At 45.2% G+C, this 288,358-nt stretch overlaps 5 protein-coding genes across 5 annotated transcripts; 3 read left to right on the forward strand and 2 right to left on the reverse strand.

The window, feature by feature from the left end:
* Positions 1-12,744: 12,744 nt before the first annotated feature.
* LOC142257655 (olfactory receptor 11H4-like) lies at positions 12,745-13,674 on the forward strand. Its single transcript, XM_075329792.1, has one exon. The coding sequence runs from the start codon at positions 12,745-12,747 to the stop codon at positions 13,672-13,674; it is 930 nt and encodes a 309-aa protein (XP_075185907.1).
* A 29,758-nt stretch (positions 13,675-43,432) lies between these two features.
* On the forward strand, positions 43,433-94,066 carry LOC142257656 (extracellular calcium-sensing receptor-like). The gene is made up of 6 exons (XM_075329793.1): positions 43,433-43,566; positions 60,973-61,264; positions 75,299-76,144; positions 80,287-80,499; positions 80,593-80,716; positions 93,153-94,066. The coding sequence occupies exons 2-6, from the start codon at positions 61,007-61,009 to the stop codon at positions 94,064-94,066; spliced, it is 2,355 nt and encodes a 784-aa protein (XP_075185908.1). The 5' UTR covers positions 43,433-43,566; positions 60,973-61,006.
* Positions 94,067-114,288: 20,222 nt separating this feature from the next.
* Positions 114,289-133,469, forward strand: LOC142257759 (extracellular calcium-sensing receptor-like). Its single transcript, XM_075329935.1, has 5 exons — positions 114,289-114,561; positions 123,912-124,757; positions 128,376-128,600; positions 131,204-131,327; positions 132,556-133,469. Exons 1-5 carry the CDS (start codon positions 114,304-114,306, stop codon positions 133,467-133,469), a joined length of 2,367 nt encoding a protein of 788 aa, XP_075186050.1. The 5' UTR covers positions 114,289-114,303.
* Positions 133,470-135,344: 1,875 nt separating this feature from the next.
* On the reverse strand, positions 135,345-164,588 carry LOC142257657 (vomeronasal type-2 receptor 26-like). The gene is made up of 6 exons (XM_075329794.1): positions 164,323-164,588; positions 157,792-158,083; positions 153,119-153,910; positions 150,434-150,655; positions 145,706-145,829; positions 135,345-136,252 (listed from the first exon to the last, which is right to left on the reverse strand). Exons 1-6 carry the CDS (start codon positions 164,586-164,588, stop codon positions 135,345-135,347), a joined length of 2,604 nt encoding a protein of 867 aa, XP_075185909.1.
* Positions 164,589-185,463: 20,875 nt separating this feature from the next.
* LOC142257658 (vomeronasal type-2 receptor 26-like) lies at positions 185,464-234,821 on the reverse strand. Its single transcript, XM_075329795.1, has 6 exons — positions 234,814-234,821; positions 234,375-234,666; positions 211,695-212,477; positions 206,030-206,254; positions 197,170-197,293; positions 185,464-186,401 (listed from the first exon to the last, which is right to left on the reverse strand). The coding sequence occupies exons 1-6, from the start codon at positions 234,819-234,821 to the stop codon at positions 185,464-185,466; spliced, it is 2,370 nt and encodes a 789-aa protein (XP_075185910.1).
* Between the last annotated feature and the right edge of the window lie 53,537 nt (positions 234,822-288,358).

The following is a 288,358-nucleotide window of genomic DNA, read 5'->3' on the forward strand; positions in this document are numbered from 1 at the left end:
ACGCAAGGTACACCACCTCTGCATTCTACACACCTGCCCATTTTTGCTATGCAATTTTTATAGCAAACAGTGCTGACACTTAGTGGCATACTAAAAGTGTCTGGGATGCTACTTAGTGTTCCTCTGGTGCCACGCAAGGTACACCACCTCTGAATTCTACACACCTGCCCATTTTTGCTACACAATTTTTTTTAGCAAACAGTGCTGACACTTAGTGGCATACTAAAACTGTCTGGGATACTAAGTTAGTGTTCCTCTGGTGCAACACAAGATACACAACCTCTGCATTCTACACACCTGCCCATTTTTGCTACGCAATTTTTATAGCAAACAGTGCTGACACTTAGTGGCATACTAAAAGTGTCTGGGATACTAAGTTAGTGTTCCTCTGGTGCCACGCAAGGTACACCACCTCTGCATTCTACACACCTGCCCATTTTTGCTACGCAATTTTTATAGCAAACAGTGCTGACACTTGGTGGCATACTAAAAGTGTCTGGGATACTAAGTTAGTGTTCCGCTGGTGCCACACAAGGTACACCACCTCTGCATTCTACACACCTGCCCATTTTTGCTACGCAATTTTTATATCAAACAGTGCTGCCAGTCTTAGGGCCATAGTTGCATTGTCAGGGATAGTCAGTGTTGGTTCTTCAGCTGTCAATAAAGCTAGACCACCTCTGCATTGTACACCACCTCTCCATTTTTGCTACGACATTTAAGTGTCCAATCTGGTCACAAATAAAATGAGTGGCAAAAAGACAGATGCTGGTGGAAAGGATAACAGGCGTGTTGGAAAGGGGAAAAAAAGTTTGTGTCCGTGGGGGAGGGGGTACAGTAACATCTGCTGAAGAAAGGCCATCTTCCAGCATAAGTAAGATGTCTACTACTTTCCGTGGACAATCTGATGTGCTCTCTTTTTTACGGAACCGAACAACTGTAACAATGGTAGATGATGCACAAAAAAAGAACATGCTTGAATGGATCTCAAGTGCTCCAACGAGTGTCCTCTCCTCCACCTCAGCTTCAACATCCAAAAAACACCAGTCTTCTGAGTTGTCACCCCAATCGCACTTGCTTTCTACCAGCTCTCAAGTCTCCATCGCTTTCTGAGTCTGATTCAGGCCCTGATGGCCAAGTTTCTGAGCATAATGTAGACCGTCATTCCCAAACTGTAACACCTCTTGGTGGAGACAATGAGGAACATACTGATGACGATGAGACTCAGATACCAGATTGGAATGACAACTTAACTATTCAGTCAGGGCAGGAAGAGGTTAGGTCTGAGGGCGAGGGGAGTGCAAACACAACGGCTTATGATGAAGTTCTAGATCCCACTTACTGTCAACCAACACTCAGGCACTCGAGGAGGTCAGCAGAGGCAGTGGAGGAGGATGAGACTAACGACGAGGTTAGCTTGCACCTTCCTGGACAAAGACGGACTACTGGAAGCACATCAACAACTGCATCCTCAGCCACAACTCTGCCTCTGAGCACAAGTCGGGGTGGCTCTGCAAGTCACATGGGCTCTAATAGTTGCATTGCCTGGTCCTTTTTTGACATCGCAAAGGATCACCCAACTCATGTGATCTGTAGGCTTTGTCGGCAATCAGTAAGTAGAGGCCAAAAACTCACAAGTTTGACCACTTTGTCCATGAACCGTCACATGAATAACAAGCATAAGTCCCAGTGGGAAGCTCACTGTGCTACAATGCGGCCTAGTGGAGTGGGCCAACCACCGTTTGCCCCTTCAACTGCATCCGGGCGCTCTTCATCCTCTATGACTGTGGGGACAGCTGTCACACATGTTTTTCTATGCAGACCTTCCACCTCTTTAACTGCAACAGGCAGTTTGCTTGGCAGGTCATCATCAGTTGTTTTGGGAGGGAAAACAGGTGCTGTTGTAGAGCTCTCTCAGACATCGAGAGCATCAACTTTGGATGAAGGCCATATCATGTCTCTGCCTGAACTTTCCTCACAGACCAGCATTTTTCCAGTGACACCCTACTCCATACCATCTCCGCACAGCAGCCAGATCTCGGTTCCTCAGATGTGGACAATTAAAAGGCCATTTCCTCCAAGCCATGACAAAGCTAAGAGGTTGAGTTTCACCCTCTGCAAGTTGTTGGCTACAGAAATGCTGCTTTTCTGCCTGGTGGACACAGAGGATTTTCAGGACCTTTTGTCCGTCACAGTGCTCTAGTACCAGATGCCCAGTCACCACTATGTCTCCAAGAAAGGTGTGCCTGCGCTACACCAGCATGTTGCACACAACATCACCGCTTCCTTGAGAAACTCTGTGTGTGACAGGCTACATTTCAACATCGATACTTGGACCAGTAAGCATGGACAGGGGCGTTACATGTCGCTGACTGGGCACTGGGTAACTATGGTGCGAGATGAAGAAGGGTCTGCTGTACAAGTCTTGCTGTCCCCACGACTTGTGCGTCAATCCTCTGTATGTGGAATTTCCTCCACTGCTTCTACCTCCTCAACTTGGTCTGGGTCCTCCACCTCCACCCCAAGCCTGCCTGGTCAGGCCACAAGCGTTTTAACTGCACACAAGGAATCCCGCACACCTCCTTATTATGCTGGCAGCAGAGCTCAACGGCATCAGGCAGTCTTTACGTTAAAATGTCTGGGAAATAAGAGTCACACAGCTGACCAGTTGTGGTCAGCTCTTGCGAGCGAGTTTAGTAAATGGTTGTATCCACTCAACCTGCAGCCAGGGAAGGCCATGTGCAACAATGCTGCAAACCTGGGTGCGGCCCTATACCGGGGCAGGGTGACACACATGCCTTGTATGGCTCACGTGTTGAACCTTGTTGTCCAGCAAATTTTAACCCACTATCCCGGCCTAGATTGTCCTCTGCAAAGGGAACGATCACTCTCTGCTCCCTTCCGCCGTTCAACCGCCTCAGCTGACTGACTTGCATCGCTCCAGAAGTCTTTCGGCCTGCCGGTTCATCGTCTGAGTTCGATGTGGCGACACGCTGGAATTCGACTCTTCACATGTTGCAGAAACTGTGGCAGCTGCCGCCGAGCCCTGGTGCAATACGTCATGACGTATAGCCTGGGCCAACGAGATGCAGAGGTAGGGCAGATCACGCTGCTGGAGTGGTCTCAGATCAAGGACCTATGCACCCTTCTGCACAGTTTCGACATGGCGACGAATATGTTTAGCGCTAACAATGCCATTATCAGCATGACAATTCCAGTCATTTACATGCTGGAGCACATGCTAAACACTATTCAGAGCCAGGGGGTGGGACAAGAGGAAGGGAAGGAAGTACAGGAGGATTCATACATGGAGGGGATACCAACATCTACAAGGTCCAGACGTTCAGCATCACCAAGGCGGCAGGCATGGGACGGTGGGGGAGAGGGATTAACAAGGGTGCATGGAAGCAGCCAAACTGTTGAGGAAGGTGCAGGAGCCCAGGAAGAAATGGAGGACGAACTGTCGATGTGCATGGAAGACTCAGCAGATGAGGGAGACCTTGGTCAAATTTTGGTTGAATGAGGTTGGGGGAGAGGTTAGAGGAAGGAAGCACGGTTATCACCTTGCCGCCACAAACACAGCGAGGACTTGATACGCATGGATGCGCAAGACACATGAGCGCCTTATTGCTGCACTACCTAAATCATGACCCTCGGATTGTCCAAATTAGAAGTAATGATGACTACTGGGTTGCCACACTATTAGATTCCCGGTACAAGTCCAAATTTGGCGAAATAATTCCAGCTATCAAAGGGACGCAAGTATGCAGGAGTATCAGCAGAAGCTGTTACTCAATCTTAGCTCGGCTTTTCCACCAAACACCAGTGGTGCACGGAGTGAATCTACCGGTTGTAACTTGCCAAGCATGGGACTGTCTCGTCATCATCAGTCAAACCGTACCAGCAACATCGTATCTGGTGCTGGCATCAGCAATTTTATGGAATCGTTTCATAATTTTTTTAGACCATCCAATGCAAGGCCACAAGAGACAAGAAGTCTGACACATAGTCAACGGCTGGAGAAGATGATACAGGAGTATCTCCAAATGAACATCGATGCCATGACTTTGCAAAAGGAGCCTTGCTCATTTTGGGCTTCAAATCTTGAAAAATGGCCAGAGCTCTCCACTTACGCCTTGGAGATTTTGTCGTGTCCTGCAGCCAGCGTTGTGTTGGAACATGTCTTCAGTGCTGCTGGGTGTGTGCTGACAGATAAGCGCACGCGTCTGTCCAGTGACAATGTGGACAGACTAACGTTCATCAAGATGAACAAGTCATGGATCCGCAAGGACTTTACTACCCCTGTGTCATCCTGGGGAGAGAAAAGGTTGGCGTATTTTGGAATGTGCTTGATGCAAATCAACCTGTCAAGTTTGCAACTGGGAGACAACTGATGCCACTGAAGTGGTGTGTGTGGCCCGATTTTTAGAAAAAAGGGAGACTCTGCTTGGAGTCCCCTTGCTGTGTTTTTAACAATGATCCAAGATGAACAAGTCATGGTTCAGCAAGGACTTTGCTACCTACTCCGGTGTCATCTTGGGTACAGTTTAAGGCTGGCGTGTTTTTAAATGTGCTTGATGCAAATCAACCTTTCCAGTTTGCAACTGGGGCACAAGTGATGCCACTGAAGTGGTGTGTGTGGCCCAATTTTTGGAAAAAAGGGAGACTCTGCTTGGAGTCCCCTTGATGTGTTTTACATGATTTTAGAAGGGCATGACATGCCTATATCTTTGTCTCCTCCTCTTTTTCCTCGTCCAACTGTTTTTTTTTCGCATGAGTATATGTCCTTGTCACTTTTCCATGTGTTTGTGGTGTCTTGGGAGTTGTTTGTCACCTTTTCAACACCTTTGAAGGTGTTTTCTATGTGTTTTTATGTGTTTGTGTTTGCTTCCCATTGTTTTCAATGGGGTTCGAGTGGTTCGTCAAACGGGGCCTACGTTCGACGAATCGAAACGAACTCGAACGCCAGGGGGGGTGGCTCATTCTACTCATCACTATTTGTTACTCATCCCTCTTAGTTTTGTCCAGCCTAAAGGCTTCCATACACAATTTATTTTTTTGGTATATGGACCAGATTGTGATCATTTGTGGTTAATGCAGGCACGAGCATGAGTGGCCACCTTGTCACCTCTCTGGAGTGGAAAATAGGAGGAAAAGGACATAACGTGATCTACAGTAAATATCTAAGATTGGAATGCCTTGAAAGTGTGACAATGTTATCCTCATGGACAGGTCTAGAGACAAGAAAGTAGAGAGATAGAAATTAAGTCTCAGGCAGCTGCTTCTTCTCTGTTGTCTGCTAGCACTAGAAGTCCCAGGAATTTCGAGCTCCCCCTGAAGTCCCGAAAGAGGGTCAAATTACCCTTAGTCCAAACTGAATAGAACTGACTAGAAACTAAATGGCTAAACTCAATGGAAAACAACAACCTCCTGTGGTGCGACAGTAATGGCCTTAATTACAGAACAAAAGACGGTGATTATAGGATGTTAGCTAAAATCCTTCAGGTCATTCGACCCGTCTCTGGGTTCCAAAGGTAGAAATGTTAAATGACCCCTCTCTGGGACTTCTAGTGTTAGACCCCACACAATTTAATGTTCTCCCTGTATAATAATAATCGATAAGAGCTGGTGCGAGTCGTTCCAGTATATTATCTTCTCTTTTGTGCTCTTACTAACAAGCTTGTGTCCAATATCTCATTAGTGTAATAAGTCCCATATGACAAGTAAAACATTAAATTGACTAAGGAGACCATTTCCCCTGTGCAGTGGAATTTCTTTCACTTTATTATAAAAGGCGACACAACAAATACATTGTTTTATCCAGCCAGCGATCCAATGAATTTTGTGTACAAATTACAATTTTTTACAATATTTAATCATTTTTCATTTTTTTATTGCCTGTTTTACTGGAATACAAAATTTTGTAAGCTAATGTCATTATTTGCATGTGCTGATAACTGTTAATATTTAAATCTATTAAATTAAATGTTCTTTAAAATTTGAATTTGAATATTTTAGGAGTTTATCAAGATGTGGTTCAAAATATTCCATATATTAAATATTTGCAATGAATGAATATAAGTTGTATATTGGTATACTATTGTTTTTGCATTATACTTTTGGATTTACTAGGCAATGAATCAAAAAGGATAGTATGCAATAGTGTGCAGAGGAGAAGGTGCCTAAAGCCTCAGTTCCACTTGTGATTTGCATGGATGAGTGCAATACATTAAAACATCGGATTGCACTTGCACCAGTGCAAACCTATGGGGCATTGTCCATCTGCGATTGATTTCTCATGCCATAGCAGCATGCAGAATGAATAGCAGCGAGTCTCGGCTCACGCACCCCCATACAAGTCTATGGGAGCGTGTGAAACATCGCACTGTACTCGCATGTAATCCAAGTGCAGTGTGATGCATGCAGAGACTGGCCGCGGAGGAGATGGGGAAAAAGTGCTCCCTCCCTCTTCTCCGCAGCTGTGATATGATTATAAGATCACATCACAGTCGCTTGACCCTCTGCTGACACTCGTAACAGAGGGTCATTAGCATATCACTTCCGATGCTCTTGCGTCACAAGCTATACACTACTGGAACCGAACCCTAACATCAAATATCAAAATGGAAATATATAGTGGTCTCACCACCCCATTGTTTGTATTTGCCAGGTATTGCAATTTCCATGACATAATATTCAAAGTAGAAAAGAGGAAACAGGGCACTACTCAGCAACAACCATAAATATTTAGTACAGTCCAAGCATGTAGGCTGAATCAAAGCTGATCCGGGGTGCACGTGTGCATGAAGACCAGGTTTTATCCAATATAGGAAGGAAAAAAACGGCACTCACCAAATCGTTGCTGTGTAGGTTGCAGCTTTATTTCAAGCGCAGAGGTAACATGTGCGGTGGGGGCTGGTGGGGAGGGAGAGCACGCCGGACACGTCAGACGACGGCCGTTTCGCACTTACACAGTGCTTCAGCTGGTCTGAGTAGGTATGACATCAGATCCGTTTTATCCACATACCACATGTGGCTGATGTCAAGACAATTAAAAATGTTAAAAACAATAAATGTATACCCAAATCTTACTGGAGATACTCTGCATACTCAAACACTAGATCTCAGGCAACGTTTTCTAGAAAGAGGTTACCCCCTTGATTTGATTAATTCAATGCAGAAACAGGCTGAAGAGAAAATCTCCTTTGAAAAAGATCCACGCAATAAAAATCTTATGAAAAGGGGTGAAAAAAAGCAATTAAATCGCTTTGTATTCAACTTTAAATATGGCCCTATGGACCAAGAAATAAAATCGGTCATAAATAAAAATTGGCATATAATCGAGGGGGTAACTGAACTCAGAGAAATGGCCTTGAACAAACCACTAGTGACACATAGGCGATGCAAGAATATCGGGGACATCATAGTCAAAAAGCGGTACATACCTCCTAGAACCTGGTTGCAGTATAATGGCCCTGTTGGCAACTACCGATGTGGTAACTGCTCTTTTTGCAGATTCCACATAATTGGTAGGACACTGGAAATTGGTGGCCATTTACATGTGGTTAAGCATCTGATGACTTGCAAGACCAAAATGGTCGTTTACATAGTTTTTTGTCCGTGTAAATATTTTTACATAGGTAAAACTATACGGCAGCTTTTTGTAAGGTTCAAAGAGCATAGGAACTCTATTGAGAGCGGATTAGGGGCCACGAGGTTGATTAACCATATAAATGAATGTCACAACTCCGATCAGAATGTATTGTCTTTTGCAGGGATCGATTTGATAGAACCCCCACCCAGAGGAGGCGACTCCCATAAATTATTACTTAGGAGAGAATCTGAATATATTATGAAGTTCAATGCCACAGGCCCATTAGGGTTAAATGAAAGAAATGACTTTAGTGTATTTTTAGGATGATTCAGTTTACATTTTATTGCATTATATATATGTAAGTCTTTGCTACTTTGTTGCATGTCCAGTAAGATTTGGGTATACATTTATTGTTTTTAACATTTTTAATTGTCTTGACATCAGCCACATGTGGTATCTGGATAAAACGGATCTGATGTCATACCTACTCAGACCAGCTGAAGCACTGTGTAAGTGCGAAACGGCCGTCGTCTGACGTGTCCGGCGTGCTCTCCCTCCCCACCAGCCCCCACCGCACATGTTACCTCTGCGCTTGAAATAAAGCTGCAACCTACACAGCAACGATTTGGTGAGTGCCGTTTTTTTCCTTCCTATATTGGATAAATCCATGACATAATATCTCACTTCCTTATTTTCTAACATTGCAGTTATTTTATAAACGGTTCCACACAAGTTTTCACCAATCAGAAGCAAACATGGTGGGATCCCTTTGTGAAAATCTGGATCTATGGTATAGTATGTCAGGATGTTTTTTCCCAGTTGGAGCAGAGTTATTAGACATTATTCATCTGGTGACAGATCATGTCCAATACTGGATCATAAGCCCCATATAAATTTACAAATTCCATATATCACAAAAGTGACTAAACCTCTCACTTTTTTATAAAATGTTATTATATGTTTTCATGGAACAACACTGAAGATATGACAATTTGATAGAGTGTAAAGTATAACAGTGTAAATTTAGTGTCCTCTAAACTCAACACACAGCCATTAATCTCTAAACCCCTGGCAACAAAAATGAGTACAGCTCTAAGTAAAACTGGTTAAATCGTGCCCAAAGTGTTAACATTTTGTGTGGCCTCCATTATTTTCAAGCACTGCCATAACTCTTTTGGACATGGAGGTCACTAGAGCTTCACAGGAGCCACTGGATCCTCCTCCATCGTCCATGATGATGGAGCTGGTGGATGTCAGAGACCTTGTGCTCTTCCACCTTCCCTTTGAGGAGACCCCACAGATGCTCAATAGGGTTTAGGTCTGGAGATTTCTAGCCCCTCCATCTCCTTTACCTTCAGTTTCTTTAGCAAGGCAGTGGTGGTCATGGAGGTGTATTTTGGGCCGTTATGTTACAATGGGAAGGGATTGTGTTCAGCCTAAGAATGTCACAGTACATGTGGCATTCAATGGTTCAATGAGCACAACCACAGCCAGAAGCACCCATGCAGCCCCAAACCATGACACTCTCATCACCATGCCTGACTGTAGGCAGGACACATTTGTCTTTGTGCTCCTCATCTTGTTGCCACAACAGACGCTTTTCATCATCTGAACCAATAAGTTTATCTTGTTCTCATGTGACCACAGGATATGATTCCAGTTTTTCATGTCTTAGTCTGCTTGTAGTTAGCAAACTGCTTATGGGCTTTGTTGTGCATCATCATCAGAAGAGGTTTACTTCTGGGATGATAGTCATGCAGAGCACTTAAGAGTGTGTGGCATATGGTCTGAGAACTGAAAGGCAGACCGCCACTCCTATAACTTTTGCAGTAATACTGGCAGCACTCATACGTCTGTTTTGAAAAGACAACCTCTGGATATGACGCTAAGCAAGTGCACTCAACTGCTATGATTGACCATGGTCAGGCCTGTTCTCAGTGGATCCTGTCTTGTTAAAATGCTATATGGTCTTGGCCATCGTGCTGTTGTAGCATCCCTGAACCACTCAGGGCACTACAGGGAACTGCATCCTCATGGGGATGCAGGACCTACCCCCAGGGACCTGGAACACCAGTGCCAGCAACACCCACACACATACCAAAATCCTAGTTACCACTCCCCACCAGGGGGCACTGCCTAGTCAGATAGAGGGAAGGGCCATCTAGAGGGCGGAGCCTGACCAGGGAACTAGACAGCCTTGTGGAAGGGGACTGCAAGCAGAATACGGGGGCACAGTGAAGTGCACCAACGTGCCTCGAGCTGGGTCATGTAACGGTGACCCGGAGGCACAGGAGAGTGGTCGTCAGGGCGGGTACACCCGAGTACCACTGGGGCCAGAGCACACACGGGGCAAAGGGCCCTAGGTCAGGCGACAGTTTCAGATGGCCTGGCAAATACCTGCACAGTGAGGGGACCTGCATGGACCTCACTGACCCACAAATCAGGAGAAATCAGCAGTAAAGCAAAGATCAGGGCTCGGACACATACCTCCCTACAGGGTCCACACTGCCCGCCGTACGGAGAAGGAGACTGCCACCACAAAAGGGACAATCGGGCCCCAAATGCTCCATGCTATGGGGACCCAACCACACTGAGAGTGTTGGGGACAGAGCAATCGAGTCATCAACTGGCACTGGAAGTACAGGGACCTGAACCAGCCGTCCAAGGGTCCAGAGTGAGTAGAAACGGCTAACTACAACCCACAGTGTGGCCTCCCTTATTATTCCATCATACATCTCCCAGGCTCAGCCCTACCTGTGGAGGGCCTACCACCACAGCTGCCATTACCACCAGCCCTGGGGGATAATAAACTCAGCAGCGGCGGTTCTACAATCTTAACCACAACTCGCAGTTGGCGTCACACAAATTACTTTATTCTCCCCTGTAAATACTCCCCATTAAAAAGCATGTAGGTCACGGGAGCGGGCAACGGCCACCACCAAAGTGACATTCCCCAGTGATACACTGCCCGGGACCGTGTACCCCATAACCCTGAGCGAGACACTGCAGCTTACTTTCAGGATGTTGGCAATCTTATAGCCTTGGCCATCTTCATCTAGAGCATTAATTATTTTTTTCAGATCCTCAGAGAATTTTTTGACACGAGGAGCCATGTTGAACTTCCCGTGACCAGTATGAGAGAGTGTGTGAGCGATAACATCAAATGTTAAATGCGATAACACTAATGAGTCACATAACATCAGGACGATAAAATGGCTAAATGGGCATATTTGGGTATTTTCCCTTAGGGTGTACTCAATTTTCTCGCCTGTGGTTTAGAGATTAATGGCTGTGTGCTGAGTTATTTGGAGGGTACACCTAATTTACATGGTTATGCAAGCGGTACATTGAATTGTATGAAATTGTCATATCTTCAGTGTTGTCCCATGGAAAGATAAAATTAAAAATGTTAAAAAATTCGAGGGGTGTACTCACAAATTTAAAAGTTCATAAGACTTGAAAAGTCACTGCAAAAAGACATAAACCCTAATTTAAAAGCAGTGGTGTTTTTTAATGAAGCCTTAAAAAGGTTATCAGGGATTTTTTTTTTCACTTTTTCACTATGTGCCTAAAAACTAACAGGCAGACAATTCCAAACCAAGAAATTTCAGAGCTCCTGTCGGCATTTCAGCTGCTCCATGTCAACAGATTAAAACATAACACATTCTAGGACATGAAAACAGTCCACACAGAGTATTTTAAGCTCACAGTTTATTCACATACTAATTAAAAATATTTTCATAATAAAAATAGCAATAAACAAGTGCTCCAAGTCTGTGCAGGGGCTTGCACTCAATAAACAGGGCTGCTCAATGTATAAACACAGGTCAGGCTCTCATAGTATAATCACAGATGTTTCAATAAAGGAATTCAATAATAGTAATACCCATAAATAGTCCTATTATGTTCCCCTAGTCAAGGGAGATTCCCTATATAAGACCTGCAAAAGACAAGACATCAATTTAAAACTTATATCTGACCCACTGTGCGGTGTTCTCCCTGCTACCCCAACGCGTGTTTCGTCCTTTCTTCTTCCTGTATCCTGGGGCGTGTCTTTAGGCTGCTTTTAATTATTACCATGTGAACCGCATTCCTTTAGTAAACACCATAAAAGTTAGCACTAACTTAAAAGGTCCATGTCTTTTTAACCATATGAGAAACTTAAGGAAAAAAAACCTCTCAGAAGTCTTACTAAGATAAAAGAAAATAAAAAATATATGTTTTGACCTAGTGACAGGGTCTATTTAGTGTCTATTGGTGCCTTTACTTGATATTGGCTAAAAGCAGGCCAAATTTGTCAACGTAGTTCATGCTGTAGCAGTCTTTGTAGTTTAAAGAAGTCTTCTTGTCATGTGTCACTCTCCAACAGCAGCATTTAAGTGGTTAACAGCAGGAGACAGTGAATGTTAGAGGCAGCTGATAGCTGTATACCAAATGCTATCACCTGCAGAGAAAGATGCAAGGTTAAAGAGAATCTATAAGTAGGATTATTTCTCCAAAGCCATCTAAAGGAAGTTGGAAAGAACGTTAACATGAGATTTGAGATTGCCCTACTCAAATGCATCTGTTTGTGACATGCCTAGGCAGCTAGGGTCCACAATCTGGTTTTAAACCATAATTTTTGCTCTAGAAAAACAATTGTTACAAGGGTAGTATGGTCACAACAAACTGATGATGACAGGGGGGAGAATCGACTTGAAAGATTCCAGTAAATTGGCCAGGTAAGTAATCTATCACCTCGGAAATGGAGGCCTAAGAATCTCCTTACCAACAAGCATTCCCAGCTCTTCTTTTGATTAGATAGGCAACGTCATCATTGAGGCATGACACATACATGTCATGTCATCAGCAAAGCTAATCATTAGAATAACTAGGAGGTAATGAATTTACATGCCTCCCATCCAGTGGTTACACATCATTGACCTGGGCGATGGGCTGGAGTCCTTAAAATCGATTCTCCTGTCCCTATTGATGACTTCTCCACAGGATATACCTTTAATATGAGATCTGTGGGGATCTGATGAAAAGCATTCTCCATCTGATTTGTTATTTTCTCCTAATGGATCGGTAATCCACACATTATCACTGCACAAAACCCTTTTAGTATACCAAAATCTGAATATACTTTCTTTCAATCGTAGGAATTAAAAATGGAGGAATTCAATTCTACAACAGTAAATCGATTTACATTGTTGTCCTTCACCAACCTTCACCAATTCCAGATTTTGATGTTTATCTTGGTTCTCTTCACCTATATTATATGTATCGTTGGAAATTCTGCAATCATAGCTATTATTCAGGCAGAACCATGTCTTCAAACGCCAATGTACTTATATATTTCTACATTTTCAGCCTTAGAGATCATGTTTGTGTCTTCTACCATTCCGAATCTCCTCATTAATCTAGTATCAAAAGGAAGTAAGATTTCATTTATCGGCTGTTTTACGCAGTTGTATTTCTTCAACTCTCTAGGGGTTACAGAGTGCCATCTTCTAGCTCTGATGGTCTTTGATCGCCACTATGCTATTAATAATCCTTTGCATTATTCAGCTATTATGAACAGTCAATTTTGTAGTAGGTTAGTAGTTCTACCTTGGGTGATAGGATTTTTTATTGTTTTGGCACCAACCATCATGACTGCTCGCTTACCATTCTGTGGTCCTCATGAAATCAATCACTTTTTCTGTGATTTTGCTCCTCTGCAGAGCATTGCGTGCTCCATCCCTTTCTTCGTCATTGTCATAACCAGTTCTGCTGCTTTTGTTGATGTGGTTGTCCCGTTCATTGTTATTTTAGGCTTTTACATCCATATTATTATAACAATTTCGAAGATTAGAAGTGAAGAGGGTAAAAAGAAAGCCTTCTCCACCTGCTCTTCTCATCTCATCGTGGCTAGTCTTTTCTATGGCACCGCCACTATCGTTTATGTAAAACCAAAGGGAAGTCAATATGATAAATTTCTTGCGCTTATGTACATAGCTGTCACTCCGTTCATAAATCCATTTATATATACATTTCGAAACAGAGATGTGGAAACAGTTTTTAGACGATACATGGAAAGCCTTCTAAAGAAGCAATAGAGTTTATAATGTAAACTAATGATGATCTACAAACAGCTAAATCTAATGGTCACTATTCCGTGCTGATTCTCCCAGATTTCTCTGCTACATTTCACAGTGTGGATCATCATCTCCTCCTAACTATGCTCCAATCTATTGGGTTCAAGGACACCATTCTTTCTTGGTTCTCCTCTTATCTCTATGACCGCTCATTCACTGTATTTTTTTGCTGGCTCCTCTTCCTCTCCTTTTCCCTTTATGGTCGGGGGTTCAGTCCTAGGCCCCCTTTTCTTCTCTCTATACACTGACCACATTGGACAAATCAACAGTAGATTTGTTTTCCAGTACCATCTATATGCTGATGTCTCCGAATTATATACCTCCTCCTGACATCACCCCTGCATTACTACAAAATACGAGAAATTGTATGACTGCTGTCTCCAACATCATGTACTCCCGCTATCTAAAACTGAATCTGTCAAAAACTGAACTTCTCATGTCTCCTCCCTCAAATAACCTTCCTAAACCCAATATTACCATTTTTGTGTGTAGTTCTACCATTACGCCCCAGCAGGACACCTGCTGTCTTGGGTTATATTTGAGTTAGATCTCTCCTTCACTTCCCACATTCGATCACTCGCTCGCTCATGTCACCTCCACCTCAAAAACATCTCTAAGAGTCAACCTTTTCTGCAAAAACTCTTACTGATGCTCTCATTCATTCTCGCCAGGATTACTGCAATTCTCTATGAATCTGTCATCCCATTACTACATTCTCCCCTCTCCAATCCATCCTGAATGCATCAGCCAGGATCATTTTCCTCTCCAACTGCTTCACTGAAGCCTCCACCCTCGGCCAGTCATTGCACTGGTTGCCTATCCGCTAGAGAGTCCAACATAAACTTATCACTCTCACCCCCAAAGCACTCCACAGATCTGCACCACCCTTCATCTTCTCCCTCATCTCTGTCTATCACCCTACCGATGCCCTTCATTCCACTAATGGCCTAAGACTGACATCCTCAATAATTGGAACCTTCTACTTCTGTCTCCAACTGCTTCACTGATGCCTCCACCCTCTGCCAGTCATTGCACTGGTTGCCTATCCGCTAGAGAGTCCAACATAAACTTATAACTCTCACCCCCAAAGCACTCCACAGATCTGCACCACCCTTCATCTCTTCCCTCATCTCTGTCTATCACCCTACCGTTGCCCTTCATTCCACTAATGGCCTAAGACTGACATCCTCAATAATCAGAACCTCCTACTTCTGTCTCCAAGATTTCTCACGAGCTATGCCAATTCTCTGGAACGTACCATCAAGAACAATTTGATTAATTCCCAATATACACATTTAAGCGGGCCCTAAATCACATTCTTTAGACTAGCCTACCACCTCAACTCACTCATTAGCTATTCTAGTTCTGCTCTTTACAAATTTTTCTTCCAATTCTGGTCCCCTGTATCATCTGGTTGTATAGCCTCTATGTACTTTTTTATACTCTGTATATGTACTGTACTTAAATCTGTATAAATTCTGGCTGGTTGACTGGTCCATGCAGCTGTATTTGAATCCCCTATTATAAAATTGATGGCTGGGCCATATATGACAAGCATTTTCTTTTTATACGATTTACTTTTTTTGTGCCTCCCCTATTTTCCTCATAGATTGTAAGCTTACGAGCAGGGCCTTCTCTCCTCTTGGTGTCTGTTGATTTTGTTATTCTATAATGTCTCATACTGTCTGTTCCTGTCCCCTCTGAATTGTAAGGTGCTGTGAAATATGTTTGTCATTATATAAAAAAAATGTTTATTATTATTATTATTATTATTATTATTATTAATATTAATAGAGGGGACCCCACACCATTTTTTTTTATAATTTATTTAATTAGGTTAAAGAAAGCTACAAACATCTTTTAGTGACGCATGATAGGCAATAAGGACATTTTTAGCCTTGTTTAACCTAATAAATAAATAATCTTAAAAAATGACGTTGGGGTCCCCTTATTTTTGACAACTAGCTAAGGTAAGCAGATAGCTGCTGGCTGGTATTATCAGGCTGGAAAGGTCCATGGTTATTTGGACCTTGTCAGACTAATAATATCAGCCTGCAACTGCCCCAGAATTGCCACATCACATTAAATGCACTAATTCTGTCACATTGCAACAGCTCTTCCCAATTGCCCTGTGCAGAGGCAATTGAGTATATACCATAAACAAATAAATACCCATAAAATAGCAATTTTATTAATAATCGATTAAAAAATTCTCAATTCGAACAAACAAACATACGGAGTGCATGTAGTGTGTAGGTGCACACTAGGTGAAAAGGTATAGTAAGTATTGTAGAGGGGTCTGAGGTAGGTATATATGATAGATAAATGTAATTTGGACCAAAGGGGATATAACTATCCCTAGTCTGTGTCCTACCTAACAATGGGGCTTTAAGCACCCTAGGTTAGTGGTGTCCCCATTCCACGGTGGCTCGCCCTCATTTCACAATAAGCGCGGGTGGCATCAGCAATAGGAAGGAGGTATCTACCGCCTGAATCCATATCAGTGGGCCCCACAGGACATTGTGACCGGGCTGTGTAATGTCAGCTGGTATCAAGCCCAGAGGTTAGTAATGGAGAGGTGTCTTTCAGAAACCCCTATTACTAACCCAATAATTGTGAAGTGAAAAAACATACACAAACAGAAAAAAAAGTTATTTGAATAAAGACTCCCCACACTATCCCCGATCACCAATTTATTATAAAAAAAAAACAAGAAACTCTGACATAATCCATGGTGCACTGGTCCCATGATGTCCCCCAAATCTATACTCCAACCTATGGAGCCTCATTCAGAGAACGAGGCTTCATTGGTCCCTCCCAATAAGCGCCAGATATCAGTAACTCAGTGATGTCACCACAACTGAGAAATTGTTTTAAAATATTTAGCAAACATATAATTTTCCTTTATTCACAAATACTTTCTACTTATTGTTAGTATATCACATAAAATCCCAATAAAATACATTTAAGTTTGGGAGCGTTATATGAAAAATGTGGAAACGTTCACAGGGTGTCAATATTTTTTCAAGGCACTGTACATGCAATATTTTTTTTTTTTTTACAGAAATGAAGAGGAATCTTTTAGTAAACAGATTTGAAAAGTTTCATTACTTTCTATGCAGGACCAAATAAATTAAAACAAAAGTTTAATTACTAGGGATGATCGAATACCAAAATATTCACCTTCGCGAATATCCGACAAATAGGTCGCCACTAAGCGAATATTCGATGCGCAATGGAAGTCTATGGAAAGCCCGAATAGTTGTTATTCGGATTTCCCATAGACTTACATTGCGCATCGAATATTCGCGAATAGCCGAATAGTGGTGACCTATTCGGCGAATATTCGTAAAGGCGAATATTTGTGGTATTCGATCATCTCTATTAATTACTATTTAATCTTTTTCATTTAACCCTATGTAGATTGGTACAACTAGTGATTTTTTTTTGTATGGTACCAGACAAGAGTTAAGTGGTTAAATAAAGAAAAGTAAAATTCTCCAATTGTAATAACAATTCTAGTCCAAAAACTTTGGGAATAAGCGCTAAGCACCAAACACTAACAAAAAATATGATATTCAAACAGGAGAAGAGAAGGGGTTAACGCCGCGCATCAGCCAAATGAAGACGTAGAATTGTTGATGATATTCTCTTATTTCATAGGTCTACGCGTTTCGAGGTAGAAACCTCTTCCTCAGGACCAGAATATCAACAAAGCAGTTGCTTTGTTGATATTCTAGTCCTGAGGAAGAGGTTTCTACCTCGAAACACGTAGACCTATAAAATAAAAAGGATATCATCAACAACTCTACATCTTCATTTGGATGATGGGCGGCGTTAACCCATTCTCTTCTCCTGTTTGAATGCTCATCCACGTGGGGCTGCAGCAGACGCCATTATCTCATGCTGAAACAGTGGTTAGGACATTCACAACCACAGTAGGTGAGTGTATATATTTTATATATTACTCATGTCCTCTGGTAATACCCTATCAGCGCTTCTTTTTTCTAGTTTTAACACTGCACAAAATAAGATAGTGAAATTAAGAGTTTTTTTGTAGCTTGATGAGTGCAATGATTTTTTTCTCCTTTACTATAGTACAAATGCAAGTAATTCTTATGCGCATAATAAAAGAAGCATGAAAACATTGTGTAATGTAAAAAACTATTACACCACTGTATACTGTGTATTCAAAACTATTTTAACCACCAAAACGTGTTGGCAAATGTTATCACTAGATTTCGCCTAGAGATTTCATTATTTCTTCCTTGTGGATTTGATATCTTAGACCTGTAATTACAAGAACATGAACTTTAATTACTATAATTATTCTGTCAATGTAAAATGTCATGGGCCAAGAGATCCCTTACACTTACTTGCTCGAGCGATAAAAAAGAAACAATTTTTAGCATACATGTAATTAAAACCTAAAGCCAATCAATATATAAAAATGTTGTTATGAAGACATTTAGGAAAGCAAACAGATGAATTATAAGGCATTGTTTGGCAAAATCATCATATTTACTAAGTAAAGGTTAAACGAATTGTCCAAGATTTACGAGGAGGAGCTGGTGGAGCTATGATAATAATTAGGGATGATCAAATACCAGAATATTCGCCTAAGCGAATATCCGACGAATAGGTCGCCACTATGCGAATATTCGATGCGCAATGTAAGTCTATGGGAAGCCCGAATAGTTTTGAATAGTTGTTATTCGGGTTTCCCATAGACTTACATTGCACATCGAATATTCGCGAATAGTCGAATAGCGGCGACCGATTCGGCGAATATTCGCAAAGCCGACTATTTGTGGTATTCGATCATCCCTAATAATAATGCATATTGTGACTGAACGTTACTAAGTAGTGATGGCCAAAGCCAAACTATAAAGTTCGGGGTCTGTACCAGATACCTAGTGTCCGTGAATGAACCACCGAACAAGAACTTCTCAGGGAAATCAATGTAATCTTTCAAGTCCAGCCACGTAGATAATGATAGAAATTAAAAAAAAAAGGAAAACTAAAAAAATATGGAATAAAGCAGGAGAATTATACTTAACGACCTTCCCTGCAGCTGTCACACTGTTTCTTGCTCATTATCCCTCATACATATTCACTGCTTTCCCCACCCACCAGCAATCCTGGCATCTCTGATTGGTTGCATTTAGATATCAACCCCTTCCTGTGTGACAGCATCTGATATTGGTTGGAATCAACCACACAGTCTGCATCCATACAGTGGTGTAAAACAAAGCCTAAATTGGCCTAACCCCCCCCCCCCCCTTTATTGTGATACCCAGTCCAGATAATGTATATGGCTACAGGCTGCATCCCCCAGCCGTGGGCTTATCTTGGCTGTGTATAAAAGTAAGACGGACCTCATGTGACTTTAATTATTATTTAAATAAATAACTTTAACCCCTTTAGCGTTTTTGCGCATTTCCTTTTTTTTTTTGCTCTCTTTCTTCTGAGAGTCGTAACTTTTTAAATTTTTCTGTCAATCTTCCAATATGTGGGCTTGTTTTTTGTGGGACAAGATGTACTTTTAAATGAAACCATAAGTTTTACCATATAGTGTACTGGAAAACAGCAAAAAAATTTCAAGTGTGGAAAAACTGCAAAAAAAGTGCACTCTCACAATAGTTTTTGGTGATATTTTATTCACCATGTTCACTATATGGTAAAAGTGATGTGCCACTGTGATGCCTGAGGTCGGTGCAAGTCTGTGGACACCAAAAAAGTATAGGTTTACTTGTATCTAAGGGATTAAAAAATTCACAAATGTGTCCAAAAAAAGTGGCGCACGTTTTGCGCCAATTTCCAAAACCCTTAACGTTCTCATTTTTTGGATCTATGGCTCAGTGATGGCTTACTTTTTGTGTCTTGAGCTGACATTGTTAACAATACTATTTTTGTGCAGATGCTACATTTTGAACGCCTGTTATTGCATTTTGCGCAAAATTTGCAGCAACCAAAAAATGTAATTTTGGCGTTTCAAATTTTTTTTACGCTACGCCGTTTACCGATCAGATTAATTGATTTCATATTTTGATAGATCGGGTATTTCTGATCGCGGCGATACCAAATATGTGTATATTTTTTATTTTTTTAACCCTTTAATTTTCAATGGGGCGAATGGGGGTGATTTGAACTTTTAGGTTTTGTTTTTTTTTTTTATTTTTTAAAGCTTTTTTAACTTTTTTTTTTATTTTACTAGGTCCCTTAGGGGACTACATCGATCAGCAATCTGATCGCTCTTCCATTTCTGCAGATCACAGCTACACAGCTGAGATCTGCAGATATCGTGCTTAAACGCCCTGTTAAACACACAGATAAATCTTTGGCAGATCTGTGGTTGCAGTGAAATCATGGACATATTGTTCCATTTGTACACAGCTACAAACCTGGAACTGATTATCCACAATTTCACTGCAACCACAGATCTGCCACAGATCTGACACATCTGATCTGTGTGTATTACAGGGCCTTTACTCTCACTGCCGGTGCTCTGCCGGCATTGAGAGACAGTGACTCATGATAGCTACAGGAGTCATCACATGACCCTGTGTTACCATGGCAACTACCGGAAGTCACGTAATTATGTCACATGACTTCCGATGAAGGCAGGTAAGTTATTATGACTGCGCGCATATACAAAATCTGGCAGCGAGATGTAAGGGGTTAATAGTCACGGGTGGAACACGATTCCACTTGCGACTAGCAGGCACACATGTTAGCTGTTGAAATCAGCTATGTGTGCGAATCACAGTGGACTGCCCATGGCAGCCTATGGGGATTAACTTCACACGATCCATGAACTATCCAGTGCATCATGAGTTTTGAAGGGATTTAAAAATGCTATGCGGTCTCCAACAATTTTGATACCCAGCCATGATAAAGCTGACAGCTTGTTTACTGATATTCTCAGGCTGGAGAAACCCATGGTTATCGGCCTTCCCCCAGCCTAAAAATAACAGCCTGCAGCTGCCCAGAATTGGCATGTTTATTGGGTGCCACAATCCAGGCACTTTATACCCAGCATTGTGATGCATTTTCCCCCCCAGAATATAAAAATTTGGTGCAGAAATATGGTATATAAATGTCATCACCAAATCTGCCAGGAGATGCAGGTCTGTTGAACTCAGTTCACCTGAGGTGAGATCACTGAGTTTAATGAGATCACCGGAGGTGAGTTCACCTGTGATCACAGGTGGGGCACCGTGGGAACCTTCAGCTGTGACAGCACATAAACTCAGTGACTTCACAACTCACAGCCTTGGCTAGGTCAGTCTCTTTTTGCAGCGGTCATGTTTAGTGATGAGCGAGCATGCTTGTTACTACTCGGTACTCGCACGAGTATCACTGTACTCGGTCTACTCGGCGGGGACCGAGTAATCTCGCGATACTCGTGCTGTACTCGTGGTCTTCATTTCTGCATGTTGGCGCTCTTTTGAGAGCCAGCCCTCATGCAGGGATTGGCTGGCAGACCACTGCAATGCCACAGCCCTGTTAGTTGTGGAATTGCAGTGATTGGCCGGCCTGGACAGCGTGACCGAGCCTTTATACCGGGGGGCGCGCTGTGCTCTGCTCACAGCTATCCAGACAGTCAGTGCAGGGAGAGTGTCGCTACTTCAGGGAAAGGTTTGCGGCCCTTTATAGCTATTTCCGTAGCAGGGCTGCAAACAGTGTGACCAAAAGTCCTTCTCAGGACTATTCTAGTTGTATACAGGCAGGCAGGGTATAGCCAGGTCGGAGTACAGTAGCAGAGTCCTTCTCAGGACTATTGTTGCTGTATACAGGCAGGGTAAAGCCAGGTCGGAATACAGGCTAGTGACCAAAAGAGTCCTTGTCAGGACTATTGTAGCAGTATACAGGCAGGCAGGCAGGCAGGCAGAGTATATAGCCATTCCTAGTGGTGACCGTATACCAGCCTTCATCATATCTGGGGCTGGTGTACACAGTCTAAAACAGTCCACATAGTGTCAGAGTTCTCATAAATTTTTGCTCCTAAAACCTGTTAGGTTCTTAGTGCGTCCGTGCTTGCATTTAAAAACCGCACATGTGTGCCTGTCGGTGGCAGCGTACAGGTGCACTTGTGTGCGTTTTTACCAAACTATTATATAACGCACAAGTGTAGTGTATAATACACGTCAGTCAGCAGTGGCTGATAGTGTCAGAGTTCTCGTCATTAATTTTTGCTCCTAAAACCTGTTAGGTTCTTAGTGCGTCCGTGCTTGCATTTAAAAACCGCACGTGTGTGCCTGTCGGTGGCAGCGTACAGGTGCACGATTTGCACAAACTTGGATATAACGCCCAAGTCTAGTGAATACACGTCAGCACAGCATTGCAAAATGCGCAAGGGCGTTGGCAAGGAACAAGGAAGTGGACGTGATGGTGGTGCAGGCAGAGGCCGAGGTCATGGGCAAGCTCTAATTTTGCCACAACAAAGGGCCACATCTAGTCGCTCGCACGTCCTGTCCCAAATTCTTGGGGACCGCAGCAGTACACCGCTCTTGAACCAAGACCAGTGTCAACAGGTTGTTAGTTGGATAGCGGATAATGCTTCCAGTCAGATTGGCACCACCACAAACACTCTGTCTTCCACACGGTCAAGTGTCAGTAGCCGTGATACTGCACCGCACATTTCAGAACCTGATCCTCCTTCCTACCACAAGGCTGAGTACACGTCTTCGGACATTAATGATCCCACACTTGGACACTCGGAAGAGCTGTTCACGTTTCCATTCGCACATTCTGGCCTCTCGCCAGCTCATGTTGAAGTGGGTCATGAGGAGATCGTATGTACAGATGGCCAAATATTTGAGCAGCCACATTCTCACGAAGTTGGCAACGTGTCTCAACAAGGGGTGGACGATGATGAGACACAATTGTCAGGAAGTCAGGAGGAGGAGCAGGGTGCTGAAGAGGAAGACGACGTGGTGGATGATCCAGTAACTGACCCAACCTGGCAGGAGGATATGCAGAGCGAGGACAGCAGTGCACAGGGGGAGGGAGGCGTAGCATCCCAACAGGCAGTAAGAAGCAGGGTGGTGGCTCCAGGCAGAAGTCAGGCAACCGTTCCCCGGAACAACAACACGACACAAGGTGCCTGTACAAATGTTAGGTCTTCCCGAGTCTGGCAGTTTTTTAAGTTGGCTCCAGATGATTCTAAAAAGGCCATTTGCAACACCTGCCGTGCCAGCATCAGCAGGGGTACCAAAACTAGCAGCCTGACCACCACCAGCATGATCAGGCACATGTCAGCCAAGCACCCGACTTTGTGGGAAGTACAACAGAGTCGAGGAGCAGTGCTTGCTAATGTCACTGCTACGTCTTCGCTGGTTGTGCATGCGAGCCAATCCCCTGTCCATGCTGCCTGCGAACAAGCCTCCTCCGGTCCTGCACCTGCAGTTGCCTACGCAGAAATAACACCATCATCAAGCACGTCCTTGTCCCAGCGCAGCGTTCAGTTATCCATTCAGCAAACCTTTGAACGCAGGCGCAAATACACTGCCAACACCCCACATGCCACAGTTCTAAATGCTAACATTTCGCGACTGCTTGCGCTGGAAATGTTGCCTTTTAGGCTGGTGGAGACAGAAGCATTCCGCGACCTGATGGCGGCAGCTGTCCCACGTTACTCGGTCCCCAGCCGCCACTATTTCTCCCGGTGTGCCGTCCCCGCGTTGCATAACCACGTGTCACAAAACATCACACGTGCCCTGAACAACGCTGTTTCACCCAAAGTCCACCTAACCACAGACACGTGGACAAGTGCTTGTGGGCAAGGCCGCTACATCTCGTTGACGGCACACTGGGTTAATATTGTGGAAGCTGGGACCCAGTCTGAGCGAGGGACGGAACACGTCCTTCCCACACCAAGGTTTGCAGGCCCTACCTCAGTCAGTGTTTCACCCACACTCTACAGCTCCGGAATGTCATGCTCTTCAGCCTCCTCCTCCTCCTGCGCATCCTCATCCACTGTACCCTCCACACCAGTCCCAAGCTGGAAGCACTGCAGCACTGCCTCGGCGAAGCGGCAACAGGCTGTGCTGAAGCTAATCTGCATAGGTGACAAACCCCACAATGCAGAAGAGCCGTGGACAGCTCTGAAACAGCAGGCAGATCACTGGCTCACACCTCTGAACCTAAAGCCAGGAAAGGTCGTGTGTGACAATGGCCGGAACCTGGTGGCGGCTTTGAGGCGAGGCCAGCTGACACATGTTCCATGCGTGGCCCATGTGCTCAACCTCGTGGTTTAGCGGTTTCTAAAGTCATACCCAGAGCTGTCTGATCTGCTGGTAAAAGTTCGCCGCCTGTCTGCACATTTTCGAAAGTCACCTACTGCTTCAGCCGGCCTTGCCGGCTTTCAGCGCAGTTTGCATCTTCCGGCTCACAGACTGGTCAGTGATGTCCCCACGCGTTGGAATTCAACTCTGCACATGTTGGTCAGGATATGTGAGCAGAAGAGGGCAGTTGTTGAGTACCTGCATCACCTAAGCCGTCGGGAAATGGGTCAAACTCCACACATAACACCTGAGGAGTGGAGATGGAAGTCCGACCTATGTACCATCCTCCAAAACTTTGAGGACTACACCAAGATGGTGAGTGGTGATGACGCCATTATTAGCGTCACCATACCACTACTCTGCCTTCTAAAACGGTCTCTGCTCAAAACCAAACATGATGCATTGCAGGCGGAGCGCGATGAGTTGCAGCAAGAAACAGTAGTGGGTGTGGGTGATAACACACAGCCCAGCCTCGTCTCATCACAACGTGCAGTGGAGGACTATGACGAGGAGGAGGATGAAGACATGGAGCAAATCTCCGGCCAAATTGAGGATATGACATGCACACCAGTCATATCCTCGGTTCAGCGTGGCTGGCCAGAGGACAGGGTAGATGAGGAGGAGGAGGAGGAGGAGGAGGAGGAGGACAGCATGTTCAGTCAACGTGTTGGTCAGGCTACTGAAGTCCTGGCTGTTAAGAGTCTGGCGCACATGGCTGACTTTATGGTAAGCTGCCTGTCTCGTGACCCTCGCGTTAAGAACATCTTGGCCGACAATCATTACTGGTTGGTAACACTGTTAGACCTACGCTACAAGGAGAACTTTATGTCTCTTATTCCCGAGGCGGAGAGGTCAACCAAAATGCAGCAGTTCCGGAAGGCCATAGTCACGGAAGTAGGCAAAGCATTCCCCTCACAAAACGCTAGCGGCATAGGTCAGGAATCAGTGGACAACCAAGGCGTACAGCCGAGAGAGGCACAAGTCCAATCCGCCAGAGGTAGGGGAACAGTCTTTAAGATGTGGGACAGTTTTCTCAGCCCCTCACGTACCACAGCCCCTGAGGTGCGGGGTAGTGCCACAAGAAATCCTAAGTTTGCCCAGATGCTCAAGGAGTACCTTGCAGATCGAACAACTGTACTCCGACATTCCTCTGTGCCTTACAATTATTGGGTATCCAAGGTGGACACGTGGCATGAATTGGCTCTCTACGCCTTGGAAGTCCTGGCCTGCCCTGCCGCTAGCGTTTTGTCAGAGCGTGTTTTTAGTGCCGCAGGTGGAATCATTACAGATAAACGCACCCGCCTGTCAACTGAAAATGCTGATAGGCTGACTCTGATCAAGATGAACAAGGGTTGGATTGGGCCAGACTTCACCACACCACCAGCAAATGAGAGCGGAATTTAAAGTTTGTAACGGGAATTTGCCATGTACCTCCAGTCACCCATGGGTACACACTTCTGGACTTTGGATAATCGCTGGACTGCTCCTTCTTCTCCTCATGCGCCACCATGATGACCGTTACAAGAGTTAGGCCTTTGTTTCAGGTATACCCCCAGTGGTAAATTTTTTCGCCCATTCTTTGCAGAATGGACATTACAACGACAGGAGACCCGCTCCTTTGCAATGGGAACAATGTTTTGAGGCCCTCATGCACGTCTCTATGCAGGGACAACGTGGAGCCTCCCAATTTTTGGCTGCCCTGCCAAAGGGCTATACTATAATACACCCACTTCCTGACAATGGACACTTAATGTTTTGAGGCCCTCATGCACGTCTCTATCCAGGGACAACGTGGAGCCTCCCAATTTTTGGCTGCCCTGCCAAAGGGCTATATTATAATACACCCACTTCCTGACAATGGACACTTAATGTTTTGAGGCCCTCATGCACGTCTCTATGCAGGGACAACGTGGAGCCTCCCAATTTTTGGCTGCCCTGCCAAAGGGCTATACTATAATACACCCACTTCCTGACAATGGACACTTAATGTTTTGAGGCCCTCATGCACGTCTCTATCCAGTGACAACGTGGAGCCTCCCAATTTTTGGCTGCCCTGCCAAAGGGCTATACTACAATAGACCCACTTCCTTCCAATGGGCACTTCAGGTTTACAGGCCCTCATGCACGTCTCTATCCAGGGACAACGTGGAGCCTCCCAATTTTTGGCTGCCCTGTCAAAGGGCTATACTACAATAGACCCACTTCCTTCCAATGGGCACTTCAGGTTTACAGGCCCTCATGCACGTCTCTATCCAGGGACAACGTGGAGCCTCCCAATTTTTGGCTGCCCTGCCAAAGGGCTATACTACAATAGACCCACTTCCTTACAATGGGCACTTCAGGTTTACAGGCCCTCATGCACGTCTCTATCCAGGGACAACGTGGAGCCTCCCAATTTTTGGCTGCCCTGCCAAAGGGCTATACTACAATAGACCCACTTCCTTCCAATGGGCACTTCAGGTTTACAGGCCCTCATGCACGTCTCTATCCAGGGACAACGTGGAGCCTCCCAATTTTTGGCTGCCCTGCCAAAGGGCTATACTACAATAGACCCACTTCCTTACAATGGGCACTTCAGGTTTACAGGCCCTCATGCACGTCTCTATCCAGGGACAACGTGGAGCCTCCCAATTTTTGGCTGCCCTGCCAAAGGGCTATACTACAATAGACTCACTTCCTTACAATGGGCACTTCAGGTTTACAGGCCCTCATGCACGTCTCTATCCAGGGACAACGTGGAGCCTCCCAATTTTTGGCTGCCCTGCCAAAGGGCTATACTACAATAGACCCACTTCCTTCCAATGGGCACTTCAGGTTTACAGGCCCTCATGCACGTCTCTATCCAGGGACAACGTGGAGCCTCCCAATTTTTGGCTGCCCTGCCAAAGGGCTATACTACAATAGACCCACTTCCTTACAATGGGCACTTCAGGTTTACAGGCCATCATGCACATCTGTATGCAGGGGCATTGGTGAACCTCACAATTTTGGACTGCCCTGGCAAAGGAAAATACTACACAGACTCAGTTCCTCAAAATGGGCACATTAGACTCAGAGGCCTTTATGTACGTCTCTTCTCAGGGACATCGGAGTGCCACACAATGTTTTACGTAAAATCTTTCATGTATTGATCTCAAAAAGTAACATACATTAGCTCTATCTCACTTTTGGTATGTGCCCTTAACATTTCCGCCATGAAAATTCATTTTGGTGTCATTTTGGAAGGTTTTCTGGTGAGTCCGTAAAAATGGCGTAAAACGCGGACAAAATTGTTCACAGCTGTGACTTTTGAGTGATAAATGCTTCAAGGGGTCTTCCCCATGCTGTTGCCATGTCATTTGAGCACTTTTCTGAGACTTTTGTGCCATTTTTAGGGTTTCTACATGCTGCCGGTGGTCATTTCACAAAAATACTCGGGTCTCCCATAGGATAACATTGGGCTCGTTGCTCGGGCCGAGTACACGAGTATCTTGGGAGGCTCGGCCCGAGCTTCGAGCACCCGAGCTTTTTAGTACTCGCTCATCACTAGTCATGTTCTGTGCCCACACTGTAAAACAGCAGGATGTAGCAGAGCCTGGTTCGTTGTGGTACCTCATGTGGATTATGTCGGGCCTGTGTGCTTAGGGGTTAATAGAAAGGTTAAAGAGGGTGTTTTTTTTATTTTATTTTAAATATGCTTGTGTTTATTTCTTTTCCCTTACAGATTAGTAATATGGTGTCTCATAGACACTTTCCAATACTAATCAAGGGCTTAGAGGCAGCTGTTGCCTGTCATTAACCTTTTATATTACCCTGATTGCCACCGCACCAGGGCAATCAGGATGAGACAGGTAAAGTTCCAGGATTAAAATAGAAGTCACGGGGCATTCAGTCTTCAGTCCAAAAATTTATTTTCACATCAGAATACAAAAATGAATGAATCAATGTTATAGCGAGGGAGGGGGAGTGGTGAGGGATTGTTGCATCCAATGGATAAACAATTCTTGGTGGCTGCAGGCTGATATTTCTTGGCTAGGGATTCCCAGTAAGCATGGGTCTCTTCAGCCTGAGAATACCAGCCCTATGCTTTCTGTCTTCATCATGGCTGGGTTTCAAAATAAGGGGGAACTGCATGCTTTTTTTAATTATTAATTTATTTAAATATTTAATTTAAAAAAACAAAAACAAACTTGTTTTGATACCCATCCAAGATAAGTGCAGGGGGCTGCAGCCTGCTTGGAACCATAGCCATATGCTTTATCTGGGGGACCCTGTGCCAATTGTTTTATATATTTCTTTATCACCAGTATAAAGACACAAATATTAAAAAAAAACCTGACCTACACATCCAATAAAAGTGAACGGATGCTAGCTGAAAAAAACATCATGATTCGTGACTACAAAATGCATACAGCTGCACATTAAAAAGCCAACAATGTATAAGGGAACTCTGGTATTGCATTACTGCTATAGGATTATATGAAAAAAAGAGATATTTAGCTTATGTATTTGTACCGCCCCGCGCTCGGCTGCAGCCGAGCCTCTCGGATCCGGGCTCGTGTGTCGGTGGCTCGAGCGCCTCCGGACTGGGGGTCAGGTCGCTCTGCAAGGGGGCTGGTGTTTTGAAGGGGGTTTTAGATTTAAAGTTCGTGACGCCACCCACGGGTTGTGGTGAATGTAGGCACCACCACTACTGTTTACTAGGCACCCCGGGGGAGATGTTGGTGCAGCTTTTTGGTCTTAACCCCTCCGTGGGCAGGAGTGGTGGCCCCGGGACCCGTTTGATGTGGTGCGGTTTCGGTGCTCGGCGGGGCAGGGCGGTGCATAGCCCGAAGGCACAGTGGTACTCACTCTGACAGATACACAAGAGTCTCTGGTAAACCAAAGGGGTGGTGATCAGTGCCCGCAGCCGGCCGCTTCTGGTCCCCCAAATGGGTTGATGGTGTCCGCCTTTCTCTTGCACCTTTTTGTAGCTTTTGGACAGCCGCGCTTCAGCGATGGGAGTCCTGCTCCCTGGCGTGTGTGTCGGGAGAGCCCGTTTGCCCACAGGCGCCGGCCCATTGGATCTCTTGGCCCTTGGCGGTGGCCGTTATCCGGAATCGGTGGGCTGTTGCCTTCTTTCGGGACTTTGGGTGGGAAAGGACCTAGAGTCCAGACCTCAATCAGTTAATTAACGGGGTCCGGTAGATTCGGGACCGCATTTCAGTCGGTTCCCCGGTTTGGTACCGGCAGGCCCTTACCCTGTCCTGGCTACCTACGGTTCCACCAGGCTGTCTTCCCGACTCCTGCAGATGGCCACCACCTAGCCAAAGTGCCCAGGCGCCTACCCAGAACACTGACAGGTTTTCTCCTCCACTCCACTTCACTGTCAAAACTCATCTGCCTTTTATTGCACTGTTTTTCCTGCCTCTGGGCATGTGAACTCCTCAGAGGGCGTGGCCAACCGCCTGGCTCTGCTCCCCTGGTGTGGACATCAAACCCAGAGGGAGGTGACTACGGTTTAGTAGGTTGGCTGGTGTCACCTTATTTGGGGATGGGTGTTGTGCAAGGGCCTAACTGTGACTACCTTGGCCAATGCATGTAAGCCCAGTAACCACGACAAGGTATATCTCTATTAAAATGGGAACCTAACTTAAATGCCACTATCTAGGTTAAAAACATCCATGTCTGGGCAGCTAGACTAAAAATCTAACTTGAAAGGCTTTTATTTGGACTACAAACCTCCATGTCTGGGCAGCTAGTCAGTTTTTTTTAAATATTTGTAGTGGGTCTCTTTCAAACTGAGCACTCCACTATAACCAGGCTGTGTTCATAACCTTTATAGCAGGAGTCTAGCTGCCAAGACATGGAGATATGTAGCCCAAATAGTGGACCCATAGTAGCGCTACTCTAAGCGCGAAGCGGCAGCCGTCGTCCTTGCCCTCCGCATCCTCTCCCTACCTATTCTCGATTTTATGAAATAAAGGACCTTGTATTTCATTTTGGTGAGTGCCTTTTCTAATCCTTCTTATTTGTGATTTTACCTTTATGGTTCCTATGATTGGCACCTTCTATTTTTGTCCTAGCTCTCCTCTTTGGCTAGTGATTTTTCTGCTGCTAATTTAACTCTCCTTGGAGTCAGTGGTGCTGGACTGTCTGCTTGCTGTGCTACCCTTGTGTTTGTTTATTGCAGGGGTGAGACTATTGCTCATGCAGGCCTTCTCAATAGCCAGAGTAGGTTAAGGGCAAGTGAGGGCCTAGACACATGATCGGCGACGTGGTGAAAGAACCCATATAGAGTTGTTAGACAGTGCAGGGAACAGTCTCAGATGAATGCAGGAGGGTATCCCACTCACCAGTGTCTAGCGCTACGGCCCGCTATTGTATTGTGTTACCTGTGCACTAGTGATGGAAAGTCCGCCTCTTTTTGGTGATCCGGTTCCCATGGGTCCGCTCACCAAAAAGAGCTGGCTCATTCGGATCGTTCTCGGCTCCTTATTAAATATGTCTTCACCCGAAGATGAACACATATTTAAGATTATAGTGACGCCGCTGAAACCACGCCCACCCATGGCTAAACCCCGCCCACATACAAGGGACCAATTAGATTGTGGAGTGGGCGGGGTTTAGACACAGGTGAGCGGGGTTTCAGCGGCTAAAAGAGCCGTTTAGAGATTTTAGTGCTCACTTTGGTGATCCAGCTCTTGTGAGTCACAGCAGGGAGCCGGATCTTTGTGTCAGATCGTTCGCAACCGACACATCACTACTGTGCACCCTGTTTGTTGCGGAGCTTGTTGGGTTTCCTTTATTCCTGGTGAAACCCCGATAGCCACTACATGACAAATGCCTTCTTAAGGGGTCAAAATGAATTATCATTAATGTAGCAAAGATATCAAATAATTTTCACTTATTCATCATAAAACATATATGATTACTAAGGCATTTTCTCTGGAATCTGTGCAGTCCTTTAGGAATGCAGAATGACAGCTTTACCGCCTCTCTGGATAGTTCAGTTACATGGGACTGCTTTGCCTTGGAGACATTTTCATAGTCGGCACATTCACAATTACCAGACTGAACCCTGTCATTATATGTTACTTCCCCTTCGGGTCTGCCATGGATGCATGTAATTATAATGACTAAATATAGTCATCATTTTTCTGGGGTATAATCATAAATCATATCATATCTTCCCATCGCTAATATACAGGTGGTATTATATAAGGGCCTCCACCCTGCTGTTCAGAAACTACAGTGTTTAACATTATATCACAAAGAAACAGAATCAAGGTGAATTTATAATTACTTAGATTATTTTATTCATAAATATACAAAATCCAAATTAACTCTGAATTCCTTCATTGTTAAAGATCATACAAAGCCAGACGGATCATAAACTCGGGATTAAAATTAAGTGCTTAGATTATGGAGGTATCTTCTTGAAATATAGAATTCTCTGTTGAGAGGTAAGCATGAGTCTATATCTATTTAATATTTATATTTATCTTTTTATTACCTGTTTTCAGCATCTGCTTTACATTTCTATCATGTGCGTAATAGCAAACAATATGATGAATATAACCACTGACCAACAATATATTATTGCTTGAGATGGCATAGACGTGCAGAAAAATAGAAAGAAGTCTTTGAGTTAGGATAATGAATTAATATATATACTCTTAGAACACACAAACATAATTTTTTTTCTCTGTATATACAACTCCTGGCAAAAATTATGGACTCTCCTGGCTTCTGAGGATGCTCATTCACTTGTTTACTTTTGTATAAGAAGCAGATCACAGATGGCACCAAACTAAAGTCATTTCAAATGGCAACTTTCTGGCTTTAAGTAACACTAAAAAAATCATAAAAACATAATGTACAGCCAGTAACGGTTACTTTCAAAGACCAAACAGGGGAAAAAATTTATGGAATCACTTAATTATGAGGAAAAAACTATGGAATCATGAAAAACAAACAAAAGAACACTCCAATACATCACTAGTATTCTGTTGCACCACCACTGGCTTTTATAACAGCTTGTAGTCTCCAAGGCATGGACCCAATGAGTGACAAACAGTACTCAGCAATCTGGCTCCAACTTTCTCTGATTGCTGTTGCCAGATCAGCTTTGCAGGTTGGAGCCTTGTCATGGACCATTTTCTTCAACTTCCACCAAAGATTTTCAATTGGATTGAGATCTGCACTATTTGCAGGCCATGACATTGACCTTATGTGTCTTCTTTCAAGGAATGTTTTCACAGTTTTTGCTCTATGGCAGGATGCATTATCATCTTGATAAATGATTTCATCATCCCCAAATATCCTTTCAATTGATGAAATAAGAAAAGTGTCCAAAATGTCAATGTAAACTTGGGCATTTATTAAAGATGTAATGAAAGCCATCTCCCCAGTGCCTTTACCTGACATGCAGCCCCATATCATCAATGACTGTGGAAATTTACATTATCTCCTCAGACAGTCCTCTTTTTATTGTTTAGCTTTTCTGTATGTAAATCCCATCTCCTTTAGGCGGTTTCTTCAGTTCGGTCACAGTCATTGACTCCTTTTTCCTCCCATTCATTCCTCATTTCTTTTGTTGTGCATTTCCTGTTTTGGAGACATATCGCTTTAAGTTTCCTGTCTTGATGCTTTGATGTCTTCCTTGGTCTACCAGTATGTTTGCCTTCAGCAACCTTCCCATGTTTGTATTTGGTCCAGATTTTAGACACAGATGACTGTGAACAACCAACATCTTTTGCAACACTGCTTGATGATTTACCCTTAAGAGTTTGATAATCCTCTACTTTGTTTCAATTGACATCTCTCGTGTTGGAGCCATGATTCATGTCAGTCCACTTGGTGCAACAGCTCTCCAAGATATGATCACTCCTTTTTAGATGCAGACTAACGAGCAGATCTTATTTGATGCAGATGTTAGTTTTGGGAATGAAAATTTACAGGGTGATTCAATAATTCTTTCCTCATAATTGAGTGATTTCATAATTTTTTTCCCCGCTTGGTCTTGAAAAGTAACCGTTACTGGCTAGTACATTATGATTTCATTGTTTCATTTCATTCATGATTTTTTTAGTGTTTCTTAAAGCCAGAAGTTGCCATTTGAAATGACTTTAGTTTGGTGCCAACTGTGATCTGTTTTTTTTAACCCGTTATCGACCGCGGGCAGTAATATTATGTCCCAGCGTTCATAATGTAACTGCTCGCGGTCTGCTGCCGGCAGCATGCCACGATCGGCGCACATCTCAGCTGATTTTCACAGCTGAGATGTGTGCCTGCTAGGCACGAGCAGAATCGTTATCTGCCCATGCAGTTTAACCCCTTAAATGGCGCTGTCAATATGTGACAGCGCCATTTTAATCGCGATCACGGTAAACATTTACTTACCGCCCAATACCGGAAGTCATGTGACATGATCACATGACTTCCGGTCGTTGTCATGGTAGCAGAGGGTCATGTGATGACTCCTGTATCTGCCATGAATTACTTTCAGTTTCACTCGGCCCGGAGCCAAGTGAAGTAGAAAGTGAGCGTATCTGCTGTTTACAGCTGTGAAGCTGTGATCAGCAGATAGGGCAGAGTGATGGGATTGTTGATCCGTATAGCACCCTAGGGGACTAGTAAAATAAAAAAAAAGTAAAAAAAGTTTTAAAAAATTAAAAAAAATACCTAAAAGTTCAAATCACCCCCCTTTCGCCTTACTGAAAATTAAAGGGTTAAAAAAATAAAAAATATACACACATTTGGTATTGCCACGCTCAGAAATGCCCGATCTATCAAAATATAAAATGAATTAATCTGATCAGTAAATGGCGTAGCGGCAAAAAAATTCCAAACACCAAAATTATGTCGCCATAACTTTTGCATAAAATATAATAACAGGCGATCAAAACATAGCATCTGTGCAAATATGCTACAGTTAAAAATGTCAGCTTGAGACGCAAAATATAAGCCATCATTGAGCCAAAAATCTCGAAAAATGAGAATGCTACAGGTCACAGAATATGGCGTAAAATGTGCGCCACCTTTTTCAGACAAACTTCCGATTTTAACCTCATATATAAAAGTAAACCTATACATGTTTGGTGTCTATGAACTTGCACTGACCTGAGGCATCATACCCACACATCAGTTTTACCATATAGTAAACACAGTGAATAAAATATCTCAAAAACTATAGTGCTATTGCACTTTTTTTTGCAATTTGTCTGCATTTTGAATTTATTTGCCATTTTCCAGTACACTATATGGTAAAACTTAGGGTTTCTTTTAAAGTACAGCTCGTTCTAAAAAAAATGAGCCCTCACATGACCATATTGACTGAAAAATAAAAAAGTTACGTCTCTCAGAAGAAGAATGGCAAAAAAAAAACTGAAAGCAAAAAATCGGCCAGTCGTGAAGGGGTTAAGCAAAAGTAAAAAACTGAATGAACATCCTCAGAGCCAGGTGAGTCCATAATTTTTGCCAGAGGTTGTATATCAACATTATGTACATCCACACCTCATTATATATATATATATATCTATATATATAATTGCCTTATTCTGTCTGTCTGTCTGTCTGTCTGTCTATCTGTCTGTCTGTCTGTCTGTCATGCTCCAAAATTGTGTCCTTACGGTGACACAAAGCTGATTGGCCGCTGGGCTCGCCATGGCCCCGCCCCCCCACACGGATTGGCCTCTCGCCCCGGCTCTCTGCAGGCCCCGCCCCCCTCACGTAATGCACGCTCGCTCTTGCCCAACTGACACGTAGCTCCGACTCCCAGGTAAGTACACACACACATCAGATCACACTCACTCTCACACACACACCTCACACATCACATCTACACACTCACAACATCCTGGGATATCGCTTGCTTCTACACCGGCTCCGTCACGATCCCAGCAGCGCAAGACATAACCTTGCGATGCTGGGATCTTCACGGAGCCCGTGAACACTGTTAACCATTATACACATCGGGTAACTAAGGTCCCTTGGTTACCCGATGTGTATCATAGTTAACAGTGTACACCGGCTCACACTCACTCTCACACACACCTCACACATACATCACATCGCATCCACACTCACAGCATCCGGCGATATCGCTTGCTTCTCGGCCTCGATACTGTGCTGTTGTGACCTTCCAGGACCTGTCGGAGGATCACATGGCCAGAAGCATGTGGTATCTCCGGATGTTGTGAGTATGAGCGCGTATGTGCAATATCGTCAATGTGTGTGTGCTTGAGTGTATGCGATCGGGTGTGTGAGTGTCGGCAGAGGAGCATGGCGTGCTGGAGGAGGCTGGGAGGAGAGAGGCTGATCCTGGGAAAGGCTGGGATGGAGAGGCTGATGCTGGGGACAGAGAGGCTGATGCTGGGATGAGAGAGGCTGATGCTGGGGACAGAGAGGCTGATGCTGGGGACAGAGAGGCTGATGCTGGGGACAGAGAGGCTGATGCTGGGGACAGAGAGGCTGATGCTGGGATGAGAGAGGCTGATGCTGGGGCCAGAGAGGCTGATGCTGGGGACAGAGAGGCTGATGCTGGGAAGAGAGAGGCTGATGCTGGGAACAGAGAGGCTGATGCTGGGGACAGAGAGGCTGATGCTGGGAGGAGAGAGGCTGATGCTGGGGACAGAGAGGCTAATGCTGGGATGAGAGAGGCTGATGCTGGGGACAGAGAGGCTGATGCTGGGGACAGAGAGGCTGATGCTGCGGGGAGAGAGGCTGATGCTGGGAGGAGAGAGGCTGATGCTGCGGGCAGAGAGGCTGATGCTGCGGGTAGAGAGGCTGATGCTGGCGCAGCATGGCGGATGGAGCATGTTTGGGAGTGCGCAGCATGGCGGATGGAGCACGTTTGGAAGTGCGCAGCATGGCGGATGGAGCACGTTTGGGAGTGCGCAGCATGGCGGATGGAGCACGTTTGGATGGAGCACGTTTGGGAGTGCACAGCATGGCGGATGGAGCACGTTTGGGAGTGCGCAGCATGGCGGATGGAGCACGTTTGGGAGTGCGCAGCATGGGGGATGCAGCACGATGGGGAGTGCGGAGTATGGCGGATGGAGCATGTTTGGGAGTGCGCAGCATGGCGGATGGACCACGTTTGGGAGTGCGCAGCATGGCGGATGGAGCACGTTTGGGAGTGCGCAGCATGGGAGATGGAGCACGATGGGGGGTGCGCAGCATAGGGGATGGAGCACGATGGGGAGTGCGCTGCATGGGGGATGGAGCACGATGGGGAGTGCGGAGTATGGCGGATGGAGCACGTTTGGGAGTGCGCAGCATGGCGCATGGAGCACGTTTGGGAGTGCGCAGCATGGCGGATGGAGCACGTTTGGGAGTGCGCAGCATGGCGGATGGAGCACGTTTGGGAGTGCGCAGCATGGGAGATGGAGCACGATGGGGGGTGCGCAGCATAGGGGATGGAGCACGATGGGGAGTGCGCTGCATGGGGGATGGAGCACGATAATGAGTGCAGAGTATGGCGGATGGAGCACGTTTGGGAGTGCGCAGCATGGCGGATGGAGCACGTTTGGGAGTGCGCAGCATGGCGGATGGAGCACCTTTGGGAGTGCGCAGCATGGGAGATGGAGCACGATGGGGAGTGCGCAGCATGGCGGATGGAGCACGTTTGGGAGTGCGCAGCATAGGGGATAGAGCACGATGGGAGTGCGCTGCATGGGGGATGGAGCACGATGGGGAGTGCGGAGTATGGCGGATGGAGCACGTTTGGGAGTGCGCAGCATGGGAGATGGAGCACGATGGGGAGTGCGCAGCATGGCGGATGGAGCACGTTTGGGAGTGCGCAGCATAGGGGATAGAGCACGATGGGAGTGCGCTGCACGGGGGATGGAGCACGATGGGGAGTATGGCGGATGGAGCACGTTTGGGAGTGCGCAGCATGGCGGATGGAGCATGTTTGGGAGTGCGCAGCATGGGAGATGGAGCACGATGGGGAGTGCGCAGCGTGGCGGATGGAGCACGTTTGGGAGTGCGCAGCATGGCGGATGGAGCACGTTTGGGAGTGCGCAGGATGGGAGATGTAGCACGATGGGGGGTGCGCAGCATAGGGGATGGAGCACGATGGGAAGTGCACACCTCCCCCCAACACACACACACACGCGCGCGCGCACTGCACAACACACCACACACACACACACACTGGGAACCACAAACAACTGCCCTACACAGACACCCACACACAGACAACGCTGCACACACAAATATACGCACATACCGCACAACACACACATTGCACAAAACATACCTCCCCCCAAAACACACCACACACACACAAACCGCGCAACACACACACACAACGCTACAGACACACAGCGCTCCACAAACAACGCAACACACAAACAACACCGCTCTCACCCCCCGCCACACCCAGACAACACCCAGAACATGTACAACCCCTACACAAACACTTGGTAACTACACACAACAACATCTATATATATATATATATATATATATATATATAACAAAAATCATACATGAACTACACAATACGTAAATTCTAGAATACCCGATGCGTAGAATCGGGCCACCTTCTAGTATATATATAATTGCCTGATTCTGTCTGTCTGTCTGTCTATCTTGTTTCAAAATTGTGTCGTTACAGTGACAACCGTCGGATTGGCCGCAGGGCTCGGCCTGGCCCTGCCCCCCACATGGATTGGCCGCTTAGCCTGGACCCGCCCCCGAAGGATTTGGCCACTCGCCCAGGCCCTGTTTCCCTCACACATTGGACGCTCATCCTGGCCCCGCCCCCCCACGCATTCCTAGAACCCACACAGAGCCCCGACTCCCAGGTGACTGCTGCAGCCCCGGAAGCCCACACTGGCAGGACAAAGTGGAAAAAAGGCCGAATGTGTTAAACCACTAGCTTACCCCGGCTCCCGGAACACGTGTGCCAGAGCCAGCGTAGGCCGGTAACTATAGTACACATCGGGTAACTATGGAAACCGCTTTCCTTAGTTACCTGATGTAACTAGCTTACCCCGGCACACGTCAGGTTTTAATATTTACCTTTTCTCCACTTTGTCAGATCCGGTACGATCCCGTGCACTGTGTACACTACAGTGGCCGCGCAACAACCTCTGATCACGTGTTGTCATGTGACCAGGAAGTTGCGGCGCTGCCAGTGTACTGTACACAGTGTACGGGAGCACGCCGGATGTGTTAAACCACTAGCTTACCCCGGCTCCCAGCACACGTGTGCTAGAGCCGGCAACTATAGTACACATCGGGTAACTATAGAAACCGCTTTCCTTAGTTACCCGATGTAACTATCTTACCCCGGCTCCCAGCACACGTGTGCCAGAGCTGGCGTAGACTGGTAACCATAGTATACATCGGGTAACTATAGAAACCACTTTCCTTAGTTTCCTGATGTAACTAGCTTACCCCGGCTCCCAGCACACGTGTGCCAGAGCTGGCGTAGGCTGGTAACCAAAGTACACATCGGGTAACTATAGAAACCACTTTCCTTAGTTACTCGATGTAACTAGCTTAACCCCGGCTCCCAGCACACGTGTGCCAGAGCCGGCGTAGGCTGGTAACCATAGTACACATCGGGTAACTATAGAAACCACTTTCCTTAGTTACCCAATGTAACTAGCTTACCCCAGCTCCCAGTACACGTGTGCCAGAGCTGGCATAGGCTGGTAACTATAGTACACATCGGGTAACTATAGAAACCGCTTTCCTTAGTTACCTGATGTAACTAGCTTACCCCGGCTCCCAGCACACGTGTGCCAGAGCCGGCATAGGCTGGTAACCATGCTACACATCGGGTAACTATAGAAACCGCTTTCCTTACCTACCCGATGTGTTACATGGTTACTAGCTTACCCCGGCTCCCAGCACACGTGTGCCGGAGCCGGCGTATGCTGGTAACCATGGTACACATCGGGTAACTATGGAAACCACTTTCCTTAGTTTCCCGATGTAACTAGCTTATCCCGGCTTCCAGCACACGTGTGCCAGAGCTGGCGTAGGCTGGTAACCAAAGTACACATCGGGTAACTATAGAAACCCCTTTCCTTAGTTACTCGATGTAACTAGCTTACCCCGGCTCCCACCACACGTGTGCCAGAGCCGGCGTAGGCTGGTAACCATAGTACACATCGGGTAACTATAGAAACCACTTTCCTTAGTTACCCGATGTAACTAGCTTACCCCGGGCTCCCAGCACACGTGTGCCAGAGCCGGCATAGGCTGGTAACCATGCTACACATCGGGTAACTATAGAAACCGCTTTCCTTACCTACCCGATGTGTTACATGGTTACTAGCTTACCCCGGCTCCCAGCACACGTGTGCCGGAGCCAGCGTATGCTGGTAACCATGGTACACATCGGGTAACTATGGAAACCACTTTGCATAGTTACCCGAGCCACGTCCCCGCACGGAATAGCCGCTCGGCCAGGACCCTCCCCCTGCACGCATTGGCCGTTCAGCCAGACCCCGGCCTCTGCATGAATTAAACGTTCGGCCTGGCACCGCCCCCCTCACGCATTGGATGCTTGACCTGGCCCCGCCCCCCACACGCATTCCCCGAAGACTCCCAGGTGACTGCTGCACCCCCGGAAGCCCACACCGGCAAGCCAGCTGAGACATACCGTTGCATTGCTGGGATCATGTCAGAGCCAGCGTACGCTGGTAAACATGGTACACATCGGGTAACCATGGAAACGACTTTGCTTACTTACCCGATTGTGTACCATGGTTACTAGCGCATGCCGGCTCCCTGCCCATTAAGATCGTTGCTCTCCCACAGTTAAACACGCCGATGCGTGCTGCACAGCAGGAGACCAACAAACAAAAAATGAACCAGCACTGTCACTTTGAATAGTTACCCAATGTGTACCATGGTTACTAGCTTACCCCGACTCCCGGCACACGTGTGCCAGAGCCGGCATACACTGTTAACCAGTGTACACATTAGGTAACCCATCCAATCCATTTATTACATTATTATTCAATCTGCTAACCTACATACACATTCTAGACTACCCGATACATTAGAATCGGGCCACCTTCTAGTATATATATATATATATACACAGTATATAATGTGTATATATATATATATATATATATATATATATTAGTACCTTAAAAGTATTTACTCCCTTAACTTTTTACTCATTTTGTTACATGTCAGCTTATGTTAAAATATTTGTAATGCATCAGCACTAAACACTCTAAGTTGGGGACGTGAAGTGAGAAAAATATAGGCAAAAATTAGATTAGATTAGATCCCGTGATCCCAACGTATTGTTACCCCTCTATAAATCACTTGTAAGGCCACATCTGGAATACGGGATCCAGTTTTGGGCTCCACATTTTAAAAAGGACATTCAGAAGTTAGAGTCAGTTCAAAGGCGGGCAACTAGACTATTACAAGGAATGGAAGGCCTCCCATATGATGACAGGTTGAAAAAGTTAGATATGTTTAGCTTAGAAAAAAGACGTCTCAGAGGAGATCTCATTTATATGTATAAATACATGTGTGGTCAATATAAAGGACTGGCACATGACTTATTCCTTCCAAAGACAGTACTAAGGACCAGGGGGCACTCACTACGAGTGGAAGAAAAGCGATTCCGAAACCTAAATAGGAAAGGGTTCTTTACAGTTAGAGCGGTCAGACTGTGGAATGCCCTACCACAAGAGGTAGTAATGGCAGATACTATAACAGCTTTTAAAAAAGGGCTGGATGATTTCCTCAGTACACAACATTGTTGGTTATAAATGACTTAGTGACTAAATGTAGAACTGGTGGAGGAAGGTTGAACTAGATGGATCTAGGTCTTTTTTCAACCTAAGTAACTATGTAACTATGTAAATAATGGGCCAAAAAAATAAATAAAAATTGCCATGTGCAAATGTATTCACCACTTTTGCTGTGAAGCCCATAAAAATTTCTGGTAAAAATTGCGTTGCTACGTCTAATGCTTAGTGAAAGGAAATCCACCTGTGTGCAACCTAAGTTTTCCGGGATCTGTCAGTATATACACATTTCCTGAAAGACCACAAAGGCTGCAACACCATTAAGCAAGTGGCACCACTAACCAAACATCATCATTAAGACCAAGAAGATCTCCAAAAAACACCATGAAAGCCAAGGAGATCTCCAAACAACTCCATGAAGACCAAGTAGATCTCCAAACAACACCATGGAAACCAAGGAGATCTCCAAACAACTCCATGAAGCCCAAGGAGATCTACAAACACCACTATAAAGACCAAGGAGATCTCCAAAACACTCCATGAAGACCAAGGAGATCACCAAACAAGTTAGAGACAGTGGTGAAAAGTACAAATCAGGGTTAGTGTCTTAAATAATATCCAAATCAATGATGATCCCCCTTAGCTCCATCAAATTCATTATCATCAAAGGGAAAGAACATGGTACTACAACAAAGCTGCCGAGAGAGTACCACCTACCAAAACTCTCAGCCTTGGTAAGGAGGGCATTAATCAGAGAGGCAGCACACAGACCAAAAGTAACCCTGAAGGAGCTGCATAGTTCTTAAGCAGAGACTGGAGTATCTGTCTATATGTCCACAGTAAGTCATACACTCCATAGAGCTGGCCTTTATGGAAGAGTGGCCAGAAAAAAAAATCCTTTATTTACAGCCAAAAATTGGAAGGCTCATTTTGATTTTGCCAAAAGACATATGATAAACTCCCCAAATGTGTGGAGGAAGGTGATATGGCAAGATAATTAAAAAATAAAAATTTTCGGGCCACCAAGGTAAATGCTGTGTCTAGTGTCAAACCAACACAGCTCATCACTAGTGATGAGCGAGTACTAAAATGCTCGGGTGCTCGAGGCTCGGGCCGAGCATCTCAAAATACTCGTGTACTCGGCCCGAGCACCGAGCCCAATGTTATCCTATGGGAGACCCGAGTATTATTCTGAAATGATCCCCGGCAGCATGTAGAAACCATAAAACTTTAAATTAAAAAAAAAAACGTGCGTGTGTGTGTAAGCATGCATATATATATACACGCGGAGTGGAGTGCGGGAGGGGCCGTAGCCGAGCGGGGATGTGTCGGGCTAAAGGCACGGTCATGCTGTGAGGGCCGGCCAATCACTGCAATTCCACAAGTAACAGGGCTGTGGCATTGCAGTGGTCTGCCAGCCAATCCCTGCATGAGGGCTGGCTGTAAAAAGAGCGCCAACATGAAGACCACGAGTACAGCACGAGTATCGCGAGATTACTCGGTCCCCGCCGAGTAGCCCGAGTACAGTGATACTCGTGCGAGTACCGAGTAGTAACAAGCATGCTCGCTCATCACTACTCATCACTCAAAGAACACCATCTCCACAGTGAAACATGGTGGTAGTATTATGCTGTAGGGATGTTTTTTGGCTGCAGTGGCAATGGTCTGAGTGTAGGGGAAGATGGATGGTGTGAAATACAAGGCATATTCTTGAGCAAAACCTGTTTCAGGCTATGTGCGCATGCTGTGGATTTACGGCCGATTTTAACGCGGATTTGCCATGGATTTGCTGCAGAAAATGTTTCTAACATTTCTGCAGTCATTCCCCAGCAAAACCTAAGGGTATAAGAAAATGCTGTGCGCACACTGCGTTTTTTTATACCTGCGGATTTACCCGCGGAATTTCCGTTGCGGAATTAATGTGCATGTCACTTTTTTCTGCAGGTACCTTTGGTTTTTGCCATAGATAATGGTAAACATAAGCAGTGACAAACTTGTGGAAAAACCAAGGCAAATCTGCACCAAACCGTGGCAAAACTAGATGCAGACTTCGTTGAGGTTTTGGTGCGAATCTTTACCGCAGGTGTGGGATTTTTTCGGAGAGTCCGGTTTTTCCTTAAGAAAAAGTTAATTTCTAGTGCGCACATGGCCTCAGTCTCAGTGATTTGAGACTGGGCGGAGGTTCACCTTATAACGATATAATGACCCAAAGCATACTGCTAAAGCAACACTTGAGTGGGTTCAGATGAAATGTGTAGTAAATGTATTGGAGTGGCCTAGTAAAAGCCCAAACCTTAATCCAGTTGGGAATCTGTAGTCAGACTTGAAGATTGACAATGAGATTTATCTGATTATCAGCTATGGGTGGGTCTCCGATCCTGCCATGGCTGTTAGCGGCACATGTCAGCTGATCAGATGGGCCGACATGTGAAAGGAGAGATGTGTGCTTGCCATGCAAAGGCAGGGACAAGACCTTGAAGGTATCAGTATGTCCAAAGTTGTGAAGGGGTTAAAAAAAACCCTCTTTAAATTCTACTGTATATATAATTGCTAAGTGAGCATTTCCTGAAACAAAAGGTCATAGAATTATATTTCTAACATTGGAACTTTTTATATTTAAACAGAATGAAGTTGAGTCTGCAGATTTTGCACTTTTACTGTTCTTGTATCTGTTTCTTGCTAATAAAAAACCTCCAAAATATACTTGGAACAGCATTGGGCGCATGCAGACTTCCTAATGAGGACATCACCGGGTACTCGCAGGAAGGTGACATCACTCTTGGAGGACTCTTTGCTGTCCACTTGGATGTAGAATATCCAAAAGTCGAATTCCAAGAACAACCACCATCTCTCATATGCACCACGTAGGTATTTCATAGATTTGTAAGACCATAAAAATAAGAATACTGCTTTATAAAATTAATAGTAACCTAAGTGACGAACATTCAAGCCTAGACAAGTTATCACCTATATAGAAAGTACATGATAGAATGGTTTGGGTTTAAGGGTTAAAAATCCCATCAATATTTATCTGCATCCAAAATAATATAACCAGGAGACATTTAATGGTGAAATAGGTGGCTGATGTGCCCTGCTGCTCCCTCCAAAACTTTAATACTGTCAGGTTTTTTCAATGTTATAGCCTTGATTGGAGAAGTGGTGCTTATGAGCCGGTCAGAAAATTAAAGTACTCCTCTTTGTAATCTTGCAGTCTACGGAAAATGGGGAAAAAATGACCCCAATCTTTTGCACAGTGGAGTGTCATTTGTATATACAGTGGGTAAAATAAACATTTGATACACTGCCAATGTTGCAAGTTTTCCCACCTACAAAAGATGGCAAGGTCTGTAATATATTTCATAGGTATACTTCAACTGTGACAGACACAAGCCAAAGAAATTCCAAAAAATCACATTGTATGATTTTGAAATAATTAATTTGCATTTTATTGCATGAAATAAGTATTTGATACAATAAAAAAAGAACTTAACCTTTGCAATTACAGAGGTCAGATGTTTCTGGAAGCTCTTGACCAAGTTTGCATACACTGCAACATGGATTTTGGCGACTCCTCCTTACAGATCTTCTCCAGATCTTTTGGGCTTCAGGGTTGCTGCTCAGCAATGTTGAGTTTCAGCTCCGACAAAGGTTTTCTATTGAGTTCCTGTCTGGAGACTGGCTATACCACTCCAAAACCCTGAAATAGTTTTTACGAAGCCGCTCCCTAATTGACCTGGGTGTGTGTTTTGGGTCATTATCATGCTGGAAGATCCAGCCATGACCCATTTTCAATGCTCTTACTGAGAGAAGAAGGTGGTTGGCCAAAATCTTGAAATACATGACCCCATTTATCCTCTCTTCAATGGGGCGCAGTTGTAGCACCCCACGGGGCAGGCGGTTAACCTACTCGTCGCTGGACCGTCAACTATCGCTTGTCATGGGTGGCCTTGCCCGGCTCCATTGCCCCGAGGCATACAGGAGATGGCTGGGGGATAGGATGATGGGGGGTATTGGTGAGGTGTTTGTGATGACGCCACCTGTGGTATGCGGCCAGGGAATGGGCCACCGCTTAGGGTGGGTGGTATTGCTCCCCACAAGTGAAGCGGGCCCCAGGGAGGATCATGAGGGGAGTCGTAATGGCGGCTCAGAGCGACAGTACCGGTAATAAAGAGTCAGAGTCTATAGCTGCGGTTTCAGGTTGTTTACTCTCTTTTGTACGATGCCGCTCACCCAGGTTATACCAGTCAATTGCTATGATAGGCTCCATCGAACCCAAACCTATTAGAGATCAATCCAGTTTGGTGTTCTGTGGGTCTCCTCATTGTAACGCCTGTCTGTGGATCCCAAGGCTTGAAGCTACGAGGGGACCCTGTGTTTCACAAAATGTATTCTTGTCCCTATATGCAGGTGCCGCGGTTCTGATGTGGGGTCCGGCTTGATGCGAGACCCCGGATCCTATATGGCACTGTGCTGTCGGTGCTGTGTGGTCAGGGAAGCTTGAAACTTTCCCCGCCCAGGCAGATTCTGGAAAACCAACGTGAAGTATGATCTTCCCTAGAGTCCTGCCACCCTATATGGCGTCGGGTCCAAGGGGAGCAGAGATCACTCTCCCCATGGCAACTGTGTGAACTTTCTCCTCCTTCCCACCGGAGCACCCCTGAGATGCGACTGCTCCCTTCCTCTCCTGCTGGAGAACTCTCCAACTGTTGTGTTGGCTCCTGACTCCCCGTGCTGGCTGCTCATCCTCCCTCACAGGTCCTAAGCTAGTGGGACTTGGGCCCCTGTTGAGGGCATCCTGTAAATGCCTCTCTGTTGGCGACCCCTTTAATACCCTACCCTAGCCCAAATTCCAGTAGGGCAATCTGGTGTGTATTTGAGTGTGTAATGTGGTGAAACCAGGACTGATCTCTTCAGGATCCGGGTTTAGCCTTACACACAAATTTGTGTGCAATACTCTGTGGCAACTGAAGCCTCAGGGGCGTCACACAGTTATTATCTATACTTTGCAGAAAAGCACCCCAAAGTATGATGTTTACACCCCCATACTTCACGGTTGGGATAGTAATCTTGGGGTTGTACGCAACCTTCTTTTTCCTCCAAACACGCAGAGAGGAGTTGATACCAAAAGGTTCCATTTTAGTCTCATCTGACCATTTGACTTTCTCCCATGCATCCTCTGGGCCATCCAAGATCTTTGTTGGTGAACTTAAATTGGGCATGGATTTGTGCCGGCATGAGCATTGAGGCCTTTCATGCTGTGCAGGAATTTAGTCCATGATGGTGTAGTGTGTGACAACATAGGTAAAGATGGTTGACCTCTGGGAGATCAACATCCAACACCGCAGAGATACTATCACGTGTTTCTCAACGCAGTGAAACTAGAACAAGGCCCCCTAGGAAAATATGCAAAACAAGAATGCCGCGGAGACACCATCACATGTTGCTCAGCGCTGGCAGGAAACTAGCCAGGTCTTTCACCGGGAAGGAAAAACTACGGGAAGGGCAGTCTCCAGTCAAGGAAATCGCGTATACCAAAACATGGTATCCATCCACAGACAGCTGTTTCAGGGTATTTGCCCCTCATCAGTGTGGAGTAAGAAACTGGCTAGTGGGAGCAATGCCTAGTAGAGGACTACATAGGTAAGAATGGTTAACCTCGGGGAGATCAACATCCAACACCTCGGAGATACCATCACGTGTTTCTCAACGCAGTGACACTAGAATAAGGCCCCCTGGAAAAATATGCAAAACAAGAATGCCGTGGAGACACCATCACATGTTTCTGGGGATGGATACCATGTTTTGGTATAGGCGGTTTCCTTGACTGGAGACTGCCCTTTTCATAGTTTAATCCATGACGGTGTAGTGTGTGACTAACCATAATTTTTGAAACTGTGATCCCAGCTCTTTAAAGGTCATTGACAAGGCCCTCCTGTGCAGTTATGGGGTGATTCCTGTCCTTTCTCAGAATTATCCTTACCCCACAAGGCGAGAACTTGAATGGGGCCTCAGACCAAGTAAGATTGACATACAACTTGATTTTCTTCCATTTTCTAATAATTGCACCAACAGTTGTCGCCTTCTCACTAAGCTGCTTGCCTATTGTCCTGTAGCCCATCCAAGGTTTGTGAAGGCCTACAATTTTGTCCCTGGTGTCCTTAGACAGCTCTTTGATCTTGGCCATAAAGGAGAGGTTGGAGTGTGATTGATTGAGTTTGTGGACAGGTGTTTTTTATACAGGTAACGAGTTCAATAAGATGCAATTAATACAGGTGATGAGTGCAGAGTAGGAGGGCTTTTTAAAGAAAAAAAAAACGGCCTATGAGACAGAATTCTTGCTGGTTGGTAGGTAATCAAATACATATTTCATGCATCTTAACTATTTAAAAATCATACAATGTAATTTCCTTGATTTTTGGGGGGATTTTTGTCTACCACAGTTGAAGTTACCTACAATAACAATGGCAGACCTCTCCATTCTTTATAGGTGGGAAAACTTGCAAAATTGGCAGAGTATCAATTACTTATTTTCTCCACTGTAGGTGATAATTTTTCTTATCTTGGAATACCTCATCTAAAATCCAAAACTAAGAGATCACATCTTATATTACATTTCCTCTAGAGAGAAAATAAATAGACAATAGTAATCTCCAAGGGCAAAAAAAACTTAAAGGCTAACTGTATTTTAAGTAACTTTTTAGAATAAGGTGTCATATGTGTATGTGTTAGGGCCAGGTGGACGGGCAGACCCAGGAGGTGGATCCACTGGGCCGAACTCCTTGATGAAGGCAAGGGGTCCGGTAGCCGGAGCACTACGGGTAGCAGAACAGTCCGTGCACAAGAGTGGAATGGAGAAGTCCCTGGGACCACGGAGTCACTGATGGTAGTCCGGGTGACGGAGCTCAGGTTCGGAGGCCGAGATGTCGTCAGGCAGAGTCCGGAACCGATGGAGCGAGAGGACGGGTCACCACAGGGATCAGAGATGGTACGGACTGACGGGATGGCAGATAGTCAGCGTTCGGGAATCGGCAGGACCGGATGGCGAGGCAGGAGCGGCTCTAGACGAGAGATAGGTAAGTATGGCACAGAGACATAAGGAGACCTGACTCCTAGCTTGGGAAACACGAAGAACAGGCCCCGCTCACTTGGACACTAAACCCCTTTATACCCTGTACCTGTGTGTTCAATTTCCTGTCAGTGGACGCTGGCCCTTTAAGAAAGGGTCAATGACCGCGCGCGCGCCCTAATGCGCATGTGCGAGGCCCGGGTGCCAGAAGCCAGGGCAGGGAGTGGTGAGAAGGACGCAGGAGAGCCGGGCTGGGGCTGAGTAGCCGACGGGCGCCGGGAGCGGGGACCGGGCCGCCTGGAGACCGCAGGCAATGGAGGCTGGAGACCGGGGAGAGAAGCAGGGAAGCCGGGGAGCGTGGCAGGTGAGCCGGGGAGCAGAGCAGGGGACCCGGAGAGCGTGACAGTACCCCCCCCACCCCCCCTCCCCGCAACCGGGACAGGAAGGCACGGATCAGAGGAGTACCCACATTCTCCCGGGGCTCCCAGGACCTATCCTCAGGACCATACCCTGCCCAGTCTACCAGGAAGAACTGTCGGCCCCGTACGGTTTTCATGGCCACGATATCCCTTACCGCATAGATGTCATCATCGGCAATAGGAGGAGGAGCCGAACTGGCAGCAGCGGAGAAGGGACCAAGGACAACCGGCTTGAGCAGGGAGACGTGGAAGGAGTTGGGTATCCTCATCGTGGCCGGGAGCTGCAGTTTGTAGGAGACCTCATTGATCTTGCTGAGGACTTTAAACGGCCCGATGTAGCGAGGACCCAGCTTGTAGGATGGTAGCTTCAATCGGACGTACTTGGAAGCAAGCCAGACGAGATCTCCTGGAGAGAAACACGGAGGGTCCAGACGCCTCTTGTCTGCGTGTCTCTTCATCCGCAGGGAAGCACGTCCAAGGGACGCCTTGACAGAGTCCCAAATTGTTGAAAAGTCACGGGCTACGGCATCAGCAGCAGGGACATCCGAGAAAGAGGATACAGGTAATGGGACGGAGGGCTGAAGTCCGTAAACGACATGGAAGGGAGAGCTGGAGGAGGACTCACTGACATGGTGGTTATGGGAGAATTCAGCCCAAGGAAGAAGCGTGGACCAGTCGTCATGATGGGCGTTGACGTAGTGACGTAAGAAGGAGGTCAAGATCTGATTGACTCGTTCCACTTGGCCATTCGACTGAGGATGGTAGGCTGAAGAAAAGTCCAGAGTCACTCCCAGATGTTTGCAGAGGGCCCTCCAGAAGCGGGAGGTGAACTGATTTCCTCTGTCGGACACAATGTGTGATGGAAAGCCATACAAGCGGAAGATGTGTTGTATATAGGCGTCAGCGAGTTCCTGGGCAGAGGGCAGTCCAGCCCTAGGGACGAAATGAGCCATTTTGGAGAACCGATCCACCACGACCCATATGACTGTGTGTCCGGAGGACAGTGGCAAGTCCGTAATAAAGTCCATCGCAATGTGTTGCCACGGAACTGAGGGTATAGGCAGAGGCAGAAGACGGCCATATGGCAGATGTTTGGGCGTCTTATTCCTGGAACAAGAGGAGCAGGCTGAGACAAAAGAAGCGACGTCCGTGCGAAGGGATGGCCACCAGTAATGACGTACGATCGTACTCCATGTTCTCTTCTGACCAGCATGGCCGGCTGTTTTCGAGGCATGGCCCCAGTGCAACACTTTTTGCCTGTCAGTCTCAGAGACATAGGTCTTCCCAGGCGGTATCTGGGCCAGGGTGACAGGGGCCACCGGAATGATCTTACTAGGACAGATGATGGGCTGGGATGTCTCCTCCTGTTCCATGGGCAGGAATGACCTGGACAAAGCATCTGCGCGTACATTCTTGTCCGCAGGTCGGAAATGGAGCTGGAAATCGAACCTGGCAAAGAATAAGGACCACCTGGCTTGCCGTGGGTTCAGTCGCTGAGCGGACCGCAGGTATTCCAGGTTCTTGTGGTCCGTGTAAATGATCACGGGGTACACTGCTCCCTCTAGAAGATAGCGCCATTCCTCCAGAGCCAGTTTGACTGCCAATAGCTCTCGGTCACCGATGGTGTAGTTGCGTTCAGGCGCTGAGAAGCTCTTTGAGAAGAAACCGCAAGTCACCATCTTCCCGGAGGAGGACTTCTGCATGAGCACTGCTCCGGCTCCCGAGGAGGAGGCATCCACCTCCAAGGTGAATTGTCGGTTTAACTCCGGACGGTGTAGCACAGGGGAGGAGGCAAATGCCCGCTTCAGAGAGCCAAACGCGGCGTCGGCCGCAGGTGACCAGTCCTTTGGATTAGCCCACTTCTTGGTCAAGGCGGAGAGAGGAGCAGTCAGAGCCGAGAAGTGAGGAATGAACTGGCGGTAATAGTTTGCGAATCCCAGAAAGCATTGGATTGCCTTCAGTCCAGATGGAGGGGGCCAGTTGAGAATGGAAGAGACCTTCTGCGGATCCATCTGCAGTCCGGTATCGGAGATTACGTAACCCAGGAAGGGCAGAGAAGACTGCTCGAAGACACACTTCTCGTACTTGGCGTACAGACGATTTTCCCTCAGTCGTTGTAGTACCAGCTGCACGTTCTCTCTGTGGGTTTGGAGGTCCAGAGAAAAGACCAGGATGTCATCAAGATACACCACCACACAGACGTAGAGAAGGTCCCGGAACACGTCGTTCACCAATTCTTGAAAGACTGCTGGTGCGTTACACAGGCCGAAGGGCATCACACAGTATTCATAGTGCCCATCACGGGTATTGAACGCGGTCTTCCATTCGTCCCCAGAGCGGATGCGGACCAAGTTGTAGGCACCCCGAAGATCCAACTTGGTAAACACACGAGCTCCTCTAAGCCGATCAAACAATTCGGGGATGAGCGGCAGGGGGTATTTATTTTTCACGGTGATTTGGTTCAATCCCCGGTAGTCAATACATGGGCGTAGGTCGCCCTCTTTCTTCTTAACGAAGAAGAAGCCTGCTCCAGCAGGAGAGGAGGATCTCCGAATGAATCCCCTTGCCAGGTTCTCTGTGATGTAGGTAGACATGGCCCTTGTTTCGGCAGGAGACAGCGGATATATCCGTCCTCGAGGTGGTGTAGTTCCCGGGAGCAGGTCGATGGCACAATCGTAAGGACGATGTGGCGGCAGTACCTCTGACTCCTTTTTATCAAAGACGTCCGCGAAGGACCAATAGTCCGAGGGCAGTCCCGGTAGGGACTCTGGAACTGGAGGTCGTCGGATGGGTTGTATAGTCGTCAGACAGTTCTCGTGGCAAGAGGAGCCCCATCGGGTGATTTCACCAGTACCCCAGCTGACTGAGGGTTCGTGTGTCCGTAACCAGGGGAGTCCCAGCAGGATTTGATGGGACATGTGTGGGAGGACATAGAGAGCGATGTTCTCGGTGTGCAGGGCACCGATACGCAGTTCCACCGGCTTGGTGATCCACGAGATGGTGTCAGAGAGGGGTCTCCCATCCACAGAGGCAATCACTAGGGGTTTGTCGAGTGGAGTAACAGGCACCTGGTACTTGTCCACCGTGGCCTGCTGGATGAAATTGCCTGCTGCCCCGGAATCGAGGTACGCCTCGGCCGTGAACCGCGTCTCTCCCGTTGTCACTTGAACTGTCCACGTAACCGGGTCTGAGAGAGTCCCAGCACCTAGGGTGGCCTCTCCTACCAACCCTAGGCTTTGGAGTTTCCCGGCCTCTCTGGACAGGAGCGTAGAAGGTGTGTGCCCTCTCCGCAGTAGAAGCAGAGACCCTTGGCGAGCCGTTCTGCTCGGCGTTGTTCAGACTGCCGCAAACGGTCGATCTGCATGGGCTCGTGGACGGAGACACCAGATGACGTTGACTGAAGTACGGCGGGCTTCTGCGGAGGAGAGGAATGTCGTATCGGACGTCTCTCACGGGACACCTCTTTGGATCGTTCCTGAAAACGAAGATCCACTCGAGTTGCTAGCGTAATCAGGGCATCCAGGGTAGACGGCACGTCACGACCAGCCAGCTCATCTTTAATTCGACCCGAGAGACCTTCCCAGAAGGCGGCGGTTAGAGCCTCATTGTTCCACCCGAGTTCCGAAGCCAAGGTGCGAAAACGGATGGCATATTGACCCACCGTCAGAGTCCCCTGACGTAACCGGAGGAGAGATGAGGCAGACGCGGAGGCGCGTCCGGGCTCGTCAAAGGTGCCACGAAATGCCTGCAGGAACTCCTGGATGTTAGTGGTCACAGGGTCCTCCTTCTCCCACAAGGGGTTCATCCACGCCAGTGCCTCACCCTCTAGATGGGACATCATGAACGCGACCTTGGCTTGGTCGGAGGCAAACAAATGCGGCAGTTGCGTGAAATGGAGGGAGCATTGGTTTATGAATCCCCTGCAGGTCTTGGGATCTCCGGCGTACCGGGGCGGTGAGGCCAGACGAAGCCTGGAAGCATCCGAGGAGGCTGCCACGGGAGCTGGGGCCGTGGATCGTCCAGTGGAAGCTCGAGATGCTGAAGATGTAACCGACGCTTGTAGCGTGTTCAGGTGGGCGTCCACGGAAGACATAAAGTTCAGCATACGGGTCTGGATCTCACGCTGGCGTGTGAGTTCCTCTTGCAAGGCCGCTAGTGCTTCGGCAGGATCCATGGCCTGTTCTTACTGTTAGGGCCAGGTGGACGGGCAGACCCAGGAGGTGGATCCACTGGGCCGAACTCCTTGATGAAGGCAAGGGGTCCGGTAGCCGGAGCACTACGGGTAGCAGGACAGTCCGTGCACAAGAGTGGAATGGAGAAGTCCCTGGGACCACGGAGTCACTGATGGTAGTCCGGGTGACGGAGCTCAGGTTCGGAGGCCGAGATGTCGTCAGGCAGAGTCCGGAACCGATGGAGCGAGAGGACGGGTCACCACAGGGATCAGAGATGGTACGGACTGACGGGATGGCAGATAGTCAGCGTTTGGGAATCGGCAGGACCGGATGGCGAGGCAGGAGCGGCTCTAGACGAGAGATAGGTAAGTATGGCACAGAGACATAAGGAGACCTGACTCCTAGCTTGGGAAACACGAAGAACAGGCCCCGCCCACTTGGACACTAAACCCCTTTATACCCTGTACCTGTGTGTTCAATTTCCTGTCAGTGGACGCTGGCCCTTTAAGAAAGGGTCAATGACCGCGCGCGCGCCCTAATGCGCATGCGCGAGGCCCGGGTGCCAGAAGCCAGGGCAAGGAGCGGTGAGAAGGACGCAGGAGAGCCGGGCTGGGGCTGAGTAGCCGATGGGCGCCGGGAGCGGGGACCGGGCCGCCTGGAGACCGCAGGCAATGGAGGCTGGAGACCGGGGAGAGAAGCAGGGAAGCCGGGGAGCGTGGCAGGTGAGCCGGGGAGCAGAGCAGGGGACCCGGAGAGCGTGACAGTATGTGAGGAATAACACTACTTCTTCTATTATAGGATTTATTTTTTGCATTTTGGACTAGCTTTTTTTTAATTTTCAATTAAAGGGTGCTTTACACGCTACAATAAATCCTACGATGTGTCGGTGGGGTCACGTCGTAAGTGATGCACATCTGGCATCGTAAGTATGATTGTAGCGTGTAAAACCTCTGTGCAACTGCGATTGAACGAAAATCCGTTCATCGCATGCACGTCGTTCATTTCTCAAAGATTGAATGTGCGGTTGTGCAATGTTCCCGAGGCAGCACACATTGCAGTGTGTGACACCCCGGGAACATTGAACGACAGCTTACCTCCATCCGCGGCTCCCGCCAACAATGCGGAAGGAAGGAGGTGGGCGGGATGTTTACATCCCGCTCATCTCAGCCCCTCCGCTTCTATTGGCCGGCTGTCGCGTGACGTCGACGTCCCTCCCACTCCAGGAAGTGGATGTTCGCCGCCCACAGCGAGGTCGTATGGACGGGTAAGTACGTGTGACAGCTTTTAATCGATTGTGCGGCACGGTCAACAAATTGAACGTGCCGCACATCCGATGGGGGCGGGTCACATCGCATACAATATCATATGCAAAATTGAAAGGTGTAAAGCAGGCTTAACTCTGAGCTAGAGAAATGAGACAAGCTGTGTTTTTGCCGCCCATACACTGCACACGAGGGATTCATACTCTTTGTTTCTTACTTAGCACTCTAACATATGCAACAGAAGCATGGACGACATTTTTCAGCAGTACTGAGCAGTACAGATGTGTGTATATCTCTGGAGTTAGGTAAAAGACTTGTTGGAAAGCTCAGCATGGTCTCTATGTGACTATATGTAATTGTTTCATTCCTTCTACACTTTACCTTTCCAGAAAGCTTTATACAAGGTGTAACAGGACACCTCATTGTGCAGTGTGTCTTGTCTTGAGGAAGAAGCTGCTTTTTCAGAGTGAGTGATAATGTTCATGAGGCAGAGGGAGAAAATGTGACGGCTCTTAAGTGGGGAAGGAATGACTTTTCTATGATAAGATAGATTACAAACCTTCTTATATTCATTCGTACTAATTAGTGATGAGCGAGCATGCTTGTAACTACTCGGTACTCGCACGAGTATCGCTGTACTCGGGCTGCTCGGCGGGGACCGAGTAATCTCGCGATACTCGTGCTGTACTCGTGGTCTTCATCCCTGCATGTTGGCGCTCTTTTGAGAGCCAGCCCTCATGCAGGGATTGGCTGGCAGACCACTGCAATGCCACAGCCCTGTTAGTTGTGGAATTGCAGTGATTGGCCGGCCTGCACAGCGTGACCGAGCCTTTATACCGGCCGGCGCGCTGTGCTCTGCTCACAGCTATCCAGACAGTGAGTGCAGGGAGAGTGTCGCTGATTCAGGGAAAGCTTTGCGGCCCTTTATAGCTTTTTCAGTTGCAGGGCTGCAAACAGTGTGACCAAAAGTCCTTCTCAGGACTATTCTAGTTGTATACAGGCAGGCAGGGTATAGCCAGGTCGGAGTACAGTAGCAGAGTCCTTCTCAGGACTATTGTTGCTATATACAGGCAGGGTATAGCCAGGTCTGAATACAGGCTAGTGACCAGAAGAGTCCTTGTCAGGACTATTGTACCAGTATACAGGCAGGCAGGCAGGCAGGGTATATATAGCCATTCCTAGTGGTGACCGTATACCAGCCTTCATCATATCTGGGGCTGGTGTACACAGTGTAAAACAGTCCAGATAGTGTCTGACTTGTCTGTAATTGTCGCTCCCCAAAAAAACCTGTTAGGTTCTTATTGCGTCCGTGCTTGGTTTTTAAAACCGCACGTGTGTGCCTGTCGGTGGCAGCGTACAGGTGCACTTGTGTGCAATTTCCACAAACTTTGATATAACGCACAAGTAGTGAATATACACGTCAGCAGTGCACAGCATTGCAAAATGCGCAAGGGCATTGGCAAGGAACATGGAAGTGGACGTGATGGTGGTGCAGGCAGAGGCCGAGGTCGTGGGCAAGCTCTAATTTCGCCACAACAAAGGGCCACATCTACTCGCTCGCACGTCCTGTCCCAAATTCTTGGGGACCGCAGCAGTACACCGCTCTTGAACCAAGACCAGTGTCAACAGGTTGTTAGTTGGATAGCAGATAATGCTTCCAGTCAGATTGGCACCACCACAAACACTCTGTCTTCCACACGGTCAAGTGTCAGTAGCCGTGATACTGCACCGCACATTTCTGAACCTGATCCTCCTTCCTACCACCAGGCTGAGTACACGTCCTCCTCGGGCATTAATGATCCCACACTTGGACACTCGGAAGAGCTGTTCACGTTTCCATTCACACATTCTGGCCTCTCGCCAGCTCATATTGAAGTGGGTCATGAGGAGATCGTCTGTACAGATGGCCAAACATTTGAGCAGCCACGTTCTCACGAAGTTGGCAACGTGTCTCAACAAGTGGTGGACGATGATGAGACACAATTGTCAGGAAGTCAGGAGGAGGAGCAGGGTGCGGAAGAGGAAGACGACGTGGTGGATGATCCAGTAACTGCCCCAACCTGGCAGGAGGATATGCAGAGCGAGGACAGCAGTGCACAGGGGGGGGGAGGCGTAGCATCACAACAGGCAGTAAGAAGCAGGGTGGTGGCCCCAGGCAGAAGTCAGGCAACCGTTCCCCGGAACAACACGACGACACAAGGTGCCTGTACAAATGTTAGGTCTTCCCGAGTCTGGCAGTTTTTTAAGTTGGATCCAGATGATTCAAAAAAGGCCATTTGCAACACCTGCCGTGCCAGCATCAGCAGGGGTACCAAAACTAGCAGCCTGACCACCACCAGCATGATCAGGCACATGTCAGCCAAGCACCCGACTTTGTGGGAAGTACAACAGAGTCGAGGAGCAGTGCTTGCTGATGTCACTGCTACGTCTTCGCTGGTTGTGCATGCGAGCCAATCCCCTGTCCATGCTGCCTGCGAACAAGCCTCCTCCACTCCTGCACCTGCAGTTGCCTACGCAGAAAGAACACCATCATCAAGCACGTCCTTGTCCCAGCGCAGCGTTCAGTTATCCATTCAGCAAACCTTTGAACGCAGGCGCAAATACACTGCCAACACCCCACATGCCACAGTTCTAAATGCTAACATTTCGCGACTGCTTGCGCTGGAAATGTTGCCTTTTAGGCTGGTGGAGACAGAAGCATTCCGTGACCTGATGGCGGCAGCTGTCCCACGTTACTCGGCCCCCAGCCGCCACTATTTCTCCCGGTGTGCCGTCCCCGCGTTGCATAACCACGTGTCACAAAACATCACACGTGCCCTGAACAACGCTGTTTCACCCAAGGTCCACCTAACCACAGACACGTGGACAAGTGCTTGTGGGCAAGGCCGCTACATCTCGTTGACGGCACACTGGGTTAATATTGTGGAAGCTGGGACCCAGTCTGAGCGAGGGACGGAACACGTCCTTCCCAAACCAAGGTTTGCAGGCCCTACCTCAGTCAGTGTTTCACCCACACTCTACAGCTCCGGAATGTCATGCTCTTCAGCCTCCTCCTCCTCCTGCGCATCCTCATCCACTGTACCCTCCACACCAGTCACAAGCTGGAAGCACTGCAGCACTGCCTCGGCGAAGCGGCAACAGGCCGTGCTGAAGCTAATCTGCATAGGTGACAAACCCCACAATGCAGAAGAGCTGTGGACAGCTCTGAAACAGCAGGCAGATCACTGGCTCACACCTCTGAACCTAAAGCCAGGAAAGGTCGTGTGTGACAATGGCCGGAACCTGGTGGCGGCTTTGAGGCGAGGCCAGCTGACACATGTTCCATGCGTGGCCCATGTGCTCAACCTCGTGGTTCAGCGGTTTCTAAAGTCATACCCAGAGCTGTCTGATCTGCTGGTAAAAGTTCGCCGCCTGTCTGCACATTTTCGAAAGTCACCTACTGCTTCAGCCGGCCTTGCCGGCTTTCAGCGCAGTTTGCATCTTCCGGCTCACAGACTGGTGTGTGATGTCCCCACGCGTTGGAATTCAACTCTGCACATGTTGGTCAGGATATGTGAGCAGAAGAGGGCAGTTGTTGAGTACCTGCATCACCTAAGCCGTCGGGAAATGGTTCAAATTCCACACATAACACCTGAGGAGTGGAGATGGATGTCAGACCTATGTACCATCCTCCAAAACTTTGAGGACTCCACCAAGATGGTGAGTGGTGATGACGCCATTATTAGCGTCACCATACCGCTACTCTGCCTTCTAAAACGGTCTCTGCTGAAAAACAAACATGATGCATTGCAGGCGGAGCGCGATGAGTTGCAGCAAGAAACAGTAGTGGGTGTGGGTGATGATAACACACAGCCCAGCCTCGTCTCATCACAACGTGCAGTGGAGGACTATGACGAGGAGGAGGATGAAGACATGGAGCAACTCTCCGGCCAAATTGAGGATATGACATGCACACCAGTCATATCCTCGGTTCAGCGTGGCTGGCCAGAGGACAGGGTAGATGAGGAGGAGGAGGAGGAGGAGGAGGAGGACAGCATGTTCAGTCATCTTGTTGGTCAGGCTACTGAAGTCCTGGCTGTTAAGAGTCTGGCGCACATGGCTGACTTTATGGTAAGCTGCCTGTCTCGTGACCCTCGCGTTAAGAACATCTTGGCCGACAATCATTACTGGTTGGTAACACTGTTAGACCCACGCTACAAGGAGAACTTTTTGTCTCTTATTCCCGTGGAGGAGAGGTCAACCAAAATGCAGCAGTTCCGGAAGGCCATAGTCACGGAAGTAGGCAAAGCATTCCCCTCACAAAACGCTAGCGGCATAGGTCAGGAATCAGTGGACAACCGAGGCGTACAGCCGAGAGAGGCACAAGTCCAATCCGCCAGAGGTAGGGGAACAGTCTTTAAGATGTGGGACAGTTTTCTCAGCCCCTCACGTACCACAGCCCCTGAGGTGCGGGGTAGTGCCACAAGAAATCCTAAGTTTGCCCAGATGCTGAAGGAGTACCTTGCAGATCGAACAACTGTACTCCGACATTCCTCTGTGCCTTACAATTATTGGGTATCCAAGCTGGACACGTGGCATGAATTGGCTCTCTACGCCTTGGAAGTCCTGGCCTGCCCTGCTGCTAGCGTTTTGTCAGAGCGTGTTTTTAGTGCCGCAGGTGGAATCATTACAGATAAACGCACCCGCCTGTCAACTGAAAATGCTGACAGGCTGACTCTGATCAAGATGAACAAGGGTTGGATTGGGCCAGACTTCACCACACCACCAGCAAATGAGAGCGGAATTTAAAGTTTGCCATGTACCTCCACTCACCCATGGGTACACACTTCTGGACTTTGGATAATCGCTGGACTGCTCCTCCTTCTCCTCATGCGCCACCATGATGATGACCGTTACAAATTGCAATACTTAGGCCTTTGTTTCAGGTATACCCCCAGTGGTAAATTTTTTTGCCCATTCTTTGCAGAATGGACATTACAACGACAGGAGACCCGCTCCTTTGCAATGGGAACAATGTTTTGAGGCCCTCATGCACGTCTCTATCCAGGGACAACGTGGAGCCTCCCAATTTTTGGCTGCCCTGCCTAAGGGCTATACTATAATACACCCACTTCCTGACAATGGACACTTAATGTTTTGAGGCCCTCATGCACGTCTCTACCCAGGGACAACGTGGAGCCTCCCAATTTTTGGCTGCCCTGCCTAAGGGCTATACTATAATACACCCACTTCCTGACAATGGACACTTAATGTTTTGAGGCCCTCATGCACGTCTCTACCCAGGGACAACGTGGAGCCTCCCAATTTTTGGCTGCCCTGCCTAAGGGCTATACTACAATAGACCCACTTCCTTCCAATGGGCACTTCAGGTTTACAGGCCCTCATGCACGTCTCTACCCAGGGACAACGTGGAGCCTCCCAATTTTTGGCTGCCCTGCCTAAGGGCTATACTATAATACACCCACTTCCTGACAATGGACACTTCAGGTTTACAGGCCCTCATGCACGTCTCTACCCAGGGACAACGTGGAGCCTCCCAATTTTTGGCTGCCCTGCCTAAGGGCTATACTATAATACACCCACTTCCTGACAATGGACACTTAATGTTTTGAGGCCCTCATGCACGTCTCTACCCAGGGACAACGTGGAGCCTCCCAATTTTTGGCTGCCCTGCCTAAGGGCTATACTATAATACACCCACTTCCTGACAATGGACACTTAATGTTTTGAGGCCCTCATGCACGTCTCTACCCAGGGACAACGTGGAGCCTCCCAATTTTTGGCTGCCCTGCCTAAGGGCTATACTACAATAGACCCACTTCCTTCCAATGGGCACTTCAGGTTTACAGGCCCTCATGCACGTCTCTATCCAGGGACAACGTGGAGCCTCCCAATTTTTGGCTGCCCTGCCTAAGGGCTATACTATAATACACCCACTTCCTGACAATGGACACTTCAGGTTTACAGGCCCTCATGCACGTCTCTACCCAGGGACAACGTGGAGCCTCCCAATTTTTGGCTGCCCTGCCTAAGGGCTATACTATAATACACCCACTTCCTGACAATGGACACTTAATGTTTTGAGGCCCTCATGCACGTCTCTACCCAGGGACAACGTGGAGCCTCCCAATTTTTGGCTGCCCTGCCTAAGGGCTATACTATAATACACCCACTTCCTGACAATGGACACTTAATGTTTTGAGGCCCTCATGCACGTCTCTACCCAGGGACAACGTGGAGCCTCCCAATTTTTGGCTGCCCTGCCTAAGGGCTATACTACAATAGACCCACTTCCTTCCAATGGGCACTTCAGGTTTACAGGCCCTCATGCACGTCTCTACCCAGGGACAACGTGGAGCCTCCCAATTTTTGGCTGCCCTGCCAAAGGGCTATACTATAATACACCCACTTCCTTCCAATGGGCACTTCAGGTTTACAGGCCCTCATGCACGTCTCTATGCAGGGGCATTGGTGAACCTCACAATTTTGGACTGCCCTGGCAAAGGAAAATACTACAAAGACTCACTTCCTCAAAATGGGCACATTAGACTCAAGAGGCCTTCATGTACGTCTCTTCTCAGGGACATCGGAGTGCCACACAATGTTTTCACGTAAAATCTTTCATGTATTAATCTCAAAAAGTAACATACATTAGCTCTATCTCACTATTGGGTATGTGCCCTTAACATTTCTGCCATGAAAAATCATTTTGGGGTCATTTTGGAAGGTTTTCTGGTGAGTCTGTAAAAATGGCGTGAAACGCGGACAAAATTGTTCACAGCTGTGACTTTTGAGTGATAAATGCTTCAAGGGGTCTTCCCCATGCTGATGCCATGTCATTTGAGCACTCTTCTGAGACTTTTGTGACATTTTTAGGGTTTCTACATGCTGCCGGGGGGTCATTTCACAAAAATACTCGGGTCTCCCATAGGATAACATTGGGCTCGTTGCTCGGGCCGAGTACACGAGTATCTTGGGAGGCTCGGCCCGAGCTTCGAGCACCCGAGCTTTTTAGTACTCGCTCATCACTAGTACTAATGATTTATGAACATGACTTTTTTGAAAGTTCAGTACCCATTTATGTAATCTATTTGTTAGTAATTATTGGGATTGTTAGCCAACATCGAATATGGCAACCATTGTAAATTCCAGTGTTGGTAAATAATTAATAGTGAACATATAGATTAAACAGACCAATATACATATTATGGTTGTGGGCGTTATATTACAGTAGTAGTGCAGTGCTGTACATTGACACCATGTTTTGCCATAATTATATGCAGATTATATTAATTTATTATGTTCCGTCCTGCATAATTCCTAACAAATTGCTGCATACTGTTTTTTGCAGATTTCACATAAGGTATTACCGATACCTCCTGGCTATGATTTTCACAATACAAGAAATCAACCAGTCACCTGATATTCTTCCCAATATCACATTGGGTTTCAAATTATATGACTCCTGCTATAATCATGTTAGGTCTTTGATTGAGACAACATTGATCTTATCAGGAAAGCAGCAAACGGTGCCAAACTTCAACTGCCACAAGGAAAGAATTCCCTCTGCAATAATTGGGGACATGACATCAAAGGCCTCTATACCAATGGCTAGGATTCTTGGACTCTACAGATATCCTCAGGTAAGTTCATTACTTCCCTGCTATGCATCGCCCCGGTCATGGTGGTGGAAGAGAATGCTGTTTGCCGAGGGTAAAAAGACAAGTGAGAAGAAAATATTTTTATGTGTATATAAAGAATGGCAGAATGCGGGACAATATTATAAGATGGGGACATTACTACAGAGAAGGGGAACATCACAACAAGAATTAGACCAATATGGGGACATTACTACAAGAAGGGTAATAGGTAAGGACATTGCTCAAGATGGGACCAGGATTGGTGGTCATTAGTACAAGAAGGTACCAGAATGGGGACATTACTTTCAGATGGGAAAAAATGACGTGTGCTCTCGCCCTATTTTGATAGGTAGTGTGGGTAAAACAAAAACTACAGGCTGAAGCCCCCCACCTGTGAGTTAACCATAGTCAGATATCAAAATAGGGGGGATCCTACAGCGTTGTTTTAAATAAAATTATTTAAATTTAAAAAAAGGGGTAGGGTCTCCCCTATTTTTGATAACCAGCCACAGTAAAGCAGATAGGTAGAGGCTGGTATTATCAGGATGGGAGGAGCCATAGATATTGGCCCTCCTAGCCTAAAAATACCAACCCACAGCTGCCCAGAATTGGCACATTACATTAAATGTAATAATACTGGAGTTTTACCCCGCTCTTCTAATTGCCCTGGTATTGTGGCAATCGGGGTAATATAAGAGGTTAATTACAGCTGTGATTTGTCAAAAAAAATACAGCTGCCATCAAGCCATAGATTAGTAATGGCAGGTGTCTATGAAACCCCCCTATAATTAATCCTGCAAGAAAAATAAAATAAAATACAAAACGCAAAAAATCCTTTATTTGAAATAAAATACACACACCCTCTTTCATCCCTTAATTAACCCCGAAAACACCTTTGCAGATCTGATGTAATCCATACGAAGTCTCACAACCATCCTCAGCTTTGCTATATACAGTGGCTGCAGAGAGGAAAAACATGTCTGCTCTCTGCTAGTTCTGGGAATCACTAACAGCTGATGAGGACCTGGCTGTGAGCAGGTGATGTCACTCAGTTCACCTGTTACGGGGGGCTGTCTGATAATAACCGAAAGGAGTATCAGACAGTCAGGGTCCACCGTGCAAAGACTTTGCTGCAGACTATGGCAGAGTGCAATACCTCTGTTAACTCACAGAAGGATATAATAAGTAAGTAAAGCAATTCCTCCCTTACTTGGAGGGTGTGTGGAATGATCTCTGTTAATAATCACAGAGACAAAGGCAATGTGTGCGAAATGGCACCTACCTAGGTCCGCTCTTCTAGTGGTGCAAAAGAGACGAACAGCAGCTTAAGCCGCACAAAGCTCCTACCTGCGTTCGCTCCACTAGTGTGCGAGGACACGAACCACTAGATATGGCACCTGCCTAGGTCCGCTCTTCTAGTGGTGCAAAAGAGACGAACAGCAGCATAAGCCGCACAAAGCTCCTACCTGCGTTCGCTCCACTAGTGTGTGAGGACACGAACCACTAGATATGGCACCTGCCTAGGTCCGCTCTTCTAGTGGTGCAAAAGAGACGAACAGCAGCGTAAGCCGCACAAAGCTCCTACCTCTGTTCGCTCCCCTAGTGTGCGAGGATACGAACAACTGCCAGACGCAGTATAAGGAACGTTACCCTAGCGGCAACGTCCACCTACGAGTAGAATCACAAGGCCCAGCCAGACCATGTGCCTCAGGCACCTGCCTATGTCCGCTCCCCTAAGAGGTAAGGATACGGACAGCAGCCGAAGCTGTAAGGTATAAGAACGCTACCCTGCCGGTAGCGCTCACCTAGCATAGACAGAGGAATGCCTAGAGGAACGCGCACAGAGCGTCTACTCATATGCATGAACCAAGAGGACTGAGCACCATGCGGCATGTGTCAGGGTCTTATATAGACTCTGTGCCTCATCCAAGATGGAGGACACCAGAGCCAATCCGCTGCCAGAACGACAGGAGTGACGTCATGCTGGCCTATCACCGAGCAAGACGTCACAAGCACATGACCAGCGACCAATCGGCATAGAAGGTGTCAGAGACATGTGACCTCGTGTCAGCGATGATGTCACCCGCACATGTGCAATGGCTCCAAGATTGGACTTAGTCTCCGGCGCTCGCACATGTGCAGTAGCAAGAAATCTGGACTTAGTCTCCAGCGCTCGCACATGTGCAGTAGCAAGAAATCTGGACTTAGTCTCCAGCGCTCGCACATGTGCAGTAGCAAGAAATCTGGACTTAGTCTCCAGCGCTCGCACATGTGCAGTAGCAAGAAATCTGGACATAGTCTCCAGTGCTCGCAGCAACCGTAACAGTACCTCCCCCTCAAAGGCCCCCCTCCCGGCGACGCAGGTAATCGGCAACTAAGTCGGGAGCATGGACAGCCTCCTCAGGCTCCCAAGAGCGATGTTCCGGGCCATAGCCCTCCCAATCTATCAAGAAGAACCTGCGCCCTCTAACCATCTTAGAACCAACTATGGCTCGGACCTCATAGCTAGAGCGAGAGGAATCAGAGGCAGGAGAGTGCACTTCACGAGCGTGAGGTAAAATAGCCGGCTTTAGCAGTGAGACATGGAATTTGTCATGAATCCTAAGATGGAAAGGTAACTTCAATTGATAGACTACAGGATTTACCTGTCGAAGAACCTCATAAGGACCCAGGAAGCGAGGAGCAAATTTGACAGAGCTCACTCTAAGTCTCACGTGTTTTGCAGAGAGCCACACAAAGTCCCCTGGAGAAAAGACAGGAGCCGGGCGACGAAACCGATCGGACACCGTCTTCATACGGTCCTTAGCTGCTTGGATCGACTCTTGAGTCCGATCCCAAACCTCTCTGGCATTAGTTGCCCAGTCGGCCACAAGAGGAGGAGGTGCAGCAGCGGGAAACGGTACCGGTACCCTAGGGTGTTGCCCATTATTGAGTACGAACGGTGTCTGCCCAGTGGCCTCAGCCAGCGAATTGTTAAGGGCAAATTCTGCCCAGGGTAGGAGGGAGGACCAGTTATCGTGGTTCTCAGCAACAAAGTGTCGAAGGTATATAATCATAGATTGATTGGTACGTTCAACCAAACCATTAGTCTCCGGATGGTATGCCGAAGAGAGATTCAACTCAATTTGCAGAAGGCTACAAAGATCTCGCCAGAAACGGGAAGTAAATTGCGGGCCTCTATCACAAATGATACGATCTGGCATCCCGTGAAGCCTAAAGACATGCTTGAGGAATAGTTTGGCTAGTACCCTGGAAGATGGGATTCTCGATAACGGTACGAGATGAACCATCCGGGAGAAATGGTCCGTAATGACCCACACAAATCTATGTCCCTGTGAACATGGAAGATCACCCACAAAGTCCATGCCTACCACCTCCCATGGTCTATCTGGCACTGGTAAAGGATGCAAGAGCCCAGCTGGTCTCTGCCGTAATGGACGGTTGCGAGCACACGAGTAGCAGGAACCGACATATCTCTTGACGTGGCTGGCTAAGTGTGGCCACCAATACCACCTCTCCAGTAACTCTCGTGTCCGCCTAATACCAAAATGCCCACCCACCTTTGAGGTGTGGGCCCATGACAGTATATCATTCTGTCGATCAGGCGGAACAAAGGTCTTGCCCGGTGGGATTTGGTCTAACGTCACAGGGGAGAGCGTATGAAAAACCCTGGAGGGAAGGATAAGACGAGGTTCGTCAATCTCTTCCTGGGTAGAAAGCATAGAGCGAGACAGGGCGTCTGCCTTGTTATTCTTACTCCCAGACAGATAGTTGATGGAGAAGTGAAAGCGGGAGAAAAACAAGGACCAGCGGGCTTGGCGAGGATTCAGACGCTGAGCGGTTTGTAAGTACGTCAGATTCTTATGGTCTGTATAGACCTGGAAAGGATGTTTCGCTCCTTCCAGCAAGTGACGCCACTCCTCCAAGGCTAATCTCAAGGCGAGCAGTTCCCTATCCCCAATGGTATAGTTTCTCTCTGCCGGTGAAAAGGTTTTAGCAAAGAAGAAACACGGCCTTTTTCTACCTGCACCGTTCTTTTGATACAAGACCGCACCAGCACCCACTGAAGAGGCATCAACCTCTAAGAGGAAGGGCTTATTCTCATCGGGTCTTTGAAGAACGGGAGCAGTTGAAAAGTGTCTTTTTACTGCCTCAAAAGCCTGAGATGTCTCAGTAGACCAGGCTTTGGGATTAGCACCTTTCTTAGTCAAGGCCACCAAAGGGGCCACAAAAGTAGAAAAATGGGGTATGAACTGCCTGTAATAATTTATGAATCCTAAGAAGCGTTGCACCGCCTTCAAGGAATGAGGTTCGGACCATTGCAGGACAGCAGAGAGCTTCGCAGGATCCATAGCCAGACCCTCTTGTGAGATAATGTAACCCAAAAAAGGCAATGAGGACTGCTCGAATACACATTTCTCGAGTTTAGCAAACAATGAGTGCTCCCTTAAACGGGAAAGGACACGAACGACATCCTGACGATGAGTCTCCAGATCAGGAGAAAAAATCAGGATGTCGTCTAGATACACCACTACTGAGGATAACAGTAAATCCCTGAACACATCGTTTACGAAGTCCTGAAATACTGCGGGTACATTACATAACCCAAAAGGCATGACGAGGTATTCATAGTGACCGTCTCGGGTGTTAAAAGCGGTCTTCCATTCGTCACCCTTTCGAATTCGTACCAAGTTATACGCACCCCGCAGATCCAACTTCGTAAAAACTTGAGCTCCTCTCAGTCTGTCAAAGAGCTCCGAAATTAAAGGTAATGGGTATTTGTTCTTTATTGTGATTGCGTTGAGACCCCTGTAATCTATGCAGGGACGCAAATCACCCTCTTTCTTCCGAACAAAGAAAAACCCAGCTCCCGCGGGAGAGACAGACTTACGAATGAACCCCTTCTCTAAACTCTCTCTTATATAGGTCGACATGGCCTCCGACTCAGGTATCGACAGGGGGTAAACCCTGCCTTTAGGTGGAACCGAACCTGGGATAAGGTCTATGGCACAGTCATACGGCCTATGGGGTGGAAGAACCTCAGCACCCTGTTTGGAGAACACGTCAGCGAAATCCAAATAGGGTGTAGGTATGGGAGAGAGATCAGTTGATGCAACCGCAACGACCTTAGGTGGTAAGGGAAGACATCGGGACTGACATTTCGAACCCCAACTAATAATGCTGTCAGACTCCCAGTCAATGTGAGGAGCATGAGTCCGAAGCCATGGAAGACCCAGAAGGACGTCGTCTATACCCTCAGGCAAAACAAGAAAAGAAATCTCCTCTATGTGACCCTGAGACAGGGAAAGGCGCAAGGGAACTGTCCTCAATGTAATGGAGTCAGACAACATAGTTCCATTAACAACACGGACAGGAATAGGCGCCTCTAACATGATAGAGGGAATATTGTGTCCCTTTACAAATCCTGAGGACACAAAAATCCCGTCAGCTCCGGAATCCACAAAAGCCATAATAGGCCATGTATTCTCAGATAACGAGAGCTGACCTGGGATACAACACTTAGAGGGTGCAGAAGACGTCTCTAGTAACCCCCCTCTAATGGTTACTAGGCCAGGGAGTTTCCCTGACGACTAGGACACTTGTTGGCATAGTGCCCAGCCTGACGACATACGTAACATATAGGAGGACCAGACTTGCGTAGTCTGGAGAACGTATGACCTAACTCCATAGGAGTGGGAGATGTTTCAGATGCTGAGGAAGATGGTAGTGGACCCTCAACAACTGGAATAGCCCGATGCTTAGGGCGTGAGGAAGAGACCTCGAGTCTACGTTCCTTATGGCGTACATCGATCCTCGTTGCTACTGTGATCAAGTCCTCCAGAGAAGCAGGGACCTCACGAGTAGCAAGGGCATCCTTGACATAGCCTGCCAACCCTCTCCAGAAGATAGGAATCAACACCTTCTCTGGCCAATCTAGTTCTGCCACCAGAGTTCTAAAAGCAATGGCATAAGAACTAGTGGATAACGAACCCTGAGATAGATCTAACAGTCTCAGGGCCGCATCATGGGTAACCTGCGGACCCATGAATACCGCCTTAAGAGCATCAAGAAAGTCTTGATGTCTCAGAGTAACCACATCAGAGCGCTCCCATAGGGGAGTCGCCCATTCTAAGGCTTTGTCATGAAGTAAGGAGATGATAAAGCCTACTCTGGACCTCTCCGTAGAGAAGCGAGAAGAGTTGACCTCTAGGTGTATCTGACACTGACTAATGAAACCACGACATGATCTGGCATCGCCAGAATATCTGTTTGGCAGAGCAAGTCGAGGATCATGTGCAGATGTCACCATGGTCTGAGGTTTATCCTCTATACTCTTGAGCCGTGACTCAAGTACTTGTATGTAACGGTGTAACTGCTGATATTCTGCCATAACTGCCAGACCCTTGGCTCAGTCCTAATGTTACGGGGGGCTGTCTGATAATAACCGAAAGGAGTATCAGACAGTCAGGGTCCACCGTGCAAAGACTTTGCTGCAGACTATGGCAGAGTGCAATACCTCTGTTAACTCACAGAAGGATATAATAAGTAAGTAAAGCAATTCCTCCCTTACTTGGAGGGTGTGTGGAATGATCTCTGTTAATGGTCACAGAGACAAAGGCAATGTGTGCGAAATGGCACCTACCTAGGTCCGCTCTTCTAGTGGTGCAAAAGAGACGAACAGCAGCATAAGCCGCACAAAGCTCCTACCTGCGTTCGCTCCACTAGTGTGCGAGGACACGAACCACTAGATATGGCACCTGCCTAGGTCCGCTCTTCTAGTGGTGCAAAAGAGACGAACAGCAGCGTAAGCCGCACAAAGCTCCTACCTCTGTTCACTCCCCTAGTGTGCGAGGATACGAACAACTGCCAGACGCAGTATAAGGAACATTACCCTAGCGGCAACGTCCACCTACGAGTAGAATCACAAGGCCCAGCCAGACCATGTGCCTCAGGCACCTGCCTATGTCCGCTCCCCTAAGAGGTAAGGATACGGACAGCAGCCGAAGCTGTAAGGTATAAGAACGCTACCCTGCCGGTAGCGCTCACCTAGCATAGACAGAGGTATGCCTAGAGGAACGCGCACAGAGCGTCTACTCATATGCATGAACCAAGAGGACTGAGCACCATGCGGCGTGTGTCAGGGTCTTATATAGACTCTGTGCCTCATCCAAGATGGAGGACACCAGAGCCAATCCGCTGCCAGAACGACAGGAGTGACGTCATGCTGGCCTATCACCGAGCAAGACGTCACAAGCACATGACCAGCGACCAATCGGCATAGAAGGTGTCAGAGACATGTGACCTCGTGTCAGCGATGATGTCACCCGCACATGTGCAATGGCTCCAAGATTGGACTTAGTCTCCGGCGCTCGCACATGTGCAGTAGCAAGAAATCTGGACTTAGTCTCCAGCGCTCGCACATGTGCAGTAGCAAGAAATCTGGACTTAGTCTCCAGCGCTCGCACATGTGCAGTAGCAAGAAATCTGGACTTAGTCTCCAGCGCTCGCACATGTGCAGTAGCAAGAAATCTGGACTTAGTCTCCAGTGCTCGCAGCAACCGTAACAGTACCTCCCCCTCAAGGGCCCCCCTCCCGGCGACGCAGGTAATCGGCAACTAAGTCGGGAGCATGGACAGCCTCCTCAGGCTCCCAAGAGCGATGTTCCGGGCCATAGCCCTCCCAATCTATCAAGAAGAACCTGCGCCCTCTAACCATCTTAGAACCAACTATGGCTCGGACCTCATAGCTAGAGCGAGAGGAATCAGAGGCAGGAGAGTGCACTTCACGAGCGTGAGGTAAAATAGCCGGCTTTAGCAGTGAGACATGGAATTTGTCATGAATCCTAAGATGGAAAGGTAACTTCAATTGATAGACTACAGGATTTACCTGTCGAAGAACCTCATAAGGACCCAGGAAGCGAGGAGCAAATTTGACAGAGCTCACTCGAAGTCTCACGTGTTTTGCAGAGAGCCACACAAAGTCCCCTGGAGAAAAGACAGGAGCCGGGCGACGAAACCGATCGGACACCGTCTTCATACGGTCCTTAGCTGCTTGGATCGACTCTTGAGTCCGATCCCAAACCTCTCTGGCATTAGTTGCCCAGTCGGCCACAAGAGGAGGAGGTGCAGCAGCGGGAAACGGTACCGGTACCCTAGGGTGTTGCCCATTATTGAGTACGAACGGTGTCTGCCCAGTGGCCTCAGCCAGCGAATTGTTAAGGGCAAATTCTGCCCAGGGTAGGAGGGAGGACCAGTTATCGTGGTTCTCAGCAACAAAGTGTCGAAGGTATATAATCATAGATTGATTGGTACGTTCAACCAAACCATTAGTCTCCGGATGGTATGCCGAAGAGAGATTCAACTCAATTTGCAGAAGGCTACAAAGATCTCGCCAGAAACGGGAAGTAAATTGCGGGCCTCTATCACAAATGATACGATCTGGCATCCCGTGAAGCCTAAAGACATGCTTGAGGAATAGTTTGGCTAGTACCCTGGAAGATGGGATTCTCGATAACGGTACGAGATGAACCATCCGGGAGAAATGGTCCGTAATGACCCACACAAATCTATGTCCCTGTGAACATGGAAGATCACCCACAAAGTCCATGCCTACCACCTCCCATGGTCTATCTGGCACTGGTAAAGGATGCAAGAGCCCAGCTGGTCTCTGCCGTAATGGACGGTTGCGAGCACACGAGTAGCAGGAACCGACATATCTCTTGACGTGGCTGGCTAAGTGTGGCCACCAATACCACCTCTCCAGTAACTCTCGTGTCCGCCTAATACCAAAATGCCCACCCACCTTTGAGGTGTGGGCCCATGACAGTATATCATTCTGTCGATCAGGCGGAACAAAGGTCTTGCCCGGTGGGATTTGGTCTAACGTCACAGGGGAGAGCGTATGAAAAACCCTGGAGGGAAGGATAAGACGAGGTTCGTCAATCTCTTCCTGGGTAGAAAGCATAGAGCGAGACAGGGCGTCTGCCTTGTTATTCTTACTCCCAGACAGATAGTTGATGGAGAAGTGAAAGCGGGAGAAAAACAAGGACCAGCGGGCTTGGCGAGGATTCAGACGCTGAGCGGTTTGTAAGTACGTCAGATTCTTATGGTCTGTATAGACCTGGAAAGGATGTTTCGCTCCTTCCAGCAAGTGACGCCACTCCTCCAAGGCTAATCTCAAGGCGAGCAGTTCCCTATCCCCAATGGTATAGTTTCTCTCTGCCGGTGAAAAGGTTTTAGCAAAGAAGAAACACGGCCTTTTTCTACCTGCACCGTTCTTTTGATACAAGACCGCACCAGCACCCACTGAAGAGGCATCAACCTCTAAGAGGAAGGGCTTATTCTCATCGGGTCTTTGAAGAACGGGAGCAGTTGAAAAGTGTCTTTTTACTGCCTCAAAAGCCTGAGATGTCTCAGTAGACCAGGCTTTGGGATTAGCACCTTTCTTAGTCAAGGCCACCAAAGGGGCCACAAAAGTAGAAAAATGGGGTATGAACTGCCTGTAATAATTTATGAATCCTAAGAAGCGTTGCACCGCCTTCAAGGAATGAGGTTCGGACCATTGCAGGACAGCAGAGAGCTTCGCAGGATCCATAGCCAGACCCTCTTGTGAGATAATGTAACCCAAAAAAGGCAATGAGGACTGCTCGAATACACATTTCTCGAGTTTAGCAAACAATGAGTGCTCCCTTAAACGGGAAAGGACACGAACGACATCCTGACGATGAGTCTCCAGATCAGGAGAAAAAATCAGGATGTCGTCTAGATACACCACTACTGAGGATAACAGTAAATCCCTGAACACATCGTTTACGAAGTCCTGAAATACTGCGGGTACATTACATAACCCAAAAGGCATGACGAGGTATTCATAGTGACCGTCTCGGGTGTTAAAAGCGGTCTTCCATTCGTCACCCTTTCGAATTCGTACCAAGTTATACGCACCCCGCAGATCCAACTTCGTAAAAACTTGAGCTCCTCTCAGTCTGTCAAAGAGCTCCGAAATTAAAGGTAATGGGTATTTGTTCTTTATTGTGATTGCGTTGAGACCCCTGTAATCTATGCAGGGACGCAAATCACCCTCTTTCTTCCGAACAAAGAAAAACCCAGCTCCCGCGGGAGAGACAGACTTACGAATGAACCCCTTCTCTAAACTCTCTCTTATATAGGTCGACATGGCCTCCGACTCAGGTATCGACAGGGGGTAAACCCTGCCTTTAGGTGGAACCGAACCTGGGATAAGGTCTATGGCACAGTCATACGGCCTATGGGGTGGAAGAACCTCAGCACCCTGTTTGGAGAACACGTCAGCGAAATCCAAATAGGGTGTAGGTATGGGAGAGAGATCAGTTGATGCAACCGCAACGACCTTAGGTGGTAAGGGAAGACATCGGGACTGACATTTCGAACCCCAACTAATAATGCTGTCAGACTCCCAGTCAATGTGAGGAGCATGAGTCCGAAGCCATGGAAGACCCAGAAGGACGTCGTCTATACCCTCAGGCAAAACAAGAAAAGAAATCTCCTCTATGTGACCCTGAGACAGGGAAAGGCGCAAGGGAACTGTCCTCAATGTAATGGAGTCAGACAACATAGTTCCATTAACAACACGGACAGGAATAGGCGCCTCTAACATGATAGAGGGAATATTGTGTCCCTTTACAAATCCTGAGGACACAAAAATCCCGTCAGCTCCGGAATCCACAAAAGCCATAATAGGCCATGTATTCTCAGATAACGAGAGCTGACCTGGGATACAACACTTAGAGGGTGCAGAAGACGTCTCTAGTAACCCCCCTCTAATGGTTACTAGGCCAGGGAGTTTCCCTGACGACTAGGACACTTGTTGGCATAGTGCCCAGCCTGACGACATACGTAACATATAGGAGGACCAGACTTGCGTAGTCTGGAGAACGTATGACCTAACTCCATAGGAGTGGGAGATGTTTCAGATGCTGAGGAAGATGGTAGTGGACCCTCAACAACTGGAATAGCCCGATGCTTAGGGCGTGAGGAAGAGACCTCGAGTCTACGTTCCTTATGGCGTACATCGATCCTCGTTGCTACTGTGATCAAGTCCTCCAGAGAAGCAGGGACCTCACGAGTAGCAAGGGCATCCTTGACATAGCCTGCCAACCCTCTCCAGAAGATAGGAATCAACACCTTCTCTGGCCAATCTAGTTCTGCCACCAGAGTTCTAAAAGCAATGGCATAAGAACTAGTGGATAACGAACCCTGAGATAGATCTAACAGTCTCAGGGCCGCATCATGGGTAACCTGCGGACCCATGAATACCGCCTTAAGAGCATCAAGAAAGTCTTGATGTCTCAGAGTAACCACATCAGAGCGCTCCCATAGGGGAGTCGCCCATTCTAAGGCTTTGTCATGAAGTAAGGAGATGATAAAGCCTACTCTGGACCTCTCCGTAGAGAAGCGAGAAGAGTTGACCTCTAGGTGTATCTGACACTGACTAATGAAACCACGACATGATCTGGCATCGCCAGAATATCTGTTTGGCAGAGCAAGTCGAGGATCATGTGCAGATGTCACCATGGTCTGAGGTTTATCCTCTATACTCTTGAGCCGTGACTCAAGTACTTGTATGTAACGGTGTAACTGCTGATATTCTGCCATAACTGCCAGACCCTTGGCTCAGTCCTAATGTTACGGGGGGCTGTCTGATAATAACCGAAAGGAGTATCAGACAGTCAGGGTCCACCGTGCAAAGACTTTGCTGCAGACTATGGCAGAGTGCAATACCTCTGTTAACTCACAGAAGGATATAATAAGTAAGTAAAGCAATTCCTCCCTTACTTGGAGGGTGTGTGGAATGATCTCTGTTAATGGTCACAGAGACAAAGGCAATGTGTGCGAAATGGCACCTACCTAGGTCCGCTCTTCTAGTGGTGCAAAAGAGACGAACAGCAGCATAAGCCGCACAAAGCTCCTACCTGCGTTCGCTCCACTAGTGTGCGAGGACACGAACCACTAGATATGGCACCTGCCTAGGTCCGCTCTTCTAGTGGTGCAAAAGAGACGAACAGCAGCGTAAGCCGCACAAAGCTCCTACCTCTGTTCACTCCCCTAGTGTGCGAGGATACGAACAACTGCCAGACGCAGTATAAGGAACATTACCCTAGCGGCAACGTCCACCTACGAGTAGAATCACAAGGCCCAGCCAGACCATGTGCCTCAGGCACCTGCCTATGTCCGCTCCCCTAAGAGGTAAGGATACGGACAGCAGCCGAAGCTGTAAGGTATAAGAACGCTACCCTGCCGGTAGCGCTCACCTAGCATAGACAGAGGAATGCCTAGAGGAACGCGCACAGAGCGTCTACTCATATGCATGAACCAAGAGGACTGAGCACCATGCGGCGTGTGTCAGGGTCTTATATAGACTCTGTGCCTCATCCAAGATGGAGGACACCAGAGCCAATCCGCTGCCAGAACGACAGGAGTGACGTCATGCTGGCCTATCACCGAGCAAGACGTCACAAGCACATGACCAGCGACCAATCGGCATAGAAGGTGTCAGAGACATGTGACCTCGTGTCAGCGATGATGTCACCCGCACATGTGCAATGGCTCCAAGATTGGACTTAGTCTCCGGCGCTCGCACATGTGCCGTAGCAAGAAATCTGGACTTAGTCTCCAGCGCTCGCACATGTGCAGTAGCAAGAAATCTGGACTTAGTCTCCAGCGCTCGCACATGTGCAGTAGCAAGAAATCTGGACTTAGTCTCCAGCGCTCGCACATGTGCAGTAGCAAGAAATCTGGACATAGTCTCCAGTGCTCGCAGCAACCGTAACATCACCAGAGGTGAAATGGTCCAATTATGAGCAGCTGTGTGCTGGTATTTTTAGGCTGGGAGAGGCCAATATCGACGGCTCCTCCTATCCTGATAATACCAGCCTCCACCTGTCTGATTTACCGTGGGTGGTTATATAAAATGGGGGACCCTACCCATTTTTTAATTATTTATTTATATAATTAAAAAAAAAACAAAAACAAAAAAAAAAAACATGCCGTAGGATCCCCTCTATTTTGATATGCAGCCATGGTACAGCTCACAGGTGAGGGCTGCAGCCAACTGCGCTGGCTATTAAAATAGGGCAGGAGCACACGTCATTTTTTACTACAATACAGCAAACTAAATGCAATCAATCACAGATGAGGACACAGGGTGGGGAGCGTGTAGAGCAGTCTGCAAGCAATCACAAGCAATGGCTCCTAGATTGGGTGGGGGAAGCATTGAGTATTGATGAATCTTAATAAGTGAGCCCAGAAAAGAGTATAACTACATTGTGATCCTCCAGGAAACCCGGTACGTATTTTGCTCTTACTTCATTTAACTTCCATTTGTAGCCCACTAGAGCTTAATACAGCCATTAAAAGCCCAGAACTTGTCATTCGCATTGACTTGTAGGGAGGTCATTCTTCGGGGTAAAGTTTGGCTACCGAACCCAAAATTAGTTCAAGACCATGCTGGTTCAGCGAACCCAAATATTCAGGGGTTTGCTCATCACTAGTCATACATAACTTTCACGAGATGGGGCTATTACAATGCTGTTTGTGGAGTAGCAAGATCTTTGTTCTTTGCTATTCACAATTCATCCAAGACTCCCTTTATTTGAGGAGACAAACAGGTGTACTGTTTTGAATGTGAAGATGTGATGTCTTCTCAACTACAGTGAAAAAGTATCCACTTTTGGTATCTTCTTTAGTTTTGCTATTCACAAAATGATTCTGCCATTACAAAAGCTTTTTATCAAGATATCCAAAAAGTATACATTCTTTTAGGAAGCAGGAACAGACTTCATAAAATTAGCCTCATTTTGAGAGCGGTTTCATGTTTACCGACCCTGAAGACAGAAGGCTTCTCCACCACTGTACAGGATGTATAGACCAAAAATGGTCAAGTATTGTTAATCAAGACCATTTTCAAACTTACTTAAAGATGCTTTACTATTGTCTATATAGTATATTTGTACGTTACCCCACATTTGCTACTTATTTCCATTTCTTTCTGTTTTTCTAGGTAAGCTATGCCTCAGCTCATCCTATTCTAAGTGATAAATTGCAATTCCCATCTTTCTTCAGAACCATACCTAACGATGATTACGAAGTTTTTGAAATGGCTCATTTGGTGAGTTATTTTAACTGGACCTGGGTAGGAATCCTAACTTCAGACAATGAGTTGGGAAGAACGGGTTCTCAACTACTAATTAAAAAAGTAGAACAGAATGGAGGCTGCATAGCTTTCGTGGAGATTCTTCCCATCCAGAACTCAATGGAGTCAGTTTTAAGGATCATAGATGTTATCAAGAAATCAAAAGCCACAGCAATTATTGTATATTCCACAATGGAAAACCTTATTTCTCTCATGGAGGAACCCTCATTTAACAATATTACAGATAAGATATGGTTCGCCACTTCCAGTTGCTCTATCACTTCAGATTTTCCAAGAATCAACATATTGACGACTTTAAATGGAAGTCTAGGTTACGCGCAACCAAGTGGGAAAATTCCAGGATTTAAAGAATTCCTTCAAAGCGTACATCCTTCTAAATTTCCTAATGATGTGTTTGTCAAGACATTTTGGGAAAAGGCTTTTGGTTGTGTTTGGCCAATAGAAAACACCTACAATAATTATTCCTCTTTAAATACATCTGAAGATCCAAGTGTTTGGTGCACAGGAAATGAGAAGGTGGACAGTATTGATCCCAATGTGTATGATGTTAACAATTTTAGATATACCTATAAGACCCATAATTCTGTTTTTGCCATTGCGTATGCATTGCACCAGATGCATACATGTATACCAGGACAAGGGCCCTTCATCAATGGATCATGTGCAGAAGTCTTAAATCATAAACCTTGGCAGGTGACGCTTAAGTTACAGAAAAGTAGCTGTTGTTTTTTGAAGTTATGTTTCAATGATTGTAAGCCAATCAATTTATTGTTTCATATTTTAAGATCTTTTAAGTTTTTTGTAAACTTTTACCCATTTTGCACCCTGACTTTTTTTTTTAATTTATCGCTATCATTTTTTTATCCTTTATTTCCAAAAGCCATAACTTTTTTCCTCTGTTGACTTGAATAAGATCTTCTTTTTGTATGACAAGTTTTGTTTTTCAATAGCGCTACCAAGTGATTAATGAATCTGCCGAAATTTCAACTCTGCAGTTTGATCAAATTTACCAATTAAATTGAATTTGCTCAGCGTGAATCAGATGTTCCTTATTATTATACTGAAAAACAAAACAAATATATAGTGAAAAATAATAATACAATTTTCCAAAATGTATTAGTGAGAATAGCCTGATGGCTCTCAAAAATATATGAATGAGGGCCTACTGATGACCCTCCAAAATTAATGAGTGAGGGCCGCCTCATGGCCTACCAAAATATATGTGTAAGGGCAGCAAAATGGTCCACTAAAATGTGTGAGTGAGGGTCACTAATGGACCTCCAAAAATTGAGTCAAACCTGCATGATGGTCCTCCAAAATTTATGAGTGAGGGCCACCTAAGGCATCTGACACAAGAGATGCATTTGAGCTGTTTATTCATTCATTCATTCATTCAGTCATTCATACATTAAATGCATTTTTATTTGCCATGGAGTTGAGTCAAATTTGAAGCTTACAGGCAGCGGCCACTGCTGCTTACCTCAAGTTGATTCAATGAGCAACCTGGGCTTAGATGAGGGGAAGATGTGCCACCCACAGATACCCATAGATTGTTGTTCATGGCTAATCGCCTTTTTGAACCTTGGTTCCATCATCATGAAGCTCTACTCACTTCCCTTCTTTTCCGATTTCTTCTCACAAAATGGCCCTGTCCCACTCAACCCTCTGCAGCCAATTACAAAGTTCTGCCTTATACAAGGTTGTGTTTCTTCCAGCTGGCAGCCTTATTTCTTTTAGGTTTCCACCCATTTTTCCCTGTCATGTTGCAATGAGTAGACCTTCTCTCTCCTAACTTTTCTCTATGGAGTCAGGCACTCTGCAACATGGGTTGGCATTTCCTGAAGTGTCATTCCATCTGGTAGCCAAAACCTGTTAAGGGTTGGACAGATCTCCATGCCCTTTTGCTCTTTTGCCACCCACAATGGGCAGGGTCTTCTTTTACGCATGTGCCACCATACACCATTTTAGATCCCATATTCAATGTAGTCCATGCCTTTCCCGCTTCACTCATATCTTCCCACAGGAAGGCTTGATCTAGATTATTTCACCACAGTGATCCTGTTTTCTTCTCTAAAAATGTTTAGAGGGTGTTGTAGATCGGCTCTCAGCTGCTTCATGAGCTACACACAGGAATACTTCCATTTAAATCTTTAGTGGGTTTATTTAAACTCCATAAATCGGTATAGAATAAAGTAAATATGAACAGCCTTTCTGGCATGAAGAAAACAAAACAGCACACAAAAACGGTCTACATAACTTCTGGGTATGCAAGCTAAGGAGTAGGTTTCAGCTCTTTGCAGTAAGAGCACCACTCTGAAGGCCTGCTCACCGCCAGACACAGAAAAACAAATGAATCTTCATTTTACCTGCTGGACCACACCCTAGGGCAAAGAGATCCAACAAATCTTGTTCCCAAAAAAACCTGGCCCTTGTCTTAACAATGGGAATAAAATTTTTCTGAGGCCTTCTACTATGTATCTTCCAGGATGTATTAGAGTACCTCCTTTTAATTGTTGGCAGCCCTTATATATAGTGCATTGCCTTTACTAGCGTACAAATCCCACTCTTAATAATGGGAATAAAAATGTTTTGTGGCCTTCCTCTATGTGTCTCCTATGATTTATTGGAGAACCTCCTTGTAATATTAAAATATCTAGAGCCTACCTCTATCTGTTTTACAGGGTGTATTTCAATCCTTCCTTTATATTTTTGCTAGGCCTTGCACTTAGTGCATAGGGTCTACCACTGTTGGAGTCCCACTGTTTTTAAAATTGTCTAACTCTTTATTCTGAGGCCTTCCTCTACGTGTCTTCCAGGTTGCATTGCAGTCCATCCTTCTAATTATTGGTAGCCATTGCACTTAGTGTATAGGATTTTTGAGTTTTGGAGTCTCACAACCTAAACATTTTACCAAAGTTTATTTCAGAGTCCCTCTTTCATAAACTAAACAGTATGTGTCTGACCATGTCACACACATCACATGCCCAGGGATGGAGGAGGCATTTTTTCTTTTTCTCTATTTTAGTTTGCCATATATACAAGTCTTTATGCAGGAAAGAATGTTTCCTAACATTTTTCCTGTAAAATCCATTTTATCTACAGTTTTGTCACTGTGTAAAAGTGGTACAATACTCTGAAAACATTGTTCCCTGCAGTGACTTGGGAGTCAGGGAAGCCTCCAGGCACCTTCCCCTTTCTATTCTCATTCCATTTTAGCAGGGTTTCTATCCATTTCAGCAATTTTTCTGCCCGCCAGATCTCTTGGGAGGGTCTGCTGAAAGAATTCTTGAGTTTCCCATTGACTTTCATTATACTCATAACTTGAGTCAAGCCTGTCCAAGCATCTGACTTGCCCCATTCCAGTAACAAACACTCAAACATTTTAGTGCTCGCTCCTCAGTACTAATGATACATGTCTCACGTCTCCCCTCTCCTGCTATCAGAAACGTTTATCTGATTAGCTGCACAACTCAAACTTGCCCCTTCTTCAATACTGTACCACATGGGATACCCTTTCTTTCAAATTCATTCTTGGACTTCCAGTATCAAGTAGACCTTTGAAGTCACGCTGTCAGGATGTGTGAGGACATCAACATCATAATATGTGTTGCCCAAGGCACTGAGAGGCATGAAAGGTCCACTTAGTGCAGATTGAAGCTCCAACAGAGAGAAAAGGTGAAGTCAAGATGAGTATTATCGTATATACTCGAGTATAAACTAAGACCCTAATTTTACCACAAAAAAAACTGGGAAAACTTATTGACTCGAGTAAAAGCCTAGGGTGGGAAATGCAGCAGCTACGGCTAAATTTAAAAAATAAAAATAGATACTAATAAAATGTAACACCCCCATTCTTGCTTGCCCCTTGTAACAATGTACCCATCCTTGCTTGCCCCTTGTAGCAATGTCCCTTGTAGCAATGTGCCCTGTAGTAATGATCCCCATCCTTTAGTAATGTCCTCATTCAGGTCCCATTCTTGTCCCCTATGTGTGTTATGCCGTTCACATACACAAAAAAAATATACTCACCTGTCCTCCATTCTTGCGGTTCCCCTTAAGCCGGGGTCAAATTTGCGGGTGACTCATCACCTGGCACGGTACACACTCTCCTGGCAGGAGAAGGTCGGCTGCATGAATTTTTACGCAGCTGAGACGCTTGTGGCAAGAGCGTTAGGCAGTGCGGGGTGATGCGATGTGAGACTCCGGCCTTACCTGTTCATGCTGACCGCTGGCACACAGACCCCCTCTATGATTGCTGCAGGTGCATGGAGCCTTCGCTGGTGTCTGACATCATCGCTTTGCTTCAGTTGAATGCTTTGCGGCCGCAAAGCAGTCAACTGCAGTAAAGCGATGACGCAGCCGGCAGGGTAGATGCTAGACTTTATGGGCTCCTTCCTAGTATGATGTAGCGGCCTCGTGCAGTGATCACGGACAGGCTCTGTATGCCTGCGGTCAGGAAGAAGCCGGTAAGGGACAGTGCAAGAACGGAGGACAGGTGAGAATTTTGTGGTGTTTTTTGATTTTTCGTTTACCTGACTCGAGTTTAAGCTGAGTGGGTCATTTTCAGCATAAAAAATGGGCTGAAAAACTCGGCTTATACTAGAGTATATACGGTAATTTTTCTTCAATTTCCCAGCCGTCAACAAATCAGAACAATGACGGCCAACTAGTGGCCATTTTGCTAAATTTATGTAAAAAATGTGACATCCAATTGCCTAGATGCCACTGTCACAACTGAAAAATATCACTTTATATATATATTTACATATATCTTTAGAACATAAAAATGGATTCTATATTACATACATTTTAATGTTTTGCTATTTTTCTCTTAGCTGCGGTATTACGTTAAAAAAGTAAACTTTGTAAATACAGCCGGGGAGCAAATCTACTTTGACAAGAACGGAGATATTCCACTTTCCTTGGATGTTCTTAACTGGCAGCTCTACCCCAATGGAAGCAACCAGTACATTACCATCGGCAAAATTGAAAAAGGGAATCAACTGCAGATTGAGGAAGAAAAAATTGTTTGGAATGTTCATGGCCACGTAAGTTTTGGACATTGGTTTTAAATCATGATGGTTAAAAAAAAATTCAAAATACATTTTTGATTGATTTAACACATTATTTTTCACTTTTAGCCTCCAGTTTCTTTATGCAATAACCCATGTCAGACAGGTTTTAGAAGAGCCACACAACAGGGACAAAAGATTTGTTGCTTTGATTGTGTCCCATGCTCAGAAGGAGAGATCCTCAATCCAAATGGTAAGACATATGTTTGCTAAGCGCTCACACTTCTACTACTTTGTAATAGATCGTTATTGATTAAATTGATAAACAGCAGGTCACCCAAGTATTGATCCCCTTGCTGCAAAAATTACTAGTAGTTATTAGAGTTGAGCGCGGTTCGTGGTTCGAGGTTCTCCAGTTCGAGGTTCGAGTGATTTTGGGCCATGTTCTAGATCGAACTAGAACTCGAGCTTTTTTCAAAAGCTCGATAGTTCTAGAAACGTTCGAGAACGGTTCTAGCAGCAAAAAGCAGGGCTTTTTACAGCTACAGTGTGCAGGAGCCATCGCTGGCAGCCTGCCACAAGCTGGTAACCAAGATAAACATCGGGTATCCAAGCAAAGCGCTTTGGTTAGTAACCCGATGTTTATCCTAGTTACGTGCAGGAAGCCGACACTTCCCCGCTCAGCTCGCTCCACCCCCTCCTGCCCGCGGCATGTACACATACATACATACACACACACACACACACACACACACACACACACACACACACACACACACACACACACACACACACACACACACACACGGTCCCGCTCGGCTTACCTGCGGTCGGTCCGGAGGCAGCAGTCCTTGGCACTGGAAACTGTGGCTGCCGGCCCTTTAAGGGTGTGTTCTCCTTCATTGAGCATCATCTGTGGGCGGAGCTACCGCCCGGCGTCCTGCTCGGTCGCACAGATGAAGGAGTCACAGTGCCAGCCAGCGACCCCCAGCACATCGCTTCCCTCCGGCGCTGTGTGGGCCCCATCTGCACCGTGACCTGATCAGTATGTGGGACATCACTCCCTCCCCGCCCCTCCCTGTCCCCCCGTGCGTGTGTGGGCCCCGCAGAGCCGTGTGTGTGGCCCCCGGAGCCGCGTGTGTGGGCCCCGCAGAGCCGTGTGTGTGACCCCCGGAGCCGCGTGTGTGGGCCCCGCAGAGCCGTGTGTGTGGCCCCCGGAGCCGCGTGTGTGGGCCCCACAGAGCCGTGTGTGTGGCCCCCGGAGCCGCGTGTGTGGGACACGCAGAGCCGTGTGTGTGACCCCCGGAGCCGCGTGTGTGGGCCCCGCAGAGCCGTGTGTGTGACCCCCGGAGCCGCGTGTGTGGGCCCCGCAGAGCCGTGTGTGTGACCCCCGGAGCCGCGTGTGTGGGACGCGCAGAGCCGTGTGTGTGGCCCCCGGAGCCGCGTGTGTGGGACGCGCAGAGCCGTGTGTGTGGCCCCCGGAGCCGCGTGTGTGGGACGCGCAGAGCCGTGTGTGTGGCCCCCGGAGCCGCGTGTGTGGGACGTGCAGAGCCGTGTGTGTGACCCCCGGAGCCGCGTGTGTGGGCCCCGCAGAGCCGTGTGTGTGACCCCCGGAGCCGCGTGTGTGGGCCCCGCAGAGCCGTGTGTGTGACCCCCGGAGCCGCGTGTGTGGGACGCGCAGAGCCGTGTGTGTGGCCCCCGGAGCCGCGTGTGTGGGACGCGCAGAGCCGTGTGTGTGGCCCCCGGAGCCGCGTGTGTGGGCCCCGCAGAGCCGTGTGTGTGACCCCCGGAGCCGCGTGTGTGGGCCCTGCAGAGCAAGGTGTGTGTTTGTATGTATGTATATATGCAGCAGAGCAGTATGCGTGTCTATATGTATGTATATATGCAGCAGAGCAGTATGCGTGTCTATATGTATGTATATATGCAGCAGAGCAGTATGCGTGTCTATATGTATGTATATATGCAGCAGAGCAGTATGCGTGTCTGTATGTATGTATGTATATATGCAGCAGAGCAGTATGCGTGTCTATATGTATGTATATATGCAGCAGAGCAGTATGCGTGACTATATGTATGTATATATGCAGCAGAGCAATATGCGTGTCTATATGTATGTATATATGCAGCAGAGCAATATGCGTGTCTATATGTATGTATATATGCAGCAGAGCAGTATGCGTGTCTATATGTATGTATATATGCAGCAGAGCAGTATGCGTGTCTATATGTATGTATATATGCAGCAGAGCAGTATGCGTGTCTATATGTATGTATGTATATATGCAGCAGAGCAGTATGCGTGTCTATATGTATGTATATATGCAGCAGAGCAGTATGCGTGACTATATGTATGTATATATGCAGCAGAGCAGTATGCGTGTCTATATGTATGTATATATGCAGCAGAGCAGTATGCGTGTTTATATGTATGTATATATGCAGCAGAGCAGTATGCGTGTCTGTATGTATGCATGTATATATGCAGCAGAGCAGTATGCGTGTCTGTATGTATGTATATATATATGCAGCAGAGCAATATGCGTGTCTGTCTGTATGTATGCATGTATGTATGCAGCAGAGCAGTATACGTGTCTGTATGTATGCATGTATGTATGCAGCAGAGCAGTATGCGTGTCTGTATGTATGCATGTATGTATGCAGCAGAGCAGTATGCGTGTCTGTATGTATGTATGTATATATGTAGCAGAGTAGTATGCGTGTCTGTATGTATATATATATATATGCAGCAGAGCAATATGCGTGTCTGTCTGTATGTATGCAGCAGAGCAGTATGCGTGTCTGTATGTATGTATGTATGTATGCAGCAGAGCAGTATGCGTGTCTGTATGTATGTATATATATATATGCAGCAGAGCAATATGCGTGTCTGTCTGTATGCAGCAGAGCAGTATGCGTGTATGTATGTATGCATGTATGTATGCAGCAGAGCAGTACGCGTGTCTGTATGTATGCAGCAGAGCAGTATGCGTGTATGTATGTATGCATGTATGTATGCAGCAGAGCAGTATGCGTGTCTGTCTGTATGTATGTATGCAGCAGAGCAGTGTGTGTGTGTGTCTGTCTGTATGTATGCAGCAGAGCAATATGTGTGTGTCTGTCTATATGTATGTATGTAGCAGAGCAGTGTGTGTGTCTGTCTGTATGTATGTATGCAGCAGAGCAGTGTGTGTGTGTGTCTGTCTGTATGTATGCAGCAGAGCAGTGTGTGTGTGTGTGTCTGTATGTATGTATGCAGCAGAGCAGTGTGTGTGTCTGTCTGTATGTATGTATGCAGCAGAGCAGTGTGCGTGTCTGTCTGTATGTATGTATGCAGCAGAGCAGTGTGTGTGTGTGTGTCTGTATGTATGTATGCAGCAGAGCAGTATGTGTGTGTCTGTCTGTATGTATGTATGTAGCAGAGCAGTGTGTGTGTCTGTCTATATGTATGTATGCAGCAGAGCAGTATGTGTGTGTCTGTCTGTATGTATGTATGTATGCAGCATAGCAGTGTGTGTCTCTGTATGTATGCATGTATGATGTGTATCTATGTATGTCAGTGTATATGACTGTATAGATTTGTCTGTTTATATGTATTTTTGTGAGTTTGTCTTTAAATATGTATATGTACGTGTATGTATCTGTGTATGTGTGTGTGTCTGCGTGTTTATGGGGCCCACTGGGACTCTTCCGCCCGGGGCCCACAAAAACCTGGAGCCGGCCCTGCCTGCGGTGATAAAGTCCCGCCATCCCGACCTCAGCGCTGTCACTGTCCTCCATGGCCGCCGCTTGTCACATCACCTCTCGCTTCCGACCCGAGACTGACTAGCGGTGACGTCACGGGCCTCTCGCGAGACTTGGTGTGAAGGCGGCGGTCATTGACCTCAGTGACAGGGGCTGTCAGTGTGCTGGAGATCAGCACAGGTAATGTACCTCGCTGACAGCAGCACTTGTCATCCCCTGCAGTGACCTGGGCTGACCCATTGATGTTAGCTCAGGTCACTGCACTGCTCTCCCAGCCAATGGGGAACAACCTGCTCTTCATTGACTGGGACAGTGTGGATCGTCATGGCAACCCCTTGGATTACACCAGACCTGGATTTGTTTTTCATTCTAATAAATTGGTTAAAGAGGGAATGTTTTGGGGAGTGTTTTTTCAAATAAAAATGTGTTTGTCGTCTATTTTTTTTTATTACTGACTGGGTTGGTGATGTCGGGTATCTGATAGACGCCTGACCTCACCAACCCCAGGGCTTGATGCCAGGTGACATTACACATCTGGTATTAACCCCATATATTACCCCGTTTGCCACCGCACCAGGGCGCGGGATGAGCTGGGGCGAAGCACCAGGATTGGCGCATCTAATGGATGCGCCACTTCTGGGGCGGCTGCGGCCTGCTATTTTTAGGCTGGGGAGAGTCCAATAACCATGGACCTCCCTAGTCTGAGAATATCAGGCCCCAGCTGTCTGCTTTACCTTGGCTGGTGATCCAATTTTGGGGGACCCCTACGTGTTTTTTTTTTTTAATTATTTATTTAATTTAAAATAACAGCGTGGGGTGCCCTCAGTTTTGGATTACCAGCCAAGGTGAGGTTGCCAGCTGTGGTCTGCAGGCTGCAGCCGTCTGCTTTACCCTAGCTGACTACAAAACTAGGGGGAACCCTATGTCATTTTTTTTTTTTTTTCATTTTCTGGCTAAATACAAAGCTAAGCACCCCTTAGTGCCACATGAAAGGCACCAAAGGGTGCTCCACTTTTTCTCCACTTTTTCTCCATTTTTTCTCCACTTATTCTCCATTTTTTCTCCACTTATTCTCCACTTATTCTCCACTTATTCTCCACTTTTTCTCCACTTTTACTCCACTTTTTCTCCACTTTTTCTCCATTTTTTTCTCCACTTATTCTCCACTTATTCTCCACTTTTTCTCCACTTTTTCTCCACTTTTTCTCCACTTTTTCTCCACTTTTTCTCCACTTTTTTCTCCACTTTTTCTCCACTTTTTCTCCACTTTTTCTCCACTTTTTCTCCACTTTTTCCTCCACTTTTTCTCCACTTTTTTCTCCACCTTTTTCTCCACTTTTTCTCCACTTTTTCTCCACTTTTTCTCCATTTTTTTCTCCACTTATTCTCCACTTATTCTCCACTTATTCTCCACTTTTTCTCCACTTTTTCTCCACTTTTTCTCCACTTTTTTCTCCACTTTTTCTCCACTTTTTCTCCACTTTTTCCTCCACTTTTTCCTCCACTTTTTCTCCACTTTTTTCTCCACTTTTTTCTCCACTTTTTCTCCACTTTTTCTCCACTTTTTCTCCACTTTTTCTCCACTTTTTCTCCACTTTTTCTCCACTTATTCTCCACTTATTCTCCACTTATTCTCCACTTATTCTCCACTTATTCTCCACTTATTCTCCACTTATTCTCCACTTTTTCCTCCACTTTTTCCTCCACTTTTTCTCCACTTTTTCTCCACTTTTTTCTCCACTTTTTCTCCACTTTTTCTCCGTTCTTTTTCTATGGTCGGTCTACCCATTAGCTCTGCCATGCATACTGTAGCTCTACACCTACTGCACATGTTACTTTATGATTGACATCTTTTTCGTACCAGAGCTGTCTAAGTCTACTCTGACCCCATATTTGTCATTACTATATTGTCCTTGTACTGTATTATGACATTTGTATCATGTGTTTCATTTCTTGCTGTGTTGCAATTTTTTTGCTGCATCCCAATTGTACCTCTACATTGTTCGAGTTTATGTTATTGTTCTCTCACTCTTATGTGATACTGATTATTGTCATTTTTCATGATTACATGCAGATAAGTCCAATCTGACGAAGGCTCAGGCCGAAACGTCATTTGTAACTTGTTTTGGACAAAAACATATATGCTTATGAAAATTTTTTTTTCTTAATACGGACCAATAAAGAGTGATTTTGCATTACTATCCATTGGGACTTACTGACTTAGTCTGGGAGATTTAGAGTGCCGAGGTTACTCACTAATTTTATCTATTATTACCTCTGAGCATCTATATACCAGTGAGCAGAGCTTCCTCTACAGTAGTTCTCCTGATTAGGCATGCCCTTACCTCATGAGCAGGGCATTGCAGCTTTGGTAGCAACTATTACGACATGGACTCTGCTGCTGTGGACCCGGGGAGAGTGAGTGCAGATTCATTGCACCCACACTCCTCACATGAAGGGTCCGCACTCCTAGAAAATGGGGGATACGTTCCCTGAGTGTCTCCCCCCCATATTCTAGACGGTCCAGAGTCGTCGTGGGACCCCTTTATTTTTTTTCTTACAATAAATTGGTGAAAGAGGAAATGTTTTGGGGACTGTTTTTTCAAATAAATTTCTTTTGTCGATTTTTTTTTTTTTGTTAGTACTGACAGTTTATGATGTTGGGTATCTAATAGACGCCATGACATCACAAACTGCTGGGCTTGATCTCAGGTGACTTTACAGCTAGTATCAACCCGATTTATTACCCCGTTTGCCACTGCACCAGGGCACGGGATGAGCTGGGGTGAAGCGCCAGGATTGGCGCATCTAGTGGATGCGCCACGTCTGGGGTGCCTGCGGCCTGCTATTTTTAGGCTGTGAAGGCCCAATAACTATGGACCTTCCCACCCTGAGAATACCAGACCACAGCTGTCCGCTTTACCTTGGCTGGTGATCCAATTTGGGGGAGACCCTACTTTTATTGTGTAATTATTAATATTTATAAAATAATTATAAAAAAGAGCCTGAGGGGACCTCCACATTGGATCCCCAACCACGGTAAAGCTGCCAGCTGTGGTTTTCAGGCTACAGCCGTCTGCTTTACCCTAGCTGGCTATCAAAAATGGGGGGACCCAATGTCATTTTTTTTTTAACTATTTTTTAAATAGAAAAAATTAATGGGCTTCCCTGTATTTTGATTGCCAACCAAGGTATCGGCAGGCAGACTGGGGTGGCAACCCATAGCTGTCTGCTTTATCTGCGCTGAGAATCAAAAATACCGCGGAGCGCTACGTCATTTTTTTAAAGATTTATTTTTACAGCACTGTGATGTCCAGCAATCAAAATACAGGGAAGCCCATTTTATTTTTAGTTATTTAAATAAATAATTAAAAAAAATATATATGGGCTCCCGCTGCATTTTTTGTATTGCTAGGTAAGGGTAATCCAAGCAGCTACTGGCTGCTAACCCCCACTGCTTGATGTTACCTTCACTGGCAATGGAAAATCCAGGGAAGCATTTTTTATTTTTTTTGCCAAAAAACTACAAAAAAAAGGACGTGAGCTTCGCCATATTTTTGTATGCTAGCCAGGTATAGCAGGCAGGTGCTGGAAGAGTTGGATACAGCGCCAGAAGATGGCGCTTCTATGAAAATGCCATTTTCTGAGGCGGCTGCAGACTGCAATTCGCAGCAGTGGTGCCCAGAAATCTCAGGCCAACCTGTGCTGCGGATTCCAATCCCCAGCTGCCTAGTTGTACCTGGCTGGACACAAAAATGGGGCGAAGCCTACATCATTTGTTTTCTAATTATTTCATGAAATTCATGAAATAATAAAAAAAGGGCTTCCCTTTATTTTTGGTTCCCAGCCGGGTACAAATAGGCAACTGGGGGTTGGGGGCAGCCGTACCTGCCTGCTGTACCTGGCTAGCATACAAAAATATGGCGAAGCCCACATAATTTTTTCAGGGGGCAAAAAACTTCTGCATACAGTCCTGGATGGAGTATGCTGAGCCTTGTAGTTCTGCAGCTGCTGTCTGTCTGTATGGAGAAGAGCAGACAGCATCTGCAGAACTACAAGGCTCAGCATACTCCATCCAGGACTGTATGCAGAATTTTTTTTCCCACCAAAAAAATGACGTGGGCTTCGCCATATTTTTGTATGCTAGCCAGGTACAGCAGGCAGCCACGGGCTGCCTCCAACCCCCAGTTGCCTATTTGTACCCGGCTGGGAACCAAAAATATAGGGAAGCCCGTTTTTTTTAATTATTTCACTTATTTCATGAAATAATTAAAAAACAAATGACGTGGGCTTCGCCCCATTTTTGTGTCCAGCCAGGTACAACTAGGCAGCTGGGGATTGGAATCCGCAGCACAGGTTAGCCCGAGGTTTCTGGGCGCCTCTGCTGCGAATTTCAGTCCGCAGCTGTCCCAGAAAATGGCGCTCTCATAGAAGCGCCATCATCTGGAGCTGTATCCAACTCTTCCAACAGCCCTGGAGCCGGGTGGCTTGTTGGGTAATCATGAGTTAATACTGGCTTTGTTTTACTAGCCAGTATTAAGCCAGAGATTCTTAATGTCAGGCACGTTTGACCCGGCCATTAAGAATCTCCAATAAAGGGTTAAAAAAAAACACCACACAGAGAAAAAATACTTTAATAGAAATAAATACACAGACACATTAGAGACTCCATCTTTATTACCCCCTGTCAGCCCTCCACGATCCTGCTCTTCTGTCTTCTTTCTTTCTAGTGTAGTAGTAGTGACGATTGTAGTGAGGATGAGTTTACCCAGCTCATCATTTGGGGCTGGGGAACCTCATCCTCACTACAATCATCACTACAAACGGGAAGCAGCGTGCAGCGTGCAGATCAGTGCTGGCTGTCAGCGGTAACAGCGGTAAAGGCCCCGTCACACTAAGGCTAAGTTCACATTTCCGTTGATTTGTATCAGTCACATGCGTCGCTTGACGCATGTGACTGATGCGCTGTTCAACGCTGTACAACGGATGACAAAGAACAGAATTCTTTGTCGGATTCCGTTGTGTGCGGGGGGCGGAGTTCGGGGGGGAGGGGAGGAGCCGAGCGGGGCCGTGGCACTGAGGACGTCAGTGCCGCAGTGACTGCAGGACAGGTGAGTGTGTGTGTGTGTGAGTGTGTGAGTGTGTGTGTGTGTGTATACACACATGCTGAATGCGGGAGGGGGCGGAGCCGAGCGGGGGGCGGGGCCAGGCGCTGAGGATGTCAGTGGAAGTGCTGCGGTCTGCATGGCTGGGGACAGGTGAGTGTATCTGTGAGTGAGTGAGTGTGTGTATGTGCATGTATGTATGTATGTATGTATGTATGTGTGTGCACATGCAAAGTGCGGGAGGGGGCGGAGCCGAGCGGGGGGCGGGGCCAGGCGCTGAGGATGTCAGTAGAAGTGCTGCGGTCTGCATGGCTGGGGACAGGTGAGTGTATGTGTGAGTGAGTGTGTGTATGTGCATGTATGTATGTATGTGCATGTATGTATGTATGTGTGTGCACATGCAAAGTGCGGGAGGGGGCGGAGCCGAGCAGGGGGCGGGGCCAGACGAGGGTGTCAGTGGCAGTGCTTGTCTGCATGGCTGGGGACAGGTGTGTGTGTACATACATGTGCGGAGTGCGGGAGGGGGCGGGGCCGAGCGGGGAAGTGTCGGCCTCCCTGCACACGTAACCTTGCCTAATAGCAACTTACCAGCGATCCCAGCAATGATAGGTATCGCTGGTAAGTTGCTAGGAGGTTGCTGGTGAGATGTCACACTGCGACGCTCCAGCGATCCCACCAGCAACCTGACCTGGCAGGGATCGCTGGAGCGTGGCTACACGAGTTGCTGGTGAGCTCACCAGCAACCAGTGACAAGCCCCCAGCGCCGCGTGGAAGATGCTGCGCTTGGTAACTAAGGTAAATATCGGGTAACCAACCCGATATTTACCTTGGTTACCAGCGCACGCAGCTACACGTGCAGAGAGCAGGGAGCAGCGCACACTGAGCGCTGGCTCCTTGCTCTCCTAGTTACAGCACACATCGGGTTAATTACCCGATGTGTACTCTGCTACATGTGCACAGAGCAGGGAGCAGCGCACACCGCTTAGCGCTGGCTCCCTGCTCTCAGACGCTGACAGACGCGTTACCATAGCAACGGTGCTCTCGGAGCCGCGGTTAGCGGTGACGTCACCGCTAACTGCGTTGCTATGGCAACCTCCGTTAATGACCGGCTGTGTCAGCTGGTCCCTAACGGAACGGGGAGTCGACCGTGTGGTAGAGCATGTCGCCGGTACACGGCGATACACATATGTGCACCGTGTACCGGAGAGATGCACTCGCAGGTCCTACATGACTCGTCATAGTCATGTGACCAGTCTGTAGCCAATGAGATAATAGCCACGTGACTGGTCACATGGCTATTTTGACGTCACGATAGGTCCTGCATCACTGCTGCAGTGCCAGTCACCGGGAGGATTCAGCGATCATCGGATGGAATAGCGGCAGGAGACAGAGTGCAGAAGGGATCGCGGGGACCGGTAAGTGTTATGGCAATGTTTATTAACTGTTTGTGTACATTTATAATGCATTTTTATGTGTTTGTGATTGCCTCCCATTATAGCCTATTGGTTCGAGTTCGGTTCGTCGAACGTTCGACGAACCGAACTCGAACGGGACCCCCGTTCGGCGAACCGACCTCGAGCCGAACCGCGACCGGTTCGCTCATCTCTAGTAGTTATACCAGTAGTATTCTTGAATTATGAATTGGAACGTCATGGGAATTTGTCAACAAGCTTTTGCTATGTAATCTGACAGCAACATGATGTAGAGGCTAAAACTCTAATTCCAGCAATGAATCACTCACTGATTGGCAGTGTTCAGTGTATATTGACAGAATACAATAATAATATTTATTCATTTATATAGTGCTACCAGCTGTAGTACCTGGCGTTGGCCAGGACAGCAACTGTCTCTCTGTTTCTCTCCCAGTCTCTGTCTGTCTCTATCTGTTTGTGTCTGTATCCCTCTCTCGGTTTCTTGCTCTCTCTGTTTGTCTCTTTCTGTCTGTCTCTTTCCCTGTCTGTATATTTCCCTGTCAGTCTCTTTCTCTCCCTGTCTGTGTCTTTCCCTGTCTCTTTTCCTGTCTGTCTGTCTCTTTCCCTGTTTGTATCTTTCCCTGTCTGTCTCTTTCTCTGTCTGTCTCTTTCTCTGTCTGTCTCTTTCTGTCTCTCTTTTTGTCTGTTTCTGCCTCTTTGTCTGTTTCTTTGTTTGTCTGTCTCTTTGACTGTCTGTCTCTGCCTGTCTGTCTCTTTCCCTGTCTGTCTGTCTGTCTCTTTCCCTGTCTGTCTCCTTTCCTCCCTGTCTGTGTCTTTCCCTGTCTGTCTCTTTGTCTGTGTCTGTCTTTTTGTCTGTCTCTTTGTCTGTCTCTTTGTCTGTCTCTTTGTCTGTCTCTTTGTCTGTCTCTGCCTGTCTTTCTTTTTCCCTGGCTGTCTGTCTCTTTCTGTGTCTGTCTCTTCCCCTCCCTGTCTGTGTCTTTCCTTGTCTCTTTGTCTGTCTGTCTCTTTCTCTGTCTAAAATATAGGTCAGGTAAAGAGAAAACCGGTTTAAATGCCGCGCTAAAAACCACTGATGTTGTAGATGAAAAAGATTTCCTTTATTTCATAATTCTACGCGTTTCAGAGACATCTCCGTCTCCTTCCTCAGGAAAATAAATCATATTACAAAAAAGGGGCAACAGAGCCTATATAAAGGAAGACCAGTAGCCACATATGCATTTGAAAAGTGAACAGCCCATATGACTCAGAGCCGATCTCAGATCCCTCATACCGGGTAAGACCCTATTGCGCTTTTTCCCCCTACAGCTCTATCTTTCTCTGTCTGTCTGTCTCTTTCTGTCCCTTTGCCTCCTTGTATGTGTCTTTCCCTGTCTCTTTGTCTGTCTGTGTCTGTCTCTTTGTCTGTCTGTCTCTTTCCCTGGCTGCATTGTGACACACCAACATTCCATTTAAGGACACGGCTGCGCATTCTTCTGAAGCTCTGGCTGTATTGCGGCTACCAGCTCCATTGACTTTAATGGAGGCAAGTTTTTTGGCGAATAACTGTAAAGTGTTAAATTTCCCCCTCAAAACATAGTCTATCACATTCCCAGAGTCAAATGGAGTGTCTGTGCAAAATTTTGTGATTGCGACTGTGCAAATTCCTTTAGCGGACATACACACACACACACACACACACACACACACACACACACACACACACACACACACACATACACTCAGCTTTAAATATTAGATTAATTCCATAGTGCTTTACATAAATCAGCAACACTGTGCCCATTGAGGCTCAGAATCTACACTCCCTATCTGTATGTCTTTGAGGTGTGGGAGGAAACCTGAGAACCTGGAGGAAACCCACGCAAACACGGGGAGAACATAAAAACTCCTTGCAGATGGTGTCCTTGTTGGGATGTAAATCCCTCTGGACCTTAGCGCTGCAAGACTGTAGTGCTAACCACTGAGCCACTGTGCCGCAGAGAAAGCCAGTAATTAATGGTGGGGATGGTATCTGACCAGGCAGCATGAGACAGCTAGTCCTGTGGTTTTAATCTCTTGTATTTTATTTAAACAGCAAAACACAGCCTTGTAAATAACACAACACTGGAACCAGGATCTCTACCCCTACATAATACTTCTCTCAGGTTACGTAGAAAAAACCAGGTGACAGATTCCCTTCAAGATTTTGCATTGATTAAGGGTCAAAGTAGGTGTCCAATGTTAAATTGGTGTTTGCACTAATAATGAGCGGATAGCAAGTGAGGGCTTCTGTTAGTGCTTAACAAATTACTATTATAGTTGGTGGAAGTTGTAGTCAAGTACTACCTATAGTAGATGGCATATTCTGTAAAAAGTAATTATTAATATATATACTGTATATATATCAAAATGCTTTGTATTTTTTTCGTTCTAGATGGCACCAAATGTCTAACATGTCCAGTAGACCAATGGCCAAATCAATCTAAGGAGAAATGTGTGCCAAAATCCATTCAGTTTCTTGCTTACGATGAGTTGTTGGGTTCGACTCTTGCTTGTATCTCCGTCATCTGCTGTGCTCTCACATTTTCCGTGCTCTGCTTGTTCATTATTAAGCACAAAACACCGATCGTGAAGGCCAACAACAGAGAATTAAGTTATCTTCTCCTTATATCATTAATATTTTGTTTCCTATGTTCTTTAGTATTTATTGGTCGCCCCAATATCATTACTTGTATGCTACGACAGGTATTGTTTGGCATCATATTCTCTCTCTGTCTGTCGGCAATATTGGCCAAAACTATAACTGTCATCATGGTATTTAGTGCTACAAATCCGGACAGTCGGATAAAAAGACTTGTTGGACTGAGAATTCCGGTATTCATTGTCCCATTTTGTACCACGATCCAAATAGTCCTTTGCATAGTATGGTTATGTAGCCAAGCTCCTTTCGAAGAGTTCAACATAGTGGCTGAGCTCGGAACCATAGTCCTTGAATGTAATGAAGGATCCAATGTGTTTTTTGCTTGTGTCTTGGGCTACATGGGACTTTTGGCCGCCATCAGCCTTCTCGTTGCCTTTTTAGCCAGGAATCTTCCCGATACATTCAACGAGGCCAAGTTTATTACCTTCAGTATGCTGGTGTTTGCTAGTGTATGGATCACATTTGTTCCAGCTTATCTGAGCACCAAAGGAAAAAATATGGTGGCGGTGGAGATATTTGCCATCATATCTTCTAGCGCCGGGCTACTTGTCTGTATATTTTTTCCAAAGTGTTATATTATTTTACTGCAGCCAGAAATGAATAACAAGAGGTTTATAACTGGAAAAAAAGCTAGATCAGAAACGTAATCAATGGTATGAAAACCATTATTTATTTTATCAAAACTGCACGTCATAGTATAAAAAAAAAGTGAAAAAAAAATGCCACAACTTAAAATTTTGGGAAACAAATTTGGGAAAATTGGTGAATTTGAAAATCCAAGACCTGCTCATCTCTAGTGGCCCTAGTAGTAGAAGGTACCTTACTTGCCATACTGGGGTCTGGTAGTAGTAGGAGGTTTGCAAGACTACCAACCGGGAACTTCAGGACCAGGGTCCGGTAAATTTATTTGCTCCTATGTAAAACTGAGCTCTGATTTTCTGCTATGAGTAACAAAAATAGTTATCGTTAAGACAGTGGTCATGAGTGAGGCCCAAGAAGCATTATTCTGTACAAACCAGACAAGGGATACTAACAGGGGCGTAACGATCGCGGTCGCAGAGGTCGCCACTGCGACCGGGCCCGCAGGGTTATAGGGGCCCGGCAGCCGCTCTGCAGAGCCGGCTGCCGGGTCCCTATGTGTAGTGCCACTATGTAGTGGCCGACTGCGCGACCGTTAGGGGGCCGGCCTGTGAGTCAGGGGGGCCCAGTGTCTGCAGGGGGGCAGAGGGGCCCCTGACCTGGAGAGGCCACCAGGCATTCCTGACCTGCTGCAGAGGAGATGTGCTCCTGCACGGCAGACGGAAACCATCCCTACCAGGACCTGCGATGACGTCACGCCCATGTGACTGTGTGGGAGGAGACACAGGAGGCCGGGGAGAAAGCAGGAGAAGATACTTCGAACACATGAGTGGTAATGAGAAAAGAGGGGACATGAGGGGAGGGGCTGCAGGGTGAGTGGGATATGAGGGCTGCAGACTGTGACAGAAGCATGTGAAGGGTGCAGAGTGTTTGAGAGGGGTAAGTTGGGGTACGGGCAGGGTGAGATATGTGGGTCAGGGTGTATGTGTGATATGGGGGTGCAGGCTGTATAGGGAGCAGGGTGTGTGACATATGGGGGCAGGGGCATAGCTACCGCAGTCGCAGGGGTCAGAAGGAGAAGAGAGGTACTTGTTTTTTTATTTTGCTGGCTGCATGACACATATAGGCCCGGGGAAGCTGCCTGCATGATACATGGAGGCCCTGGTGGGGCAGGCTGGCAGGCTGCATTACACATAGAAGCCCTGGGGGCTGGCTGCATGACACATGGAGGCCCTGGGGGGGCTGGCTGCATGACACATGGAGGCCCTGGGGGGGCTGGCTGCATGACACCTGGGGGGGGGCTGGCTGCATGACACATGGAGGCCCTGGGGGGGCTGGCTGCATGACACATGGAGGTCCTGGGGGCTGGCTACATGACACAGGGAGGTCCTGGGGGGGCTGGCTGCATGACACATGGAGGCCCTGGGGGGGCCGGCTGCATGACACATGGAGGTCCTGGGGAAGCTGGCTGCATGACACATGGAGGTCCTGGGGGGGCTGGCTGCATGACACATGGAGGCCCTGGGGGGGCTGGCTGCATGACACATGGAGACCCTGGGGGGGCTGGCTGCATGACACATAGAGGCCTTGGGGGGGGCTGGCTGCATGACGCATAGAGGCCCTGGGGGGGCTGGCTGCATGACGCATAGAGGCCCTGGGGGGGCTGGCTGCATGACGCATAGAGGCCCTGGGGGGGCTGGCTGCATGACGCATAGAGGCCCTGGGGGGGCTGGCTGCATGACACATATAGGCCCGGGGGAAGCTGGCTGCATTACACATGGAGGCCCTGGTGGGGCTGGCTGCATGACACCTGGTGGGGCTGGCTGCATGACACATGGAGGCCCTGGTGGGACTGGCTGCATAATACATGGAGGCCTGGGGTGCTGGCTGCATGATACATGGAGGTCTATGGGACTGCATAATAAACATGAAGGACACCTTATACATAGACTATAGCAGCGCATTATACATAGAGGTCTATGGGGCTGCATTATAATACATATAGGACTATGGGGGCTACATTATAATATATGGAGGACTATGGAGGCTACCTTACACATGGTCTGTGGGGGTGCATTATAAAGCATGGGGGACTGTGGTGCAGTATAAAATATGGAGAACTATGGGAAATGCATTATAATACATGGAGGACTATGGGGGTGCATTCTAATATATAAAGGGTTATGTGGGACCATTTATACTATATGGAAGGCTATGTGGGGGCCATTATAGTATTTGGAGAACTATATATGAGGGAGGAAAAAGATACAAGTATGGGATGGGAATGTTTTGTGCTGAGGGAAAAGGGCTTTTTCCCATGCTCTGCTATACATCTCTCAGCACCCAGCTTTTCCCATGCTCTGCTATACATCTCTCAGCACCCAGCTTTCCCATGCTCTGCTATACATCTCTCAGCACCCAGCTTTCCCATGTTCTGCTATACATCTCTCAGCACCCAGCTTTCCCGTGCTCTGCTATACATCTCTCAGCACCCAGCTTTCCCATGTTCTGCTATACATCTCTCAGCACCCAGCTTTCCCATGCTCTGCTATACATCTCTCAGCACCCAGCTTTCCCATGTTCTGCTATACATCTCTCAGCACCCAGCTTTCCCATGTTCTGCTATACATCTCTCAGCACCCAGCTTTCCCGTGCTCTGCTATACATCTCTCAGCACCCAGCTTTCCCATGATCTGCTATACATCTCTCAGCACCCAGCTTTCCCATGTAATGCTATACATCTCTCAGCACCCAGCTTTCCCATGCTCTGCTATACATCTCTCAGCACCCAGCTTTCCCATGCTCTGCTATACATCTCTCAGCACCCAGCTTTCCCATGTAATGCTATACATCTCTCAGCACCCAGCTTTCCCATGTTCTGCTATACATCTCTCAGCACCCAGCTTTCCCATGCTCTGCCATACATCTCTCAGCACCCAGCTTTCCCATGCTCTGCTATACATCTCTCAGCACCCAGCTTTCCCATGTTCTGCTATACATCTCTCAGCACCCAGCTTTCCCATGCTCTGCTATACATCTCTCAGCACCCAGCTTTCCCATGCTCTGCTATACATCTCTCAGCACCCAGCTTTCCCATGCTCTGCTATACATCTCTCAGCACCCAGCTTTCCCATGCTCTGCTATACATCTCTCAGTACCCAGCTTTCCCATGCTCTGCTATACATCTCTCAGCACCCAGCTTTCCCATGCTCTGCTATACATCTCTCAGCACCCAGCTTTCCCATGCTCTGCTATACATCTCTCAGCACCCAGCTTTCCTATGATCTGCTATACATCTCTCAGCACCCAGCTTTCCCATGCTCTGCTGAGGGAAAGATGTATGACAGAGCATGGGAAAGCAGGGTGCTGATAGAGGGATTTTAGATCATGGGAAACCTGGGTGCTGTGGGTAAAAGCCAAGTGTCAGCATCATTATCCCGTACCCTAAGTGTTGTGTACATGGAGGGGGCCCCGGTCCAAAGTTTGCACCAGGGCCCATCAAACTCTAGTTACGCCACTGGATACTAATGTATTAAAATAAAAAAACAATAAAAAGTAAAATAGATAAATTGAATGGGCTATACTCAGAAATTTGAAGACTGCCATGATGCAGGTATACTGATATGGCTTCACTTTAGACCATGACGGAGCTCAGAACGTTCTTGCTGGCAGTGGCTACATGATTGTAACTTGCTTTGTATATCAATGTTATTCACCTTCAGCCTTTTTCTGTGCAAAAATCCACACAAATAACTAACTTATGTTGTCAAACTTGCAATAAAATTATTCCCACTAAAATTGATGTTGTTTATTGCTACGGGGGGACTGGCAGATTAGGATAAGGTGGTGTGACGATATAAATCAGCCACTGATATGGTATTTAGAATAATAGATCAAATATACAGCAGAAATGCCTAAAATATAACTTTTATTGTTATTCCTTAAAAGGAAGCAAGAATCATCTTGCCTCTATTAAAATTTTTCAAAATAAAACGCCAAGTGCAGCGCTCTAGTCGCCTGTCCCTTGTGAATTCAATGGGACCAGTGCATCCTATCTGCTGGCGCCTCAGTAATTCATGGGTGGCAATGATGTACCATAATAAATCAACCTGAATCAGTAGTATACATTTAATTTGGGATGGATTCAGATACAAAGCAGATAGTGCTCAGAGAAATTTCACTTAAATTCTAGATTAACATCTCTGTTAAGGCACGATCATTATTAGATAAAGAGGAATGATCTCACCCACTCTGGTGTGCTCATATCCCCTTTTGACAGTTGCTCATTAAGCGTCTCCACAGTTTTTTTTAATCTGGATCCGGGACCCCAAAAGCTGAGCTCACTGCCTGTTCCAGATTCTCCTCCTCCCGACGCGTTTCCTATATCCCATATTCATCAGGGGAGCTTTGGCAGGAGATAAAGGTTTCTAACCATGAAACCTGAAAAAATGTACTGAAAATTCCAAAAACAAGGGGTATTAGCTTATAACAATCCCCCTGTTTACCTCCTTAAAGGAGCTTCAAAACAAAAGAGCAAGTAACTCACCGTTTGGCGACAGTGCGACTTTTCTGTGCTGCCCGCCGGTGTGTGCAGACCCCATGTTTATATGGCTGCAAGGCTCCTGCTGGCATGTGACGTCGCATCCTCCTGCTGTTCCTTACTTCCGCATTACGCGGTGGAACGCCTAGTTGGAACGCATGATTTCCTGGGATGCAACGCCACTCCTCCCAGCGCGGGACGTCACCAAGTGGGAGCGCCCGCTTTAGAACGCAGTTGCGTCCCCAATGCCCGCCCCATTAGAGAACGCTACTATGTACTCTGTAGCGATATTAAGCGCATGCGCGATATACGCTTAAATGAACATGCCTTTTTTATATATGTTAATCCAGCCTGTTTTTACTTTACAGCAGCCCGGACACAAGGGCAGAGCATTTATCAGATGACATGTACAGGTTTATAAAAAACCGGGAGATATTTAAAAAGGATTAATTGGATCTTCAAAGGAGAACTTAGCCAAGAACAAGTACAAAAAATAATAATAATAATTTTATTCATTTATATAGCGCTATTAATTCCACAGCGCTTTACATACATTGGAAACACTGTCCCCATTGGGGCTCACAATCTAGAGTCCCTATCTGTATGTTTTTGGAGTGTGGGAGGAAACCGGAGAACCCGGAGGAAACCCACGCTAACACGGGGAGAACATACAAACTCCTTGCAGATGTTGTCCTTGGTGAGATTTGAACCCAGGACCCCAGCGCTGCAAGACTGCAATGCTAACCACTGAGCCACCGTGCCGCCCAAAAATAAGTGTTAATATAATTTTTTGTACTTGTTCTTGGCTAAATTCTCCTTTGAAGATCCAATGCGTAATGCGGAAGTAAGGAACAGCAGGAGGATTCAACGTCACACGCCAGCAGGAGCCTTGCAGCCATATAAACATGGGGTCTGCACACACCAGCGGGCAGCACAGAAAAGTCGCGCTGTCGCCAAACGGTGAGTTACTTGCTCTTTTCTTTTGAAGCTCCTTTAAGGAAGTAAACAGGGGGATTGTTATAAGCTAATACCCCTTGTTTTTGGAATTTTCAGTACATTTTTTCAGGTTTCATGGTTAGAAACCTTTATCTCCTGCCAAAGCTCCCCTGATGAATATGGGATATAGGAAACGCGTCGGGAGGAGGAGAATCTGGAACAGGCAGTGAGCTCAGCTTTTGGGGTCCCGGATCCAGATTAAAAGGAACTGTGGAGACGCTTAATGAGCAACTGTCAAAAGGGGATATGAGCACACCAGAGTGGGTGAGATCATTCCTCTTTATCTAATAATGATCGTGCCTTAACAGAGATGTTAATCTAGAATTTAAGTGAAATTTCTCCGAGCACTATCTGCTTTGTATCTGAATCCGTCCCAAATTAAATGTATACTACTGATTCAGGTTGATTTATTATGGTACATCACTGCCATCCATGAATTACTAAGGCGCCAACAGATAGGTTGCACTGGTCCCATTGAATTCACAAGGGACAGGCGACTAGAGAGCTGCACTTGGCGTTTTATTTTGAAAAATTTTAATAGAGGCAAGATGATTCTTGCTTCCTTTTAAGGAATAACAATGAAAGTTATATTTTAGGTATTTCTGCTGTATATTTGATAAGGTGGTGTGACGCCCTGGACTCCAGGGGTCACAGGTAATAACATCTACGACATACACACACACCCCCATCTCCTGTGAGGTCACACACGTCACCCGAAAGGGAGACCTGATGCCTCCCTCAGGGCGAGTAGAGCACACCAGGTGGGCGGAGTCAGGCGGAAATACACGCCCAATGAGGAGACTACTGTCCTGGGGCAGGAAGTTCAAACAGTTGAGTTTTGGAGTTGACAGTGAGTGGTAGTGGAGCAGTTGTCAGGGACCTGGGTAGGAGCCTGGACCCCTTGGAAAACGTCAGGCAGGCAGACGGTGGTGGCCGTCTGCAGGAGTACCGGTACAGCAACCGGCAGAACCGTATGGACCGGGCCTGGGTTGGAGCCCGCCGGACCCAAACCGGGGAGTCAACCGTGTAACGGAGCACCAGAAACCGGGTACTCAGAGCCCAGTCTAGCTTAGAAGCCACTGAGTATAGGCAAATTGACTGATTGCTGGCCAGACCTCACGGGTTCATCCACACCCAAAGTCCCGAAAGAAGGCAAAAGCCCACCGAGACCGGGTGAGCGCCACCGCCAAGGGCCAAACACTGACGGGCCAGCGCCTGCGGGCAACCGAGGTCTCTTCCGGCAGCTCAACGCCGGGGAGCGGGCCACCACTGCTTAGGCAGTGGGGGCCGAAACACAAACATCCAGAGGTGCACGGGAAAAGGGGCCACCATCAACCCCACAGGGGACATCAGCAGCCGGCCACGGAGACCGACCACTTCCGAACTTTGGTTTACCAGTGACTCTGAGTGTGAATCAATCGTGAGTACACCAGTGCCATCCGGGCACGACGCTACACCGCGGCACGGCGCCCTGCACCCCGACGACAACATCACCCCTTCCAGTCCCCCACCGGGACCCCGGGACACACCGCCCCTACCCACGGAGGGGCTAACATCTCAGCTGCGGCCGCAACACTGATCCCGGACGAGCCCACCATCACTTCAGCCGCAGCGGTGGTGCATCCCCTGTCACTACGACCCGTGGGTGGCGTCACGACCCGTTACACTACCCCCACCACCCACCGCCTTCCCTTAACAAGAGCGACGGGGCCCCCGAGCGGCTCGGCCCGAGCAAGTGGAGGAAGCGGCCAGGCCCCTCTCAGGGCAGTACAGTGGTATATAGCCCAATCGCCAGTCAGGGTCCACCGTGCTCCAGAATACAAAAGGAGCTGCTGGAAACCCTAAGGTTTGGCAGTGAATACAGAGCTGGGTGGCTCTGAAATAACACAGGAGACCTGGGCACCGGTCATGTCAGACTGGACGACAATCCAGTTAGCGTTTCGGTGTACCCGTGGCACTACACCGACCATGTGTGCAGGGAACACGTCAGGCCGGGTGGTGACCAGGTAGCGTTGAATGGAAGACGGCTGCGAAAGCGCCCTGTCGGCCACGTGTGTACAACACGTCACACCGAGCGGTCCCCTGATTTGCGTTTCTGGACACTGGGGCTCTCAACTGGTCACGTGTGTACAGGACACTTCAGGCCAGGTAGTCACCCCGGTAGCATTAACTGGGAAGCCGATATGAGGAGAACAGGTGGCGCAGCAGCCTCAGCCCAGTTGACTCCACTGGGCTGCATTAGCAGGACTGGACGGTAGGAGGTGGAAATCCGGTGCCTGACCCTGCCATGCTGAGCCACAGGTGTCTTCGCGTGACAAGCACCGGACGCCTATCCCTGCCTACCGCTTCCAATCTAGTGGTTATGGCCGCAAAGGAACTCAATGCATGGCGGTGTGCACAAAGCAATGGCATAAGAAGGCTGCACTGCTCCATGCTGTCTCCAATCCCTTTTATCTCCTAGAGTCTGCCCCAACCCCAGGGTGGACCACAATGGCACCTCCAGGAGCCAATAGCGGAGTGCCACGTCATCAATGACATCACCAGTGGCCTATCCGGAACCTCCACGTCACTGATGACCTCATGGCTGCCACACCCCAAACACCTCACCAGTCATCATCTGACGACCAATGGTGAGGTGCCGTGTCATAGAGGTGGGCCTCCGTGAGCCAGTTCGGAGTGGCCACATCATCAGGACACCTGATGCATGCCGGCCTATCAGGGCCTGCCACCTCACATACATGCCCAGTGAGTTCCTTACCGGACCTAGCCTCTGATGCATTAAGTGCCTGAGCATGCTCTGTACTCTGAACAACTGTCACAGAAATCAGACTATCTGCCTGAGCATGTTCAGTAGGCACAACACAGGACTTAGACATGGCATGATGTCCAAGTACCTGTGCAAAGAGGCTTTTCGCACTAAGTGTAGGAGCATGCTCAGTAGCCTGAATCAAGGACTTAGACTGAGAAATGGAACTATCAGGCTGAGCATGCTCACTAGGTGAAACACTGGACTTGGACACTGGACACTGGCTCTGGCTGGGGTAAATCAACACACGCATGCGCACTAGCCGCCTCTCCACATTTAGACGTGGAGGAAGAAGCAGCCAGCTGAATGACCCGAGGCACGGCCAAAAACAGTGGCCGGCACCTGGGCGCAACTGGAACCGCAGCAGGCTGCTTGCGGCTATGGCGGCGCTGATTCATAACATTTATTTTTTAAATTTTTGGACCAACTAGAGATGAAGCGAACTATTAAAGTTTGCAAGTTTACTGCCAGCCCTGGCATTAGCACAGTATGGATATAACATGATAGATAGGTAGGAAATGTGTGGCTATTATTGGCAGTAGAAGGGCCAGCAACCGCACAGTACAGTAAATGATGGGACAAACAAGGAGCTATCTGTTTGTGTAAGGCCAACTACTGAAGCCCCAGCAGCAGCACAGTACAGTATATGATAAGACAACAAGGAGCTATCTGTTAGTGTAAGGCCAACTACTGGAGCCCCAGCAGCAGCACAGTACAGTATATGATGGGACAAACAAGGAGCTGTTTGTGTAAGGCCAAACTACTGGAGCCCCAGCAACAGCAGCACAGTACAGTATATGATGGGACAAACAAGGAGCTGTTTGTGTAAGGCCAACTACTGGAGCCCCAGCAGCAGCACAGTACAGTATATGATTAAAAAACAAGGAGCTATCTGTTTGTGTAAGGCCAAACTACTGAAGCCTCAGCAGCAGCACAATATGGAGGACATGATGAGTGACAGGCAAGGAGATGTCCAGATATGTAGGGTCTTTGACATTAGCAGCAATACAACAGTATGGAACACAGTGGACAGGCATTCAGATGCTACAGTTGATTTTATTATTGCCATCATGTATAGCTAAATGAAAATCTACAGTGATGTTGCCTTGGGACCACACTGAGCCATGTATCTATTACATGTCCATCATGTCATCTATATTGTGCTGCCATGGCTTCTGTTGCTGGCACTACAGTAACTGATAATTAAGGCTTTGCCTTACCATATTCATATACTAAGCAGCACACAGCCACATGTAGCCTAGCTAGCCTTTGTTTTTTAAAGTGCTATACTGTACTATAATTTTAGGACTTCCACTGCTGATCCTACACTGCCAGTCCTACATAACCTGTTCTATTGTGTGCAGTTGCTGCCTCTTCTACTGCTACTCATTACCCATATGGTTCTCCTGTATGTGTCCGGTGTGTTTATAGCTATAGTGCACAGGGAAGCATTCACTCTTTAGGGTACAAAACATAAAAATGCTGCAAAATCCGGAAAAAAATGTACAAGCTCTTTAATAAACCATTGCTTTTTAAACTTGGAATTAGTTAACCTGTTCCTGCTCACTGAACATACGGATAATTTTTGGACATTTAAAAAGCCCTCTTTTGTTCACTTTTAGAATAGAAAATTGGGCGTGGATCCTAAAAAAATGATAATTTTTTCACTCCTAGTTGAGAATCCATTGCTTCTTCATTTTCAAAACAGCACACCTGCTTAAGCTACACAAATAAATCGATATTTTTTGGATGGATTGTAAAAAACCTATTGCCTTTATATATAGCAAAGAACAATAATATTGATGATCACAAGACAGCAATAATTTTTATGAAAATGCCACAGATTGTTCTGTTTTTTACCACCTGCATATAACCACTAGCAAGACAGACATCTGCCCCAAAATGGGTAATTTTTGGACTCTTTTTTTCAATTTAAGCCCAAATATCGTATTATATGTTGCTAGTTACCACAAGTCATCATCTATTTTCCCTTATGTACCATATATATTTTGACGTCATTTTGACATTAGTACAGCTGTGGTTACATTAAAGAGCTTGGAAGGGATCAGTAAAGTTCTAGAAGACTTCAGACTGTTAAACGTTATTCGAGCAATTAGAGGCTTGCGAGTATTGAAAATTGCTAATAATCAATTTGCTGTAAATCAAAACTTTGGGAAAATATGTCAACTATGGTAAATTTGAATTTCAAAGACTCGATCAACTTAGCTAAAAAAAAAATTAGCCTCAATGTGGCATACACATGGAATACTTATTTTTTCTCTTAGGCTTCATGTAATTATCAAGACATTATGTCTAGAATTGGTGCAGTCAGTTAGAAATGCAGAATTACAGCTTTGCCGCCTCTCCGGATGTCTCAGTTACATGGGACTGCTTTGTCATAGAAACATTTGCTTAGTCGGCACATTCACAATTAGCACACTCAGCCCTGTCATTACACGTTGCGTCCCCTTCAGGTCTACTGTGGATACATGTAATTACAGTGGCTGTATATAATAACAGACTATAGGCTATCATTTTCCTGGGGTATAATCACAGCTTCTCATAGCTGATACATGGATGTAATGCAGGGGGGATTTTATAAGGGCACTATGGGGGCCGCAACATCAGGTCTGTATAAAAGAGAGAACTGTGTATAACATTATATCCCGGAGAAACAGATACTCAGTGACTTTATTATTATTCATAGTTTTCTCATAAGTACAAAATCTAGATTGTCTCTGAATTCTCTCATTGTTGATGGTCGTACAAAGCCAAACAATACATTAACTTTGTATAACCATAAGGTACGTGGATTGTGGAGACAGTGTCCTGAAAAATTTAATTTTCTGTTGAGAGGTAAGAACGAGTCAGTCCTTCTATCTATCTATCTATCTATCTCTCTATCTATCTACAGTATCTATCCCTCTATCTATCTATCTATTCCTCTATCTATCTATCTATCTATCTATCTATCCCTCTATCTATCTATCTATCTATCTATCCCTCTATCTATCTATCTATCTATCTATCTATCTATTCCTCTATCTATCTATCTATCCCTCTATCTATCTATCTATCTATCTATCTATCTATCTATCTATTCCTCTATCTATCTATCTATTCCTCTATCTATCTATCCCTCTATCTATCTATCTATCTATCTATCTATCCCTCTATCTATCTATCCCTCTATCTATCTATCCCTCTATCTATCTATCCCTCTATCTATCTATCTATCTATCTATCCCTCTATCTATCTATCTATCTATCCCTCTATCTATCTATCCCTCTATCTATCTATCCCTCTATCTATCTATCTCTCTATCCATCTCTCTATCTATCCCTCCCTCCCTCTATCTATCCCTCTATCTATCCCTCTATCTATCTATCCCTCTATCTATCTATCTATTCCTCTATCTATCTATCTATCTATCCCTCTATCTATCTATCTATCTATCTATCCCTCTATCTATCTATCCCCCCTCTATCTATCTATCCCTCTATCTATCCCTCTATCTATCTATCCATCTATCTATATATCTATCCCTCTATCTATCTATCTATCTATCCCTCTATCTATCTATCCCCCCTCTATCTATCTATCCCTCTATCTATCCCTCTATCTATCTATCTATCCATCTATCTATATATCTATCCCTCTATCTATCTATATATCTATCCCTCTATCTATCTATCTATCTATCTATCTATCCCTCTATCTATCTATTTATCTATCTATCTATCCCTCTATCTATCCCTCTATCTATCCCTCTATCTATCTATCCCTCTATCTATCTATCTATCTATATATCGATCTATCCATCTATCCATCTATCCCTCTATCTATCCCTCTATCTATCCATCTATCTATTTATCTATCCCTCTATCTATCTATCTATTCCTCTATCTATCCCTCTATCTATCTATCCCTCTATCTATCTATCCCTCTATCTATCTATCTATTCCTCTATCTCTCTATCCATCTCTCTATCTATCCCTCCCTCCCTCTATCTATCCCTCCCTCTATCCCTCCCTCTATCTATCCCTCTATCTATCTATCTATCTATCCATCTATCTATCTATCCCTCTATCTATCTATCTATCCCTCTGTCTATCTATCTATCTATCTATCTATCCCTCTATCTATCTATTTATCTATCTATCTATCCCTCTATCTATCCCTCTATCTATCCCTCTATCTATCTATCTATCTATCCCTCTGTCTATCTATCTATCTATCTATCTATCCCTCTATCTATCTATTTATCTATCTATCTATCCCTCTATCTATCCCTCTATCTATCCCTCTATCTATCCCTCTATCTATCCATCTATATATCTATTATCTATCCCTCTATCTATCCCTTTATCCTTCTATCTATCCCTCTATCTATCTATCTATCTATGTATCTATCTTTCTATCTATCCCTCTATCTATCCCTCTATCTATCTATCTATCTATCCCTCTATCCTTCTATCCATCTATCTATCTATCTCTCCATGTCTCCCATATCTATCTCTCCATCCATCTATCTATCCATCTACCATGTTTCCCCGAAAATAAGATGGTGGCTTATATTCTTTTCTGCCTTGATAAATGTGCTAGGGCTTTTTTTCTGGGGTCTATCTTATATTTGTGGAAAGAAACACACAAAAAGCCAACTCCCTATTTAATGGAATTCAGAGTGTGTCACATAGTCCACAAGAAAACACCCTGGTCCGTGCTGCAGAAACTGCAAGGATGAAAAATATCAAGCGGACAATAGGCACGGATGAATTAATCCTCTCCTATTGTCCGCTGGATATTTTTCTTCCTTGGAGTATCTTATATTTGAGCCCCCCCGATGCCTGCTCGAGGATTCCACCACAATCCTTGATATCTCTCCTGAGCTGACAGTAACAGCTGCATAGACATGCACACTGGCACTCTCAGATCAGCAGTGCCGCTGAGGATTGCAGTGAGAACACGCCAAGTAATTAAGTGAATGCATATTCACTCTCATTTCCCATAATCCGCCCACTGCTTTAAACCCTGCACCCACCCTCTATGCCTGCTGTGTGAATCACTGCCCGAGGATCGCACCACAAACCTCGGTATCTCTCCTGAGTTGACAGTGACAGCTGCATAGACATACACATGGTCACTCTCAGATCAGGAGTGCCACTGAGGATCACAGTTAAAATGCACAGGCTAATTAAGTGAATGAATATTCTCCCTTGCCTGATCCCCTCATAATCTGAGTCTTGCACAGGTACCCGAACTCCATACCTTCTGTATTACCAATACTGCCAGCCCGAGGATCGCATTTCAATCCTCAGCGACTCTCCTTAGCTGAGAGTGACAGTGTGTACGTCTCAGCTGAGGAGGGTCGCCAAGGATTGCAATGTGTTCCTCGGGCTGGCAGTGATGGTAATACAAAGAGACATGTTAAATTAATACAGGTGTATTCTGTAATTAACTTCACAGGTTTTTTAAAATTGTAATCAGTCAGTCTGCCTATTTAAAGAGTGAAAAGTAGTCATTGTGCTGTTTGGTATCATGATGTGTACCACAGTGAAGATGGAGCAAAGAAATATAAGGAGTGAGTTGTCTCAGGTGATTACAAAGAATATTATAGACAAATAAATTAAAGGTAAAGACTATAAGACCATCTTCAAACATATTGATGTTGTTGTTAGTACTCTTTCACTTATTATTCAGAAGTTTAAAGTTTGTGGGACTGCAGCCGATCTCCTTGGCCGGGGCCCGCAAGAGAAAAATTGATGACAAATTAAAGACATGTATAAAACGAATGGTAACTAAAGAGCCCAAAACACAGATGGAAATATCACCAAATGGCTATTAGCAAAGCTTTGCACTATTTTGAAGTGGTTTCTATGAGCCCTGATCTAAATCCTATTGAACACCTGTGTAAGGAGCTGATACAGTGGGTACGAAAAGTGCTCAGACCCCTTTACATTTTTCACTGTTTGCTTCATTGCAGCTATTTGGTAAATTCAAAAAAGTTCATTTTTTTCTCAATAATGTACACTCTGCCCCCATCCCCCATCTAGACAGAAAAAAATAGAAATGTAGAAATGTTTGCAAATTTTTTTTAACAAGAAAAACAGAAATATCACATGGTCATAAGTATTCAGCCCCTTTGCTCAAACACTCATATGTAAGTCACATGCTGTCTATTTCCTTGTGATCCTCCTTGAGATGGTTTTGCTCCTTCATTGGAGTCCAGCTGTGTGTAATTACACTGATAGGGCTTGATTTGGAAAGGTGCACACCTGTCTATATAAGATCTCACAGCTCACAGTGTATAATAAAAAAAAATAAATAAAAAAAAAAAAACAGCTGTCTGTGGATGGATACTTGGCCTTGGTATTCCCCTTGTCATATCTTTAAACTTGTCAAAGAGTTGTATATTGACTAAAAGGGCCACTTAATATGGTGGTTATGGTGGTCTCCTAAAAAGAGCCACTCCTTGGCTAGGCCCTTCCCGGAGGGATATCTGGCTAGTTTCTGTTTCGAGACTCCTAACAGAGGCTTCACGGATTTTTTTGATTTGCATATTTCCCAGGGGGCAATGCACCTAGGATTTCACTGTGTTGAGCGGCCTCATTGGCTGCCGGCAGTGTTTTCTCTTGCTGGTCTTCTTCAGATCAGTGATTGTTTTGTCTAGCTCCCAGTGTATGTCAGACCAAACAAGAATCATGAGGTCAAAGGAACTACCCAAGGAGCTCAGAGACAGCATTGTGGGAAGGCACAGATCTGGCCAAGGTTACAAAATAATTTCTGCAGTACTCAAGGTTCCTAAGAGCACAGTGGCTTCCATAATCCTTCAATGGAAGAAGTTTGGGACCACCAGAACTCTTCCTAGACCTGGCCATCCAGCCAAACTGCACAATTGTGGGAGAAGAACCTTGGTGAGAGAGATAAAGAAGAACCCCAAGATCATATGACTGAGCTCCAGAGATACAGTAGGAAGATGGGAGAAAGTTCCACAAAGTCAACTATCACTGCATCCCTCCACCATAGTGGCCTGACGGAAGTCTCTCCTCAGTGCAAGACATATCAAAGCCGCATAGAGTTTGTAAAAAACACATGAAGGACTCCCAGACCATGAGAAATAAAATTCTCTGGTCTGATGAGACGAAGATAGAATTTTTTGGTTATAATTCTAAGCGGTATGTGTGGAGAAAACTAGGCACTGTTCATCACCTTCCCAATACAATCCCAACAGTGAAACATGGTAGTGGCAGCATCATGCTATGGGGGTGTTTTCAGCTGCAGGGACAGGATGACTGGTTGCAATTGAAGGAAACATGAATGAGGCCAAGTACAGAGATAACCTGGACGAAAACCTCTTCCAGAGTGCTCTGGACCACAGACTTGGCCGAAGGTTCACCTTCAACAAGATAATGACCCTAAGCACAAAGCTAAAATAACAAAGGAGTAGCTTTAGAACAACTCTGTGACCATTTCTGACCGGCCCAACCAGAGCCCTGACCTAAACCCAACTGAGCATCTCTGGAGAGACCTAAAAATGGTTGTCCATCAATGTTCACCATCCAACCTGATGGAACTGGAGAGGATCTGCAAGGAAGAATGGCCGAGGATCCCCAAATCCAGGTGTGAAAAGCATGTTGCATCATTCCCAAGAAGACTCATGGCTGTACTAGCTCTAAAGGGCACTTCTACTCAATACTGAGCAAAGGGTCTGAATACTTATGACCATGTGATATTTCAGCTTTTCTTGTTTGATAAATTTGCAAAGATTAATTCACAATTTTTTTAAAGATCATTTCAAACTGTACATAAAACAATTCACTATGAAGGGCAAACCCTTTATGTAGTCAGTCTGAGAAGTAAAAAAATCAGTAAACAGGTCTTTAACCCTTGTCTGGTACCATGAAAAAAATCACTAGTTGCATCAATCTGCATAGTTGTCACATTGACCCCATGGTAGCAGACAAGGGTTAAAAACTCCCAACGCTTTATACACTACTGTATATGTAATTTTTATAGGGCCAGTTAATGAAAACTAAGGTCTTAGAATTACATTTTAGGCTAACATAGGAGCTTTTAATCTTTGCACACAGAATGAACGTGAGTCTGCAGATTTTGTATTCTTATTGTTCCTGTATCTGTTTGTTGCTAATAAGAAACTGCCCTAATATTCATGGAACAACATTGGGCGCATGCAGGCTTCCTCATGAGGACATCACCGGGTACTCACAGGAAGGTGACATCACTCTTGGAGGACTCTTTGCTATCCACTTGGATGTAGATTATCCAAAAGTCACATTCCAAGAACAACCACCATTGCTCAAATGCACCACGTAGGTATTTTGTGTATTCGTGAGATCATAAAAAGTGGAAATTATCCATACCTGTTAAATCAGTCTGGGTACATTAGTTAGGGTACACACCAATTCTCGATACACTCATTTGCAGTTGACTATGAGCTGGTGGGAGACTAGCTGCTATGATGTATTGAATACAGAGAGGGATTATTCATGGTTTTTATTCTTCAATTAGCACAAAGAATGAAGTAGCAGAAACAAGTAGGGAATTATATAGCAGCACTGAGCAGTACAGATGTGAATCCAGCTCTTGAGTGAGGTTAAAGAATAAGCAGACTAGTCAACATATTATGGTTGGTGGCATTCCTACTAAGACAGACTAGCCAACATATTATGGTTGGTGGCATTCCTACCAAGACAGACTAGTCAAGATATTATGGTTGGTGGCATTCCTACCAAGACAGACTAGTCAAGATATTATGGATGGTGGCATTCCTACTAAGACAGACTAGCCAACATATTATGGTTGGTGGCATTCCTACCAAGACAGACTAGTCTGTTGTGAATGTTAGTTATGTTTTGGCTGCTGGGAGGCTCCCTCTGGTGGCCAGGAATGGTTTGGACAGAGACCAGGTGTGTTGTGCTGTGGGTGTTTCCTTTGCTAACTCTCTGCTTATTTAAGTCCTGGTCTGATTGCAGGCTGTTGCCGGATGTCAGTTGTTCTTTGTTTCTCTAGCCTGCTTAATCCTGCTCTACACCACATCTACTCCAGATAAGTGCTTGCTCTTTATTTATTGTCTGGTTCTTTTGCTTATCTGGGTTTGTCATTTGTTGTGGTTGGTTTCAGTTTATTTCCTTCCAGGGATTTTCCCCCTCAGTGGATTGTTGAGGAACTCCCTGCAGTTCTGTGTGGAGTATAGCGCCTTTGGGTCCATGTGTTTGTGGCTTGTTGAATTTGTTATAATTCTTGTTTTCTGTTCATTGGTATGACAAGGGAACCTGGTATAGGACGGAGTTCAGATCGAGCGATCTGAGGGCCTTTTTGTACTATCAGGAAGTTGGTATTTTGCAGGGTTTTTCTCTGGCAACCATCAGTCCCTTTCCTGTCCTTTCCTATTTTAGTCAGCGGGGGCCTCACCTTTTGCTAATCCTGTCATCTACCTGTGTATTGTGTTTTTCCTATATCACCGCAGTCTTTGAATGTGGGGGGCTTGCTATTCTTGTCTATTTTCTGAGGCAGAGAGTTATTCATCTTTCCTACCTTTAGGATAGTTAGTTCTCCGGCTGGGTTTGCGGTGCACAGGATGTTAGTTCACCCCTCGGCTACTTCTAGTTGTGTAGGTTAGTAAGGGGATGACGGCCAGATTAGTTGCCAATGCTCTTGTCACCTTTTTGCCAATGTTTTGTGGTGGTCTTCCATGGTTCCGGATCATAACACTAGTCAATATATTATGGTTGGTGGCATTCCTACAAAGACAGACTAGTCAAGATATTATGGTTGGTGGAATTCCTACCAAGACAGACCAGTCAAGATATTATGGTTAGTGGCATTCCTACCAAGACAGACTAGTCAAGATATTATGGTTGGTGGCATTCCTACCAAGACAGACTAATCAAGATATTATGGTTAGTGGCATTCCTACCAAGACAGACTAGTCAAGATATTATGGTTGGTGGCATGCCTACCAAGACAGACTAGTCAAGATATTATGGATGGTGGCATTCCTACTAAGACAGACTAGCCAACATATTATGGTTGGTGGCATTCCTACCAAGACAGACTAGTCTGTTGTGAATGTTAGTTATGTTTTGGCTGCTGGGAGGCTCCCTCTGGTGGCCAGGAATGGTTTGGACAGAGATCAGGTGTGTTGTGCTGTGGGTGTTTCCTTTGCTAACTCTCTGCTTATTTAAGTCCTGGTCTGATTGCAGGTTGTTGCCGGATGTCAGTTGTTCTTTGTATCTCTAGCCTTCTTAATCCTGCTCTACACCACATCTACTCCAGATAAGTGCTTGCTCTTTAATTATTGTCTGGTTCTTTTGCTTATCTGGGTTTGTCATTTGTTGTGGTTGGTTTCAGTTTATTTCCTTCCAGGGATTTTCCCCCTCAGTGGATTGTTGAGGAACTCCCTGCAGTTCTGTGTGGAGTATAGCTCCTTTGGGTCCGTGTGTTTGTGGCTTGTTGAATTTGTTATAATTCTTGTTTTCTGTTCATTGGTATGACAAGGGAACCTGGTATAGGACGGAGTTCAGATCGAGCGATCTGAGGGCCTTTTTGTACTATCAGGAAGTTGGTGTTTTGCAGGGTTTTGCAACCATCAGTCCCTTTCCTGTCCTTTCCTATTTTAGTCAGCGGGGGCCTCACCTTTTGCTAATCCTGTCATCTACCTGTGTATTGTGTTTTTCCTATATCCCCACAGTCTTTGCATGTGGGGGGCTTGCTATTCTTGTCTATTTTCTCAGGCGGAGAGTTATTCATCTTTCCTACCTTTAGGATAGTTAGTTCTCCGGCTGGGTTCGCGGTGCACAGGATGTTAGTTCACCCCTCGGCTACTTCTAGTTGTGTTGGTTAGTAAGGGGATGGCGGCCAGATTATTTGCCAATGCTCTTGTCACCTTTTTGCCAATGTTTTGTGGCGGTCTTCCATGGTTCCGGATCATAACACTAGTCAATATATTATGGTTGGTGGCATGCCTACCAAGACAGACTAGTCAAGATATTATGGTTGGTGGCATTCCTACCAAGACAGACTAGTCAAGATATTATGGTTGGTGGAATTCCTACCAAGATAGACCAGTCAAGATATTATGGTTAGTGGCATTCCTACCAAGACAGACTAGTCAAGATATTATGGTTGGTGGCATTCCTACCAAGACAGACTAATCAAGATATTATGGTTAGTGGTATTCCTACCAAGACAGACTAGTCAAGATATTATGAATGGTGGCATGCCTACCAAGACAGACTAGTGAAGGTATTATGGTTGGTGGCATTCCTACCAAGACAGACTAGTCAAGATATTATGGTTGGTGGAATTCCTACCAAGACAGACCAGTCAAGATATTATGGTTAGTGGCATTCCTACCAAGACAGACTAGTCAAGATATTATGGTTGGTGGCATTCCTACCAAGACAGACTAATCAAGATATTATGGTTAGTGGCATTCCTACCAAGACAGACTAGTCAAGATATTATGAATGGTGGCATGCCTACCAAGACAGGCTAGTCAAGATATTATGGTTGGTGGCATTCCTACCAAGACAGACTAGTCAACATATTATGGTTGGTGACATTTCTACCAAGACAGACCAGTCAAGATATTATGGTTAGTGGCATTCCTACCAAGACAGACTAGTCAAGATATTATGGTTGGTGGCATTCCTACCAAGACAGACTAATCAAGATATTATGGTTAGTGGCATTCCTACCAAGACAGACTAGTCAAGATATTATGGTTGGTGGCATGCCTACCAAGACAGACTAGTCAAGATATTATGGTTGGTGGCATTCCTACCAATACAGTGCTATAGAGGGGCAACATATTCCAGGATAGGAGCTCTTGCACATATGTAAATTGTATTTATTTTCTGTACATTTACTAAAAATAATAAATTAAAGTACGCTCTTTTTTTGCAGATTTCACATAAGGTATTACCGCTATCTCCTGGCTATGATTTTTGCTTTACAGGAAATCAACCAGTCACCTGATATTCTTCCAAATATCACATTGGGTTTCAAATTATACGACTCCTGCTATAATCAAGTTAAGTCTTTGATGGGAACAACCTGGATCTTATCAGGAAAACAGGAAACGGTGCCAAACTTCAACTGCCACAAGGAAAGAATTCCCTCTGCCATAGTTGGAGACATGCCATCCAAGGCTTCGATACCAATGGCTAGGATTCTTGGCCTCTACAGATATCCTCAGGTAAGTTTATGGAGGAAAAATATTATACACAGATCGATGCATTCTGTACAAATATTAAGTCCCAGATCTACAGTTTTTTACAGAAGAAGACTTAGCTAGAAATAAAAGATGCATTCCAGAACATATTCTCTAATATCAAACAAATTGGTTTAGGTTTTGATTAGAAATAAACCAAACTGATCCAGAACAATGGAAAAGATCCAAAAATGTTTCTGATGTTTACAAATTTGCTATTTTTGCTACTCCTTCAGTAACAGTTATTTCTGTATGAATTCTGAGTTTTTCATGGGTAGAACTCATGCCTAACACAGTCTATAGGGTTGTTCACGTGTCCATGAATTTTTAATCAATGAGTGGTTCACAAAAACAACTGAAATTTGTCCAAGTTTTATTTGTATCTCATAGAAATTTCACCAAAACAAGTCTACGCCATCTCTGTGATGTCTGTTTTTTTGGACTGTTTGATTTGAGAATGTTGAGAAACTTACATCTTTTTGTTTTTTGTTTTTTTATTTGAGAAAAATGTATGAAATTCTGACCAAAGTCTGAAAATTAAGTCTAAAAATTCAGCCACTGACCAAACTCTGGTGACATCATGATCTAAAAAACACTTATGAAACTTGTACCAGTTTTTTTATACAAAAAAATACTGATTTGTGAATGATTAGACCCATTCAGATGTCAGTTGGCACACAAAAGAAGGTCTGAGTTTCATCAATGTTTTTGGTCAGCAAACTCGCCTGACCTAAACCCCATAGAGATTCTATGAGAGACACCAGAGCCAACAATGCAGATGAGCTGAAGGCGGCTATCAAAGCAACCTGGGCTTCCATAACACCTCAGCAGTGCCACAGGCTGATCCCCACATTGCCGCATTGATGCAGTAATTCATGCAAAAGGACCCGACCAAGTATTGAGGCATTTACTGTACAGACTTTTCAGTAGGCGCCAACATTTCTGAGTTTAACATCATTTTTTCAATTGATCTTATATAATATTTTAATTTTCTGAGATGTTGACTTTTGGGTTTTCACTGGCTTTAAGCCATAATCATCAACATTAACAGAAATAAAATAAACACTTCAAATAGATCCCTCTGTGTGTAATGACTCTATATAATATATAGGAATAGATCCCTCTGTGTGTAATGACTATATAATATATAGGAATAGATCCCTCCGTGTGTAATGACTATATATAATATATAGGAATAGATCCCTCTGTGTGTAATGACTGTATATAATATATAGGAATAGATCCCTCTGTGTGTAATGACTATATATAATATATAGGAATAGATCCCTCTGTGTGTAATGACTGTATATAATATATAGGAATAGATCCCTCTGTGTGTAATGACTATATATAATATATAGGAATAGATCCCTCTGTGTGTAATGACTCTATATAATATATAGGAATAAATTCCTCTGTGTGTAATGACTCTATATAATATATAGGAATAGATCCCTCTGTGTGTAATGACTATATATAATATATAGGAATAGATCCCTCTGTGTGTAATGACTGTATATAATATATAGGAATAGATCCCTCTGTGTGTAATGACTATATATAATATATAGGAATAGATCCCTCTGTGTGTAATGACTCTATATAATATATAGGAATAAATTCCTCTGTGTGTAATGACTCTATATAATATATAGAAATAGATACCTCTGTGTGTAATGACTCTATATAATATATAGGAATAGATACCTCTGTGTGTAATGACTCTATATAATATATAGAAATAGATCCCTCTGTGTGTAATGACTCTATATAATATATAGGAATAGATCCCTCTGTGTGTAATGACTATATATAATATATAGGAATAGATCCCTCTGTGTGTAATGACTGTATATAATATATAGGAATAGATCCCTCTGTGTGTAATGACTATATATAATATATAGGAATAGATCCCTCTGTGTGTAATGACTCTATATAATATATAGGAATAAATTCCTCTGTGTGTAATGACTCTATATAATATATAGGAATAGATCCCTCTGTGTGTAATGACTCTATATAATATATAGGAATAGATCCATCTGTGTGTAATGACTATATAATATATAGGAATAGATCCCTCAGTGTATAATGACTCTATATAATATAATAACCCTCCTCTGATGAAGCTCCTTTGAGCGACATGCGTCGTGTCGGTGTCTACTCCCTGACACTCTTACATGGTTCCCTGATTTAGGTGATATTTCCCTGGACCCCTTTGGGTGATTATTCCTTGCTGGTACTTTGCCTGTATTATTTTTCCTCTTGATTGCCTAGACCAACATCTCTGGGTCTTATACAGGCTTATATTGCTACAGTCTTTATTTATGCCTTGCCTTTGCACTGTTGTATCTACATTGTTGCATTAGCACTTTATTATTGGGGCCATTACATTTATTGGCTTTACCTAGACTGATATTTCTGGATCTTATACTGACTTATATTGTTAAAGTCGGCATCTATGTCCTGTTTTTGTATTGATGTACCTGCATTGTTATATATATTGCATTAGTACTTTATTATTTGGGTCCATGGGATGAGTGTCCTGCTTTTTTAAATGTTTTTATGGTGTTTGCACTGTATTACTTTTCAATAAATTTCATGTTATATTTTGTGTAATTATCTAGTGGGTTGAGTGCTTTTTGCCTACTTCTTTTTCCTTGTATACATCTATATAATATATAGGAATAGATCCCTCTGTGTGTAATGACTCTATATAATATAAAGGAATAGATCACTGTGTGTAATGACTCTATATAATATATAGGAATAGATCCCTCTGTGTGTAATGACTCTATATAATATAAAGGAATAGATCACTGTGTGTAATGACTCTATATAATATATAGGAATAGATCCCTCTGTGTGTAATGACTCTATATAATATATAGGAATAGATCACTGTGTGTAATGACTCTATATAATATAAAGGAATAGATCACTGTGTGTAATGACTCTATATATTATATGTGTTTCCCTTTTTGTATTGAATTTCTGAAATAAATTAACATTTTGATAATATTCTAATTTATTGAGATGCATGTGTTCTGTTTGGAAACGTCTGGTTTCAATTGTATGTTACTACCACCATGTTCAACAGATGACATTAAGTTTTTATGTACTGTATTATTTTTATTTCTTCAAAATGAATGTTTCTCCTTTTAAATCAACATGCTCAATTTTGGTCTTATCCTTCTCCAAGTCATTCTTCCAATAGCTTTCCGACTTATACAAGCAATTATATGCAAACTGCAGACTGGCTACAATGTTATTTTGATAGCGCAGTGGCTTATTATTTGTGTTTCTGCAATGCACCTTAATTGCTCATTTTACTCCTGATTGAAGACTCATGAACAGCGTCACGATTCCTCCTACTGGTGTGTCTGGACACATTAGGCTGGGTTCACACTACGTTTATTTAACATCCGTCCATAATGTTTTTTTAGCGGAAAAACGGATCCAGTGCAAATGCGTTTTCACTTCAATGCATTTGCAATGGACTCGCGTCCACCTGCGTTCGCATGCGTTTGCGTGCGTTAGACACAGGATCCGTACTTTTGCGTTATTTTAACATGTTTCAAAAACGCTACTTGTAGCGTTTTTTACCTTTGTCAAAATAACGCATCTCACAGGATCCTTCACATTGCGCCGCGAGCTGCAATGCATTTCAATGAGCGCTGGATCCTGCCTAGCAGAATGCGTTGAGTTGCGTTGTAACAGGATCCTGCTTTTGTACTGAGCATGCCCAGAAAGTACTGAGCGTGCCCAGAACCAGTCTCGCGTGATCTGTCTCTCTCTCCTCCTCCCTCCCTCACCCTCTCTATCTCTGTCTTTCCCCCTTCCTCTCCTCCCTCTCTCTCCCACCTGAGAGCTGCGGACACTCGTAACCAAGGTAAATATCGGGTAACCACTTCTCTTAGTTACCCGATGTTTACGTTGGTAACGTGTGCAGGCAGCCCTGCTCCTAGCAGCTGCAGACACTCGTAACCAAGATAAATATCGGGTATCCAAGCCCGATGTTTACCTTGGTTACGAGCATCTGCAGCTGTCAGATGCCGGCTCCCAGTCTGGCACGTTTAGTTCCCCTCACTCCCGATCACATGACTCCAATGCCCGCCCCTAAACATCCAGTGACAGGATCCTGCAAAGTAAGACATGCGTTTACATGCGTTTTTTGCTGTAAAAGCAGGATCCGCTTTTGCAGCAAAAAAACGTTCAGGACGCATGTTAAATAAACGTAGTGTGAAAGCAGCCTTAAGTGACAGTTCAGCCAAACAATCTTGGGCAGGGGCATGCTGTTTGCCAGTATTGTGATAGATGCCTAATCCGTCCAATCGGAGGCTGGGACTTGCAGAGCGGTTACTGGTGAGTGACAGTCCAGAAGCGCAATCGAGGCCGGGGTATGCGACATTTGTCTACTGTTTGGTGTAATTAACTAGTTATTTACATGGCTTTTTAACCCAACTACTACCAGTTGTAGCTTTAGCTCAGTAGTGTCTGCATGCTTAGACACCTGTGCTCAATCGGAGATCTATTGTTACCCAACCTTGGCCTTCTTCTGAGAATTAATTTGCCTTGCCCATTGTCTTGATCCTCTACCTTCCAGGTATTTTGACCTCAGACCTTGACCTAACTATGTCTTTGGCTTACCCTTTGTCTTGTTTGTGACAAGCTGTCTTGGTTTCTGACCCTGGACCTCTTGACTTCCGAGCCTCATGACTAGTCCATGAGTAGTGACTTATGCCACAAACAGTAACATTATCTAATGTGAGAAAGGCCTTTAGTATCTTAGATTTTACCCAGGGTTTCTTTCTGACTTCAAGGAATATTATATGCTTTCCTCTTTGGAGTTATCATTTTCGGTCAACCACTACTGGTAAAGGTGAGAATGGATTTCAGATTCGTTCATTTGTACTGAAACTGCCTATGGATTAGTGGAGTCCGTGCTCTTTAGAGATGGTGTAACTTTTTCCAGACTAATAAGCATTATTCATCCTTCTCAGGTCCTCAGAAATCTTGTTTGTTAATATCGTAAAACACGTGCACAATAATGTGTTGTGAAAATCAGACTTTGATGGATCCTAGCTATTTAAATAAAATCAGTGGCCCATTTACACCTGGTTTTCATCCCATTATTTGAAATATATGCTTATCCTAAAGGTTCACAAAATTTTACCACTCAAAGATATCTAATATTAGATCATTATCTTTATTTGGAAAATGACAAAGTGTAATATTTTATACTCATTTGTTTGATTTGTTCTATATTTGTGTGACACCCCTGGACTATTCAGGTCATCACAGGGTACTGCACGCTCTCTCTTTAGTGCGGTATTCGAATCCCTCATGGTTCTGGGTCCCCATCTTGCAGTGCTGCCTCCAACAGCAAATCAAATCCTAGATACACCTTGCACCACACCCACCAGGTACACCAGTGGGCGGCTTGAGCGGAATAGGGTCGCCCACCTAGGGGTCAGGAAGGAGAGGTGAGGAGTGAAGAGTAGTGAAGTAGAGCAGTAAAGTGGAGGAGGTGAAGTGAGATAGCCTTCGAGCTTAGAGGAGCTCAGAGGAGGCTGGGAGTAGTGGCTCCCAGAAGAAGCTGACTAGGTTGCAGACGGTGGTCTGGACCTAGAGGAGTCGGACTCCCAGTCGCAGGGGATTGAGGATAGGTGCCTGGACCTGTCAAAGAGGATGGTCAGCAGCCTGGCTCTATCACCAGTCCAGACCGAAAGCACGGCTGGGTACACGGTCCCTAGGTCGGGTAGAAGCTTGAGGCAACCCGGCAATTATCCTGCGGAGAACAGAGCCTTTATGGACTGTTCCCACTAGCTCCAGAATCGGGGCACTAGCACAACGAGGGGGATAGGGCCTTCCATATAAGCAGCCCACTAAAATCCCAAGAGTGAGCCCTGAGAGCAGGCTCCCACACTTAGCCACAGTGGGGAGTGGGGCCTAGCAAGTTCCAGACTACTGGGCCACTACGGTGAATTTAAACTTTGTGCCAGGAGGCAGGTCACGGATCACCAGGCAGCACTGCAGGGGACGGGACCCGGACGAGCTCCCCTTTGAGAGGCAGCTGCATCAAGAGACTTGGTTTACCCGGTTGTCAGCGTCTGTTTATTGGTTGAGTGAGTATCTGAGTGATTTCCCCTTCACAGCACCCAGTAGCAGCATCCAGAGTCCCGGGGCCTTCCACTACCTGTGGAGTGCAACGACACCTTGCTGCCCCGTTTCATCACCCCGGGCACTCCCAACGGCAGCGGTGGTATTCCCAGTTACCACACAACACGAGTGGCGTCACGAACTGTAACTCCCCTGTAAATACCCTCTTTAACTTTAGAGTGTGGCCCTGAGCCCCTCGAGCCACGAACGGACACTACCCCCAGATCCGAGCGGTTTGACCCACTGATGGGGCGGCACATTTGTACATGAACACTCTCGTATGACATCTGCTTCTGCAGCTAGGCGGCATCATGTTTCCATTTCTTGTGGTGGTGGTAGAAAATACAGGCACTTGTTTTACATTAATCTGGATAGGACTAACTCAACTGCCAAATGATTCTTTCACTGACATTGATGTTCTGGCACCTAGAGATGAGCACACCCGAGGTTCGGTTTTCGAACCGGACACCAACTAAAAAACACAGAGCTTGGGTTCGGAATTCAAATGCTTTACATGAAAACCTAACTTTCACAAGCAATGCTGAGACTGGTGCACTTGGGGGCACTGGTGGATTAGGATAAGGTGGTGCATATGGTGGTGTTTGGGTCCACACACCCAAACCAGGAACACCCCTGCTATCACCACAGGGGTCCTGGGGTACACTGTCCGTGTGCATAGGGGGCACAACTGGGACAGTAGGTGCCGCAGCCACAACCCAGTTAACTTCACTGGGCTGCTACAACCGGACTGGAGGGATAGGAGAGGAAGCGCGGTGCCTGACCCTAACATGCAGAGTCACGAATCTTCACGTGACAGGCACCGGCTGCCTAACTCTATCTACCGTTTCTAGAACTACTGGATGTAGCTGTAATGTGGCTCTAAACATGTGCTGCTCTGAGCATAAATGAATGGATACTGCGCACAACGGTGCAGTCTCCAGGCCTTTTTAACACCTAGGGTCTGCCCCAAACCCAGTGTGAGTCACAATGGCACCTCCGGGGGCCAATAACGGAGTACCACATCATAAGTGACATCACCAGTTGCCTATCCGGAACCGCCACGTCACTGATGACACAAAGGCAGCACCGCCCAAAACACCCTACCAGTCATCTTCTGACGACCAATGATGGGGTGCAGGTCATAGGGGCGGGCCTCCGCGAGCCAGTCCAGAGTAGCCACATCAGCAGGATACCTGACACTATCCAACCTATTAGGGCCTGCCACCTCACGGACATGCCCAGTGAAGTCCTTAACAGACTTAGCCTCTGATGCACTGAGCAAGTGGCTGAGCATGCTCAGTAGCCTGAACAACAAACAGTCTCAGAAATCAGGCTATCAGCCTGAGCATGCTCAGTAGGCACAACAAAGGACTTGGACACAGAACAAAGTCCAAGCATGTGAGCAAAGAGGCTTTTCGCACTAAGTGTGGGAGCATGCTCAGTAGCCTGAACTGAGGACTAAAGCCCACATTACACACTACAATATATCTTACGATGTGTTGGCAGGGTCACGATGTAAGTGACGCATATCCGGCATCGTAAGGTACATTGTAGTGTTTAACAGCTGTAACAGTGCGATTGCAAATGAACGGTAAAACGTTCATCGCATGCACGTCATTCATTCCTCATGAATTGAACATCAGGCTGTTCATCATACCCGGGGTAGCACACATCACAGTGTGTGACACCCCGGGAACGATGAACAGATCTTAGCTGCGTCCTGCGGCTCCCGGCCAGCAATGCGGAAGGAAGGAGGTGGGCGGGATATTTACGTCCCGCTCATCTCCGCCCCTCCGCTTCTATTGGCCGGCTGCCGCGTGACGTTGATGTGACACCGAACCTCCCTCCCACTCCAGGAAGGGGACGTTCGCCGCCCACATCGAGGTCGTATGGACGGGTAAGTACGTGTGATGGGAGTTAATCATTTGTGCGGCACATTCAACAAAATTGAACATGCCGCACATATGATTGGGGCGGTTACGATCGCATACGATATCGTATGCGAAATCGTAACATGTAAAGCAGGCTTTAGCCTCACAAATGACACAATCAGGCTGAGCATGCTCACTAGGTGAAACACTGGACTTAGGCTTTTGCTGGGGCAAATCGACACGCACACCTAGACGTGGAGGAAGAAGCAGCCAGCTGGACGACCCGAGGCACGGCCAAAAATGGGGCATAGCAGGAACCGCAACAGGCTGCTTGTGGTTACGGCGGTGCTGATTTGTAACACAGTGAAGATGGTAGCATCCTTGACACATAAACCTTACATCACATTTATGTAATACTTATTATATGTTCTGAGGATTTCGATAGCGTAGGGCAATGATCAGCAGAGACGAGTTTTTGATACAAGATGTTTTATAATCTGTAACCACGGTAGATAACAACGGAACAAACACAGCAATACAAATACACACAATACCTTCCCGAAACGGAGCGGAGGGAATTCCCGGGGCCACGCACCGGACTCCCCCAGGGAGACCACCAGAGCGAACCCCTATACAGGGACTGTCCGGCAATCACCCCGGAAGGCCTAAATGCGCAGCAGCCGGGACACAAGGGGCAAGCGGTAAAAGTCCAGGAGTGTCCGTACGGGATGATTGTCCAGAGTGGTTACGAACCAGAGAGAACCGGGCAGAAGTGCTGACCGAAGATGGCAGACGGAATCCGGGCACAGCTTGAGAAACCGGGTAAGGTCCAGAGTCGGTCGGTCGGTAGTCTTTAGGAGGATCCAAAAGCAATCAGGATTAGCAGCAGCAAAGCAGGAGCACACAGCAAGCAGTATACTCAGGCACTGGACTGGGCTGAGAGGCGGCCTTTTAAGCAGCTGGACAGGAAGTAGGGCAACAGAACCTTAAAACTCCATGTTAACTGAGGGCAAGCTCATTCAAAAGAGAACTGGAAAACCTGGAAACCTGACAATTTATATTATTGAGAGTGATGTGACCACAAAGGAGAAATCTGAAACTAAGAGCAAGTTGAAAAATACATAACTGTGTTTCTGAGGATGAATGAAAAAGTTTGTAGACTTCAAGATATTAAATAAAGATAAATAGTAACAATATATTTTTTTTCAATCACAAACCTTCTTTCATTAAGTAAAGATATTGGTCCTATGGTGATATTGTTATACCGATTTTACCCCGTTTCCTTTTTCTGTTTTCCAGGTAAGCTATGCCTCAGCTCATCCTATTCTAAGTGATAAATTGCAATTCCCATCTTTCTTTAGAACAATATCCAACGATGATTATGAAGTCATCGAAATGGCTCATTTGGTGAGTTATTTCAATTGGACCTGGGTTGGGATCATAACCTCAGACAATGAATTGGGAAGATCAGGCTCTCAGTTACTAACTAAGAAGGTCGAACAGAATGGAGGTTGCATAGCTTTCCAAGAAATTCTTCCCATTTATAACTCAATGGAGTCAGTTTTATGGATCATAGACGTTATCAAGAATTCAAAAGCCACAGTAATCATTATCTATTCCACAATGGAAAATCTTATTCCTCTCATGGAGGAAGCCTCATTTAGCAATATTACGGATAAAATATGGTTTGCCAGCTCAAGTTGGTCCATCACTTCCGACTTTCCAAGAATTGATATATTGACGACTTTAAATGGAAGTCTAGGAATAGCACAACCAAGTGGGAAAATTCCAGGTTCTAAAGAATTTCTTCAGAGCGTACATCCATCTAAATTTCCTAATGACTTGTTTATTAAGACATTTTGGGAAAAGGCTTTTGCTTGTATTTGGCCAGTAGGCAAGCCTCATAATAATTATTATTATTTAAATACATCTCAAGATCCAAGTATTTGGTGCACAGGAAAAGAGCAGGTGGACAGTATTGATCCCAATGTGTATGATGTTTACAATTTTAGATATACCTATAAGATCCATAATGCTGTTTTTGCCATTGCTCATGCATTGCACCAGATGCACACATGTATACCAGGACAAGGGCCCTTCACCAATGGATCATGTGTGGATGTCTTGAAACATAAACCTTGGCAGGTAAAATGTTTCAATAATTTCTTGATGGCTGCTATAAAACTTCACAATACTTCTGTACTGCAGTGTCTTCTCAGAAACCTCCTAATAAGACAAAGGACCCATTAAGACTGGCCGATCATTGGTAATGAGCCTTCGTAGCAACAGTTGTTTCCGAATTTTTTGCCAGTCTACACATACTAGCAACTAGAGATGAGTAAACCCGAGGTTTGTTCTTCAGGTTTTGGGCTGAACACCGATTTTACAAATAAAACAGAGTTCAGGTGCCTTATGTAAGCAAACTACTCACGCGAGCATTGCTGTGCTCAGGTACGCTTGGTGCTCAGCCCAGATCGAGCACTTGCAGTGTTCCAATGGATTGCCTTGGGAGTAACAATAGCATGATCAGATATAGTGTGCAACTCTCCTAAAAAAATTGAAAAACTACACCCACCCGCCCACAGAAGTGTTCTGCTTATGGCTGGCTGTATGTGGACGGAGACCTGAACTGCCAATCAGTGACTTCCATTACTGTTCGAGTCAAGTCTGAACCCATGGAGGTTCAGTTCAGTTGCATGCATCAAACTGAACTTTCACGGGTTTGTTCATCTCTACTAGCAATCACTCGATGGATGAGAAAAAAAAGCAACTATTGGGAGAAATTATTTTTAAACTTGCTTAAAAATCACCTTTCTTAGAGCTATATTGTTGTGAAAAGGATAAATGATGCTCTATTTACATAGAATGACAATATTAAAAGTTAGTCTGGGCACATGGAAGTGAGAATCATTTGCTGAAACAGGCTACGATGTGACTTGCTATTGGCTTCAAGTAGTTGATTGATAGTCTTTTAAAAGCTGTAGTTGGCCAGCCTAAAGTCAACGTAACATTTTAAAGGGTAGACCAGGCTAAAATGATAAGTCTGCAATCACTCTCTGTGATTGCAAACATATGAATCCTCCCAGCGCAAGCACAGTGCACTGCAAGAATTTTCCGGTTTGAGCCGGGAATCGCAGTCACGTGACCACAATTGTGCTCTATTTATGTTTTCTATCAGAACCCAACTAATGGGCACAGGTTTGTCCAATACAAATTATTAGAATGGGGACGTCTGACTAGTAGGTGAGGCAAAGTTGTGGATGTGGTATTGCTCAATGCATTAAACTGAGCAGAGTCCCTCCCATTTGTCAAGTTCTGGATGGGAATAGAGTTGAACAAACTTGAGGTTCGATGTTTAAGCTTTGGGTTCGGAAACTGAATTCCAAAAAACAAAGTTCAGTTTCAAGGTTCGAGTGAGTTACGATGGCAAACCACTCAAGTAAGCAGCGCTGTGCTTGGGTATGAGTGATGCTCAACCCAGTGAGAGCCCTTGTAGTGTTTGATTGCTCAAACTTGGAGTCATAGCATGATCAGATGGAGTGTGCACACACAAACAAACAGAAAAATTGAAAAACTCCGCTCTCCCTCCCCAGAACTGTTCTGATTATGGCTAGCAGCATGTGGGTGGAGCAATTAAATGCCAAATTATTGACTTCCATTGAGGTTTGGATCATGTCGGGGTGAAAAAATAAACTTTTTTAAGGCTCAAATATCCCTGGCGAACCGAACCTCCAAAAGGTTCACCCATGTCTAGCTGGGAACATGCATATCGGACAATTGCTGTTATGTTACCATCGTTCTCGAATTTGAAACCAGTGAATCCTCACAGCATACACTGGGAGGATGCATAAGTCTGAAGTCACATGGGATGAGTGCAGACTTATCATTTTAGACTGCAATACCACTTTAAATTTAGGAGTATTAATATGAACTTTGCCTGCCATGACAACTCATCAACAGGATTAACAGTGTGGCTGTGATAAAATGTTAGAGGGACGTTCCGCTATGCTTAACTTCATAGGTTCTATAGTTGCTATTGAAAAACTCTTTAAGTTTTTTTTCTTTTTAATTAGTTATCAGGTTTTATATAGTTATAATTATTCATAATATATGCCTTTAACATATTTTTCAACTTTCTATTGTTTACTCCATGCTAAAAAAGTGCTGGTTAATCTGCCTAGTTTATGCAGTCTTAGCAGCTGATTTGAACTTTATGTCTACCAAAGATGCCTACTCCTGTCTAATCTTCTCTATTTTTCTCCCCTATGCTCAAACAGTATTTGCAAACACTCCCACTTTGCTAACATGGGGAAGTCAAGAATCTCACACAAGAGTTCAGATTTTCCTTGATCTGTAGTTCAAATCAGCTACTTAAGGGTGCTTTACATGCTGCGATGTCGCTATCGATATCGCTAGCGAACGTACCCGCCCCCGTCAGATGTGCATCATGGGCAAATCACTGCCCGTGCCACACAACATCGCTTACACCTGTCACACGGACTTACCTTCCCTGTGACGTCGCTGTGCCTGGCGAACCGCCTCCTTTCTAAGGGGGCGGTTCATGCGGCGTCACAGCGTCGTCACACGGCAGCCGTCCAATAGAAGCGGAGGGGTGGAGATGAGCGGGACTAACATCCCGCCCACCTCATTCCTTCCTCATTGTGGCCAGCCGCAGGTACGAGGTTGTTCCTCGTTCCTGCGGTGTCACACATAGCGATGTGCGATGTGTGCTGCCGCACGAATGACAAACAACCTTGCTACTGACTAGACAACGATTTATGGTAAATGAACGATGTGTCACAGACCAATGATTTTTGCCTCTTTTGCGATCGTTTTAGGTCGCACATAGGTGTTACATGCTACGACATCGCAAATGACGCCAGATGTGCATCACAAACACCGTGACCCTGACGATATATCGTTAGCAATGTCACAGCGTGTAAATGGCCCTCAAGACAGCAGGAACTAGGCAGATAAGCCAGCACCTTCAGCATGGTGTTTAAGATGTAAGGAAGCAAAATAAAGTAATCCAATAAAAAGACAAAGATTTATAACCCCCAAAATAATGAATAGCTAATTAAAATAAAGTTTAGTTAATCTTTAAAGTATATTGTCTTGTTACCTTTTATAACTCACCAATGTCATTGCTTTAGAGCCTTAAGGCTGCTTTACATGCAACAATATCGCTAATGAGATATTGCTGGGGTCACAAAATTCGTGATGCAAATCCGGCGCCGTTAACGACATCATTGCGTGTGACACCTACGAGCAACCGCTAACGATCGCAAAATACTGAAAAATCGTTGACCGTTGACACGTCATTCATTTCCCAAATATCGTTGCTTGTTTGTACGCAGGTTGTTCGTCATTCCTGAGGCAGCACACATCGCTACGTGTGACACCCCGGGAACGACGAACAGCAGCGTACCTGCATCCAACGAGGTGGGAGTGACGTTCATGCGGCTGCTCTCCGCCCCTCCGCTTCTATTGGTGGCCTGCTGTATGACGTCGCTGTAACGCCGCACGAACCACCCCCTTAAAAAAGAGGTTGTCCGCTGGCCACAGCGACGTCGTTAGGAAGGTAAGTTCATGTGACGCGTACCAGCGATATAGTTTGCCACGGGCAGCGATTTGCCCATGACACAAACAATGGGGGTGGGTGTGATCGCTAGCATTGTCGCTGCGTGTAAATGGAGTATAGAATAGATAATGGAGTGTATATTAAATATATTCAAATTGTAATGCATTTGATTTTTCTTTTAGCTGCTGTATTATATTAAACAAGTCAACTTTATGAATACAGGCGGGGAGCAAATCTACTTTGACAAGAACGGGGATATTCCACTTTCATTAGATATCCTTAACTGGCAGCTCTATCCCAATGGTAGCAATCAGTACATTAACATTGGCAAAATTGATACACGTGCTGTCAAAGGGAATCAAATGCAGATTGAGGAAGGAAGTATTGTGTGGAATGGGCATAGTCACGTAAGTTTTGAGTATTAGCTTTCCATCATTGTGCTTACAAATTATTTTTATACAGTGTACATTTAGATCAAGGGTCCTCAAACTTTCCTAACTTGAGAGCCACATTGGACTCCAAAAGATGGTCGAGAAATACATCCAGGTGCCCTCCACACAGCAGAGACACTCAGAGCCCACCATTATCAGTATACCAAAGAAGAAGACAAACCATCCCCATAGAAACCATGCTGAAACCGTGTGCCCCCTCCCATATGGCCAGTATGCTAACATGCAAGGGTTTCCACTTTACTCCCATTTGGTATTGTTGTATCAAGCACTTCCTCCACACTGTCATATACAACTTTACACTCCCTATTAACAATATCATCCTATCTTCAATTTAATATTTATTTCTCTACCTCCCAACCCAAGTATTTGAACATATAAATCTCCTCTTTTGTGTCATAGAAGTCACCACCTGGAGTTCTTCTCTTTGTAACTGTTTAGTAGACCAGGTGGTAATGCACCAATCTGGCAGAAAGCCATGAGTCGCTCCATGTTGGCCTTGGGAGCCATTGGTTGGGGACCTCTGATGTACAGTATGGTAAAAGTAAAATGTCGAGAGCTAGAAGATAAAAACACCAAATGCAATGAGATTTATCGCAAACCATGTCAGTTTTAATTATTAAGGAGGAGGAGGGAAAGAATTTAAAATAATTGAATATAGAATTTCTCTAAATTCTTGAATTTTAGGAAATCTAATATTTTTGTAATAAGATTCATGTTGCTAATCCAATAAATTGGCGGCCAGCCGGCCACTATTTTTGTGGATTTATTTAGACTAAGAATGAGTTTGAAACACTAAAATATCTTACCCAACCAGCCCAACTCCAGTTTTTGAAACCACAGTATTGGCTGGTTCCCAATAACTTACTAAGGCACCACTCTAGAGATGATCTTCTCTCTACTCTTCGTCATTTTTCCAGCCTGAGCTAGGTTTTGATTCAGATCCTGATTATTATAACATGCACCACACCATGTGATTGCATGGCGCAAGTCATGTTTTGATGTTAAGATGTTAGAATGTGTTTTGAGGTTTATTGAAGAGTAGACAGGCACCGGAGCTGAGCAGGTGCTTCTGGAAACAAGTGAGAGACCATTTAGAAGTGGTGGCAGAAATTGGTTTCTAACCCCTTTCCGGCTAATTCACTTGGTCAGCTTTGGTGTAAACAAACATCAGAGTATAGTAAATACATTTTGTTTTCAGTGGAAATTGAGGTTCCTTTAATTCACATCAGGGGAATTTCCTAGCTGGTCACAGGTGTCTTTTTATGGAAAGAGGGTTCATATGATTACTTGTTCTGGACTGGGAGTCTCATGGTTGGTCATAGGCTTTTGAAGGCACAATACATTTGATGTGAAATTACCTTGCTGGTCAAATTTGCGCAAATTTGCTATCTTTATATATGGGCATATTGGCTCTTCTTTAGTCAGTAGATCCTGTCAATATTAAAGAAGTGGTTCCTTCTCTAAAATGCCCTTCTACATTCTAAGACATAGAACTACTTTTTGCTTTCAGCTGCCCTTATATTATATGGATGATCACTAGAGATGAGTGAATAGTAACTATTTGGGTTCGGATTATTCGTAATGAATTCCAAAGTACTTTTTCGATATTTGTCATGAATAACAAACCCAATGCAAGTCAATGGGAAACCCAAGCATTTTTCTTGAAGATTTTCCAGAAAAATGCTCAGGTTCCCAATCGACTTGCATTAGGCTCATTATTCATGACTTTGGGATTCATTACGAATAATCCGAACCCGAATAGTTAGTATTTGCTCATCACAAATGATCATTCACTTTTTTTTATATAATACCATATTTTCCAGCAGTTACAAATACAGTGGAAATTTTTAGCTTGATCTTGACCTCTTCTACTAAAACCAACAACTTGTAAAAAAAAAAAAGTTGATAAGGCAACTTCTTTAACATTTCTTACTGATCCTTAACATTTTATATTAAGCATTTGAATCAAGAAATCCCATCATAAATAGGCAACATCATCATATTTTTGGAGAAGACATTGAAAAAAAGTGTCTGTTTGGCCACCATTAGGTATGGTACGGATATTGTATACGGGAGGGGTTCATTGAGGCTCATCATGGGTAAGCAAATAGCCAATCTCCCTTTGGGAAACCCATCTTATCAATCAATTCATCAGTTCTGCAGTGAGTTATTGCATCTATTGTACCCATGAAAAATTCTGTTTGCAGTCTGTGTATTCACATGGGCACCATAGAATATCTGTAACTTGGGACCTACTGCTATGACACAAAATTGAGAGCATATGTAATACTAGAAGACTGGTGTTGTCCTTGTAATTCAAGGATAGCCATTAATCTTAACCACCACCACGTAATACCCTCTGCAGTGTTTTTGGCTGGTGAAATTTCTGACTGTTCACAGTTTCCCCCACCAAAAAAAAGTTGTTTTACCAATATAATTAAATATTTTTACACATATGTCAAATTCACATTTCAACTATACCTTAAAAAATTATATACTGTTAAGTACAAAACAAGTGCAAAACATTAATGCATTTAAATTTTCTCTTGAACTTTTAGCCCCCAGTTTCTTTATGCAGTAACCCATGCCCAAAAGGTTTTAGAAGAGCCACACAGCAAGGACAGAAGATTTGTTGCTTCGATTGTGTCCCATGCTCAGAAGGAGAGATCCTCAATCCAAATGGTAAGTGAAGTTTCTTCTGTGGGTGTACACTGCATTTTGTCCACCGTTTGCACAATATACCATTGATTATCAGCAGCTCACCTAAGTTTTAAGTGCCTATTTGCAAAACCTAAAAACTATTAAATATACCAGTACAATAATTAAATTGGGAATAGGTGCTTATGTTTTGACTTCTAAATAGGTCAGGATAATCGTCAAAGTCTCAACCTAAATCTTCAGGAATGCACAGCAACCCTTCAGCACAGGTACTTCCTTGTGACAGTTCTGGATGAACAGGGTTATCCTTTTGTAAACGTTTTGAAAATTTGCACACTTATTTCTAAACTTTATATAGAGATAACAGTGTTTATGAGCAAGTGTCCCTGCACAGCTGATTATGAATAAAATAAGCAGTGATTGAAGTGGTTGCCATGGGCTTGTAAAAAGTTGAGTACTAGTATTGAATTACTAATTGACTAGGTGACGGGTATCTCAGGAGTTAATTCCTCAGCCTCTAATGTAGCTACTGTATATGTTCAACCAGGCTCTATTGGTTGGATGCTCTCCATGGCAATGAGCTGTAAACCATATAAGGCAAAAGCACTCATAACAATTGAAAACTTGCCTATTTTCATGCTATATTACCAACAATACCATTTTCAGAACATGAAAATAATAATTTATGTAAGATAGGTGCCCAACAGGAATGATTAGAGTTGACCATATTGATATATGCAACCCGGGTCCATGGTCCAGTTTGGTGTTCACTGGCCATGAACATTTCTTTATCCTCCTGTAGCCAAAGTTCCAAAAGGTAAGGAGCCAGGCTGGCAATTAGCTGGGATGGAAGGAAATCTCCAGTGCACTGCACACCATACAGATATCATCATTCTCAGCCGGCAAATTACACGCCACTCCTGTGAAACAACAAGTTCACAAAATTTCCACATCTCCTGTCCACAGGCAGAGCACTAATCTGGATTGTGGATCAGAGTTGCACAAAGAAATATGGCTATCTCGAGAAAAGATATGCCTGCCCCAAATAATGAGCTATGAAGTGGGGGCATATGATAGTGCTCAAGAGAAGATCTGTTATAGTTCCGTGAATAAGCAATCAAGTATTCATGTAATTTATAACTTTTACTATATATGTACATAGTATCTATCTATAGCAAGGGATATATTCTGTAAAAAGTCATGTTTAACATTAATATATGACAATTCAAAATCTTTTTTCTTCACTCTCCAGATGGCACCAAATGTCTAACATGTCCAGAAGATCAGTGGCCAAATCAATCTAAGGAGAAATGTGTGCCAAAATCCATTCAGTTTCTTGCTTACGATGAGTTGTTGGGTTCGACTCTTGCTTGTATCTCCGTCATCTGCTGTGCTCTCACATTTTCTGTGCTCTGCTTGTTCATTATTAAGCACAAAACACCGATCGTCAAGGCCAACAACAGACAATTAAGTTATCTTCTTCTTTTATCGCTAATGTTTTGTTTCCTATGTTCTTTAGTATTTATTGGTCGCCCCAATATCATTACTTGTATGCTACGACAAGTATTATTTGGAATCATATTCTCGCTTTGTCTTTCGGCAATACTGGCCAAGACTGTAACTGTCATCATGGTATTTAGTGCTACAAATCCGGACAGTCGGATAAAAAGACTCGTTGGACTGAGAATTCCGGTATTCATTGTCCCTTTGTGTACAGTGATCCAAATAGTAATTTGCTTAATATGGTTATGTAGCCAAGCTCCTTTTGAAGAGTTCAACATAGTGGCTGAGCTCGGAACCATAGTCCTTGAATGTAATGAAGGATCCAATGTGTTTTTTGCTTGTGTCTTGGGCTACATGGGACTTTTGGCCGCCATCAGCCTTCTTGTTGCTTTTTTGGCCAGGAATCTTCCCGATACATTCAATGAAGCCAAGTTTATTACCTTCAGTATGCTGGTGTTTGCTAGTGTATGGATCACATTTGTTCCAGCTTATCTGAGCACCAAAGGAAAAAATATGGTGGCGGTGGAGATATTTGCCATCATATCATCCAGTGCCGGTCTACTTGTCTGTATATTTTTTCCAAAGTGTTATATTATTTTACTGCAGCCAGAAATGAATAACAAGAGGTTTATTACAGGGAGAAAAGTCAGATCAGAAAAGTAATCAATGGTATGAAAACAAATATTCACCATATCGGTACTTTATGGTGAGTCACGAAAAAAGGAACTCTGGAATAGGAAGGTTTGGAAACTGACCATCAGAACAGTTGTGTTTTTCTGTGAATATGCCTGTGTGATTTTCATTATCACATTGCCCCATGTTGGACCCTCAAAGACACAACACTACCTTCATCTACAGTGAGGAACACTTAACTGTCGTGGGCCTCATTAATTTCCTGCTTCATTATGCTGATCTGATGCATTACCCTGTACAAGTGAAATTAAAGTATTTGCGTAGTAGGATTTCTACCAAGCAAGAGTTTACTAATTAATAGTTATTTTATTAACTAATTAATTCATTAGTTAATATAACTAAAAAAAAGTATGAGTAAAAATATAAAATTAGCTCTGCTCAGTAATTGGAAAACTTTTTTATCTCTCATCTTTATGCTGTTTGTGTCTGAAAAGTCCACACAATCATCTGTTCTACATTGTCAACTTTGTACTGTTGTTATAATAAAAACCTTTTTTAAATTAAAATTAGAACTTAACTTCTTATTTTATTTGTTTTTTTAGGGTAGAGACTGCAAACAAACTAAAAATCTCTAAAACCTTTAAAACCTAAAAGTTTATTTAGCATTTCAGAAGTTTATTTGCCAAATTTTTACTCTTCTTACTCATTAAAAACATTTTTTGTTCATTTGGGGATATTTTCCTTAAATGTTATATATTAACAAAAATAAACAAAATATAATCAGTAAGACAGTTATATTCAGAGTGATGAAGTTATAGATTAAAAGCAATAGGTTGCATGATGTGCGAAAAGTGGTTTGCGTCATGTCCCTGGCTCTTATGCTTCCCAGGAAATATGAGTACACATGCCTTAACTGTATTGTAGTATCTATATTGGTACCTGTGGAGATACACCTCATACACTTTCAAAAGAACCTGTTACAAATACCTTCAGCTCCCATTGTAGACAAAAAACACAATCTACCTGCTATGATTAACAGCCTCATTTATGATGTTACTCAGGCATGTGTTACTAAATATTCAATAATGAAGATTTTATGCTCTATTCATGTGGCTGGGCTAAAGATCAGTGTTGAGCGAGTAATTGACAATTCGTACTCACTATGCTTTTAGCGAGTATTGTCCGCTACTTGCACATTCGTTACGAATAGCGGGCGCAATGTAAGTCAATGGTAAATACTTGCGAGTAACCCGAAAGCCACACTTTTTGTGCGAGTAGCGAATAGTACGACTTTCGGGTTACTTGCTACTTAGTGGGTATTTCATATTGACTTACATTGCACCCACTACTCATAACGAATATGCGAGTAGCGGACAGTATTCACTAAGAGCATTGCAAGTACAAATAGTTAGCTATTCGCTCAACACTACTAAAGATGCATTTAGACATTTATTGGATCGCAACGCAAGAGCATGGTCCGTGCCTAGAATTAAGCCTATCCCCACCGATGAGCAGGTACACTTTTTGCATATTGGACAGTCTGCCAATACCAAACAGATGAAGACGGAATAATACATATTGGCTTTGTTGGAATTACCCATAGTTATGTAGTCTTCTTTGTCAACCGTTTCTCAAACAAAGATAGTTGTTTTCTATTAATTTAGAAACCTTGTATGTTTAGAATGACCAAAAACCTTTTTTACTAGCTAAGGAGAAGGCTAGCTAAATAAGGAAAATATACAGGACCCAACTACTCAAATGGTTATGTGGTTTGTGACCATGAAGAACCAGATATATATCAAGGAAATGATACACTTAAAGAGTAGGATATCTCAACAATCAACTTTTAATTAAATTAATATTATTAAAGCCAAAACTAAATTAATAAAAAGGTACACAAGCCCTTTACATTTTAAACCCTTTGACTGTGATTTTACCTTTTTTATTGTGCTCAGGCTTTAGCAAAATAATATAGCATTTTGGGAAGAATATGAAGCAAAGTAATGCTCCATTAGAGGCTAAGATAGCAAATATTTCCACAGCCACCATATATTTTCCCTTAGTGCTTAGATATGTTGGAATAAAGGACATCCAGACACTACAGAAGACCAACATGCTAAAGGTGATATATTGGGCCTCATTGAAAGTGTCTGGTAGCTTCCTAGATATAAATGCTATAATAAAGCTAAAAACCGCTAGGATCCCAATGTAGGAGACCGCCACGTAGAAAGTAACAATGGAGCCTTCATTGCACTGTACTATGGTAGTACCAGGAATAGATTTATTATCAAGTTGAACAAATGGTGGAGAGTAGTTCAGCCATGTTATACAGATTAGGAATTCCGCCAAAGAACAAAGAATGACAAGTCCGGTGGATGTCCTGGATCCTGCATATTGTCTTAGCTTACTCCCAGGTTTAGTAGCATTGAATGCAATGAGAACTGTGGTTGTTTTGCCCAAAATAGAAGAAATGGCCACAGCAAAGATAACTCCAAAAGTGGTTTGTCTCATGAGGCAGGTCACTTCTTGGGGATGTCCAATAAATAGGAAAGAGAGAAGAAAGCATGTTATCAGAGACACCAGAAGAGTGTAGCTCAGGTTACAGTTATTGGCTCTGACCAGTGGAGTGTTCCTGTATTTGATAAAAACCCAGAGCACCGATGAACCTATTCCAATCAAGATGGTGGCAATGATCGCTAAGGACAGTCCTAAATCCTCCTCATAGGACAGGAAATGTAGAGGACGCTTAATGCATTTATCTCTAGTGGGATTGGACCACTGGTCATCCGGACAGCTGATGCAGTATTCCGAAGCTAAAAAGATGGAGTGGACATGTTTATATCTGGAAAGACAAAAGCCCCAATTCTTCAATGCATAAATGCCTTTGAAAAGTTTAGACATTTTTGTAAATGTAGGCAATTTCCCTCCAATTTTGCTAGCTCCGCCAAAATGACAGAGGTCATGGTGTGGGAGTTGTGCCATAGCTCGTCTGATTCGTGACCAACTGTGGCTTTCCTTACACCAGAAATCTTACATCAGTCCCCGACTGGAGAAAATTTTGTGATGAGACGAATGGAATCATAGAACAATTCTCAGACACTTCTTAACCACTAAAGGGAACCTGCCACATGTAAAAACGCTCTTAACATGCATATATGCTATTATCCTTCAGATTATTTAACAGCACACAATAGAGTAGTATTTTCTCCAACCAATATGTTGTAGTAAATAGCAACAGTGGTTATATACAGTGTGTCCACCCATATCCTGTCCACCGCCATTAACTTGAGAAACGGCGGCAGCTATAGGCATAGAAGTGGTGTCTAGGTATAATAAAGTAGCCATGCGCTATGCAATGAAACCACCTATAGCGCCACCTGGTGGAAAACAATGGAGTTAGCATTTTTTTCTTGAAAACGGAACGAGAGAGAGAAAAAAAGTGAATGACAAAGTTGTAGGGCATCATCAGTTCAATACGAATCGACACTTTCCATACAGAAATGCTATGATTAGAACGTGTAAACCTCACAAGGCTGCGAACATGAAGCGATACCTCATGGAGACCTTCCTACAAGTCATTGGCTATGGTGGCTGTGTGGAGTGGCCTCCGCTCACCTGACCTGACCCCATTGGACTTCTTTCTGTGAGGTCACATCAAACAGCAGGTGTATGCGACCCTTCTACCAACATTGCAGGACCTACGACGATGTATCACAGATGTTTGTGCAAATGTATCACCTACCATATTGCACAACGTGCAGCAAGATACAGTATGCTGTGCAGAGCCCAGATGTGCATTGCAGCTGACAGGGGACACTTTGAGCATCAAAGTTAAATGAGCGCCATATGCGTGACCAGCATTCAATGTTTTTGGGGGGGGTCATGGGTTTCATATCAAAGCATTTCTGTATGCAAGGTGTCGATTTGTACTAAATTGATGATGCCCTACAATTTTATAATTCCCTTTTTTCTCTATCACGTTCCGTTTTCGAGATAAAAATGCTAACCCCGTTGATTTCCACCAGTTGGTGCTATAGGTGGTTTCATTGAGTAGAGCATGGTTACTTTACTATGGTGGACACACTGTATATATATATATATATATATATATATATATATATATATATATATATATATACAGTTAGGTCCAGAAATATTTGGACAGTGACACAATTTTCGCGAGTTGGGCTCTGCATGCCACCACATTGGATTTGAAATGAAACCTCTACAACAGAATTCAAGTGCAGATTGTAACGTTTAATTTGAAGGTTTGAACAAAAATATCTGATAGAAATTGTAGGAATTGTACACATTTCTTTACAAACACTCCACATTTTAGGAGGTCAAAAGTAATTGGACAAATAAACCAAACCCAAACAAAATATTTATATTTTCAATATTTTGTTGCGAATCCTTTGGAGGAAATCACTGCCTTAAGTCTGGAACCCATGGACATCACCAAACGCTGGGTTTCCTCCTTCTTAATGCTTTGCCAGGCCTTTACAGCCGCAGCCTTCAGGTCTTGCTTGTTTGTGGGTCTTTCCGTCTTAAGTCTGGATTTGAGCAAGTGAAATGCATGCTCAATTGGGTTAAGATCTGGTGATTGACTTGGCCATTGCAGAATGTTCCACTTTTTTGCACTCATGAACTCCTGGGTAGCTTTGGCTGTATGCTTGGGGTCATTTTCCATCTGTACTATGAAGCGCCGTCCGATCAACTTTGTGGCATTTGGCTGAATCTGGGCTGAAAGTATATCCCGGTACACTTCAGAATTCATCCGGCTACTCTTGTCTGCTGTTATGTCATCAATAAACACAAGTGACCCAGTGCCATTGAAAGCCATGCATGCCCATGCCATCACGTTGCCTCCACCATGTTTTACAGAGGATGTGGTGTGCCTTGGATCATGTGCCGTTCCCTTTCTTCTCCAAACTTTTTTTCTTCCCATCATTCTGGTACAGGTTGATCTTTGTCTCATCTGTCCATAGAATACTTTTCCAGAACTGAGCTGGCTTCATGAGGTGTTTTTCAGCAAATTTAACTCTGGCCTGTCTATTTTTGGAATTGATGAATGGTTTGCATCTAGATGTGAACCCTTTGTATTTACTTTCATGGAGTTTTCTCTTTACAGTTGACTTAGAGACAAATACACCTACTTCACTGAGAGTGTTCTGGACTTCAGTTGATGTTGTGAACGGGTTCTTCTTCACCAAAGAAAGTATGCGGCGATCATCCACCACTGTTGTCATCCGTGGACGCCCAGGCCTTTTTGAGTTCCCAAGCTCACCAGTCAATTCCTTTTTTTCTCAGAATGTACCCGACTGTTGATTTTGCTACTCCAAGCATGTCTGCTATCTCTCTGATGGATTTTATCTTTTTTTTCAGCCTCAGGATGTTCTGCTTCACCTCAATTGAGAGTTCCTTAGACCGCATGTTGTCTGGTCACAGCAACAGCTTCCAAAAGCAAAACCACACACCTGTAATCAACCCCAGACCTTTTAACTACTTCATCGATTACAGGTTAACGAGGGAGACGCCTTCAGAGTTAATTGCAGCCCTTAGAGTCCCTTGTCCAATTACTTTTGGTCCCTTGAAAAAGAGGAGGCTATGCATTACAGAGCTATGATTCCTAAACCCTTTCTCCGATTTGGATGTGAAAACTCTCATATTGCAGCTGGGAGTGTGCACTTTCAGCCCATATTATTTATATAATTGTATTTCTGAACATGTTTTTGTAAACAGCTACAATAACAAAACTTGTGTCACTGTCCAAATATTTCTGGACCTAACTGTACATATATATATATATATATACATATATATATATATATATATATATATATATATATATGTATATATATATATATATATATATATGTATATATATATATATATATATATATTACAGAGAGAGCGATAGAGAGAGAGATAGAGTGATCTTTTGGAAGTGATCTTTTATGGCTAACTGTATGTTGGCGGAGACCCAAATTTCTCAATCAGTGACTTCCAATGACATTCAAGTAAAATCTGGGTCCCAATCCGAACTTTATCTAAAGTCCGACTTCACCCTCTAAACCAAACTTCAATAGGTCCGCTCATCTCTAGTTATATATTATACATGCAACCTAAGCTTTAATAAGATCATTATAAAGGGAACAATTTGCCCAATAATTCCAATGCCATAATGATGTAAGTAAACATACAGTATATACCAATAAAGTGCCAAATATCACATATGCAAAAAAACAATTGTTTTGGTCTCACCATTAGGGTACAGTTCCACTAGCGCATAACTTGTGATGCGAGAGCATCGGAAGTGATATGCTAATGACCCTCTGCTGCGAGCATCAGCCGAGGGTCATGTGACTGTGAAGTAATCTTGCAATAGGATCACAGCTGCTTAGAAGAGGGAGCACTTTCACCCCATCTCCTCCGCTTTCTGTCGCTGCGTACATCGCCCTGCACTCGTATTACATGCGAGTCCAGTGCAATGTTTCATATGCTCTCCTAGACTTGTATGGGTGCGTGTAAGCCGAGACTCGGTACAAAACGCAGCATGCTGCGATACATTCTGCATGCCGCTATGGCATGAGAAATCAATCGCAGATGGACACTGCCCCATAGTTTTGCACTGCTGTGAATGCAATCTGATGATTGCACTTGCACATGAAAATTGGAAGTGGAACCAAACCCTAATAATGAAAAAAAGAGCCATCCAAAACTTCATATAGAAGGGAGAACGCAGACACTGGTACTCATAAATTCCCCGTCCAGTACTGGGGAACTCTTCAGAAAAGTGAACTTGTAGTTTTGGGGAGAAAGAGGGTGAAGAAAGGGATCTATGGTCATGGAGCACCCCAAAAGATCTACGGGGTGCTGTGTGGCCGAATAATATGTCTGGATAGGTAAGCACTGCACATGTGGACCTTTAAATGGAGGAGAGATAATCATTCCCCTGCTTCGGCATCTGATATCACTGGAAGAAATGCCCGACATGCAACTGAACTGCCACGAGAGAAATGGAAAACCCGAGTGCATGCTGTGATTGAGCTGAGTCCTCTCACCCTGATGTCCATGGAGTTGTGTCCCGGCAGTGCCCAGTAAATTGAACTGCGGCGGTTACCATAGGATGCTATGAAACATCACCTTTAAGGCGCATCTCTACTAGAGGGTTTCAGTCACAGGGAAGACACAGGCAAGGACTGACAGCTGGTTCTAATCATTTGTAGCTGTCAGTTAGTGTGGGGGGCGTGGCTACAGCCATCGCTCTCTATACGTAGCTCGGTGCCTGAACCCAAGATAGCACCTCATCAATGACTGAAACTCAAAACTTCTTTTCCTCCCTGCAGCTGCATTCAATGTCTAGGCATCAGGGGGATTTCAAACACTTTTAACCTGCAGACTAACAATATATGTGCAGATTAATAGCATTTTAACACGTGACAGGCTCCCTTAAAGAAAAATCAGCCTCTTAATAAATTCGGTAGTCGAAATACACCACAAAAAGTGTGTGAAAATTTCCAGTCTTAATGAATCAAGTCTATTGTGACTTAACTTTAAAATGTAGCTGTCACTTATTTTTTTTCCATCATAAACAAATAATAAACAGGAAAATAAGAAAAGTTCTATTAGATCTTCTCTTTTCCGGACTGATCTGACAGGTAAAATCTGTCTTCAGTCAATCCAGATTTCTCATTACTGACAGATGGTGCTCATAATATTTTATAAACAAGTGAAGTATAACTGTCATTTCAGGAGAACTTGCAGCAGAATGTCTGTGTCTGCCTTTAGCTCCTCCCTCCTCCCCATATCTTCCCTCTCCACAGAACCTTATGAACACCAGCTGTCATCTCCTGTCTCAGTAATGTACAAAACGTCAATGCTGGAGAGGACAAACGGGGTTAATGACGCACTGCTGCCGAAGTAATAGACTGTTGATTTTTCCTTTGTCCTGAAGGAGGCTCTGACCTCTGAAATGCATAGACCTGTAAAATAAAGGAGAATTGATTAAATCAATTTCAGTAGCAGCGCAGCATTAACCCCATTTTTCCTCTCCAGCATTGAAGTTTATCCTATCTAGGGCTGCAGCAGGAGCCATTATTTTAGGGTTGCATAGGTATTGTGACTCACACAATCGCTTTAGGTGAGTCTCTTTATGTACATCTCCCTATAATATGTGGTAAGACCCTATTGGCGCTCTTTTTCCTTCCGCTTTCATCTCAGTAATGTGTAACAGATTATAGACATTTAGCAGCTCAATTAACCATGACTTAAGAATGTCTAGGAGGAGAAAGAACCAGATTTGTTTGATAAGATATACTACAAAGTTACTATTTTCATGTCTACTATCTTGTCAGTCTGAATTCATGGGAAAAATCTGTAAAATTTGGATGTAGAGAAGGAAAGATTTATTAATTACTGAAATAGAAGATGACAGTCAGTGGTTTGAATATTCTATGGAGGGGAAATTGTGAACTAGGAGGGAAGAGCTATCTAGAAGAGAGATATTCTGCTGCAAGTGCTCCTAAAATGACAGTTACAGTTCTCCAGAGGAATTTATGGGCACCAACTGCCATTTACTGCTTCAGTAATAAGAAAATCTGTTGTAAATGAAGACAGATTTTACCTGTGAACTGAGAATTTTGAGAATTAAATTGAACCTATCACCGGATGTTTATAATACTCACCTAACGGTCGGTGCGGAGCAGACTAGTCGGTTGGGTGTTTCTGTTCTCCTGGTCCGCACCTCCTCTTTCGATCATCTTTGTCCTCCTTCTGAAGCTAGTGCGGATGACGCATTCCAAGAATTGAGGTCCCACGCAGGCGCACTACAATACCTTGATCTGTCCTACTCAGCGAAGATCAAAGTGTACCTGCGCAGGACCTCAATACCGGCTAGTGAAAATGACGTGGAATGTGTCATCCACAGTAGCTTCAGAAGAAGGACAAAGATGACCGAAAGAGGAGGCGCGAGATCTGGAGAACAGAGACACCCATCCGACCAGTCTGCTCCGCACCGACCGTTAGGTGAGTATTATAAACATCCGGTGACAGGTTCCCTTTAAAGATCAGTCCAGGCGGAGAAAAAAACAGTTTTCTTTGATATGGTAAGACAATGTTTCTTATTTTTGAGTGTACTAATGAATTATAAAAATAAGTAAATTAAATGATGGTTACAGTTTACGTTACCTATACTGTATCCCTCCAATTATATTGGTTTTGTGGAAAAAAAAAAAGTCCACAAAGTGGGAGAAACATTATCTAGGCTAAAACATTAAATAAAAAGGAAAAGTAGGGAGATGCGGCTGCAGGTTCTAAACTTTTGTTTCAAATGATTTTTAAAAATTGCCAAGGCAAATCCACTAGTGAAAAATAAAGAAATGTGTTATTTACGACTTCACTTCTTCATCACTGCGTTGGTGTTTTCTGGGACTAGAAGTGATGATGTTTGTCCTTCAGTCATCTGAAATTGTTATTTTTTCTACTGAAGGATCAGAGGACAGCATAACTTCTAGAGAGGACATCTTGTTTATCACTTGACCTGTAAGGGCCACCAAAGCCTTAAGGCTGAAGCACGAGGGGATTTAAATGGTAATTAATAGTGATGAGATGGCATGCTTGGCACTCAATCGAGCATTGAGGTTGTTGGAATGCTCGATGCTTGATCAAATACCACGGGTGCTCAAGCTAAATGCTCAACTACCCATTCTATTACCTGCCCTGACACAGCCCCCGGCCACCACAATCCTTATCATCCGCATGCAGCTGACATCAGTAACCTCCATTCTGTCCTCACAGCAAACACATTCATCATCTGGGTGCAGCTGTCATCAATGGCAAATTCCGTTCTGTGTGACCATCCAAAGTAACTGTGCAGTTAGCTCTACTTGAGTCTCCATAGAGGAAAATAAATCTCTTTTTTTCCAGAACAGGGACTTGAGCTGAACTAACCGCACAAATTTCTTTGCCAGTGGGGAATTTTTGGACAGCGCACAGGGAATGAAAGTTTCCGGGCGACGCAGGCTGCACGCGGATGATGGGGACTGTGGCGGAAAAGAAGATGGATTGGAGATTGCTGAGCGATGTCTGTTGCCTGCTGCACACGGAGGATGGGGACTGTGGTGGAAAAGAAGATGGATTGGAGATTACTGGGCGATGTCTGTTGCCTGCTGCACGCGGATGATGGGGACTGTGGTGGAAAAGAAGATGGATTGGAGATTACTGGGCGATGTCTGTTGCAGGCTGCACGCGGATGATGGGGACTGTGGTGGAAAAGAAGATGGATTGGAGATTGCCGGGCGATGTCTGTTGCAGGCTGCACGCGGATGATGGGGACTGTGGTGGAAAAGAAGATGGATTGGAGATTACTGGGCGATGTCTGTTGCAGGCTGCACGCGGATGATGGGGACTGTGGTGGAAAAGAAGATGGATTGGAGATTACTGGGCGATGTCTGTTGCCTGCTGCATATGGATGATGGGGACTGTGGTGGAAAAGAAGATGGATTGGAGATTGCCGGGCGATGTCTGTTGCCTGCTGCACGTGGATGATGAGGACTGTGGTGGAAAAGAAGATGGATTGGAGATTGCTGGGTGATGTCTGTTACCTGCTGCATGTGGATGATGGGGACTGTCGTGGAAAAGAAGATGGATTGGAGATTACCGGGCAATGTCTGATGCCTGCTGCACGTGGATGATAGGGACTGTGGTGGAAAAGAAGATGGATTGGAGATTGCCGGGCGATGTCTGTTACCTGCTGCATGTGGATGATGGGGACTGTGGTGGAAAAGAAGATGGATTGGAGATTGCTGGGTGATGTCTGTTACCTGCTGCACGTGGATGATGAGGACTGTGGTGGAAAAGAAGATGGATTGGAGATTACTGGGCGATGTCTGTTGCCTGCTGCATATGGATGATGGGGACTGTGGTGGAAAAGAAGATGGATTGGAGATTGCCGGGCGATGTCTGTTGCCTGCTGCACGTGGATGATGAGGACTGTGGTGGAAAAGAAGATGGATTGGAGATTGCTGGGTGATGTCTGTTACCTGCTGCATGTGGATGATGGGGACTGTCGTGGAAAAGAAGATGGATTGGAGATTACCGGGCGACGTCTGATGCCTGCTGCACGTGGATGATAGGGACTGTGGTGGAAAAGAAGATGGATTGGAGATTGCCGGGCGATGTCTGTTACCTGCTGCACGTGGATGATGAGGACTGTGGTGGAAAAGAAGATGGATTGGAGATTACTGGGCGATGTCTGTTACCTGCTTCATATGGATGATGGGGACTGTGGTGGAAAAGAAGATGGATTGGAGATTACCGGGCGATGTCTGTTACTTGCTGCATATGGATGATGGGGACTGTGGTGGAAAAGAAGATGGATTGGAGATTGCCGGGCGATGTCTGTTACTTGCTGCATATGGATGATGGGGACTGTGGTGGAAAAGAAGATGGATTGGAGATTGCTGGGCGATGTCTGTTGCCTGCTGAACACGGATGATAGGGACTGGGTGGGGGCAGTGTCAGGACAGGTAACAGAAAAGGGACTCTAGAAAAATATGCTTAATCACCCACTGACTTCTATTGTGCTAGTACTAGAGTCAAGCAGTTTTGAGTGACATGCTCGATGCGAGTACTGAGCACCCAAAAACTTTAATGCTCACTCATCACTATTCAAATTGTCTCTCCAGGTAGGAAGGAGACAAATTCTAGTGCCAGCTATTGGAAGTAGCAATCCGAAAAATTCAAAAGTGAGCCTTTTCATATGAGCAAGGATTTATGCAAGATCAGAACCCCATTTTGCAGACACGGTGTTTCGGGGTGACTGCCCCTCGTCAGTGTATGGGATCTGATCTTGCAGTATGAGAAGCTATAGTGGGGTCTAAGGGGAAAACATTTTTCCTTGTGGAGACCTCCAGACTGGTTTGTCAGGTCTCCGCAAGGAGAAAAGTTTTCCCCTTAGACTCCACTCATCACGAGTAATTAACACAAATTTTGACAATTTTAACAATTCCTTCAACAAGGCAATTTTTGAAAAGTTCAGAAAAATCTATTTAATTAACATAGCACGATGGTAAAACATGTTCTAAAAAGAAGACATGTAGATAGATCGTAGCACATAAAGTTATTACATCAAAGCAGAAAACGTCAAACTGTGCTGTTTTTCAATATGCATTGGGGATCCATTACCATTTGAGTCTAAATTATGTGGGGTATTGTCAAATATTTCCATAATATTGAAAACTGTGTAATCAGCAAGTTTCACTTACCTGTTCCATTTGCAAATTCTCCATCGTTACACTGTACACATTTAAAGCAGCAGGATAGTTTCCCAGCCTCTAGTGATTGCCTGCAGCCCGGAGGACAAGGATCTGTGCATAAGGATCGCGGAGTCTGAAAATTTACATTAACATTTTTTTTAAAACTCTTTTGAAATAGGCAAAGAACAAGTCCTGTATGGTGTTGTAAATATGAGAATATACAACATTTCTTTTGTCACTTTGTGATTCTGTTATTTAGTATTGCTTTTCTGTTAAGCCTGCTTTACACCCTACGATCCAGCATACGATTTCTTATGTGATCGTATCCGCCCCCATCGTATGTGCGGCACGTTCAATTTGTTGAACGTGCCGCACAAACGATTATCCCCCGTCACACGTACTTACCTACCATACGACCTCAATGTGGGCGGAGAACATCCACTTCCTGGAGTGGGAGGGACGTTCGACGTCACATCGACGTCATGCAGCAGCTGGCCAATAGATGCGGAGGGGCGGAGATGAGCGGGACGTAAACATCCCGCCCACCTCCTTCCTTCCGCATTGCTGGCGGGAGCTGCGGGACACAGGTAAGATCTGTTCATCGCTCCCGGGGTGTCCCACACTGTGATGTGTGCTGTCTCGGGAACATTGAACAACCGGACGTTCAATTTTTAGGAAATGAACGACGTGCATGCGATTAACGTATTACTGTTCAATCGCAATCGCACGTAGCTGTTACATGCTACAATGTAACTTACGATGCCGGATGTGCGTCACTTACGACGTGACCCCACCAACACATCATAAAATATATTGTAGCGTGTAAAGCACCCTTTACTCTCATGTACCTTAGCACACCACAATACAATTACCTTTGTTTCACATTGATTTACCTAAATGAGGTTTTTCTTTTTAATAGCAATAATTAATGTCCAAACGCATATAATGTGGATAAGTAAGGAGATCATACCCACAATTAAATATGAATGTGGCGCCCATGAACGGTTCATCATGTACATCCCTAGGGGACACTAACTAGGCCTTGTGCAAAGCCCATCGTAAGGACTAGACCTTGGGCAAACCCTTTTTATTAAAATTACTTATATATACATTAGCACCGGGGTCTACATGGGGACAGCTGGTTGTGTAACATAGTCAGCAACTTTATCTGACAGCAGCAGCTGAAGATGTGCTCCAATTGCTGCTTTCAACCATTTAGCTGCTGCTGCTAATCTTTGACAATCTCATTTCCATGGAGATCATATCCCCAATTAAATATAAATAGCAAAGTCCAAATACAATACACCCTACAAATATATGAAGTCACAATTTAAAAAAAGAATAAATGGTTTATACAATATAGAAAAATGTATAAAAATTTTATTATGCATCGAAAACAATAAAAAAATGTAATAATAAAATATTAAAAAAGTGTGTCAGTGGGAAGACACAAAAACTCAAGGAACACAGCATAAAAGCATGTGTAAAGTGGTTAAAGGTGAAAAATAAATTAACCCCATAAGGACCAGGCTAGTTTTGGGGGGGGTTGTGCTTTATTTTCTTCCTTCCCTTATCCCAAGAGCCATACTTTTTTATTTTTCCATGGATATAGCCATTTAAGGGCTTGTTTTATTTCTGGATGAGTTGTACTTTTGAATTACATTATCCATTTTATAATATGATGTGTGGGAAAATAGAAAAAAGGGGATGTCTGCAAATGTTTTTTGTTTTTTTTTATTTACAGTGTTCATTTAATCTAAAGAAATGACCTAGCATTTGGAGTTTCCAGGTCAGTACAATTACGCAGATACTAAAAAATAATCTTACTTCTGGCGCAACATTGTGAGAATAGCCTTAACAATTTCTATTCTTGGAAGTTAGAGCTGTGTGAGGGCTTGTTTTTTGCTCTGAGAGCTGATGTTTTTATTGATATTATTTTGGGGTCTATAGATTTATTGATCACCTGTATTTTTTTTTTCTGTTGTTGTGGTGGCTCAAAAAAAATGCAATTCTGGTGTTTTGATTTTTTTTCTCATTACGCTGTTTACTGATCTTATTGATTTTTTAACATCTTAAGAGATCAGACTTTTACTAACGTAGCGATATCATATCTGTACTTTTCGTTATTTCTTAAATTTGATTGGCTAATGAGATTAAAGGAGTGTTATTTTAGCTTTTATATATTTTTTAAAACTTTTTTTATACTTTGTAATTTTTTTAATAGTCCACTTTAGGCTATGTGCGCACGTTGCGTAATTACATGCAGTTACGCTGCGATCTGCACCGCAGCGTAACTGCATGCGTCCTGCGTCCCCAGCATAATCTATGGAGATTGTGCAGGAGCCGTGCGCACGTGGCGTATTAGAGCGCAGCGCTTCGGTATGTGACATGTCACTTCTTTTGTGCGCTCTGCATGAAGTCCCTGCTCTGTCTATGGCAGGGGCTGGGAGGGGCTACATGCAGAGCGCATGAAAATCTGCTTTTGTTTCTGCAGCGATTTGAAGCGCACGTGTGCTCTTTAAATCGCTGCAGAAATTTCTGTAGGGCTACTACGCAATGTGCGCACATAGCCTAAAGGACTTGAGCCTGCAATAGTCTGATCACTTGTTCTATATACTGCAATGCCACGGCACTGCTGTAAACAGAAGAAATCAAGGTCTCCTATGAACGTCAGTCATGAGCTGGCTTTCACAGGAGAAGTAAGATGACAGAAATGCTGACCCATGGTTGTTATGACAGCATAATGGCATCCCAAGATCATGTTGTGGGTATGCCAATGAGGGGTAGAAGAGCATGCCCCTCTTCTGGCCTACATTAAATGCCTCTATCAGAGATTGACAGTGAAATTTAACAGGTTGACAGCTGTGGATGGAGTGCTGTAAGAGGCAGATGAAAGCTAAATAATTCAGCCTTCATCTGCAGGGAAAGTTGTACATCATTACAAGTATAGATAAAAAAAATATGGCAAGCAGTCACTCTCTCTCGCTCTCTCTCTCTCTCTCTGTATAGATATATGTATATTATATATATATACACTAACGAGCTGTGTATAGCTAAAAATTCAAGGATATGTATATAGATCAGCAAAGAAAAATTACAGCCAAAGGATTCTATAAAGAAATAAACCCCCTTGGAGTGGTGTGCTGCGTGCATCAACAAGTGTATGTCTTTAGATGAGTCAAGTAGTACTCGCGCTTGCCAATGCATTTGCTCTGCATAAATTCAGCATTTAGCGTTCACGTTTTCCTTTCCCTAACGCATTCATCTTCTTTGGTCTACTTCACTCTCGCCTGCGGCTGCTTAAACAACCTGGCCTTTAAAATCCCTGCATGATTTGCCACTGTGCCGCAAGTTCTCATCCACATGGGTCCTAACAATGCCTTTGGCAAAGTATGTCATAACAACTAGGCTTTTGGCAAAACCCTTAGCACAAAATTACTTACATATACATTCTCATTTGGGTCTATATGGGGTAGATTCAACTTTTGTAACAGCCATCATCTTTCTCTGACTGCAGCAGCAGAGATGTGCTTAAATTGCTGCTTTCAACCATTTAGATGCTGCCAATCTTTGAAAATTTGGACAATTTTAAACAATAACATTTCCATGGAGCGCCAGCAGGATTGCAATGGCAGCTTGGGGCTTTCTAATGGTTCTTGTCACTGCTATCTTGGTACTCTTATGAAATTAATTCTTAGGGCTTGCTTGCTTCCACTTGTGCATTAAATGGCCAAATACCATGCGGGAAACAACAAGGCAGTGCTGATCTGAGATTTTTCTCAGCTCTTTGTAGCCTGAAGAAAAAGTCACACCATGCTAAATATAGTTGCATAAAATGGTTAAAATTCACCAATGCAAGTCTATGGGTGCAAGAAAAAAAACAAAGGGCACATGGACCATCCATATGCCATCCAATTTTTACTGATACATTGCCATTCTATAGCATAGAACACGGAGTGATTATAGAATGCAACCATGTAACCAACAGCTCTGCCACACAAAAAGAAAACCCTCAGGTTATTCTATGGATGGCGTAATGAAAAATGTTAGGGGTCTTGGAGACACAAACATTTTTTTTATAAACATTTGCTTTATTTCACCATTTACGTTTTAAAAGATCGTCACAAGTTTGGTATCACAGAAATGTCCTGACCTTGATACTAATCGGTCATTTTCCTACACAGTAAATGCAATAACACCAAAACCCAAAAAACAATGGCAGAATTGTAGTATTTTTACCATTTTACTTCAATTGGATTTTTTTTGCCTGTGTTTAGTACATTATATGATAAAATGTGTTATGTGTTAAAACTAGTGTTGAGCGAGTAGTTGACTATGCGTACTCGCTATGCTGTTAGTGAGTACTTCCCGCTACTCGCATATTTGTTATGAGTAGCGTGTGCAATATAAGTCAATGGGAAATACTCGCTAAGTAGCGAGAAACCCGAAAGCCGTACTATTCGCTACTCGCACGCAAAATACGGCTTTCAGGTTACTCACTACTTAGCGAGTATTTCCCATTGACTTACATTGCGCCCAGCAATAACTATATGCGAATATGCGAGTAGTGGACAGTACTCACTAACAGGATAGCGAGTACGAACAGTCAACTACTTGCTCAACACTAAAGTCAACTCAACAATCAAGCCTCAAAAATGCAAATGTAAAGTTTAAAAAATGGCTTCAGAGGTAAGGGTTGAAGAGCAATACTAGAACATGACTGGAAATGGTTCCTACCTCTGTGAAACATGGATTCCAGACAATTGCACTTTCATTTATTTGAAGCTGTTTAGGAGCAGATGAGAACCAAGAGCCAACCAAGACATTTGTTATCCTCATATTTGAACTTGCAACGAAGTTTAAAATATCAAAGTTTCCTTGAACATATCCTTGGTCATTAAAGAAAATATCCGTGTCAGATGGATTTTTCAAGCTCACATTTTTTAAATAATAGTTTAGCTTAAAATGAAAGATAGAATATGAATTAATAGAAGAAATTCTACTTATTTCACTACTCTAAATTGGGAGTGGTTAGGCTTATTTAATGATCAAAGACAAAAAAGGCAGCCTGCAAAATCATGTGTTCAACTTTTCCATTTATTAAATGTCTAGTGGCGTGGTGTTCTGTGTGTGGTGTATGTATCCTACTGTAAGCTTTAGTCTCGTACCGAAACCAGAAGTGCTGTGAAATGCGCGTCGAGGTGGGGGTGACGTTTGAGATGTGCAGCATAGCACGTACACATGGCTACAAGTAACTATGTTGGAGAAACGCCTTTTAAGTAGGTATGAAAGGCTGACACCTTCTAAAAACTTATAAAAATGTGTTATTTACCATCTATATCAGCTTTTTACCCAGGGGATTAGTGGGATGAGCTGAGCTATATATTAATATTTATCTACAGTATAATGATCTATGGTGTTTTAACCTACGCACCTTATACTTGTAGTCCTACTATCCTTGCTGTTTATGATATATAGCCATTACAAGCTGTGATATCTTAGATTTAATACATGCCTTTGTTCTGCTCTCCCTCCCATCACCCTTTGTAGTGCGGTTATTTCCCCCTCTGTCCTAATAGTTGTAGCCTATGAATAAAATATATTTATTGCTGTATATATTTGCATATTACTTAATAAATTCTCTAGTTGGGCAACATATTTTGTGCCCTTGATTTGGTATATGTAGGTTATTGTAAACGTGAGTGGTTGACATAGCATATCTTCAATGTGTGAGTAACATGTACGAGTCTATGTATTCCATGTTTTGTATGTGTGGCATGTGCCGTATTTGTTCTGTATGCAAATTATTTGCAAGGGAGTGATAAGCCCTAAATCCTTTCATTTTATACTACTTGATGGGGCATTGGTTTCCCCAGACTAGTCATCTCAGTAATTGTGTTACATTGGCCTTGTAGGCATGAAAACATGATTTTCGTTGACACTAGCTTAAGTCTTAAATTTCATTATTCCCATTAGTGCCGGTGAAGCCAGGGAAGAAACACCCATCTTCACAGTGTATTGCCATGAAAGGATGAAATCATGCACATGTTTTAGACTTTCAGAGACCCAAGGATGACTTTTGTGCTTTCAAATCATGTTATAACGCCCACAAGCACATGATAAAACGATCCCTGGGATGACTAGTCTGAGTAAATCAACGCCCCCTTGAGCAGCATAAAACTAATTAGCATATTTGAAACAGACTTGTACATTATGTTTTTTATAGTCACACATGGACTAGGACAGAGTCCGGAATGAGGCCAAACACACCACTTAAATGGGAAAAACACCATGAGCAGACAAGGGGTATACCGGGGACACTTTAATAACAGTGGGCCCTAGTGCTAGTGACATGGAAGATGGACACCTCCTCCACTTACCTGCCGCTGTACCCTGCACTCCTAGTCAGTACCTATACAGGTTCCTCACCTGTCGCCGAGCCGGAACCTGAAGCCCTGAGATGACCCTACAATAGTCCCTGGCTAAGGCATGGGCAGGTGAAGGATGCTAGCCTTACTGCTACACTGAAGAAACACACTGTGAAAGGAACACAGATGGGGGATTAACAACAAAAGAATGCTGCAGTCAGCACCAAGACTGCAGACACAACAGTAACTACAGCAGAGGGTAACATCAGCTCCTTCTTCCTCCAAGACCAGAGTCCAAATGAATCAAGAATAATAATCGACACCCTCTGCTGGTAGCAGAGGGTATATAAAGGGACTGGGAGTGGTTCCAAACTGGAAACACCTGGGATGGTAATTGACCTGCTTACTGTCAAGGAATACTGCCATTAGCCCTCCAACTGCCAAATGAAATACACACATATAAATAGCAAAGTCTCACAGGGGAAAGTGAGACTCAGACCCAAAACCTGTCACTAGACTCCTATAGCAAAGAGAGAACAATGACAGACATACAATGGAATCAGATATACTTTAATGACCCATTCGCAGGATAAGTCATCAATGTCTGATTGCTGGGAGTTTGACATCCAGCATTCCCGCTGATCAGCTGTTCCCAGTGCTGCTGCTGGCCGGAGCTGCTCAGTTGCGGAACTGCACCCCACAACTTTTTTCAATTGTGTAGTGACAGTGGCTGCGAACTGCATATCTGCTCCTGTTTCAAATAAATAAGGGGCAGATGTGCTGTGCAATGCCCATCCATGACCCATATGCTGTTTATGGATATGCAACTGGACAGTTTTGGCCACGGGCAACTTTGGGTACAGTTGATTGACAGGGTTTCAGAATGGCTAGGCCATCAATGTTAAGGGCTTGGACAACCACTTTAAGCCATTTTGTTTGCAGATAGATTTCACAGGTTAGTGCCCCCACTCCCCCCACCCCAAAAAAAAAGGCTATTACAATGTATTCTATTGAGGTTTTTATTATTATTATTTTTTTTAGATATTATACTAACTTTATATTTCAATTCATCCTTTAAATGTAAAGATAATGGCTCTAAAAGTAGTCCAGCTTGGTGCATTTGATGTAATGCCTCTGAAAGTAAATAAATAGCATTATAAATTGTGTACGAATGTCGATAAATTCGTGTATCATTTGAAACAAGCTCTTTCCAAGCTGTATTATTTGCACAAATCAGCTCTGGTCTCGAACTGTCTTGAGTATTATAGCATCCAAAGCTGAACTGCCAAAAGTGATTTAGAAAAATGTTATCTGGAATAGTATAAATAGTAGCCTGTAACAAAAATTTAAAAAATCCTGGAATTTTTCCTCTTTGTATTGTGATTGCTAAGGAGCCATTGAATTTTTGATTAAAATTTGGAAATTTATTTTTAATGGTGCCATCCATTCCTGTTGCTGTTATCCAAACTTTTCCTGTAATATTTTCGACACAAGATTCCATAAAACCAATAAAAGGGATTTCTGTGCCATAAAAAATGATGACATTAACTGAAGAATTTTTAATTTCTTTCACTGCCTTTAAAGACTTTTCTCTATAAACTTTGGTATCCATCGAAATGATGGAGAGGAAGTCAACACAAATCCTATGTTTCTCCATCTGTTCTTTAAGCTCCTTGATGGCGTATTGGCTATTGTCATCTTCGGTTGTAATAATTCCAACCCAAGTCCAACCAAAGTAGAGTAGAAGCTGAATCACGGCATGAACCTGAGATAATTCACTTGGAACAGTTTGGTATAGTAATGGAAAGGTTCTACCAAGTGCAGAATTAAGGGCACCATAACTGATCTGCAAGAGAACATTTCATCAGGTTTTGTGCAAGTTGGGTAAGCATCAAGAAATTATGTACTATAGCAAAACATTGGTGTGATGATCCATTATGCCAATCTCTGGCATGAATAATTTGCGAATTTTGCAAAATGGTTGGTTATGTAAACTCTTCTGACCTTTGGTTCTTTTTCTCTAGCTACACCACATGCCTAAAAAAAAATAGTTGGGGTGGAACAAGGATGGCCTTTCAGATTTCAGCAAAAATGTATTCTACTTAATGTCAGGTGGTGATAAGCTGGCCCTAAAGGTATGTGCCCAAGATCAGGACTCACTGTGTCTTGGACGTAGTGGGTCCTGAACTGCGGGAGTGCATGTCTCATCCGAAGGAGATCACAAGAGACCGCAGCTGCTTGTATCCACAATCAGGGTTAAGTGAGCTGCAGTCTCTCGCTTGTGTTCTCCCTATGGAGGACACAATGCAAATCCGCAGCAAACAATTGACATGCTGTGGTCTGGAAAGCCGGACCGCAGGTCATTGTTTGCTGTGGAAAAAGCAAGCACAGTGGGCACAGGATTTCTAGAAATCCATCCACTATGCTTGTACTGTACAATGCAGCATTTTGGGTGCAGCGGAAGCATGCTGCGCCCAAAATGCTGCAAACACTGATCGTCGGCACACACCCCAAGACTTTGGGCCCTGCGCTAATCCTGAGCCTGGGGGTTCCCTTGATGGTAGGGAGGTCCAGGTTACCACCCTAGGCCTTGTCTTCTCTCTGACCCTGGCCTAATACCTCTCCCCAAACCACAAACTCAGGGATGGGCAGGACACAAAGTAACAACCTCGCAAAGACACAAACGAGGCGATCAAACTGAACACACACCTCAAATAACCACAGAGAAAAACTAAACGACAAAAGAGGGAATAAACCAAAAGGGGTATGAGTAAAGGCCACTTTACACACAGAGATAAATCTGCGGCAGATCTGTGGTTGCAGTGAAATTGTGGACAATCAGTGCCAGGTTTGTGGCTGTGTACAAATGAAACAATATGTCCATGATTTCACTGCAACCACAGATCTGCCAAAGATTTATCTCTGTGTGTAAAGTGGCCTTAAGGCCAAACTGAGCAAACAATGAAACAGAAAAATGGCTTGGATACTGGGATTTTACAACTGCAAGCAGAGACTATCTTTGGCGATGCCACAGAGAACTCCCCAGACTTAAGTAAGAAGAGACCAGCTGGAAATGGTGATCAGCAAACTTGGTTCACTGAAAAGCCAACCACTGCTCTGGGAGGCATAAACTCTTAAAGTGCCAGTGTGGCGCCCCTGACCTGGTCAGGCACCACTGAGTACTGCACCCATCCAGGTAATTCTAAAGGCCAGAATGAGGTGTGTACGCACAGACACATAACAACTAGGTCTCCCACACCAGTAGATGGGTCCCTTGGGCAGTCTCTAGAGGAGGCTGGCCTTCAATTCTTGTCAAGGGGCTGGGAGCTAGAGTGCAGAGGCTGTCAGGAAAGGAGGAGGAGAGCCAGTCTGGTAGTGGAGCGTGGTGGTTGCTAGGAGACGCGCGTGGCCACTAGTTAGACCCTGCGCGCGTGTAGTGACAGTTAGCGGGGGGAGAACGGTTACCAAGGAGTCAGTCAGAAAGACAGAGAGAGAGAGTCAGTCGAGTACGGGGACTGCCGGTGACTAGGCACGCATGGGGTACAGGTCCCTAGAGCAGGCTCTAGTTTAACTACCTGATAAACCTGCAGGGGAGGGGAACTACAAGTCCCTCACCAACCTTCAGAGTCCGAGCCTCAGCAGCAACGCAGGGACCCATAAGGGGACTACGCCTGAAGCGATCTCACTTGGTCCACGCTGCCGGCAAACGGGCCAACTCAGGGGAGAAAAGGCAGTTGCGACTCCCTGGATAGACCCCCATGGTACTTCAGGTCAGGGGGTATCCGAGCAAAGAAGTGCTAGGAAGGCGAGCCAATTGTTACCCTCAGACTGGCCTGAAGGATACCTGCTCCTACATGGTTAATCGTAGCATCGCCCGGGTCCACTCACCAAAAACATCAAAGAGTGAATAAAAATCAGTTAAAGACTATTGGACTCTGCCTGAATTATTTCGCACCCGCTACTCTGCTCACCTGAGCCCCTGGAGCCTGCCTCACTCACGGGAGGCCACACCACCTGGCTGCAGACTCCATCAGCCCCAGAAGTTCATAAAATCTGCAGCTGTGGTCAATTATCTTATGGACCGTAAACCGTGAGTGGCAGAGATGAATAGCACAACCAACGCCCGACAGTACAGAGCTATTTACAGAAACCAAGTTCTTTGTTGGAAGTGTGTACGGAGTCAAAACAAGTAGTGATCCGTAAATGAAGATCAGCACCGTGCATGACACCTATAGCATAAGAAAGCTCTAAAGAATGTGCCAAATTTATTAAGGGAAATCCAACTTTTAAAGAACTTGATCTTTCTTTATCCAGCCAATTTTTCTTCAAAACTGATATAAAAATGCCAGTCTTGGTAAATCAACCTTATTGTTTTCCTAATTTTCTTTTATTAATTTACCACCATTTTTAATTTTTTTGGCCATATGCACTGTATTTCAACTCCATATAATCTTTAGGTTGTTGGCAACATCAAATAGCATTTATAGTTGCCAATGGGGTCCTTGAATACCATAGTATTCATCATAAGAAGATTTTGGAGTTTAGAGCAGAACGTAGATGGGTTGCACCAATTTTTGGAGGTATTTGCCAATGCACATTCTAGAGGGCAAGTGGCAGAATAAAGTGTAATATTTATAATATATGGTTCCTAAAAGGTAACAAAAGTGTTAAGACCCTATAAACCATTGTAATGTTTCTAAAAACACTAGACTACAAAAATCACTGATGAAAAGTTTCACAACAAGGCAAGTCAACTTTACAATGGAGTAGCTAAAATTATTTCAGCCTTCTGAAAAATACTTTGTGAACATATGTGATATAAATTACAGAACTGAACAAACTTCAACCATGCTTTGTCCACCTTTCCTACTAGCTTATTTGTGGCAGGTATGGCAGGAAATGCTCGCTTTATCGATCCACTGTCTATCCTGTTCCAACACCGCTTATATTCCCTGCCGATCTGTGTACTTTCTGTAAATATTGGATAGGCATAGGACTGCTACAGTTTGTGTATTATTGGAAGTCTGGATCGTGGTAAAAGTACAGAGCCGGTCTCTGCACACCCTGTTTTACCCATACAGACAAGTACCTGCTATAGGTACTCATTACCCACTTTGGCACACATTGGTTATTGGAGTGGTGAGAGATTGGATGCAGCAATCACATTAGTCCACACCAAACCAGAAGACCGGCAAGTGACTAACGCAATATTGGAATGCATGTACAGTAGTATAGGATCAGCAATGGATACATTTAAAACAGTCTTCAATTTTTTTTATATTTTTAGTGGCTTCAAATACATTTTAATAATGTTCAAGGGAACATCTATTGAGATTCACGAAACACAGCCAGCATGAATCAGATATTGGTTTTGTTATTGCCACTGGGTATGTTTTTCTTCAAAATCACTTTGGGGTCTTTCTGCCTTGAATGACAACTCCGAGATAAGTCTTCTTACCACTCTGGTCCCAAAGCTGACAAGTCTCTCCTTCAATGTGTATAGTGATAGTCTTGTCAGTCAAATGGAATGGAGTCGAGTGGGCAAACGAGTCATCTGATACATAGTCTTTGTTAGTATTTTCAAGTATGTTTTCTCTTAACATCAGTGGCATTCAAAGTAAAACATACATAAAAGCCTTGTATAAGACATTCTGCCTGTGTTTTGGCCACTGTGAGTCTCATGACTGGTTCCCTTTTAATAAATATAAAATTACGATGAAATCCTACCTGGGGATATCCATAGAGCTGAGTCAATCGTGCTATAGTGTAGGTAGTTGATGATAGTAAATGTCCAACTACAGGAATTGTTTTTTGAGTTTTCTCACAGATATAGTTTGGAGTGGGTTCTTCAGTTCCTGAAATGATGTTCAAAACACTTTTGACAGCCAGATTATCACTAGTACAGGAGTCATAGACATGAAATCCCAAAGTTATATTGGGAAGAATTTCAGTGCTGTTGTTGATCTCTTCAATGGCATAAATAAAAGCCAAAAAATGCTTCAGATATTCATATGATGTCCTGTAGAGATAAAAATATAACATTAGACATTTCATGAAACCTAATAGCTAGGTCATCATTACCAGTCCACCCAATAATCCATCTAAACTTTTTTGGAACCCTAAAATCAGCAAAGAGCCAAATCATTGGGTAGGAGGTAACCTCTTTGAGATTATATATATATATATATATATATATATATATATATATATATATATATATATATATATATATATATATATATATATATATATATATATATATATATACATATATATACATATATATGTATATATTCTCAAAGAGGTTACCTCCTACCCAATGTTTTGGCTCTTTGCTGATTTTAGGGTTCCAAAACAGTTTATCTATGTCACCAATTTTCTGAGTAAATAGTATCTGGAAAGGTGCTATTGACATGAAATTCTCAATAGTCCTCAGTAACAACCCATCCAATCCATTCAGGTAAAAAGATCAAACCATGGATGTCCATGAAATACGTTTTGTGTAATAACAAATGTTATAAGGAAAAAAATAATGAACACATAAAGAAAGAGGTGTAAAAAGCCATTGACAGCCATGACACCAGCTGAAATCTCAGTAATTATAAAACAATCCTGCCACTTAGTAAAAAAATAATATCAGCTAGTTCAACTAATGGCCTATAATAAGGTGTCTCATTACCAATGTTCCACGCAAGAAATATCTCATGATGGGTAAAACCAATTATTTGTCTGTGGAAGAGAAAGCGCTCATAAGGTCTTACCAGGTATGAGATTACACAAATAACGGTGCCAAAGGCACACTCACCTGCTGCAGTTGTGTCAGGCACAACTCCTTAAATGCACATATATTAAATGGTGGTCAGCAGAAGCCCAGAAGAAAGGGGATAAAACAATATGGATAAAAAAGAGCTGGGTTTAATGCTGCGCTAGGAACCACATATATCCAAAAGTGTATGATGAAATCTTTTCTCTTTATTTCTGCAGGTCAACGTGTTTCAAAGACAAATCCGTCTTCATCAGGACAAAAACAAAGGAACAATATCTTAGTAAAAAATAATATCAGCTAGTTCAACTGATGGCCTATATTAAGGTGTCTGATTACCAATGTGCCACGCAAGAAACATCTCATGATGGGTAAAACCAGTGACCTGTCTAAAAAATTTTGAAAGCTTATTGCTGCAAAATATACTGATGGCATTAGTTACAGAAGAATTTCTAAAGTTAAGAAGGTTCCACTTAGCACTCTTGGGTCCATAATCATGAAGTGGAAAGAACATCAATCCACAATAAACTGGACAAAAAAAAGGTGCTTCCCACAAGATTTCAGACAGAGAATTGAAAAGAATAATCAAAAGAATTGTCTAAAGGGGGCTTTACACGTGAAAGCACCCGCCCCTGTCGTTTGTGCATCACGGGCAAATCGCTGCCCATGGCGCACAATATCGCTAGTCCCCATCACACGTACTTACCTGTTGAACGACGTCGCTGTGGCCGGCGAACTGCCTTTTTTCTAAGGGGGCGGTTCGTGCGGCATCACAGCGATGTCACACGGCAGCCGTCCAATTGAAGTGGAGGGGCGGAGAGCAGCCGCAGGAAAGTGATGCCCACCTCGTTGACGGATGACACAGGTACGGTGTTGTTCGTCATTCCTGGGGTGTCACACGTAGGAATCTGTGCTGCCTTAGGAACAACCAACAACCTGCATCCAGCACCATCAACGATATTTCGGATTTGAACGATGTGTCAACGATCAACGATTAGGTGAGTATTTGTGATCGTTAGCGGTCGTTCGTACGTGTCACATGCAACGACGTCGCTAACGAGGACGGATGTGCGTCACGAATTCTGTGACCCCAACGACATCTTGTTAGCAATGTCATTGAGTGTAACGGGGCCTTAAGAGTTAAGAACCACCTGTGGAGAGCTACGGAAAGAACTGCAATCAGCATGTACAATTGCGCTAACAACACAAGAATAAATTGATGAAAAAAAGCCGATTCAAGTGTATTTAAAGTTTGCTCGGTCACATTTATTGACGTTCGTGAAATACTGGGAGATTATAGTCTCGTCAGGTGCGGCAAAAATTGAATGAGGTATTACACCTCATATTTGGAGGCCAAGAGGCAAATCACCCCCAATACACAAACAACAGTGAGGTTTAGAGGTGGGAACATCAGGATGTGGAGATGTTTTTCAGCATACGGCACTGGCAAACTTCATATAATTGAAGGAAGGATGAATGGACAAATGTACCGAGACATTCTGGATAAAAATCTGCTGCTATCTACCAGGATATGGAAGATGAAACGAGGGTAGACATTTCAACAAGACAATGATCCCAAACACACGGCCAAGGAAACTCTGAATTGGTTTCAGAGAGTGAAAAAAAAACCTGCTAGTATGGCCCAGCCAATAACCTGACCTGAATCCTATAAAATGTATGGAAGGAACTAAAGCTCAAAGTTCATAGAAGGAGAGCACAGAAACAGCAGGATGTGAAGAGTGTTTGTGTGGAAGAATGCACCAAAAATCACACCTGAGCAATGCACACCACTATAAGTAGAAGAGGCATCTTCAAGTATCATCACTGACAAAGGGATAACAAAGGTTTTCTAAAAAGTATTAATTAGATTTTGGTGTGTTCGATACTTTTTTCCTGTGTCATTTCTAATTATTGCACATCACTAAATTTATGGACATCTATGGTTTGATTTCTTTACCTGTAGGGATTGGATGGGTTGTTACTGACATCTAGTGAGAAATTCATGACAACAGTACCTTTAGAAGTATTCAGTTCTGGCAAAAATTGAGACCACTGCAAAATTTTCAGTTTTTCTCATTTTTTTCTTTATAGGTATGTTTTTGAGTAAAAAAATTGTAAATTGTTCTTTTATTCTATAAACTACTGACAACGTCTCCGAATTTCCAAGCAATAAATTTTCTATTTATTTTCTGAAAATGAGAAATGGTCACAATAGCAAAACAATGCATTGCTTTCAGACCTCAAATAATGCAAAGAAAACAAGTTCATAATTATTTAGAAACAACAATACTAATAATGTTTTACCTCAGGAAGAGTTCAGAAATCAATATTTTGTGGAATAACCATGATTAATCACAGATTTCATGCGTCTTGGCTGCTTTCACCCAGTCTGTCACACTGCTTTTGGGTTACCTTATGCCACTTCTGGCACTAAAATGTAAGCAGGTCTTCTTTGTTTGATGGCTTGTGACTATCCATCTTCCTCTTGACTTGATTACATTCCAGAGGTTTTGAATGGGGTTCAGGTCTACAGATTGGGCTGGCCATGACCAGGTTTTGATGTGGTGAACCTTCATCCACACATTGATTGTCCTAGCTGTGTGGCATGGTGCATTGTCCTGCTGAAAAAAACAGTCCTCAGAGTTGGGGAACATTGCCTGAGCAGAAGGAAGCAGCTGTTTTTCCAGGATAATCATGTATGCGGCTTGATTCATACGTCCTTTGCAAAGTTTAATCTACCCAATTCCAGCCTTGCTGAAGCATCCCCAGATCATAACCGATCCTCCACCAAATTTCACAGTGGGTTGAAGACACTGTGGCTTGTACACCTCTCCAGGTCTCCGTCTAACCATTAGACGACCAGGTGTTGGGCAAAGATGAAAATTAGACTCATCAGAGAAGATTACCTTACTCTAGCAATTGGGCAGGAACATTGCGAAGGATGAATCAAGCCCCATACAAGGATATCCTGGAAAAACAGTTGCTTCCTTCTGCTCAGGCAATGTTCCCCAACTCTGAGGACTGTTTCTCCAGCAGGACAATGCACTATGCCACACAGCTAGGTCAATGAATGTGTGGATGAAGGACCACCACATCAAAACCCTGTCATGGCCAGCCCAATCTCCAGACCTGAACCCCATTGAAAACCTATGGAATGTAATCAGTAGTTTATAGAATAAAAGAACAATTTAAATTTTACTCAAAAATATAAAGAGAAAAATCAGAAAAACTGAAAATTTTGCTGCGATCTCTTAATTTTTGCCAGAGCTGTAGATGCATACATACACACACAATAGAGAAAATCAAAACATTCTGAAAAAGAGTAATAACTATTTAATTCTTCTGTCCTCTGATGTAAGAGTGTGATTTTTGTGCCATGAGCTGATGCTTTTACTGATACCATTATGGTGTTGGTTTGACGTTTTGATTGCCTCCTATTACATTTTGTTGCAAAGTTGCGGAGACGAAAAAATATAAATTTTGGCATGTTGACTATTTTTCTCATTATGCCATTTACTGATGTGTTTTTAGATTTATTTTTTTTTTACATTTTTATTGTTTTATTTCTAATTGGACAAAAAGGGGTTGACAAACTTTTGTGGTTTTAAATTTTTCAAAGTTTGAAACATTTTTTTTTCACTTTTTGTTGTATTTAATCATCCCCTTTAGCTGTAATAATCTGATTGTCAGCACTATACGTAGCAGTGCATAAGCACTGCTCTGTATAAGGCCTCTTTTACACGTCCGTGAAAATCACGCACGTGTTTCACGGACGTGTCAAAGATGCGTATTGCCCTCGGTGTGCTGTGTGTATGGCACACGTGTGTTTTCCGTGTGTTGTCCGTGATAACACATGGAGAACGGGAACTTTCTACTCACCTGTCCCTGGCGTCGCTGTCCGTGGTGCTGATCTTCGGTCTCCGGTCCTGCCGACTCCCCTTTGCTGCCGCTTCTGGCCACAGTGAAGTGAATATTAAATGAGCATAATAAGCGGCGGTCGGCAGCAAGTGACAGCAGCGGCAGAGACAGGAGGGCTGGAGAAGGTGAGTAATGTTTTTTTTTTCTCTCGCAGACACATCTTTTCTCCGATGCGTGTCACACGGAACACATCTGTGTGGTCCATGTGCATGTGTGCATTACGTGTGACACATTTGCATTCCATGTGACACCCGTGATGCCAGAGAAAAAACGGACATGTCGGCGTGTGGAACACACGGATACACGTAAATACGGAACAGACACACGTTACGTGCAAAAATACTTTTGTGTATCTAAATCCATTAGAATACCTTGGTCTACGTGTGTACGTGTCTCCGGTACGTGAGAAAACTGCTAAACACGTACCGGAGGCACGTATGTGTGATAGAGGCCTTACAGAAATCACAAACTCCTTTGAACACCAGCTCAGTGATCGCAGGTGGATCATAATGACAGACACAGGGGTCATCAGCTAACCTTTAGCCATCATGACAAATGATCATCACCCTGCGATTACAATGCAGACGTACTGATGGGAGAGAGGAATGATGCACCCCCCCACCGCCGACATGTGCTAAATGACACTGTCATAAGGCAATGATAGTTAAGAATTGTTAAAGATGCTGATGGGTTATATTTTTTTTTTCTTTATGCTTCTATGGAGAGCCTAAAGTAAGACATGTAACAACATTTTTAAATGCAGACCCATTAATTCTATTTGAAAAATAAACTTTAAAGTATGCACCAAAAACAGATAGAAAATGGGAAATAAAAGCAACATTTTCACCTATGTGAACATGGCCTAAAATTAACATTTGACTGCAGTGTTTTTGCCAAAAAAAGCTTTGAAAAACACAAAAACATTTAGGGTATGTGCGCACGTTGCTTTTTACCTGCTTTTTACCTGCTTTTTTGCTGCTTTTTCTTCTGCGCTGTTTAATGCCAAAATGGATGTGTTCTTCTATTCAAGCAAAGTCTATGGGAATTTGGGTTTCTTGTTCACACTATGTTGTTCAAAATGCTGCCTTTTTGTGGCAGAACTTTGGTCAAAAACTCAGCTTTGCAGTGCAAAACCCAAATGGCAAAAACAATTGACATGTTGCTTCTTTGAAAAGCTGAGTTTTTGACCAAAGTTCTGCCTCAAAAAGGCAGCATTTTGAACAACATAGTGTGAACAAGAAACCCAAATTCCCATAGACTTTGCTTGAATAGAAGAACACATCCATTTTGGCATTAAACAGCGCAGAAGAAAAAGCAGCAAAAAAGCAGGTAAAAAGCAACGTGCGCACATACCCTAAAGCAGGAAAAATGGTGTAAAAATATTGTGTACAAATCCAACCTAAAACATAGTTTGTACACTTGGAATACAAACTTTTTACATGATGAATCTATTTTGTCATGTTTTCACAAAGATGAGATAAAACCTGTCTTAACCAAACATGATTATGACGTTGAATATTCCTTACGCACACACTATACAATTTGTAAGAATATTGATATTATTTTGCTTCCCTTACCCCACACAGTAGTCACAGTTGGGAGTATCTAAAAAATCCACCATATTCTGATCATGTGTAAGTAAGATTTGGAGGATCCCGGCTACGATGACGTCTCCATCCCGTGAATAACTCATCGGACTGTCGCTCTCACTATCAGGCAGTTTGCATCTTAAGTCATTAGAACATAAAGATAATGAAGCGAAGAACAGAAGAATTACAGCCGGAGATTTTGGAAGCTTGAGAACGGCAAACAAAGGCTCCTCTTCTGAACTGGATCTTTCCATCTCCTATTTTCTTCGGTATTACCTGTAGCCATTTACCAATTTCCTGAGCTAGAATGAAACGCGCAAGGCAAGAAATCCTCCCTTAGATCTTCAGATCTGTGTGCAGCTTCTTCCTCCTTATAAATCCATAATATTCCCTTGCTGTTTATTATGTTTAGAAAGAATTGCTATTTCTATTGTATTTCAAAAAGGAAAACAATGACAAAATGAGCTGGAAAATAACAAGTGAGCGTAAAAAAAAAATAAACAGGTGAGAAGTAGCTTAACTCCTTCACTTCCCAAGTTGTCTTCACTTTACTGACCAAGCCAAATGCTACAATTCTGACCAGTGTCACTATATGTGGTAAGAACTCTGGAACACTTCAATATATTCCAGTGATGCTGAGAATCGGGGAGGCGCCCAAAGGCAAAGGGCCAGGACTGGCAGTAGCATGCCTCTCGGTGGACCGCCAGCTCGATACCAAATCCAACTACAAGTGTTAACTGCAGCAGCTATAGTGTATGCTACTGGAGATGAAATCTACGCTTTGCAGGGGGGAACTGTGAACATAAGCTATGTGATTCTACTCTTACAATTTTGGATTTGTGTGGTTTTACTGGGAAAACAGGCTCAGTAGGGGCCTTTCTTAAAATTGTTGCTCTGTGGGAGAACGCCTCCAATCTTTGCTGTGTGGGTCAACTGTGAAAACAGGCTCTGTAGGGGCCTTTTTTATCTTGTTGATCTAGGGGGAATTCAGAAATCAGTCTCTGTGGTTGCATCCTTAAAATGTTTAGTTTATTAATTTACTTACTATGTAACCATGATTGCTATGGTGACAGAACCCTATTAATGCATTTCCCTATCCACATTTGTTTGCAGGGAAACAGTCCTGATCTTACCCCCATTTTGCTTCCCTTTTCAGCCCCTTAGCCTTTACTATGACCATTTTACAACACAGATGTTGAGGTCTGCATTGATTTTCGTGGAGTTCTGGGTCTATAGTCAAGTTCTGGTCAAGTTCAGGGACAGAACGTTTAACTAAAGCCCAACCGATCCTACTGAACTCGAATATACACAGGTTCACTCATCCCTGGGAGGTTTTACTTGATCCACTTATTTGTAACTCTTTTTAGCTTTCTCTCTCTACCTTATATAAACAAATTTTCGTTATCTCACTCTGGGGTTTTTTATGCTCCTGCACACATTTCCTTGTTGGCAGTGTGTTGCGACTTTCCCTCTATTCCTTCAGGAGGTACAAAAAAAACCCTCAACAGTCTTTTAGGGTTTCATGTCCAAGGTGGTGTTTTTAGTTGTGTGGCTAGGGTCTGCCTTGTTTGTACAGTTGGGTGCAGGTGCGTTGTCTCCTAGAAATAGGTCTTCCTTTTTTCATTACCCATGTGTGAGTGTTAATGTTCAGGAGAGATACCTTAGGAATGCTGGCAAAGTGCAAAAACATCAAGTACATGTTATAGGAAAGAGAACAGTGCACATTAAGTAATATGTAAAATTTATCAATCTTTATTACATGCAATAATACAAAACAAAACAATAAAATCTTTCAAAAACTATAAAAAAACAAAAGGACAATATAGAAAAAGCATGTGTCCAAAAACAAAATCCCACACCTTTTTACATAGTAATATCATGTACTCTATATGCATTACCATAAGTGAATGGCGGACCCACATATACCCAAAATCGGTGGGTCTAACCAGGTTTTATATATATATATATAACTCTATGGGGACCAGAATCTGGCGGTTTAAAATGGTGTTAGGAGGGATAGGGGGATTAGATCTAACACATTATACTTACTAGTAGAGTTGAGCGCGGTTCGTGGTTCGTGGTTCTCCAGTTCGCGGCTCGAGTGATTTTGGGGCATGTTCTAGATCGAACTAGAACTCGAGCTTTTTGCAAAAGCTCGGTAGTTCTAGAAACGTTCGAGAACGGTTCTAGCAGCCAAAAAACAGCTAAATCATAGCTTGGTTTCTGCTGTAATAGTGTAAGTCACTCTGTGAATCAAACTATTATCACATTTCAGTGTATAGTGTGCGTGAACAGCGCCTTCAGATCACTGCTGTTTCTATAATGGCGATCGCCATTTTTTTTTTTTTTTTTTCTTGTCTTCCTTCCCTAAGCGCGCGCGTCTTGTGGGGCGGGCCAGCATGTCAGCCAATCCCAGACACACACACAGCTAAGTGGACTTTGAGCCAGAGAAGCAACGGCATGTGTGATAGGATCTGCATGTCACATGTCCCTGCATTATAAAACCGGACATTTTCTTCACGGACGCCATTATCTGCCTTCTGCGTCTTTGGTGTCAGACATCACTGTCGCAGCTCCGTCTTCCTGAGTCCTATAGCCGATACAGCTGTATGCGCTGCATACACAGCGTTAGACAGCTTAGGGAGAGCACTTTATAGCAGTCCTTTTAAGGGCTCCAACCGGCAGGGTCAGAGAGCCATAGGTGACAGGTCCTGCAAACAGCAACAGCGTCTGTGTAGCCCAGGTCAGGGATTTCCTACCTGCATTTCACCATTAGGAGGGAATAGAAAGGCAGGCTTCCATTCCTCTACCCAGAGCACCACAATCCTGCCACTGTACCCTCTTGTCCTCTGCACACTCCAACTGATAACTAAGCCATTATACTAGCAAACACTCAGTGTACCTAGTGGCATCCTATACGTGGCTATTGGACTTTGCTATAGTCCCACTAGTGCAAAGACATTTGCAGAGCGCGTCTGCCTGCATTGCACACTACAACTCATTCTAACCAAGCCATTATACTAGCAAACACTCAGTGTACCTAGTGGCATCCTATACGTGGCTATTGGACTTTGCTATAGTCCCACTAGTGCAAAGACATTTGCAGAGCGCGTCTGCCTGCGTTGCACACTACAACTCATTCTAACCAAGCCATTATACTAGCAAACACTCAGTGTACCTAGTGGCATCCTATACGTGGCTATTGGACTTTGCTATAGTCCCACTAGTGCAAAGACATTTGCAGAGCGCGTCTGCCTGCGTTGCACACTACAACTCATTCTAACCAAGCCATTATACTAGCAAACACTCAGTGTACCTAGTGGCATCCTATACGTGGCTATTGGACTTTGCTATAGTCCCACTAGTGCAAAGACATTTGCAGAGCGCGTCTGCCTGCGTTGCACACTACAACTCATTCTAACCAAGCCATTATACTAGCAAACACTCAGTGTACCTAGTGGCATCCTATACGTGGCTATTGGACTTTGCTATAGTCCCACTAGTGCAAAGACATTTGCAGAGCGCGTCTGCCTGCGTTGCACACTACAACTCATTCTAACCAAGCCATTATACTAGCAAACACTCAGTGTACCTAGTGGCATCCTATACGTGGCTATTGGACTTTGCTATAGTCCCACTAGTGCAAAGACATTTGCAGAGCGCGTCTGCCTGCGTTGCACACTACAACTCATTCTAACCAAGCCATTATACTAGCAAACACTCAGTGTACCTAGTGGCATCCTATACGTGGCTATTGGACTTTGCTATAGTCCCACTAGTGCAAAGACATTTGCAGAGCGCGTCTGCCTGCGTTGCACACTACAACTCATTCTAACCAAGCCATTATACTAGCAAACACTCAGTGTACCTAGTGGCATCCTATACGTGGCTATTGGACTTTGCTATAGTCCCACTAGTGCAAAGACATTTGCAGAGCGCGTCTGCCTGCGTTGCACACTACAACTCATTCTAACCAAGCCATTATACTAGCAAACACTCAGTGTACCTAGTGGCATCCTATACGTGGCTATTGGACTTTGCTATAGTCCCACTAGTGCAAAGACATTTGCAGAGCGCGTCTGCCTGCGTTGCACACTACAACTCATTCTAACCAAGCCATTATACTAGCAAACACTCAGTGTACCTAGTGGCATCCTATACGTGGCTATTGGACTTTGCTATAGTCCCACTAGTGCAAAGACATTTGCAGAGCGCGTCTGCCTGCGTTGCACACTACAACTCATTCTAACCAAGCCATTATACTAGCAAACACTCAGTGTACCTAGTGGCATCCTATACGTGGCTATTGGACTTTGCTATAGTCCCACTAGTGCAAAGACATTTGCAGAGCGCGTCTGCCTGCGTTGCACACTACAACTCATTCTAACCAAGCCATTATACTAGCAAACACTCAGTGTACCTAGTGGCATCCTATACGTGGCTATTGGACTTTGCTATAGTCCCACTAGTGCAAAGACATTTGCAGAGCGCGTCTGCCTGCGTTGCACACTACAACTCATTCTAACCAAGCCATTATACTAGCAAACACTCAGTGTACCTAGTGGCATCCTATACGTGGCTATTGGACTTTGCTATAGTCCCACTAGTGCAAAGACATTTGCAGAGCGCGTCTGCCTGCGTTGCACACTACAACTCATTCTAACCAAGCCATTATACTAGCAAACACTCAGTGTACCTAGTGGCATCCTATACGTGGCTATTGGACTTTGCTATAGTCCCACTAGTGCAAAGACATTTGCAGAGCGCGTCTGCCTGCGTTGCACACTACAACTCATTCTAACCAAGCCATTATACTAGCAAACACTCAGTGTACCTAGTGGCATCCTATACGTGGCTATTGGACTTTGCTATAGTCCCACTAGTGCAAAGACATTTGCAGAGCGCGTCTGCCTGCGTTGCACACTACAACTCATTCTAACCAAGCCATTATACTAGCAAACACTCAGTGTACCTAGTGGCATCCTATACGTGGCTATTGGACTTTGCTATAGTCCCACTAGTGCAAAGACATTTGCAGAGCGCGTCTGCCTGCGTTGCACACTACAACTCATTCTAACCAAGCCATTATACTAGCAAACACTCAGTGTACCTAGTGGCATCCTATACGTGGCTATTGGACTTTGCTATAGTCCCACTAGTGCAAAGACATTTGCAGAGCGCGTCTGCCTGCGTTGCACACTACAACTCATTCTAACCAAGCCATTATACTAGCAAACACTCAGTGTACCTAGTGGCATCCTATACGTGGCTATTGGACTTTGCTATAGTCCCACTAGTGCAAAGACATTTGCAGAGCGCGTCTGCCTGCGTTGCACACTACAACTCATTCTAACCAAGCCATTATACTAGCAAACACTCAGTGTACCTAGTGGCATCCTATACGTGGCTATTGGACTTTGCTATAGTCCCACTAGTGCAAAGACATTTGCAGAGCGCGTCTGCCTGCGTTGCACACTACAACTCATTCTAACCAAGCCATTATACTAGCAAACACTCAGTGTACCTAGTGGCATCCTATACGTGGCTATTGGACTTTGCTATAGTCCCACTAGTGCAAAGACATTTGCAGAGCGCGTCTGCCTGCGTTGCACACTACAACTCATTCTAACCAAGCCATTATACTAGCAAACACTCAGTGTACCTAGTGGCATCCTATACGTGGCTATTGGACTTTGCTATAGTCCCACTAGTGCAAAGACATTTGCAGAGCGCGTCTGCCTGCGTTGCACACTACAACTCATTCTAACCAAGCCATTATACTAGCAAACACTCAGTGTACCTAGTGGCATCCTATACGTGGCTATTGGACTTTGCTATAGTCCCACTAGTGCAAAGACATTTGCAGAGCGCGTCTGCCTGCGTTGCACACTACAACTCATTCTAACCAAGCCATTATACTAGCAAACACTCAGTGTACCTAGTGGCATCCTATACGTGGCTATTGGACTTTGCTATAGTCCCACTAGTGCAAAGACATTTGCAGAGCGCGTCTGCCTGCGTTGCACACTACAACTCATTCTAACCAAGCCATTATACTAGCAAACACTCAGTGTACCTAGTGGCATCCTATACGTGGCTATTGGACTTTGCTATAGTCCCACTAGTGCAAAGACATTTGCAGAGCGCGTCTGCCTGCGTTGCACACTACAACTCATTCTAACCAAGCCATTATACTAGCAAACACTCAGTGTACCTAGTGGCATCCTATACGTGGCTATTGGACTTTGCTATAGTCCCACTAGTGCAAAGACATTTGCAGAGCGCGTCTGCCTGCGTTGCACACTACAACTCATTCTAACCAAGCCATTATACTAGCAAACACTCAGTGTACCTAGTGGCATCCTATACGTGGCTATTGGACTTTGCTATAGTCCCACTAGTGCAAAGACATTTGCAGAGCGCGTCTGCCTGCGTTGCACACTACAACTCATTCTAACCAAGCCATTATACTAGCAAACACTCAGTGTACCTAGTGGCATCCTATACGTGGCTATTGGACTTTGCTATAGTCCCACTAGTGCAAAGACATTTGCAGAGCGCGTCTGCCTGCGTTGCACACTACAACTCATTCTAACCAAGCCATTATACTAGCAAACACTCAGTGTACCTAGTGGCATCCTATACGTGGCTATTGGACTTTGCTATAGTCCCACTAGTGCAAAGACATTTGCAGAGCGCGTCTGCCTGCGTTGCACACTACAACTCATTCTAACCAAGCCATTATACTAGCAAACACTCAGTGTACCTAGTGGCATCCTATACGTGGCTATTGGACTTTGCTATAGTCCCACTAGTGCAAAGACATTTGCAGAGCGCGTCTGCCTGCGTTGCACACTACAACTCATTCTAACCAAGCCATTATACTAGCAAACACTCAGTGTACCTAGTGGCATCCTATACGTGGCTATTGGACTTTGCTATAGTCCCACTAGTGCAAAGACATTTGCAGAGCGCGTCTGCCTGCGTTGCACACTACAACTCATTAAAACCAAGCCATTATACTAGCAAACACTCAGTGTACCTAGTGGCATCCTATACGTGGCTATTGGACTTTGCTATAGTCCCACTAGTGCAAAGACATTTGCAGAGCGCGTCTGCCTGCGTTGCACACTACAACTCATTCTAACCAAGCCATTATACTAGCAAACACTCAGTGTACCTAGTGGCATCCTATACGTGGCTATTGGACTTTGCTATAGTCCCACTAGTGCAAAGACATTTGCAGCACGTCTGCCTGCGTTGCACACTCCAACTAATTATAACTAAGTTGCATTGTCAGGGATATTTATTCTTTATTATTCTGCTGTTAATAAAGCTAGACCACCACTGCAATCTTCACCACCTCTCAATTTTTACTACCACATTTTCAGTCCACAATCTTGTCGCAATCAACATGAGTGGCAAAATGACAGATGCTGGTGGAAAGGGGAAGAGGCGTGGTGGAAAAGGCAAAAAAGGTTTTGTCCGTGGGGAAGGTGGCAAAGCTCCATTATCATCTGCTGAAGATAGACCATCTACCAGCAAAAGTAAGATGTCTACTACTTACCGTGGACAATCCGATGTGCTCCCTTTTTTACGGACACGAACAACAGGAAGAAAGGTAGATGATGGGCAAAAAAGGAAAATGCTTGAATGGATCTCAAGTGGTCCAACAAGTGCCCTCTCAGCCACTTCAAGTACCGCATCCAAAAAACACCAGTCCTCTGAGTTGTCATCCCAATCACACTTGATTTCTCCCAGCTCTGAAGTCTCCATCAGCCCTGCACAGTATGGTGGAACTGAGATGGCTGAGTCTGCAGAGCTGTTCAGTCACACTATAGCCTGGGAATCAGAGGTCTGCTCCCAAGCTACAGTGAGTACAGAACAGGAAATGGTCTGCAGTGATGCCCAGAACCTTTGTGACTCAGATTCAGGCCGTGAGGACCAAGTTTCTGAGCATAATGTTGACCCTTTGTCACAAACTGTAACACCTGTGGTTATAGACAATGAGGAACATACTGATGAAGATGAGACGCAGATACCCGATTGGGATGACAACTTAAATATTCCGTCAGGGCAAGAAGAGGCTCGGTCTGAGGGGGAGGGGAGTGCAAACACAACAATTGATGATGACGTTCTAGATCCCACCTACTGTCAACCCCCAGTCAGGCACTCGAGGAGGTCAACAGAGGCGGTGGAGGAGGATGCAACCGACGACGAAGTTACCTTGCGCCTTCCTGGACAGAGTCGGAGCACTGGTAGCACGTCTACAACTGCATCCTCAGCCACCACTCTGCCTATGAGCATTATTCGGGGTGGATCAACAGGTCGCATGGCCTCTAAGCCTTGCCTAGCCTGGTCCTTTTTTCACATCGAAAAAGATCGCCCAACTCATGTGATATGTAACATTTGTCATGATTCTCTTAGTAGAGGTCAAAAGCTCAGCAGTTTGACAACTTCTTCCATGAATCGTCACATGAATAAATATCATAAGTCCCGGTGGGAAGCTCACCGTGCTGCAATGCGGCCTAGCGGAGCGAACCATCCACCGCCCGCCCCTTCCACTGCATCCGCGCGCTCTTCATCTTCTAGGACTGTGGGGACAGCTGCCACACCTGTTTTTCCACGCAAAACTTCCACCACTGTAACCGCAACAGGCAGTTTGCTTGTAAGGTCGTCAGTTGGTTTGGAAGGGGAAACAAGTGAGTGTGTACAGCTCTCTCAGACATCGATAGCACCAACGTTGGATGAAGGCAACATCATGTCTCCGCCTGCACTTTCCTCACAAACCTGCATTTTTCCAGGGACACCCTACTCAACACCGTCTACACACAGCAGCCAGATCTCTGTCCCTCAGATGTGGTCAAATAAAAGGCCACTTCCTCCGACCCATGACAAAGCTAAGAGGTTGACTCTATCCCTCTGTAAGCTGTTGGCTACCGAAATGCTGCCTTTCCGCCTAGTGGACACACAGGATTTTAGAGACCTTATGTCTGTCGCTGTGCCCCAGTACCAGATGCCTAGTCGCCACTACTTCTCTAAGAAAGGTGTGCCCGCGCTACACCAGCATGTCGCACACAACATCACCGCTTCCTTGAGAAACTCTGTGTGTGAACGGGTGCATTTCACCACCGATACTTGGACCAGTAAGCATGGACAGGGACGTTACATGTCGCTGACTGGGCACTGGGTAACTATGGTGATAGATGGTGAAGGGTCTGCTGCACAAGTCTTGCCGTCCCCACGACTTGTGTGTCAATCCTCTGTCTGTCCAAGTTCCGCCACTGCTTCTGCATCCTCCACCTCATCTGGGTCCTCCACCTCCGCCCCAAGCCTGCCTGGTCAGGCCACCAGCGTTCTCACTGCGCAGAAGGAATCACGCACCCCTCATTACTATGCTGGCAGCAGAGCGCAACGGCATCAGGCGGTCTTTAGCTTGACATGTCTTGGTAATAAGAGTCACACAGCTGAGGAGTTGTGGTCAGCTTTGCGGTCCGAGTTTAATAAATGGTTGTCTCCACTCAAACTGCAGCCTGGTAAGGCCGTGTGCGACAATGCTGCAAACCTGGGTGCGGCACTTCGCCTGGGCAAGGTGACACACGTACCTTGTATGGCTCACGTGTTGAACCTTGTCGTGCAGCAATTTTTAACACACTATCCCGGCCTAGATGGCCTTCTGAACAGGGCACGAAAACTGTCAGCTCACTTCCGCCGTTCAAGCGCCGCAGCAGAGCGACTTGCATCGCTCCAGAAGTCTTTCGGCCTGCCGGTTCATCGCCTGAAATGCGATGTGGCGACACGCTGGAATTCAACTCTCCACATGTTACAGCGACTGTGGCAGCACCGCAGAGCCCTGGTGCAATACGTCATGACGTATAGCCTGGGCCAACGAGATGCAGAGGTGGGGCAGATCACCCTGATGGAGTGGTCTCAGATCAAGGACCTATGCACCCTTCTGCACAGTTTCGACATGGCGACGAATATGTTTAGCTCTGACAATGCCATTATCAGCATGACGATTCCAGTCATTTACATGCTGGAGCACACGCTAAACACTATTCGGAGTCAGGGGGTGGGACAACATGAAGGGGAGGAACTACAGGAGGATTCATATGCGCAAGGGACAACAACATCACGAAGGTCCAGACGTTCATCATCACCAACGCAGCAGGCATGGGACCATGGGGGACAGGGATCGACAAGGGCGCATAGTAGCAGGCGAAATGTTGAGCAAGGTGCAGGAGAACATGAAGAAATGGAGGACGAACTGTCCATGGACATGGAAGACTCAGCGGATGAGGGAGACCTTGGTCAAATTTCAGTTGAAAGAGGTTGGGGTCAGATGTCAGAGGAAGAAAGAACGGGTAGCACCTCTATGCCACAAACACAGCATGGACTTGGTCCGCATGGCTGCGCAAGACACATGAGTGCCTTTTTGTTGCACTACCTCCAACATGACAGTCGTATTGTCAAAATTAGAAGTGATGATGACTACTGGATTGCCACACTATTAGATCCCCGGTACAAGTCCAAATTTTGTGACATAATTCCAGCCATAGAAAGGGACGCACGTATGCAGGAGTATCAGCAGAAGCTGTTACTAGATCTTAGCTCGGCTTTTCCACCAAACAACCGTGCAGGTGCAGGGAGTGAATCTCCCAGTTGTAACTTGACAAACATGGGACGGTCTCGTCATCTTCAACAGTCTACCCGTACCAGTAGGACCTTTTCTGGTGCCGGTAACAGCAATTTTATGGAATCTTTTCATAATTTTTTTAGACCCTCTTTTGCAAGGCCACCAGAGACAACAAGTCTGACACATAGTCAACGGCTGGAGAGGATGATACAGGAGTATCTCCAAATGAACATCGATGCCATGACTGTGCAACTGGAGCCTTGCTCCTTTTGGGCTTCAAACCTACAAAAATGGCCAGAGCTCGCAACTTACGCCTTGGAGATTTTGTCGTGTCCAGCTGCCAGCGTTGTCTCTGAACGTGTATTCAGTGCTGCTGGGTGTGTGCTGACAGATAAGCGCACGCGTCTGTCCAGTGACAATGTGGACAGACTGACGTTCATCAAAATGAACAAGTCATGGATCCAGAAGGAATTTACTACCCCTGTGTCATCCTGGGGAGAGTAAATGCTTGTGGATTTGGAATGTGCTTGATGCAAATCAAAACATCCTGTTTGCAACTAGGGCCCAAGTGCTGCCACTGATGGGGTGGGTGTCTGTGTGGCCCAATTTTTGGAAAAAAGGGAGACTCCGCTTGGAGTAACCCTTGCTTGCTGTGTTTTTAAAAGAAGCCAAGATGAACAGAGCTGGGATCAGGAAAGACTTTGCTACCTACCCCGGTGTCATCCTGGGGACGGATAAGAATGGCGTATTTTTGAATGTGCTTGATGCAAATCTAGCTGTGAAGTGTACAACTGGGGCACAACTGCTGCCACTGAATGGGTGGGTGTGTGTGGGGCCCAATTTTTGGAAAAAAGGGGAGACTCCGCTTGGAGTAACCCTTGCTTACATTGTTTTTAAAAGAAGCCAAGATGAACAAGTCATGGGTCAGCAAAGACTTTGCTACCTACCCCAGTGTCATCCTGGGGACGGCTAAGAATAGCGTATTTTTGAATGTGCTTGATGCAAATCAAAACATCCTGTTTGCAACTAGGGCCCAAGTGCTGCCACTGATGGGGTGGGTGTCTGTGTGGCCCAATTTTTGGAAAAAAGGGAGACTCCGCTTGGAGTAACCCTTGCTTGCTGTGTTTTTAAAAGAAGCCAAGATGAACAGAGCTGGGATCAGGAAAGACTTTGCTACCTACCCCGGTGTCATCCTGGGGACGGCTAAGAATAGCGTATTTTTGAATGTGCTTGATGCAAATCAAAACATCCTGTTTGCAACTAGGGCCCAAGTGCTGCCACTGATGGGGTGGGTGTCTGTGTGGCCCAATTTTTGGAAAAAAGGGAGACTCCGCTTGGAGTAACCCTTGCTTACATTGTTTTTAAAAGAAGCCAAGATGAACAAGTCATGGGTCAGCAAAGACTTTGCTACCTACCCCGGTGTCATCCTGGGGACGGCTAAGAATAGCGTATTTTTGAATGTGCTTGATGCAAATCAAAACATCCTGTTTGCAACTAGGGCCCAAGTGCTGCCACTGATGTGGTGGGTGTCTGTGTGGCCCAATTTTTGGAAAAAAGGGAGACTCCGCTTGGAGTAACCCTTGCTTGCTGTGTTTTTAAAAGAAGCCAAGATGAACAGAGCTGGGATCAGGAAAGACTTTGCTACCTACCCCGGTGTCATCCTGGGGACGGATAAGAATGGCGTATTTTTGAATGTGCTTGATGCAAATCTAGCTGTGAAGTGTACAACTGGGGCACAACTGCTGCCACTGAATGGGTGGGTGTGTGTGGGGCCCAATTTTTGGAAAAAAGGGGAGACTCCGCTTGGAGTAACCCTTGCTTACATTGTTTTTAAAAGAAGCCAAGATGAACAAGTCATGGGTCAGCAAAGACTTTGCTACCTACCCCAGTGTCATCCTGGGGACGGCTAAGAATAGCGTATTTTTGAATGTGCTTGATGCAAATCAAAACATCCTGTTTGCAACTAGGGCCCAAGTGCTGCCACTGATGGGGTGGGTGTCTGTGTGGCCCAATTTTTGGAAAAAAGGGAGACTCCGCTTGGAGTAACCCTTGCTTGCTGTGTTTTTAAAAGAAGCCAAGATGAACAGAGCTGGGATCAGGAAAGACTTTGCTACCTACCCCGGTGTCATCCTGGGGACGGTTAAGAATAGCGTATTTTTGAATGTGCTTGATGCAAATCTAGCTGTGAAGTGTACAACTGGGGCACAACTGCTGCCACTGAAGGGGTGGGTGTGTGTGGGGCCCAATTTTTGGAAAAAAGGGAGACTCCGCTTGGAGTAACCCTTGCTTGCTGTGTTTTTAAAAGAAGCCAAGATGAACAGAGCTGGGATCAGGAAAGACTTTGCTACCTACCCCGGTGTCATCCTGGGGACGGATAAGAATGGCGTATTTTTGAATGTGCTTGATGCAAATCTAGCTGTGAAGTGTACAACTGGGGCACAACTGCTGCCACTGAAGGGGTGGGTGTGTGGGGCCCAATTTTTGGAAAAAAGGGAGACTCCGCTTGGAGTCACCTTGCGGTGTTTTACATGACTTTAGAAGGGCGTGCCATGCCTATATCTGTGTGTCCTCCTCTTTTTCCTTGTCCAGCTGTTTTGTTTTCGCATGAGTACATGTCCTTGTCACTTTCCCATGTGTTTGTGTTGTGTTGTGAGTTGTTTGTCACCTTTTGGACACCTTTGAGGGTGTTTTCTAGGTGTTTTACTGTGTTTGTGATTGCCTGCCATTGTTTCCTATGGGCTCGAGTTCGGTTCGTCGAACGTTCGACGAGCCGAACTCGAGCCAGACCCCCCGTTCGGCGAACCGCCTCGAGCCGAACCGGGACCGGTTCGCTCATCTCTACTTACTAGTCTCTGGAGCGGCTGTAACACTTTTTTGGGGTTACTTCATTAACCTCATGCATATTTACTGATTTCCTCAACCACTGGCAGTCCTGGATCTTTGATTGCTTGGAGTTATACGCGAGCACCACCTTGTGGGAAAGTGTGTCTGACTGTAACCAATCACAGACACTGTGTGCATGTCTATAGTGTAAAAATAAATAAATTGCCATATAGTCCATCCATATTATGACACCCAGCACAGATAATGCATATGACTATATACTGTAGCCCCCAGCCGTGTGCTTATCTTGGCTGTGTATGAAAATAAGAAGGACTGCATGTGGCTTTTTAAAAAATATTTAACTAAATAATTTAAAAAATTGGCATGAGGTCCCCCCAATTTTGATGCCTATCCAAGATAAAGCCGACAGCTGGAGGATGGTATTCTCAGGCAGTGGAGACTCATGGTTATTGGGCCCCCCAATCTAAAAATAGCAGCCTGCAGCCACCCAGGATTGTCGCTTCCATTAGATGCGACAATCCCGAAACTTTGCCCGACTCATCCCTATTGCCCTGGTTTAGTGGCATTCAGAGAAATATAGAGTTAATTATAGCTCACAGCAGCCACAAATCCCTAGATTAGTAATGGGAGGCAACTATGAGACCCCCATTACTAATCTGTAAGTGAAAATAAATAAACACAAACACCAGAAAAACTTTATTTGAAATAATATACAAAAAACAAACCATCTTGCACCACTTTAATAACCAAAAGAACACCCAGTTCCGACATAATCCAGATGAGGTCTCACAATGATTCTAAGGGTACGGTTCCACTTCCATTTTGCACGAACAAGTGCAATCTGATAAAACATCGGACTGCACTCACACCAGTGCAAAACTATGGGGCAGTGTCCATCTGTGATTGATTTCTCATCCCATATCAGCATGCGGAATGAATCGCAGCATGCTGTTTACATGCTGTTTGTAGGCATTTACACACAAATAAATTAATTTTAGCATCATGCATTTTTTTTTCTGCTACTGGTCATATGAGTGTCGCATGGAAGACACATGGATGGCACACTCGAACAGCCATATGGAGATCCAAAACAAACCATGCAACATGGTAGCTATGAGGCCCAGAAACTTTAAGATAGCCTTTAAGAGAGACTTTAAGTTTCTTGCAGTTCTCAGCTGTTGGGTCACTTAGAGGCTGTGAACTCTGGTAACAGTGCTCAGCCTCCACGTGTCGTGGCAGCTGGCAACTCAATGGTAAGTGAAGGAATGTTAAAAGGCTCCCTTAAAGTTACTGTGTTGAAAGCTGATGTGAGACCCAATGTCTGTGAGCTCTAGTAACCCACAGCCACTGGGTCTCCCAGCAGCTGTGATGCCCGGAAACTTTAAAGGAGCCTTTAAGGCCCACTTTACACAAATGTGTGAAAAAAGCACAAGTTGAACGGCCCATTTTGAACGTCCATAAGACCATCCATGTGTCCATGTGTGTCATTCGAGTTACTGGTACAGGAAAAAAAAATCATAATAATAATATTTTTTTTATATAGCACCAACATATTATGTAGCGCTTTACAATTCAGTGGACATGTACAGACAATATGAGACATTACAGAATAACAAAATTCATCAGATATCAAGAGAGTGAGGTCCCTGCTCGTAAACTTAGGTGGGCTTTAAACGCTGCGACATCGCTAGCAATTGCTAGCGATGTCGAGAGCGATAGCATCCGCCCCCGTCACACATGCGATAGGTGGTGATTGCTGCCGTAGGGAATATTATCGCTACGGCAGCTTCACACGCACATACCTGGTCGGCGACGTCGCTGTGACCGCCGAACAATCCCTCCTTCAAGGGGGAGGTGCATTCAGCGTCACCGTGACGTCACTAAGCGGCCGGCCAATAGAAGCAGAGGGGTGGAGATGAGTGGGACATACAGTAACATCCCGCCCACCTTCTTCCTTCCGCATTGCTGGCAGGACGCAGGTAAGGAGAGGTTTGTCGTTCCTGCGGCTTCACACACAGCGATGTGTGGTGCTGTAGGAATGAGGAACAACATCATACCTGCAGCAGCAGCAGCGATATAATGAAAAGGAGCGACGTGTCACCGGTCAACGAATTTTGACGTTTTTACGATGGTGATCATCGCTCCTAGGGTTTACACGCTGCAATGTCGGTAACGGCGCCAGATGTGTGTCGCTAACGACGTGACCCCGATGATATATTGTTACTGATGTCGCAACGTGTAAAGCCCCCCTCACAGTTTGTGAGGAAATAGGAGAGGCATAAAAGGTGAATGGGTGAGAAAAGCTTGTCATATATGGTTCAGCCATCAAAATAATAGGGGATTCAGATCCAGCTGCATGAACTGGTAACCAGCCAGAATTTATACAAGTACAGATACAGAGTGTGAAAGAAGTACATGGAGAGGAATGCCACCAGGAGATACAAGGGACAAGAATTGGAAGTAAAGTTTGTTAAAGGCAGAATGAGAATAGTTAGATGAGGAAGGTGAGGTGATAGACTAGTCTAAAGAGATGCGGTTTTAAAGCCCGCTTAAAAGGTGTGGTGTTGTAAATTAATCAAATTGTTCTTGGTAGTGTGTTCCAGAGCATTGGCGCAGCTCGGGAGAAATCTTGACGACAGGAATGTGAGGTTCAAATTATTGAGGATCAGTCTTCAGTCAATAGCAGAGTGTAGGGCATGGGTTGGGTGATAGACAGAGATAAGGGAGGGGATGTACGGTGGTGCGGAATTGTGGAGAACTTTGTGGGTGAGAGTTATAACTTTACGTTGGACTCTGTAACAGATAGGCAACCATTGCAGTGACTGGCACAGAACAGAGGCATCAGTGAAGCAGTTGGAGAGGAAAATGATCCTGGCTGATTCAGGATGGATTGGAGAGGGCAGAGTTTAGTAATAGGGAGACCTGTTAGTAGAGAATTACAGTACTCTAGGTGAGAATGAACAAGAGCGACAGTAAGAGTTTTTACACTTATGCAAATCACATTATACTGTAATGAATTGGTTTTATGTTTAAAAGATGTTCAAAGCCAGAAAAATTATAGATCATTTCAGTTTGATTGATTTTTTTAAAACCAGCCAAGTGACAGTAAATAACTGGGGGCTGATCTTTTTAGGGTGAGAAGGGCCATGGTTATTTGGCCCTTACCAGCCTAAAAATAGAAGCCCGCAGTCACCATAAAAGTAGCGCATCTATTAGATGCATCAAATCTGGAGCTTTACATGGCTCTACTAGTTGCCCTAGTGCAGTGGCAAACATGGTAATATATGCGGTTGATTCCAGCTGTGAATAGCCAGCTGGCATCCACCCCTGGTATTGTTAAAGGGTAGGCGTCTGTCACACATCCCCATTACTAATCTAGTAGAAATATAAAAAAATATTTGAACAAACACCCCCTTGACTACAGCCCTCATTAGCTATTTTTTTTTTTTTTTTTTAAATTCTGCCGCAATCCATAGTGATGTCCCAGGACATTCCCCACAAACTAATCTGAAAGACGTAAAAAGAGAAAATGATTAAAGGAATAAAGACAAAAGATACCCTCATTCACCAATTTATTTTAGTGCAAAAACCCTAATCCAGGGTGTGGCGTAATCTAAAATGGGGTCCCATAATTGTTTCAAGACTCACTGTCCCAGCCAATGAACAACAGATCGTTCCTCATTAGCAGGGAGTGCAGTCACTGCAGCTCACACACTGTTCTTTGTCAAAATCACTGTAGTGAACTGAAGTGACTTCATGAGTTCAGCACAGGTCACTGCAGTGGGTCACACAGTAGTCACGGCAGGCAGGGAAGAAAGGTTACAGCATGAATTAACTGCAGGTCAGCGCCCACTGCTGTTCTCACACCAAGTATAATGAGAGACCGCAGCAATGAATTTAGCAAACTCGTGAGTTCAACTCAGTTCATTGGTCACGGCTGTTCTTACTCATGTATCGTGAGAGGGCTCTTGCGATATTTTGGCGTGAGAACAGGTGCAGGCATTGAAAGGTCTCTGCCTGCAGCCACAGTGCATGGAAATGTTTTCTTATTTGCTGGAGTGCTGCAACTGAAGAATATAGAAGAGCCGGATCGTCGAGAGACCTCGTGTGGATTACGATGGACTTCAGTGTTTGAGGTTAATAAAGGGGTGAAAGAGGGTAATTTCTTTTGTATTTTACTTCAAATTTAGGATTTTTTTTCTGTGTTTATTTCTTTTAACTTACAGATTAGTAACAAGCAGAGATCTCATAGACCTCTAACTTGTACTAATCTAGGGCTTAAGCGGGCTTTACGCGCAATGACATCGCTAACAAGATGTCGTTGGGGTCACGAAATTTGTGACGCACATCTGGCCTCGTTAGCGATGACGTTGCGTGTGAAACGCAGGAACGACCGTTAACGATCAAATTTACTTACCAAATTGTTGATCGTTGACCAGTCGTTCCTATCCCAATTATCGTTGCTGCTGCAGGAACGATGTTGTTCGTCATTCCTGCGGCAGCACACATCGCCATGTGTGACACCGCAGGAAGGAGGAACATCACCGTACCTGCGGCCGCCCGCAATGAGGAAGGAAGGTGGTGAGCGGGATGTTTGGCCCGCTCATCTCCGCCCCTCCGCTTTTATTGGGTGGCCGCTTAGTAACGTTGCTGTGACGCCAAACGAACCACCCCCTTAGAAAGGAGGCGGTTCGCCGGCCACAGCGACGTTGCTAGGCAGGTAAGTATGTGTGACTGTTCCTAGCAATGTTGTGTGCCACTGGCAGCGATTTACCCATGACGCACAACAGACGGCATTGGCATTATCACGGCTGGGCATCAAAATTGGGGGGACTGCATGTTGTTTTTTTAAATTTATTTAAATTATAAAAAAGACACATGGGGTCCCTCGTCTTTTTCTATACAGCGAAGATATTATGCACAGCTGGGTGCTCAAGCCTGTTGCCGTCAGCTTTATCTGTGCTGGTTATCAATATTCATTTAAGTTTAAACTTCAGACAGACAGCTACTATGAGGGCAACCAATCAAGGAAGCCGGAAGTCTGACTGCACCAATCACAGACACTATCACAGATGGTGGGCGAGGCAAGCAGGGCATATGCATGAGGGATAATGAGTTGCCCTGGAAGTAGTGTTACAGCTGTGCGGAAACTGGTATGTCCTGCTATAACTATTTTGCTTGATTTTTTTTTTTACAGTGAATTACCTGACCAATCACAGTCATGTCAATTCTTGACTTGGCTGTGATGGGGCCAGAAGCGATTTCCAGAATAGTGTAACCCCGAACAGTTACTGAACAAAGCTGATCTTTGCTGATTTTTGCAATAAATGCTTGTGAATCCGAGCCGAATGCGTCAAGGCTCATACCGAATTTGAACTTGGCAAACTTTTTATCAAACAAGTTTGCTTACCTCTAGTCTTCATTATGGATGAGTGAGCGTACTCGGCACTGATCAATACTTGATCGAACATAGGAGTGCTTGGGCATGCTCGTTACTCTGCCAAGTATCTCAAGTGCTCTGGTCCCATGCTTGAGTCCCCTAACATGTTTAGCAACTGTTAGATAGCCAATAAACATTCGGGGATTGCCTGCCAAACACCACAATTTCGTAGCCAGTGCATTACTGTGATTGGCCGGTTGCATTGTGTTATATGAGACTGAATTTTCATCACACTTTTCATTGGAAGCAGTCCAGGGAGAGTTGATCTAGGATAAAGAGCTAAGATTAAAGCAGGGTTTGTGCACGTGCTTGTGATTTTTTTTTTATTACTGGGCTAGTAAAGGGGGTGAACCCCTGTGCTTGATGCCAGCTGACATTACACATCAACCCAAAACAATATTACCCTGATTGCCACCACCATCAGGGCAATTGGGAAGAGCTGGGCAAAGTGCCAAAAATATGATGTGCCAATTCTGGGGTGGCTTTGGGCTGCTATTTTTAGTCTGAGAAGGTTTAAATAACCATGTACCTTCCCAGTCTGATAATATCAGCCCCCAGCTGTCAGCTTTACATTCGCTGGTTATCAAAAATGGGGGAAGACTTCACATTGTCACTTTAAATTATTTAATTTCCAGAAGCGACCTGGGAGTCAGAGATCCATTCCGGCATCTTCTCCACACTGTTTCTATCCATTTCAGCGATTTTCTAGCCCCCCCATCCCTACTGTTAGGGTCTTCCGGAAAAATACTTGAGTTCTCCATTTACTTCCATTATACTCGTTACTTGAGTCAAGCCTCTCTGACCATACCGGCCTGCTTGATTTGAATAACGAGCATTTGAGAATTTTAGCGCATGCTCATCATTAGTCCTCAACACCACTTATAACTATTATACCACTGTTATGCTTTATATTTGTCTCCTGACACCCTGTTCTATTATACAGCTGTAAACTTTGTTACTGCTGTCTCTGTATTTCTGGAAGGCAGCTTTTTAAACAACTGCACTTATATAGTCATCTCTAGGTCCTGCAAAAATGATTCAACCTGCAGATTTAAAAGCTTTGCTACATTGTTGGACTCTGTTGCACAACTCAACTCTGCTTAACTTATCTGAAATGAGCTTCCCATATGGTTCTATATAGCTGGGTGCTGTACATAGCTGGGTTCATTTATTCTGCTCAACACTATTGAACATTCCTACAATGTTCTTTTAACATACCCCCGTGTTAAATTTTGGGGCACTACTATTCTACAGGTCAGTAACACTTTGAACACAAAGGGGAGAAGGGAGATCTCTTGTAACTCACCTGAGTTTGTACCCTAAGCTACTTAATGTCCCTATATCGGCCTTTTCCCCATCACCATCACATGCCTAGGCTCTCACTTGCCCTGAACCCACCCTGGCTAGTGAGAAGGCCAGCTAGATCACTAGTCTCATGCAATAATACAAAATAAGATAAAGGAGACAGACAAAGGGAAAAAGATGCAAAAGGAAAAAACACTCCAAGTTTCTTCAATGCAGCAAAACATTACAGCTGCAATAGTCACAAACCCTCAGCTTCTTCCAGAGACTGGCTCCAACAAAAGTGGTCAGCATAAAATGAGTTTCTATAACAGGCATCAGATGATAAGAGACATGACTTTTAATAGCAAAGCAGAGTGGCCACAGAAGAACTGCACCTGAGATTAAGGCTTCAAAGAACATCCGGATAGAAAAGAGTCCTTAACAACCATCCACTTTCAATTTTCAGTGTTTTTTTTAATGGGAACTAATATTAAAATAAAAAAACTAAAACTCTGTAGGATTATGAAAAAAATAATCCTCCAACTTTGACAACTGACTTAAGTCCTGATCTATCAATTTGGGCCAATTTTTTTGATGAAATGATCTAATACTAATAATATACCTTCATTGCTGGGCTCTGCTTCATCTCTTAACTCCGCTAAAACATTATTTGCTTTATCTCACATACCCAGATCTGCTACATCGCTGGGCTCTGCTGTTAACGTCTAAATTAAGCCTTCTGCAGAGCCACTTCTTGCATTGTTGGGCTTTTTTACACTGCTGAAAACTTCTACTTTATGCATTATAAAATTATTTCATTAAAAAAAATATTAAAAAGGGGCACATATTAGTAGATGAGAAGTAAATTCAGTAGTTTGGACGGCCATTTTTTCTTTTTACCAACAAAACAATTATTTTTTTTATTTCAGTTTTGGTTGTCATTTAGTTCTATTTTTGTATTTTTTTCTGTTCCCTTTATCAGAAGACTTTTTGTAATCCATTCTGGCTTGAAAAGTAAGATATAGCATTTTGGAATGAATATGCATGCGAGTAGTCCTGCAGTAGAAGCCAAAATTGCAAATATCTCCACCGCTACGACATATTTGCCCTTACTGCTCAGGTACGCCGGGATAAAGGCTATCCAGACGCTGCAGAACACCAACATACTGAATGTTATCAGTTTGGCTTCATTAAATTTATCAGGCAAATTTTTGGCAAAAAAAGAGATGATAAAACTAATAAGCGCTAAGAACCCTAGATATCCAAGTACAAAGTATAATGCAACTGGTGATCCTTCACGACATTCTACTATGATTTTCCCAAGTTCATCGCTCATGTTATTATATGGAAATGGTGGAGCCAACGTCAACCAAAAAATACATATTAACACTTGAAATATGGAACAGGACAAAACGAAAAATTTGTACACCGATGGTTTCATCCACTTCTTCAATTTACTCCCTGGTTTGGTGGCATTAAAGGCGATGATAACTGTTATAGTTTTTGCCAAAATGGAAGAAATACAAACCGAAAAGCTGACCCCGAAAACAGCGTGCCGGAGAACGCAAGTCAACTGAGTGGGGTAACCGATGAAAATTAAGGCACAGAGGAAACACATTTTCAGAGAGATGAGAAGAATAAAGCTTAGGTCTCTGTTGTTGGCCTTCACAATCGCGGTTTTTCGATATTTCCTAAAGATTGTCGTAATCCAGCACGTGAGAAAAAGGAGAAGTAAAGAAAGTGTGGCCAGAGATGCCCCCAAAGTATCCTCATATGATAAATATGTTACTAGCTTGGGTACACAATTGTCCTTCATTAGATTCGACCACATATCTGCTGGACATTTCAAACAAGTATCCATATCTAGAATAAAAGGAACATTATTTCATTAATGAAAAATACGAACATTAATTTTTTGTTAGCTCCTGAACGACCAGGTCATTTGGTGGTTAAATGAATGTATCATCAAACAAAGGGTTCTGTTTAATTTAGAATTTCAGTAAAATATTTTCACAATTTTTTATTAGATATCACAATCTGTATTAAAACTAAAAATGAGATGTCTTGAAAGTATTACCTTGGCTACAAGGGAAAATTTAGACTACAAATGTATTGTCTCAGGAAATTGACATTTCCATTAGCAGCAATAGACTGACTAAGATCCTATATTTTTTTTGAAGCATCTATTGAACGTGTGCAATGCACATTGGGAATGGAGGATTAGCGGGGGGCTTTAACTATTATGCTATTGTCAATTATGGATCCTATCTTGTCTGTGATGACAATTAACTCTTCTTAACAAGGTATACTATGGAGTACTTTGCACGTTGAGACATCGCTAGCATTGGCTAGCCACGCAGAGCGCGATAGTACCCGCTCCCCGTCGCACATGCGATATCTTGTATAGCTGCCGTAGCGAACATTATCGCTACGGCAGCTTCACACGCACTTAACTGCCCTGTGACGTCGCTCTGGCCGGCGACCTGCCTCCTTCCTAAGGGGGCGGGTCATGCAGCATCACAGCGACGTGACACGGCAGGCGGCCAAAAGAAGCGGAGGGGCGGAGATGAGTGGGACGTAAACATCCCACCCACCTCTTTCCTTCCTTCCTTCCGCATAGCCGGTGGAGGCAGGTAAGGAGATGTTTCTTGCTCCTGCGGCTTCACACACAGCGATGTGTGCTGCCGCAGGAACGAGGAACAACATCGTATCTCCTATTGGTGCGACATTATGAAAATGACCGACGCTACACAGATCACCAATTTTTGACGCTTTTGCGATCATTTATTGCCGCATCTAGGCTTTACACGTTGCAACGTCGTTACTGGCGCCGGATGTGCGTCACTTTCGATTTGACCCCGATGATATCGCAGTATCGATGTTGCAGCGTGCAAAGTACCCCTAAGAGTCTATAAGAGGCTCAAATACAATATTACTAATTTTGCATTTTTATTGCAGAACATAAAATATATATTTTTTTTAAGTGAACAGAATACAATAAATTGATTTAAATAACAGGTCATGTTCTAATTAGTTCCCTTTAAAGGCCAGATATTTTTTTTAGCTTCCTCTCTTTATCTGGAAAATTATTTTAAAAATTAAATTAATAAGTTGAATATAGCTCTTTCTTCTTAGGGGTACTTTGCACACTACGACACCGCAAGCCGATGGTAGCGATGCTGAGCGCAATAGTCCCCGCCCCGTCGCAGCTTCACATGCACTTACCTGCCCTGCGAAGTTGCTCTGGCCGGCGAACCGCCTCCTTCCTAAGGGGGCGTGTCGTGTGGCATCAGACCGACGTCACACGGCAGGCGGCCAATAGAAGCAGGGGGGCGGAAATGAGCGGGACGTAAACATTCCGCCCAACTCCTTGCTTCCTCATTGCAGATGGGACGCAGGTAAGGAGATGTTCCTCGCTCCTACGGCTTCACATACAGCGATGTTGTTACGTCACCGCCGGAGTCTGCTCCAGCGACTTCTGCTCCGATCGCCAGGCGACACCGTGTTCCTGCCGTGGATGGTGCTGGTGATGGGAGAGAAGTCGATGCCAGCGGCACCAGTGGGTGCAGGCTCCGATCATCCACTGGGCTGGGTTAGCTTGGGATCTGCAGTACTGCTGGCTGACTGTGGGTGGCATGTGTCTTCCAGCTGAAGTTGCCAGTGTTCAGCTACAGCCAATGGGAAGACACCACACCCTTCTTATTTCCCCTCCTGTCACATGATTACTGCCAGATATAGCTCTGATTTTCCTGGCTCCTGTTACGTCCTATTCTGTTGGTGATTCCTGTGTTGACTTCTGCGTGTTTTGACTACCCTTCTGCCTACTGTTTTTGTACCTTGCTGCCCGACCCAGATCTGACCTCTGCTACGTTTGCTGACTACGTCACTGCCTGCCAATTCTGTCCCTGTTCCGCAATTCCTGGTTTGACCCTGCCTTACTACTACTCTCATCGGACTGCAGCCTTCCACAGGTAGTGATCTCCAGGGTCCTGTGTAATTCCAAATCCCTGTATAGGGGTTAAAGGGTTTCAGGGTTCTGGGGGTCCTAGTTGGTGAGTGGCTTCCCTCTAGCCTCCCCTTTACAGCCCATCTGAGTCTGTGGATCCAGGCAGGCGTTACATTTGTGTGCTGCCGCAGGAATGAGAAACAACATCGTAACATCGGTCCTTCCAAAATTATGGAAATGACTGCCGCTACACCGATCATACGATTTCGACGCTTTTGCGCTTCTTAATCATATTAAAAAGGATTCACATACTCTGATGTCGACAGCGACACCGGATGTGCGTCACTTTCGATTTGACCCCACCGACATCACACCTGCAATGTCATAGTGTGCAAAGTACCCCTTATACTCAATTACTCATGTCTAGGCATGAGCTAAACCCAACTGGAAAGTTCTGGGGTTCGTACTGAATACCTTGTGTCCAGTGCTGAACCACGAACATGGAGTTTTACTATACACCCAGCTCCTGTTTAATTATGTCATCCAAACAAAGATTGTTGAAAGGCCGTAGAGCAGCCAATCAGCAAGCTTTTCTAGTGTGGGCACTTCCAGCACCATCACAGCCATTTCAAGTATTGGCACAGCTGTGAATGGCCAGCACACCACTGTAAAACGAAAAAACAAAAAAAGACGTGGGTTCCTACTCTATGTTTGATAACCAGTGGGGGGTAAAACAGCAGCTACAGGCTGCAATCATCACCATGGCTATAAAACGGAGAGGATCCCATAATTAAAAAAAAATACTTGGTGTTCGCCTCATTTTTTATAACCAGCCATGGTAAAGCTGACAGCTGGGGCGGGTATTATCAGCGTGTGAGGAGCCATGGCTATTGGTCCCTCCCATCCTAAAAATACTATCCCACAGCCATCCCAGAAGTTCACACTGGAGGCTCCCTGCTGTCCTCAGTGAAAGTTGAACCCATTGAAGGATTGCTGGACTGCTGACAGTCCAGCAATCCAGCAATGGGGTCCAGATGAGTTCACTGAGGGCAGCGAGGAGCCCCTAGTCTGAACTCCAGTTACCTGACTGCCAGATTGTTGGATTGCAGGACACGGCGCTAAAGCAGTCTGAAAATCTGGCAGTCAGGTCACCAGAGTTCACACTAGGAGCTCTCCTCTGACCTCAGTCAACTCAATTAAACCCACTGTTAAATTGCCGGACTGCCAGATTGTGCAATATGACAGCACAGTATTTCAGCAATCAGGCAGCGAGATCAATTGAGTTGACACTGTAGGAACATACAGCGATGAACTCAGTTGAACTGCTGCCTGGTTGTTGGACTGCTGTGCTAATGTGTCAGGCAATCTAATAGCCAGTCAGTAGTTCAGCTGAGTTCACATCTGGTGGTTCCCATGGTGTGAACTCAGTTGCACCCACTGCCAGATTGATGGACTGCTGTGCTGCCATGTCCCACAATCTGGCAATCCAGCAGCGGGTTCATCTGAGTTCACTAATGACAGAAGATAAGCCCTTGGATATTAACTAAATAATGCCAACTCTTATCACAGCTGAGTGCTCCCCACAGCCCTCATTGTTTAGGCTGTAGTTATCGGTAACGTTTTCAATCACTGCAGACTCCAGACATAGCACATCCTTTGTGGCACATTGTGTGAATTATGTGCAACCTGTAGAGGTGTTTCTGAGGTTAATAAATGTGTGAAAGAGCGAATATGTATTTTTTATTTAAAAAAAAAAGTATTTTTTGTGTCTTTATTTCCTTTTATTTACAGGCTAGTAGTGGGAGTGTCTTATAGACCTCTCCCAATTACTGACTTAGGGATGATTTTTGAAAAATTTTGTAGCCCCTTACCACCTCCTAAGACCATTTTACAGCACAGAACTTCTCGTCCCCACTTACATGTATGGGAATCGTTATCCAGAATCAAGTTCAGGTCAAGTTCAATTCCCAAACTCAACTTTTTTTTAATCCGTGCGGATTTGGCAAACCCAAATATCCATTCGTCCACTCATCACTATTCATGTCACCTTCACTTAAAAAATATATTCACACTTTTCTTAGTCAAAAGGACTAGAACTACTACTTCTACTAGTAATAATCTTTATTTGTGTCTCTAACATATTCCACAACACTTTATTCAGATGGTATATGTGGAAACAATATCAGACAAGACACCATAACACATAGTTCAACAATTCGAAAAAGAGCATTGAGAGACTATTCAACGAAATTTGAAATCAATGAGAAGATAATGAGCATAGAAAAAAATTATTGGTGAATGTTTTAGAGACTGAGATGTACCAACACAACCAGGATAAGTGGTGGTAAAGTATCTACAATTGTCCACAAGGTCTGGATCTACCATCAGATGGTGATTATCCACAAGGGAAAGTCATATAACTCCACTGTATCAAAGAGTAAATGTCATGCTGCTTAGTTCCCCTTCAACTGCAACTGGGCATTATCGTAATCTGCAATGCTTGAAATAACCTATTTTCTCTACTTTAACGCAAAGTAACTCATGCTCCATGCAATATGCATGTCAGTAGTTGAATTGTGCAATTGGAGATGTTGGAGACCCTTATGGTCAATGTTATATGCAGCAGTATGTGGGTGAGTAAAAGGAGGAGAGCAGCAGCAGTTGAAATGTGTGAAATTGAGTTATCTCAAGGGACATGAATGTAAAGTAACATAAAATATATGATAAAGATAACAATGACATTGGCTTTGATAGCCAACTTTCACAAAAGGTGCAAAAAGGGAACTGACATGGTCCTTTTTAGTGCTCATGAGCATGACAAGCTGTATACTCAATGGCTCACAGGTGTATAATTTGCATCAAGCAATGGGATTACTATTGGATAGCTTTGCTTTTAGATAAATTGCATTGAAATAAAAATATGGGAATTTTTACTGGTTTCCAAAAAGGAGTAAAAATTGGTGCACTAAGAGAATAATCTGTGTTCCCTGCTTGGTTAATGTTTGCAAGACCCCTATCCACTCCCCACAACGCCACTACTACCTCACCTGTAAAAGCAGGACTACAAATTAACAGAGTCAACTGCTGCAGTGATTATAGTATGTATGACATGAGGGACCAGAGGGTATATCTGCTGCGCCAAACTGACGCACTTCAGGAAACAGAGATGCATGGCCTGAATAGTCAGGTTCAGCTGTAGCTTCAAGGGGTAAATTCTTCTCATCTCTTCAGTAGATATCCTGGGATTTGACCCCATAGGTGATTGGGATAGGTATACTTGATCAGTGGCAAAATGTGGTCCAGTTTGTTATGAACATAGAGCTTTGTTGAGCCTCAAGTGCGTTAGATATGGTTTTCATTATGTACAGTGGTTTTGTTACAACCAAGTGAACCAGACTGCATCCAAAAGTGGAGTATGGAAAGCCTCACATTTATCAAAATGAATCGGCCACGGATCAGTGCTTTTCATACACTTACAACTAATATCAATGATTAGATCAGCCACAGCAAATGATTGTCTATGCATTGTGTTTTACACTGTTCTGCAAAAAGGCGTGATGCACCTCACATAGCCAGACATCTACTGCCTGTCCATTATGTTACATCTATATTGTGCTGATGCTGCAGGTACTACCAGTGCAAGCCGTACACAGCTGGATATCCTTTTATCTATCCCTTCAGATTCCATACTGTACAGCAACTTTCACTGCCACACCGACTTTCACAATTAGTAGACAGCCTTATATCTCCATCCTGTGCAATAAGTTCTATAGCTCTGCTGTATTGCTGCCAGAGCTACCAGTGCTGACTGTACACTGCCAGATATCTCTTTGCCTGTCCTGTTGCTTAAGTACACTTAGGGGTACTTTACACATTGCGACATCGCTAGCATCGGGTAGCGATGCCGAGCGTGATAGTACCTGCCCCCGTCGCACATGCGATATGTGGTGATTGCTGCCGTAGTGAATATTATCGCTACGGCAGCTTCACACACACATACCTGGTCGGCGACGTCGCTGTGACTGCCAAAATATCCCTCCTTCAAGGGGGAGGTGCGTTCGGCGTCACACCTACGTCACTAATCAGCCGGCCGCATATATAGCCTGGGTCTCAGCGTCCCATACACGGTAAGTTTTTTAACTGCATGAGAGGACACACACAAGCTAGGGACCCCAACGTAGAGAAATACTTTGGCGTAGTGTTGGGGCTCTTCTGCATTGATCAATTCAGTAGCTAAATTTCTCTTTATTCATATATTCATGGCAGTAATGCAGGTTCCATTTTTCACATTTCATTCTTACAAATAGCTATTGAATTTTTCATGTCAGTATTCACACAGCAGTTTCTGCTATTCCATGTATTCCCCTTCCATAGTCACTGGTGTGCATACCTTATCTCCCCATAGTGATGTTTTTTAGGTTTTTTGCACCCAGTTCAGACATAGAATGGAGTTCCAAACGTTATTCACTAATCAGCCGGCCAATAGAAGCGGAGGGGCGGAGATGAGCGGGACATAACATCCCGCCCACCTTCTCACTTCCGCATTGCCGTCGGGACGCAGGTAAGGAGATGTTTGTCGCTCCTGCAGGTTTACACACAGCAATGTGTGAATCTGCAGTAACGACAAACAACATCGTACCTGCGGTCGACCCAACATTATGAAAATGACCGACGCTACACAGATCAGCGATTTTCGATGCATTTGCGATCGTTTATCGTCGCACAAAGGATTTACACGTTGCGATATCGTTACCTGCGCCGGATGTGCATCACTAACGATGTGATCCCGACGATATTTCGGATGCAATGTCGCAACGTGTAAAGTACCCCTAAGTCATGTCACATGTTTTACATTTCTAATAAGAAATAGATCTAGTTTATACAAAGACTCAAAATTACATTGTTGACCCTTTTTTTCAAGCCTTGCAATTTGTTACGGCATATTGAATATCCCCTTCTGGGGAAACAATGGGAGCTTATTCATGCCTAATCAGTGCTTTGCGTTTTTCACAATTTCTGTGTTTTGTTTGTCCACTTTGGATTTTTTGACTAACAACTGGTTTTCAATGGGAGTTTACTGGTCATCATGGACCCATAATGTCAGAGTTTTGTTCATCGAACGACTCAATTATTACTTTTGCCTTTTAACATGGTCTCTATCATGCTGGAAAAAGACTTGTTCCTCACCAAATGGCTCTTGCATTTTTAGTGAGCCCACTCACCTGACTGAAAATCAACTCAACACGATAACCCCTTTACTACCTTGGATGTACCTATGCGACCAAGGTCGTACCTGTCTCACTAATGTGGTCTCAAGCAGCCAACCAGCATTATTCCCTGTTCACGGAGTTAAACTCTGACAACCGTTCCGGTGGTGATAACACAATTCCCCATGACTATCGGCAGCCCCACGACACCATCATGGGGACCTGATGGGTTGTCCTGACATGAGGGGATTAGCTGATGACTCATGTCACTTTCATGATGTGCTTTCTGGGAATGGCGGCAGAGTGCCAGCATTAACAGGAAAACAGCATTTCTGTACAACAGAAGCAATCGCAGTGAATGAGTTCATGTTCATTAAAAGGACTACTAAAATCAATACTAAAATCAATAAAAAGTAAAAAAAAAAGTTTTAAAAATATGATTTTAAAAAAAAAAACCTCAAAGTTCAAATCCTCTATTTTTGCCCCATTGAAAATAAAACAATGAAAAAAATGCATATTTATTATTGCCATGTTCAGAAATGCCCGATATCTCTAAATTCATAATCAATTAATCTGGTCGGTAAAAGGCATAGTGAGAAAAAAATCAAAATGTCAGAATTATGTTTTTTTGGTCCCTACACCATTGCAATAAAATCTAATAAAAAACGATCAAAACATTGCATCTATCCAAAAATAATATAATTAAAAACATCCACTCAAGATGCCAAAAATAAGCCATCACTGAGCCCCAGATCCCGAAAAATGAGAACAAACTCGGACCTGAGGAATTTTATTGCCAGGTCAGTTTTTACCATATATTGAATATGGTAAATAAAATAAAAAAAAATATCGTGCAATTGCAATTTTTATTTACAATTTCTCAGCACTTGGATTTTTTTTTTCCATTTTCTAATAAAATATACGGCAAAATAAATGGTGTCAATCAAGCTTATCACAACTCACCCCGCAAGAAAACAAGCCCTCATACAGCTATATCAACTGAAAATAAAAAAAAAAAGTTAAGGCTCTTTGAAAAGGGGGGGGGGGGGGGAGAAACGAAAGCAAAAAATGGAAAATCGCTGAGTGGTGAAGGGGTTAATGGTCTCAGGAAGTTTTATTGTTGGAATGACACAAGAGGTGTTAATTTACATGGGTGTCTAAAGATGTGATTGTGGCACCCTTGAGGCCTCAGCTGCCACAGGGTGCTGCATCTGTCTTAAGGTGCGGTACTGATCCAAGTAAGAAGAGGTTAACCACTAATGTTCAGAGCTTACACACATCCTGGGCTCATAACTTACACAATCCCCAGCCCTTGAGTCAGATAGTTATACAATACAGGAAGCCAGACATCCTGGGGAATTCCAGGTTACCAGGGCAACATCCACTAAGAGTCATCGCAAGGGTGGGGGCTGCCAGAGGAAATGAGCAAACACAAACAGTTTCTAGTCAGATCAGTCTGGGAGAGAAGCAACAACAGGTCCCTTGGGGGTGTGCGACCCAGCTCTGTTATGATTCAGGGACCGAGGAGGATCAAAAAATGTAGAAACCCAAAAGGTAACAGAGTGGCTGGAACCTTAACGGACTAGAGACCTAATCCTGACACACAACTTGAAGTAGCTGTGGGACGAGCCTATGATGACCTAGTCATCTCGACATAGCTGTAGAACTAAATATTCTTACAGATAGAGATATAAAAAAGCCAATCTGCCTTGGAGCAAGCCCCAAAGATATAGATAGCCCCCCACATCTAAAGACTACGGTGATATAAGAAAACACAATAAAAGCTAGAAAAACAGATTCGTGAGGCCCAAACTATCTTTAAAGGAAAGGATTGGAGGGAGTTCTGTCTACAGCCGTAAAAACCCAAATAAATACCAGCACGACTGGTATGGAAAAACCCTGAGGCCAAACGGCCTCTCCCTCACTAGATCAGCACTCAGATGTTACTGGGATCCATTAATACTAACATAGATGAGGGACTGAATGAATTAATACCAAGCATGACAAAACACATTGCAGAATCATGGAGCTAAGTATACAGACACTCCCAGCAGGGAATGATCCCATTTCACCAAGAACTCCACACAGACAAATTAGGAACCAAGCATAGTATCAAAGCAGAAAAAAACAACAAGAAAATGGAAACAATAAGCAGAAGCACAAGACCCCTTATCTGAGAGGAGTTCTGGTAGTGAGCAGGGCTGGTTTCAAAAATGTCCTTAACACACAGGATATCTATTGAGCATCGGCAAGTAACAGGAGGAAACTGCTCAGTTATATAGTCCAATCAGAAATGCTTGGTTGCCAGTCCTCCACAGGTGTGTGGCTTTCATTCCACAAATCAACTGCACCGTCAGCACTGACCACAAGGAGCCCCAAACTGAAAAACGTATTCACAATACAGCTTCATTCCCTGAGATTGCCTGGGATGCATGTTTCAGAGCTATCTCGGGAAAGGAGAAAGTGCCAGAACATCATGGGACTTGTAGTACTATGGCTGCTACACATAGTGCTAGAGAGCTTCTATAGCTCTGACCGTGCAGACTTGAAGAGACTGGGAGGATAGGAAGAGAAGCAGGAGATGACCGGGTGGAACTGGTGAGACAGAGGAGAACATGGTAGCTGAGGTCGAGCCTAACCGTTCCCACAGTGGTAGCGCAGTCGGGGTGCATAGCTCTCGGTTAAGGAAACCTTCATGGACTCTAACAAATCTGCAGGAGATGGGGATTCCAAGTCCCATCGCCACTACCCATTTTCCCAGAGCACAGTAACATATATAGGATCCTGGGTCAGGGCCACAGCTGGACCCCACATCGGACCCGCGTCACCTGCATACGGGACAGGACACTTAACACCGATGGTGGGGTCCCCAAATTGCTTCAGTCCACATGAAACCATGTGTCAGCGCAGAGGAGGAAGGTCTCACATGCTCCAGAACACCGGAGGGGACCTCCGATTCAACCGGGATCGGCTGGGGCCCAGCACGGCGGTGACCGGTACCCTTAGGACAGCAGCTTAAGAACTGAGTAAAAGACCTGGACCCGCAACCGTTGTCTCAGTCCTTTACTACCAATGCTGTCGCCCCGCGCTTTGGTGCCAATGGCCCCTCTCCCCCGTCACCACCATTTTCCCTTGGGGTTCGCTCCACCTGTGAGGATCTGGACTACCTGACGAGCGTGAACATCAGCCCTGGGGGAGAGCCACATCTCGCAGCTGCAGCTGAATCCCTGGCCGTGCACCACGGGTGGCGCTACAAAGCAAATCCCCACCCCCCATTACTGGGACACCCTGCACCTTTCTTTAATTGACACTGACGGGGTCACGATGCTGAGTCAGGCCAGTCACAGCAACCCCAAATACCACTGGTCCAGTGACGGGTGAGCCCTGAGGCCCCGGGTTGCTGCATGACAAATTTACCAGTTAGCATTTCTGGATTGATTGAAGTTTAGGATGACTTTCTTATGTGTTCCCAGCTCACCTGGTTTGTCGGAGATTTCACCATCTAAGCAGGAGATACACTCATAGCAGCAAATTGACAGTTCTTTCCTTGCAGACTTCCTGAATCCCGGTGGGCAATTTTCACTGCAGGTAGACTGAGGAGTCTATTGTAAGGTATAGAAAATAAATTGTAATCTTCCTAAACTTATGTTTCTTTCAGCCTGCTTTAAGTGACATAACTAAAGGCTGCTATCTTCTCAGTCTCATGCATTAGCTTACATAACTTATTCAACTTATACCAGTCATACGATTAAGCCATTGCCAGGTAAATTGATTAAATAACAGTCTAGTGAAAATTGCATATATCAGAAGGTGTGACATATTAGGCTTCAAGTAAAGATTTAGTTATTGAAGTTTATTTATTGGAGCAAGAAAAACAGGTAACCATAAGGCTCTGAATGACTACAAAGGCTAAATTATTTTGGCTATATATCTGTCTTGCCTCACATTTGATCCGGCGGTCTTCTGTATGGTGGTCTGTTTTCCTCTCGATAGAGCCACAGTCAAGTGTGGTTATTGTCCTGTTCTGAACACTTTGTGTCTGTGTGGACACTGTGTCCTCACTGCCTTTCTGCTAACATGTGTTTCCAATGCTGTAATTCAGTCTTGCCCTATTAGGCAGGCTTCACATCAGCGGCATTCTGCCGCAATGCCGGATCCGTCACACATGCAGTTCAATGCAGTTAAATGGAATCAGAGCAAGCATGTGACCTTATCTCGCCGTGATTCCATTTAACTGTATTAAACTGTTACGAGGGGGACCCGGGGAAGCGTGCCAAGATGGGAAATGGACAGCTTCCGCCGGTCAAGGTCCACTGTGCGGTGTAAGGGACCGCTGCTATGGTCAGGAAAGAGTGAGCGGGTTGCTGCTAGTGATCGTCTGGAACGTCACAGACGATCTATGTACACCGGTCCGCCCTAACCCGTGAGGGTTGTATGGCTCGGGGCTTCTCGTACGGTGTACCTGTTGCACGGGGACGCACAGAGGTGCCTACACACGTGTGCCAGCGGGAGTCACAGGAATATGGCACGGGGGTAGCACAGAGGTGCCCACGCACGTGTGCTTCAGAAACCAAGTGAGTTCGACAGAGACTCGAGGAGCTCACCTGGGACAGGAACACAGCCTGCTAAACGGGATACTGCTGGAGCAGCAAGGCAGGGGCAAGACCTGCAAACTAGGTGCTGCCTGAGCAGCAAGGGCAAAGCCCACAAAAGACAATAATGCCTAAGCAGTGGCGTGGCAGCACGGTGCCAGACATCCAAACATAGAAGGACGGTCGCGCACCGCCATGATGGCAGGGGGAGCTTTTAAGGAGGTGTAGCTCCACCCAAGGGCGGGCGCGAGACGGGTGTGACCCAATCAGGGTTCGTGACGTCCTGGCCCAGCCAGTCAGGATTCAGCACATCACCAGCCTCATCATGGGGCCGTGTGATATCAGTGAGCGAATCAGAAGACGTCACGTGGAGCACATGCTCATCTTCCTGCCTCTGGGTCATAAAGGCGGGATCCCCGGTTTCACAATGTGCAGAGACATGGGAAGTCTTGCTGCTTCCCTGAGCATCTATTCTTTGCACACTGCGCAACCTCCCAGAGCCTCCGTGATGCTGAGCAGGAGAGCTCGTGGCAGGCAAGGGATGGGAGACCGCTCCATTCCTTGCAAGGGGAGAACCACTAGGTGTCACCCTTCTGCTGTGTCTCTGAGAAGGCAACTCCTGCAGACTGCGTAGTCTCCCAGACCTTTGGCGCTGCTGAGCAGGAGGGCTCGTGGCAGACAAAGAATGGGGGACCACCTCATTCCTTGAAATAAGAGAGCCACGATGTGTAACATTACCCCCCCCGTCTAGGGCCCCCCCCTCGCCTGCGCCTGCAGGCCGCCACCAAACCTGGGGCGTGGACATGCTCCTCCAATTCCCAGGACCTATGCTCTGGGCCACGACCAACCCCCTCCACGAGGAAGTACCTCTTGCCCTGTACAATTTTTGTTCTTACTAGCTTCGCTACTTCAGGGTCGTCGGACGAGAAGCCAACCTGGGACAGCAGAGACCCCGAGGTTTTAGGTCGTACGGGTTTCAGGAGAGATACATGAAAAGTATTAGAAATAGCGAAGCATGGAGGGAGCTGGAGTCGATATACCGCCGGGGTTACCCGCTCTATTACTGTAAACGGGCCCAGGTACCTAGGAGCGAACTCGGCTGTCTGTACCGGAAGGTAGATATGTTTAGAAGACAGCCACACTAGGTCCCCAGGTGTGAAAGATGGCGCAGAGTGAAGAAGACCCGCAGGTCTCTGCCTGAACGGTTTATTATACGCATACGACGTACAGACTCGCATATTCTCCTGTACATCCTGGGCTACCTCCGGCCCCCAATAATGCCTGACCGCAGGGTCTCTGGTCCCGTCGACCCTGAAGTGACCCCTGCCTTTGGAGGCACGATCCCATGACAGCACATCATTCCGTGGGTCAGGGCAAATGAGGGTCTTACTAGGTGGCACCTGGTCTAGGGAAACGGAAGTGACCCTCCTCACGCTGACTGGAGGTGGAACAAGACACTGTGTTTCTTCCAATGGTTTCGAACATCGGGTGTCTACATGTCCCCTCTGCCCACAGGTAAAGCAATCGACCGACGGCCGAGAACCTGTGGTAGAGGAGACCACTGTGGAGATTTCCATTGGCCCCACAGAATCGTCAATAGAGCTGGCTGGGAGACCGGTCTGGTGGGGAAGGGGAGTCAGAGGCTCTGTAGACCAGGAAGATGTGGGTGCCGAAGAGACCTCAAGCCTCCGCTCTGCGTGGCGGATGTCTATGCGAGAGGCAAGCCGAATCAAGGACTCTAAGGTGGTCGGCACGTCACGCGTGGCCAGCGCGTCTTTGACGAACCCGGCCAGACCCTCCCAGAACACAGGGACCAGGACTTTATCTGGCCAGTCCAGCTCTGCGGCGAGTGTCCTGAATTGTACTGCAAAGTCCCCGACTGAAGTGGACCTTTGCCGAAGGCGTAGGAGCCGCAGCGCGGAGTCGTGGGTGACTTGAGGCCCGAGGAACACCTTTCTCATGGCCTCAAGATAAACTGGAAGGTGATTCACCACCCGATCTCCGCGCTCCCACAACGGCGTGGACCACTTTAGCGCTTTCCCTGTGAGCAGGGACTGGACGAAGGCTACCTTCGCCTTCTCAGTAGCGTAATCAGTCGCGGACAACTCCAAGTAGGTGGTAACCTGGTTTATGAAACCACGGCACTCAGAGCTGTCCCCGCTGAAGCACTCTGGGAGCGCAAGGCGAGGCGACCTTCCGCACAATTCCACAGCCTGAGTAGCCGCCTGGGTGGCGACTGTTGCTAGAGCAGCCTTATTGGGGGAAGACCGCTCCACTGCTGCCAATCGTGACTCCAACTGCTGCACATAACGCAGCAACTGCTGCTGCTCTTCCGCCATAGCCAGACCTTTGGCGCGACCGTAATGTTACGAGGGGGACCCGGGGAAGCGTGCCAAGATGGGAAATGGACAGCTTCCGCCGGTCAAGGTCCACTGTGCGGTGTAAGGGACCGCTGCTATGGTCAGGAAAGAGTGAGCGGGTTGCTGCTAGTGATCGTCTGGAACGTCACAGACGATCTATGTACACCGGTCCGCCCTAACCCGTGAGGGTTGTATGGCTCGGGGCTTCTCGTACGGTGTACCTGTTGCACGGGGACGCACAGAGGTGCCTACACACGTGTGCCAGCGGGAGTCACAGGAATATGGCACGGGGGTAGCACAGAGGTGCCCACGCACGTGTGCTTCAGAAACCAAGTGAGTTCGACAGAGACTCGAGGAGCTCACCTGGGACAGGAACACAGCCTGCTAAACGGGATACTGCCGGAGCAGCAAGGCAGGGGCAAGACCTGCAAACTAGGTGCTGCCTGAGCAGCAAGGGCAAAGCCCACAAAAGACAATAATGCCTAAGCAGTGGCGTGGCAGCACGCTGCCATACATCCAAACATAGAAGGACGGTCGCGCACCGCCATGATGGCAGGGGGAGCTTTTAAGGAGGTGTAGCTCCACCCAAGGGCGGGCGCGAGACGGGCGTGACCCAATCAGGGTTCGTGATGTCCTGGCCCAGCCAGTCAGGATTCAGCACATCACCAGCCTCGTCATGGGGCCGTGTGATATCAGTGAGCGAATCAGAAGACGTCACGTGGAGCACATGCTCATCTTCCTGCCTCTGGGTCATAAAGGCGGGATCCCCGGTTTCACAATGTGCAGAGACATGGGAAGTCTTGCTGCTTCCCTGAGCATCTATTCTTTGCACACTGCGCAACCTCCCAGAGCCTCCGTGATGCTGAGCAGGAGAGCTCGTGGCAGGCAAGGGATGGGAGACCGCTCCATTCCTTGCAAGGGGAGAACCACTAGGTGTCACCCTTCTGCTGTGTCTCTGAGAAGGCAACTCCTGCAGACTGCACAGTCTCCCAGACCTTTGGCGCTGCTGAGCAGGAGGGCTCATGGCAGACAAGGAATGGGGGACGACCTCATTCCTTGCAATAAGAGAGCCACGACGTGTAACATTAAAATGTACCGGATTTGTGCCGAATCCAGTATTTTGGCAGAATACCACTGATGTGAAACCCACCTTACTTGGCTAGTGTAACTATTTAAAGCTTCCCCAGGCTTGCATTTCATGCTGGCAATATTCCTGAAGTGGACCCTGCTACAAATTACAGCTTGTCTGCCGGAAACTGCCTGTTACTTTTGGTTTACCTTATTTTTACTCTGCACCTTCCCTGAGATTCTTAAGGAAGAATGGGAAAACCCTCAATGGCCGCTTAGGAAACAAAGGTCAGAGTGGTCATCTGAGTCTGTTTGGCCAGAGTTCCACTTGCATATGACCCGCACGACTCTCGCATCGAATCATCCGGTACGGCCACACACTCTCTTGACAGGAGCTGGTTGGCTGCATGTATTTCTGTGCAGCTGAGACGCTCATATCCAGAGAGCAGCAGGCCGTGTTGGGTGATACCGATGTGAGACTTATGCGAGTCTTATGCTAGTCATATGCACGTGGAACTCCGGCCTTAGGGTTGATTTAGTCTGTAGAGGAGAATTTAGAGACTGCGCAGCTGGGAACTTTAGTCTCTACGAGAACCGGCTCGGTCAGGTGTAGTAGTTTTCAGTTAGGCCTGTTTCACGCATTTTTTTGCATGTGTGCATTTCCAAAACTGCAGATATTTTGTGGTGTTCCCAGTATTAAACCTACCAAAAGTGGTCAAAATCAACCAGTGGATTGTGAAATGTGGGTCCAAGGACTAGTCAATAATATATTTAGGGAACATAAAAGAGTTGCTGAAGCAAAAATTTCTGATTTATAGAAAGATGTCAGAACACACAAGCACTGGAGCAGTCAGATAACCGATGGCCAAGATTTCATCCCTTATGGGAGCATATGCCTCACATGGCATAGCAAAAAATATGCTATAAATATCTAACTGATATGAGACACTCCTTTTAGCGGTAAAAAAATAGACCCATAAGCATCACTCTCCATTCACATGTATGTGAGCTTCCAAAATTGTGAAGTAACAAAGGAAAGTTGTGATTTTTGTTCAATCTGCTGTATTGGTCCACTGAAATCTAACCCTAATTATTTAAAACAAAATGAATTAGGTAGAACTCAAACCTCGTGTGAAGGGATTAAAAAACCCTCTAATTATATTCTTAAAAAATATATTATAAGTTATATAATTTGTAGAGATAGGAAATTCAAAATTTATTTTTTTTCTTAACAATTTAGATTAAGTCACACAAATCTGAATCAATTTGTACTAATTCCACCAAATCTGCATTCAGTTGACATTTTGCTTGATTCAAATGGCAAGAAAGGCTTATGGCTTTAAAGAAAAATAATATCCTCACAAATTCTTAGCTGTACCCAAACCTGTCACACAGCCAGTTATGAGCCCCTGTATTCTTGTCATGCGCCATCTGTATCCGTGCATGCAGATTACGTCTACGGTGTCAGACTCTGTTCATATTGCCATGTCTGACAGACAACCTGGTCTCTCTTAAGTGCTCAGCTCAGCTGGGCGTCGGCTCAGTTGTTTCCAATAATGCAGGAGTTAAGCCTTATGGAGCAGCGTGCTGAGAGCCAGGTTGCCAATTTCCTTCCACAGCTAATCTCCTCCTATTTAAAGTGAAACGGTCAAGAGATTTGGAGCCTATAAGCTGCAGCCACCACCAGTGGGCTCTTATATACAACATTCTAACATGCTGTATATAAGAGCCTAGGCCGCTGTGTAGAACGTAAAAAACACTTTATAATACTTATCTAAACAGTCACTGAGGTATAGTTGGGTCATATGGACGCTTCCATTCTCCGGTGCCGGTGCCTCCTGTTTCGGCCATCTTTGTCATCGTTCTTCTGAAGCTGGGGTGCATGATGCGTCCTACGTCATCCACAGTCACCGGCACTGAAATCCTGCGCAGGAACACTTTGATCTGCCCTGAGCAGGGCAGATCAAAGTTTTGTTGTGCGTCTGCATGGGACCGGCGAGTGTATATGACGTAGACGCGTCATGCACTGCAGCTTCCGAAGGAGGACGAAGATAACTGAAAGAGGAGGCGCCATCACTGGAGAACGGAGACGCCCATATGACCCAACTCCACCGCAGCAACCACTTATAGGCCCCAAATCTGCTGACAGGGTCCCTTTAAGGCTGAGGTGTGTAGGAGGATACCGTCAAAGATAGTCTCTGCTTGCAGTGGTGAAATCCCAGCGTCTGTGGCATACCTCTATTTGGTGACCAGCTAATCATTGCCTGCTCGGTTTCAGAGTTCCTTGGTGTGACTTACTCCTACCCCTTTTGGTTTATTCCCTATGTTGTCATTTTGTCTCTCATCTGTGGTTGTTTGCGGTGTCAGTGTGTTTCAGTTCTATCCCCTTGTGGGAGCTTGTTACCTGTGGTTGTTACCTGCCCATCCCAGGGTTGTTGTTTTAAGGACAGGGCCGGACAGGAGACAAGGCTTAGTGTGGTGACCTGGACCTCCCTACCATCAAGGGTACCTCCAGGGTCAGGGTGAGTGCAAGGCCAGCGTAGCACCCCCTAACAATTGTGTGTTCTATCAAATCTTCTGTTTCCCAAACCTTTGGGGCCCTCATTCCCCACTAAGTCTCACTCTGTAAAGTGGGTTTTGACGCATGACTTTTACATTAATGGTGTACAGCATAACCCTTGTGAGGGTGTCATCCTAATGAAGAACAACAATTCTGTAGCCTTGGAAGCAGAAAAAAAGTAAAATATGAGACAAAAAAGAGGAAACAATGGAATGGATCAACGGTTTGGCAGTAGTGGGACAGGTAAGGAAAAGATACGAGAAATGGTGAGAATAGGATTTTATTTTTACCTCTTCCTTGCAGTTAGAAAACAGATTATGGTGAATCTAAATTTTTCATGAAATTTGTAAAAAAAAACAATTTGAAAGAATCAATGAACTCTCTACAATATATTTAGTTATTCTTTCTGTATAGGTCAGCAAAAATGAGATGATTTTACAATGGTTTAGAAAATCGCAATAAAAAAAATGATTTGAAATGTAATGTATAAATATGGCCTTAAGGTTTTCCGGTGAATTAATTAATTTTGGAAAATTAATTATTTTTTAATTCATGTATTACATTTTGTCTCCATTTGTAAAAATAACTAGTGTCTATTTGTGACGCCTCTGGACTATCAGGTCGTCACAGGGTACTGTACGCTCTCTCTCTTTAAATGCAGTTTCCAAATCCCTCATGGTTCTGGGTCCCCATCTTGCTGTGCTGCCTGCAACAGCAAATCAAATCCTAGATGCACTTTGCACCACACCCACCAGACACACTAGTGGGCGGCTTAAGCGGAATAGGGTCGCCCACCTAGGGGTCAGTAAGAGGAGGTGAGGAGTGTCAGAGTAGAGAGAGAGTAGAGAGAGAGAGGAACTGGAGGAGTGAAGTGGAGGAGGCAGGGAGCGGTGGCTCCTAAGAGTAGCTGTCTAGGTTGCAGACAGTGCTCTGGACCTAGAGGAGTCGTAACTCAGGTCTCAGGGGATTGAGGCTAGGTGCCTGGACCTGTTAAAGAGAACGGTCAGCAGCCTGGTCCTATCACCTGTCCAGAACTAAAGGCACGGCAGGGTACACGAACCCTAGGTCGGGGAGAAGCTTCAGGCAACCCAGCAATTAGCCTGCAGAGAACGGAGCCTTTATAGACTGTTCCCACTACCTCTAGAATCGGGGCACTAGCGCAATGAAGGGGATTGGGCCTTCCATATAAGCAGCCCACTAAAATCCCAAGCGTGAGCCCTGAGAACAGGCTCCCACACTTAGCCATAGTGGGGAGTGGGGTCCGGCAAGTTCCAGACTACCAGGCCACTACAGTGAATTTAAACTTTGTGCCAGGAGGCAGGTCACGGACCATCAGGCAGCACTGCAGGGGACGGGACCTGGACAAGCTCCCCTTTAGCGCCAGCAGCACCCAGAGACTTGGTTTACCCGGTTGTCAGTGTCTGCTTACTGGTTGAGTGAGTACTTGAGTGATCTTCCCGTCACGGCACCCCATATCATCATCCAGAACCCCGGAGCATACCCCTACCCATGGAGGGTAACAACACTTTGCTACCCCACTCCATCACCCCGGGTACTTCCAACAGCAGCGGCGGTACTCTCAGTTATCGCACACCAAGGGTGGTGTCACGAACTACAACTCCCTTGTACATATCCCCCTTAACTTTAGAGTGTGGCACCTAAGCCCCTGGGTTCGGAGTCCCTCGAGCCATGAACTGACACCATCCCGGATCCGAGCTGTTCGATCCACTGCTGGGACGGCACATATTCAACCAATACCTTGTTAAAATATGGATCCCATGTTATCTGATGTTCATTAACTGAAAGCGTATAATCAGAAGACGTCATATAGAATCTCCCAACCGTGCTACCACTGAGCTTCTCTTCAAGATTTATAACCCAGTTTAAAATGTGAAATTTTGCATGTGTATTTCCGGAATCATTAAGAGATACTTCGTTACCCATACTGTTATTAAAATGAATTTTCTTTAAATGTTGATGAATCTGAAATGAAAAATAATAATTTTAGAATAGATAAATTAGCTCTGATCACTACATCTATGACATTAAAGCCCGCTTTACACGCTGCAATGTATCTTAAGATGTGTCTGCGGGGTCACGTCGTAAGTGACGCACATCCGGCATCGTAAGGTACATTGCAGTGTGTGACAGGTACGTGCGATTGCGATTGAACGGTAAAATGTTCATCACACGCAAGTCGTTCATTTCTCATAAATTGAACGTCAGGTTGTTCATCGTACCCGGGGTAGCGCACATCGCAGTGTGTGACACCCCGGGAACGATGAACAGATCTTACCTCTGTCCTGCGGCTCCCGGCTGGTAATGCGGAAGGAAGGAGGTGGGCGGGATGTTTACGTCCTGCTCAGCTCCGCCCCTCCACTTCTATAGGCCGGCTGCCGCATGACGTCGCTGTGACGCGGACGTCCCTCCCACTCCAGGAAGTGGACGGTCGCCGCCCACATCAAGGTCGTATGGATAAGGGTAAGTACGTGTGACGGGGGGTTACTCGTATGTGCGGCACATTCAACAAATTGAACGTGCCACACATACGATTGGGCGATTGGGGCGGGTACGATCACATACGATATCATATGCGAAATCGTAACATGTAAAGCAGGCTTAAGCCTTATAGTCATTAAGATTGGGGTTTTTAACATCAGTCTTCATCGGGGATGGGCAAAAAGCAGCTCACGATTCATGTGGTCAGCAGACGGAGACAGATAAAGGGCTTGAAACAGAGGCCTGTGAGCCCATACTATTTACTACTACAATAATACTATACATTATTTGGGACTCATACAGTTTATAAGGAGACTATTTAGGGTCTCATATTCTATGTAGGTGGCTGTGTGGTGCTCATACTATGTATAAGGAAGCTATGTGGTGGCTCATTCTGCATAAACAGAGGGTATATAGGGTTCATACTGTATGTAGGGGGCTTTTTGAGTGCTCATACAGTAAATTGGGGGCTATGGTGAGGTTCATATAGCATTTAGGGGGCTATGTGGGGGTCATGCTCTGTATAAGGATACTATTTGGGGGCTCATACTGTATATAGAGGAGCTCCGTGGGGCTAATACTGTGCATAAGGATGCTATGTGGAGGTTCATACTAGGTATAAAGAGGCTATGTGAGGGCTTACACTGTATATAGGGACTGTGTGTGGGCTCATACTGTACAGTGAGGAAACTAAGTGTGAATCTCGGCTCTGTAGATGGTAAAGAGGGAAGCAGGAGTGGGCCACAGGAAGACCCCGAGCTTACCCTTTAGTGGGATGGACTTTACTAAATGCCCACCACATGCCACTTCCATGGCAGACACAAGTGCAGAAAGGCAGAGTCACTAGTGTAGACCGGGACAACCAGGATGGCTGGGGCATATAGCACGACCAGGACAGACAGGCAGATTCACTAGCAAAGCTGGGACCACCAGAGTAGCTGAGGCAGATGGCACGGCCAGGGTGGACGGGTACAGTCACTCATATAGACAGGGACCACTGGGATGGTTGAAGCAGATAGCCAGGCTATGACAGCCTGGCAGAGTCACTAGTAAAGCTGGGACCACTGGAGTAGCTGAGGCAGATGGCACGGCCAGGGTGGATGGATATAGTCACTAGTTAAGCTGCGACCACCATGGTAGCTGAGGCAGATGGCATGGTCAGGGTGGATGAACACAGTCACTAGTAAAGCTGGGACCACCAGGGTATTTGAGGCAGATGGCATCGCTAAGAAGGATGGAAAAGAGGGTATAAACAGGACTGGGAGACAGGCAAGGACACTTTACACTGTAACGAGAAAAAGAGCAGTCAAAGGGATCTAAAAACTAGCTGGCTCGGGAATAAACCACTAACTAATCACATTGGTCAGGCACCTCCCCTAGTGGAAAACTGCCTTAAGTACCCAGCACCTCTCAGCAATAACGAAAAAACAAAAAAGCTAGCGCTAAATGTGCACTACAGCACTAAATATTCCAACTGTACTTGTTATAAATATGAGATTATTGGCAAAAAAATTGCAATTTCTTGAGCTACCCCGCCACTTCACGGCAAATCTCTATTGGGGCAGTCCTACACTAAAATATTTTTATAAAATGTGCCAAACGGCCTCACATATGAAATATTAGAACTGCTCTTAGCACCACTCACCTGGTCTATTTCAATCCCGTACCCATGACGGAATCATGGCTGTGGGTGGGACAGGTCCAAGCAAATGCTGCATGAAGTAAATAGTCTGTGGACAGGGCATGATGACTGAATGTGAACAGTCACCAACCGCCAAAATTTAGACAGGTGGAATACATCCCAAATTGGAGTGCATAGCAAGGTGGGGGTCAACCACCGACCAATTCAAGGTTGAGAGGTACTTGTAGGGAATGACAAGCTGGTCCTTTAAGAGAAGGGCAGTGATGCGTGCACACCCTAGGAGTACTCCCAAAGGACCTTTGTGGCAATCACAGACTCTGGTGAGGAGGAAGCAGTGAATGCCCATGTGAAGGAAAGTGGGAAAGCCGGGTAGCATGGTGCGGACCGGTTGCCGCTTTGAGTGAGTGGGTGTCCCTGCAGGGAGGAAATTGAGGGGTGCAGAGAACCAGTGCTACAATAAGTATTTGATACAAAGCTGATTTTGCAAGTTTTGCCACCTACAAAGAATGGAGAGGTCTGCTTTTGTTATCTTAGGTAAATTTCAACTGTGATAGACACAATCCAAAAAAAATCTAGAAAATCCCATTGTATGATTTTTAAATAATTTATTTGCATTTTATTGCATGAAAGACGTTTTTTATAACCTACCAACCAGCAAGAATTCTGTCTCTCAAAGACCTGTTATTTTTCTTTAAAAAGCTTTCCTACTCTGCACCATTATCTGTATTAATTGCACCTGTTTGAATTCATTACTTGTATAAAAGACACCTGTCCACACACTTAATCAATCACACTTCAACCTCTCCACCATGGCCAAGACTAAACAGATGTCTTAAGATACCAGGCACAAAAATGGTAGACCTGCACAAGGCTAATATGGGCTACAGAACAATAGGCAAGTAGCTTGGTGAAAAGACAACAACTGTTGGCACAAATATTAGATAATAGATGAAACAGAAGATGTCTGTCAATCTTTTTTGTCTGGGTCTCCATGTAAGATCTCGCCTTGTGGGTTAAGATTGATTCTGTGAAAAGTCAGTATTCAGCCCAGAACTACATGGGATGACCTGGTTAATGACATGAAGAGAGCTGGGACCAGAGTCTTAAAGATTACCATTAGTAACACACTATTCCATAATGGATTAAAATCCTGCAAGGCATGCAAGGTCCCCCTGATCATGCCAGCACACGTCCAGGTCCATTTGAAGTTTGCCAATGACCATCTGGATGACACAGAGGAGGCTTGGGAAAAGGTCATGTGGTCAGATGAGACCAAAATAGAACTTTTTGGTATCAGCTCCACTTGCTGTGTTTGGAGGAAAAAGATGGACAAGCACACCCCCAAAAATAGTGTCATAACCGTGAAGCATAGAGGTGGAAATATTATATTTTGAGGATACTTTTCTGCAAAGGCAACCGGATGACTTCACAGTATTGAAGTGAGGATGGATGGGGTTATATATTGCAAGCTTTTGGCCAACAAACTGCCTACCCTCGGTAAGAGCATTGAAGATGGATCGTGGCTTAGTTTTCCAGTTTGGAAATGACCCAAAACACACAGCCAGGGCAACTAAGGAGTGGCTCTGTAGAAATCATTTCAAGGTCCTGGAGATGCCTGGATAGTCTCCAGACCTGAGCCCAATGGAAAATCTTCTAAGGGAGCTGAAACTCAATGTTGCCTAGTGAAAAGATCTGGAGATCTGTATGGACTATGGAAGAGTGCACCAAAATCCCTGCTGCAGTGTGTGTAAACTTGGTCAAGAACTGCAGGAAACGTCTGACCTCTCTAAATGCAAACAAAGGTTTCTACCAAATATTAATTTCTGTTTTTCTATTGTATCAAGTATTTAATGCATTAAAATGCAAATTAATTATTTAAAAATCATACAATGTGATTTTCTGGATTTTTTTATTCAAATCTTATTATCTTAATTATCTTTATTATCTTTCACAGTTGAAGTGTACCTATAATAAAAATTACAGACCTTTCCATTCTTTTTAGGTGTAAAAATGGGAAAAATCAGCAGTGTATCAAATAATTATTTTCCCCACTATAGTTGTGATTGTAATAGGTGTTGCAAGCATTTGTTGTTTTTCTCGGCTGTCGGGAGTGTTTCAATTAAAAATTATGTTATTTCCATTAGTAAAGACACGTGGTCAGATTGATTAACACCGTTCTTGTTCAAACAGGGCATGCTGGAATCCGACTCTCCTGATTCTTCAAGAGGTGCACACCTCAAGGATCTAGAGCATTTTACGAGTGGTGCATGCATCTTTGGGCTGTTCCATAACTCTCACTAAGTCAGCTCTCTCACTAGCTCGACTCATGGCTGGGAAAACCTGGCATAATAACGCCAAAAGTCAGAAAATTTAGTTTCAACTCTGAGAAAACACATTTTTCTCCCACTTTCTATGAATCCTCATTGAATGTTCCGAACCAATAGAACTCTATTTTTTATTGTATTTTTTATGCCATGAAAAAAGGTGGCTTTACACGCTACGAGATCGCTAAAGCGATCTCGTTGGGGTCACGGAATTTGTGACGCACATCCGGCCGCGTTAGCGATGTCGTTGCGTGTGACACCTATTAGCGATTTTGAATCGTTGCAAAAACGTTCAAAATCGTGACATTCCCCCTTATTCCCAATTATCGTTGCTGCTGCAGTAACAATGTTGTTCCTCGTTCCTGCGACAGCACGCATCATTGTGTGTGACACCGCAGGAACGAGGAACATCTCCTACCTGCGTCCCGCCAGCAATGAGGAAGGAAGGAGGTGGGCAGGATTTTCATCCCGCTCATGTCCGCCCCTCCACTTTGATTGGGCGGCTGCTTAGTGACGTCGCTGTGACGCTGAATGAACCACCCCTTTAGAAAGGAGGCGGGTTGCCGGCCAGAGCGACGTCGCAGAACAGGTATGTGTGTGTGACGCTGCCGTAGCGATAATGTTCACTACGGCAGCGATCACCACTTATCGGCCGTATGATGGGGGCAGGTGCTATCACGCTCGACATTGCTAGCATCAGCTTGCAATGTCGCAGCGTGTAAAGCCCGCTTAAGAATGCTTGTTACAATAGAAACATTTATTTTTATATATTTTATATATTTTTCCACTTTGATGATGATGGAAATTTAATTGATTTAATCCAATTAAGATTGTGAACTGAAATAATTTTTCAAATGTTCTATTATTAGATTATTAACTTTATGTTGACCACACTCTATAAACTGAGAAATTTTACAGTTGGTAAAACAAAATATTCATTTTTGCAACACAAATTTACCTTCTTTGGCAGAGATCTGTGTATTGTGCTTGGGTTCTCCTTTCTGAAAATGGAACTTAAGGCATTTGCCAATGTATAAACTGCATTGTATAAGTTATAACTGTAAAATGAAATATCTCTGAAGGTGTCCACATAATTGGAGTTCTTAATAGTTTCATTACCCAAACATCTATTCCATCTACCTGACCAAACGCACCCAAAAAGTTCAAACCATATGCTCTTAATATAGACATCATTGGGGTAGACATCTGGATTAACGCTATAAACAAACTCTTCAAAACCGGTAATAGCTTCTTTGTACAAAGAGAGCGATAAACTGCCATTGAACGATTGAAAGTTCAGGAAAGAATGACCAAACTCCGAATAAATGTCCCATTGAGTGGCGATTATCCAAACTTTTCTTGGGATTTTAAATTTATAAAATATAACTTGTATAGTAAAGATATAATCCCAGTCTCCATAAACTATTACTACATTGGCATTTGTATGTGTCAAGGTGTTAACAACCCACATTTCCCATTTTTCATCCTTGGTATCATGGGAAGGAATGAAGCCCATAAAGGCAAAGCAGGAGTTTTGCTTTATGAATTTTTCATGTAGACATTGGCTCATTTGTAGTCCTGATTCAGTGTTTGATGACAATATTCCTACCCAAGACCATCCAAAGTAATTTAATAACTTTAATATGGCTTCACATTGAAATATATCTGAAGGTACTGTGCGATAAAAGGAAGGAAACTGGACTTTATCACTTAGAACAGGATCCATTGACGAATAACTTATCTGGAAAGAAAATTTTAATGTCAAAGTTGAGAGTTGTTTTTACTGCATCTTTCCATGTACATGTTGACTGGTCTGATCAGCCGACATGTGCAGATAACAGGCATTGGTGGATTGGCGATCTAACTGCATCTGTTAACTAGTTAGACTTGTTAAACTCAGACAGTGGGATCTAACACAAACCAGTGGGGAGTGCATCATTCTGTAAGAGGGTGACTAGGCCAGAGTGTCTCTGCCCTGAAGACACCAATTGTCATTGTGTTATAATACTGTGAATTGTGTTAGTATATTCAATGCATTCGTGCATAAAGTGTAAGTATAGAAAGTGGGTGTCAGTGCCAGTCATGACCTTACACTCAAGGTCAAACCGGGAGCAGGGCATGCGAGAAGGGCTTCAGTCAGGACAGGTGGAGGGTCACCTCTATTCCCAAGACATGAGAACCAGTTCTAAACTCTAAAGAGGTTTCCTGGTCACTGACCTTACTCAAGCGGTACTAGTCCTCAAGTAAAGGCTTGGCATAGACCTGGCCAAACAGGTCCATATGGGGAGTGCAGTAGACAAGCTGAGTTAGGTGCCTGTGGGTGAGATAAGACTAGAACCATGCGGCAATATATGAGTTTGTGTGAGACTGTGTAATAAGGGGTAGGATCGACAAACAGCAGCAATAGCACCAGGAATGATGGAGCAACCTGAAGTAAAAATGCACCTTGAAGTCGAATGTACTGTAAATAACTTGTTCAAGTATTGTACCCACAGTAACGATGTGCTTGAAATACCGTGCGTAACGTTGAGTAAAAGACTTAGAAACAATCCCGAGTCTATGCAAATGACTCTCCAACAGGGGAATCCTGGTCTGCATAATGGCCTTGTTTCAGGTATGGCTTTCAGACACAAAGTCCACCCACCCAGCCAGGATCGCCATGAACAATCTTGTGGTGATAGCCGAGCGCAGACCACCGAAGGACTGCTGAGCCCCCTTGCCCACAAGTACTGCACTGAGTCACTCACATAATGCCATGCTCCCATCAGTGGCCCCATGATGTGATCACAGGGTGCTGGTGGGTTGTAATGACTGCCAGGGGTCAGCTGATGATCCCTGTCACTGTCATGACCAACTTCCTGTGAATGCCAGCTGAGTGCCAGCATTCACAGAAGATCAGCATTTGTGCTATACAGAGCTGTGCATTAGAACGGCTCTGTACAGCACAAGCAATGAGACAGTGCCACCTTCAACTCCCCTAAGGAGACTAGTAAAAACAATAGTTTAAAAAAAGTTGTAAAAAGTATAAAAAGCTCCAAAGTTCAAATCACCTCTCATTTGCCCTATTGAAAATAAAACAATAATAATAAAAACACATATTTGGTATCGCCGCATTCAGAAATTTGCATGTATCTAAACAGAACATAAATTATTGTAATTGGTACACTGCATAAAAGGAAAAAAAAAATCAAAAATCACCAAAATTACGTTTATTTGCTCACCGTGGCAGTGCAAAAAAATGCAAGTGATCAAAACATTTCATCTACACAAAATGGTATAATTAAAACCATCGGATCAAGATGCAAAAATAAGCCTTCACACAGCCCCAGATCCTGAAAAATGAGAACGCTATGGGTTTTGGAATATGGCTATAAGTGCTTATTTATTTATTTTACAAAGTTGTGTTTTTTTTTATCCTCACTTAAAGAGAACCAACCACCAGGATTTTGCTATCTAAAGAAAAGGCATTGTCATACTGGCACTAGGATACTGAATCCAGGCATACCTTTTGTAGAAAAATTTAATGTTTGGTTGCTGAAATATCTGTAACCAACGTTATAGACATGCACTGCACCTTTAATTGATGTGTACAGCCGAGCGGGCCTTTGTGAGTATGGTCCTTGGTGTAAACTCCTCCTCCTGTGTAGTCTATCGCATGATCCTTTTTCTTTATGTAAATATAATGCTGTGCCACAATTGCGGCTGTTGGTGGCATGCGCGTATTGCCACGTAATGATGTCTTTATTAAAATGGAGTTCATGCCTGAATGTATCGCGATCTCCGGTGCCATTTTTTTGAAGGCACTGTGGAGAAGACTGAGCGGCAAGGGCATGTGTGCAGAAGTAAAAAATATCTACACACGCACCAACGCTGCTCATAGTCTTCTCCACAGTATCTTCAATAAAATGGCATCAGAGAGCGCAGGACACGCATGTGTGTACTCCGGTGCCATTTGAATGAAAACATCATTACTATGATAATGCGTATGCCCCACCAACCACAACAGCAATGGTGGCGCAGCGCGAAATTTAAATAAAGTACAGGGGGCATGTCATATAGGATGGTGGAGGAGGACTCTACACTGAGGACCCAACCCACAAAGGTCTGCATCGCTGCACACGTCAAACAAAGGTGCAGTGCCTTTCTGTAACTTTGATTACAGATATTTCAGCAACTACAAACCAATGTTATCACAGGAGTATTTAGCAAAAAAAAAAAAAAAAAAAAAGAAAAAACTCCTAAAAGAATATCTGTTTATTAGTATTAATATTAAAATTATTAAGTATAAAAGCTATATTGCTTCTACCTATCTACTCAGTATAGATCGGTTATGTGGGGTGAATGTGGAGAAGGTTAGGAGACGATTAGTGAGATGAGTGTTGATAATCTCTCAAATGGGTAAATCAACTATAGTAGTTGTAATTTTAGCAAGGTAGTCGCGCTATACTTGTGGAAGGGGGGGGATTTTTTCTGTCCCTCCCTGTCGCCTACCTGCCAGCGGAGGTGCACCATAAAGCGTTGGGTGCCCTCCGCTCCTCGTCGTCTCCCGCTATTCTCTCCCTGCAACCCGCCGGTTACCAGGGGAAACACCTACCACCAGATGAGGATAAATAGTGCCGGTTGTCACAGGTCAATAGATATTATTCAGAAGCACGGTTGCCATAAATATGACGACCATAGATCAGCTGCACAGGCACTTAGGTCTGTGCAGTCATGCAAGAAAATACTTTATGTGTATATTCACAGTAAATCTAGAAGAGATAACAAATCCCAGCAGGGATCACTTATCTGCTGGGACCATCCAGTGACATATCCCGATGTGTTTCCCCCCTATATATGTTTAGGGGTTCATCAGGGGAAGTTCAATGGGTTTCATGTCCAACCAAACAAATTTTCCTTCTAGACAAAATACAATTACCAAAAATCAAATACAGGGTAATGACCACAGACAATTGTCGGGACAACGCGTCGGGATATGTCACTGGATGGTCCCAGCAGATAAGTGATCCCTGCTGGGAGTTGTTGTTATCTCTTCTAGATTTACTGTGAATATACACATAAAGTATTTTCTTGCATGACTGCGCAGACCTAAGTGCCTGTGCAGCTGATCTATGGTCGTCATATTTATGGCAACCGTGCTTCTGAATAATATCTATTGACCTGTGACAACTGGCACTATTTATCCTCTTCTGGTGGTGGATGTTTCCCCTGGTAACCGGCGGGTTGCAGGGAGAGAATAGGGGGAGACGACGAGGAGCGGAGGGCACCCAACGCTTTATGGTGCACCTCCGCTGGCAGGTAGGCGACAGGGAGGGACAGAAAAAATCCCCCCCCCCCTTCCACAAGTATAGGGCGACTACCTTGCTAAAATTACAACTACTATAGTTGATTTACCCATTTGAGAGATTATCAACACTCATCTCACTAATCGTCTCCTAACCTTCTCCACATTCACCCCACATAACCGATCTATACTGAGTAGATAGGTAGAAGCAATATAGCTTTATATATATATATATATATATATATATATATATCTATATATATATATATATATATATAGATATATATATATATATATATATATATATATAAATATAAAGCTATATATAAATAATATAATATATTATTAAGTATATATATATATATATATATATATATATATATATATATATATATACTTAATTTTAATATTAATACTAATAAACAGATATTCTTTTAGGAGATATTTCAGCAACCAAGCATCCGATCTTTCAACAAAAGTTATACTTGGATTCAGCATCTTGGTGCCAGTATGGCACTGCCTTTACTTCATATAGTAACATTCTGGTGGTTTGTTCTCTTTAAATACTAAAAAACCTATACATGTTTTGTATCTATGAACTCGAAAGACCTGGTGAATCATACTGCAGGTAAGTTTTACAAAATAGTGAATATGTTAAATATAAATCCCCCCAAAAAACAATTGTGTAATTGCACTTGTTTTTGCAATTTCACAGCACATGGACCTTTTTCCCATTTTTCAGTACAGTATATGGTAAAATGAAAGATGTCATTCAAAAGTACAACTTGTCCCACAAAAAAAAACCAAGCCCTCATATGGCAATATTGACAGAAAGATAAAGTTATTGCTCTTGGGAAAAGGGGAGAAATAAATTAAAATGAAAAATCAAAAATTACATGTAAAGGGGTTAAAGATGCCCCCACACCCACCCAGTAGTAGCTTTTCCAAAGTAAGGTTAAGATATTTCAGTACAAGGCTTACAATGTAAGAGACTTTGAGCTCACAGTTATCCACATAGTCTGATCAATGTTGAGGTTACTCAGAAGACCACCAGAATGGCACTATATACTGAGGAAGATGGTGGTAGGTGAGTATATTAACACATTGACACTACAGTATATACACAGATTTAGGGGATCCAACAGCTATTTGGTGGAAAAGAATGTAACAGTTCAAAGCTCAGCCATAGACAGAGAAAAAAAGCCACAAAACTAAATAAAGATTACACGTCGAGTGTAAGAACATATCACTGAAGACTCAAATCAAGCATGTTGGACTCTCCGAAATGCTCTACTTGAATACCGAGCAAAATAGGAGTCAATGAGTTACTCAAGCATATTTTTTCCGAGTCCCTGTTCTGTTTCCTGCCCTGACACAACTGTTGGCCGCCACAGTCCCCATCATCTGCATGCAGCAGGCAGAAGACATCGCCCAGTAATCTCTACACGTCTTCTCAGTCGCCACAGTCCCCATCATCTGCATGCAGCAGGCAGAAGACATCGCCCATCAATCTCTACACGTCTTCTCAGTCGCCACAGTCCCCATCATCTGCATGCAGCAGGCAGAAGACATCGCCCAGCAATCTCCAACCGTCTTCTCAGCCACCACAGTCCCCATCATCTGCATGCAGCAGGCAGAAGACATCGCCCAGCAATCTCCACACGTCTTCTCAGTCGCCACAGTCCCCATCATCTGCATGCAGCAGGCAGAAGACATCGCCCAGCAATCTCTACACGTCTTCTCAGTCGCCACAGTCCCCATCATCTGCATGCAGCAGGCAGAAGACATCGCCCAGCAATCTCCACACGTCTTCTCAGTCGCCACAGTCCCCATCATCTGCATGCAGCAGGCAGAAGACATCGCCCAGCAATCTCTACACGTCTTCTCAGTCGCCACAGTCCCCATCATCTGCATGCAGCAGGCAGAAGACATCGCCCATCAATCTCTACACGTCTTCTCAGTCGCCACAGTCCCCATCATCTGCATGCAGCAGGCAGAAGACATCGCCCAGCAATCTCCAACCGTCTTCTCAGCCACCACAGTCCCCATCATCTGCATGCAGCAGGCAGAAGACATCACCCAGCAATCTCCACACGTCTTCTCAGTCGCCACAGTCCCCATCATCTGCATGCAGCAGGCAGAAGACATCGCCCAGCAATCTCCACACGTCTTCTCAGCTACCACAGTTTCCATCATCTGCATGCAGCAGGCAGAAGACATCGCCCATCAATCTCTATACGTCTTCTCAGTCGCCACAGTCCCCATCATCTGCATGCAGCAGGCAGAAGACATCGCCAAGCAATCTCCACACGTCTTCTCAGCCACCACAGTTCCCATCATCTGCATGCAGCAGGCAGAAGACATCGCCCAGCAATCTCCACACATCTTCTCAGCCACCACAATTCCCATCATCTGCATGCAGCAGGCAGAAGACATCGCCCAGCAATCTCCACACGTCTTCTCAGCCACCACAGTTCCCATCATCTGCATGCAGCAGGCAGAAGACATCGCCCAGCAATCTCCACATGTCTTCTCAGCCACCACAGTTCCCATCATCTGCATGCAGCAGGCAGAAGACATCGCCCATCAATCTCTATACGTCTTCTCAGTCGCCACAGTCCCCATCATCTGCATGCAGCAGGCAGAAGACATCGCCCAGCAATCTCCACACGTCTTCTCAGCCACCACAGTCCCCATCATCTGCATGCAGCAGGCAGAAGACATCGCCCATCAATCTCTACACGTCTTCTCAGTCGCCACAGTCCCCATCATCTGCATGCAGCAGGCAGAAGACATCGCCCAGCAATCTCCACACGTCTTCTCAGCTACCACAGTTTCCATCATCTGCATGCAGCAGGCAGAAGACATCGCCCATCAATCTCCACACGTCTTCTCAGCCACCACAGTTCCCATCATCTGCATGCAGCAGGAAGAAGACATCGCCCAGCAATCTCCACACGTCTTATCAGCCACCACAGTTCCCATCATCTGCATGCAGCAGGCAAAAGACATCGCCCAGCAATCTCCACATGTCTTCTCAGCCACCACAGTTTTCATCATCTGCATGCAGCAGGCAGAAGACATCGCCCAGCAATCTCCACACGTCTTCTCATTTACCACAGTTCCCATCATCTGCATGCAGCAGGCAGAAGACATCGCCCAGCAATCTCCACACGTCTTCTCAGCTACCACAGTTTCCATCATCTGCATGCAGCAGGCAGAAGACATCGCCCAGCAATCTCCACACGTCTTCTCAGTCGCCACAGTCCCCATGATCTGCATGCAGCAGGCAGAAGACATCACCCAGCAATCTCTGTACTTCTTCTCAGCCATCACAGTTCCCATCATCTGCATGCAGCAGGCAGAAGACATCACCCATCAATCTCTTCACGTCTTCTCAGCTACCACAGTCCCCATAATCTGCATGCAGCAGGCAGAAGACATCACCCATCAATCTCTACACGTCTTCTCAGTCACCACAGTCCCCATGATCTGCATGCAGCAGGCAGAAGACATCGCCCAGCAATCTCCACACGTCTTCTCAGCTACCACAGTTTCCATCATCTGCATGCAGCAGGCAGAAGACATCGCCCAGCAATCTCCACACGTCTTCTCAGTCGCCACAGTCCCCATCATCTGCATGCAGCAGGCAGAAGACATCGCCCAGCAATCTCCACACGTCTTCTCAGCCACCACAGTCCCCATCATCTGCATGCAGCAGGCAGAAGACATCGCCCATCAATCTCTACACGTCTTCTCAGTCGCCACAGTCCCCATCATCTGCATGCAGCAGGCAGAAGACATCGCCCAGCAATCTCCACACGTCTTCTCAGCTACCACAGTTTCCATCATCTGCATGCAGCAGGCAGAAGACATCGCCCATCAATCTCTATACGTCTTCTCAGTCGCCACAGTCCCCATCATCTGCATGCAGCAGGCAGAAGACATCGCCCATCAATCTCTACACGTCTTCTCAGTCGCCACAGTCCCCATCATCTGCATGCAGCAGGCAGAAGACATCGCCCAGCAATCTCCACACGTCTTCTCAGCCACCACAGTTCCCATCATCTGCATGCAGCAGGCAGAAGACATCGCCCAGCAATCTCCACACGTCTTCTCAGCCACCACAGTTCCCATCATCTGCATGCAGCAGGCAGAAGACATCGCCCAGCAATCTCCACACGTCTTCTCAGCCACCACAGTTCCCATCATCTGCATGCAGCAGGCAGAAGACATCGCCCAGCAATCTCCACACGTCTTCTCATTTACCACAGTTCCCATCATCTGCATGCAGCAGGCAGAAGACATCGCCCAGCAATCTCCACACGTCTTCTCAGCCACCACAATTCCCATCATCTGCATGCAGCAGGCAGAAGACATCGCCCAGCAATCTCCACACATCTTCTCAGTCGCCACAGTCCCCATGATCTGCATGCAGCAGGCAGAAGACATCACCCAGCAATCTCTGTACTTCTTCTCAGCCATCACAGTTCCCATCATCTGCATGCAGCAGGCAGAAGACATCACCCATCAATCTCTACACGTCTTCTCAGCTACCACAGTCCCCATGATCTGCATGCAGCAGGCAGAAGACATCACCCAGCAATCTCTGCACTTCTTCTCAGCCAGCACAGCTCCTATCATCTGTGTGCAGCAGGCAGAAGACATCGCTCGGCAATCTCCGCATTCGGCAATCTCCGCATGTCTTCTCAGCCACCACAGCCATCTACGTGCAGCAGGAATCTCCCGACATCTTCTGATCCTTGTATGCCATTCAAATGTTTTCTCTCAGTCATAGTAGTTGTAAGGTTAGTTCTGCTCGAGTCTTCATTCCTGAAAAGAGAGAGATTCATTTTCTGAAATGAAGACTAGTGTAGAATTAGTCACATGGTTACCTTGGCTGTGGGGTGGAACATTTGGATTGCGCACATGGAACAGAGGTTGCTGGGTGATGCCAGCTGCACTCAGATGATAGTGAATGTGGTGCCCAGGAAGAAGAATTAGTGGAGGTTGCTTGGTGAAGTCAGCTGCCTGCTGCATGCAGAAGATGAGGACTATGTTAGGGCAGGTAACAGAATGGGAAGATGAGCATTAAGCTCAAGCGACTGTATTGCTCGTTTGAGCACCAAGCAGTGCCGAGCACTCTCGATCATCACTAGTTACCACCCCTTTACCCATACAATTGGCAATATAAGTATTTGATACACTGCTGATTTTGCAAGTTTTCACACCTATAAAGAATGGAGAGGTCTGTAATTTTTATTGTAGGTAACTTCAACTGGGATAGACAATGTTAATGGGACAATGCTCATGGAGTTGTACTCATCCTTCTTTCTCTGAACATGGCAAATGGAGTTGATACCAAAAAGTTCTATTTTTGTCTCACCTGACCACATCACCTCCTGTTATGCCTCTTTTGAATCATCTAGATGGTCTATGCCAAACGTCAAATGGGCCTGGATATGTACTGGCATAAGCACGGGACCCTTGCGTGCTTTGCAGGATTTTAATCCATGAAAGCGTAGTGTGTTATCAACAGTAATTTTTGAGACTGTGCTTCCGGCACTCTTATGGTCATTGACCAGGTCCTCCAATGTAGTTGTGCGCGGATACCTGACCTTTCTCAGAATCATCCTTACCCCACCAGGCAAGATTTTGCATGGCGCCCAAGACTGAGTAAGATTTACAGTCATCTTGTGTTTTATCTGTTTTCTAATAATTGTGCCAGCAGTTGTTGCCTTCTCACCAAGCTGCTTGCCTATTGTCCTGTAGCTCATTGCAGCTTGTCCAGGTCTACAATCTTGTTTCTTGTGTACTTAGACAGCTCTTTGGTAGAGTTGAGCGCGGTTCGCGGTTCGAGGTTCTCCAGTTCGGGGCTCGAGTGATTTTGGGGGCTGTTCTAGATCGAACTAGAACTCGAGCTTTTTGCAAAAGCTCGATAGTTCTAGATACGTTCGAGAACAGTTCTAGCAGCAAAAAGCAGGGCTATTTACAGCTACAGTGTGCAGGAGCCATCGCTGGCAGCCTGCCACAAGCTGGTAACCAAGATAAACATCGGGTATCCAACCAAAGCGCTTTGGTTAGTAACCCGATGTTTATCCTAGTTACGTGCAGGAAGCCGACACTTCCCCGCTCAGCTCACTCCGCCCCCTCCTGCCCGCGGCATGTACACACACACACACACACACACACACACACACACACACACACATGGTCCCGCTCGGCTTACCTGCGGTGATGAAGTCCCGCCATCCCGACCTCAGCGCTGTCACTGTCCTCCATGGCCACCGCTTGTCACATCACCTTCTCTCGCTTCCGACTCGAGACTGACTAGCGGTGACGTCACGGGCCTCTCGCGATACTTGGCTGTGAAGGCGGCGGTCATTGAACTCAGTGACAGGTGCTGTCAGTGTGCTGGAGATCAGTGCAGGTAATGTACCTCGCTGACACAAGCACTTGTCATGCCCTGCAGTTACCTGGGCTGACCCATTGATGTTAGCTCAGGTCACTGCATTGCTCTCCCAGCCAATGGGGAACATCCTGCTCTTTATTGATTGGGACAGTGTGGATCATCATGGCAACCCCTTGGATTACCCCAGACCTGGATTTGTTTTTCTTTCTAATAAATTGGTTAAAGAGGGAATGTATTGGGGAGTGTTTTTTCAAATAAAAATGTGTTTGTCGTCTATTTTTTTTTATTACTGACTGGGTTGGTGATGTCGGGTATCTGATAGACGCCTGACCTCACCAACCCCAGGGCTTGATGCCAGGTGGCATTACACATCTGGTATTAACCCCATATATTACCCCGTTTGCCACCGCACCAGGGCGCGGGATGAGCTGGGGCGAAGCACCAGGATTGGCACATCTAATGGATGCGCCACTTCTGGGGCGGCTGCGGACTGCTATTTTTAGGCTGGGGAGAGTCCAATAACCATGGACCTCCCTAGTCTGAGAATATCAGACCCCAGCTGTCTGCTTTACCTTGGCTGGTGATCCAATTTTGGGGGGACCCCTACGTGTTTTTTTTTTAAATTATTTATTTAATTTAAAATAACAGCGTGGGGTGCCCTCAGTTTTGGATTACCAGCCAAGGTGAGGTTGCCAGCTGTGGTCTGCAGGCTGCAGCCGTCTGCTTTACCCTAGCTGGCTACAAAACTAGGGGGAACCCTACGACATTTTTTTTTCATTTTTTTGGCTAAATACAAAGCTAAGCACCCCTTAGTGCCACATGAAAGGCACCAAAGGGTGCAAAATTACAAAATGCAGGAGAGTGGGACATTATGTATCTTTCTGCCATTATAATGACAGAAAAGACTGATATGAAGTGCACAAGCACAAGAAAATCACCAGAGCGCTCTACGCTGTGACAAGCAGTAGAAAATGGCACTGGAGTGAACATATGACCGCCTAATGTAGGATGAAGCTATGGATCCTGGGTAAATTTATGCATTTACCCTCATTCAGTTTTTTTGCAGTACACAAAATAAACGGAAGGCACACGGATGACAAACAGATGACATACGGACCGTCTACGGAACGGAAACGGATGCCACACGGATGCACCCGTGAAAAAAAACGGACTGTTTTTTGCAGACCACAAAAATGGATCGGTCGTGTTAATGTAGCCTTATTCTGATCTGCCGTTTATAAACAGCAAGCAGAAATAAGTGAATAACGCCCTCCGGCGTCAGAAAATCTCCGGGGTTTCAGGGCTAGTTGAGACCCTGGAGATCATGATTCAGGATGGTTTTTCCGGTTCCCGCTCACGTGATCACAGGTATACACCGTACACCGATGATCACGTTACAGTAAATGACAGCGCCGGTAAAAAATTATTTATCTCCCATCTGGCATGAACAAACACTTCTCCACTTTTTCTCCACTTATTCTCCACTTATTCTCCACTTATTCTCCACTTATTCTCCACTTATTCTCCACTTTTTCTCCACTTTTTCTCCACTTTTTCTCCGTTCTTTTTCTATGGTCGGTCTACCCATTAGCTCTGCCATGCATAGTGTAGCTCTACACCTACTGCACATGTTACTTTATGATTGACATCTCTTTCGTACCAGAGCTGTCTAAGCCTACTCTGACCCCATATTTGTCATTACTATATTGTCCTTGTAATGTATTATGACATTTGTATAATGTGTTTCATTTCTTGCTGTGTTGCAATTTTTTGGCTGCATCCCAATTGTACCTCTACATTGTTCGAGTTTATGTTATTGTTCTCTCACTCTTATGTGATACTGATTATTGTCATTTTTCATGATTACATGCAGATAAGTCCAATCTGACGAAGGCTCAGGCCGAAACGTCATTTGTAACTTGTTTTGGACAAAAACATGTATGCTTATGAAAAAAATGTTTTTCTTAATACGGACTGTGAGGTAGCGTTGTCGGCTGCACGGCAGAAGACACGGGATCCAGGCACCAATGGTCACAGCACACGGTTTATTGCACAAACCAAAAGTCCAAAAACAATACACATGTGTTCCCCGGGCAGAAACTCAGGGAGTTGTGTTCACTCCCTCACACTAGGGCCCCACGCCCATGTTCCTGTTTCCTTTTAACCCTCCTTTCAGCCTGCAGGGAAAACATTAACCCTGAAGTGGAGTTGCTTTCTATACATGGAGTGAGCGCAACCGGGGCGAGACATACCGGCCGTCATAGATAACCCCGGTCACAGTCTCACATACCCCCCCCCTCAGTTCAAGTGAGCGGGGTTAAACTCCTGCCATCAAACACGGGCCGCGGGACAAGGCATCGGCGTTGCCCTGCAACCTACCGGCCCGGTGTTCAACCGTAAACCGGAAGTCCTGTAGAGAAAGGAACCACCGGGTAACCCGGGCATTCCGTTCCTTGGCGGACCTCATCCAGACCAGCGGAGAGTGATCAGTCACCAAGCGAAACTGTCGTCCCAGCAGGTAATAGCGTAGGGACTCCAAGGCCCACTTGATCGCCAGGCACTCCTTCTCCACTACGCTATAATTCCGCTCGGGAGGGGTGAGCTTCCTACTTAAGAAGGTGACGGCGTGTTCCTCCCCCTGAACCACCTGAGACAGCACTGCCCCCAGGCCGACCTCTGAGGCGTCAGTCTGTACTATGAACTCCTTCCGGAAATCAGGGTGTACAAGAACGGGCTGTCCGCACAGGACCCCCTTCAGGGCCCGGAAGGAGTCCTCGGCCTGCGGAGTCCAGCGCACCATGACGGACTTCTTGCCTTTGAGAAGGTCCGTCAAGGGGGCTGATAGTCCCGCAAAATTTTTTACAAACCTCCTGTAGTACCCCACGATACCCAGGAAGGCCCTAACCTGCTTCGTGGTCAGGGGTCTAGGCCACTTCTGGATCGCCTCAACTTTGTTAATTTGAGGCTTAATCACTCCTTGGCCTATTACGTAGCCCAAGTAGCGGGCGTCCGTGAGCCCCAACGCACATTTCTTGGGATTGGCTGTCAATCCGGCTGTTCGGAGTGCGTTCACCACCGCTTGTACCTGTTCCAAGTGGGTCTGCCACTCAGAGCTGTAAATAATGATGTCATCAAGGTACGCTGATGCATACGCCTGGTGGGGTTCCAGCACCAAGTCCATCAACCTCTGGAACGTGGCCGGAGCGCCATGTAACCCAAAAGGCAAGACAACATAGTGGAAGAGACCCTCCGGCGTAACAAAAGCGGTTTTCTCCTTGGCGGACTCCGTCAGTGGCACCTGCCAGTACCCCTTGGTCAGGTCGAGCGTGGTGAAATATCGCGCCTGTCCCAGCCTATCAATCAGCTCATCCACCCGGGGCATGGGGTAGAGATCGAACTTGGATACTTCGTTCAATCTCCTAAAGTCATTGCAGAACCTTAAGGAGCCATCGGGTTTTGGTATTAGGACAATGGGACTAGCCCATTCACTCCGGGATTTTTCGATGACCCCCAGGCGTAGCATTGTCTTCACTTCCTCTGATATGGCTAGTCTTCGAGCCTCCGGCACCCGGTATGGCTTCAGGCGTACCTTCAGGTGAGGCTCGGTGACAATGTCATGTCGTATCAGACTGGTCCTACCAGGCAGCTCGGAGAAGACATCGGGGTTCTGCTGAACCAGCCTTCTGGCCTCTCGCCTCTGTTGCTTGGTGAGGGCTTCTCCAAACCTTACTTCCGGTTCGTCCTCTCCGTAGGTCGCTGGAGCCGGGTTTGAACGACCCGAAGAGGAGGGAGATGGGGAAAAAGCAACCATCAGGCTTTCACGTTCCTGCCAAGGTTTTAATAGGTTGACATGGTATATTTGTTCAGGTTTCCACCTACCGGGCTGCAATACCTTATAGTTGACCACCCCGACTCTTTCCTTTATCTCGTAGGGGCCTTGCCACTGAGCCAGGAATTTACTCTCCGCCATGGGGATCAATACCAACACCCGATCCCCGGGTTTAAAGGTCCGCACGGTGGCTTGTCTATTGTAGCGGCCGCTTTGCGCGGCCTGAGCCTCCTGTAAATGCTCCTTCACAATTGGCATGACCGCGCTTATGCGGTTCTGCATTCCTAAAATGTGTTCAATCACACTTTTATGGGGGGTGGGCTCTTGCTCCCATGTTTCCTTTGCCAGGTCCAACAATCCCCGGGGATGTCGCCCGTATAACAACTCAAAAGGCGAAAACCCCGTGGATGCCTGTGGCACCTCTCGTATGGCAAACATCAAATAGGGAAGCATCATATCCCAGTCTTTCCCGTCTTTGGAAATCACCCTTTTGAGCATGGTTTTCAGGGTTTTATTGAATCGTTCCACTAAACCGTCCGTCTGAGGATGATACACAGACGTACGCAACTGCTTGATCTGGAGTAGCCGGCATAGCTCTTTGGTCACTTTAGACATGAACGGGGTCCCCTGATCCGTAAGGATCTCCTTGGGCAACCCCACCCGGCAGAACACAGCAAACAACTCCCGAGCTATAAGCTTTCCTGCAGTATGTCTGAGAGGTATCGCCTCGGGATACCGGGTGGCATAGTCAACGATCACTAGGATGTGTTGGTGCCCTCGAGCGGACTTTACGAGGGGCCCCACCAGATCCATCCCTATCCATTCAAAAGGGACTTCTATAATGGGTAATGGTACCAACGGACTGCGAAAGTGGGCCAGTGGTGCGGTAAGCTGACACTCCGGGCAGGTTTCGCAGAACCGTTTTACCTCCCCAAAGACCCCGGGCCAATAGAACCTTTGCAATATTCGCTCCTGCGTTTTCTTGACCCCTAGGTGGCCACTCATCAGGTGTTTATGAGCCAAGTCGAGGACCCGCCGGCGATATGGCTGGGGCACCACCAACTGCTCTACCCCCACGCCCCGTATTTCATCTACCCGGTAGAGTAAATCCTGCTTAAGAGCGAAATGGGGGTACCTTACCTGGGCACCGGGCAGCTGTGCCACCCCATCAACCACTATCACCCAACTCCGGGCATGTATTAATGTAGGGTCCTGGAGTTAGGCTGTCCCAAACGTATCCGGGGACGCCTCCAACTCCGGGATGGGCTCGACCATCTCAGCCTCTCCTGCCAATACCTCTAGGGGTGACCTATCGGGTTCACATTCTGTCCCTATCATGGGGACCCCTACGGCAGGCGTCCCGGATTCGGGATTGTCGGGCTCAGGTCGCGGACTGTCCAATATCTGAGGGGACTTAGGAGGCCCCTTCCATAGAGTCCAAAAATAGGGCAGATCCCTTCCTAGGATCACGTCATAGGGAAGAGTGTTAATAAGTCCCACCTCATGTTGCACCTGACCGCAGGGTGCTGTGATGGTAACAATCCCCGTGGGATAGTCTCGGCGGTCCCCATGTATGCAAACCACCCCCACGGTACGTCCTGTGGCCTTTACTTCAGCCCTTAGGGTTGATCGCACAAGGGTCACTAAGCTTCCGGAATCCAACAAGCCTGTAATTGGCACAAGTGGGGCTCAGTCTCCGGGGAGACAAGGTCAGCGGTACACACCACCTGAGCAAACATTGAACCCCGCCGGGTAACCCCACAATCCATGGGCTCCGTGGTGAGGGGACACTGGGCTTCCATATGTCCCACCCGCTGGCACCGCCAACATCTAATAGGGAAGGAAACCCCCTTGACGAGTTGTCGTTTAGGGTACATAGCCTTCCGGACCTCAGGGACGGCGGGCGCGGCCTCAGACGGGACGGTAGCGGACTCCCGCACCGGTGTCAGCGGTGGGTCCTTGGCCCTAGGCTTGGAGGGGCCGGACCGACGGGCGGTACGCAAAGTCTCAGTGTCCCGTATCAAGTCCTGCGTAGCCACATGCCGCTCCACCAGGCACACTAATTGGTCCAGGGTACTTGGGTCGCCCTGTCCTACCCACCGTTGAATGGTGACGGGTAAAGTGCGCACAAAGCGATCAACTACTACCCTTTCCACCATTTGCGCAGGGCTCAGAGTGTCAGGCTGCAACCACTTCTTTACCAGATGCAATAAGTCATAGGCCTGGGAGCGTACGGGTTTGGCTTCCTCATAGAACCACTGATTTACCCGCTGAGCCCGTACATAGGTATTCACCCCCAACAGAGCAAGTATTTCGGCTTTCAGGGTCGCATATTCTATGGCGTCCTCGGTACAGAGGTCCAGGTACGCTTTTTGGGGCTCCCCCGTCAGATAGGGCGACAATACCTCAGCCCACTGGGGGGTCGGCAGCTTCTCCCGCTCGGCCACCCACTCAAACACCGCCAGGAACGCTTCCACATCATCCCCCGGGGTCATCTTTTGCAACGCTTGTCTCACCACTTTCCGGACGCTGCCGTCGTCACCCGGTCCCGGAATTGTTGCTGCCGGTCTGGCACGGATCGACTTGGCCAGGAGAACCATCTGTTCTTGGTGTCTTTGTTCCTGCAATTTCAAGGATTGCTGCTGACGATCCAACGACCGGAGCAGGTGTGCATTGGTCTGTTGCTGCTGTGCATTAGCCTGTTGTTGCTGTGCATTAGCCTGAGCCAGCTGCTTTAGTATGTCCTCCATGGCGTCGCCGGGTTTGGGCTGTAGTATAGCCGCTCGAATCCAGGACATGTGCTACCGGGTCACCAGGGATGGATGCTACACCTCACCGGGCTGGCATGCCCGCCGTTCTCCACCATCTGTGAGGTAGCGTTGTCGGCTCCACGGCAGAAGACACGGGATCCAGGCACCAATGGTCACAGCACACGGTTTATTGCACAAATCAAAAGTCCAAAAACAATACACATGTGTTCCCCGGGCAGAAACTCAGGGAGTTGTGTTCACTCCCTCACACTAGGGCCCCACGCCCATGTTCCTGTTTCCTTTTAACCCTCCTTTCAGCCTGCAGGGAAAACATTAACCCTGAAGTGGAGTTGCTTTCTATACATGGAGTGAGCGCAACCGGGGCGAGACGTACCGGCCGTCATAGATAACCCCGGTCACAGTATCACAGGACCAATAAAGAGTGATTTTGCATTACTATCCGTTGTGACTTACTGACTTAGTCTGGGAGATTTAGAGTGCCGAGGTTACTCACTAATTTTATCTATTATTACCTCTGAGCACCTATATACCAGTGAGCAGAGTTTCCTCTACAGTAGTTCTCCTGATTAGGCATGCCCTTACCTCATGAGCAGGGCATTGCAGCTTTGGTAGCAACCATTACGACATGGACTCTGCTGCTGTGGACCCGGGGAGAGTGAGTGCAGATTCATTGCACCCACACTCCTCACATGAAGGGTCCGCACTCCTAGAAAATGGGGGATACGTTCCCTGAGTGTCTCCCCCCCATATTCTAGACGGTCCAGAGTCGTCGTGGGACCCCTTTATTTTTTTTCTTACAATAAATTGGTGAAAGAGGAAATATTTTGGGGACTGTTTTTTCAAATAAATTTCTTTTGTCGATTTTTTGTTTTTGTTAGTACTGACAGTTTATGATGTTGGGTATCTAATAGACGCCCTGACATCACAAACTGCTGGGCTTGATCTCAGGTGACTTTACAGCTAGTATCAACCCGATTTATTACCCCGTTTGCCACTGCACCAGGGCACGGGATGAGCTGGGGTGAAGCGCCAGGATTGGCGCATCTAGTGGATGCGCCACGTCTGGGGTGCCTGCGGCCTGCTATTTTTAAGCTGTGAAGGCCCAATAACTATGGACCTTCCCACCCTGAGAATACCAGACCACAGCTGTCTGCTTTACCTTGGCTGGTGATCCAATTTGGAGGGGACCCTACTTTTTTTGTGTAATTATTAATATTTATAAAATAATTATAAAAAAAGAGCCTGGGGGGACCTCCACATTGGATCCCCAACCACGGTAAAGCTGCCAGCTGTGGTTTTCAGGCTACAGACGTCTGCTTTACCCTAGCTGGCTATCAAAAATGGGGGGACCCTACGTCATTTTTTTTTAACTATTTTTTAAATAGAAAAAATTAATGGGCTTCCCTGTATTTTGATTGCCAACCAAGGTAACGACAGGCAGATGGGGGTGGCAACCCATAGCTGTCTGCTTTATCTGCGATGAGAATCAAAAATACCGCGGAGCGCTATGTCATTTTTTTTAAAGATTTATTTTTACAGCACTGTGATGTCCAGCAATCAAAATACAGGGAAGCCCATTTTGTTTTTAGTTATTTAAATAAATAATTAAAAAAAATATATATGGGCTCCCGCTGCATTTTTTGTATTGCTAGCTAAGGGTAATCCAAGCAGCTACTAGCTGCTAACCCCCACTGCTTGGTGTTATGGAAATGGAAAATCCAGGGAAGCATTTTTTAATTTTTTGGCCAAAAAACTACAAAAAAAGGACGTGAGCTTCGCCATATTTTTGTATGCTAGCCAGGTATAGCAGGCAGCTGCTGGAAGAGTTGGATACAGCGCCAGAAGATGGCGCTTCTATGAAAGTGCCATTTTCTGAGGCGGCTGCAGACTGCAATTCGCAGCAGTGGGGCCCAGAAAGCTCAGGCCAACCTGTGCTGTGTATTCCAATCCCCAGCTGCCTAGATGTACCTGGCTGGACACAAAAATGGAGCGAAGCCTACGTCATTTGTTTTCTAATTATTTCATGAAATTCATGAAATAATAAAAAAAGGGCTTCCCTTTATTTTTGGTTACCAGCCGGGTACAAATAGGTAACTGGGGGTTGGGGGCAGCCGTACCTGCCTGCTGTACCTGGCTAGCATACAAAAATATGGCGAAGCCCACATAATTTTTTCAGCAAAAAACTTCTGCATACAGTCCTGGATGGAGTATGCTGAGTATGCTGAGCCTTGTAGTTCTGCAGCTGCTGTGTGTCTGTATGGAGAAGAGCAGACAGCAGCTGCAGAACTACAAGGCTCAGCATACTCCATCCAGGACTGTATGCAGAAGTTTTTTGCCCACCAAAAAAATGATGTGGGCTTCGCCATATTTTTGTATGCTAGCCAGGTACAGCAGGCAGCCACGGGCTGCCTCCAACCCCCAGTTGCCTATTTGTACCCGGCTGGGAACCAAAAATATAGGGAAGCCCTTTTTTTTTTAATTATTTCACTTATTTCATGAAATAATTAAAAAACAAATGACGTGGGCTTCGCCCCATTTTTGTGTCCAGCCGGGTACAACTAGGCAGCTGGGGATTGGAATCCGCAGCACAGGTTAGCCCGAGGTTTCTGGGCGCCTCTGCTGCGAATTTCAGTCCGCAGCCGTCCCAGAAAATGGCGCTCTCATAGAAGCGCCATCATCTGGCGCTGTATCCAACTCTTCCAACAGCCCTGGAGCCGGGTGGCTTGTTGGGTAATCATGAGTTAATACTGGCTTTGTTTTACTAGCCAGTATTAAGCCAGAGATTCTTAATGTCAGGCACGTTTGACCCGGCCATTAAGAATCTCCAATAAAGGGTTAAAAAAAAGAAACCACACAGAGAAAAAATACTTTAATAGAAATAAATACACAGACACATTAGAGACTCCATCTTTATTACCCCCTGTCAGCCCTCCACGATCCTGCTCTTCTGTCTTTCTCGTTCAACAAATGCAGCTCTGCTACATCACTGCTGCATGGGGGAAGACGCTGCTTCCCGTGGAGCCTTCACTCCGTGAAAGCTGCACGAGAAGCAGCGTGCAGCCTTCACTCCGTGAGTGAGCAGTGCTGCTGGCTGTCAGCGGTAACGCTGACAGACGCGTTACCATAGCAACGGTGCTCTCGGAGCCGCGGTTAGCGGTGACGTCACCGCTAACTGCGTTGCTATGGCAACGGTGATCTCCGTTAATGACCGGCTGTGTCAGCCGGTCCCTAACGGGACGGGGAGTCGACCGTGTGCTAGAGCATGTCGCCGGTACACGGCGATACACAAATGTGCACCGTGTACCGGAGAGATGCACTCGCAGGTCCTACATGACGCGCCATAGTCATGTGACCAGTCTGTAGCCAATGAGATAATAGCCGCGTGACTGGTCACATGGCTATTTTGACGTCACGATAGGTCCTGCATCACTGCTTGCAGTGCCGGTCACCGGGAGGATTCAGCGATCATCGGATGGAATAGCAGCAGGAGACAGAGTGCAGGAGGGATCGCGGGGACCGATAAGTGTTATGGCAATGTTTATTAACTGTTTGTGTACATTTATCATGCATTTTTATGTGTTTGTGATTGCCTCCCATTATAGCCTATAGGTTCGAGTTTGGTTCGTCGAACGTTCGACGAGCCGAACTCGAACGGGACCCCCGTTCGGCGAACCGACCTCAAGCCGAACCGCGACCGGTTCGCTCATCTCTACTCTTTGGTCTTGGTCATGGTGGAGAAGATGGAGTGTGATTCAGTGGACAGGTGTCTATTATACAGGTATAAACAAAAATACCTTGTAATTGTATAAAAATAATATATAAATAAACCTGTGTTGTAAAAAATAGATATAAATACTATGGAGGAATCATAAATATGTTATATCTTTACGATTCCCCCATAGTGTTTATATCTATTTTTTTTTTTTACAACACAGGTTTATTTATACATAATTTATTTATATACAATTACAAGGTATTTTTTTTATTATTGCTGTATGCATTAATTTATTTGCACAGTCACTTTATACAATTTTTAATACCTTGATCATCATGTGCACTTTTTGAGGGAACATTAAACATTGTATCATTCATAATTCTTGATATCATTGTGGCAGTCTATTGGTGTTGCCATTTATTTTTTTATCTTAACATGTAATTTATGCTCCTTATGCCATTGGGTCCTCTATTCTATTCTGTAATCATCTCATTTTTGGTCTATTTTGCATGTTTTAACAAATGTTTACAATAAAATTACTAGTTTAAATTTGGGGTTTTGCTCCTATTTATTTAGAGAATTTACATTTTTCTCTACATTTTGTCTGATACAAACTTTGAGCGGGAGTGTCCGCAAGTGGGGATTTTCCCTCATACTTTTTGACTGCAATTTATGTTAATTTGTTATATAATACCAAGTACAGTATAATAGGCTAATGATTAGGGATGATTGAGTATCACAAGTATCTAACTTTGTGAATATTCGCCTAACAGGTTGCCGCTGCACGAATATTCGATGCGCAATGTAAATCTATTGGAAGCCCGAATAATTTTTATTCCGGTTTCCCATAGACTAAAGGCGGCGTTACACGCTACGATTTATCGTTCAATCGCATGACCGATCGCACCCGCCCCGTCATTTGTGCATCACGGGTAATTCATTGCTCGTGGCGAACAATGTCGTTAACCCCCGTCCCACGTACTTATCTCCCTAACGACGTCGCTGTGGGCGGCGAACATCCTCTTCCTGAAAGGGGAGGGACGTTCGGCGTCACAGCGACGTCACACAGCGGCCGCCCAATAGAAGCGGATGGGCGGAGATGAGCGTCCGGAACATCCCGTCCACCTCCTTCCTTCCGCATTGCCGGCAGGACGCAGGTAAGCTGTTGTTCGTCATTCCCGGGGTGTCACATGTAGCGATGTGTGCTGCCTCAGGAACGACAAACAACCGGCATGCAGAAGGAGGAACGACATTATGAAAATGAACAACGTATCAACGAGCAACGATAAGGTGAGTATTTTTGCTCGTTAACAGTCGTTCGGAGAGGTCACATGGTACGACATCTCTAACGATGCCGAATGTGCGTCACAAATTCCGTGACCCCGACGACATATCGTTAGTCATATCGTAGCATGTGACGGGGCCTTTACATTGTGCATCGAATATTTGCGAATAGTGGCGATCTATTCGCAAAGTCGGATATTTGTGGTATTCGATCATCCCTAGTGATGGGACAACAACTGGCAACAAATAATCATCAGGTTGCAAAGAATGTCCTTGACGAGCCCTTTGGAAATCACTAATGTCCAATAAGGATTCTACAATCCATATCTAGAGCAAACGTTACCTGTGGGATCTTGTAGATTCCAAACACTCTTGCGATCAGTAGGGATACTTTAGATGATATGCCATCAACGAAGCCTACCAAAGAAGATAATGGCCCACACTGGTAGTTGGGTACAGAGTATGAATTACTAGACAGAATCCCAATCATTCCACTTACAGCTTTTTCTTCAGAAAAGCAGTTATCCAAAATATGAAATCCCAAGGTAATATTAGGCAGCAGCTCCTCACTGGCATTTATTTCATTGATAGCAAACACAAAAGTCAGAAGGGATTGATAGTTCCGAAAATTAAATCTGATAAATAGAGAGTAAATATTATTAAATATAACTAACGGCTACTAAAAAACTTTAATGCTGCCTAATGGTAGAAGATTTGATTTGATATCTTAGCCATGTTATGAAATAAAAATAGCTTGATATTAGCTTGGAAACTTCCCATACGATGCCATAACTACGTTCCGCCTCCACTTCTGTTCTTGTATGGTACAGAATCAGAAGTTGTGTCATCAGCAATGGATGTCAGGTGTAATATACAGATGTAGCATTTCTTAAAAGGACATATACCACGATACAGCAAGATATCCCAATTCAGAAAAGTATAACTCAACACCTATCTATACAAAGTCAATGGATTTTGTTGCTTTATAATATATCTGTCACTTGCATAAAAAAAAATGTATTAAATATCTATAAAATACACTTTCCTGACTCTGACGCCCTTTCATTTTGTTCTAAGTAACTCCAATGCAGAGAAATTCCAATTTGTTTCTTCTGGAGCACATTATGTGAAATCTCTTCTTGCAGTCTTCTCTGAGGGCGTGTGCTTTTATGCCGGCATCCCAAATTCTGCCAATAAGAGCTCAGCAGCTTCTGAAACAGATGAACTTTGATTGGCAGTATCTAGGAGGGAGGGGTGAAAGTGTGACGCACCTGAACTATCAGGTCGTCACAGGGTACTGCACAAGCTGCCCTTCCGTGCAGTATTCCAAGTCCTTCATGGTTCTGGGTCACTATCTAAATGGTGTGGCCTCCAACAGCAAATCAAATCATAGATACACCCTGCACCACACCCACCAGGCACACCAGTGGACAGCTTGGGGGACCAGGGAGGGGAGTTGAGGAGTGAAGTCAGTGAAAAGTCAGTAGTGAGTGAGAGAGAGAGGAGGTCGGGAGCGGTATTTTTCGTTTTATAAGGCGTTGGGATTATAAAACGCACACCGAATTTAGAGATAAGTAAAAGGTAAAAAAAAAAAAAAAAAAATGGGGTCAGTTTTAAACTCTGGTGTTGTCTTACCGGAGGGGGCAGCAGTGGTAGTGGAGCCAGGTCACAGGAGGCAGAGGCTGTGTTAGCAGTGGCAGCGGTTCCGTGGTGGCGGCAGCGGGTCAGAGGTGTCAGCGGCGGGTCAGTCAAAGCAGCTGGACAGTGGTGTCAACAGCAGGTCAGCGGCAGTGGCGGGTCAGTGGTGTCAGTGGCGGGTCAGTGGTGGCACAGCAGGGTCAGTGGTGTGGTGAGTGTCCCAGTCTGTCCGCAGTTCCAGTTCAAATGATGACGCCAGGAGCGGCGCGTGCACAGATAGAGCTCTCATCCAAGAGCTCCATATACGCACACGCTGACTCTCGGTGCCATCATTTGAAACCGAGACCACGGACAGACTGGGACACTCACTGCACAGCCATCGCAGTCCGCACAGCCACCGCAGTCCGCACAGCCGCCCCCCCCGCACAGAGTGGCAGCCAGCAGGCCACCCACCCGCACAGAGAAGCAGCCGGGACAGAGGAGCAGCTGTCTGCTGATACAGACAGGCACCCGGCCACCTGCAAGCTGCGACACACACCTGGCCGCCTGCATGCATCCAGCTGCTGCACACAGAGCAGCACAGACAGCCCCCCCGGTAAGCTATTTTCAGATTTTAAGACGCACTCCTCATTTTCCATAAGTGCGTCTTATAATCCGAACAATACGGTACATTATATATATATATACACATGTATATATATATATATATATATATATATATATATATATTACAGACCAAGAGTTTGGACACACCTTCTCAGCTCTAGAACAACTGTTAAGAGGAGACTTTGTGCAGCAGGCCTTCACGGTAAAATAGCTGCTAGGAAATCACTGGTAAGGACAGGCAACAAGCAGAAGAGACTTGTTTGGGCTAAAGAACACAAGGAATGGACATTAGACCTGTGGAAATCTGTGCTTTGGTCTGATGAGTCCAAATTTGAGATCTTTGGATCCAACCACCGTGTCTTTGTAGAAAAGGTGAACGGATGATCTCTACATGCCTGGTTCCCACCGTGAAGCATGGAAGATGAGGTGTGACGGTGTGGGGGTGCTTTGCTGGTGACACTGTTGGGGATTAATTCAAAATTGAAGGCATACAGAACCAGCATGCCTACCACAGCATCTTGCAGCGGCATGCTATTCCATCTGGTTTGCGTTTAGTTGGACCATCATTTATTTTTCAACAGGACAATGACCCCAAAGACGCCTCCAGGCTGTGTAAGGGCTATGTGACTAAGAAGGAGAGTGATGGGGTGCTACACCAGATGACCTGGCCTCCACAGTCACCAGACCTGAACCTAATCGAGATGATTTGGGGTGAGCTGGACCGCAGAGTGAAGGTAAAAGGGCCAACAAGTGCTAAGCATCTCTGGGAACTCCTTCAAGACTGTTGAAACACCATTTCCGGTGACTACCTCTGGAAGCTCATCAAGAGAATGCCAAGAGTGTGCAAAGCAGTAATCAAAGCAAAAGGTGGATACTTTGAAGAACCTAGAATATAAGACATATTTTCAGTTGTTTCACACTTTTTTAAGTATTTCTTTCCACATGTTTTAATTTATAGTTTTGATGCCTTCAATGTGAATATACAGTTTTCAGAGTCCTGAAAATAAAGAAAACTCTTTGAATGAGGTGTGTCCAAACTTTTGGTCTGTACTGTACATTATATATATATATATATATATATATATATATATATATATATATATATATATATATATATATATATATATATATATATATATATATATATATATATATATATATACACACACACATAGATATATATCCCCCATGGCACTTCAATACTTATGCTGAGGAGTAGTCGTCAACAATGTTGAAAAAGTACCAAAAAACCCCACTAAAACTGATCTCATATTACACCGACACAAAGGACAACTATGTGGATGAGAAGTGTAATCATTATATGGGTCTTGCAATACTCCAGGATAAAATTATTATTTTTTTATTGTATACAAATATTAAAATATATAATTGACATACGGAAGTATATAATTTTGGTATCAGGCAACCATAAAAAGTCAGTGCCTTAACTATTTCACGACCTTGCGATTTTGCAAATTTGTGCTTTAGTTTTTTCTCCTCTTATTCATATACGGATGGCCATATAAGGACTTGTTTTTTGTGGGACGAGTTGTACTTTTGAATGGCACCATTCATTTTATCATGGGATGCACTGGAAAGCGGGGGAAAAATTCCAAATGTGGTGAAACTGCAAAGATGTGCAATTCCACAATAGTCTTTTGAATTTTTCAATTACAATGTTCACTATACAGTAAAACTAACTAGTCAGAATTATTCTCCAAATAAGTATGAGTATGGAGATACCATACATACATTTTTTTTTTATTGTAGAATTGATGCTAAAAAAAAATCTGAAAGTTGTGAGACATTATTTTTTTGCTTTTTGTCACCATTTTCCGTGACCCATAACATTTTCAATTTTTGGGATCCGGGGCTATGTGAGGGCTTATTTTTTCTGCCTATAGCTTATATTTTTACGAATACCATTTTTGGGGTAGATGTGATGTTTTGATTGCCTCTTATTGCTTTTTATTACAATTTTTTCCTGTTACACTTATCGGATTAATTTATTTTATGTTTTGATCAATCAAACTTTTACAAATACAGTGATACCAATATGTGTAATTTTTTGTTTTGTTTTATTTTTAATGGGGCGAAGTAGGAGCGATTTGAACTTTTTTCATAGTTTTAAAAACTTTTTTTTTCACTTTTTATTGCATTTAATAGTCTCCTCTTCCCGTTGCTTGTATTATGTATATTGAAAATCATGATTTCTTATGAATGTTGGCACTCAACCAGCATTCACAGGAGGATTGTAATGATAGACACAGGGGTCATCAATAGAGATGACTGAACCTTAGGCTCGAATCTCTAGGTTCGATCTCGGAAAATGACGTGAAAATCATCCAGGTGAGTATCGCGCTGTGCTCGTGTCTGTGTGATGTCCTGCATTGTGCGTAGTGCAGGTACTGTTTCTTCGACTCAAATTAGGCTTACATTTAGAGTTCTAAGATATGTGGGCCACGGAGAATTATTAAAAAAAAAAAATCACCCATCCATTTTTGGAAATGTTTTGCTATGGGCTACAAGCAAAACACTTACGGAGGATGGTGGGCAGTGATATTTTTTTTTTTTTTTTTTTTTAATTCTCGGTGAACTACACATCTTAGTACTCTAAATGTAAGCCTAATTTGAGCCAAAGAAACAGTACCCGCAGCATGCACAATGCAGGGCATTACACAGACACGTGCACAGTGCGATACTCACCTAGCTTATTTTGACGTCATATTCCAAGCCCAAACCTCGAATCTAAGGTTCACTCATCTCTAGTCATCAACTGATCTCTGGCGGTCATAACAACCAATGGTCACCCTGTGATTATGTCACAAAGCCGCCAATGGAAGCGAGGAGTTGTACGCCTGGGGCATGTTAAATCCCACTTTCATAGAGTGACAGATTTAACACATTAATAGCTGAGGGCAAAAATTTGATCCACCTGTAGCTTTTAGAGGCACATGATGGCTGAATAAATCACCTGTTCTGTGCTGGGAAAGACGCGGGCTCAGCGTTGAGCCCACATCAAAGGCAGGAACACAACCTTTGATGCACCATTACGTCATTCGTGAAAAGGTTAAAACAATCTCAAATAACAATAGAAGATTTCCTTTTTTCCCTTTCATTTTTGTATTCTATATCTCAAATAAAATCATCATTTGGGGAAGAAAAGTTACCCAATATAAATACGTGGCTTAAAAGTTTAGAGGAGGAACGTGGTGGTTAACAAAAAAGTCTCATTAAAAGGGATTTTCTGAAAGTCCTATATATAAAATTGCAATGGGCTTGAAAAATAAGAACATGAAAATCTTTACTTTAATACCATACTGCATTCATAGTGAAAAGATGTGTAATTGGAAGTTTTTTGTTTTTTTAGAAGCTTCCCTGAAGCTAACCGGATCAAAAGGATCTGGACAAATTCAGATTAATTTGAAAAAAAAGCAAAAACTTAAACATTTTTTTCTTGAAGAACCCAGATTGATTCCTTATAAACAGATTGAAAAAATGTAGACATGTAACATGTGTGAAATAAAAAAAAAAATAAAGCTTATGTTATTCTACTCACGTGCGGCATTGTGTCGTATGGCCATGTGGCTGCACTTTAAAAGTATATTTTATGGCCATAACTGATGTTTGCACAGTGATGAGTCCTCCGATAATGAAATCCCCATCCTGATGATAAGAAGGTAAATACATTGAATGTAGAGAACATTTTTGACCACGTGCCACCCATTGGTGTAGTAATAAAGCTGCCACAGAAAAGTAGACAATGCACATAGTGGAGAACTAATAACTCAACGGGACCTTCATAATTAAGAGTAATTCTTCTTCTTGATGTGAATAAATGTGGCTGCGATGAAATCCTCCAGCCTTTATACTGTTTCTAGTCCAAGAAAAGAATCAGATGTATAATTTTCATAATTATATATTGTGGGAAAAATTACATTATGGATACTGAATTATATTTAAGCACCCAGAAGACTTGACATATTAATATATAAACTTCACACAAACAGTAATGTAACTGGAAAACAGAACTTCCAATAAAGTATTAACTTTAATTAAAAATGTAGAGATTTATTAAATAAATCAAGACTATGTTTTTTCAAGTGATATTTGAGCACTAAAATGCTTAGGAGTGTCCAACCTGCTCGAATCGAGCAGGTTGGACATTCTAATTCTTAACTATCTAGTAGGATGGCTAACAGCTGTCCAGTCCTCCATCCCACCATAAGAACTACTCTGGGGTAATTCCACGAGAGAGTCAAGAAAAAATTCATCCTTAGTGACAAAGTAAGAGGCTACGCACCCCCCTGTGGTCTCAAGATATTGACTCTTGTAAGACTGTTGTGGTGCAGCTGTGGGACTATCTTCAGAGATGATGTCCTCCACCCAGCTCTTAGAACGCCATAAGGGTCTTCAGTAGGGTTGGGTAGCAAGCTGGGCTATTACATAGTCGCCTCTGTAATTGTGTCCTCCTTCCTATGATTTCAATGTGTAAAGTAAACAAAAAAAGTGTACATTTGCTATGCCCCATCCGGAATGACCTAAGGTATAAAACTATACCATAACACATACAATGAATGTGTTTAAAAAAAAATAAAAGAAACAAAAATGTAAAAAAAAGATAAAAAGATGTATTAAAAAATATGGTATCACTAAAAATGTCTATGGAGCCATGAGGCTAAAATTGTATCATCTATGGAGTTGAGCCAAATTGGAGACTTACAGGCCACAGTCAATGCTCCCTTCCCGCTAAAGTTCATTTAGTGCCGCTGGGTGCATAGTAATTGATAGGCACATCCAATGTAAAATGAAATTGCTGACAAGCTGACTGTTCTCAAAATGAACAATGCTTGGATTTGGCCAGACTTTTCAACCCTACCAGATGACCAGCAGTGGAACAAAAGGTGAAATTAAATGTACCTTCCCCACGTCAGCCGCCAAGCCGCTCGGATCCGGAGTCGCAGTGGCTCGAGGGGTCTCCGGGTCCGGGGGGTCCGCGTGGACACTCGATTTAAAAAGGGGGGCTATGTACAGGGGGGGTTTGGAAAGTTCTTGTCGCCACCCACGGTGCGTGGTAATGTGAGAGACCACTGCTGCCGGGTGGGAGCCCGGTGATGATGGTGCGGCAGCCCGATGTTTAACCCCTCCGTGGGTAGGGGGTTTGTTTCCCAGGGCCCGTTGGTGTTAGGATGGTGCTTGAGTTCTGTTGGGGATAGGAACAGGGGTTTCCAATGTACTCACTCAGTCCCGCTCACTCAAACTCTTCGGGTCCGGCTCACCCGTATGGCTAATGGAGTGAGCTTGCTCTCAGGGTTCACGTGTAGAATTTCTTTGGACTGTAGTGGGAAAGTCCTATTCCATCGGTGCACTAGTACTCCGATTTTGGAGCAATTGGGGGTGACACTTGAAGTCTTTACGCCCGTCGGGTAAATTATCGGAACGCGTGAATCTACTTTCTGGCCTGGGGTCCACGTACTCCCTCGTGCCCTGGCCCCTGCCCGGTGATAGCTCAAGGCCGCCGGCCGCACTCCTTGGCAGTCCGTGCCCCTTAACACTGTCCCCTGTGACCGGGGTTCCAGCTCCTACCAGGCCCAGACCAACATCTGCCACCTAGTATACAGGAGCTCTCCTCCGTAGCCTCTCCTCACTAGAGCCACCACTACTCCTCTCCACTCCTTCAACTCCTCCAGCTCAACTGTCACTTTCCTCACTTTACACTTACCAACCCCCCATGTGGTCGGCCCTATTCCCTTCAGGCCCCCCAACGGTCTGTCTGGTAGGTTAAAGTGGGTAGTGTTCCTAGGATTTTGATTGGCTTAAGCTGCTAGCAACACCAAAGGACCAGGATCCGTAACCAAGGAGGGTGGATACCGTGCAGAAGGGCAGATTGCACGATACCCTGTGATGACTAGAGATGAGCGAACCGGTCCCGGTTCGGCTCGAGGCCGGTTCGCTGAACGGGGGTCCCGTTCGAGTTCGGCTCGTCGAACGTTCGACGAACCGAACTCGAACGTATAGGCTATAATGGGAGGCAATCACAAAAACATAAAAATGCATTATAAATGTACACAAACAGTTAATAAACATTGCCATAACACTTACCAGTCCTCGCGATCCCTTCTGCACTCTGTCTCCTGCCGCTATTCCATCCGATGATCGCTGAATCCTCCCGGTGATGGCACTGCCAGCAGAGATGCAGGACCTATCGTGACGTCAAAATAGCCATGTGACCAGTCACGTGGCTATTATCTCATTGGCTACAGACTGGTCACATGACTATGACACGTCATGTAGGACCTGCGAGTGCATCTCTCCGGTACACGGTGCACATATGTGTATCGCCGTGTACCGGCGACATGCTCTAGCACACGGTCGACTCCCCGTTCCGTTAGGGACCGGCTGACACAGCCGGTCATTAACGGAGATCACCGTTGCCATAGCAACGCAGTTAGCGGTGATGTCACCGCTAACTGCGGCTCCGAGAGCACCGTTGCTATGGTAACGCGTCTGTCAGCGTTACCGCTGTTATCGCTGACAGCCAGCACTGATCACTCACGGAGTGAAGGCTGCACGCTGCTTCCCGATTGTAGTGATGATTGTAGTGAGGATGGAGGTTCCCCAGCCCCAAGTGATGAGCTGGTGAATCTCATCCTCACTACAATCGTCACTACTACTACACTAGAAAGAAAGAAGACAGAAGAGCAGGATCGTGGAGGGCTGACAGGGGGTAATAAAGATGGAGTCTCTAATGTGTCTGTGTATTTATTTCTATTAAAGTATTTTTTCTCTGTGTGGTGTTTTTTTTTTAACCCTTTATTGGAGATTCTTAATGGCCGGGTCAAACGTGCCTGACATTAAGAATCTCTGGCTTAATACTGGCTAGTAAAACAAAGCCAGTATTAACTCATGATTACCCAACAAGCCACCCGGCTCCAGGGCTGTTGGTAGAGTTGGATACAGCGCCAGATGATGGCGCTTCTATGAGAGCGCCATTTTCTGGGACGGCTGCGGACTGAAATCCACAGCAGAGGCGCCCAGAAACCTCGGGCTAACCTGTGCTGCGGATTCCAATCCCCAGCTGCCTAGTTGTACCCGGCTGGACACAAAAATGGGGCGAAGCCCACGTCATTTGTTTTTTAATTATTTCATGAAATAAGTGAAATAATTAAAAAAAAACGGGCTTCCCTATATTTTTGGTTCCCAGCCGGGTACAAATAGGCAACTGGGGGTTGGAGGCAGCCCGTGGCTGCCAGCTGTACCTGGCTAGCATACAAAAATATGGCGAAGCTCACGTCCTTTTTTTTGTAGTTTTTTGGCAAAAAAAATAAAAAATGCTTCCCTGGATTTTCCATTGCCAGTGAAGGTAATACCAAGCAGTGGGGGTTAGCAGCCAGTAGCTGCTTGGATTACCCTTAGCTAGCAATACAAAAAATGCAGCGGGAGCCCATATATATTTTTTTTTAATTATTTATTTAAATAACTAAAAATAAAATGGGCTTCCCTGTATTTTGATTGCTGGACATCACAGTGCTGTAAAAATAAATCTTTAAAAAAATGACGTAGCGCTCCGCGGTATTTTTGATTCTCAGCGCAGATAAAGCAGACAGCTATGGGTTGCCACCCCCATCTGCCTGCCGTTACCTTGGTTGGCAATCAAAATACAGGGAAGCCTATTAATTTTTTCTATTTAAAAAATAGTTAACAAAAAAAAATGACGTTGGGTCCCCCCCATTTTTGATAGCCAGCTACGGTAAAGCAGACGGCTGTAGCCTGAAAACCACAGCTGGCAGCTTTACCGTGGTTGGGGATCCAATGTGGAGGTCCCCTCAGGCTCTTTTTTATAATTATTTTATAAATATTAATAATTACACAATAAAAGTAGGGTCCCCCCCAAATTGGATCACCAGCCAAGGTAAAGCGGACAGCTGTGGTCTGGTATTCTCAGGGTGGAAAGGTCCATAGTCATTGGGCCTTCACAGCCTAAAAATAGCAGGCCACAGGCACCCCAGACGTGGCGCATCCACTAGATGCGCCAATCCTGGCGCTTCACCCCAGCTCATCCCGTGCCCTGGTGCAGTGGCAAACGGGGTAATAAATCGGGTTGATACTAGCTGTAAAGTCACCTGAGATCAAGCCCAGCAGTTTGTGATGTCATGGCGTCTATTAGATACCCAACATCATAAACTGTCAGTACTAACAAAAACAAAAAATCGACAAAAGAAATTTATTTGAAAAAACAGTCCCCAAAACATTTCCTCTTTCACCAATTTATTGTAAGAAAAAAAATAAAGGGGTCCCACGACGACTCTGGACCGTCTAGAATATGGGGGGGAGACACTCAGGGAACGTATCCCCCATTTTCTAGGAGTGCGGACCCTTCATGTGAGGAGTGTGGGTGCAATGAATCTGCACTCACTCTCCCCGGGTCCACAGCAGCAGAGTCCATGTCGTAATGGTTGCTACCAAAGCTGCAATGCCCTGCTCATGAGGTAAGGGCATGCCTAATCAGGAGAACTACTGTAGAGGAAGCTCTGCTCACTGGTATATAGGTGCTCAGAGGTAATAATAGATAAAATTAGTGAGTAACCTCGGCACTCTAAATCTCCCAGACTAAGTAAGTAAGTCACAACGGATAGTAATGCAAAATCACTCTTTATTGGTCCGTATTAAGAAAAAAAAAATTTTCATAAGCATATATGTTTTTGTCCAAAACAAGTTACAAATGACGTTTCGGCCTGAGCCTTCGTCAGATTGGACTTATCTGCATGTAATCATGAAAAATGACAATAATCAGTATCACATAAGAGTGAGAGAACAATAACATAAACTAGAACAATGTAGAGGTACAATTGGGATGCAGCAAAAAAATTGCAACACAGCAAGAAATGAAACACATGATACAAATGTCATAATACAGTACAAGGACAATATAGTAATGACAAATATGGGGTCAGAGTAGACTTAGACAGCTCTGGTACGAAAGAGATGTCAATCATAAAGTAACATGTGCAGTAGGTGTAGAGCTACACTATGCATGGCAGAGCTAATGGGTAGATCGACCATAGAAAAAGAACGGAGAAAAAGTGGAGAAAAAGTGGAGAAAAAGTGGAGAAAAAGTGGAGAAAAAAGTGGAGAAAAAAGTGGAGAAAAAGTGGAGGAAAAAGTGGAGAAAAAGTGGAGAAAAAGTGGAGAAAAAGTGGAGAAAAAAATGTAGAAAAAGTAGAGAAAAAGTGGAGAAAAAAGTGGAGAAAAAAGTGGAGAAAAAGTGGAGAAAAAGTGGAGAAAAAGTGGAGAAAAAGTGGAGAAAAAGTGGAGAAAAAGTGGAGAAAAAGTGGAGAAAAAGTGGAGAAAAAGTGGAAAAAAAGTGGAGAAAAAAATGGAGAAAAAGTGGAGAAAAAGTGGAGAAAAAATGGAAAAAAGTGGAGAAAAAAATGGAGAAAAAGTGGAGAAAAAAATGGAGAAAAAGTGGAGCAAAAGTGGAGAAAAAAATGGAAAAAAAGTGGAGAAAAAGTGGAGAAAAAATGGAGAAAAAGTGGAGAAAAAGTGGAGAAAAAGTGGAGAAAAAGTGGAGAAAAAGTGGAGAAAAAAGTGGAGAAAAAAGTGGAGAAAAAGTGGAGGAAAAAGTGGAGAAAAAGTGGAGAAAAAGTGGAGAAAAAGTGGAGAAAAAGTGGAGAAAAAGTGGAGAAAAAGTGGAGAAAAAGTGGAGAAAAAAATGTAGAAAAAGTAGAGAAAAAGTGGAGAAAAAAATGGAAAAAAAGTGAAGAAAAAGTGGAGAAAAAGTGGAGAAAAAGTGGAGAAAAAGTGGAGCAAAAGTGGAGCAAAAGTGGAGAAAAAAAAGGAGAAAAAGTGGAGAAAAAAATGGAAAAAAAGTGGAGAAAAAGTGGAGAAAAAGTGGAGAAAAAGTGGAGAAAAAGTGGAGAAAAAGTGGAGAAAAAGTGGAGAAAAAACGGAAAAAAAGTGGAGAAAAAGTGGAGAAAAAGTGGAGAAAAAGTGGAAAAAAAGTGGAGAAAAAAATGGAGAAAAAGTGGAGAAAAAGTGGAGAAAAAATGGAAAAAAGTGGAGAAAAAAATGGAGAAAAAGTGGAGAAAAAGTGGAGAAAAAATGGAGAAAAAGTGGAGCAAAAGTGGAGAAAAAAATGGAAAAAAAGTGGAGAAAAAGTGGAGAAAAAATGGAGAAAAAGTGGAGAAAAAGTGGAGAAAAAGTGGAGAAAAAGTGGAGGAAAAAGTGGAGAAAAAGTGGAGAAAAAGTGGAGAAAAAGTGGAGAAAAAGTGGAGAAAAAGTTGGAAAAAATGGAGAAAAAAGTGGAGAAAAAGTGGAGAAAAAGTGGAGAAAAAGTGGAGAAAAAATGGAGAAAAAGTGGAGAAAAAGTGGAGAAAAAGTGGAGAAAAAGTGGAGAAAAAGTGGAGAAAAAGTGGAGAAAAAGTGGAGCACCCTTTGGTGCCTTTCATGTGGCACTAAGGGGTGCTTAGCTTTGTATTTAGCCAAAAAAATGAAAAAAAAAAATGACGTAGGGTTCCCCCTAGTTTTGTAGCCAGCTAGGGTAAAGCAGACGGCTGCAGCCTGCAGACCACAGCTGGCAACCTCACCTTGGCTGGTAATCCAAAACTGAGGGCACCCCACGCTGTTATTTTAAATTAAATAAATAATTAAAAAAAAAAAAAAACACGTAGGGGTCCCCCAAAATTGGATTACCAGCCAAGGTAAAGCAGACAGCTGGGGCCTGATATTCTCAGACTAGGGAGGTCCATGGTTATTGGACTCTCCCCAGCCTAAAAATAGCAGGCCGCAGCCGCCCCAGAAGTGGCGCATCCATTAGATGCGCCAATCCTAGTGCTTCGCCCCAGCTCATCCCGCGCCCTGGTGCGGTGGCAAACGGGGTAATATATGGGGTTAATACCAGATGTGTAATGTCACCTGGCATCAAGCCCTGGGGTTGGTGAGGTCAGGCGTCTATCAGATACCCGACATCACCAACCCAGTCAGTAATAAAAAAAAAATAGACGACAACCACATTTTTATTTGAAAAAACACTCCCCAAAACATTCCCTCTTTAACCAATTTATTAGATTGAAAAACAAATCCAGGTCTGCTGTAATCCAAGGGGTTGCCATGACGATCCACACTGTCCCAGTCAATGAAGAGCAGGATGTTCCCCATTGGCTGGGAGAGCAGTGCAGTGACCTGAGCTAACATCAATGGGTCAGCCCAGGTCACTGCAGGGGGGTGACAAGTGCTGCTGTCAGCGAGGTACATTACCTGCGCTGATCTCCAGCACTACCGACAGCCCCTGTCACTGAGTTCAATGACCGGCGCCTTCCCCTCAAGTATCGCGAGAGGTCCGTGACGTCACCGCTAGTCAGTCTCGGGTCGGAAGCGAGAGGTGATGTGACAAGCGGCGGCCATGGAGGAAAGTGACAGCGCTGAGGTCGGGATGGCGGGACTTCATCACCGCAGGTAAGCCGAGCGGGGCCATGTGTGTGTGTGTGTGTGTGTGTGTGTGTGTGTGTGTGTATGTATGTATGTGTACATGCCGCGGGCAGGAGGGGGCGGAGCGAGCTGAGCTCAGGAAAGTGTGGGCTTCCTGCACGTAACTAAGATAAACATCGGGTTACTGACCAAAGCGCTTTGCTTGGATACCCGATGTTTATCTTGGTTACCAGCTTGTGGCAGGCTGCCAGCGATGGCTCCTGGACACTGTAGCTGTAAAAAGCCATGCTTTTTGCTGCTAGAACCGTTCTCGAACGTATCTAGAACTATCGAGCTTTTGCAAAAAGCTCGAGTTCTAGTTCGATCTCGAACAGCCCCAAAAATCACTCGAGCTTAGAACTGGAGAACCTCGAACCGCGCTCAACTCTAGTGATGACCTCATAGGCCAGGGCATCATGTTCCCCCTTGGTTAAACGAAGCTCATCCGCGAGCTACAGGATGCAAGAGGTTTATTTTTGTTATGCTTAAACTGGAAAAAGGAAAACATAAATTAACACATTTTTATTTAACAGGTCCATCCCACACAGGGGAGTTAATGCACTTAGCGTTACTAAAATTCTATTACACTAAGAGTTCATCGCCCAACGGTGGGACGCTACCGGTGTTTATGGTAACGAAGGCTCAACCTACTCCGTAGCAGCCCCTTCCTGCGACAGTCCAGCCCCAACGTCCCGGATCCCAATAACTGCCACCCAAACAACCTGTTCCCCCCTGGAAACCTAAGGTGGGTCCATGACCGGGTTAAGGTCCCAAGTGTCGTAATTTTGACGACTCTGGTTGGCACAGGAGGTGCAACTATTATACAAGACACAAGTTGCTGTTGGTCACGCAAGTCCTGTGACCGTGGTCCATTTTTACTTATCTATATAAAGACCTTCAACGGAGTCCATGTACCGCGGTACACACCTTGACAATCTTCTAGCAATTTACTTGTAATTCAGGTAATTTTCACCCTTTCATTAAAACTGGTTGATTAGGCACTTTTTCACTAGCATTTTCTATATGAAAAATAATAAACTATGGAAAAAAATAAACGAAAACACAGATACCCAACATTCTATGACATCGCAACTACTGGTACTGTAATATTTTTCAACACTAGTAATAGATTGTCGGGCCCCATAGCCATGCTTCTTTGCGACTACGTACCTCTGACGCTGAAACATACCCTTCCTCAAACATTACATGCTTGGTTACCTCCAGGGAATACCAGCCCCGCTTTTCGCAATGCCGGGTAAAGGTAACCATCTCTTCAGGCTGAAGGTTACGCTCTGGGTGGCCCCACGGAAGGTGCTGCGCAACATCCCATCGAGACACATGCACCCCCGCTGCAAGGCCTGCTTCGCGGATGAACCCCCATCCCTGCTCGGGGTCAAACCACTCCACAAGGCCACGGAACCGCGGCCCTTTTACTCGGGAAGCAGCGCTCCTTATCTGCTCCTTCTCCTGTCGATCACGGGCGGCAAGCTCACGTCGTCACAGATCACGGGTTGCAATTTCGGATTGTAGCTGGTACTACTGTCGTTCCCAGTAGGGGGCATCAGCGTCTGGCCTCCACTCAATATCTGGCTCTGGCTTGATTTGAACTCTGGCGGCCCCAACAGCCGTCGGGATGCCGAGCGGTAACGGAACAGGCAGACATCTTGGTTCTTGGTTCCACTCCCGCTGATGTAGACTAATGAACCGACTGCTCCGCAGCCGGGGTTGCAGGGCCCGGGTACGCCGCCTCTGAGGACGGGCCCATTGATGCGGCTGGGTCTGGTCTGGCCGGTGTCTGGGCAATCCCTGCCATGGCTGGAATGAGGGCCTTACTCTGGATCTCTGCAGCTGGAGCCTCTGATAAACATACTGAAGGTTCCGCTGCCGGAGTTGGTGGGGGCAGCTCGGCGTCCGCTGAGGACGGGGTTGTTGGTAGTGGAGTGCTCACCATGAGCGGGGATGGTCTGGATCCCTCAGCCACTTTGGCCGGATTTGTGCAATCAGCAGGGACTGGGTAACCGCTTACCCTATCTTCATGTGGGATTTCAATCTCACGAGCTCGCACCGCCATCACCAGACTCCTCATCTCTTCTCTCTAGTGGTTCAGAGTGAAGAGGAATTGCGTCCGCATCCTCCGGCACAGCTGCTCCGTTTCCTCCTCTATCCATGCCGTGGTCCCAGGGACCGAGAAGAGTAGAGAGGGGTGATGAATGCCGCGCCAAATGATCACTTGTAAATGTCAGATTAACGTGTGTTTATTATTGGCATAGGTCAATAATAAAGACACGTTAATCTGACATTTACAAGTGATCATTTGGTCCTGGCGTCCCTGCTCCACTTCCGCTAGTAACACATTCTGGCCTGCCCTCTCGGTCTTTTCGCAGCACTCTCTCGATGACCGTGGCCCTCTGGGAACTTTCGGTCCCGGCCTCTTCAAGAAGATGAGGGGCGGGGCTTAATCTTCACGCACTTTCTCGGAGAAGACGGGGTTTTGGCGCGGAAAAATTAGCGGAAAATGGCGGAATTGGCGGGAAACAGAATTTTGACTCGCGGTCTTCGGCTTTCAAGGCGCACGTCACTCAGGTAAGTGAGTCCTGCTTGTATCCTGTTTGTGACGCCAGGTTTTTCGAGGTGCACCGCCCCCACGCCAGCGGCCGAGCCGCTCCAATCTGGAGTCGCGGTGGTTCGAGGGGGTCACCGGGTCTGGGGGGTTTGTGCGGACACTTGATTTAAAAAGGGGGGATATGTACAGTGGGGTTCCCTGAAGCACCCACATATGACAAGTTACCAGGCCAAGGGCATGTGTGCATGCTGCTGAATATGTGCAGAAATGTTTTGTATAAAAAAATGCTTCTTGTGGCAGAAAAATGCATTAAAAAATGCATGCATTTTTGGTACATTTTTTGCAATTCATTTTTTTGATAAATTAACGCCTGGAAGGGCTAAAAAAATGCAGGAAAAAATGCACAGCACTTCAGAATTCAGAGCAGATCACATGTGTGAGGATGACCGCGGTAACCAGAGAGAGGCAGCCTAGGATGTACATATACTTCCTAGGTCATTAAGTCGTTAATAACTGTGCACCTCTTCATGAATCAGGAGAATTTCTTTCTGCACATTGCCCCACGGAATTCGCCAGTCTTGAGTTTTCGAGGACATATAGAGTTTTACGGCAGTTTAAATCACCCCCTTTTTGCCCCCTTGAAAATAAAATAAAAAAAATATACAAATTTAGTATCGCCGCATTCAAAAATTCCCGATCAAATTAAAAAGTCAATTAATCTCATCAATACACGGCGTGGCGAGAAATAAAATTCCAAACGCCAAATTACGTTTTTTCGGTCGCCACAACTTTGCATTAAAATGCAATGACGGGCAATGAAAATGTCGCATTATGTAAATATGGTATAATTAAAAATGCCAGCTCAAGATGCAAAAAATAACTGAGCCCCAGATCATGAAAAAGGAGAATACTACGGGTCTCAGAAAATGGCAACAAAAGTGCTATTCCTTTTTTTGGAAAAACTGCTGAATTTTTCTTAACCCTTAGATAAATGTAAAAGTATACATGTTTGGTATCCACGAATTTATACCGACCTGAGGCATCATACTGATATGTTAGTTTTACCATATAATGAACAGTGTGAGCAATAAACCCCCAAAACAATCGTGAAATAGCACTTTTTTTTTGCAATTTCGCCACACTTGGAATTTTTTCCCATTTACCAGTATACTATTTAGTAAAACTAATGGTTTCATAAGTACAACTCGTCCCGCAAAAAACAAGCCCTCATATGGCTATATTGATGGACAAATAAAAAAGTTATGGCTCTTGGAAGAAGGGGAGGAAAAACAAAAATGAAAAATCACTGGGGGGTGGAGGGGATAACCTTAGTAGAGCTCTCACAAATATTGACACTCCTGAAACAGCTAAATGCTTCATCAACCGTAAAATCCTAACATGGCCTAAAAAAACTTTAGAGGATCTAAAAAGGACACCAATGCCTGTTTATTTTCCTAGGAGCATAAACAGGAAAATCCTCATGCTTTGATCTGACGCTCTACAGTTGAAACCGTACACCTGCTAGGAACCAGGATCTTACGTGTAATTGTTAAATTTACTGTTTTTTTTTGCTGAAAAAGCACCCCATCATCAAAGCTACCTAAAGGATCAAGAAAATTGCTTTCAGCTGAACCATCACTACAATCACCATGAGAATGATCAAAAGCTCCATTTTAGCTCCTCCGTTTGTATTGCTCTTCAATCATTTTGTTTGGGAATACCATCTCCAACATCAATCTCCATACATTTTTGTCTACCATATTTTTTTTACAATTACACTTAAAATAGTATTTTGAGCTTTTCACTACCAGGATTAGTAATATGTCCACTTGGCCTTCAGCATGTGCACCAGCACTTTCGTAAGGCCGAGGCCACATAAGGATTAGTGCGATCCTCGCATGACACTCGGCTCACGCTGGCAGCACAGCGGGAGCCGAGTTTCATGCGACTGTAGTCCCATCAGACCACAGATGCAGAGGGGGGGCGGCACTGAGGAGGGGGAGGTTGGCGCTGAGGAGGTGAGGGCTGGATTTATCTCCATATCTCCTCCGTTGCAGGCTGCTGCAAGAATTGCACTGCTCTCGCGTTACACTGGTGTAACGAGAGTGCAGTGCGAGGTTTCTCTTGCATAATAGACTTGCATGGGTGCGAGTGGAACTGGATCGCATTCCACCCACAGCATTCAGAGACTGTTTTCTAGGGTCCAATTAGGACCGAGAAAATAATCGCTCATGGGAGCAGGCACACACAGTAATATTGGTCTGGAGTGGATTGTGATTTTTTTTTTTTATCGCATCCCTCTCACACCATTTTTCTCGCTGTGTGTCCTAGGCCTTGGGCTTAGCCATGACCATTGAGGAAGGATTCTCCAGTCATGCTGTATGTGTGTTACCCACCAATACCATCTGTAAATAATACACAAACTGCATGTGACTTGGTTTAAAATTGGCCACAGCAGCCTTTATTACCTATTATTTACATACTAACACAAGGGGGCGCCGTCCAACGGGCGACCCTAACAAATAACAATAGGTAACACAGTAACCAATAAAGTAAATATACAACCCTGAGTAGGCCCAGTCCAGGAACCACTTCTCACCCCAATATCCCTGGCCGCAACACACCGACCCAGAGATGAGGTATTAATCACCAACGGATTAATACCCCCCAACTTTGCAGAACCCCGTGCCTGCAACATCCCGGAACCTGGAGCCACCATACCAAGATGGTGTCTCTCTGTCCAGTTACCATTGCCTTCAACCGCCTCTGGACCAGACCTACCCCCCGCCACAGGACAGGGCAGGTGACTCCTTACGTGGCCTGGACCCGCCACACACCAAAAGCTTGTACCACACCTCCACGCAATCCCAGCGTCCACAAAACAGCACCAAGAACGTTAAGATGCAACCCCATCGCATCTCCAAAACCACCAGTTCAGCGCCACCAACTTTTGGCGCCGCCCCCCAATAAGGCTCGATTGATACTGCCTACCGCACGAGCCCCACACCATTCCAACCTGGTCACACTATCAAAACTACCCCACGATTAAGCCCGGGTATGTCTTCCACAATGCAACAAACCAACAATTTTTTTTTTTTTTTTTTTTTTTAAACATTCATAAATAACTTCTCGAGATACCAAATCGCTGCCTACCACTTACTGGACCAGTACCATCGACCCGTCCAGACCCAACTGGCAAAATTCGGGCGAGCCTCAGACCGTCGAGGCCCCGAGAACCAACGAATGCCCAAATATCCAAATGAGGCACACCCTCACCACAAAACCCAGAGGTTATAAACCCACAGATAACACCAACCTGTTACGCCAACCCATTCCACTCCCAAAAGACTCAAACGCCCCCATTGGCCTTAACCCGATAACAACTGAGGCCAAACGTAACGCCGAAAAACAAGAGGACTCCCACCTCCCAATACTTCTCACAACCCCTTTTCTGAGACCACCGAGGGGCCTCCGTGGCAGCCCAATCCAGAAGGAATACGACCCGTAGTATTCCGGGCGCCCACCCCCGCCACTTGCCATTAAGTCTGCAGCACTGCCACAAAATGGTACCTTAACAAACGTGACACAATAATGAGCCTGGGTGTCCTCACAACATAATTCCGCACCCGGGACCGCGTATAACAACACCAACCTTCACCACCCGCCTAATCTGATTCGGTGAGCGACGAAGCCGGCGCTCAACCCACTGCACCACCGCGGACACATCCTCCAACATCCAACCTCCGCTCTTAACCGTAGATGGGCTGACCAACCCCACAATCTCAAGCCCCCCAAAAGGCTAACACAAACCGTTTTGGACAAGAGGAAACAAAACCCGCTCGTGCTCAGATGAACATAGCAACCACAAACCACTCACCAAACGCTGCCACAAGACAATGGAGACGGACCCTTGTGTCCCGCTCCCTCACACCCTTACGACAAAACCCTTCAAGGCCTGCCGCGCACTAAGATCCTGCGAAAACATCTCTCCACATCTAATCCTCAACAAGACAGCCACAGCCGCCACCCTCTGCTCCACTGCTGACGCCGACCTAGCAACCTGAAAACCGTTACTCACCACTGCCAACGCCACCACCAAATACTCCACCGGGCCTTCCTCACACATGGCCCCAAACAACGTTATCCGCGCCACCCACACTTCTGGATATCAGCACCAAATAACCTCAGTCACTGAGCTCCGAGCCGCTCCCCAACACAGCCACACCAGACTCCACAAGCCCTCCGGACATACCGTGCCCACCTCGTCTGCTACCCGGCCTCAACTCCCGAGACCTGCAGAACTGGAAGGAAACAAAGCAGCTGCTATTCCCTTGGCGAACCCCCAGTACTGGTTGCGCCACGCATAACATTTTTTTTTTTTTTAAACGCATACAATTGAGAAACCAACTGCCGCAAGTACGCCACCCTTGGCCCCAGGATTAGCAAACCAACTATTAATCGAATTCTCCACCAACTGATAGTCAGAATGACAGCACACCTTCCTCTCGGAAAAACTGCCAACCTCCACAACTCGACCACTACCACCGATTGGAAGCGCTACCCACAATGCCCAACCAGAAAACAGCTGGACCCGCTGCATCCGAGTACCGCAGCTACGCTCCATCAGGTACCACCTTACCCAGCCACAATCCGCGGCCACTAAATCGCCGTAAGAAAAACCTCCTACACCATCAGATCATCATTGATCTCCCTCGTGACCCCACACAAATGATCCGATGGCTGCACCCTTGGCGCAGCCATCGCCAGCCGTCCAGCAGACACGCGCCCCAGCGGCGTAACTCTGCACCCGTGGTTCGACCGCCCCAGCAAAGACTGCACCGCCTGAAACCGCACCGTCTTAGCTGACCTAACTGCCTCTATCGCAGCCCATAGGACCACACCATTACCCACGAAGCCTACCTCTCTGACCATAACATCAAACTTTATCCCCCACAAACCGTATCACTGGCATTGGACCCTCAGTTTTCGCCTGCGCCAACAGGCCCAAAAGAGTATCCACCACCATCTGCAATGAAACAATCAACCCAAACGAATCATCAACCCGCCAAACCGATGTAAAGAGAATCAACCTATAATGAATGAGAGGTGTAAGCTTGGACACATCACGCACAAACCACTCCACAAAGAAATAACCGCCTCCAAAGGAACATAAAATGGGACAAAAACCCATGAGCACCCACCGATCAACATAATAATAACTCCCCTCCCCACCGCAGCACCAGAACTGCTAGCTAGCAGGGTGGACCAGTAACAACCTAAATGCCGCCTCCAAATCCGCCTTTGCCAACAATTCTCCACAGCTCACCGCCTTTACCAAATCCCACCCTCTGTCAAACGACACATAATAAACCGCCGACAATTCTGGAGCCAAGCAGGCATACACCGATGACTCCTCCAGATAAGATACGTTTTGAACAAGCCGAAATATATATTATATATATATATATATATATATATATATATATATATATATATATATATATATATATATATATATATATATATATATATATATATATATATATATATATATATATATATATATATATATATATATATATATATATACGGCTCCTTTCCGGCACTACCCCCCAACAGAGAAACCCAATCATGACAAGGAGGGCCCCGAATGGCCCACCCATCCTGCCCAAAGCCACTTCCTGACCCCTCTTTCCACTGACAACCACCAGGTGTCCCCTAGCCCAGCGCAAACTTCCAATAAGGAGGCAAAGATCCACCAATACAAATAGAAAGACGCAGAATTACTATGTTCCTTACCACAACCCAACACTTTTGCTTAAGACAACCGTCCGCGCCAAATCTGCACCACCCATCATTCTATTCCCCCCAAAAAACCCTCATCGTCCGTGTCGCCGGGGTTCCAAGCCCCGAACAGCCAACTGCCCCCCAAAAGGGGCTGACTAGGAGCCGCCATCCACTGCAGCCATAAGGATGTGCCCGTATGATCCTACCGCATACTGGCACGCAACACCTTCCCTTGCTGAAATTACTCGGCGTACTGAAGCCAGACTAAACCGCCATATGACCTACCACGCCACCCCAAATGGATCCATATAACCAAACCATGCCGAACCAATTACCCAATTCCTTCCCCCGATACCCTTGCCAAAAAACGCAAATGCCCGCAGCCACGTTGCAAATGTAAGAGGGGTGAGCCTCCACCGGCGCTCCCCTCCCTCTACTTATTCTTCCTGGAATCACTTGGCTTAACCTAATCCAGGTGAAACTGTTCCAGGGGGAGCATCGAAATTATTTCTACACTTTCCCCATTCAAATCTTATCCCTCACATCCTCCAGCAGGTGAGCCCCCCCCAGCGGGCCTTCGAAGCACCCATACCTCTCACACTTGGCCACTGTCATCCAGACGCACCACCTCATCCCCCTCTTCTTTCCTCACCACTCACTATGTCACAGCCCTTGCCGCCTCTGCCCGAAAATCCTCCCCTGCCGCCTCATGCGCCCTCACTCTGCCTGCCGCACCTGCGCCTACTAACCACCGATCCCGTCCATGCCACCGGCGGTGCATGCGCACTCTCCACAACCGTATACACCACTGCAGTAAAACCCCATACCTGGTCAAAACACAAACCCACTCGGCGCTGCCGTGTCCGCAGCCGCCCCCTCCACCAACTGCGCCCCAACCCTGCTGAATCCACGGCTGTCTCACCCGACTGCGACCCGGCGTATCCTGGAATAAAAGTCACGCCATCCGGACATCTGATTCTTCCGTCGCTGCTTCCTCCTCCTCCTCGCTGGAGCCGACCGCCTCTGGCTCATGTAACGCAGACGCCGCCGAAGCGCTGCCACCACCACGGCCGTCCTCCTGGTACGCCGCGTGGGCACCATCCTCCAAGCTCCATCTTCTGTCCCGCGGCGACAACCCCGGAAACCGTCCCGTCCCACGGGCTGCCACCGCGGGCCTCATCTTCTGGCCCGACCCCCCCCCGCTGCCTGCAAGGACGGGGGGTACCTGTGGCCCGACCCGCTGCCAGCAGACTCCCATCCAGAGCCGCCAGCCTCCTTCCCTCCTGGGCCCAGAAGGCATCTGTCCGCCGGGCCCTCCCCCCCCTGGGGGAGACCGCCGCTGCCGGGAGCTGCACGCCTGCTCTGGGTGACCAGGCAGGGACCGCAGGGCCCCCGCCGTCACCCCCACGTACCGACGCCTCCCGGGCATCCGTCGCACCAGGCTCGCCTGCCCTGGTGCCGGACCCCCTGCTGGCTGCAGCCCCCCGGCACCCCCCCTCCACCCGCGGGGGGGGGTAACGCTGGCCTCCGTCCTCGCCGGGCGCTCTCCTGGCCAGGAGCCGCCGCATCCAGCCCTCCTGGGCCCATGAAAGCCTCTGTCCGCTGGGCCCTCCCCCTCCTGGGGGAGACCGCCGCGGCCGAGAACTGCACCCTGATCTGGGTAACCAAGCAGAAACTGCAGGGCCCCTGCCGTCACCCCCACTCACCGACGTCTCCTGGGCAGCCGTCACCTCAGGCCCGCCTGCCCTGGTGCCGGACCCACCACTGGCTGCAGCTCCGCGGCCCCCCCCCGCCGTCCGCGAGGGGTAAAGCTGGCCTCTGTCACAGCCGGGCGCTCTCCCCGTCCGGGAGCCGCCGCATCCAGCAATCCAGGCCACGGCTCGGACCGGAAGTAGGCCGCAGATTAGCCACGCCCCCCTCCCGGCTGCCGCGGCCCGGACGGAGATTCCTCCCGCGGCCGGAGCAGCAGCTGAGTACTGCCCTGCCCACGTCACTACCGCAGAGGGTCCCCGAAGGGGCTCTCGCATCTCCTCCTCGCTCCACCCACACATGACAAGTACCTGAGAGATGAGGGAGGGGGGACGCCGCCCGCAGCTGACAGGGGAGCGAGGGGAAAGTGCCAACGGGTTAACCCCCAGCAGCCAAGATGTGGGACCGCGCTGCCTGGGGCCCGTGCACTGCCATGATGAATCCGCTGGTCCCGGATAGCAGCCATCCTGTTGCACGTCCGGATCGTTCCATATCCGGAAGTCAAGAGAGAGGGGGTAAGTCAAGGTCCTTGACTTACACCCCTCAACTGTCCCCACCTCTTCCTCCAGAGAACTCCACCTACCCTACCAATCCCTTTATTCTGCCTTATAAACAAACCATTCCTGTTTCCATTAACCCCATCACTCCTTCCCTTCCCTCTAGTCATGTCGCCCCTCCACCCTATGGGTTCCATGGCTTTCTCATGTGTTTGTTTAGCTCTACCAGGTGTGTGAACACCACCAGTCACATAAAAATGTATTTATTTTTTTTGCCACTGGATTTCATTCACGTAAGTCACAAACCCTCTTCATATCACAAGTATTAACCTTATGCCAGGTTTTCCCACAGTTCTTAAATACTTCCCTCTGCTTTGGGCAATAACGTTTTTTGAGGAACATACATATGACAAGTCCTACAAAACCCAATTCCTTTTCTACACTAATAGAAATATTCACAGGGATAGTCTTTTTACCTGTAACTAAGCTCTTATCTGCTTTTTAATAAAATATATATATATTTATTTATTTATTTACTATTCAGGCATCTATGCCTATTCTGAAGGCCATTCACAAATCTGATCTCATTACAGTAGCAAACAAAGAAAAGCCCTCAGTATTGTCAGAGACTTTCAAGGTATAGTAATGAATAGGGATGATCGAATACTTCGATTATTCGGCTTCGAAAATATTTTCCGAATACCTCGCCGCTATTCGCGAATATTCGATGTGCAATGTAAGTCTATGGGAAACCCTAATAACAACTATTCGGACGTTTTAGGGCTTCCCATAGACTTACATTGTGCATCGAATATTCGCGAATAGCGGCGAGGTATTCGGAAAATATTCGCAAAGTATTCGATCATCCCTAGCAATGAACTATCACCTTGAAAATCATAATTTCCTTAATAGTCTCACTTTTGTTTTATTTATTCTTCCAAGATCATATGGAATGGTTGCTACAGACTCTCCAAAGAAAAGGTAACAGCATATATACCTTGTTTTAGGAATATCTTGGAATGCCTTCACATGATCCACTTACCAGCAAGGGAGGAACTTCAAGATCTCCACCACGATATCATCTAGGCCACTCATCTTCACGTTCTCCTTCTTCACCACCATGCTCACTGTATACTTGAGATGCAAAGTACACAATCTTGTTGAAGGCTTTATAACAGCCAACTTATTCCAAAACGTCCTTTATCAGTTTTTTGCATTTGACTTCTGCCCACAAAAAAAATTCTGAGAAACTAGCAGCCATCTTCTATTCCACTCACTTGGATTTGTTATACACAAACCATATAGGAGACCATGCAGACGGACAGGGATGACTTCAGGGCAGTATTCAGTTAGGTTAAAGAGAGTTTTGGACATTGCATTATGGGAATTATGCAAATTTGACAGGATGAAAAGCTATTGTCATTTTCCTGCATAGCAAAAATAGGAATGAAAAAAAAAGGAAGGAGCAGCACCTAGGCCCTCCTGTAATATCATATAATATTATATTATTATTATTATTATTATTATTAATAATAATATTATTTGTTCATTTATATAGCGCTATTAATTCCACAGCTCTTTACATACATTGGCAACACTGTCCCCATTGGGGCTCACAATCTAGAGTCCCTATGAGTATATTTTTGGAGTGTAGGAGGAAACCGGAGTACCCGGAGAAAACCCACGCAAACATGAGGAGAACATACAAACTCCTTGCAGATGTTGTCCTTGAACCCTGAACCCAGCGCTCCTAGACTGTAGTGCTAACCACTGAGTCACCATGCCGCCCTTTACATTATATTTACCAGCAGCAATATTTCCTGATGTGAACCCCATTTCTAACAGGCTTTTTATGAAAAAATGTACTTCTGCTCTAATAGAAAGTCAAAATGCATCATTTGCATAATCTCCCAGAATACATTTGAAGAAACTCTAAATCCAGTGCACTGCCCTCTGCTGCTGGTGTGCTGCCCCTGCAGCCGTCAAACCGCTCGGATCCGGGGGTGATTGCTCGTGGCTCTCCAGACCCGGGGGCTAGGGGGCACTCTCCAAATAAAGAAGGGGGGTATTTACAGGGGAGGTGTATTTAGTTTTTGATCCCACACGTGGTGTACAGTAACTGGGAATACCACCACTGCCGTTGGGAGTACCCGGGGTGATGGAAGGGGGCAGCTAGGTGACGTGGCCCTCCACGGGTAGGGGATGACCCCGGGATTCAGGATGGTGGTGCGGGGTGCAGGGGAGGCGCAGGCTCGCTGGTTGCAGTGATCAATTGGTACTCACCCAGCATATAAGCAGATGCTGATAACAGGGTGAACCATGTCTCTGACTGCCGCTGCCTGTTGAGGGATGCTCGTCCAGGTCTCGTCCCCTGCAGCACTGCCTAGTGGTCTGTGGTCTCTCTCCTGGTACCAAAAATTTAGATGTTGTCTTGTCGCGGGCGGAGGAGGGGACGCTGCGCTCTCCCACTGCTCGGGTCCGGCTGCTGCTGACGCTGCTCTGTGGTGGCTCGAGCGGTGGGCCGGATCCCGGGGGCTCGAGCGGCGCTCCTCGCCCGTGAGTGAAATGGGTGGGGATTTGATTGTGGGGGATTTGAGTATTGTCCGTGACGCCACCCACGGTTGTGGTGATATTGGTGACACCACCGCTGCTCTGGACGGGGATCCCGGGAGCGGTGACAGGGAGCAGCTTTGTTGTTAGTTCTCCCCTCCATGGGTAGGGGGTTGGTTGTCCCAGGGCTCGGTGATGGGGTAGGAGTGGATGGCAGGCGGGTTACGGGGCCTGGTGAGGTGCAGGGTCGCGGGGGCAGCGCTATGCCGCACGGCACGGTGGTACTCACTCAGCCAATGATGAGGACACAGTTCTCGGTAAAACGCACGGCTGGATGGACGGGTCCCACAGGCGGCTGCGGTGTTGTTTCTCCTGGCAGGTTGATGGTGACTGCCTTTCCCTGCACCTATGTACGGTAGATGGTTTCAATGGGTTCCCACCGGTAACCCACTCCCCAGCTTGGATATGGGCTGGAGGAGCCCCTTTTGCCCGCAGGCTCTGGCCCTGGGAACGGTAGCCTTGGCGGTGGCTGTGTTTCCCTCTCTCGGTTGGACTGTTGCCTTCTGTCGGGTCTTGGCTGCTGGGAAACCCAGGAGGTCCCCTTCGCTAACGAATTTGGCAAATTCACGGCGACTCCTAGCCTTGCCGGGGTCCGTAAGCCCCTGCCAGATGGTGCTGACTTCTCTTTGTGTACTGGTCCGGTACCGCCGGGCCACCGCCTGTCCACGATCCGTACGGTAGACTCCGATAGGCCACTCCTGCAGACGGTCACCACCGTCTGCCAACCTTGCTGTACCGCCCGGGCCACACACCCGGACGCTGTCAGTTAGTTGCTCCACTACTACTTTCCTCCCTTCCACTTTCACCTCCAAAACTAAACTGTCTGCTTTTCCCGCCTCCAGGACTGTGAACTCCTCGGTGGGCGGTGCCAACCGCCTGGCCCACCCCCTGGTGTGGACATCAGCCCCTGGAGGAAGGCAACAAGGGTTTTGGCGCCATTCCAGCTGTAAGTATGTGCGGTCACTTTTAATATGTGTTTGCCACAATATGATGCCTTTTTCTTATTGTTTGATATGGGATTTCACTTGGATATGATTCAGAAACACATGTTGTTATCCCTTTTCATTTTTACAAGGCTTCTTTTGTGGTTTTCTTTATAAACGCTGCATACTTTATTGCTTTCAGCTGCTTTGGTACGCCACCTTGTGTATCCTCCCTGCTATTACACCCCTTTTCTGTATACCTTTTACTTCTTAATAAAGACTTTTTCTATACCAATTTTGTTTTCTGATCCCTTTGTGAATTGGTTTTTAACAAGGGTTTTGTGTCTGACTTCGGTGTGCCTGACCGGGAGTGTGGGGTGTGTGGGTGTTGTGCTCTGTGGCCCCTGGCTTGTCCAGGGTGCCACATTCCCCCTTAGTTAAATGCAGACCGTCCGTGGGCTGCCCGTCCATCACCGGTTTTATTTTCACAAACTGAAAAGATAGAAAAACGGTAACACATTACAATTAAAATAACATCTTCCCACATCGGAAGGTACTCTTACTTAAACGTTGCGTAACGGTACGGCTTTCGCTTTCTCCCACCCAAGCAACCTGGCCCTGATGCTGCCCCTAAGCAAACAGGCAGCACCCCTTGACCCCAGTCCAGCACAAGTTGCCCGAGCGGGTTCTGTCCTTTTCAGGGTACCCACGTCCATGGGGAACCCCTGAAACCCCCAGAGGATCGCCACCGGTTCCGGTGGTGGCTGTGCCCCAGCCTGCTCCACTGCGGGCCGTTCCTCCAATCTGCCTCTCCGGAGGAGGTAACGGTGAAAGCCACAACAACATTATTTACATGCCACAAGTTTGTGGTTGCCCTGCTAGTTCTCGGGCCTGTTCGTAGTAGTTTCTACGCATTGATTGCAAACAGTCCCCACGGGGACAACAGTGCTTCGTAGCCAACGGGCTACAACAAACAAAACTGTAGGGTCCCAACGGAGACTTTCCGTAGGGTCCCAACGGGGACTGTCAGCTGGGTCCCAGGGGCCATCCACAACACCTGGCTCCGGTACAGCTTCCTCCTGCAGCTTTCCCACAGTCCACCATCGAACAGCACGAGCCCCCAACGCCACCCTCACACAGGGGTGACACTGTCCCACAGGACTCCATTTTCAGCTGCCGATGATGCGGGTACGACTGCTCCTCCAACCGGACTCCTTCGCCTTGAGGGCCGTCTGGAACGTCAGTAGAGCCCCAATGGGGATCGACAGCAAGGTAACCGGGAACCGCTACCAAGCTCTCACTTTTCTTTCTTAATCAGCAATCCCGCGACGCAGCTGCCATTGCTGCCGCTCCCGGTGCGGAGCACTTTCTGCTTGCTCCGGTTCAGGCGGTGTGGGGGATGGGCCCAGCCGGAATCCCCCCGTGCTGGCTATGACCGGTACCTTCGGTAATGAGGGACCCCGCTGTGACATGGCCTGCTCTGCCTCCTGGCAGCTGCATCCCCGCCGTGCCTCCGGTGCATCTTTGCTGACGGGCTCAGCCTTCGGCTTCTCCCATGGAAGCGGATCAGGACAGTCACGAGCTTCTGCTGCAGGTCGGTCTGCCGGGGCGGATTGGCAGGGTACCGCTACCGGTGGTGGTGGTAGCGGGCCTAGTGGCGGGGCAGCAGCAGCCAACACGGGTAGCGGGGGAGGTAGCAGGGCGAGCGGGTATGGACCGGGTCCCTCGGCCGCGATGACCGACCCACTAGGGGTACAGCGGCGTGGGTCACTTACCCTCCCTTCCAAGACTCCCTCCACCTCGCGTCTCCGTATGGCCGCCACCACTTCCGCCATGTTGGCCTCCCACTCCTCCAGGAGGAGCTGCATGCGGACCTGCAGACGGCTGCTTAGCTGGACGGTCCGGACTTCCACCCACGCTGCAGTGCCAGGCGCGGGGACCACGGTGTTGTCGGTCGGACTCAGCATCTTTAGCAGCGGTCTCTTCCAGGAACCAGTAAGTGGCCGCAAAGTCCTGGCTAGAGATGAGCGAACCGGTCGCGGTTCGGCTCGAGTTTTTGCTCTTTCGTAAGCGCCGCTGGCTTTTATGGAAGAGCAAAGACCAATCTGTTAGTTTGCCCCTGGCTGTTATGGCAGGCCAACAGCAATTACATAACTTGGGGAGCAATGCAGTCATATTTTTGCTTTGTAATCTGAGAGTATCACACTGTAGGGGCTGATGCACTGATTCCAGCAACATTTCACTTACTGGGCTGTTTGCTGTCATTTTGTTAACATCACTGTTTTCTCTGCTTCAGATCTAGCAGATTGCAGTGCTCTGCTTAACTCCGCCCTCACTACTGATTGTCCAAAATCTGCTAATCAGTGCTGGGTGCGGGATTAGGGTACCATCACACTTTAGCGACGCTCCAGCAATCCCACCAGCGATCTGACCTGGTCAGGATCGCTGGTGCGTCGCTATATGGTCGCTGGTGAGCTGTCAATCAGGCAGATCTCACCAGCAACCAGTGACCAACCCCCAGCCAGCAGCAACGCGTGGAAGCGACGCTGAACTTGGTAACTAAGGTAAATATCGGGTAACCAAGCGCTTGGTTACTTGATATTTACCTTTGTTACCAGCGCACACCGCTTAGCGCTGGCTCCCTGTACTCCTAGCCGGACTACACATCGGGTTAATAAGCAAACCGCTGTGCTTATTTACCCGATCTGTACTCCAGCTACGTGTGCAGGGAGCAGGGAACTGGCAGCCTGAGAGCGGCGGACGCTAGTTACTAAGGTAAATATCGGGTAACCAAGAAAGGGCTTCCCTTGGTTACCCGATGTTTACCTTGGTTACAGTTTACCGCAGGCTGCCAGACGCCGGCTCCTGCTCCCTGCACATTCAGATCGTTGCTCTCTCGCTGTCGAACACAGCAATGTGTGCTTCACAGCGGGAGAGCAACGTCAAAACAAAATGAACCAGCACTGTGTGTAACGAGCAGCGATCTCACAGCAGGGGCCAGATCGCCGCTCAGTGTCACACACAGCGAGATCGCTAATGAGGTCACTGCTGCGTCACAAAAAGCGTGACTCAGCAGCGATCTCGCTATGTGAGAAGTACCCCTTACACAGTGGAGGATATCTATTTAGACCACAGAGTGTAATAAAGATAATATGAAAAAAAAAAAATCAGGATCAGTGAAGGGAAGAATGGCCAGATAGGTGAGTGATGCAGTGAATATATGGACTTTTATTTATTTTTTTTAACCTTTTCATATACAGAAGCAAATTGAAAATAGTCTACATTTTGATGAATGCGGATTTTTATAAAATTCTGGTAGAATTAAATTCTATTGTATTCGCTCACCCTCAGAGGCATAGCAAGGTGTTCAATTCAGGGGGTTAAAAACTTCTGAATGGGCCCCTAACCAGATAATGTTTATCTCTCTGTTACAGCCTGTTATCTACCCCACACAGCCAACAGCCCTCTGCCAGAGAATGAACTCCCCTGTCACAGCCTGCATCCATCTATCCCACAGTCCGCACCCATCAGTCTGAGCCTGCGTCCATCTATCCCACACAGCCTGAACCCCCCTGTCAGAGCCCGCATCCACCTGTTACAGCCTGCACCCCTCTGTCAATCCCTGCACCCATCATTCCTGCATACCTGTAACGCCTGCCTGGATCCACAGACTCAGATGGGCTGTAATGGACAGGCTAAAGGGAAGCCGCTTGCCAAGCAGGACCCCCAGAACCCTGAAACCCTTTAACCCCTATACAGGGATTTGGAATTACACAGGGCCCTGGAGATCACTACCTGTGGAAGGCTGCAGTCTGAGAGAGTAGTCGTCAGGCAGGGTCAAACCAGGAATTGCGGAACAGGGACAGAATCGGCAGGCAAAGACGTAATCAGAAACAAGCAGAGGTCAAAACCGGATCGGGCAGCGAGGTACAGAAACAGCAGGCAGAAGGGTAGTCAGGAAACAAGCGGTAATCAGCACACGAAATCACAGGACGAAACAGGAGCCAGAATTCTCAGAACTATCTCTGGCAGAGGTCAGCAGACAGGAGGGGAATAAAAAGGGTGTGGTGTCTTCCCATTGGCTGTAGCTGAATGATGCTACCACAGCTGGGAGACACCCGCCACCTGCAGTCAGCCAGTGGCACTGCAGATCCCCAGGAAACCCAGCCCAGTGGATGAACGGAGCCTGCGCCCACCGGCGCCGCTGGCTTTGACTCCTCTCCCATCACCAGCACCATCCTCGGCAGGAACACGGCGTCGCCTGGCGATCGGAGCAGAAGTCGATGGAGCAGACTCCGGTGGTGATGTAACATTACCTGTCAGTCTGCACCCCCCTGTCACAGCCTGCACCCCCAGTCACAGTCTGCACCCCTCTGTCAGAGAATGCACCCCCCTGTCATATCCTGCACCCCTCTATTCCACATAGTCTGCACCCATCTGTCTCAGCCTGCGCCCCTCTATCCCACACAGCCTGCACCCCTCTGTCACAGCCTGCATCCATCTGTTACAGCCTGCACCCCTCATAGTGTGCATACCTATCACAGTTTGCACCCCCGTCACAGCCTGCACTCCTTGTCACAGCCTGCATCCATCATAGCCTGCATACCTGTCACAGTCTGCACCCCCCTGTCACAGCCTGCACCCCTCTGTCACAATTAATATTACATCAAAAGTCCCTATATAAGGTGTCCCCCTACAAGATATACATTTCATAAAGCCACAAATCCCCCTGAGGAAGTCAAAAGGTGACAAAACACGTGTCAAAAGGGAATGGAGGCCTGCAAATGTAATAGGCTTTTTAGCAGGTAACTGCGCTATTCATTATTCCCTTACATTCTCTTATGTTGTGAACTTGGGCTTGTCTATCTGAACTCTATTTGTTCAGATATTATGGCACCAGACACTTTAATATAGCATTGGACATCCATTTATTATACCCCTATATAATTTTTTGGACACTGATTTACTTTTGGTTTCCTCAATAATGTATTTTACATGTTATTTTGAATGATTTTTTGTACTGAATCACAGAGAGAGCTTATTTTGCAACTGGTTATCCTGCACGACCCCATATTTTAAATCTTTTTTTGTATAGCCTCCTTGGGGAAAAATCTCTTTATACTTTGCACATGAACCCTAGTTATGTAAAAGAGATTTTATTTTTTTGCAAGTAATAAAACATATATTTATAAGTTCTTGTGTTTTTATTGTGCCACTGTTGACCCCAACAGATGGGGATTTGCCTTACACCATTCCGAGGGCTTTTTTTTTTTTTTTTTTTTAAATAAGTACCCCTCTGTCACAACCTGCACCTCTTTCACAGCCTGCACCCCTGTCACTGTCATTTAATTTATATGATTGGATGATGGTTTTGTGGGGGTGATCTCTATAGTGATTGGTGATAGCTGTAGCTGCTGACCTATATATGGGACCTGTTTTGATATGCTTCAAAAAGACCGCTGCGCTGGTTGAAATGACGCATATGAATTAAAGTTGTTTCTTCACTGAGTTACCATAGAGGAGCTATCCTCTTCTATAACTGTTGTGCAACTCTTCCAAAAAGATGCCTTGGTTGGACATGCTTCTCTGGGTACTTTTAGTAACATTACCACTATTGAAGGTGCTGTGAGTAATTCCTACCAACATTATAGCCTGCACCCCTCTCACAGTCTGCACAACTGTAACAGCATGCACCCCTCTGTCACAGACTGCACCACTGTAACATCCTGCACCCCTCTGTCACAGACTGCACCACTGTAACAGCCTGCACCTGTGGCACCTGGACTAGCCAGGTCATCACAGATAACACTCAAACACCCCCACCCCCATTAGACAGGGACACCAGCCAAACACAAAACCCTTGTTGCTTACCTCCAGTGTCTGATGTCCACACCAGGTGGGGTGGAGCCAAGCAGTTGGCTCCACCCACCGAGGAGTTCACAGGCCTGGAGGCGGGAAAAGTGACAGTTTAGTCCAGGAGGTGGAAGAGAGAGGAGTGAATACTTGGGTGCCTGGGTTTGTGGCCCAGGCAATGACAGCAAGGTTGGCAGACGGTGGTGGCTGTCTGCAGGAGTCGTGGAGCAACACGGAACCGTAGGACCGGGGTCGGGCGACAGCCCGCCGGTACCGACCGGGGAGCGAAGTGAAGCTAGCACACACAGGCAGGGCCATCGGACCCCGACCAGGCTTGGAGCCGCCGACAATAGTCAAATCCGAATGTGACCGGAATCCCAGGGGTTTCCTAACAGCAAAAGTCACGATTTAAGGCAAGCGGCTACACCATGAGGGTATACAGCTACCGCCTAAAGCTAGAGACCCAAGGGCCAGTGCCTGCGGGCAAACGGGCTCCTCCGGTACCCATACACCGGGGAGCGGAGTACCGTTGGGGATCCATAGTAGTCAAACAAGAACATCAAGGTGCAGGGAAATACAGCCGCCATCACCTGTCCGGGGAGAGACACAGCAGCCGGCTGCGGGACCCGTCCATCCAGCAGCTTGGTTTACCGAGAACTTTGTACGTTTCTTACTGAGTGAGTGCACCCGTGCCATCCGCACCGCGCTATCCCTGCAACCCTGCACCTCACATCATCGGGCCCCAGGACCACGGACCCCTACCCACGGAGGGGGAAAACAACATCCCAGCTGCTCCCTACCATCGCTCCCGGGATCCCCGTCACCAGCAGCGGTGGTGCCCGTCTTCACCACGACCCATGGGTGGCGTCACGGACTAAATCCCCCAAACCAACCACCCCTTTCACTCACGGCCGAGGAGCGCCGCTCGAGTCCCCAGATCCGGCCCACCACTCGAGCCACCGAGCAGCAGCAGCCGCGCCGGACCCGAGCGTTAGCGAGAGTGCAGCAGCGGCGGCATCCTCCCCGCCCACGACACACGCCTCTGTCACAGACTGCACGCCTCTGTCAAAGGCTGCACCCATCTATCACAGTCTGCACCCCTCTGTCACAGTCTGCACCCCTCTGTCACAGTCTGCACCCCTCAAATCACAGCCTGCACCCCTTGCAGATAGCGTCTTCCTTCTGGGCTGGGAGAAGATTAGAACTTCCCTGCCTCTGCATCGCTCATGTATTAAACCCCCACTTCACTCCCACTTTCAAAGTTTGCCGCATTTGCTACTTGGCCTGGTAAAGGGGAATGGAGTTTAAAACAACAAATTCGGCCTTAATATGGTGAAGGCATAAAGAATAAATATTAATGAGGCTGGAGACCTGAGAATCATTACTAGTTTTATATTATTGCTATTTTTTAGGTGTGTCTTTGGAGGAGACTTCAGGATATGGCTATGACGACACTGGATTATCTCATGAATCAGCAGCTGAGAGAAATGGTGAAAATTTACTGAAAGGTATCTGTACTGTCAAATACATCATTTTAAGGAAAATTTTACAAAACTATTGGTCTTATTATATCTATTGTTTCTTTTTATCTAAATAATATAATGTAATGTATATCATGAAAACATCATGGCCAACTATTTTTTAACCTTTATATTGGTCTGCTCTTTAGCTCACATTCAGCCATCATTCTGGTGTGTTATTATTTACATTCTGACCTATCCCTCTCTGCCTCTAAACTATATTTTCTAAAAGGTAGAGCTGTATTTGTCTCACAGCTCAGCTCACACTCTCCATCTACAAAGCACCATCCTGAGACTGCCATAGAGGCTCACGATGGATAAATCACTGCACACAGATTCTCCATCCTAACATTCCTCCCACTTAGTATGTGTTATCCTGGGCTTCTCCAGCAGTCAGTAATATTACATAAGCTGACACTAAATTCAATAGAAGAAGAAATCGGGTATATGCCGCGCTATCACCACGGAATCCGATATTTATATAATTGCTTTATTGTTTGTTCAGGTCGACGCGTTTCAGAGACATCCGTCTCCTTCATCATGACATCAAATGAACAGTATCAATACTTAATCAATATTGATCAATCAATATTTGATACTGTTCCTTTGATGTCCTGATGAAGGAGACGGATGTCTCTGAAACGCGTCGACCTGAACAAACAATAAAGCAATTATATAAATATCGGATTCCATGGTGATAGCGCAGCATACACCCGATTTCTTCTCCTATTGAATTCTACGTTTTACACTTTGGGGGCTGCGGATGTTACAACCTAAATAGGTGAGTGTGCTTAATTTTGTCTATTAATTTCCCTACCTGGTATGACCTGGACATGAGCTGACACTGGCATTACACAGGAATGGGAGCAAAGAGTCGTCTAATGTTCTCATGTATTATAGTGTAATGTAGCCCTCTAGAATGCTTAGCGCCGCCTTCTCTGACCAGTTACAAGTTGATAAGATTTTTTGGTTTTGGTGAAGCCTACAATGACGGTCCATTCCCTGATCTTTTTCGCTCCCGGTACACATCCCCAGCTACTTTAATCTTGCTGAGGGTCACAGGCCATGCCCCCGTGACATCACCAGAGTCCAACGCAAAGCTTCTGGCTGAGACGTAGAAATCAGAAACAGGAAATTTTTATTTCATGCTTCGAAAAGTCAGAGGCAGGAAGTAAAAAGAAAGGAACATAGTAACATTTTAACAGCAAGTAATGTTTGAAGTTTCTTAATTTTTCTCTTGGCTCCACAATGCTTTAATAATGTGTGTGCGAAGAAAACCCCTTGAACAACAAAATGAATTTGGGGCATATATTAGGGTATGTTAACATAGAAAGTTTTTTTTAGGTGTAGAAATTGTAGCTAAGTCCACTTCAGAAAATGTTTTTTAGTATTGCACTTTTTTCCCCCTTTCTTGAATCTTCATAGCAAAATTGACACTTTTTACATGGAAAATGTATAAATATTTCACAGACCACTTTTTTTATTCCAAAAGTTTAAAAACATGATAGGTATGTTAGTTCTTTAAAATTGATGGTAATTTTGTGTTAAGTGGTCGTGAAGGTTTTATTTTGAGATATTACACCAAAATCCATGTCATAAAATAACTCACTGTAAGTTAAAAAACAAATAATTTTCAAGAGGCATTTAAGTCATAAAAACATGTAATTTTCTTCACAAATTGTTTTGAAATCTCATGTGACCGGAGCTTGCCGTGCTACCATTGTACAGTATTAACACTGTACTGGAGTGTGACAGATCTGGTAATCCAACGAACTGCCGGATATGTGAAACGGCCCTAAACCCTTCCCTCAGCGGCCAATTATCTATATTGAACTTTTGTTTTTTTTCTTCCCTTTTTCCAACACTCAACTGATTTTTTTTTTTTTTTGCAAAATAAAGATACGAAGGCTAGATTTCACTAAGATAAATTGAGGTTTTAAATGACATTGTTCATCTTATCATATAATCTAGCAAAAAATGTTAAAAACTTAAAAAAAGAAAATGTCAATTTTTTATGGTTTTGTTTTTTAAAGATTCACCATGCTATACAAATTACCCAGAAATATAATTCTTAAGGAAAATGCAATTATGTCAATGGCAAACTTGATTTTTTTAAAAATATTGTAGTAGATAAAAAAAAAAAAAAAAAAAAAATATCCCATTTACTGACAACATTTTATATTTTCAATTGAGGAGCTGTCAGTGTTGATTTTTTGCACGGTAAACTGATGCTTTTATTGACACCATTTTGAGATACATCTAACATTTTGTCTGTACTGTATAATTTGTTGGGTTTTTTTGGGGGGGGGGGGCGTTCACCACACAAATGAAACACTGCATTTCTGGTTCATACTTTTTTTTTTATTTCTTGACTACTATGGTAGTTAAATAATTGTTGATTTTTCTAATTCAGACAATCAAGGACATACCGTAATTATATATCTCATATCTTGTTAAACTGCTGTATGGTCTTGGCCACCGTGCAGCAGCTCTATTTCCGGGTACTGTCAATCTTCTAATAGCCTAGGCCATCTTTATGTAGAGCAGCCTTCTTTTTGACATCCTTAGAGGATTATTTTATCAAGGTGCCTCATGAACTGCCGGTGACCAGTATGAAAGAGTGTGAGTGATAACACCAAATTTACCACACCTTCTCCCCATTCACACCTGAGATTTTGTAACACTAATGAGGCATATAACACCATGGAAGGAAAATGGGTAGTTGGGCATAATTTGGCAAATTTTCACTTAGGGGGTGTACTCACTTGTTGCCCATACTTTTGGCATTAATGGCATGTGTTAAATTATTTAGAGGGTACACCAAGTATACACTGTTATACAAGCTGTACACTGACTTTTATATTGCATCACAGTGACATATCTTTAGTGTTGTCCCATGAAAAGATATCATGAAATATTTACAAAAATGTGAGGCGTGTACTCACTTTTTATATATTGTATGTAACATTCAGCAAAATGGCAATCAGCTAGCTGTCATTTTGCTAAATCATAAAGAGCCGGCATAACCTAAAAACTGAACTGAAGAAAACCCTCACGGCTTAACGGTGCCCCATACAAACCTCAACACCTCTTCTTTTCTGTGACTGCATGCGGAAACGCAATTTCTGAAACCCTAGATTTCTGCACCACATGCGTGTTGTAAGGCTGTGATGTCATAAATATATATATATATATATATATATATATATAGTGGAAAAGTGAAGTGAGTATAATATAGGCAAAATTTTAATTTACAGGATAACAATTAAAAATTGGCAGTTTACCCCTTTTGCTGTGAAGCACCTAAATAATTTTTTGCAAGCAATTACCTTCATAAGTCACATGCTTAGTGAAAGCAAGAGGCACCACTAGCCAAACAACACCATGATGTCACGCTTGCCAAGTGTAGCACGTGTGGCAGACCTATGCAGCACAACAAAACACAAAAAAGAGGCACCGGAGTAACAAAAACAATGGGAAGCCCTGGAACTAGTGAGAAGAATTGATAGGCAGTTTCTAACCTCACCTGCTACTGTCCCTTCTCTACTCACCAGTCCCTATACAGTCTCCTCAACTGTCGCCGAACAGAAACCTGGGACCCTCGGAAGACCCTATAATAACCCTGACTAGTGAGGGACAGGTGGGATTTACTAGACCTCACCATTGCACTAACAACACACCTGTGAAGTAAAAAAACAGGAGGGGAACAACCTAAAAAATATAGCCTGAGCACAGGAACTTGAACTGCAGAACCTTTCTCAAATGCAGCTAGAGAACAAATGACTTTGTATTTTCAGCAGGGATTGCTGGGATACACCACTATTTAAAGCTGAAAGATGTGACTACTTAGTAAGTGCAGCTGATCAGTCAGCAGGAAACTGCTTGGAAAAGCTGTAATAGCAAAACTGACACTTAACCACTTCAGTGCCAAGAGAAACAAAACCCATTTAAATTAAAAATGCCAGATGTGAGGCTCCAGTTCAGAGAATTATCAAATGCATTATCATCAATGGGAAAGAACATGGTACCAAACCTGCCAGAAGAGATCCTCCTACCAAAACTCTCAGCCCAGGAAATGAGGACATTAACAAGAGATGCAGCAAAGAGACCAAAGGTAACTGTTAAGAAGCAATAGAGTTCCCAATCTGAGCCTGTATTACCTGCCCATAAGACCACAATAATCCAAACACACCATAGAATTAGCTTTAACCCCTTAACCACAGCAGGCCGTACTGGTACATCGTAAACCATCAATGTGTAATCACCTATGGGCAGCTGGCAGTGATTCCTGCACAGGTCAGCTGATTTGAACAGCTGATGTGTGCCTTGCAGGCATGGGTGGATCCATGAACCACCGGTGCCTGTTAACCCCTTAAATCAGTCTGTCAAATTGTAAAGCTCGATTTAAATCCCAACCGCGGTAAATGTGCACTTACCCGGCTCCATCGGAAATCACGTGACATGATCATGTGGAGCCGATGGTTGCTATGGTAGCACAGGGTCATGTGATGACTCCTGTATTTCACATGACTCACTTCTTGTAACAGGCAGCTGAGTGCTGCCTGTTATAACAGAAGACAATTTCTGGTCATCTCAGCTGTATAACTGTGATCAACAGAAATGAATGACTGATCAGACTGCTGATCCTTATAGTCCACTCAGGGAACTAGTGAAATAAGAAAAAAAATAACAAAAAAGTTTTAACCTTTTCCTATCGCGAGTCCCCCCCCGGGGGGGGGGGGGCACATTCAAAATTTACGGTCGTCTTCTGCCAATGGGTTTGAGCAGATTCCGATTTCACTGCCATACGCTGGAATAAATATAACTGATAACGACCTATAATAAGTTTTCAATGGGTGACACAGGAAATTGTATTGGATAGGAAAAGGTTAAAAAAAAATAAAAAAAACAAACCTAAAATTTCAAATAACTCCTTATTTGCCCTATTGAAAATTAAAGGGTTGAAAAAATAAAATATATGCACACATTTGGTATTGCCACATTCATAAATGCTACTACAAATCCAAAAAGAAAAAAAACCTCTAAAACATTAAATTTATTTAAATTTTGTTAAAATAGTCAGGTAATGAGACATAGGGATCATACCCACTTATAACGTCACAGACCAATGTCATAACAAAGTGCATAAAAAAGAAAAAAAAAAAACACAACACACACGGTGAGGTCCTGAATGGCCCAGTGAGCAAAAATGAGTATGTGTAATCATGTAATTTCTACTCAAAATACAGTAAGGCTACACAGGTATCTAGATTTTCAGGGACCAGGGCCTAATTTTCCCTAATCTCACCCCTGCCGGTCAACGGAGGTTTAGTTCACCTTACTGTTTTAGGTGCTCCCGTTCCTCGGCGGCTAGCCCTCAAATTCCCCTGCCACTATCACATAAATCCCAGTACCACCACCAAGTGCAAAGTGCTGAAAGTATGTCACACAGTCATATGTCCAACAAATACAGAAAGAACACGTGTGGTCAGGAATCAGTCCCATACGTAAATATAATAAGGCCTATAAAATCCCAGTTACTTATCTGCTAGGATAAAGCGACTATCCCAGCAGATAAGTAACTGGGATGGGGTAGAATAGCATAAATGGCGTAGCACATAAATGGTAACATTAAAAACATCAGCTCAAGACGCAAAAAAATAAGCCATCACTGAGCCATAGAGCTCAAAAAATGAGAATGCAACAGGTAGTGGAAAATGGCGCAAAAAGTGCACCACTTTTTTTGGACAGAATTCTGAATTGTTTTAACCCTTTAGATAAAAAGGTAGACCTATACATGTTTGGTGTCTACGAACTTGTACCAAATTGAGGCTTCACATCAATACATTTGATTTACCACATAGTGAGCATGGTGAATAAAATATCTCCAAAGCAATGATGCAATCACACTTTTTTTTTTTGCAATTTTTCCGCACTTGGAATTTCTTTGCTGTTTTCCAGTACACTATATGGTAAAACGTATGGTTTCACTTCAAAGTACAACTCGTCCCGCAAAAAACAAGCCCTCATTCTTGGAGAAGGGGAGCAAAAAAAAAAAAAAAACCCTGAGAAACAAAAATTGGCTGGGGGTGGAGGGGTTAAGGAAAAGTGGCTAGAAAAAAAACTTTACTTAAGAAACTGGAAGGCTCATTTTGAGTTTGCTAAAAGACATCTGAAAAGGTGTTGTGGTCAGATAAGACCAAAATTGAAACTTTTGGCCACGGAGGTAAATGCTATCTGGCGCCAAACCAACACAGCTCATCCTCCCAAAATCACCATCCCCACAGTGAAACATTGTGGTGAAAGCATCATACTGTGGGGAGATTTTTCAGCAAAAGGGACAGAAAAAATGGTCAGAGTCAAGAGGAAGATGGATGGTGTGAAATACAGGGATATAATTGAGCAAATTCTGTTTCAGCCTGTCAGTGATTTGATTGAGACTGGGACGGAGGTTTAACTTGACAGAGCTGGAGCAGTTTCGCCTTGAGGAATTTGCAATCCAAGAGGCAAGATGCGGAAATCTCAGAGATTTATTCAAACATCTTGCAGCTGCATTTGTCGCCAAAGGAGGCTCTTTAGGGGGTTGAGTAGTTTTGCACACTGAAGTGTTCAGTTATTTTGTCCTATTTGTTGTTTGCGTCACAATAAAAATAAAATCAAATGTTCACAGTTGTACGCATGGTCTTTAAATGAATTGATGCGAGCCTTCAAAAAACCCAGTGAAATTCCAGATTGTGAGGTAGCAAACCACAAAAAATGCCAAGGAGGTGCATACTTTCGCAAAGCACTTTATATAAATGTATATAAATGACTTGTATATTTAATCTATTTATTATGATAAAAGGGAGGTGTTTCAAACTTTTTTGAACTTTATTCATTAATCATTTCTTGTGTTTTTTTATAGCCACAATAGGAAGCTTAAACTAGTGATTTTTTTATCTCTTGTTCTATTGTGATACCAGTGTTGTATATAATCCTTATATTTAATCCTTGACAAGCCTAATGTAACAACATATCTGTGATTTTGTAACCTTGAGAAGAACACGGATATGATGACGTGGACACTGATGGTTTGCCTTCACCTCTAAACTTTGATGAAGAAGTCAGTACTAATCATAACAAGGAACAGTGGGAACCGTCTAGGAAAGGTTTGTACTTGTGAATTTTTGCAAGTGAAGTGGAATTAGATTTTACAAAAATCCATATTCTACAGAAAATGGATTTTTTTGGTAGTATGCTCTGCACATATTCAGCAAAATGAAAACCAGCTGGCCATCATTTTCCTGAACCACAGAAAGCAGGCAACAGATAAGGCCGGTTTCACACATCCGGCTTTTCGCCGGATCCGTCACACGCCAGTACAGTGTATACAGTACAACGGCAGCACGACAAGCGTTGGTCACATGCTGTCATGTGACCAGACCATGTGACCCGGACGTTGTGGCACTGCCACTGTACTGAATACATTGTACCGGCGTGCGCCAAACCGGCAAAAAGCCGGATGTGTGAAACTGCCCTAAAAACTGAATTAAAAAAACCCTCACTGCTTCACTGTCTTCATACAGGCCTCAACACCTTTTCTCTTCCGCCACAGCATGCTGAAACACAATTTCTGAGACCCCATATTTCAGCACATGTGTTGTAAGGTTTTGATATTATAGCATCACAATATGTGCCATGGTCTTATTACACACACTCAGTAGCAGGACTTCCAGCTGCTTCTAGGCCTTGGATATTGCAGCAAACACTTTGGAAGGTTGTGACTGCTTGAAGTCCCAGTATAGCATGAAGTGACCTTGGGTTTCAGGTGCCAAGGATGTTAAGGGGTAGAGAAGACAGCGAGATGGCCGGGGAGATGAACAAATTCTTATTATTTTGTTTATTTCTATATTTTGCGGTCTCTCCAGACACCAGAGCATAGTACTGGATATTCCAATCACCAAGAATACATTTTCTGCAAATCAACTTTCCCAGTAAAAGTCTATTCAATTTGGTGAATGCAAAGCTCATCAGATGTGCTCATCTCTATGTTATACCTATATAAATATACTGTCATGTTGTACAAAGGGCTGGTGAAAAGTAGTACAGCGTACTCCCCACTAGGTGGCAGCAGTGTAGTGAAAGAGTCAAATTAACACTGTAATAGAAGCTGAAGTACAGCAGAGTAACTGCAGCCAGCAGTTCACAGGTGAACCACCATGGGGCAGTCAGGGTCTAGCTGGGAAGTCAAGTCAGTGCAGAGGGAGGATCAAGATCAGGTCAGAAAACAACCGAGGTCGGATGCCGGGAGATCAGGTATACAGAGGGGAACACCAAGGGCACAGGGAACAGAAGACAAAACTGGAAGGTGAGAAGACACAAACACGGGAAGAGGATGAACCAGGATGGGTAAACAACTGACAGGAGTGGGAAGTCTGGGACTGGGACAGACGAATGAACTAAGGAGGGTACAGGTCCAGGCATGGTAACAAGGAGTCAGATGAAACGGGAAATCTCACCAGAGCCAGTCACAGGTTGCAGAGCAAAACTATGACCAGCACTGGAATTCTGGTGCAGCGCCTAGATATAGTGTCTCCTGAAACTGGAACGAGTCTGATGGGCGTTATCCCCTGACATGACCAGGCCGGGTCTGGGAAACTCTGGAGCGGGGAATACCAGTCCTGGATCATGACATATACAATTATTGCCAACTTACACTTCAGTTTTTTAAAGATTTAGCTTGGGTGCATTCACAAACTAAACATTCTACCAAAATGAAGAAATGGAAAATTTGAGAATATAAAAGGGACTGCTTGAAGGAACATATATAAAAATGTAATAATAACCTAAGACATGCATATAAAGTGCAAGTTTTTAGTACATTCATATTTATGTTTTCTTTACTGGTTTTAGGCTTTATTGACCAGAATGATGATCACAACATTCCTATAACCAACATTCACGAAAAGGTTCTTTTTTCTGGGGACCATGATTATGATGATTCTATGTCGGCAGAAGAAAAATGAGAACTATTGGATTAAAGGGACTGTCCAGGAATTAAAATATGAAGACTAACATCAAGGAATATTTCAAAATTACTATAATTTCCTGTATGGCACAAAAACGCTCAGAACCGTTATTAGCTTATGAAGTCTCATGCACGGCACGCCTCATAACTAGTGATGAGCGAGCACTACCATGCTTGTGTGCTCAATACTCGTAACCAACAGTGAATGCTTGGAAGAGCGAGAGTCAAGTACCAAAGTATAATGGAGGTTAGTGGGGAACTCTTCCAGAAAAATACTTGAATTGCCCATTGACGTCCATTATACTCAGGAGCTTGAGTTGCGCCCATCCGAGGATCCAACTGCTCGTTACGAGTACCAAGCATGGTTGTGCTCGCCCATCACTACTCATAACCAAGAGTAATAATAGCAAATAGAGGTTTTTTATATATGTGTATTAATATAAATTTTTACTTTAAATGTTTTGTGATAGATAATTAATATCAAATCAGTTGGGGTCCAACACACAGAACCACTGAAATTCAGTTTTGATCAACTCTGGTGCTGGTCCTATGTAAACAATGTGGCCAGATGTAAACTACATATTGCCCCATACAAAAAGGAGATGTGCCCACTATGATGATTTGCTCAGTTGTTGAAGATTGCAGATTTTCAGCAGCATTTCAGCACCTATTGGATAAATTAGGATATTTGCGTTTGTTACATTTTTAATGAATATTGGTCACAGATTGCACATTATTTTGCTTCGTCTGTACTTATTTCTTTAAATCATGACATGGAACTGTTAATGCACAGCAGGTAGTAGGTATCTGAGCGCAGTTATTGTAGCTCAGCTGAATATATTGTGGCTGAGCTACAATAACTCCACTTGGATTACCATTACATTCTCTTTGTCACCAGTTCCATGTTTATTGTATTAATTTTCAGCTTTACATATACATTGAAGAAGTTATTAAATTGTATACATTTTTCCCATAATGAATAAATTCACTTTGAAATTATTTGTTTTTGTTCTTTTCTGAATCTACACACACAATCAGAAATTCAGGCTCAAGTTTTTGATATTGGGACACCCCCTCTTTAAATGTTCAATTTACACATACCCCATTCACAGCACACATACATATACACAAACTAAACGAGCAGTAATAGTGACTATTTGGTACAAATAGGCAAAAGTATGCAAATAGAGTTGAATTTTACTCAAATTTTTCCAGAAAACGGAATTTAATGTAATTCACTCTGCTCTAATTCAAAAAAACGGAGCGCATTTGGTCACTATTTTGTAGAACCATAAAGGGCCATCCTAAGGTTAAGCATCCCCCCATAAAAAAATACAAACCAAGATTAAAATTTGGCAATTTCTGTGGATTATACTGGGATACATGGTGAACCTTATGTGGAATGGCATGAGTGCTGCTAGTGTTGAGGGATGAATTCACGGATGTACTGCTCTACACTGAAAGAAAAGATTGACTTAGCTTGTTTTTTAATTGATTTACACTGACACGCAAAAGAGTAACAATGTTTTGAAGTTTTGACTTTCAGGCTCCATATCTCACCATACACTACAGCTTTGAGTGTAGCCTCCCTTCATCTTATAGACAATCATCTTGGCTAACTCATACGTAAATGTGACTTACAACTATTTAGCATATGGTTAGTTATTCAGATCCTTATCGTGTCACTGCATTGTTACTGTTTTGCTCCTGGTGGTGGAAAAATCTTTTTCTTCCTGTATAATACAAATTATAAATCAGTATGTTACTAGGCTGATTTCCAAGTGAAAGTTTGCTGATTCAAATTGAGGATCAGTGATGAAGAATATTTACAAGAAAAGATAAACAGCATAATCCAGCTCATCAATAATGGTCTCTCAGACAAGAAAATTGCCAACCTGCACCTTCTGAGTGCCATGACAGTTGGAAGAATATGAAAAGAAGTCCAACCATCTATTTAAAAGGGAAACTGTCACCAGATTTGGTTACTATAAACTGCAGCAACAACCAGTGGGCTCTTATATACTGCATTCTAACATGCTATAAGAACCCAGGCCACTGTGTAGAACGTAAAAATCACTTTATAATACTCACCTAAATGGTTGGTGCGGTGCAGATTGGTCAGATGGGTGTCTCCGCTCTCTAGATCCGGCGCCTCTTTTAAACATCTTTGTCCTTCTGAAGCCTGGATGCATGACACGTCCTATGTCATGCACACAGGCTGGCATTGAGGTTCAGCGCAGGTGCACTTTGATCTGTCCTGAGCAAGGCAGATCAAAGTATTGTAGTGCGCATGCGTGGAACCTCAATGCCGGTGCGTGTGCGTGACATACGATGCGTCATGCACCCAGGCTTCAGAAGAAGGAGAATGAAGATGGATGAAAGAGGAGGCCAAAAAAAAAAATCCCATAAAAATTAACTTTATTAAGTACTAATTAAAACGGTATACCCTAGAACCATCAATATAGTCCTACCAGAGCGTGGTCAAGTGAAGGGTGCAAAACACAAAAATAAAGTACAGGAGAAGGGGTAGTGGTGAAAGGGGTGACAGTATTCACTTGTACTTTCAAAAATTTTGATGGTTATAAGGGGCGCTATATCTGACAATTAGCCCTCACTGTCACCTACCTACCAGCGGAGTTGCACCATGATCTTTTGGGTACCCCCTGCACCTCGTCGACTCTTCCCAGCTTACCCTAAAAATATATTTGCCAAAGATTAACCCCCATCACCATAAACAATTGTCGAAGTGAATAGTGCCAAAAATCTGTCAGAGGTCAATAAAATAAGGCAATAATTAAGTCCTCCTCAGTTGTTAAAGACTCAAGGTCAAACTGCCTGAGTCTACAAATTAGATTAATACTCGTAAAGCACAAACACCAGATGTATAGAAGTATAGACGGATAATATAATATTGTCAAAATTCCCAGCAGGGACTTAAGTTTTTGCGGATACTGGCAAATAAGTCCCTGCTGGGAATTTTGACAATATTATATTTTCCGACGTTCTGTCTCTCTGCCTGTCTCTTTCCTTGTCTGTTTCTGTCTCTCTGCCTGTCTCTTTCCTTGTCTGTCTGTTTCTATCTCTGTGTCTGTCTGTGTGTGTGTGCGCCCGGGCTGTCTCTTTGCCCGGGCTGTCTCTGTCTGTCTGTCTCCGTCTCTTTCTGTCGCTCTCTATCCGTGTCCCCACCGACATCTTATTACCTCACACATAAGCTTCTTATACTAACAGTTTATTTTGTTCCTATAGCAACCACTGACAGTTGCTATTAATATACAAAAAACACAAAAACCTGAGCTGAAACAATGTTCAGTAAACATGCAACATTAAGCATGTGAATTGCAGCCTTAAGACTAGAAAAAACCAAGGAGAAAAATTGTATGAAAAATACCCTGAATATAAATAAATAAATTGCAAGTGCTTAATAACAGGGTACTTAGTGTATACATTTTTGCAAAAAGGTAAAAACACTAAGCACTTGCAATTTATTTATTTATATTCAGGGTATTTTTCATACAATTTTTCTCCTTGGTTTTTTCTAGTCTTAAGGCTGCAATTCACATGCTTAATGTTGCATGTTTACTGAACATTGTTTCAGCTCAGGTTTTTGTGTTTTTTGTATGTTTTCTTGCTTGGTTGCAAGTTGGGGGTGCAGCCCTCCTAGTACTGAGACTGAACAGCTGATTGCGTCTCACTTTGCTGTGTATTTTATCTGGGACACAGCTAACCACTTGCCACCATCCATATTGGAGTTCTGACATGACACAAGTCAGGTATTGATAATGTTTTTAACTTCAGTAGGTTAGGGACTGTCTCAGATGGGTACACCGTGACGAGGTGAGACAGCTTTTTACCTTTTTGCAAAAATGTATACACTAAGTACCCTGTTATTAAGCACTTGCACTTTATTTATTTATATTCAGGGTATTTTTCATACAATTTTTCTCCTTGGTTTTTTCCAGTTGCTATTAATAGCCTGTAGCTCCCACCTCCATTCAGTTTAATGGAGGTAGGATTTTGGAGAGTAACTAAAGCGTGGGGTTAAATTTTCCTATCAAAACATAGTCTATGACATTCCCTGAGTCACATGGGGCGTATATGCAAAATTTTGTGATTGTAAATGCAGCGTTGCGGATTCCTTTAGCGGACAAACACACATACACTCAGCTTAATATATTAGATTTTCAAGATTCACTTTGTTTGTTTATTACTAATAATGATAAAGTCTATGCCTGTAGGAGATTCAGTTATTTTTTTAGCTTTTTAGGGTATTTTTTACACTTGTTGAAAATTATTTTTATTTGTTCTAAAAAATATCTGGCATTATATTGAATTCCTTCAGAGTTAAATAGTCTTAAGTGAAAATTACCAAGCCGGGAAGGAGTGAGCTCTGTTCCCTTATTAGTGGTATTGTGTGATGAGGGAGCACTACCATGCCCAGGTGCTTGGTACTCGAACTGAGCAAGTCCAACACTTACATGGGCATAGTAGGATTCAATGGGAAACTCAAGCATTTTTCTTGAAAATTTTCTTGAAAAAATGCTCGCATTCCCCATTGACTTCCATTATTCTAGGTACGCAAGTCGTGCCCATCCAAGCATACAACTTCTCATTATGAGTACCGAGCACCTGACTCACTCATCACTAGCGATATTTAACCCATTCCCATATTGGGCAATTTTTGTTTTTGAGCTTTCATCTTTTTTCCTTCCCTTTCATCTGATAATCAGAACTTTTTCTTTTCCGTCTACACAACCATATGCATTTTATGGAAAGAGTTTGAGTTTTTACTGGCACCATCATTTTAGCATAAAAAGGTAAACTGCAGCATAAATTCCAAAAAGGATGAAATAGTAAAAACAAATAGCATTGGAAAGCGAAGAGGGACAATTCAAACAATTATAATTTTTATATAAACTTTCACTTATTTTTTATTCTCCCTAAGTTCCAAACATGAGATATTTCAGTAAATGCAGGATATAGTAAAACTGACGATCTACTATGAAGCTCATGAGGATACAAAGATTGCGGCAACACACGATCAGGGGCAATTTGTTGAGAATTATAGTTTTACTTTTCATTCTCTCATTGACTAGTCTTGTTTCTCTGGATAAAGTAATTTTTTGGAGGTTTATTTGACTTTTTATGAACCAATAATTTTTTAAACAACAATAGTAATACATTCACATTGTTTTCCAACTGGTATTCCATCAGTTACATAGCAATGACATTTCATGTAGAAAATCAAAGGCAAAAAAGAAAAGAAAACAACATTATGGAGTATATAAATTTAAATGTACACAAATTGAACTAACTCTGTATATAGTAGTATCAGAAAACTATGGCATTATATAACATATGTGTAGTGTCGCTGAAGCCATCAGAGAGCTACAAGGTACTGCATCCCCACCAGGATGCAGGGCCTACCCCCTAGGGACCCAGAAGACCAGTGCCGGTAACAACACAAACATTCCAGATAATCCCTGTTTTTATCCAAATTTCCCCATAGAATGGTACCAGGCTAGGGTTGGACTAATGGATGGCCACCTAAAGGTGGAGCCAATCCAGTCCACTATATGACCAGGTGGGAGGGAAGACAGTGGACAGTCAGACACAGGAGTCGTGACTGAGAGGAAGCGAGTGGACACACTGACAGGAGTGAAACAGTGACCTCACACTCTTGGCATTCTCTTGATGAGCTTCAAGAGGTAGTCACCGGAAATGGTCTTCCAAAAGTCTTGAAGGAGTTCCCAGAGATGCTTAGCACTTGTTGGCCCTTTTGCCTTCACTCTGTGGTCCAGCTCACCCCAAACCATCTTGATTGGGTTCAGGTCTGGTGACTGTGGAGGCCAAGTAATCTGGCGTAGCACCCCATCACTCTCCTTATTAGTCAAATAGTCCTTACACAGCCTGGAGGTGTGTTTGGGGTCCTTGTCCTGTTGAAAAATAAATGATGGTCCAACTAAACACAAACCGGATGGAATACCATACCGCTGCAAGATGCTGTGGTAGCCATGCTGGATCAGTATGCCTTCAATTTTGAATAAATCCCCAACAGTGTCACCAGCAAAGCCCCCCACACCATCACACCTCCTCCTCCATGCTTCACAGTGGGAACCAGCCATGTAGAGTCCATCCGTTCACCTTTTCTGCGTCGCACAAAGACGCAGTGCTTGGATCCAAAGATCTCAAATTTGGACTCATCAGACCAAAGCACAGATTTCCACTGGTCTAATGTCCATTCCTTGTGTTCTTTAGCCCAAACAAGTCTCTTCTGCTTGTTGCCTGTCCTTAGCAGTGGTTTCCTAGCAGCTATTTTACCATGAAGGCCTGCTGCACAAAGTCTCCTCTTAACAGTTGTTCTAGAGATGTGTTTGCTGCCTAAAACTCTATGTGGCATTGACCTGGTCTCTAATCTGAGCTGCTGTTAACCTGCGATTTCTGAGGCTGGTGACTCGGATAAACCTATCCTCTGCAGCAGTGGTGACTCTTGGTCTTCCTTTCCTGGGGCGGTCCTCATGTGAGCCAGTTTCTTTGTAGCATTTGATGGTTTTTGCCACTGCACTTGGGGACACTTACAAAGTTTTCGCAATTTTTCGGACTGACTGACCTTCATTTTTTAAAGTAATGATGGCCACTTGTTTTTCTTTACTTAGCTGCTTTTTTCTTGACATATTACAAATTCTAACAGTCTATTCAGTAGGACTATCAGCTGTGTAGCCACCAGATTTCTGCACAACACAACTGATGGTCCCAACCCCATTTATAAGGCAAGAAATCCCACTTATTAAACCTGACAGGGCACACCTGTGAAATTAGAACCATTTCCGGTGACTACCTCTTGAAGCTCATCAAGAGAATGCCAAGAGTGTGCAAAGCAGTAATCAAAGCAAAAGGTGGCTACTTTGAAGAACCTAGAATATAAGACATATTTTCAGTTGTTTCACACTTGTTTGTTAAGTATTTGATTCCACATGTGTTAATTCATAGTTTTGATGCCTTCAATGTGAATCTACAATTTTCAGAGTCATGAAAAGAAAGAAAATTCTTTGAATGGGAAGGTGTGTCCAAACTTTTGGTCTGTACTGTACATAAAACATAAAATACAGTACCACCCACAAAAATATACGAACAACCTAAACACAGTAACAAACACCACAAAGAACAATCATCCAAACAAACCAGTTGCCATTAGAGTTGATCAAATTGGCCAAGAATTTAATAGGGAAATTGGATTTGTAGCCAAGTTTCTGAATGTAAATTAAATCTGTCATGTTATGCTTTGGGGGTCTCCGCAGACAAGACATAAAATTAGGAATATTCATAATAATTAATATATAGTTATGAATCTCGTCACTGCTCACCTGTCCCGCTGCCCGATCCTCCACGCTTCTTTTCTCCTTCCTTCATCTCATATGCATCCTTTTTGGCCACAGGTACTGATGATCCTAATGACATACTCAAAATTACATTTGCAACTAAATAGTCGCAGCTGATGAATAAAAAAAAAAAAAAAAAACCATCTCACAATGGCAACCATGAAAAAAGGCAAATGCTAAATAGACTTTATATAAATTTGCACTATTTTTAAAGAGAAATTGAAAAACAGGTAAACCCAAAAAACTACACCCACAAATCATCATTTATGTATTTAACTTATTTATCTTGTGGTATATGGTGCTGGGTATTTTTGCAAAAAAATGGAAAAAAAAAAAAAAGTCACAAAACACAACAGACATGAACATTAAAAAAATTAAAAGTAAAATATATAAAATACTTTACAAAAAAAAATAACAGTTTAAGAATAGAAGAAAGGGAGTGCAAATATAAACCTGGGAAGGAAAAAAAATAAAAACAAACTCTAAGAACTACATAAAAGCCACCCCTGCATTAATGAACCTGGCCCTATTTGTCCTTATCGCAAGTCTTTTACCTTAAGCCCCTCGTGCACACTGAGTATTTGGGGAGGTTTTTACCTCAATATTTGAAGCCAAAGCCAGGAAAGGTGAAAAGGAGTAAAATGCAGAAATGACGTGTTTCTATTATACTTTTCCACTGATTGTTCCACTCTTGGTTTTGGCTACAAATACTGAGGTAAAAAACTCACCAAATACTCAATGTCTGCACATGGCCAAACACTATATTTGCTCTAAATTTTTCTGCATTTTTTGGGAAGAAACTAAGTGGAAAATTTCCAAACCCACCTCCTCAAAAAAAAAAAAAAAGTCCAAACACCCCAAAAACTTCTAGTTCCCACTGAGCTTGTGCCCCAAAAATTCAGCAAAAGGACTGAATGCGCACGACCCACACACTTGAACTCACATTCTGCATTTCTCCCCAAACTTTGCCAAAGCAGTCTCTCCTTTAGAGAGAGCACACTCCCCCATCCTCTGGGGGCAGCGCACCCAGCCAGCACACTCCCCCGTCCTCTGGGGGCAGCGCACCCAGCCAGCACACTCCCCCGTCCTCTGGGGGCAGCGCACCCAGCCAGCACACTCCCCCGTCCTCTGGGGGCAGCGCACCCAGCCAGCACACTCCCCCGTCCTCTGGGGGCAGCGCACCCAGCCAGCACACTCCCCCGTCCTCTGGGGGCAGCGCACCCAGCCAGCACACTCCCCCGTCCTCTGGGGGCAGCGCACCCAGCCAGCACACTCCCCCGTCCTCTGGGGGCAGCGCACCCAGCCAGCACACTCCCCCGTCCTCTGGGGGCAGCGCACCCAGCCAGCACACTCCCCCGTCCTCTGGGGGAAGCGCACCCAGCCAGCACAATCCCCCACCCTCTGGGGGCAGCGCACTCAACTGACACACTCGCCCGTCCTCTGAGGGCAGTGCACCCAGCCAGCACACTCCCCCGTCCTCTGGGGGCAGCGCACCCAGCCAGCACACTCCCCCGTCCTCTGGGGGCAGCGCACCCAGCCAGCACACTCCCCCGTCCTCTGAGGGCAGTGCACCCAGCCAGCACACTCCCCCGTCCTCTGGGGGAAGCGCACCCAGCCAGCACACTCCCCCGTCCTCTGGGGGAAGCGCACCCAGCCAGCACACTCCCCCGTCCTCTGGGGGAAGCGCACCCAGCCAGCACAATCCCCCACCCTCTGGGGGCAGCGCACTCAGCTGACACACTCGCCCGTCCTCTGAGGGCAGTGCACCCAGCCAGCACACTCCCCCGTCCTCTGGGGGCAGCGCACCGGGCCGGCACACTCCCCTGTCCTTTGGGGGCAGCGCCCCAGGCCGGCACACTTCCCCGTCCTCTAGAGGCAGCGCACCGAGTCGGCACACTCCCCCGTCCTCTCCGGGCAGCGCACCCAGCCGGCCCACTCCCCCATCCTCTGGGGGAAGCGCACCCAGCCAGCCCTCTCCCCATCCTGTGGGAGCAGCGCACCGAGCCGGCACATTGACCCATCCTGTGGAAGCAGCGCACACAGTCAGCACATTACCTGGTCCACACACCTCTGCTCTCTGGTAATAATGAATGATCTCATGCCCTGCTGTGGCTTCTGGTCCAGGGGATAACCTGAGGAGTGGAGTATGGGACTGACCTCTCCACCAGCCTCTCCACTCACTCCCAAATCCTGGCTCTGAACTCCAGTTACATGAAGAAATTCAATTACTTTTTTTTTTTCAAATTTTTGTTATGTGTCTCTTTATGTAGTAATAACTCTGGAGCTTCCACATATCCCAGGGATTCTATGACTGTTATCTGTGACACATTGCACTTTATGTTACTGGGAAATTTAGGGTGATATGTTTTATTTCTATGAAAGTATCTGAAATATGATTAAAATTTCAATAAATAATCAATTTTAAATCTTTGAATGTAACATCTACCACACGGCAACATCATTTTTCCAACGTCCTATTTTGTTAGGATATTAGGAGGCTTGAGGCCCCGTTCACACAGTCAGTATTTTACTCAGTATTTGTTAAGCCCAAACCAGGAGTGGGTGATAAATACAGAAGTGCTCATGTTTCTATTACACTTTTCCTCTGATTCTTCCACTCATGTATGTGCGCACATAGAATATTTGACTGCAGAAATATCTGCACCAAATCTGAATATCTTGTCCAGAAAAAAACATGCATGTTTTACATGCATTTTTCATTGTTTTCAATG

The sequence above is a fragment of the Anomaloglossus baeobatrachus genome, chromosome 12 (assembly GCF_048569485.1).
Source record: "Anomaloglossus baeobatrachus isolate aAnoBae1 chromosome 12, aAnoBae1.hap1, whole genome shotgun sequence".
NCBI classification, from domain to species: domain Eukaryota; kingdom Metazoa; phylum Chordata; class Amphibia; order Anura; family Aromobatidae; genus Anomaloglossus; species Anomaloglossus baeobatrachus.

What these genes read in the sequence shown, in the direction of transcription:
- LOC142257655 (XM_075329792.1), top strand. Translation starts at nt 12,745, where the DNA reads ATGGAGGAATTCAATTCTACAACAGTAAATCGATTTACATTGTTGTCC.
- LOC142257656 (XM_075329793.1), top strand. Translation starts at nt 61,007, where the DNA reads ATGATTTTCACAATACAAGAAATCAACCAGTCACCTGATATTCTTCCC. An exon ending in GACTCTACAGATATCCTCAG is followed by an intron (nt 61,265 to 75,298) that starts GTAAGTTCATTA and finishes CTGTTTTTCTAG; the next exon opens with GTAAGCTATGCCTCAGCTCA. An exon ending in TTTGGAATGTTCATGGCCAC is followed by an intron (nt 80,500 to 80,592) that starts GTAAGTTTTGGA and finishes TTTCACTTTTAG; the next exon opens with CCTCCAGTTTCTTTATGCAA.
- LOC142257759 (XM_075329935.1), top strand. Translation starts at nt 114,304, where the DNA reads ATGATTTTTGCTTTACAGGAAATCAACCAGTCACCTGATATTCTTCCA. An exon ending in GCCTCTACAGATATCCTCAG is followed by an intron (nt 114,562 to 123,911) that starts GTAAGTTTATGG and finishes TCTGTTTTCCAG; the next exon opens with GTAAGCTATGCCTCAGCTCA. An exon ending in TGAAACATAAACCTTGGCAG is followed by an intron (nt 124,758 to 128,375) that starts GTAAAATGTTTC and finishes TTTTTCTTTTAG; the next exon opens with CTGCTGTATTATATTAAACA.
- LOC142257657 (XM_075329794.1), bottom strand. Translation starts at nt 164,588, where the DNA reads ATGGAAAGATCCAGTTCAGAAGAGGAGCCTTTGTTTGCCGTTCTCAAG. An exon ending in AACTGTGACTACTGTGTGGG is followed by an intron (nt 158,084 to 164,322) that starts GTAAGGGAAGCA and finishes TTATCTCTACAG; the next exon opens with GACATCATATGAATATCTGA. An exon ending in AGAATTTGCAAATGGAACAG is followed by an intron (nt 136,253 to 145,705) that starts GTAAGTGAAACT and finishes CCATCTTTTTAG; the next exon opens with CTTCGGAATACTGCATCAGC.
- LOC142257658 (XM_075329795.1), bottom strand. An exon ending in GAATCTACAAGATCCCACAG is followed by an intron (nt 212,478 to 234,374) that starts GTAACGTTTGCT and finishes TTTTCTTTCCAG; the next exon opens with ATAAGTTATTCGTCAATGGA. An exon ending in TGAAATCTCCGACAAACCAG is followed by an intron (nt 186,402 to 197,169) that starts GTGAGCTGGGAA and finishes CTTTTATTCTAG; the next exon opens with ATATGGATACTTGTTTGAAA.